We start from the raw sequence: 276,112 nt of genomic DNA on the forward strand, positions 1-276,112 counted from the left end.
GCGGGCCTTGTGTTTGCCACCTGTGAAGTAGAGGGTTGTGAATTTAAGATGGGAAATCTGTTCCAGCCAGAAATCTCTTCTAAGTGAGAATTAGCGAAAAACTTAGAAACCCAAATTTGTTTCAGAGAAAATTAAAAAATTTGTTTTGTAATAGAAAAGACAGTAAAACATTAAAAAAATTTTTTTGAGGATAAAACATAAGTATCAACATCTCAAATCATAACACCCTACAATGTGTTTCATGTCTGAATATTACCTTTTGGCTCTCGTCCACATGGAGACGTAGCTGTCTGCAAAACTGATGATCATAGTGTACAAATCTTTGTGTTCTGCTTTTCATTTAATACTGTCACATTTTTCTGTATCACTACCCAGTCTTCATGATTATTATTTTTAACAGCTAAAGAGTAATTTATCTTTAGCACATACTATAACTTACTAAGCCATTTTCTCGTATATTTTGTTTTCATTTTTTTCTTGTTGTGTTCTTTGCTATTAGAGACAGGATACATTGAATATCTGTATGTATATATAGTTTTTTCTCCTATTGAATAACTTCTACTGAATTTTCTTGTCTAGAATAAATTCCCAGGAGAGAGATTGCTGGATTATAGTGTATGAACATTTTTATGATTCATGTTATGTTGTTACATATTTTTTCTATGGATTGTATCAATGTATGTGTCAGCAGTATGCATAGTTTCCAATTTCAACTACACCGGATTCAAGGTACTTTTTTATCAGTAGTTTTTGATAAATGGCAATATGGCATTTGGGGAAAATCCATAGGCCCACAGGGTTTTCTTCAGCACAAAGTAAAAATAATTTAATTTGAGGATTAGGAATTTTGTGGGAGTCTTTCCTTTCTGGGCTAGATAGATTTAAAAAAAATCTCATTGTACTACATGGCAGGTGCATTCCTAGAAGCTTTGTTGGCAGCTAGGATGGAAAACCCTGCTGCCATGGAACTCAGAATCGTGAAATGTGAAGCGAGGAATTCTAGGATCCTTGAGACAGCCGTTTATCCACCAGCACCTAAAGAGGAGCTTAAGTATTTGGGTATTAATTTTATTTCAAATAATCAAATTAGTGGAAAGAACACAGAAACTTGCATTTATTTCCTACCTCTGGATGATATTGAACAAATAGCATATTATCTTTGAATCTTAATTTTCTTGTCTGGATGATGAAAAATGACTGGGACTCATTCATTCATTTTAGAAATATTTATTGAGTGCTTGCAATGTTCAGGCACCATATTTATGTGCCAGGGTGTGACGGGCAAGAACAGTGGGGAACCAGAAAGATGAGGTCCTGCTGTAGCACTGTGCCTAAAACAGTCAACAAATAAAGAAATTGATAATGTATCACCATCAGCACAGCCTAACACAGCATGGGCGCTGTGCCATTACCTGGTGTTTCTCCCATTGCCTCCCTGAAATGAGTCCATTTTAGTAATTTGTTCTGTACCACCCGTGCAAACAATCTTGAAATTCTTACTCCCAATGTGTCATGGAATGACTTGTTCTCTCCTTCCTTGGCAAGGAACAGAAACCAGGAAACACTTCCCTTCTCTCAGATCCCCGAGTGGGGGATATTAAAAGGAGGTGGTTGGTGAGCAAGCTAGTCCTGTACGTGAGGTTTCCCATCCTGCAGGCTTCTTTCGTTTAGGCCAGGTTCTCCCTGACCTAAAGCAAAAGTCGCGAGATAATTGCTGATATGTAATTTTTTTTTGATTCATGCTGTTCTCTTATGCTTTTTAATTTAATTAGTTGCCAATGTTTTAAAATTTAAATAAAAGTCTGAATTTCTGGGGTTCTGAAAAACTAAGGTCTGTCAACACTGACCCACATTCCTTTAGGTGAATATGCCTCGCTCTGTAGGTATTTGAGTTTGCTACCCCCGGCTTAAGCACATTCTGCCACCTTCTATCCTCTCCACTTTCCAGGTCAGGGGAAATAGGAAGAACTAAGTTATGGTGAAAAGCATCCAGAGAAGGGGACAGGAAATAAGTCATTTGACCTTCCCCCATTTTCCCTAAATCAGACTCATTGGTTAGCTGTGCCTTTAATTTAATCTTTATCCTCACAGAGTTACTTCAATTGCTTTTCTGAGACAGGAATTAAATAATTATTTCTTTATATTTTTACTCTGAGCAGAGCCCACTGGTGTTGGAAGGCCATGCCACCTCCCCTTTTCCCAGAACTGTTATTCAAAGTCGAATACAGCAGCTCTCAAAGTCCATAGACCTGTAAGAGTCCTAGAGACCCTTTCAGGGAGCCAGATGTCAGAACGGTTTCCATCATAATATGAAGATGCTGTTTGCCTGTCCCTGGGGTGATATTTGCATTGATGGTGCCAAAGCAAAGGCCAAAGACGGGTGTCAAACTGCTGATACAAGTCATTGTACCACTGCCATGCATTTGCATTAAATAGAAAAGAAACAAAACGAAAAAACCAGTTTCACTTCAGAATGTGCGAGATGTAGCAGTAGATAATTTTGTTAAGTTTCCATCCCTGAATACATGTCTTTTTACTGTTCTTTAAGAGAACAGTAAAAAGAAATTGGAAGAAATTGGAAGTGTGCTTTAAGCACTTCCGCTACTTGTGCTGCTATTTGAGTCGCAAGCTGAACTAGCCTTTCTGGTGCGAGGCGTAGAACACCAGTTGTTCTTGAAAGAGCAGCTACAGACAAACTGTGGTTATCCAGGCTTGGGAATTTGGTGCGTATTTTCTCAAAAATGAAGTGAGCCTGTCATTTCAAGGAAAAAACTGGCAGTATTTGCTGCTGGTGACAAAATTTGAGTTTTCAGGCAAAAATTAGAATTCTGGTAAAGTTACAGCTGCTTCTATTAGTTTGACAACTTTCCAATAGATGAAGAATTTTCCATGAGATTAGAAGTTAAAGAGCGTGATTTTTTTTGTTCTTGTATGATGAAACATGAATGTTTGGAGCATCTGCATAAGTTGTTGAACCAATATTTTCCAAATGACCAATGCTTGGTGTTATAAAATTATGCCTGTGTGAAAGAGCAGTTCTAGTGCAAAAGAGATCGGCGGGATTGAATATAGCAGAGTAAGAAAAGTCCGTTAATGTGGTTTCAGATTCCACATTGTAACTAACCTTTAGGAAACTACTCCTTGTTGGATTTCCGTATAGTATCCAAGAATATCCACAATTGAAATATTGAAATATCCATATTGAAATATTCCTGTTTTTTAACTGTGTAGCTGTGTGAGGCTAGATTTTCTTCACATGTGACAAAAAAACAACAGATTGACTGTAGAAGCAGGTATGGAAATCCAGCTGTCTTCTGTTAAGCCAAGAAGGAAAAACAATGTCACTCTTCTCACTAAATTTATTTTTTGAAAATTGTTCATTTTCCCTAGTATATTATTCATGTTGACATGTAATAGGTTTATTGTTATTTTAATGAATTAACATTTAAAATTATCTCAGTTTTAATTTACATCATGGTAAATAGCAATAGCTGTAACTCACATAAACAAAATCTCTTTGGTGTCTTTAGTAATTTAAAAATGTTCAGGGGTTCTAAAACTAAAAAGTTTGATCTCAAAGTCCAACAAAATAAACTCAGCCATTTAAACCTTCCAAGAGAGACAGCCCTCACATCCACGGGGCTGCCACTCTGGCTGCTCCCTGGGACATACTTGCCCTTAGAGCCCCGTAGCGAGTTAGAGGTGGAAACCTACCCATTACTTTATTCAGTGGCGTCTTGCTGGGCCTCCAAGCAGCCTGGCCTCTCCCAGCCCCATCACCCTGTGTCCTTAGTGGGCTTGGCTCCCAAAGTCTGTGGACTGCAGTGAAAGTTCTCTCAAATAAGTGTGCATAATTACAGAGCTCCAGACTTGAATTAAATGATTTTTGTTTTGTTTCTTTAAAAAGTACAAATATAAAATTAGGTACACTCCCTTTGTTCTTATAAAACAACATAGTTTATAAATCATTAAAAAACCAAAACAGTGAAATTAACCATACTAACTTCATTTGCAGATGATGTGTTGCTAAAGCTCACTGCCACTGTAACTTATAGGTGGTGCTCCCTGTTGTGGCTGAGTTTGGCAAACTTACCCGCCCCCACCCCCCAGTGATGATGGCCCGCTTTCCCCACCTCCTCCATCCGTTCCAAGTATGTTCTGTGACACATTCCTCATTGTGTGCCCAATGTCATTTATACTTCATGTGTCAAGAATGCATCCTTTACATATTAAGCCTGCTTCTTTCTCTTCTCATTAGCCTGAGATAAAGTAACACTGATTGGTGTGAACTAGATCCTAAACTCTTCCATCTTGTATTCATGGATATGTAGATGATCCAGAATATATATACTTAAAAAAACTCATAACCAGAATGAGACACTAATTTAAAATAATTATTGGAGAGAACTCATGAAAGCATGTGTGTGGACCTCAGCTTGAAAAGCATTTCAGTAGTTAAGAGTGGAGTTTGGAATCAGACTGACCTGGGTTTGAATTTGAATTTGAACTCTGCTATTTACCATCTGTCTTTGTGCAGCTACCCAACCTCTCCGAGCCTCAGTATCCTCAGCCTGCCCCTTGTGGTTTCATATAATTTGTAAAAGTATCATAATCCCTGTTTCCAAGGGTAGCTGTATGGATTGAAGTACAGTATATAAAGCGCCAGGCATAAACTTGGCATTTAATAAATTTCCTTCTCTTTTCCAAAGTGAAATCTTGGATCAAGCTGGTCCACTAATAAAGAGGCACAAGTAGCTCTGGGACACTTTTGAAGGCAAGCACGCCCTGTAAGAAACACACAACCTAGCAGACCCCTCCAGGCTTTGTTTTCCTCAGCAAAGATGCTGGGCTCTCTCCTTGGGCCCAAGTGAGGGGCTGAGGCTGTGACCTGCTGTAGGGCATGAGCTCCAGTTCTGGGGAGGAACGTGACCCAGGCTTCTGAGGCTTTGGTTTCTGAGTCCTCCCTGGCCTGTCCAGGAACATCTCCTTTCCAAAAGAAATAAACCAGTCTTTTTTTTTAATTTATTTATTTTTAGAGAGAGAGGAGAAGCAGGGGGAGGCACTGATTTGTTGTTCTACTTATTTATGATTCATTGGTTGATTCTTGTATGTGCTCTGACTGGGGATCAATCCCACAACCTTGCCATGTTGGGACGATGTTCTAACCAACTGAGCTGCTTGACCAGGGACAATCACTCTGCTTTGTGCTTCACTCACAGGAAGTGGAGCTTGCTCGCTCTACACGCTGCTTCACGCCTGAGGATATCGACGGAAAAGCCCCAGTCTCGGGCACAGGCATGGGCATGGATATGGGCGTGAGCTTTATGGAGCTGCCACTAGTTGACCGGAAACACAGGAGTGGACAGATAGAGGCCAAGGTACTGACTTGCTCGTTGTGCCAACAGGACCTGCAGTATGCGGGTGCCTGGCTCCTACCCTGCCAGCACTTGCTCTGTAAGGACTGCTTTCAGGGCTTGATGCAGGAGCTAGGACAAGTCGCCAAGGCTCACGGGACTGACCCAGATGGTGAGTACAAAAGCAGCACAGGTTCATTTCCTTCTGTGTAACAGGTCTCTCCTGTTTCATAGCATCTGAATTTTAGGTGTAGAAAGAATCAGAATTTAAATGCCCAAGGGACACTCATTGCTGAAAGCAACTCTGTGAGGTATCTGTGAGACAAAGCAAGTCCTCTTAATGCCTGATACATCTGTTTTGTAAGCTGGGGCTTTTCATGTTTGGGATTTCCCCACATTAGCAGCAGACTAAGAAACCAGGGGAGGTTTTAATCCCAGGTTTGACTGACTCCCCAGATGGAGAGGACGTGTCCTGGGTCACCAGACTTCTGAGGCAGGGGGATATGGACTGGGCTCCCTAGGGATGGTCAGAAACAGGTTTTGAACAGATACACTGACTAGTGAACTATTCACCATCTAAGCTGCTGCCAGGCAGGGAGGAGGAGCTTGTGTCTTGCCTTTGAATGTCAGGTTTCCTAGGAAACAGTCTGTGAGAACTGCAAAGTCCTTGGAGACAGCAACCAGCTTCCTTCATTTCAGTATTGCAGCACTGGGCACCTGATAGTGGTACAAAGAATATTCGTTGAATGAACTTAATAGGATGAGAAAGTCGAATAAGTGGATGCCATTTAGAGACATTATCTTTGGTGTGTGTGTCTTTGTTGGCAGTATTTTCAAGGTGATTTGTAACACAAGTCTAGGTTTTCTTTGAGGCAGTATAACTTTGCATTGTCTTGTGATCTGAATTTTGAGCCCTCTAAACTCTTGGGCAGGCTACCTAAGCTCTCTGAGTCTCTGATGAGAGTTTGGAGCACAGAGAACTTATGGTCTACTTTGAATTTTTAAATTAATATCTGATTTTTAAACTTATAACTTAAACTTTGTTCTTCCTTAAACTTTTGGTTTTAGCTTATAAATACTATTCTGTTTATAAATGTGGCAAATTTTAACAGTCAATTTTAAGGACCTTTCATTAATATTTGAGTATATTTACAAACTTAGTTAATATTTGCTTTTATACGTTAAATGTATTTTCTTTTCAAGTAATGCAATTGTCTAGCCATTAAGCTCACTTAAAGAACTTTTAGAAACATAATAAATTAAATTTATAAATATGGTAGATCTTAAATATATATTAAAAGTTCTAGCACTGTTGGGTTAATATCCAGGATATATAAAGAACTCTTACATCTCAACAATAAAAAATGAATAACCCAGTTAAAAATGGCAAAGGATTTCAGTTCTCCAAACAAGATGAACAAATGGCCATTAGGTATGTGAAAAGATTCTTAATATCACTAATCATAGGGAAATATAAATCAAAACCACAATGAAATACCACTTCACATCCATTAGCTACTATTAAAAAACAAAGAGAAGAAAATAATGTGTTGGTGAGGATGTGGAGAAACTGGGATCCCTGTGCACTGTTGGTGGGACTATAAAATGGTACAGCCTCTGTGGAAAACAGTATGGTGTTTCCTAAAAAAATGTAAAAGGAGAATTGCCATATGATCCACAAATTCCACTTTTGGGTATATACCCAAAACAGTTAAAATAGGGACTCAGAGAGATATTTGTACACCCATGCTCATAGTGGCATTATTTGCCATAGCCAATAGGTGGAAGCACCCCAATAGGTGAATGGGTAAAAAAAAATGTGGTGTATACATACAATCGGGTATTTTATCATTCAGCCTTAATAAAGAAGGAGATTCTGACACATACTACAACATGAATGAGTCTTGAGCACGTTGTGCTACATGAAATAAGCTAGTCACACAACACACACACACGCACACTCTCTCTGATTCGACTTACACGAGGTGCCTAGAGTGGTCACGTTCACAGAAACAAAAAGCAGAATGGTGGTTGCCAGGGGCTGGGGGGAGGGAGAAATGGGGAGTTACTGGTTAGTGGTATAGTTTTAGTTTTGCTCACTTTAAAATCAGGTGGCTGTTTTGTTGTTGTTGAGTTGTAGGAGTTCTTTATACATTCTGGGTATTAGTCCTTTGTCAGGTGAATGATTTGCGTGTGTTTTCTCCTGCTCCTTGTGGTGCCTTTTTGTTCTGTTGATAGTGCCCTTTGATGCACAAAAGTTTTTAATCTTGATGAAGTCCAACTTTTCTATTTTTTCTTTTGTTGCCAGTGCTCTATTGCCATGAATGAAGCTTTTACTTCATGTTTCCAAGAGTTTTATAAGTTTTAGGTCTTATGTGTAGGTCTTTGATCTCATCTAAGATTTTTAACACAAACTAATATGCATGTCTCAAGGCTTTGTTTGCCTCTAAAGTCAGAAAACTAAATTCATACTGATGACAACCATCAGAATCGTAATGTGTTTGCCAAACTTTCTAAGTGCAGCGGAGACCAAAATCATAAGGTTCGGTGTCAGTATACCTGGGCCTCTGAGTGTGAGTCCTAATATGCCTGCTACGAAACAGTTGTGTCGCTTGGGCAAGCTCTCTTGCCTGTCAGAGGGGGCTGATGATGGTGATAAGTATCTCAGGGTTGTTATGAAGATTAAATGGGAACATACACACAAAACATTCTGTACTATGCTGAGGATATAGCAAGAGACCAAGAAATGTGGAAAAACACTATTACTTAGAATTTGTGAAACTGAAATGGGAAAAAATCTATTAAGTGCAAATAGGGTTGTTTTGGAATTCAAGGGGCAATTTCTTGAATATGTGGCAGCTTATATTTTTTAGTATGTCCAGTGGTCTGGCTAGGCCATTGTTACCTTCCGTGTTTGCATTTATGGGTGAAGAGTGGAATGATCTTCCTCTACCACCTGGAGATATTAGGACCTTATCATGTGTGGTATTTGCTGGTTTGTATGTCTGTCTCCTTCACAGGTATTTATTGACTTCTGTGTACCAGGCTCTGTGACATTTAGGGTACAGAGATGAAAAGGAACTCATAGTCAGGGCAGATCCCTACACAGATGATAGTCATACAGTGTGGCAGGGATGTGAAGAGAAGATTGTTTCAAGTTCAGGCGAAGGAACGATACCTCTGGAAGGTTCTTCATGCACCAGGACTGGTGGATACTGAATGTTTTCTAAGGGACTAAAAGAATGGTACCCGAATGAGCTGTCTGCTGAAAAGCAGAGCTGTCACCTATCTCTGGTAAGTCTAGGGAGACACCCAATGCCTGAACTTAGATTTCTGGTCCATAATTTGGGAAGCCATGCTTTAGGACCCTGGTTCTTTGGAAAGAGCTTTTAGCATGGCCACCTTACCCAGCGGAGGAGGAGCATAGGCTTGCTAAAAGGTTTATCCTATTTCTTCCAATCTGGGGTCTTTAAAGGTAAAATATGGGAGAAGGTAGCAGATTGTCAGATCAGGTCAAATTCAAGTTCACTTGTCCTCAAAGCTTGTGATCTGCACTGTAGCACTTTGCTCGGGGAGATTACATGCTCAGCAGAGTCACTGAACTCATGGGGAAACTCCATGGAGAATCCTTGAGGGAAGACCCAACCCTGCAGCCTGAGTCATCAGGTGCAAATCTTTAATTAATGCAGCCACAGCCTAGCTGAGATTCTCCCCAGCAACTCCATCACACTAGGAAATGGGGCTGCATCAGGTCTAGGGCTCTGAGGAGACCAGCTGGGCAAGGTCTTCCAAAGCTGGTGACGGGGACCAGAGCAAAGGCAGTGGTGTGCGGAGCACATGCAGTGGGATATCTGGGGCCGGAGGTTCTGTGCAGAAAGGCTGGATATCGGAAATGGATTTACTCAGTCAATGAGAATACCTACTTGGACTATTTAATTTTAAACCTAATTGGAATGGTCCCAGGTCAAACTCTGTCTGGAAAGTTGGCTGTTGAGTCCCAAAGTGATACTTGAAATAAATGTTACAAGCTCTGGAGGGAGCTGGCCTGCCTGAAACTGACATTTACTAAGTGCTAGATCTGTTTTCAAAATTCTCAGGGTGCCTGTGGCTCTATTTGCTGTTTTAGGGGAGAAACGGCAATTAATTGGGTATTTCCTTCCCCATGAAAGTAAAAGGAACATTATTCTTTCTCTTCAAATCTACTAAAAGACAAATCCTAGCTTGGAGACTTTGATTCTGAGATCAAAATGCAAGAATCTACTTGTTTAAGTTATCTTGGTTTTCCCATTGTCGGTGAGGGCGGTAAGATGAAGATGTGGCCAGAGTCTGGCAGTCGTGGCCCCGGGAGCTCTGTCTGGACTCCAGTACTAACTGACTGGGAGATCCTGGGCCTTTTCTGGCTTTCAGGGCTAGACTTGAACAGCTCTAAGAACACCAAGGAACCACCATAGCCCCATGCTTCCTGAAGCTAGTGACTGGTGACAGCGTGTCCCTTGTAAATTACAAATGCCGAAAGGAGGAGCAATGTCTGTTCCTCAGTGGGCAGGTGTTGGGGCTTTGGGAAGATCCAAAGAGAGTTAACTGATGCAAGATGCTACAACCTCAGAGTCAGAGAGGGAAATGATGCATATCTTAATGAGCAGCTCAGCTGGAGGGGCTCTAATGGCCTGGGGAGAGGGTGGGAGGTGGGTGCAGGGTGAGATCTCAGCTATAGGCAGGCCTGGCAGGCAAGGTGACTACTATTTGCTTGTTCCAAGTGCTAAAGAGTGTCCAACAGTTGTGGGGCCTGTTGTGGGTAGTGACCCAAGTCTCCCAGGTGGAGGTCAGGCTGCTGAGGGGGGTGTGCAGCAGGTGCAGAAGCTGGAGCTCCGGAACCCTATCTGCAGGATGGCTTCTTCGTTCATGAACAGTTTCCTCAACTTAATTGGCTCTCTAGGGCCCTGGGAGGAGCACTGTGCACCTCAGAACAGTACTCGTTACTGGGAGAGCAGTTCCCCTGCTAATAAAGTAGGCAGGCTGTGTTTTGGGGGAAGGCTATAGCTAGGACAGAATTGCTGAGGGAGGGAGTTCTTGGTAGCTGTGATTGAAGGACAGATTGTGGTGGGGTCTCTTGTTTGCTGGGACTCTCTTATTCAATGAGGAGCAGTCATAATTGATGCTGTGGAGGATAGAGGGCAGGAATGACCCTTGGAGCTTATCTCTAACCCCTCATTGCATAAATGGGGCATCAGGATTCCAGAAAGGCCCAGAATCCTGCTGAATGTCACATAATGGGTCACTTATACAACCAGAAAAAAATGTCCAGCTCCCTTGCCTGCCAGTCTGTGGCTTGTCTGGGGTTGAGGGCCAGTAGGAACTGCAGACCTGGAGTAGGAACTCTGCTGCCCTTGGTTCCACCCCTGTCTCTCTGTCCAGGCCCAGCTGGAAGGGGGACGGTGGCTTTGCATGGAGTATGCCAGTGTATCAGTCCTTGGTTGGATTGATTCTTGGGAGTTGAAGAGAAAAGGGATAGAGGTGCCACTCTATCAGATGAAATGAGCCCAGATTCATCCTACCTGTACTTTCTGCCGTTTACCATGGGTTCTTCCTTGGCACAGAAAGCATATTTCACAGTTGGGTGGTTCTGAGGAGCATGGGCTCTGAAGGCTCTGGACCCTTCATGTCCTATCTCAGTCTGTCACCTGGCCTTCATGCCCAGATTCTGACTCTTGGCTCAGATCTGCTGCCTGGCCCTGCCCCACAGTCCCTGGATCCCCTGGCCTGGTATCATCTCACCTATTTCCTCTGTTAGTTGTTCTTCCAAATCCTCTAGCTTTAACCCTGATCACATTCTCCTGTTCTGGGCCTGCATTTCTAGCCACTTCAAGGCCCCCAGTTGCTTACAGAAACTTAGCATGGCCTTTCAGCCTCTTCCCAATCTGACCCCAAGCTAATTTTAGAGCCTCATCTCCTGTCGTTCCTCTATATGACCTACCTTTACCAGTCTTTCCCCAAGAGGCCCCACATTCTGACATCTGAAATCCTCAGTTTATAGTGTCCCCTCCTCCTGGAATGCCCTTTCTTTCTTATGAACATCCTACCGAAAACTGAGGGTCCAGCTCAAATGTGACCCAGTTATCAGAACTAGAGCGTATAGGGATGTGGTTAACTTGGGGTTAAGAAGGATCCCCAGTACCAGAATTGAACCCCAAAGGGTGAGGCTAGAACTGTTTAAGTAGTTGTTGCTTTAGGCCAGGGGTCAGCAAATTTTTTTGTTAAGGGGCTAGAGAGTAAATATTTTCGGCTTTGCAGGTCATTCGTCTGCTGTTACAACTACTCAGCTCTGCCGCTGCAGCACAAACACAACCATCAACAGCAAGGGAATGAGTGGGCATGGCTCGGTTTCAGTAAAACTTTATTTATAAAAACAGGCGAGTTGTAGTTCTCTGACCCCTGTTTTGGGCTCTTCCTAGGAAAATTGGGTGGGATTTCAACCTGTGGGTGACATCAAGTAAGAATAGCTGTGTAGGAACCAGGCAGGGCCAGAAAAATATGGCAGTGAGTTACAGGTAGGGGTAGTACTAGGAGGAGGCATGCGGAGGAGAGGCCAGGAGGAACAGGAGGGAGTTAATTTTGGCTAGAATATAGGATTGCTTGAAGGAGAGAGGTGGAAACTCTGGCGAGGAAATTTAGGGCCACAATGTGATGGTTCGCAACCAATTTAAGCTCTTCTTTCTGTAGACAATGGGGAACCATTGAAGGTTTTCGGGCAGTGGAGTATGATCAAGTCTATATTTTTAAGAAGTCATTCTGCTTCAAAGAATGATTGGAGGAGACAAGACTGGATGCAGGAAGTTCTGCTAGGAGGCGACTACAGTTGTCCAGGCCATTGGTTCCAGATTCCTGGTCATTGAACCAGAGCTGGTCTGGATGCTGAAGAATTATTTGTGAAATTATAGATTCCTGGTAAAAACATAGATTCCTGGTCCCACACCCATACCAAAGAGATTTGTGAATCACTGATCCAGCAAGGCAGGTTGAGGCCTGATCTTAAGAGGCTGTGGGGCCAGAGAAAGTAGGACAGAGGTAAGATGGGATTTGGCAATTGCCCTGTTTGACTTGTCACCTGTCTCTGTTCATGACAGCCCATCCATTTGGCTCCTTTTTCTCACACAACCCACTCCCCATAACATCTCATTTTGGTTATATTCCATTGGTTCTCTTTAGAAATACTCCTCTGTCACTTTCTTTCCATTTCTACCCTTGTTCAGGGTCCCATTAGTGTTCAGCTGCCTAAGCCTCCTCCCTGACATTGACCCCCTCCCCACCGCCATCTGCAGTCCATCAAAATAATCAGAAAGCCAAGCTCTGTCTCTCTCCAGAACCTTTTTGGGCTGCTTTTGCTTTTAGGACAAAGGCCAAGCTCCTTAGCTTAGCATTCAGGGCCCTTCAGGAGCTTACTTTCCTGCCCATCTCCAAGTGCATTCTGTGCCACTTCCCCTCTGCGCTTTTGACATTTTCCTCTACTCTGTACTTTTGTAATTCTCTTGTATTTGTAGGCTTGCCCCATTCTAATATCTTTGCTTCAACTCGATCCTGTTTTTCCTTCCCTTTTTTCTTCCTGCTCCTGTAGGACTGTGACTCCCTGTGGGGTGGAGTTAGCTGCCAAGGGACACCTCCCAGGACCTTTGTGCATCATAAAATGTGTGTCTTCTCCATCTGAAGTCCTAATCCTCCACTTGTGACGGACAATTGGTCACTATGGCAACTGACTGTGACGTCACAGGATAAGGACTTCAGGTGAAGTGGCAGGAGCAGGTGAGTGTGTAGGAGACCGATTTTAATGTCTGTCAAAGGCCCCCCACCCACCCTCCTTCAGTGCTGGGGGCATGGAGGGCTATCTCGGGCTCCTGCTGATTTTAAAAATGATGCGGTGAGAGTGTGTGCCTGGCATCTGCGTGCTGCAGCAGTGTGGGGCTGACAGAGTGTGTCAACTTGAGCTCTGGCTGTGCAGGCACCGCTGCTGCGTGAGCCTGTTATTCCATTCTGGATTGCTATTTTGATACCCAGATTGCATCATTCTTCCTACGTATAAACAGGGGGTCCCCAAGGGCCCTGCAGCTACTCACTTCTCCACCAACACTGTTGTTGTGATGAGCTCTATTTAAATGAGCTGCCGGATCCGGACAGGTTCCAGCCACACATGAGCACTGTCATTTTGGGGAACATGGAGGGCTGAAGGATTTTGGATCGAGTCCTAAAAGGCTGAGAGTGATGGCCTCCTGAGCTGAGCAGAGAGCGGCAGAGCTAGTTCCTGAAAGTTGAAAATCTCGTTTTCTTCCTTCTGAGCTTCTATTCCAAGGCACCCAGAGGATTAGGAAAGAGCTGCAGCTAGGAAGAGAGTCGCCTCTTTGAGGTCTCCCTCTTGCTGTTCAGTTTGGGAAAATTGCTGCAGAGCCTTCGAGATAAACAGGAGCAGGAGGAGTCAACCAAGCCCTTTCTTGCAGCAGCATCGCAGGTGAGCTGGAGAAATGCAGCCCTGGCTGAGGATGCATCAGAGAAAGGAGGAGAGGATCCAGGCTGCTTCCCCAACCCTTCCCCCCTCCCAGTACCCAGCTCCCCGAGGCTTAGGCCCTGCGGCCCAGCTGGCTGCAGCGTGCAGGGTGGGGTGTTCCTGGGTGCTTGGTAAGCACCATCCTTTGGGACCTGTGGTGGGCTCACCTGTCGCTCTTCTGACTTCTCTCCCAGGTGTTGCTCTAATCACAGGGCAGCAAGGGCCACAGGTAAGCCTGCTGGCAGCTAGGGGCAGGAACAGCAGTCACTTAGGATCAAGATCTGTCTTTCTAGCAGGGACTGGGCATCTGGGGAGTGGGTGCAATGTATTTCTCAAAGGTGGTGCTGTTCTGAGCTGTGGGCTAGAGGAGGGCTTCAGGAGCTTGTATGGTGGGGGTCTTAGCTGGTGCCCAGGACGCCCTGGAGCTGCCCTTGGGTGGGAGGACAGGAATGGTTAGTGAGGATGGCCAGGCCACCAGAGGATACAACCAGAGTGTTTTTTCTCCTTGTATGGTGTCTGACAGGGGCATAGGGAGGTAGAATGTCTTACCGTGGCTACAGAGGTAATCAGGGACTGCTCAGTGGTTCAGGATACCACCTGTGTTTTACAAGGGCTCTGCGGTGTTTAGCTAAGTTCCTTCTTTCTGGGCCTCCATGTGACCATCGTCATGGTAAGGGAATTGCCTATATGAGTAGTGAAGAAAGCTAGGTCTGTCCAGCTTTGGTTTTACGGGTGAGAACTGGCAAAGGAACGTCTGGCTGCTTCAGAGGATGCCACTGCTCTGTTGGAGTCGGAGCTGGTACTCCAGCTACAAAGTTTCATGGAGCCCTGGACAAGAAATGTAGAACGAAGGGTTTAACCCTCAGAGGATTGGTTGCTTAGCACTGAGCTCAGGCTTATGCACCTGGGGTGTATAGGATTCTACCTGGCGGGCTGAGCTGACCCAATGCTAGCTTTCTGAGATGACCTTGGGCTTTCTCTCCACCCCAGCCCCCTGGTGCACAGGTTGTCTTGGCTGCGCTGTTCATGTCTGAAGGGTGGACTATCCAGTCTTGGCCCCCATCCCTTGCTGCCTCATTGAGTCCTGGGCTCAGCACACTCTTTAGAACCCTGTAGCAGTCTTGTAGTGCCACACCTCAGGCTGCACCCTAGTCCTGCTCACCGGTCCTTCAGTGGAGCTGGGACTTAGGGGAGGCAAAATGTCTCCCAGTTCACACTGCCAACTGCCAGGGTGCCTAGGTATCAGGATACCCTTCTGTGTATTGAGCATCTGGTCTTTGCTATTCTCTGTCAGAGGGGGAATGCATCACAGCTGCATTCAGAATCTTTAACTTTCTGGAGCATCTTTAAAACTGGGTGAGCCTGCCTTTCTCAGCTGCCAGATACAGGGAACAGAGCTATCAGGCTTAGCTCCAGGGTTAGGGGTGCTCTCTCTAAGGCGCTGGTCCTCAAACTTGGTTGCAGTCACCTGGGTTAAAAATACTGATGCCTGGATCCCATCACCTGAAACTTGGATTTAATTGATATGGAATGTGGACTGGACATCAGGATGTTGAAAAGTGATTCAGATACGTAACAAAGCTTGAGAACCACTGGTCTATAGAAAGACACTGTCCCCAGATTTATTTTCTCCAGCCAGAAAATACTGCTTCACTTGCCTCTTTAAAAGATCATATTTCTTAGAATTTTAAGTGTAGCTGGGGCTGGCTTTCAGGTTCTTCTGGATTCCCAGGTCCAGAGCTGGTTCCATGTCATCATTAGAGTCTGATCACTATTATGGAATATTTTACTTATAATGAAATTATTTAGTTGATTAAAATAAAATAACCTTTAAAAATTTACATTCTAATTAGAAAGGAGCATAGTGTAGTAAAGGGGATGGGTTTTAGAGACAGACTTGGGTTTCAGTTGTAGTTCTGCCCTTGCTTTGTATGACCTTTCACGGGTGACAACTTCTTGGAGCCTCAGCTTTGCCAACTGTGAAATGGGGGCAATGCCTACCTCTCTGAGGTGATTTGACGATTAAATGAGATGACACATGAAAAGTGCCTGGTACGGGGAGTGGTGGTAAAAGAATAATTTGCCCCAGACCTCCCGGGACCAGAAGTGCTCACTCTTGTAACAGAAGGACTGAACACCCTTGGATGGGATTTCAGAGCCACTCTACCAGGCTGCTAGGTGCCAGGGGGACCTCTGGTGCCAGCGACTTCTCCTCTGGGGACAGTTGTGTGGCCTTTGGACCATTTATCAGGATTGATGTTCCTGTGTATAAAATAGAAGCTCAGGGCTATTGCTTGAATAACCCAAATAGAAAAGAAGCGATATATCTAAATAATATTTTGTGTAATACATGATTCAAATAGGTATGAATAACTACATGTTAAATATTATAAATAGATGTTTGATAATTTTAGGGATATAACACACTCATACATACAGTTGGACTGTATGTATTCTAATTGTCTTAAAAATTTTGTTTTGGTATCCTTGTAGAAAAATGGGGAATTTCCTTTAAAAAAAAAAAAAAAAAAGCTCAATGTTGACACAGCTTGTTGGGACCAGGGACCTTCTGAGGGAAGATAAGAATTTCTGGACGAAAGTGTTGTGACACAGAGAACATGTCCTGTGTGTTCACGCTGGGACCCACAGTCTCCCTGGGACGTGCTTGCACCCCTGTATGATTCTCTGTGTCTTCTCTCTGCTGCAGCAGCCCCACCTCAGCGGGGCCGAGCCTTCAGAGCCAGGCCTCTCTCAGGCCGCTGGCTTGTCTCCTGACTTGCTGACTTGATAGCCAGGTCGCTGTTTGGCTAGTTATGTCTTCCCATCTTGCCCGGCGGACTGTTTCTGAAGCCTGGCTGCAGTAGGCAGAGGAAGAGGGTTGGCTAGTCCCTGGTTCCCTGATATTCCCAATTCACGCATTTTAAGGGTGTAGAAAGTACAGTTCAGAAAAAGGGGGTCGCTCCCAAGGTTATAAAGATAGTGACAGCCCTGGGCCTGGAACCCACATCTCCCAGTTTATAGCCTTTCCCAAGCACCACAGCTCTGCTCTGGGGTCAGACCTGATTCCTTTATCATCCCGAACTGGCTTTTTTTCCATCACTCTGAAAACGTCCAGATGACTTCTTACTGCTTTCAGTGGCAGTGAGTGCAAGGAGTACACATGGAATACCCAAATCCAAAAGAAAAGTAATTGTCCGATTTGCTAAAAATCATGCAATATTTTTTAGTACTGATTGTGGGTTATTTGTGTATGCAGACATATGAACAGATAATTAGAATGCACTGTGATATTTGTTATACTAGAAGGATGTTCAGGATGCTGTAGGGACTCAGAAGAGGGGATAATTAACTGATCCTGAGGGAAATCAATCCTGCTTCTCAAAGGTAGAACATTTGGAACAGGTTTGAAAGGATGAATAGGAATTTACCTGAAAAGGAGAGGAACAAGAAAGAAAGAATATTTGAGAAAGAGGGAACAGCACTTTTACAAACAATTATGCAAAGGTTTGGTGCATTCAGGAGATAACAGAGGTATTTGGCCCAGTAAGGACATAGAGTGTGTGTCAGGTGAAGCTAGAGATGTGACTAGACAGAGATAAAGCCGATTTAGACAGGGCCTGAGAACCAAGCTGAGGATTTGGGCCTTAAGGCCAAGTAGGCAGAGGAAACGTGATGAGGCCTTCTCCGATCTATCCAGTTATTTCTCTTGTTTGTGATGCTAATGAGGCTGTGTTAGTATGACTAATGTGTGGGCCTCTGGTACCTGGGAGTTGGAAGCCTTTCAGAAATTTTCAAGGATTAGAGCAGCATTTCTGAGCTGGGAGTAGATGAGTCCGATTTCCCTGGGGTGAGACAGGTGGAAGGGAGGAACAGTCACCTGATTGCCCTGGAGGAGGCCACCTGTGGAGAGCATCCTTCTCCACCTCTGGCCACCGTTCTTGATGGGTAGGAGACTATCTAGAAGATTCCAGACCCAGTTTTGTCCATGGTTCTGTGAAGGCTGGGGGTGGTTTAAATTTTTTTTTTTTTTTTGGTTGGGGGATGTAGAGCGAGAAGAGGAAGAGTATTAAGCTATTATTTTTCATGATTTTGTGGATTTTGAATTTTTTTCAGGATATACCAGTTTCATAACATAGTTTTTGCTTCATAACAAGCCACTTCAAAACTTTGTGGTTAAAACTACTACACTTTATGATTTTACAATTTGGCATTTGGGCTGGGATTCTCAGCTGGGTTGAGCTGGGCTTGGCTCATCTCAGCTGTGTTCATGCCCGTGTCTGGGTTCAGCTGGTGGGTCATTTGGAGCTAACCGGCTTATGATGGCTCCAGGTGGGACACCTGAGACAACTGAGGCCTCTCTCCACATAGCGTCCCATCTTCCAGCAATCTACCTGAGGTCATGCACATGGCAGTCTTAGAGTTTCTGAGAACAAGAGCAGAACCCGGCAAAGCCATGTGAGGGTTAGGCTTGAAACTTGTCCAGTGTGACTTTTCCTGCATTCTCTTGGTCAGAGCAGATCATGAGGCCAGACTAGCTTCAAAGGGCGGAGAACAGACTCAGCCTTTTAATGGTTACGATTGCAAGGGCATGGACACACAAAGGGGAAGAATTTGTGGCCATTTTTTCAATCTACCTCTCAGACTGTTTGATTTTCATCACCTGGGAGAGTTGATCATTGAGGTCATTGCCACGAATGGGATATGAGAAATCTTGAACTCAAAGTCAACATTCGTGGATGCTCATGTGCTTTCTCAAGTATTATCTAATTTAACCCCCACAGCAAGTTCTGTTTCCCCTTTCTATTTTACATATGAAGAAACAGCATAGAGGAGTTAAGTGAGTTTAAGTGACTTGCCAACCAAGGTCACTGAGTGGTAAACCTGGTGTTTGGACTTACATTTGTCTGACTGCAAGTCTACAGCTACTGCCATTCTATCATTTTGATGACTGAGGCAGAGAAGACTGGGGTGGTACTGTCATAGGCAGCCGCTTTCCCTGTCGTTCCCATTCTGGGGCACAGGCACCTGGCCCTGGTTAGGAGGCTCATTTCCTTGCACCCGGTGAGCTGATTACTCTTGGGCTCTTGAATAGCGCTCTTGTCTCCAGGGGGCAGTCCAATGCTGCTTATATAGTTCAGGAGCCCACTGTGCTGAGGAATGTGTTGGAGATGGTTGCATTTCTGGGAATTTCTTCTGGCTGTAACAGGAGAAAAGTACCTCCTAGATGAGCAGGCAGGAAGGCCTTGCTTTTCCCTGGTTAGGGCCTTTTGGAAACTCTAGCTTTGAGGTCATTAAACTAATTCTGCTACTCCGTAACCTTAATGGCTGGAGCTATGTCCTGGGCTAAACTGGTTCCCTGGAGCTTAGCTGGGCTCTCAGGGCTGTGGAAAGAGGAGTGGGAGCAGCAGAAGACACCCAATTTTCAGAGCTAGAGTAGGGTTGGGCATGTAGTAGCAGGGCTTGTGGGACGGGGAAGGAAGGTAGGACCAGGCAAAGATAAGGATGTAAGGAGGTCTGTAGGGTAGGTTCCTAACGAGATGGTCATGTTCAGAGTACACAGGTGGAAAGTGCAGGCTGTGGCAGTCAAACCTAGTTCGTTTCGGCACAAGTGGTATTGGCTCATACCTTGGTGTTTAGTGTTAGAAAGCCTTGTGTCTAGGCCTTCTGTTATGTATAATCTGCCATGTTGCCCTGACTCTGCTCTTTCCCCCCCCTCCCAGAGCTCATCACCTGTCCCGGGTGTACACAAGTGTACCCGACCAGCGATGTAACTGAGTATTTTTTTCTGCAGTGCTTTTCTGCTGGGCAATTCAAGATGACCAGGGTAAGTCAGGACAAGCAAAGAAATAGCTGATCTTTTTCAGAACTCTGTGGGGCCCCTGTCCATAAGTCTGTCTCTCTTCCTCCATCAGACTCATTACCCTGCTATCCATCTGCCTAATCATCCCTCTATCCATGCATCCTTCTATGCATCTATCCAGAAAAGAATTAAAATGTTTGAATTGGGGAAAGCAAAATGGGAGTATTTTTCTCTCACAGATCTTACTAAAAAATATCAGTATTGAGCTTTTACTTGTTTTTTTCTCCCCCTGAGTTGAAACTCATGCACCAGCCTGGGTTCAGTGGGCTCTTCAGTCTTGCCTGTATTTAATGACTGATACCCTTAAACTGAGTTTCACATTACTTACTGACTGGTTCCCCTCCTGTTCCTTTCTCCGATAGGGTATGCTCGCCACTACATTTTATTCATTTGTCAATTTTCTTACTTGCTCCTATATCTAATTCTTATTGAATATCTTACAGGGGCTAGGCCCTGTGCTGGGTGCTAGGCAGACAGAGGCCCATTTTCTCTACCCTCAGTTCATAGTTTAATTAGTGAACTTGTATTTCTCCTCTCCCTCCCCCTCCTGCTGTGGACTTTTCAGAGGCCAGTGTGAGGAGAAAGCTATTAGAACCTATATCAATTTAGTGGCCTATATTATTCAGGAAAAGACATGCTAATTTTTTCCAAATCTCTTCTCCACATGTTTTACATCAGCCCTGCAATGTATTTGCTACCCAAATGACTGAACACTTGGACTAGGAGAGGACTGGGTACTCTTGGGCCCAGCAGGCCCCTGTTGTGGAAACATAGCTCTGAGATTTGGTTTGTGCTTGGTCTTTCCTGGCTGTGTACAATCATCTTTCTGGGTCCCCCACATCAGTGGCTTCCTCCTCTCTGCAGGCATGTTGAACTTTCTGCCCATGCCTTCCCATTTTCTTCCCTTGTCTGCCTGGTAAACTTCTACTTGTCATTCCATATTCAACTCAAATGTCACCTCTTTATGAGACCTTTCCTGGCCTCTCCGAGACTGAGCTCTTGGAAACCGCCCTCTGCGTATGCAGCACTCGGTGCCTCCTTTTATCACGGCGCTGCTCATTGAATGCCTGCTGCCCCGGCCAGGCTGTGTGTGCCTTATTTGTTTGGCTCTCCTCATGGTCAGTGCAGCATTGTGTTAATGGCACCTGAGGCCACTATTATTTTGGTTGCTTTTCCTCACAAGCCCCCACATAGCACTCCCAGGCAGCTCTAAGAATTGACCGCACTCCACAATAGTCGAGAACATCCCTGCAGGACCCCAGTCCCTACAGTATTGACCACTCATAGACGCGGGCCCAAATAAGGACATTGTCAGTAACTCCAGAACCCTCTGCTTCCAGAACTGCTCTGAGTGCAAGGAGAAGAGGGTAGCACACATTCTCTGCACCTACTGCAACCGCTGGCTGTGCAGCTCCTGCACCGAAGAGCACCGGCATGGCCCTGCGCCTGGGGGGCCACTCTTTTCCCGGTCCCAGAAGGGAGCTCAAGGTATCACTCCTCGCTCTCCCCACCGGCTCACATGCCCATAAGCAGTGCTGAACCCTAAAACCCCCAGAGAATAGCTCTCTGACCTTGTTCCCCTGCTGGGGGTGGGGAGAGAGGTAGTCTCCGAGTCTTTCCCAAAGGAAAGGTGTCTCCTCCAGAATCACAGTCACAGTATGAGTCACTCTAGGCTCTCCCCTTTTGGGTGGGAGTGGGTGAGTGTGGGTCAGATGGTTCAGGGAGGAATAGTTTTGAGTTATGGAAGGTAGCTGAGTTCCTTACTTTCACCTCTGTTTACAAGTCATGTATCACTTCTGTTTAGTTACTTAATTAATCAGCCTGTATCAGGGCTTGTCCATTTGTCTATCTATCTTGAAAGTCTTCCCAAGGCCCTTGAACCATGGGAGAAGTTCTACCTTTGCCATACCCACAGGAACTGGGTTTAATGATCCATGTGGTCTGGCCTAGAGCCTGGTGAGGCCGGGTAGCCGGTTTCAGCCCCACCACACCAAATCCTGCTTGAGGAAGAGATTTAGGTTGAATTTTAGAGGAGTCATTATTCTGCAGGTGGTCCTGTGCTGCAGTGGTAACAAACACCTTCATGAGCCTCTGGTAGGTGGTGGAATGCCTGGGACTTGACGGTATGTTATTTTTGGCCAGCTGAGCAAATCCATCTGGGCTAAGCCTGCATTCCTCCTTGTGCTCCTGGAAACTCGGTGGCCCAGAGAGAGGCCTCTGCTGTTTGCACCATCTATCTTCAAAGCCCTGGGTCTCCCCTGTGTTCATTGAGGGCCAAGGGCTACTCAGTAGAGCTTTCTCTGTCTTGTCTGGCAGGAGTGAACAGTAGTGGTTCTGGGGACTTCGCCTTGTACTGTCCTCTACACACACAGGAAGTGCTCAAGCTATTCTGCGAGACCTGTGATGTGCTCACATGCCATCGCTGCCTCATGGTGGAACACAAAGAACACAGGTGGGGCTGGCTGGCTGCTCAGAGGGGTTGGGGAGGGCGCTGAACTCCCTTCTTGTGGGAGTGTCGGGCTTCTAGCGCATCAGAATTATTTCCATGCCTAAGCCAACCTTCAGTCCCTGGGCAGAAGGACTAAAGGGCCAAGAGCCGACAGTGTGTCTGACTTTTCCTAGATGCAATCCCAGCCTCCATCGGCTGCAACATGCACTGTGGGGATTCTTGCTTGGCTGGCATGCTCAGACTAAGACCCAGCTCTCCTCAGCTTTTTCTCTGCCTCCTCCTCCAGGTGCAGACATCTTGAAGAAGTTCTGCAGAATCAGAGGATGCTTCTGGAAAGTGTGACTACACAGGTGGCTCATAAGAAATCTGCTCTACAGACATCTGCAAAGCAAATTGAGGACAGGTAGCACAGGCTAGCCCCTTGCCAGCTTGGGAAATGCTCTGTTCCCTCACATCCTGGACATGCATTAAGCAGATAACAGACATATGTCTCAGAAGGCATATGTCCTGGCCTTAGAGGTCTCGGGGCCTGTGAAGGGGCTTCAGGTCATCACTAGTGAATGAGACCAAACTAGGTCGGGATGATCAGAGTGAGTCTGGGCCAAAGTACATGCCTTCTGAAAGTGGCCATGAAATAGTCAGAGGTAGGTGCTTGAGACCAGGGCACAGGGCAGATAACTGGGGAAGAGGGTGCCACTTAGCCTAAGGGTACAACCAGTGCTAATCTGCCCTTTATTACCCCTTCCCCAATGTTTGCTGTAGAAATCTGCAAGTGATAAGTCATGATATTTTACGGAGGAAAAGGAATTACTAGGTACTGAGAGCTCATCATGTGGCAGGCATTGAGTTGGGCATCATACATGCATTATTTTGTTCAATTTTTGCCACTCTGAGTCAGGGGTTACCTCCATTTTACTGTTGAGGACAGGTGATTTGTTAATCAGTGACTGAGCTAAATTTGGAAGCTAGGTCTGTGTGACTTCAAAGCCCATGTTCTTTTTTATTTTTTAAACAGCTTTACTGAGATATAATTTACATACAGTATAATTTCCCTTTTGAAATGTACAATTCAGTGGTTCATAGTGTATTCATAGCTTTGTGCAACCATTATTACTGTCTAGTTTTAGAACATTTAATCACCCCCAAAAGAAATCCCATACACGTTACCAGTCAGTCCCCATTTCCCCAACATCCCCAGTTCTTGGCAACCCCTAGCCTACTCTCTGTTTCTGCCCATGCTCTTTTTACTGCATGGCACTGTTTGGTGGAGCATCTTTCTTTTCAAGACAACAGATTACATGAAATCATACCCATACTCACTCACTCTGTCCTTCCCTTAGTGCTGTGCGCCCTAGTGAGCTGCTGGGTTGACTTGGGCGTGGCGCTGAGGTTTACCTAGGGAAAACCAGGTTGAATTTCGTGCCATTGGCCCACTTAGATCAAGTGGGCTGGGTTATGCAAAGGGTGAGGTGGTGGAGGAAGGGTCTGGTTTCTTTATATTTGGTTCCTGCTGGGCCCTGATCTCAGTGGACAGCCTCCAAGTTGTTGGCTCTTAGGTTTGCTGTCTTTAGGCCCTCACAGGCCTGGAGGGAAGGGCTTACCATACTATGTTTCATCCTGTTTACAGGATTTTTGAGGTGAAGCATCAGCACAGGAAGGTGGAAAACCAGATCAAAATGGCCAAGATGGTTCTGATGAATGAGCTGAACAAACAGGCCAACGGGCTCATAGAAGAGTTGGAGGTATATGTGGACAGATGGGTCAGGTGGATGGGTTCTGTGTGCTCCCTAGGTCTGAAACCAGGCGCACATCAAACTAGTTCCAGTGTTCAGAGCTGCTTGGGCCGGAATTCAGATGTGCAGTTTCCATAGCTCTCCTCTGCTCCCTAGATCTTAAAGTTTCCAGTCCAGTTTTGGGAGGGTGGCTCATTAAGGGCTGGAAAATTTGTTCAAATTCCTATCAGTGCTATGGCTATAATGCAGCTGCCTTCCTGGACTATGTAGCATTATAGCCGTGGAAGAGAGTTGTGCAACGACCTACCTTCTTCATCAAGTTATGTCCAAGAGATATAGACATTCATCACCTATTCCATATTTGCACTGTAAAATATACCCACTGTTTCTCCCTCCCTTCCTCCATCCCTCAGCAGCCCATGGCAGCACTCTGTCCCGCTGTTCTCCTGTTAGGTGCAGTCTCATCTGACCCATCAGTGTTCATACTGACACTCAGAGGCCACCAGATTTCCCAAGCAAGTAGACTTCAGTCCAAGAGTAGGATCAGGAACTCTGTCTTCTCTCTCTGTGCCCAGGGCATTACTAACGAGAGGAAGCGGAAGCTGGAGCAGCAGTTACAGAGCATCATGGTCCTTAACCGTCAGTTTGAACATGTGCAGAATTTCATCAACTGGGCTGTCTGCAGCAAAACCAGCATCCCTTTCCTCTTCAGCAAAGAGCTGGTAAGAAAAACTCTTAACCCCTCAGTCACTGCTTTTGAGTTAGTAAGTGAATGCCATTTTTACCAAACCCTGCAGTGAAATCATCCCTCCTTCCTGTAGGCAACTCAGCTGGGAAATTCTGTAGTTATTTGTCTTAGGTCACAGATTTAGAGATTATCCTGGATACTAGGAGTGTGGTGGTCATCCCAAACAAAGTTATTTGGGTTTAAATGGGGGGCCTGAAAGGAAAGAAGTTGAGGATAATGTTGAAGTGTTAGGCTTGGGAGGAGCGTGATACCCAGGAGAAAGAGCAAGAACTTTGAGAGAAGTTGGTGGGGTTTATAATTGGATGAGAAGGCAGGAAAAGGCTATGAAGATACTAAAGTTCAAGGAAATGAACATATGGCAGAGGACCTTGAATCTAAGCTACCTGTAGGGCATCTAATAGGAGATATCCAAAATCTGTTTTGATAGATGGGTCTGGAAGTCAGAAGAGATAGAGATGTGGGAGTCTCTGGTGTATCTGTAGTATCCCCTTGGAAAAGTCTGTGAAGGAAGAAGAGAAGAACAATGTGGAACCCAGGGAAATGCCATGATTTTCAGCAGAGAAGAGAGGAAGAGGATGAGTACAGGAAAGGGAGAAGCAAAGGTCTAAGGAGAAATAGGAGTGTGTGGTACATAAAAATTAACAGTCTCAAATTTCAAGTAGTCAGTGTTATCATTGCTGTGTAGGTGAAAGAGGATGAGTAGTGAAGAGACACCCGGAGATCTAGGAATTGGGAGGCCCCTGGTGACTTTTTGAAAGAAATTCCAGCAAAGTAGAAAGGGTTAAAGGCTAGAATGAGGGGACTGAGGATGGAAGGTGAAGGAGAGACAGAAGTGAAAAGATGGGAAATAGAAAGTGGCTTGAGAAGGACACAGACTTTTTTTTTTTAATATGGAAAACACTTGCATGCATTTGTTTGGTTGAAGTTGAGAAGAGAAGAGTTGTGTGTTGGAGTGAGCATGCTGAGAAGGCAGAAAGACGTGGGACCTAGAGTGAACTGGTTGGCCTTAAACATAGGAAGCATTCCTTTCCTGTGAGATGGGAGGATGGGAAGGTTTCAGTATAATGTAGTTAAGTTTGGAGGTGGGAAGGATATGAGTTTGGGGGAACCTGCCCTTTATGATCTCTTTTGTCCTCTGTGAAGTTGAAGGTGACAATAAGAGGGTTAGGCATTGGGTAAGTGTCATTGAGGAGAGATGTAAAGATTTTAAGTAGTCCCGAGAACAGTGGAAGAGGTAGCTGACAAGAAAGAAACTGACAAGAAAAAGGACTGAGGTTAATGATCACTGAAATGACCCCAGAAAATGTGGCTGTGGAATGGCCGGATTACCCTGCAGGTAGGCATTGGTGATGAGGAGGGAATTCGGGCACCAGTGGTGGTGTTACTGAAAATGATGGGAAACTGAGTTGGCCCTGTGGATTGAGGGGACAGGCTCACAGAGTTCAACAAGGCTGAAGAGTATGCTCTGACTGAGTAAGAACTAGTGATGATCAGGTAATAGGTTACTGGATTTTATGGTCTCATAGGTAAAATGGTTCTAGATGATGAAAAGGATGACTGAACTGAAAGGGAGGTGAAGGTGATTGACAGACAGCAAAGGGATCAAAGAAGAGGCCAAGATGTTGATTGGGACACCATCCATAAACTAGATCGTGGCAGGATAAGTCAGACCTTTGCCAGAGTCCTAGATAAATGGGAGAGTTAGGGATAGGACATAGATGAAAGTGATAAGGGAGGAGCGCTCAGCTGACTAGGATGGAAGGGAGTTTTACATGAGTGTGGAAGGGCAGTGATGTGGAACTCAGAGGATGTCTGCCCTCATAGCCTTGTAAAGTGGGATATGATAGAATGAATGGAGCACTCTTGAGAGGACTTCCAGGCAAGTGATTTCCTGAGAGGATTACAAGCCATTTGAGGCCTGGGAAAAATAAGAATGTAGAAATAAGAATGTAGGGGTTCCAGAACCCTCAATAAGAGGAAGGGGATCAGTGGGGAGTGGGGGTAGTTCAGGTGGATAGGGTGGTGACGTGGCAGGAGAGGGATATGAGGATACTAAGGTTCAAGGGAATGAGCCTATGGCAGAGGACCTGAAGTTAAAGAGCTAGGACTTTGAGCTCTTCAACCTGTCTAAAGAATGAGGGAGAAGGAGTTGTCATTTAGGCACAAATGCCCAAAGAAATGACTTTGGTGCTGTTGTCAGATTGTGTTTCAGATGCAGCGATTGCTGGAGACAAATTGTAACACAGATCCTGGTTCCCCTTGGAGTATCAGATTCACCTGGGAGCCTAACTTCTGGACCAAGCAGCTGGCTTCCCTTGGTGAGCCAGGGCCTACACTGTGGGCTTTTACGTAATTGCTGGGAATGAACATAGAGCATCTGCTTAGCTTATTGGATAAGTCAGCATATGCCCAAGAGAAAGCACTCCCTGAGACTGCCAGAGGTCATTCAGAAAACCTGTTTTGGGGGGTTGGGGGCTGGGGTATGGGTATGGGTGAGATTGTGGACAGCTTAAATGCCAGTGGCTCTGCAGGACTTTTGTGACAGAAACAGTTGAAATCTGAGTTTCCCATTCTGCATGAATGTCCCCATTACCTTGGGATCATTGGTGGAGAGGAGATAAGACAGTGGCCCTGCTCTCCAGAATGGCAGTGCAGGTGAACCTGTGTGTCTGTGGTTATAAGAGGTATACGTGTGTGGAGGCACAAACAGGTATCTCAGCAACAGGGGGGAGAAGAGAGAGAGGAGGAAGAGGGAGGGAGGGGGGAGAGGGGCGAAAGGGAGAGAGAAAAGAGAAAAAGAGGGAGAGAGGAAAAGAAGAGAGGAAAGAGGAAAGAGAAGAGAGAGAGGAAAAAGGGAGAGAAAAGAGAAAAAAGAAAGGAAAGAGGAGAACAAGAGAGCAGAGGAGAGAGAGGAAAGATGAAAAGAGGAGAGAAAAATGAATGTTGTATACATCCTTTGGTGTTGAGATGTAGGCAGAAAATTTATGATCTTGTGGATTTTTCTTTTCTGCTGCAATAATTTGCTGACACTCAGTCTTTAGGCAGAATATAGACAACTTGTAATTGTGTGTCTGTGTTGACAACCTAGTGGTAGGTTTGTTAAACTAAAAGCCAAATATTGCCTTCGTCTGGGCTATTAATCTCATTGGAAGTTTTTTTGAACTTGACAGAGTGATGAATGATATTCAGGATTTTATTTTGCTGCTATCTTCTCTTTGATTTAACTCAACAGAACTTTGGCTGCCCTTGCTCTGGGTCAGGTCTCATTCTGAGCTCTAAGAGACCAAAGGTGAATAAAACACCTTCTGCCTGCAAGTTGCTCAGCCTTCCCCTAAGTAAGCCTCATCAAAACAATGAGACGAAGGAGATTTCAGACTGAGCTAGAAATAGATATCATTTACTCGTACAGGAGGGCCCCAGGACCTCAGAGGACATGCTGGGGCCTGCCACTGAGCTGATGTTGGAGCTTCCCCTCTCTCTTCCACCCTATTTATCCCACACACAGTTCCCCAGGGCTGTGTTTGAAGACTTGCTCATTGTCCTGTGGGTGACTCTTTCTTCTTTGCTACTTTCTAGCATATTCCCTCCCTATCTCCAATGTTGATTTTTTTTGTCTCAGTCTCTGTTAAAAAAAAGAATGGGGTGCTGCTCTTTGAGAGAGTCTGTAGTTTCTTTTCTTTCTTTTTTTTTAAAAAAATATTTTGTTTATTTACTTTTAGAGAGGAAGGGAGGGAGAAAGAGAGGGAAACATCAATGTGTGGTTGCCTCTCACGTGCTCCCTACTGGGGACCTGGCCCACAACCAGGCATGTGCCCCGACTGGAAATCGAACCTGAAACCCTGTGGTTGTCAGGTGCTCAATCCACTGAGCCACAGCAGCCAGGGCAGTCCATGGTTTCTTCAGTGGGAGGCAGGACTGAGCATGTGGTAAAAGCAGAGCTAATTTCTTGAATGTCTCAGGCCCCCAAAGCTGGTCCATACAGATTCAATGAATGGTCTTATTCCAGACTGAGTCTTAGAGATCAGGGGTTGAATTCATTGATTTCTGTGCCTGGTACAAGTTTCCTGAATGATTTCCATTGGTCCTAAGAGCAGGAGGTAGCAAATAGGGAACAACTGTAGGTTACCTTTGGAAACACTCTCTATCCCGAACTTCTAGGCTGTATCACTACAGAAGGTGGACAACTGTCCCGGCCAGAGACCCCTGCTTATGGAGGTTTACAGGGACCATCATCCTTCTATCAAAGCCACCAGTCCCCCGTGGCTCAGCAAGAGACTCTCAGCCACCCCTCACACAAGTTCCATTCTCCAGCACTGTGCTCCCCATCTGTGTGCTGCTCCCACTGCTCCCCAGTCTCGCCCTCCCTCAAAGGCCAGGTCCCCCCACCCACCATACACCCAGCCCACGGCTTTAGGCAGCCCTCTGAGATAGTGCCCCAACAGCTGGGGTCACTGCAGTGCTCCACCCTGCTACCCAGGGAGAAAGAGCTGCCCAGCACTCCTCATCCACCGAAGTTGCTGCAGCCCTGGCTGGAAACCCAGCCCTCTGTGGAGCCGGACAACATATCCCAGCGACTGGGGCATCAGCTGACTTCCCAGCCGGTGTGCATCGTCTCCCCACAGGATGCTCAGCAAGGAGCCCATGCCCAGCCTACCTTACAGACACCCTCTATCCAAGTCCAGTTTGGCCACCACCAGAAGCTGAAGCTCAGCCACTTCCAGCAGCAGCCACAGCAGCAGCTGCCACCTCCGCCACCTCTACCCCCTCCGCCCCAGCAGCAGCCACCCCCACCTCTACCTCCATCCCAGCATCTGGCTTCTAGTCAGCACGAGAGCTCTCCGGGGCCTGCCTGTTCTCAGAATGTGGACATAATGCACCACAAGTTTGAGCTGGAGGAAATGCAGAAGGACTTGGAGCTTCTCCTTCAGGCTCAACAGCCCAGCCTGCAACTGAGTCAGACCAAGTCACCTCAGCATCTTCAGCAAACCATTGTGGGGCAGATCAATTACATCGTGAGGCAGCCAGCACCCATCCAGTCCCAGAGCCAGGAGGACACCGTGCAGGTGAGCCTCAGGGTGCCTTGGGGCACATATTCTCCCCATCGTAGGATCACTCAGGGAACACAACCTCCCTAGTCACAGGGTGGCACAGGAATACAGTCTCTTCACCTTAGGGTGGCCTTGAGCACAGCGCTCACATTTCAAGACTGTCCCAGGCTCACCTCTTATCTCAGGAAAGCTCCGGAGAACACAGTACCTAGTCCCAACATAGACTGGGCTCAGTACTCGCCAGAGTGGCTTTGCCTAGCCCTCTTCTCCTCTTTGACACCAGGAACCTTGACTGGAAACTTCTGGTCTGTGCTGGATTCCTGCCAGTGTCAGGCAGAAGGGAGGCTGTCTCTCATCTTTGTAACTGCCTTGCTTTCCTTGCTGGGAACTTACGAAGCTCAGACAGGGGAAAGGGAGACCTTGAGAAGTGGAGGGAGGGTATGCATTAGATGCTTGTGGGCAGCATCTTTATATAACACTACACAGCTATAGACTTAAAATTTATTAAAATTTAAAATTTATTTTAAGTCTACTAAACTAGGTATGTTTTATATTCACGATATCATTTACCCTATCAACAGCGCTATTGGGTAGGCATTACCATCTGTCTTTCATAGACGAAGAAGTGGAAGTCAGAGAGGGTAAGGAGTTTGCCTTGAGATCACAGAACACTGAGTGGTAGAACCAAGCCTTGGATCCAGGTCTGTTGACTCTAATGCCACGGAGGAGGCCCTGCTCTCTCCCTAGGGGGATGACAAATGCTTCTCTTTTCTCGGCTAGAAGCCAATGGAAGAGGTACAGTTTGTACCTTTGGGATCTTTGCTGCCTTCTACATCCTTATTCTTAACTTTTGCTTTTCTTTTTCTCCAGAGCTTCCTGTTCCATCCCCTTATCTCTAGTCCTCGCTTTTCCCATAGTGCTATCTTTAAGTCTGTAATCACATTTATATCTTCAAAGCAGCTCTATATACTTTTACTTTTATTACAAAATATAAGGTCTTGCATTTATGCTCAGTACTCACAACTTTGGAGCATGTTTCATTGTTTTCCTCTGAGGCTTGGTTCCTATGAGGGGATATAGAATAATCCTCACAATGGCCGCAAAGGGTCTAGGGTTCACAGAGGGCCCCAAGCTAAGTGGAAGTCATGATTGTTATGACTACTAAGGTGAATATGACAGAGTTCGTTCAGAATTCTCTGTTGGGGTTTTATCTTAAGACTGTTATTAGGATGTAGTCTTAGAAAGATTTAGATAAGAGTGTCTTTCTGAAAAATTTTTAGACAGTTCACAGTGGTGCTAATGGGGAGTTCAGGGTGGGCTTTAACCCTTGCTGCCACTGCTGTTGCTATGCTCGGCAGTGAAGCCCACTGAGGTTTTATTTTCTTCTCCAGGCTACAGATGAGCCCCCGGCATCTGAAGGCCCAAAGCCAGCTCTCTCTCTTGACAAGAATACTGCTGCTAACATGCCCCAGTCATCTGGGGAAGAGACCCCTCACAGTGCCCCCTCACTGGACAGCACCACCCAGCACTCCTCTACAAATGTGGTGAGAAAGGTACTAATGGAGCCTGCTTTTCCTAACCACATGGGACCCACTGCCAGCCAAGACCCCGGGGAGCTGGATGAGGAGGACTGGGCGGGGGGAGGAGTGTCGCTGTTCCATCCCTGGATGTTACACAGCCCTGACTCATGCCTTCTGTCCTAATGAGTCAGCAATATAAGTCCTTCTCACCCCCATCTCCACGCCCACATATATACTTAAAATGACATTAAGCTTCACTTAGAAAGGGAAAGAGCCAATTTATTGAACGCTTACTCTGTGCCTAGAACTGTGTGTGTGCTTCACAGGCATTATCTCAGCCCTCCCGACAGTTCTGTGAGGTGGGCGTCCCCATTTTATAGCTAAGGAAACCAAGGTCCAGAGCCCTATGGCTAGTAGGTGACAGGTTGCAGTTTATTTTAAATGAGGTCTGTCAGAATCCAAAGCCTGAACTTTTTCCTCTCTGCAATGAAAACGAGGGAAGTCTGCGACTCCACAACCCAAAGTTGGTTGGCCTTAGAATTAGAATCGATGGAGTTTGTTGGGTGAGTGGTCTGTAGGGATATCCTGAGCAACTAGGTGCACTGAGATCTCTTGAAGATCAGCTACTGGAGCCCTACCTGTCCACCCACCTCCCTGCTTGCTGGCAGTGTTCATTTACTCTGGTGATAACCCTAAACCACTACTCCTCAGCTGTCCTACTCTTACCCTTGCCCTTTACCCCCTACCCCTGTCATCCTCCTAGCTGGAACCTCAGTACTGTGTCATGCCCTCCACTGAGCCCTCTCTGTGTGCCTTGGCCCCATTCCTATTACCCTGTTGCCTTCTCTGGTCTGGTCCCCTCAGCCCTCCTGGTGCCTCGCTCCGTCAGCTATTCTGTGCCCTTCCAGCCGGCACCCTCAGGCCTGCAACATCACTCGGGACTGCAGCCCCAGTTCACAAGTTGCCTGTGTACCTACCCCTCACCATGTCTCCCTAGCAGCACCAGTGCCGTGCATGCTTAGGTCAGTTCATCTCAATGGTACTTGAGAAGAGAGTTTAGAAAAGTAAGGGATGGCCAAAATGAAATCTTATTTTGGGAATCCCTGGTGACTCTTGAAGTCTGCATAGGTCTCTGGTATTAGTGGTTTTTGTTTATGCCTGTCCTGCTCTACCTGTCAAAATGCTTTAGTGTAGAGGCCGCAGAAATGCTGTAAATAGGCCCTTGTGGCTCTTAGGGTAAAGGTGTAATGTCGGGTTCTTAAATTCGTATACTTAGGCCAACTGCCTATCTATCCAAACACTTATTCATTCAATGTTCAAAAATATATATTAATCCCCTAGAATGTGTTAATATTTTTGCTAGGTGTCAGGCACACTTTGGTCAATAGTCACATGCTGGAGCTTACGTCTAGAGGGAGAGATAGTTAAGCGACAATGATAAAGTGTGACAAAGTGCTGTGATAGTCTTTGGGGTGCATAGAAGAACACCTAACCCTGGGCAAAGGGACTGTTCAGAGAAGATTCCCAGAGGACATGATTTTGAGATGAGATTTGAAAGAGAAGTTAGGCTAATGGAAGGGGTGGGAGTGGGGGGCTAGAGTAAACAGTCAAAGGGAATGGTGAGTTGGAAGCTCTAGAAGTGAGAGAAAGCTTCAGGCACTTAGGGGTTTCAGATAAGTTGACTTGGTAGGAACATGAGGTGTACTGGTGAATGGGAGTGAACCCAGAGAGGTTGGAAGGCCTATGACATCCAGTCTTGTGGGTTGTGAGGAGTGAATAAAGAATTTCTAGCACCTGGTTTGAATTAAATTTTAGAAAAGTACTTTAACTGCAGTAAGGGAGACCAAAATAGTACAGAGGAGAAATAGGAGAGGTTGAATGAAATTAGTAATGATAGAGCCAAAGAGGAAGCAAGGACTTTGAGAGATACATTACAGGAGCTTTTGGACTCAGTCTGATTGGCAATGGGAAGTAAGGGAAAGAAAGTCTTCTTCTGGCTTAACACCCAGGTCTGTTTTGGCCCCCTGGTTTGCCATGCACTGAGATGTGAGCGTGGGAAGAAAGCATATTTGGGAGGAGAAACAAGTTTTGAATTGCCAATGTTCTTCTGTGGAAGCCACATCAGAAGATGACCAGAAGGCAGCGAGGTGTAGATGCCAGCAGTTTAGAAGGAAGCACAGGAATTGCCAGTGTTCAAGTGGCAGTGGAAGCCATGCAGAAAATGTCACTGCCAGTTTAACGAGTCTCAGTTCTGTACCTAAACACAGGACAGAGGAAGGAAAGGAGGTGAGCCAGGTGCAAGCATGGAGTCGTGCTGAGTGGCGGTGGCCCATAGGGCTGTCTGAGCAGCGAGGGGCTGCTGCCCTCCTGTGTGGCTGCAGGTTGGTAGTGGGGCTAGTGAAGGTCCTAGGAACTCTAACTTCTCATCTTGAGCTGCCCAGGCCCTTATTAACCTGGGCTCACGCAGAGGTTGAGACGCCAGAGGGCCTGGAATTTTTCACATGTTTTATAGGTTTCTTCATGGCTTGGACTCTCAGAAAAAGGGACCCCAGGGTTGTCATCCTGGCCCAGAGGACCCTTTGGGTCTACTCGACTGAGAGAGCACTAATTATATACAAGCTTCTTAAATGAGAAAAAGGGCTTTCTGTTTTAGAGCATTCGTTGCTTTAAGCCTACAATTGGGCAGAGTGGAGGGTGTGAAGCTTGAGGACACCAAATAAAATTTTGAGCATCTTATCAATGAATGGTAATACTCTGTATAGCATTTTCTACTTTTTCCATAGATGTTTTCATGAATTATTCCATTTTATCTATTTGTTTATCCTAGAAATACTACGAGGAAGCTACTTTCTTGCACCCCGTTGAAAGTTGTGGAAACTGAGACACAGAGAGGTTAAGTGACCCATCTAAGAGTTACACAGTTGGTTATTGGCGATGTTAGGACCCGAGCACAGGTTCCTGACTCAGCCGTGTATTCAGTGACTAGGTTAAATGACCTCTGTTTGTGCACTGCAGGGGGAGAGCTGGGACTCCATTTGGCCTCTCATGTCCTGGATTCTCCTGTCCTCACAATCTTTGAAGTAGGCTGAGGCCTTGCGGGGGAGAGGTCTCAGGAGCCAGGCTAGTTTGGTCTTGGTTTTCTTTATCTGGTAGAGGTTTTGTTTTGCCTCCAGCTCATCCCTCAGTCTGCACTGGCCTGAGTGCCAGGGAAGTCAGAAGTTTATCTGAAGGTCACAGACTGGAGGAACCCATGCCACTGGGCACCTCTCAGTGTGTTCCACAGGGACCTGCTCGTGCTCTGAGCCGCTTGCTGACTTTACACCACCCCAAGGACGGCTTTGGTTAGAGCAGAGCAGCTGTGCACAGGTGCCTAGGACTTGGGACTCAGTGAGCTGATGTGAAAGCAGATTGCTGCTGAAAATGAGATGTGAAAGTTCTAGAAAGGATTTTCCAGTGGCTTGAGCTCTGCAGTCTTAGGAGCATTTTATCCCACCACCTTCCCTGAATCCACCATGATGTTTCTGAATGAACTTTGACATTTGTCTGACACTAGCCGTTGCCTAAGCTTCCTAGTCTTGGTTTAGCCACTCTGGAGAAAAACCATGGTTCCAGCTCTACAACAGAACCCTCTTACCTCTCAAGTGAAACTGGAAGACATTTTGATGGCTTCATTTTATACTTCTGAACTAGTCAACTGCTGGAAAATATATACACCTCTTCATCCAAAGCTCTCATGGAGTCAAGGTTGAAGACATCACAGAGAGCCCTATCTGAGGGCTGCAAAAGGGATCTCTCTTCTGTTCATAATATGGCCCCAGATCTTTAACAGAGGACTTTGAGGCCACCAGGATGCTATTCATGGCTTGAGAGGAGACTGGGATGTATGTTTAGTAAACGTTACTGAAGAAGTAGGCATTCCTGTGGTCTGGATTATTAAGAGTGATGCAGAAGAGTAAAGGAGTATGACTCATACAAATAGCATTTATTACCATTATTAAAGCATTTTAATGTCTGAGCTCTAAGTTTTATTCTTACAACTCAGTGAGATTCACATCAACCTGTGGAAGAAGAAATGAAAGCTCAGAGGCGGGAAATGACTTGCCGAAACTCATACTCTAAACCCTGGCATAAGCGAGGACACACTGGACGCCCTGCCTTCGTAGTCTCCAAATCCACTGCCATGGATCAGACCATAGGTTCTCAACCTCAGCCATGATCTAACCTCATAGCCTAGCCCTGAGAGCAGCTGTTGCTCAGAATTTTCCTGAACAAAGAGCCTGGCGAGGCCTTCTTAGGACACAGCCTGTGTTAGGATGTGTAGAACTTTATAGAGATCCACTGTGATACTCAGGAATCAAGTCAAACACTCCCCAGGCCTGGTTCCCTGAATTTATTTCCATCTAGGAAGCCTGTCTCTATAACTCTAGCCTGGTTAAATTCATAGACCAAACTCAAGCTCTTCGTTTGGGTCTCCTGGCCCATGAGAAAACAGGTCCTCCTTGTGTGCAGGTCTTTAATTTCCTTACCCTCGCCTGGCCAAAGAACCTCTGCCTATTTCTCCTGAGTCGCCAAGGCTTGAAGCCCTCCAAGTGTTTTGAATGTTCCACTCCTTCTGGCTTTCACTTTAGACTTCCCTGGAATCCATTTATTCCTCCCCCTTCCTTCCATTTCAGAGTTTGGGGTCCTCTTTGCCTTTCCTGTCTTTCTGGGATCATCAGGGCACTGGGCGGTCTTTAGCTCTCTCATTTGACTCTGGTCAGTTAGCGTAAATCAGCATAGTTACAGCCACAGCAGTAACCCTACTGCTCATACAAGAGTGTAGCCCTCACTGTCAACAAGAGCAATGACTTCACTATTAAAACTTAGCTTGTGAAACCACTTGCTGAAACGGTTCCCTCCTCAGCTGTATGATTCAGCTGTTTCAAGATACACTATACCATATTAAACCAGTCTGCCTACTCTGAAGCTGTTGACGCACTCAAGTATTCCAAGGATTTGATTCACAAATCTATTTACCTCTGTCCTTGTCTCCTTCTCTGTTTCCTTCAGCCAGAGTGAAGGCTTTCAATGTGTTTCCAAGACACAACTGCCAAGTCATTGGTCCCTTCTCCTACTGCACACTTACACAGTGTGGTTAGCCTTTGACAGTTTCAACTACTGGAACAAACACCTGACATCAGAAGTGATCAGTCAAAACCTCGGAGCAGCGGCAAAAACAGATGTCACAAACTTCATGCATTATATTCTGTATGAGATCATAAGCCCGCACTCAGGTGTCTAGTCAGCATTGTTGACCTAGAAAGCTTTAGTTATATGGTTTTCTTTGGAAATTTTTCATCTCCTTACATCACAGCAAAGCAGATTAGAAGCAGGGAGTCAGGGCTTCTATAATGGCAGCTAACAACACGGGAGAAGGCAAGAAACTTCACCTGGAAAGTGACGGATTGTGAGGACCAAGAGGAAAAGCTAAGCTGTGCATTCTTAGGAGTTCCCCAAAGCACCACTGATCTACAGCCTGCCCCCGCACAGGGTTCATCAGAGTTCCTTTGTGTCCCTGCAGAAATGGACTCATTAGCCTCCGTGTACTATGTTTAGTAAGGCTGGGTAGTGTGTAAATTGTTTCAGAAGTGCTCACTTTCAAAATAACATTTTAAAGGTATGTTTCAGATATCTGAAAAATGAGTTTCTGTGGAACACCACCCTATCTGCATTACTTTATCCCCAGCACCATTATCTTGCTGTAAGAACCTGAAATTGATATTAAACTCAGGGCATGTGTGCACTAAGTGTCTGTTTGTTGACTTCTCGATTCCCTCTTACTTGGGCACTAGCTTTCTAGCTAATGGCACAAAATCAAGACCAGCCATCAAATTTTTAAGGCCAGGCTCAGGTTCCTAGTCTTGGGCCTATACAGGCTTGGGAAATATGGGTAATTACTCTGTGTCTCAACTTCCCTTCTTGATAAAATGAAAGAACAATGATTTCTCTGATATTTGACACCACCACGTGGCTATAATGGTAATAGTAATGGTTAACAGATTGAACTCCAGAAAAAGACCCAGGCGGTGCAGTCGGGGAGAGGCACGGAGCACAGGTGGAGCAGGAGACAGGTGACATGGGCGAAGATTGCATAGGTGACTAGCAGAAGAGGGTGAAAGCCGGACAGTTCAGGGAAGTAGCAGGCCAGCAAGCTGCGGAGGCAGGTGGTTCAGACAGGCGGATTACATACATTCTGGGTGAGGTGAGTCAGAGAAGTCCCAGGTCAAGCGGGTGCAACAGAGATGAGGAGATGAAGAGATAAGAGACTGGAAGAGCACAGGGACAGGGACAGGGACATACAGTTTAGGAGGAGAGAAAATTAGGGGCAGTGAGGATATGCCAGGTCAGGGAAGTAAGGAGGGGCTCTTTAGGCTCAGGGCTATCTCCCCTCTCACCCCAAAGGCAACCTGAGTGGATTAGCAGAGTGAATGTTTCTGGCATGTTGACTTCTTTTCCTCCCTGAACTAGAAAGTGGTTATTTTCACTTGAAAATCTCAAATACACATTTTTCCCAATGAAATCTGAAGGTTTTGCATGAAAAGATGAGATCAGGGTATCCATTATGAACCTGCCAGCTTGGAAGTGTCAGCGATTGCTCTACAGACTTTACAGCTAGACGCAGAGTTTCACTGTTTCTCATTTGTCCTCTCAACGATCCTGGGTGCTAAGAGGGCAGGCGGCATCATCGCCATTGGCAGATGAACTCCTCCTGTGTGCAAGGCACCCAGTGTCAGGAGTGGCCGCATTCCCAAGCCCTTTCCCAACCCTAGCGTGCACTTCGGAAGCCCTTTCCTTCCTTGCAGGCCCTAGAGACTCAGCCTGCTTTCCTGACCCTGAAAGTACATCCTCCCCTTACCCCTATTTACCCTGTAGCCCTGGCAGAAGAATAGGATGGAGGTCCTCAGCTCCCCTCTTTCTTCCTGTACATGAAATGAGTACCTTTTGTTTTGCTATTTTGTAGCCCTTCACTCCAGAGAGACAGATGAAGCATCCAAAAATAACTGACACGCAGCACACATAAGTTCCAGAAATGCCATTGTGTTTGTATAGCCTGTAGAAATGGAGTTGGGGCTGACTTCCTCATACACTCGCTCGAGTCCCTTCTCAGAATTCCCCCATGGGCATTTCCTAGGTTCTCATTAGCACTGCTAGAGCTTCACCCCACCTCCTGAGAGCCTAGGCATCCTTGAGATTGGCTGTAGGTATGGAGACAAAGAGACCAGTCCAGTCTGCAGTATCTTAGGACATGTTACTGATCTTGTACTATTATAATGCGGTCATGGGTATTTATGGGAGCAGGTCCCTCAGGTCCAGGTTAAGATAAATTGTGACAGAGTTTCCACAATTCTTCCATGGCTCAGTCTGCATGCCCTCCTCTCCTCTATTATGATATTAACTCACATTTCATGATAGTAATAAGTAATCAGGACAGGAGAGTTGATATCCGACAAATGTGATCTCTACCCCTAATCTTGGAAGTTTTGTCTTTGGGAGTTTAATTTTGTGCACATCTTGTGACATATAGTGCCTGATTGTTATTACTTGGGACAGGCCCGGGTGGAGTTCGGTCCTCTGTCTGCTCGGCACTAAGATCTTCCCAAGAAGCTGAGAGCTGTGTGTGTCATCGGTTGATGACATGAACCCCAGAACTGCATTAAATATACATGTCAAATGGGGGAAAGGTGGAAGAATCAGGCTCCAACGGTTCGATTGTGCCGTATAACAAAAGGGAGTGCAATCATCATTGGATACCCTTGTGCATAGATAGGGAAATACAGAATATTGGAAATCTGTGGTCGTACATAACCAGGACAACAAGGTGAAGCCACAGGATGCGGGCCGGGGCCTGTGTCGGATAGCCCTTGGTTTCTAACTACAGCCCCTCAAGTGGGGCTCCCTGCCTAGTGTGCCTCACTTGGTTTGAGCACTCCCCCATCCTTCCTCCTTCTCAACCTTTCTTGTCTTGGGACTTAGACTATAGAGTATATTGAACCTGTTTTATTCAAGACTATTGAGCTATCAAGGAACATATGAAAAACAAACTCTCCTTTGGAGAGATAAAGCGTACTTAGCTCATCTGCTTTTAAAATTGAGAATAAGATTAGAAAAATAAGCTTTGCTAAAAAATAATAGGGGGAAAGGGCCAGGAGAGAAGAGAAAACGATGATAAGAAGAAAGAAAAACAGTGGGTGGGAAGGACAGAGAGGGAAGAACAGACTGTAGGAGAGGCAGGGGAAAGGAAGAAGCATAGAGAGAGAGGCAGATAGTCCAGACTTAAGACTGTGGCTTCAGTGCCAGAGATCTAGATTCTGAATCTACAAAAGTCCTACTCAGTGGTGGGGTACTGAAGGGATTCCTCCTGAGATGAGGAATGAGACTAGGATGGCTCCTGTAACTACTTCTGTGTCACCTGGTACTGGAGGTCTGGGCTAGTGGCATAAGGCAAGAAAAACAAATGTAAGAAAAGGAAGAAATAAAACTTACTATTCACAGATGACAGGATTTGTGTGTAGAAAAAAAAATCCCAAACTGACTTTAACTAGGTCTCTGGGTAGAAGGTCAATATACAAAAATCAATTGTATTTCTATATGTGAGCACAAATAGAAAGAAATGAAAATTTACAAAATTAGTTTTCCAATAACGTTAAAAAACAACTTCAGATGCCTTTCTGGATGGGGGTTCTCAATTCCCTTCTTTCTTCCTATACCTGAAATGAGTAGCTCTTGTTGTAATGTCCTGTAGCTTTCACTGCAGTGTGAAGTGAGGGCCCCAACGACAGTGACAACAGCGAGAGCAGCAGCTGGGGCTTACTGAGTGACTACAGTGTGGCAGACACTGTTCTAGATGTTCACGTGCGTTCTTCCTTCTCGCCTCTGCAACAGGCCTTCAGTGTTTGTTGTGAGGATTAAATGAGGGAATGTATGCAAAACACTCAGCAAATTACCTTGCATATAATAAATTCTTAATAGATTTTAGCAACATGAAAACAATCATTATTTTAGAGGAGGTCATAGACTCAGTTGTTAGTAAAACTAAGCTGCTATTCATTTGGCTTCAGATTTGTAAACAATCATGCATTATTATTGTCTTTTAAAAAAGATTTAAATAGCTCATTAATTTATTTATTCAGCCAGGCACTGTTCGGGGGTATAGAAATATAGATGGTAAGCAAAATAGACAAAATGCATGCTTTAATGGAGCCTACAGTCTGTAGGGTGAGCAGACGTCAACCGAATGGTGTCGCAGATAGTGCTGTGAGAATGAAGTACAAGGATTTATGAGAACAGAAAAGAGCAGAGCTCTCATGGGCTGCGTGCCCCCTTCCCCTCTCACCATCCCCAGCTAACAGTCTGACGGCCCTGTCTTTGCTCCTGCAGCACTCCACCTCTGTGAGCATTATGGGCTTTTCCAACACTCTGGAGATGGAGCTGTCATCTACGAGGCTGGCGAGGGCCGTAGAGCCACAGATCCAGAGCATGAGCAGCCTGACAGCTGGCCACCCCCAGGCAGTACCAAGTGTGCTGAGTGGCCCCCCACCAACCGTGTCCAGCCTGCTGAGTGGTCAGAACCAGACTGTGTCCAGCCTGGCAGCCAGTCACCTGCAGACGGTGCCCAGCCTTGTACGTGGCACAGCTCAGTCGATGCCCTCCCTGATGAGTGATTCCTCCCAGGCCACCACAAGCCTAGCAAGTGATTACTCTCAGGCCGGGCCCAGCCTGATGTCTGGTCCCACCCAGCCCGTGCCAAGTCTAGCAACTTGTCCTCTACAGAGTATGCCTCCTGCTTCCGATGTGCAGCCGGAAACTGGAGCCAGCTGCAGTCCTGGCTCTGGCCGAGCTGCAGGGAGCCTGTGCCCTGGCGATGGGGCTGACCCCTCTGTGGGGAATGCCCTGTGTAAGGTAAGTCCTGGGAAAACGCCTTCTACTTTCTCTGCTCATCACTGAGCAAAAGGATGGCCCCTGAAGGCCTTTTCCTGGCTTTCGCCTAACAGCTCTGTGACCGCTAATGGCAAAAATGTCTGATTTCTTTGATTTCTCTTGGCCTTTTACTTTTCAAAGATGGAAAGTGAGGATTCCACCCATTTTGCTGACTCTTTGGGACAAGGCCCCACAGCCCCTGGCCTACATGTTTCCAAGGACTTGGCTATCCCCTCAGAACTGGAGGAACCAATTAACCTCTCTGTGAAAAAGCCACCTGTGGTCTCGGTGGTCAACGCATCCATAGCTCTGCAGCAGTACCAGACCCCAAAAGGTGAGACTCAAGTAAGCAGCCTGCCTTTCATCCTGGCCACAGACTTGAGCAGATGCACTCAGCATTTCCAGGTGAGGTGGAGGTAGCAGGCAGGCTCTAGCCTCTCGGAGCAGTGCTTCTCTCTCAGGCTGACCTCAGCTCTGTCCTCCAGAACTGATTTATTGATTCCTCTTCTGTTTCCCTCACCGTGGCCAGGGCTCATCCAGGCACGGCCCAGGGCTTAGCCTCCTAGTGACATTCCCCAAGCAAAGCGTTCTGGGGGTCTAGGTTGCAGGTAGAGGGTGACAGGAAGAACTCACCCTAGAAGGGTGAGCCTTGGCAAACTATTTTAGGGAAAAGAGCATGTCTCACTTGGGAGTCAGATAGATGTGAGTTAGAAAACCAGCACCGCCTCTTTATGTTTGATCTTGGGCAAGATACCTCACCTTTCTGAGCTGGTTTCTGTTTCTATAAGTGGGGCTAATCTTAGCTGCCTCACAGGCTGCTGGGACAAGTAATTGCAGGGAAATCATCTGGGGACTTGCTCTGCGGTAACAAGAGTTTGCCTTGCACCTGGCAGTAACGTGGATTTGTGTTGCACCTCACGGTGGAGGGAATTTAGACCAGTGGAGATGGTCTCGAATCCTCTTCTTACCTACTGCACCCCTTCTCAGTGGGGCCAGGCCAAACTTCCTTTCTCCTGGGAAGGGGGGCGGTGACCCGATGGGGTTTTCGCTTCAGTGGATGGTGCATGTTCAGTTTGTAGTGGTCAGACCATGTCCTATATACTTAATAAATGAAAATGAAACAGTTCTCCCTCTTTCCTCACACTGACTGAATGGCCCGCTGAAAAATTACTGGTTCTTAACTGCACAATAATGGAACCCTGCATTTTAAGCAGTTACATTTTTTGGATCCTGCTTGACTGTGGAAAGTGCCCAGGACAGTCCCTGGTGCTGAGTTGGGAGCTCAGTAAGTGCCCGTTTTCTCCTCTGTCCCCACTCTGCCGCCTGCCCACCTGCACAGACTGCGCTACTCAGGCCAGAGCTCCCAGGAGCCTCTTGCCCACAGAGTGTGAGCTGGATTCTCAGGCAGTGCTGGAATCCCAGCACTTGGCTGAAAAGGCAGAGACTGGACAGAATGACTCCCGAGAGCAGGTAACACCAGTGTGTGCAGAACAGTGATTTCTGAGCTCACTTTGAAGGTGAGAAGTGGGCCTCTCAGCGCCTGACCTAACAATCACCCCTAGGCAGCCTCTGAGTGTTTATCTTTTTAAAAGAAGTTGGCCTTCTTCCCCTCTCAGGAAGGAGAGCCATGGTAGGATTTTCTCCACTGTGAATGATTACAGTGTATTTAACAATGTGTGACAGGTGGGTGGCCAAGGGTATGAGTAGCAGATGTGAGTGTGGGTCACAGGGTATGTTGTCATAAATATACGTCACTGACATTTGTCTTTTGCCTTAGAGTATGAGAATTTTGAACAAGGAGCCCTAGAGTTGGATGCCAAGGAGAACCAGATCATCAGGTAACAGATTCTTGGCCCAGCCTCTTTCTCCCACCCCCTCAAATCCACGTCCTGGGAGGCTGACACAGGAAGTAAACATCCTTGATGACTTAACTAGAAGCAGGAGTTTGCCTGCAACTGTGGGGTCTGGGTGGTTGGGCATCTGGGACGGTGGTGGGAGGACGTTGTGCTCCCGCACCATGCGGCATGCACTCTGCGCAGTCCTCCCTCTTCTTGGACCCTCTTGCTTCGACCAAAGGGCTTCCCAGAGGCTGATGGGGCCTGGCCAGGCAGGGCTGGGCAGGAGGGCAGACTATGGGTTTGTCGAGGGTTGGACTGAGGAGATCTCACGTAGCAGTTCAGTTGTGGGATCCTGGATGAGCCTTACATAGAGGTTGGGGTCAGAGGAGGCTCCCACTGAGACCTAAGAGTCTCTCTCTTGCCGTAGGCCCTACAGTAGCAAGCCCAAGATTCCCTATGTGCGGCTGGAGAGGCTGAAGATCTGTGCCGCCTCCTCGGGAGAGATGCCTGTGTTCAAGTTGAAGCCACAAAAGAATGATCAAGATGGAAATTTCCTGTTGATCATTGAGTGTGGCACTGAGTCCTCCAGCATGTCCATTAAGGTATCGCTTTGCTTTGCCTTGGCCTTGAACCTTGGCATCTCTCTCTTTGCTACTGCCAGAATTCTGGCTCTGGCCCTATCCTGAGTCTCTGAGTGGGGCTGCAGCTTGGCCAGACTTTGTCCCCTGTCATAATGGGCCTGTGAGAAGCACATTAGGAGTGAGCTGCCAACACTCCTGAGGCTTGGCTGGCTGGTGGTCCTGGAATAAGTGGGTGTTCAGGGCCTGTCAGTCCCCGCCCTCCTCCCCTCCCTCAACAGCCTATGGGTGCTGTACTCTCACGGCTCAGACTCCCTTCTTCTCCCAGGTTAGTCAGAACAACCTGCCTGATGCCATCCAGGCCCCAAGTCTGGGAGGAAGAAAGGTCACTGTTACATCTGTGGCTGGGCAGCAGTCACCCGAGGTAGAGGGGGCGTCTCCTGAAGACCACAGACTCATTCCTCGAGCCCCTGGAGCCAAGAAGGGGCCCCCAGCACCAATAGAGAATGAGGACTTCTGTGCCGTGTGCCTCAATGGGGGAGAGTTGCTGTGCTGTGACCGCTGCCCCAAAGTGTACCACCTTTCCTGCCACTTGCCAGCCTTGCTCAGCTTCCCAGGGTGAGTCAGGCCAATCCAGGGCCATGAGCTGTCTAGCAGGGGGATCACCCAAGGGTGATTATTTCAGGCCAGGCCCTCAGAGCTCCCTCTGGTGGGCTTCCTCCCCTTTCTGAGCCTGCATGAATTGCAGGCCTGTGAGTCGGTGGTGTATAGCTGTGTTCCTTCAGCACACAGAAAGGTGGATGTTCAAAATTCAGTTGGCTTCCTTTCCTTCTCTGTTCTCAGCTTCCTCTTGCCCACAGATTATCCCTATATTCCTGTCCCAGCCCCTCATCACTTCCCTCTTCCTGCATTCTCTAAATCCTGAGTTACTGGATTTCTCTCAAGCTTGTGGTTAGGAAGCCATTCCCTACAGTGCAGGGTAAGGGACTGAGTTTCTCACGTCACTCTCCCTACTCCCACACCTGTCTTGGGGCATAGGGACAAGGGACGGAGCTCTGGGCAATGTGCCTAACTTGGCCTCACCCCCCTCTGCAGGGGAGACTGGGTGTGTACCTTGTGCCGCAGCCTGACCCAGCCCGAGATGGAGTACGACTGCGAGAACGCCCGCTACACCCAGCCTGCCGTGCGGGCCCCTCCTGGACTGAGCGTATCTGACCAGAAGGTAGGGAGGGGTCTTTGGGAGCAAGGTTCCACGCCTGGGGGCAGCCTCTCTGTGCCAACTGGGGCTGAGGCCTGTCTGAGGGGATGAGAGGCTTCTCCAGGTGCCTCTCTTTGGGGCTCTGCCTGCCAGTTGGCTATGGGGAGTTTGCTATGATTTTCCCTCTGCCAGCTGTTTTCTTCTGACCTGGGAGGCTAAACTCCTCCATAGTATGATGGCTCATACCCTGAGGCCTAGAGCCAACCCCTTCAGAGTTATCGGGGTCACTGTCAGGGCGCAAACAAAGTAACGCTGCCATTCCGATTTCTGCAGAAGTGTGAGAAGCTGGTGCTGTCCTTGTGCTGCAATAGCCTCAGCCTGCCTTTCCACGAGCCCGTCAGCCCGCTGGTAAGGAAGGCCTCGCTGTGCATGCCTGCTCCTGTGCTTTCTGCTTAGGGGGTCTGCGGCCTGGGGGCGCATGACGGCGGCACCCAGGTGGGCTCAGAGCACAGCCACTGCAAGTATACTAATTTGTGGATGGCATGGGCGACCAGGGCCATGGTCACCCCACCCTCTCCCCCGCTGCGGCTGCATCTGACCTGGCTTGACAAGTAAAACATTCCTCCTCTTCCCTTTCTCCTTGTCTTCTTCCTCCACGCTTTTCTTCTCCCTGCCTTTCTCTTTCTTATGTCCTTTCACTTCTATTCCAACTCATTCTCCATCTCTTCCTTTCCTTATCTTCACTTTTCTCTTCCTGCTTTCCTCCTTCGCCCCCAGGCCCGGCATTACTACCAGATTATCAAGAGGCCCATGGACCTGTCAATCATCCGGAGGAAGCTGCAAAAGAAGGATCCAGCTCACTACACCACCCCAGAGGAGGTGGTGTCAGACGTGCGCCTCATGTTCTGGAACTGTGCTAAGTTCAATTATGTATGTTTATGTATGTCTTGCTTGTTTTACCTCTCCCCGATTTCCCAGTGGCCCCAAGATTGTCACGTGGGTGGGGTATCAGCTTTGGTCCTGGGCTGCTTTGAGGACTTAGGAGTAGACCTCTGGGGTCTGCTGGAGTCACGATTGTTTAAAAGCTCTCTCCCCCATATGGGCTTTGGCATGGACTCAGGAGGAAGATGGGGGTGCTAGTGACTGGCCATCTGTGGGTAATGGTCAGGGTCATTTCTGTTGTAAGAATGGATACCAAACTAGTTATTCTGAGTCCTGAGGAGAAAAACATAAATTTCCAGACACCCACGAGACCCAGCTAGGCTTTGTGGTCTCTGTGTAGCTCTTGAGAGGCCTGGAAGAGATGGGCTGGTGGAAACAGGCCAGACCATCCCTGCTCTCCTCCCCCTTCAGCCTGACTCCGAGGTTGCAGAGGCCGGCCGCTGCCTGGAAGTATTCTTTGAGGGCTGGTTGAAGGAGATCTACCCGGAGAAACAGTTCGCCCAGCCAAGGCAGGAGGACTCAGACTCTGAGGAGGTGTCTAGCGAGAGTGGGTGTTCCACTCCCCAGGGCTTCCCGTGGCCCCTCTACATGCAGGAGGGCATCCAACCCAAGAGGCGGCGACGACACATGGTAAAGGGTTGCTGCCGGCTGGCAGGCAGGTGGGTGGGCGATTGGGCAGGCGTGGGCACCTAGAGTGTACGAGAGCACCTAGAGTGAAGCTGCTCAGGTGGCACAAGAGAGTGGTGACAATGAGCCCTCATTTCCAGTCCCTTAGCCTAAGAGGAAGGCAGAGCAGGGCAGTGCAGGGCTCATCAACTCCGATTACCCCTGAGGTTCAGATTCAGAGAGGTGGATGCACTTCCCCAGGGCCACTCAGTAAAGTAACAGCAGAACCAGGTGAGCACTGCGGTGTGCTGACTCCTCGCTCGGTGCTGGTTATTCTACACCGTGATGCCCCTGAGAGAAGTGCCTGGTCTCAGAGCCTGATCTCGACTGGGTTTGGGGTCAAGGACGGGACCTTCCCAGACCCTTGGCGTAGAGGAAGAAGGAGAGGTGGTGCTTGCAGCAGAGAGAGCTCCTTCAGCCTTTTGGATGGTCCCACCTGTGCAGACCTGAAATATCAATTCAAAAGTATTTAATTTCACCAAAGTGTATTGCCTGCCCACTGTGTGCCAGGGTCCGACCAGCCTCCCGCAGTTGTTTACGATCTTCGCACACGGTGTGTAGTGCCTTCAGTGAGCTTTGCTGTTGCATTCCCAGGATAGGGAAAAGCGCTTTGGCTCCAGGGGGGGTCCCAAGCTGGACACTTACAGCCTTTTCACGTTAATAAATCCTATGTTTCTGAAGGCCATTCTAATTCCGAGAATTTTTTTTCTTTCAGGAGAATGAAAGAGCAAAAAGAATGTCTTTCCGCCTGGCCAACAGCATCTCCCAGGTGTAGGGCTGGAAGGAGACTGCGCGCTCTGGCAGGTGGTGCCGCCGTAGCCTCTCTACCACTCCTCCCCACCTTCCCGCTCATTCTCTTCAGACTGTGGATGTGAGACAAGTCTTGTCGAGCTGATGTAGTGCCCTTCTTTGCCATTCGCATCTTACAGCATTTATTTGGGAGCCATAGTGCCTCCACTACGGAGAAGATTTCAGTAATAAACAGCAAAGAGGGAGGTGTTCCCCGACACTAGAGTAATCACGTGTGTAGGGTAACTTGACAAGACCAAGCCTGGTCAGGCTCGGGAGGACCTCACTTCCTTGGGGAATTCTTCCTGCTGAGGAAAGCAGACTTTTCTCACCTTTCAGAGTGCAGGGCGCAGAAGAGGGTAAAAGGAGGGAGAGAGGTTCTGACCTGTGGCGGGCCTGTGACCCCTGGTCCAGCACAGCCAAAGACTGTCACTGTTTGCCTTTGTCTGGCCCGCGGGATAGAGGCACCAGCCCTGGGCAGGGTAATGGAGGCTTCTGGAGGTCAGAGGTCTCAGTAGGTGCCTATTCGGGTTCTAACGGTTTTCAGGGTATTTGTTTTCCGCGCCCCCTTTCCTGACGTTGACTTTGGTGGCTGCTGTGAGAGGGCTCCGGCTGCTGTGGCGTTTCTGTTGACGGGCTGGCTGTGCAGAGACCACTCACAGCTTCAGGCTCAGATCTCACTGAGCTTAAGATGATGCCAACTTCAGAGCCAGCCCTTTATGCCACTCTCTTTGGGCTAATATCCCTTCTTGGTGTCAGAACCCGCTTTCTTAGAAGTGATTGTTGGTGGCCACCCGTTCCCTCTCCCCATTTTGGATCCCAAGTTCTGCTTGGGAAACTGTGAGACAGCTGCTTTAGGGACAGAGTTTCCTGGGCAAGGAGAGTGACCACAACCAGCTCACTCAGCTGGGCCTCTCCTCCTGCTTAGAGATTCTAGTCCTCAACCTGTCCACGTTCACAGAGCCAAAGATCAGAAGGGAGTCCTCTGACGTGCCTGCCTTCGGGCTCTCCACAGCCCAGAAGAAGCCAAGCCTCTGCTGGTAGCTCTTGTTATTGTTGTTGGAGGTTGGAGAAAGCCAGAGGGACTGGCAGGAGCCAGGCCTGAGCATTCACAGGGAAGTTCTGTCTAGGATGGAGAAGGGGACACCTGGGAGGGGAAAAGCCATTGCCCTTCCATGACCCTGAAGCCATTTCAGGATTTTCCTTCTCCTTGAAAGCAGAGAGAAGTGTTCTAGAAGCCATGGGAACAGGAGCAGAGCTCCAGGCTGCATCTCAGATGGATCTTCATGGCTCATTTAGGGTCTTAGGGAGGAAGAGGCATAGGCGGATGCTGGAGGTCAGGCCACCTGGCCAGCGAAGTTTTGCTGGAGAAAGAACCCATTGCTGATGTTGAGAGGGAGCCATGGACCTGGCACTTCAGTTGCCTGGAGACACAACTCTCCCTAGGGGGTCCTGTCATGGTGTGGTTACTTTCAAAGGAGTCTGAGGCCATGGTTTTATTTTGGCTAAGAGATGCAGTCTAAGGAACTTCTTCTTTGTAGGGTCTTTGTTGATGGGAACATTTCGATCACAGAAAACATTTTTTCTCTCCTTGTGGGTTGATGGTACTGCTCATTTCCTTCTCCATCCAGGCTGGAAGATCTTCCCAGCACAGCAAAGCGTGCCCATTGACTTGCCATTCTTTCACCAGCACTTCCAAGCTCCCCTAAGCAGGTGGGCTTCCATACCCTGTGTCTAGGTCGGGGTAACTAAGTCTTTAATGCTCCAAAGCAGTCTTTGGGGCTCACGTGACTTTCTGGTTTAGGTTCTGGCCACTTCCCTTTCAACTTTTGAATGTTTTTGTCTGTTTGGTTGGCTTGGCAAGGTTCCCTCTGTAATTACCTCACTGGTTCCTGCTCTTGGTAAATCTTTCCTTTGTGTGGCCCACATTCCCCCCCCCCCCCCCCCCCCCCGAGAGAACTTCATGGTGCTTTGTGTTGAGCAGGCAGGTGAAGGCTGTGTCCGGCTCAAACTTGATTAAGATCCTTCCCCCAGGACCAGCTGGAGACCACAAATATAAAGCAGAAATGCCTGGCTAGAGGCTTGGCTTTCCTTCTAGCAATGAAGCTTCCAGCTTGGGGATAGTACGATGGGCCCAGGGATCAGCCTGCTGGGCCAGAGGATCTTAGTACTATAGTAGAGAGTCACACACTCCCTCTGATTACAGAGGTCCTGCATGCTGAGAGGCTTCCTTTAAGCACCTGAGCCGTGAGGGCAAGGAGGCAGAGTGTCCTTTCCTCCAAGGGTTCGAGGCCCTGGCCCATCATACCATCCCTGCACTGGTTACCTGAAGGCACTGCCCTCTCTGTGGCGTTTCCTGTATGCTTAGCGCCAATGTTGTGAGTCATGGTTATGTTTTGTCTTGTTTTTGCATGCAGAAAACAGACCATGCCTTTTTAGAAAAAAACTTTTAAAGCTATTAGCTGAGTGATTGATTTCAGTGGCTCTTTGCAAACATTTGAGTGGATCCCACTTTTGGCTTAGATCTATAGTGGCCCCATTTTGAAATCAGTCAAGTCCTTTGGCCCTTGACAAAGTCTGGAGATGGAGATACAATGACCTCTGGATTCATGGTGCAAAGTACCACCCTAGAGAAGAAATTGGGCTTCTTGGGTGTGCTGAGAAACAGGAGGATGAAGTGGCTTCCGTTGATGCAAAGGGAGTTTTAGTGCAAACACTGAGGAACTTGCGGAGCACTCTTCCAGAACATGGGCAGGTTGGTCCTGCCTGCCTTCTAGCGGTTGCCAACTACACACGCTCTGTAGATACCAACAAGTGGCAGCCACCAGACCCCCGTAGCCTTTGCTGTACACAGGCCCTGCCATCAACCCCAGCACACTCTGGCTCCCTGTACCCATTTCTGGCGACAGGTCCTTGCCTAAGACCAAACCCCTTCTTATTTCTTCTGTTTCCTCTCTCAGTCCATGGTATCACCTTAATCTTCTCTGAACTCCTGAACTGAGACCTTCCTTTTGGGTTACCATGGCTGCGCTTCCTCTTCTCCTACTCCCTCACTGCTATTTACTTCAATTGTTTGCTCCTTTAGCCCATTTCCATGATCTCAGCTGTCCTTCCAGTCTTTAAGCCTTCTCCTGGACTTCTTTCTCTCTCCCCAGCCTGAGCCTATGGCCCATCGCTGGCATTTTTATCAACATCCTGAAGTTTCTCATCCCCCGCCAACTTTTGCTGACACTGTTAACCATTCTCCACTTTCTGCACCACCCAGGTTTTTGCTCCCTCTTCCTGGGCTGCTAACCATGGCAGCTCCATAGTGACAGCCTGAGCTGGGCTCTAAGTATTGATTGGTGTATCTCCGACTTACTTTTATTCTGCTTTCAGTCCATGCCATTCATCCTTGCTCTCAGCAGGTGACTGACCTCACTGCCCGCTTCACAGAAGAGAGGCCCTAAAGCAACAACTTCCTTGCCCGCTGGTTTCTCTCCCATCCCTTCTCTCTGTCTCTGTCCTTCCTCTTGCTCCTGTTTGGTGCCTATTTCTTGAACCCTGCTGTATGTCCTCCAAGAGTTTGCTCTGTCACTTGTCCCATTGCCCTTACCTTCCAGCATCTTCAATCTCCCTCTCCATTGGTTACCTCCTGTAACCTGCAAACAAGCAGAGGCCTCCCCAAGATTTAAAAAAAACCTATTAGAGGCGGTTGCCCCTTACACTTTTTCCTTGTCAGCTTCATTTCTTTGAAAAAGAATCTTTTTCACTGATTCTTTTCATGTCACTCTTCACCCTCTATAGTTTTTCATAAAAGTCACCAGTGACCACCCAGTTGCCAAATTAAATGAATATTTTCAGTCCTCAACTATCTTGAACTCTACACCTTTCACACCTTCTACCACTTCCTCATTGAAACACCCTCTCCTTGGCTTTCAGGACACCCCAAGTCTCTGGATTATCCTGTTACCTGTCAGCCACACAGCCTGAGCCTTTGCTGAGACCTTGACGGGGGGACACACTGTAGCTTTCTTTGGCCTCTCCTCTGGAGCCACTGGGCAGGCAGGGGAGCACGGCTGCTACTCTGGCCCCTCCCCCTGCGTTGGCTGGCCTCTTCTCTTCCACCTGTTTCTCCTCCTGGACCCAGTTCTCCTTGTGCCACAATGTTTACGGGCTCTGCCGGGAGGACAGTGTCTGCCGGCCCTTCCCCATCTCTTCCAGCGCAGCACAGGGACAGAGTTTAGCCATGTTTGCTGAGAGGCCCCATTAAATCAGCCCAAGAGCGTGGGTTGGGTCTCACCACGAAGCGGTTTGGTAAATGAGAGTATCAGGCCAGTGGGCAGGTCATCGCCATGATCCCCATGCCAGTTAGAGCTTGCCACTGTTGGATGGTGATGCAGGGAGCTTGGGGTCATGGTAAAACATGTTTCCATGCGTGGCTCAGTGCTGCTAGCCGGGCGGAGAATCCTGGCCTGGTGAGCGTCTGCCGCTGATAAATCCTGAGGGAGGTGAAACTGAGAAGTGCTGTGATTCATCCCTTGCTTGGGGCTCCGCTGGGGCCAGCCTGGCCTCCTTCAGCCAGGTCTTTCCCGTCTGTACAGGTCATAACCACCTGCTTGCCCCGGTTTTGAGAGCTGGAGGCATATGTATGTTGTTTTCTTGGAAGTAGGGAGGTGTTGTAAAGAGAAATCTCATTTGAGATACTGAACATCTAAGTTTTGTCTCTGCCAATTATGAGGTGTGTGACCTTGGGTACAGTTTCCCCATCTATAAAGCTGGGCTGGGGTGGGAGGCTGGTATGGAAAACAGTGATTTCTCAGAGGTTCCCCAGCTCTAAAGATGGTAATGGCGATTCTAACTCTGAAGTTCAGGCCACACGGGGAACGAGGGAACACTGGGAGTAGGACCCAGCTGGGGAGTCTTGGCCAAGGTAGAGCAAAGGGACTCACAGGCCAAAATGAGCTGCTCTGAGGAAAGCCTTCAGCAGCTGGTGCTGCTTCCTGAGCTATACGCCCCTTCCTCAAGCTGCACGCCTTTCTTAGGTGTCTAGGGTGAGTTCCTCCTAGGCCTTTTCCTAGAAGTGGCCATTGGAATCCAAAGGTTTGGTTGGGGGAATGAGGGAGGAATATTGCAAGGGGAAGTGTCACTTATCTTAAAAGGACCTACACATTCAAGAACAAATAAAAAAAAATAGCACTTTTTGTTACCGATAATTGTGTCCTGGAGTGTTTTTTCAGCGAAGGTGGTTGAGCATACCTCATGGTCTTCTTGCGCCTGGGCTCCAGCATCCTTAAGAACACAGGTAGGGAAGAATAAACTGGGAGGCCTTCTTTCTAGGGAAGAACTCAGCTCTCTGCCTCTGATCGCACAGACACAGCCTGTTCTTCAAAGTGCAGGCAGCAAGTCTGAGGTGGGGTTAGGGAAAACTGTCTAGTGAGTGTCCACCACTTGCAGGCACTAAGCATTTTAAGAATGTGCTTTATATAGTGACATTTCCTAGTTGCCTCGTTCCACCAGTGGTTTCTAGCTGCTTAAGGTAAGGACATACAATGAATAATTTTCACTCCTTTTAACTACACGGAATCTGAACCCCTCTTCTATTTGCAGGGAATTGTGCACCTCGGAAGTTTTGAGAGGCAGGGCTCCCTTCTCACTGTAGAACCTAGATATATTAAAATCTGCATTTTCCAGCATCCCTTGAAGCCAAGATACAGGTCTAGTGGTAGTAATTAAAAAAAAAAAAAAAAGGGACCGCAGAGACTTCCTGGTGGCAGTGTTGGTGGCATCGAGGTGGGGTTTCCATGGCAGCAGCAGCAGCAGCAGCAGCAGCAAAACAAGTTGAAGCACCTGGTGCCTGATGGCAGCGACAGTTTCTGCAGCAGACCAGTTAGCTTAGTTTAATTTTCCGGCCTTCCCAACAATGCTGTGAACTGCCTAAAAAATATTTTCCCAAACTCACTTTCTGTTTCAGTTAGCCAGGATTGAGTTCTTTTACTTGCAACTGAGCACCCTAATTGGTGCAGAAGTCTCAGAGAATCTGATAAAAGTCCTGGATTCACACTCTGAGTTCCAGGCCCCCATCCTATGGTCTGTTGGGCACCTTCATTCAGCTGTTTCAGTGTCACCTGGGACACCAGCCATCCTCCGGTGCCCTTAACGTGTTCTTCCTCGCATACTCCTGATCTCAGATGCCAGGGATGTTGGGAGGAAATCGGGGATATGGTGTCAGAGAAGTCTGTGTTTCAAGGAGGGATGATCACTGCTTTTAATGCTCAAGATGAGACCTGGAAATCATTTCTGGTACCCCACCCCTTCCCAGACTGGCCCAAGTACCTGAATCTTTTCCCTCACCTGCCCTGAGTGCTCTGCTGTTTTGTCCTTACTAATTATATTATAGGACTGGCAGGCGGGTCCGACGCAGACACCCTCTTCCTGCATATGTAGCCTTTGGACTGTTTTATCTACTAGGCAGTCCAAGCAGAGTATCTAGGGCCTGATAAAAATGTTATAAATTTTTTTAATGACAAAACCTAAATAAATATATAATTAAGTGTCTTTAAACGATACCATATGTTAAACCCATTAATTGTTCATTTTATGACAATTTTCATAGAGATTTTATTACACTTGAAAATAATTAGTAGGTTAGAGCTTTTCAGGGGCCTATGAAAGTAAATCCTAAAAAATTAAAAATGGTAAAACTTCAAGAATAAATATCTAACTGAATATCTATAAACTTATTATGTAAAACCCATTAATTGTTAATTTTATAATTTAGAAAAATTTTATTACACTCGATAACAATTTGTAGGTTATGGTTTTTTACTTCACGAGAAATTCTACATACACCAGACGATTGCTAAGAAACCTGAGCCAACTGCAAATTCGATGAATTGCTCCTAGCCAAATCATTTGAAAGGCAATATTATAAAGACGGTTTCCAACATTTGCAATAAAGACTAGACTAACTACAGGCTGTAGGTGCAGTTTAATGCTTGGTGTGTGTTGTAGGGCCTCCTAGAATAAGATGTCTGGACTCTGGGAAGAGCCCTCGTTCGGGCCGTGGAGCTCCTGTGGCGTGAGGACCTCCTCCTGTAGCCATGAACCCCTGAAAGCCTTGCACGGGGTAGGGTTTGGAAGCCGAGAGAGAAATCAGCCCCTAGAGGCCAGTTTCCAGCTGTGGCAGTGTCTGTGGATTGTCGGTATCCACTTGCTCCTTAATTTTAATAATAACCCCCTTCCCCCCCTTCCCGGCCTCCTCTACAGCTGGATGTTGCCTTATGAATAAGCCATAGCTGGTCAATTATGAGAAGCAGTCATATCTACGACAACAGGTTTTAAATGAAATTGCTTGTCCTCCACTTCCTCTCTCTCTACTCTTCAGACAAAAACACAGATCAGCTACTGGCCGTCTACTTCAGTCCTGCAGATGGCTGATATCCTAGAGAATGGTGGAACCAGAAGTTGGAAAGAACCTCGGTTCTTTGACAATCCCATGAAGCAGCACCATCTGCTTGAACCCGCCTTGAACCTGCCTTGAACTGCCTGCTTGCTTACTTCCTGGACTATTACCTGAGAAAGAAGTACATTTTTATTTTTTAAGCCCCTTTATTTGGGGGTCTTTTTATGTTTTTGTTGTTCCAGCAGTTAAGCCCATATTGTCACCACAGCAATTTCCACCTTTTCTCTCTCATGGCACACATACACGAATCACTAAAATTCTGTGGCACACCCCAAAAATATATTTTTTGCCAACCTGTCCAAAAATAGCTATAATTTTGACTGATTTGCAAAAAAAATATTACAGTAATTACCTACCCTTTTTACTCAAGAATGACTTTTTGAAACATCAGGTGCCTATACTTGGGTTTCTGGTACCAGGAGTTAAGCAATCATTTGCAACCTTATTACCTGATGTGACCGATAAGATGCAGCTTTGCTATACGACCATAAATCTGTTATATGGTCCAAGACGGCATTCACACCAGGCAGGTATTGTGTTGGCTGTTGTCATTTTTTATTTGACAAAGGGGAAAGAGGCCAGTGCCCCTGACTACCCAGTCAGGCAGTGCACGTTTTAAACAGTCTTGCAGTGCACTTGTTGGAAGTCGCGGCTGTCGTACACGGGCTTCCTGCAGCTTTCTGTGCGCCTGGTCTCCACTCGGCAGGCTCGGCGTTCGTGGAGAAAACAAGGAACTCTGTGTGAGGACACTCGTCACCGCAGCCTCAGCCCCGCCTGGCCTCCGGACAGGCCTGGTGCTGGTGGAAGTCATCGTCCTTGTGGTGGGCTCCGATCCCCCCACGTCCAGTGAGTCCCACTGGCATGTCACTTCACGGCAAAGGCTGGGCCAGGGCAGGGCCTCTGTGACTTTTCAAGTTTATTAGTTAGGTCCATGAAGTATTCATCCTCTTTCCTATGTGAAATGTATCTCTGGGTAACCAAGTAAAATGGAACCTTGGTTCTGGAACTTCATTCCAGACAACTGTTGGAGATGCGATTTGTTCGAAAACTGAATCTCCTTTATTTGTTGCCTGAGAGACAAGGGACTGGTCCTACAGGTCCCAGCGTGGAGGTGTTGTCCAGCAGAGAACTGAGACCTGAAATTTCATCAGACAACAGACACTTTTTCTATGAGCAGCTTGGTTGAGAATTGATTTTTTTCGAGAACCAAGATGTTCGAGAACTGAGGTTTGACTGTAGTTGGTGAGGTAAAGTTGCCCTTTCAGAAGTATCCCGGATAATAATTGAAGGGTTGATAGGTTGGAATGTCACCATTTTCCGGCCCCCAGTGAATTAAGGAATCTGGGCGATGACCATTCCTGGCCACCCATATCACAAGAAGAGAGACATCCAGACATGACAGGTCTCCTGACTGAAGGACACAGGATCACCTGCGAAATGTTTTCAAACTAAATAGAATCCGAATCTAAACAAACCTCTAACTCTAAAACTGCCAATTTACAGATGTAGCTCCCAATGGACAGGAAAGGCCAAGAGTAGAGGAAAAGCTTAAATGACATCACAAGGATACCATCAACAAGATCCAGTCTGTGAGAACTCAGGGCAAATGACTCTGTTTCTTTAACAAATACATCGCAAGGGGGAAGAAGTGAGACGGAGGGGAAACCTATAAGAAGACTTAAAAAGCATATAAACCAATTGCGAAGAATGGGCCTCACTGACATCCTGTTTTAAGCAAACTAAAAATAGCATGAGACAGTTGGGAAAAGCTGAACACTATCAGGATATTTGATGACATTAAGAATTTGTTATTTTTATGCTATTTTAACTTCATGCTATTTATTTTTATGTTACTTTTAGATGTGATCAAGATTTATAGTAGAACATAAGGAACAGCAAAAATCCTATAGAAGATGGCTAAGTAATTAGTAGAATATAATTTTAAATGATGTTTGAGTCCATGGGGCATACTTTAAGCGAGCCAAGTCTTTGTTTGAACGAAGAATCCATCAGAGTAATGAGATGCACGAAGGGAGAAAACTCCAAAGCTGTATCTTCTGCTTGATAAACCTCTCAAGCATCTCAGAAAGCAGAGCTGTTAGTTTAAATAATTATCAAAAGGGGAAGAAATTATTAAGACAAGAAAATATATCTATATATATTTGTGTGTGTGTGTATGTGTATCAATTTGGGGATCATTGTCATCTTAATATCAAGTCTTCCAATTATGAAAGATTAATTTAGTTCTGGTGTGCACTAACCTGACCTCTAATTAGTTTTATCTGACATTGAAGCTGGGTCAGATATTTATAGCTGATAGACAAACTGAATTAATTGCCATATGTTTATTTCATTTTGACCTATGGGCATAAGGTTCAGTTTACTTTTTTACAGTCAGGGTAGGAGAGGAGAAAAGTAGAAAGACTTGCATAAATTGCCAAAGACTACCAGCAATCAAAGACAGACCTCAGTAGGAAAAAGTTACATTCTGCAGTATATACATTTGAAAGACATGTCCTTATTTAAGAAATCTTGATATAACGCGTGGTCTAAACATCTCTGAATTTAGCTTATAGGACAGAAAAATTATGAGGTGGTTTTTTGTGACATGGAATCTCTTAAAAATCTTTTGAATATCAGAGGTGAATTTTAATAATGTGTAAATCAACTGTTTCTGCACTTAAAAAAACCGAGGTCCGTCTCCCCCTGCCCCCATCACACTCTGGTATTTTCACCAACATGGTCAGCACACCCTGGAACAAACTGTACTAATTGCTTCTATGTTTTGTTATAATGACAAACATCAATCTGATCTCTCTTCCTTAAGTGTCAAGCAACTTGATATTGCACTGTAACAATGATGTTACCGTAGAGTGTTTAAGTCAATAGCATATACAACACTTGTTGCCAGTGGTGACATTGATATTACAGGAATACAATGAGAGCAGATTGTTGTGTGGTAATGACCCCTGGAATAGACTGCGTTTCCTTGGCTGTATCGAGAGTTTGTCAGGGGCATGGTGTTGCAACCCATTATCTCACTGAGAAACAATGGCTTCAGCTATGGTAACTAGCCATAGTATTTAATACTTGAGCCACTTGAAAACTTAAAGGTTTTGTCTAAGGCTTTTACGTCAAGGATTCCCCAAGTAAACTCAGTACCTCTATGTACATTTTAGGGAGTTGTGTTTTTTATCTCTTTGTGTGGCTTCTCTGATTTCTCTCTATACAAATGTTAGTGACATTTGCACACTAGAAATGAATATCTGTCTATTTGTCAGTCTACCTATCCACCTATTTATCTATCCATCTATTTATCTATCCATCTATTTAAATCTCACGGTATTCTACAAAGTCTCCCTCCTTCCCTGTGTCCCTTCCTTCCTCTCTCCCTCCCTTCCTTTCTTCCATTCATTCTTTCATCTACTAATGCCATGATTTTTGTTAAATAGCTACTAAATGCCAGGCACTGTCTCAGGCACTGGGAATAAGCAACAAACATACTGGGTCCCCATTGGCTTGGAATTCAACTTCCAGTGAGGGAAGAAAGCAAATAAGATTGTTTTAGATGGTTTTAAGTGCTCTAAGACAACAAAGTAGGGTACTGTGAGAGACTGTGGGAGGGACTGCTTTAGATCCAGTGATCCGGGAAGGCTTCTCTGAGGAGGTGGCAAGTGAGCTGAGATCTGAATGATGAAAAAGAACCAGTCTTGTGGAGGAAGAGGAGCAGAGCCCTACAGGCACAGGAAGTAGTAAGTGCAAAATATTTAACTCAGCTTAAAATAATTCAGCCAATACAATGAGAAATGGGAGAGAGCAGGAGAAAGTTGTAATGCCTGTATGCAAGCCATACAGCTTGATAAAGTTATTAAAGTTGAGCTGCCAGTTTGGCTTCCTGGAAGCCAAGGTGAAAAGGAAAATGTGATGAATTTTATGGTTTACTCTTTTTTTTTTAAAGGAAAAGAGGTGTCAGTTTTTCAAAAGGAAAAAGATTTTTTCTGGCACACAGGATTGAAATACATTTCTTCCATGGACCTTCCTGTAAGGAATGTAGAGTAATTATATTAGTCACCAAACTTATGGTAATTTGTTACAACAGCCATATAAAATCAATGTAATTAAATTCATTTTGGTTGCAATAACAGTAACTCAGCCATTTGAACTAGCTTAAGCAAAAGAGGGCACTTTATTATAAAGATTTGAAATATTACATGGGATTCAAAGGCAGGAATGCAGCTCATTTCAGGAAGTCCTAGATCAGGGGTGGGAAGCTGTCAGAACTCTTCTCTCCTTTGTGGATCTTTCTTGTTCTTTTCACATTTTCCTTGCAGATTGGCTTTCTGCTTTTTTCCAGGCCACGTGGTAGGAAAACACACCTGTGGACAGCTCCCAACTGTCTATGTTTCGATGTTCTGTGTTAATGTCTTAGCTACCTAGAGAAAGACGGAAATCTCTCAGTCCCAATTCCAGATTCCTGGGAGAGGGATACGATTGGCTTGGCCTGAGTCAGGTGCCTACTATTGGAGCAATCGACGGTAGCTGGGTGGCCCAGTCAACTTCTCTGAGGATCCGGGGCTAGTTTCCAGAAAAAGACATCTGTCTACACTGCTGTTTTTAAAATGCAACTTGTAATTCATCTGGGGGTCAAATAAACCATGTAAAAGGTGGAAACCAGCATTAAAAAGAGATAAAAGGTATTAGCATGTGTAGGACAGGTAATATTATGTAAAACTTGTTTCAGTTATTAAATGCATAGGGAAACGTGTGCTGAGTCATAATGTAAAACATATTTCTTTTGGTGGGTTGTGGTCCAAACAGTTTGAAAAACTCCGGACCGGGCAATTTGGTAGGATTCTACTACAGAGATGTGATAAGGATCATTCTTAACCGCTCTAGTAAATAGAGGTTTTTTAAAAAACATGATCTCATATATTTTAAGGGTAAACATACGGCATAAGGGTAAAGTGTGACAGCAGCTTTGCTAGGGTGGAGACAAAGTGGTACAAACACACAGCTTTTTGACGGTCAGGCTTAACTCAGAATAAATCACGGACCAGTGATTTCCAACCTGGTTTTGTATCAAACTTGCTTGAAAACCTTTTAAAAATGGTTTAATGGGATCTATTTAATCAGAATTTCTGGAAGTGTAACCTGTGAATCTGTGTTTCAACGCAAAATGAAGCAAAACCAGACAGAACTCCCCAGATGCCTATGATGTGTAGCCGTGTTTAGGCCTCATGCCCCGGAGACTGTGGATGTCAGTACGTAGATGGGGGTCATCTGCATGCCTTTCGAACAGTTCTGCATAACCGCGATTTTTCTCAAGCAGGCTTTTGATAAACCTTAGGAAGTGAACAGTTCAAAGTTATTTCTTGGTAAAGAGGTGGAATGCAAGGCTTCATTTCCAGCTGCTGATTAAAGGCAGATCCATACACTTCACAGTTCGATGAAGCAGGTGGTGGAGTTCATCCCCTTTTGTTGGCCTCAGTGGCGCTAACGCGCGTGATGGAGGTGGGGTTGGGGGAGGGCCACAGAGAAAACTCCTGCAGGCCTTTCCAGACCCTTGTTAGACAATAGGTCTGTATTTCTCCAGGAAAAACAAACAAAAAAACCTCTTGCCAATCCCCCCAAGTTCTACAGCAGAGGACATGATGGGGATTATTTGTGCTTGGAAAGTGTGCAAAAACTTGAAGCTGCCAGTCGCCCGCCACGGCCATTTTGAGTTTTCCGGTGAACCGCACAGGATGAACCAGTTGCCAAAGGTACCCCTGTCTCCAAGCAATAAAATGAATAGGCCTGCTGTACCAAGCGCTCGGTTATCAATCAAATGTTAGAGGCTATCAGCCTCACATGATTAGGCTAGTATTAGGAGAGTTGGGTATCTTCCCCACAGCTGCTAGAGAGCAGGGCCCAGGTCCACAGAAGCTACTCCCCGTCCGGGTCCGGCAACGCAGCAGCGGCGGGCGGAGCGGTCGGTATCTAGCGTCCAGGCAGCGGCCGGCAGCCCCAAGGTTTCACAGAAGTTTGTGTCCGGCGGGAACCGTCATTTGGTCTGTCAGGAGCCTCTCAGCCCCTAGGTGGGGACAAACTCCTTCCTCCTAGGGCTCCCTGCACACTGACGCCCGGTTCACTGTTCTGTCTTTTTAGGCGAGTTCGGAACCCACCGCAAAGCAAGGTCCAACTGGCTGCGGACCACACCGCGGGCCTGGGGGAGAATACTGGCCCAGCCATCACCTTGGTTCTGTGATTTCACCGTTTGGGAGTTTTAATTTCGTGTCACGAGGCTGCTTCTCGGTCCCGGAGACAGGATTATCAGGTCCCGCCCTAAGAGGGGCAGCTTTCGGGGTCGCCTGGGGGCGCAGCCGGGCACGTGGGCTCCGAGGGGCGGTGGGTAGAAGGAGCTTTGTCCTCGCGCGGCCCCCGTCCTCCTTCCCGCGGCTGTTCCGCCCGCCTGGAAGTGGCTCCAGGTGCGGCATTCCGGGCCCGGCGACCACCCGCGCCAGGTGTGCACACAGGTCGGGGACCGGCTCGCTCGGCGGCTGGGGTGAGCGGCAGCTGGCGTCGCCGCAAGGGGCGGGCTCCGTGCGAGCGGGAGGGAGTCCCGGGCTGCGGCTGGACGCGGCCGTTGCTATAGCAACGCGCCGGCAAACGGGCCGCTGGGCCTCCAGCTGCCGGTCGGCTGGCGGCCCAGCCGCGGAGGGAGCAGACCAGGGCGGGCGCTCCCCTCCTGGCGTCTGCGGGGCCGAGCCGTTGGGAGTCCGTTTCCCCCGGCCCGGTGTTTGGGGTGGTCTCTGGCTGCCGTGGGTTCGTCTCCACCTCTCACCTCCACCCCATCTTGGGATCTGACCTTTTTTCAAAGTTTAAAGCGAACTTACTATAGGGTAAGTGTGATTCGGCAAAATTAACCCATCCTAAAAGGTTTCAAGTTGTTTTTTCTCTTCCTTTCAGTCTTTTTTAAATCTCCTAACGCCTAACACGTAGTAGGGCCTCATACAACGGTAGCCCTTTGTTACAGCACTTAATAGGGCCCCTTGCCCACAGTGGATGCACATACCCGGAAATAGCGAGGCGTAAGACCAGCCCTTACTGGCTAGCGGACAGGTAATTTAAGCACTCTACCTCAGTTTCCTCGTCTGTAGCTGCAGACAATTTCTCACAGAACTGTGGGTTTTCAAGGAGCCGGCAGGTGAAGCTCCTCTGGGACCAGTAAATGTAAAACACTGGAGTGTTAGGTGTAAGGGGTAGGTGCGTGCTACAAGTGGTGCGACAGTCCCGGGCGCCCATCAGCTGAACACGACCTCCTTTCTTGTCTGACCACCAAGCAGCTCCAGTATCCAGCCAGAAAACTGGGTGGTCGCGCGTTGGAGAGGGCTCTGAGAATGGAGAGAAACAACGCGCTTTGAACCTAAACGTCCTCTCCCTGTTTTGTACACTCTTCCAGGCCCATGCTTCAGATTACAGCCGGCATGCACGTGTCTCACACGTTTACATTTCTGGCCCGTGTAAATCTGTCCTGCTCCTATCTCAAGGAGTTATCCATCTGGTTTGGAAGCCAGAAGTCTCGGACGCATCCTTGGCGTCCGCCATTCCATCTCTTTCCCTATCCAAATCACCATCAAGGTCTGTTCATTTTATCATCAAATCCATCTCAAATTCATGCACTTACAGTTATTTCCGTCCCTGCCACTATCACTCTGGACCAAGCTGCCAATTTCTCTGGCTGAGTCTCCTGTAAGTAGCCTCCTAACTGGTCTGGAGATATTAACGCTGTCCTTTGGGTATGCCCGTGTGTTCTTGGTGCTGCAGCAGGGGTAATCTGTTAAAAATTAAAATTTAATTATGATTCCCCTCCCCCCTTGCCTTAAAATCCATTACGACTTCTCGTTGTTTGTAGGTTAAAAATACAACTCTTTAATGTGGTCTCTAACGTGGGTGACCATGTACTTTATTATCCGGATCGAGGTATTTTTGAGAGTAAAATAGGTTGCTCTTATTTACGCTGGGACTGTCCATCAGGCAGATGGGGGCATATGGTTGCTCTACCTATAAGGAAGGCCCTGTGGCCCCTTCCTCTTCTCCAGGCTCCCCTGGTTCCCTGTGTTCATTACATTTGCCCTTTTTCAGTCCTTTGTCACCATTTTCCTTCCTCCTACAGGCCTTCGCCCATGCCCTCCTCCCTGCCAGGTGTGCTCTTCCCTCTGTAGTCTGAAATAGCTCATCCTTCACATCTCAGATCAAGTGTTTCCTCAGAGAAACTGCCTCTGACCTCTCTGTCTAGGACGAACCCCCTTAGGGTCTAGGCTTTCCTGAGGCCGGTTATTTTTTCTTAGTAGCACTTGTCAGGAATGCAGTTTTATTTCTCTGTGTGTGTCTGGCACATACATAGTGTGTAGTTGATGAATGCTTGACTGTTTGAATTAGAAGCATTTTGCCACATCATCAGACAGCCTCTGAAAATGTCCTTCAGTGGCTGAGAGCACAGGCTCCAAAGCCAGGCAGGTGCTTTGATTTAAATTTCAGCTCCGCCGCAGTTCTGTATCTGAGACCTGTGGGCCTAGTTGTGTTTTAAATTCAGAATTTTTCAGATTATAGGAAAGATAACACAGTGTGTTACGATATCACTTCTAGTGGGGCCTGGGGCAGTACCTGTAATAAAATGTTAATTTGTAAGATGACTTCACTCTACATGGAATAAATGAAGACTGTACATAGTTTCCCATCAGTTCAGGTCAGGTTTTGAGTTTCCCACTCGTGTATGAGAACACTGGGTTTCCAGAGAGCTTGCTGGATTCTGGATTTCAGATAAGGGCATGTGAGTCCGTCCCACTGTAACCTTGAATCAACCACTGTACTCCTCTGTGCCTCAGATTCCTCGGCTGTGAAATAGAGATGATCCTGGCACCTGGCTAGCTCACAGGTTCCGTTCGTGCTGTTGCGAGGAGTAAAGGAATTAATACCTGTTAACTCCTTAAAGCAGTGAGTGGGCCTTAGTGCTTTAGAAGGGTCAGCTGTATCCTTTTTATTGGCTCCACAATAATCCACATTGTGGACGAACCACAATTTACTTATGGTCGGATATTTCTATTTCAAGTACAAAAATGTCAAGAGGAACGTCTTCATACTTAAATCTTTTGATTGGATTTTTAATTACTGAAGATCATTTCTTAAAAATGAAATTACAGGGTCAAAGGCAGGCTCATTGTGAATGCCCTTGAAATGAGTTGCCGCCTTCAGAGAGATTGTCCTAGCTTGCCACCCTGCCACCAGTTCCTGACACCCACGTTGGCATTGTTATTTAAAAAAACCTTCGTCAACATCACAGGTAAAAATAGTACCTCCTTATTTTAACTCACATCTTTCATTATTAATGTGGCTAAGCATTAAAAAATCTTGTTAGCTATTAGATATTTCTTTTCTCCAATTGTTTAATTGTTTGATTTCTGCCTCTCCCAGCCCAGGCAGGGGCCAGGATGCTGGGCTTTGGCTGGAATTTATTGCATGGGTTTCCCTGGAGTCTGGGGCGAGTTGTTACTTGCCTGCAGGCTACAGAACAATGTAGACAGCGTTTCAGAGGCTGGGTCTTGGGGAAAATCTGAGATCAAGACAAGGCTGACTGTCAGTGCATCTGAACCGGCCTTGTAATAAGACAGGAGAAAGAGGGCATCCAGGTAGGAGGCAAGAGTGATCCTGGACCTGGAAGAAAGAAGCTATAACCTATTTTTTTATAGGAACCTTACAGGGTTTTTTGTACAGACAAGGAGGGGATCACTTGGCCAGACACTGATTGGTGTGAACTCTTGATGGAACAAGAATGTTAACCCTTGCCTATCATGGGACTTTTCCCTCCAGTTGCCTTTTCCTTTAATTTTTAATGGCTTTGAATTTATTGAATTTAAAACAACTTTATGTTGTCTGCCTATTAATCTTTTTCTTTTTGCTTCATTGCTTTTATGTTTTGAAACTTCATATAGAGACCAACTATGTTTTCTTAAAAATGTTATTTTGTGTTGTCAGCAAATTAAGGAGGAGTTAATGAGTGAGAATTTAGTGTGATTTCCAATAAAAAGCCCTAAAAGATAATGCTGCAAAGGGTGATACTGTTACTTTGTCCTTATCACAGTGGAACGCTCACCTGCGGTGACAGTTGCTGGCAGAGAATCCACTTGGGACTCAGCAAAGGCAGTGCGTCGGAGGCCGGGTTCCTGTGCCCTGTGCCTGCATCAGGTTGGTTTGCAGTTCGCACACCTAACGGGAGGCTCTCGCGTCTGCTCCAGGGAGCGCAGCCTCCACCCAGCTGAGATACTGGGAAGAAAGCAAATATCCTTGAACGTGTTTCGTGGAAATCAAATTAGTTTTTTCTCTTAATTTTTTTTATGTTGTTGTTAAGTTTATGGCAATAAAATTCAGTTATTTTTGTATTATTATGAAAGTAAGCACTCATATCCAGTATGGTCATAAAATTCAATTATTTTCATATTTGTTATTAGGAACGTAAGCCCCCATGTCCAGTAGGGATTTTCAAGTTAACTGCTTTCTGTCATATCTCTTCGATGGCACATACGATATAATGTGTGCCCTTGCTCCTTCTTACAGTTGGACCTCACTTTTTAAGTTGTGATGTATTACCCAGTTCACCCTTTTAAAGTATGCAGTTAACGTTTTAGTATATCACAAGGTTTTGCAATAGTCAGCACTGTCTAGTTCCAGAATGTTTCGTCCCCCCAGAAGAAACCCCACACCCATGAGCAGGGGCTCCCCGTTCTCTCCTTGTCCAGGCCCTGGCAAGCACTGATCTCCTCTCTATGGAACTGCCTGCTTTGGACATTTCACGTAAGTGGAGCCATATAACGTGCGGCCTTTTGCATTTGGCTTTTCTCACTTAGCATGTTTTCAAGAATCATTTCTCTTTGCGTTTGTATCAGTAGTTTATTCCTTTTTCTGAGCAAATACAATTTCATTGTATGACTACACCGCGTTTTGGTTATCCACTCGTCAGTAGATGGCATTGGGCTGGTTTTTGGCTATTGGTGAACAGCACTGCTATGAGTATGTGCATACCAGCTTTCGTGTGAACGTTTGTTTTCACTTCTCTTGTGTGTACCTAGACGCGGAATTGCTGGTCATATAGTAGCTCTGTGCTGACTTTTTGGAGACTGCTGAACTCTTTTCCAGAGCGGCTGCACCATTTTCCATTCCTGCCAGCACGTGTGATGGTTCTCGTTGCCCCACATCACACCACCTGTTAATCGTCCTTTTGTGGCCGTCCTAGCAGGACGTGAGGCGGCACCTCGCTACAGCTTTCCTTTGCGTCTCCCTGATGACTGATGATGTGGAACATCTTTTCCTGTTCATGGGCCATTCGTCTCTCTTTGGAGAAATATCTATTTCAATCATTTTTAAATTATTTATTTATTTTTTATTTTTAAAAATTTTTCTTGTTATTCAGTTACAGTTGTATGCCTTTTCTCCCCATCCCTCCACCCCACCCCAGCCAGTCCCACCTCCTACATCATTTTTTTAATTCAGATTTTTTTTTTTATTGTTCTACGAGTCTTTTATATATTCTGAATACTAGACCCGTATCAGATATGTGATTTGCAAATATTTTCTCCCATTCTGTAGATTCTCTTCTTACTTTTTTGGTAGTGTCCTTTGAGGAACAAAAGTTTTTAATTTTATGAAGTCCAATATGTCTGTTTTTTCGCTGGTTGCTTGGCTTTAGAGGTCATGTCTAAAAAACCATCGTGCTGAAGATTTACCTGCATGTTTTCTTCTGAGAGTTTTATAGCTTCAGTGCTTACATTTAGGTCTTCGGTCCACTCTGAGTAAATTTTTGTGCACGTGCGAGGCAAGCGTCCCCATTCCCTCGTGGCTGTCCAGCTGTCCCAGCGGCACTTATCGTGCACCTCACTTCGTGCGTTTGAGTCAGCTTGTGAGTCACGTTCTGGGGGGACAAAATTTGGCCGACTCCTCGTCCCCTCAGTCAGATGGCACCACCCTGCACAGAGGACACTCCAGGCAGGGGAGTATCTGTGTTGCTATCTAAAACTTTAGCTCTAAATTTCTTGTTGTTTGTCATTCAAATTTTCTCTTTAAAAAAATTGAAGTTTTATTTTCCAATTGCAGTTTACATTCACTATTATGTTGTGTTAGTGTCTGGTGTACGGCACAGTGGTTAGACAGTTACAGACTTGAGAAAACGTTCCCCCGATGGTTCCCGTACCCACCTGGCACCACATGTAGTTACTGCGATGCTATTGACTGTATTCCCTGTGATGTACTTTACAGCCCTCAGACTGTTCTGCAACCACCAATTGTTAGTTTTAAATCCCTCCATCTTTTTCACCCAGCCCCCCAAGTGTTCCTCCCCTCTGGCAACCATCATTCTGTTCTCCGTATCTAGGAGTCTGGTTCTGTTTTGTTTGTTCATTTATTTTGCTCTTTAGATTCCACATATGAGTGAGATCATATGGTAGTTGTCTTTCTCTGACTGGCTTATTTCACGTAGCGGAATATCCTCCAGGTCCATCCCTGCTCTCACAAATGGGAAGGTTTCATTCTTTTTTTATGGCTGAGTCTTACTCCTTTGTATGTATGTACCACAGCTCTTTCACACACTCATCTTAGCCCCGAATTTCTATGTAGGCTTATAACTCGGTGACTTGGCTTTTAGGGATATAAGTTTCAGGGCTGCTTCCTCCTTTAACCTGAGGTCTCTAAGTGCACCCATGTGGCTGCCCCTTTGCCATCTTTTCTCGGAGTAGTAACCTGATTTCCACTTGACCTTCTGGCACATGGGAAGACCAAAGGAACAGTTGCTTCATCCTCAGCTGAAGAGTCCCTAAAATTTTCCTTCCAGCCTCGTGGGAGGAATAGGAAGAGTCAGGTGCACCGTAAAGAAAAGGGAGTGAGCCTCACGGGAAGACAGAGCTTCACCGCTCTGCACCTCCCCCTGAAAGCTCTTCTCTCTGGAATCACGACTTAATTGAGCCTTGGCTGGTGTCAGAACTTTGTCCCTTCAAACGAAAAGACAGGGAAGGGGGCCTTGAGTTCCTCTCAGAGGTTCCAGTGTACAGTATGGAAAAAGCTTAGGGTTGGGGTCAGTCTCACCGCAGTTCAAATTTTGGCTCTGACTTCTGTCTTTGGTCTCTTTATTGACAAAATGGGGCTTATCGTCCCAATTTTCCAGGGTGATTATGAAAAACAAATTAAAGATCCCATGTAAAGTGTCTAGTAAATTTGTAGTCCTTCAGTGAATGCTAGTTTCCCTTCTCTGTTTTCCAGATTTCCTGGGAACTTTGTATAAATTTGTACAAATAGCATAATTAAAAAAAAAACTCCGCACATTCTCAGAGCTAGAAGGGACCTTCATGACCACAGCGCCTTGCTGAGCCTGTCAGCATGCTCTCACGCTTCTTTACTTGCTTCACTTAGTTTCTGTTACCATTTACTGTATGCCACACACACTTCCCTGTGCGCCCATCGCAAGTCGGGGGGAGACGGACAGGCATACGTGAGCCAAGCTGGCACATTGTTACCACTTCCCTCATTCTCCCTTCCCTTATTTGATTCATTCACTTACTAAATTATGGGGCAGACTATGCTAGGTTCTTTTTTTTTTTTTTGTAGTCTTTTTGCTTATTTTTATTTTTAAATCACCTTCAAGAAACTAATGATATTCAAAATTATTTGTCATACCCTTTTCTTGCTAGCTGGATTTTCACTTCTTTACAATTTGGATTTTTATACACAACCCTATGAAGTAAATATGAATGGTATCCCCATTTTACAGGTGGATAAATGGAGAAAGAGAGAAATCACAGGTCATATTGCTATGCTAGGTTCTTGAAATGCAAAGGTAACAGTTTTTGAGGGCTTACGGTCTGTTGTGAGGAAAGCAAAACCAAAACATTGTAATAGCCGGTGGGAGGTGCCGTGAGAGACTCATGGACTGGTGCTGTGGGGGTTGGAGAGAGAGCACTCCTGAGGCTGCCTAGGGAAGTTAGGGGCGGGCGAGCAGAAGGGGGAAGGACTCTGAGGCAGAATGAACGGCAGGCCCAAAGGCCTGGTGGAGGGAAAGGGTGTAGGTCTTTAAGAAAGTTGATATCCAGGGTTATAATCACAGCTGACCTCTGGACAGGACAGCAGTGCTTAGCTTACAAAGAGACTGGTGTGCCGGGCTGAGAGTTGAGATCAGTTTTGATGGAGAAGATGGAAGCACAATTTGTAGTTCAGAATTAACACCTGCTTTGGCTTTACTCTCCTTATTCTAAGCCTAGCTTTAAAAACTCCTTCTCTTTGTCTAGCATTTTCTCCAAGCATCTGCTATTTTGGGCGTTTGCCTTCCCCATTCTCTTCATCTCTCATCCTGACACTTTGGTATCATCCTAGGTTACTGGCCTATCTCCTTGGAGGTGATTGCTTATGTGGGGCTCCCTGTGTGGCTTTACACTTTCTCTGGAAGGGTCCATCTCCCGTTTGCCCCAGGATTTAGTAGGTAATGGGAAAGACCAACCTATCACGCTGGCTGAGACCCAGGGGAGAGAGCGCTCGGAGAAGGGCCGGGTGTATGGGGAAGGCCCCTGAACTAGAGGTGCTGCCCTTGGGCGCTTCTCACTTCGGCCTAGTTAGCACCTCTCTTCTGATCTCCATGGAGGCCCTGGCTGGCCCTGCCGCATGGCTGTGACTCCCAGGTCTCCCTTGAGACCTGAGTCTAGGCTTGTTGGTGGCATCCATCCTCCGTGTATGCAGCCACACGTTCCCTAGTCTGAGCTGTCCCTTCAGACATGAAAGAACATGTCTGAATTTCTGGAGGTCGTTTGCGTAGGTCATAGTTCTGAGACTCTCCCCACATTCTAAGTCATTGAAGAACTGGGCTTCAAAAGAAGATTGGGTAGAGGTGGGAAGGGAGATGGAGGGAGGGTGTGTAGCTGTTTTCTTGAAGGCTTGTTTCAATATAGTAGGTGAGGTGCCAGATTTTGGTCTGGGATTCTGACCCTACCTCTTACTAGCTTCTTTTTTTTTTTTCCATCTAAATTCCTTTAAGCCTAAAATAATTTCATGATTTAATAAATGTAGCAGGCAGTGACTACTGATTAGATCTGGTTTCTTGAGGCAGATTGAGTTTTAGCTTTTTGAGCTCAGCCACTAGTGAATTGAAATTGTAATAGCTGTATTTATTATACTCAGAATTGAATGAGTTATTAATAAGCCATTTCTTAGCCCCATATTATCTCTTTTTCAGGCTAATTTTTTTCCAGTAGGATTTCCTTAATTGTATCAAATGTTTCATTCCTAGAATGCTTAACATGTCTGATTGGTATAATCTCCAGGGAAACTAAACAGTCTTAATTACATCTAGTATTTTGATTTCATTTGATTCTTTAGATAAGATAAAAGGAATTTTTAAATAAAAGCCTATGACTCTTCCATATGCTTGTATACCTCTGCTATTGCAAACTTAGAAAGTTTGGTTACATTACATTTGTATTACCAGTGTCTCAGATAATTTAGGTATGGACTAGGGTCCAGGGTGTTTAACTTCAGAACAAATGGCTTGATGATACTATCTATTTTTCATACCCGCCCTATACTTTTCTCATCACTGTCTTTGCATTGATTGATACTTTCTGTTCATTTAGTTCTTTCCATAGTACGTGCCAAGACTTGCTCCCTAGGAAGCAGAAGGTTCTTCGGTTTGACTCTTCCCTAAATATCTGTTTCCTAGTGAATAAATGTTGATAATAATTTGTAGAGTATGAATTTTAGTTCTGGGTGCCATTTAAAAAATATTTTATTTATTTATTTTTAGAGAGGGGAAGGGAGGGGGAAAGAGAAGGAGAGAAACATTGATGTGTGGTTGCCTCTTGCCCCCTACTGGGGACCTGGCCCACAACCCAGGCATGTGCCCTGACTGGGAATCAAACCAGCAACCCTTCCTTTGATTTGCAGGCTGGCACTCAGTCCACCGAGCCACACCAGCCAGGGCTGGGTGCCATTTTTTAATAGAGATTTGGGCAAATTGAATTTCACCCAGAGGAGAGTGAAGGGCTTGCGATGGTGAAGGGTCTTTAAATGATATGAAGAACAGCTGAGGGTAGCAGCGATGTAGGAAAGATGGCTGGCCTGTAGGAAACAGGACCAAGGGACACATGCTTATTTCCTTATAACAAGAAGACTGAGACCTGTTAAAGAGGGACGAGGCATATCCTAAGAAGGATAGATTAGGAAGGAAGATTTGCAGGAAAATAATTTTGACTCACTATGAGGAGAACCAGTCCGTCATTGGTGTCCAATGGAATGATTGGGGGAAGTAAACAGTGGCCCCCTGTCACTGGAAAACCTTTCACAGTGTCCACGTCAGCACACGTCAGCACACATCACATGTCAGCATACGTCAGCACACATCAGCACACATCAACACACGTCAGCACACGTCCGATCGTCTGTGAAAGGAGTTCCGAGCTGTACCACATGTCCTTGGGTACTCTTTCCAGTTTCTGGATTCTGTGGTTCCTTCCCACTCCTGATACTATGATGTGGTTACTTCTCCATTCTAGGTTTTGCTTTAGTGGTTAATATAATTGATTTTTATATTACCGAACATACTGCAGCACAGGAAGTGGTGATGTGGTGGATAAAAACTTCCTGACATTACATTTTTTTGGTAGGTAATTCACATAGTGGGTATATACCACATGCACATATATACGAGATGTGTCCAGAAGGTATCCAGCCATGTACTCTGAAAAATAGAGACATTTATTGAAGAAGATAGAAGACACAAGAAACATTGTACGTAGGATAATGACACCTTAGTCCCCTTCAAAGTAGGCCCCTTGGGACCTCACACAGTTCTTCCAATTGCCGTCAGCTGCCCTGTTAAATTTTCCTGAATCTCATCGAAGGTCTGAAATCTCTTCCCTTTCAAAGGTGATTTTAGTTTTGGGAAAAGCCAGAAGTTGCAGGGCACCAAATCTGGGCTGTAGGGGGTCTGAGTCACCTGGGTGATTCGATGTTTCACCAAAAAACTGCACGAGATGTGATGTGTTTGTGGGTGCATGGTGGTAATGAAGCTGCCAATCACCAGCTGCCCATGGCTGTGGCCTTCTGAATCCTCCAGATAGTTTCTGTGAAGAAATGTTCAAGCTTAAGGCAAAGTTTGATGCAGATTCATTGCTCTACTCACTGTCATTTTGAGTGAGACAGCCACACAGCACACACGCTCACTCAATGATGTCTACCACCCCCACTGACTAGTACAGTGAAGTCGTCATTGTTCGCACATGCTCATTCCAGTCCACTCTCCCTGGCTGTCAGGTTACATCGACGTCTTGCAAACAGTTCTCATCATATTAACATTGGCTGGAATTTTCCCAGACTTTGTACCTATTCACATACATCTGTTTTATGTCATTGAGATTTATTATATTTTCATAGCTTTGTCCTTTGTTCCTACTGTTACAATATATATGCTTTAGAGACCCATGAGTCTCACAAGAAAATGTTTATTATTTTGACATTTATTTATCAAATTGATTTTTAAAAATACAGCTCTGTTAAGTCTTCACAATAGAGCCAACAAAGAGCCTTTGTGGGAATAGGAATTAAAAACTGGTGGGTTATTGGGAGCTTATTTAACTGGTGGGTTAAAGATCTATAAATAAAATAGCGTGGACATTCAATTAGAGTTTTATATATTTAAGAATAGGAAGTGGGAGCACTATAGTCATTTTGGAAAATTGTGTTTTCAGACTCGTTTACTAATTGGATTGTCGAGCACAGTACTAGCGGTTTCAAATGGCATCACAATTCACTGCAGTTCTGACCTGGGGTAATAGATACTGAGGTAAAATGAAATCCATCTTCCTTAAGAACTACTGGTTTTATGAAATAATTAAATCTGATCTTAAAATAAAGCATTAAGTGAAAACCATTAAGAGTTCAAAAAATACTTACAGGTCCCATGAAAGAAGATTTAGTGCATTTAGCTTTCAAACAGTTTGCTCACTCTGGATGGAATGCCTTTAAAGTGATGTAGGTTATCGTGCCAATAATTAATAAAATAGGGGAAGTTATGTGTCTTCTTTTTGGAACAGACTAAGCCTCCAGGCACAGCTGAGTCCCTGTCAGAAGACTTTCCTCTGCGGTGCTAAGGCACTAGCGAAGTCTCTTCTGGGATGCGCCTCATCTCAGTGTGGGTGCTCTTCAGGCTTTCATCCAGTATTTTGAAAATGTAAGTCATGCCGGAGAATTTCCCTGGTGAGGAAGATACAGGTTTTAGAATTCTTTAAATCTTTCCATTTAAAGAGCCCAAAGCATATGTGGTTAGGCCAGATTACATCTCTCTTGCATGAACCCTAGCACGACCCAGGCCACTGGTGTTGGAGGATTTGGGGGATGTCCGTAAGTTCACTAGGGACACGGGGAGATCCTCGGCTGTCTTGGAGGATGGACAGATTCTCCGACTCTGCCAAAAACAAATCTTCTATAGAGTCGTCTTTCTTCCAACTCCAGCGTGAATACTGTGCAATATAGTGATATTTAATGTTGAAATATATGTGCGATTTTTCAAATATTTGCATATCTGATACAAATACTAAACAAGTGAATTTATCATTTATGTCTGAACATTTTACAGTCATGCTGCTTAGTGAAAATCTAACAATGAGTTTCTGTCGAGAATATCAACATTTTTCTTTTCTCTCCTTGATTGTAAAACATCTTTGTGTATCTTTCTCAAAATGTTATTAGTAATATTGGCCATAGACATCCATTTTGGAAGTATTTGGAATCATTGTGGCCTCTTAGGTACCAGCTGGAGCATGGATCAGCTTTTTTTTCCTCCTCCCGTTTCTGCTCCCCTCCCCCATATTTAATTGCCTCTGTGCTTCTACACAGAATTGATAAAGAACCTACATGGAGCTCTTTACTTTACAAGCTTGTTTGTCGAGTGCCAGTGGAATGAGACATTGTTTCTATGGTTAATTCATATTGTTAAAAGTTTCCTACATTATCTGAATGTTAACTTTCAGCCATTTAACTTCTTTCAGGCTTTAAAAAAAAACATCTGTAGGGCTTCTCTACCTCCTCAACTGCTACTTTTTGGCTTATTTCTATAAAGAGATTGATCTTCTTCCTTTCTCTCCCCTTGTCTTCCTTCTTTTTCTCCTTCTCGCAAACAACTGAATACCCACTACTGGGTGCACTGGGAGAGCGCTAGAGATTCAGCAATGAATTGATGGCACCGTCTGGGTCTGCATGAGAGCCGGGTGGGGGCGAGCACAGGAAGAGTGTGCCAGAGCGTGACGAAAGTCACCCCAGCGCCAAGTGTACAGTGCTGCGGAGTGCGGAGGACGGAGGGACTGACTGTGTGTGTGTGTTCGGGGTTGGGGGGGGCGCGGAATAAGAGAATTGGAAATTGAGGTAGAGGTAGGATTTAGTATTTATTCAGCTTTTGTACTTGTCCATGTTGTTTCACCTGCATTAACTTCAGGCATTGATTTTTCAGTTCAGCATGGTGGAATTTATAGTCGGCCAGGAGGTTTGAGCATGTATTTTATATCTTTAAAAAAAGATCCCCTATGATAGACTTTTTTTTTTTTTTTTTTTTTTTTTTTTGATTTCCAGAGGCTTAGCAGGAGATCTATGGTTGCTCTTGATTTCTTGCCTCTGCATTACTGGAAGCTATTTCTACCTATTCTACTGAGAAGCCTATTTTGTCATTTTTCAAGGAGTCTGACCTGGTCACTGAACAGTCATAATGATTAGATTCTCTCATATGGAGTGTATTCCTAAGGCTTTCAACTTCTGTATTTATTAGTTTTTTATTACTTGGTTTACTTGAGTTTCAAAGAATTCTTTACATTTACTGTTGTTTGTAAAATATTCATAAATCTTGGGAAGCCCTATTTGTGATATTAAGTTATTTAAATTCAACAGATGTTTTAAAAAGCACCTGCCATGTGGCAGGCACTGGGGTGAGCACTGGTGTAGAAGCAGCTGCAGTCCCCGTCACAGAGCTCGCAGCTGGGAGGGGGATCCAGACAAGTGGCCAGGCCACCGAGAAAGGCGCTGTGACGGGGAGTGCGTGGTGCTGCTTGACTTGCAGGAAGGGCGCCTCCTCCAGCCTTGGGGGCCAGGAGATGTGTTTTTGGATGAAGTGACACTTAAATTAAGATCAAAGGGTGGGCAGAGGTTATTCAGGGGAAAGGCGGAGTGATGGGCACGGTGTCCCAAGCACAGGAAATGACATAAGCAGAAGTCTGAGTCTGAGAGACATAGGAACTGACAGCGTGGAGAGAACAGAGGAAAATGGCCACAGGGGCCTGGAGAGTGAGGTGGGGCTGAGTCCAGAGACTGCATCGTGCGCTTCGGGGGGTGGGGGGGGGCTCTGCCAGCCCTGTGGGGTCCAGATTTTAGCTCAGGGCAACAGGGAGAGTTCGAAGAGCTTTAACCGGGGAATAGCAGGAGTAGACATTCATTTTAGAAAACTCATTTTGGCTGCAGTGTGGAGAATATATTGGAGAGGGCTGGAGATGAAGAGACCGGCTAATCGCAGGCTGGTGTGGTAACCCCGGTAAGAAACACTGCAGCTGAGTGTAGGGAGATGGCCATCGGCTTAACATGACGAAAACGTCAGTGTGACGGGGCGCAGATTAATCGGGCGTTGGACTGTGTTTTCATTTTCTGTCTTGATGAAAAAATTCTGGATTTTACATTGTTGTACAACAAATGTCTTATATTAAAACATGACGTTTCTGTTATAAATAGCAGTGAATACTATAAAGTGTACCAGACATTATTCCAAGCACTTACATTATATTCTTTTATATTCATTTATATTTTACAACAGTCCTGTCAGGTAGCTGCTAATATTATCTTGATTGGACAGATGAGAAACGTGAGGCACAGGCCAAGTAATACACCCAAGGTCAGAATCAGAAAGCTGGGGTTGAACATGCCAGTTTGGAACTAGGGTCAGTGCTCTTAATCACTGCTCCCCAGTCGTGCAAGTTTGGGGGACGAGGCACAAGCCCTCCTCTCCAACTCTCTCTCTTCTGTATCCATTCTGGAGAGAAGCAGGTTAATGCTAAAGATTTTGGGAGATAGGAGCAGCATTTGTGGATGTAGGGAGAGGAAGAGTAGAATGACTTAGATTCGTTGTTTGGCCACTTGGGTGATCACGGGACCACTCACTGTAATAGGGAGCCCAGGAGGCTGAGGAGGAAGAGCAAGTCCAGGCAAGCACAGAGGGCGGAGGAGCAAGGTGAGACAATTATTACTGTTGTGAGCATGTTGAATTTGAGGGGCTCGTAGGGCACCCCGGCAGGTCTGCTCAGTAGACAGTTTGTTGTATGTGTTTAAGTTGTTTGCTACCATAGTAGCTAGAATCCAGGACAGCTTCTGTGAACTAGGTCTTGATTTACATAGGTCAGAGCCTTCTAGGTGAGGGAAGAACGTGTTCTTGATGACTTCCTGGTGAAAATGTGGGCAAAACGAGCTGTGAAATGGGAACATCTGAATTATAGGCCTTTTTTGGTGAATATTTAAAAATTTATTTTTAGAGGGGAAGGGAGGGAGAAAGAGAGGGAGAGAAACATCGGTGTATGAGACACCGATCGGCTGCCTCTTGCACACTGCCAGGTGGAGACCTGACCCCTGCAACGCAGGCAAGTGCCCTGGCCAGAGGCGAACCGGCAACCTTTCAGTTTGCAGAATGACGTCCAACCCACTGAGCCGCACCAGTCACGGCTAGGCATTTTGTTTTGTAAAGAATGTTTCACTTTGGTAACTCCTCCTCTTTGGCTTTTATTTTATTTATTTTACTATTTTAAAATCATTTAAATTCATATTTAGTAGTGTGCTCTTTAATTACAAATATTTATCTACAAAAGAAGAATAAAAATATCTGCTTTGTTTGACTCATTGTTGTTGAGAACTTAGAATGTCTGTTAGGAGACTTCTATTGCTGAGATTTTTATTCCAGGAATTAAACTAAAGTGTTTGAAAATACTTTATAAATGGTGAAGCAGGGGTATGAATGTGAATTGGTAGCACCTGGTACTTAGTAGAGATTATGTGGCTGTGTCTCTGTATACTGGCCAGTGGGCAATGGCTGCTGATTGCCTTGCGAAGGAAACTTATTTTATTTATTTGTGTATTTTTTTTTACCTTGCTTAGAAAATTTAAATGTTTAGCTAATTCTTTGTGGTCTGGGTCAATCTCTAATGCTTATAAAATGGACAGAAATGGTTGGATGTCACATCTTTTCTGGAAGAGGAGTTAGCAAAATTTGCTCACTAAGAATAAGAAGGAGAAATAGAGATGGGTGATGACTATGATTTCCAAGTCTACACTACCATTTAAAAGAGAACATTGAATAATAAATCCCAGGCACTGTGCTAGGCACTTGATTCAATTTAATTGTCACAGTAACCAGGATTGACCCCATTTTATAGAGAGGAAGCTGGGGCTTGAACTTGCCTGAGGCCACACACAGGTAAATGGCAGAGTTGGGACTTAAACCCAGGTCTTATCTACAGAGCCTCTGCATGCAACTGTCGTATGTATTCTTTTAGTCTAAAGTTTAATTATTTTTGAATAGATAATAGTTACACTTGATACGTAGTTTAAAAACGAGAGGGGTATACAGTGAAAAAGGTCTTCCTTTTGTCCCTCTTAGTCTTCTTGGCACTCCTTTCCTGACAAGGAGCGTCCTTTCCGAGATGTTCTGTTTGTATGTGCACGTATGTGGAAACTGAATGTGTCAGATATACATGTACAATTTGCACGCACATAAAATTTAACATCTGTTTCACACAAGGGGTGGCATGCTATAGGTCTGCACCTTGATATTTTTTTGCCTTACAATATCTAGGAGATTGTTCCACTTAAAAAAAAAGCATCTTCATTTTGAGATTGCTGCATTCCACAGTATGGATATGCAGTTCATCTGCTGTTGAAGGGTATTTGGATGTTTCCCAATAGTTTGCTGTTACAAACAGTGCTGTAATGAGTAACTTTGAATTTACGTTGTCCGTGCCTGTGTGAGCCCACTGTATATGCCAAACGAGAAGTAGGGGATTGTTCTGAGTACGGTGATACTCTCTACAGGAAGAGCTGTATTGCATTACTGATATGGAAGTTTTTTTAACCCAAGTACAGTTGTGCAATAAATCAACAAATATGTGAGTGCTTTTCTATCAGCAGGGCTCCACGTTAAGCACTGTAATCATATATATGTGAGGGCTTATAGATTTCAAAAATGAGAAAATAGAGGGTTATGGCATAGTTGACTGACCCGGAGTGAGAGATGTCTGCATATAAGCAGATATTTACTCAATAGAGTGAAACCTTCATTCCTGAGGGAAAATGACTCATTACCGCATGGAAGAACTTCCCTGGGGAGGCACTGATGCGTTTGACCCTTAGTAGGATTATGGTACAAGGCTTGCTCAGAAAAAGTTGCCATATAGAAATAGTTGTAATGGCTCTGTTGCCATTCAGTGTATCCAGGACGTGGGCCAAAGGAAAACTTCAAGACCTACGTGCAAAGTGAAGAAACCAAAGTAAGCTTGCCGGTGAAGACTGCAGAGCTGTCACACACGGGGAGTGCGAGCGGCAGAGAAGTAGCTTCTGCCTCGGAGAACGTAACAGGAGGAGGGACGTACGTGTCAGTATCACATAGCAATTTGCATTTTCCTGTGCTGAGTGGACAATTACTGGTTTCAGGAGTGGCTCTGGATATTTTAAAATTGACATGAAGAGGCTAGAAAAATAATACATGTCCAGATAGACACCCTTAAGGAGGGTGACCTGGCAGATTCAAAAAACATAGCTAAGATTACTCTGTTTATAGCACATTGCATAAACAGTAAATTATAAATGGCATTCGTGAAAAGTCATGGGGACTTTTGAAATCTGAGCCAAAAATGAGTTTGGTTTGCTCTCCTAAAATTTAATTTGCTAATTATGCATGCTTGGAATACCTTTGCTGATATTTCTTTCTGGCTATTTTCTGTTTCTTCGTTATTAGCATTAAAATCTATAGTTAATGAACTGGAGAAAGCAGAGTAAAGTCACTTTAATTAAAAAATTTAAAATCTCTTATCCAGAAATGTAACCTCAGTTTATTTGCATTGTATTTGGAACATAATTATCGCATGTAAGAGAGTAATACTATCCTATTTTGGTGGTTGTATCCCATTAGCTTTTGCAGTGCTCTGTTACAGTACTCTACTGTACTCTAGTACTCTGTGGTAGTCTCCACTCTGAAATGAAATCCTTCTTCATCCGAGGAGGGCTCCACTTTCTTCTAAATGAATCTGCCTGACTCGCAGCCTGTTTTGACACCTCTGAGTTCCTGCCATTGCCAACCGCTCTCCCTCAAAGTCTGATGAGAACAGAGTTGGCTGATTGATACGTAAGCTTCCCAGTGGCCTCGTTGTGTAGCTCAGAGAGGTGAGCGATCAGATGGTCTTGTCTGCATGACGCTTGACTCTCAGTGTCCAAGGGCTTCGTTTCCCACAGTTTTCAGAGGTTCCTGGTCCTGGCTCTGAGGTGGCGTCTGCGATGTCCTTGCACCTGGCGCTCAGCTGGGCTGGGAGTGCCTGTGCCCTCTCGTCTCGCCTTGTCTGGGTGCATCTTCACTTCTCACTGGTTCTGCACGTTCTCTCTGCCGAAGGAGGACTAAACAGAATGGGAATTAACACATTTTCAGGATGTGATCCTACGTACAGCTTATTCCTCTTTCGTTCTTTTAAGGACTGTCACATTTATATGGAATGCTTACATTTACGTTTAGTCTGATAACAAATTAATCCATTTACAAAAGCACCATTAAACCAGCTGCTGTTACAAAGGTACCACGTCTCTGAGTCAGGCGTTAGTTTTTAAATATTGTAGTGAAAATACCGTATTTTTCAGACTGTAAGACACACTGGACCATCGCCCCCTCCCCCTGCCCCTGTGAAGCCAGGTAAGCTACATGCAGACTATAAGACGCACCCCCATTTTCTTCCCAAATTGGGGGATGCATCTGACACTCTGAAAAATGCGGTACTTCAACTTGTGGTGATATTCATCTGGTTATTTGGAGAGAAAATGGAAAGCAACACGAATTTAGGGTTTATTTTAGTACTTTGGGAAGTTTTGCTAGAGCGAGAACCGCTGGAGTCTGTTGCTTGTGCTGGTTCAGATGCAGCGTCTCACATTAAGCTCCAGCATCCCTGTGTGCTAGTTGGCAGGCGTCATGACTCGCATTTTACAGCTGGGAAGACTGAGGTGCAGAAGTTAAATGGCTGCCAGGGACGCTGCTTAGTAACACGGTGGGAGTGGGGTCTGAGTGTTGGTCCACTCACGGGATCATTCTTGTCTGAGTCTCTGACTGAGAAATTTCAGGTAATGGCCAGTGTGTCCTTTTTTCTTGGTCATTTCGTGTTAATCAAGGAGTAGGGATGAATCTTAGTCATTTGTATGAAAATAGTTGATTACTTATTTAAAGTTATACTGCGTGGTACATTCTACTTTGGTTGTTTCTCTTCAGTTTGTCAAAATGGTATGAGAATTCTTTTCTTCTAATTAAAAAAAAATTAAATATATTTTATTGATTATGCTTTACAGTTGTCCCATTTCCCCCCCTTTATTCCTCTCCACCCTGCACACCTCCTCCCACCTGCATTCCCCCCCTTTATTTCATGTCCATGGGTTGTACATGTAAGTTCTTTGGCTTCTACATTTCCTATACTATTCTTAACCTCCCCCTGTCTATTTTCTACCTACCATTTATGCTACTTATTCTCTGTACCTTTCCCCCCTATTCTCCCCCTACCCTTCCCACTGATAACCCTCCATGTGATCTCCATTTCTGTGATTCTGTTCCTGTTCTAGTTGTTTGCTTAGTTTTTTTTTAGGTTTGGTTTGTTAATAGCTGTGAGTTTGTTGTCATTTTACTATTCATATTTTTTATCTTCTTTTTCTTAGATAAGCACCTTCACATTTCATATAATAAGGGCTGGGTGATGATGAACTCCTTTAACTTGACCTTATCTGGGAAGCACTCTATCTGCCCTTCCATTCTAAATGAAAGCTTTTCTGGATAGAGTAATCTTGCATGTAGGTCCTTGCCTTTCATGACTTCAAATACTTCTTTCCAGCTCCTTCTTGCCTGTAAGGTCTCTTTTGAGAAATCAGCTGATAGTCTAATGAGAACTCCTTTGTAGGTAACTGTCTCCTTTTCTCTGCTTTTAAGATTCTCTCCTTATCTTGAATCTTAGGTAATGTAATTATGTTGTGCCTTGGTGTGTGCTTCCTTGGGTCAAATTTCTTTTGACTCTCTGAGCTTCCTGGACTTCCTGGAAGTCTATTTCCTTTGCCAGATTGGGGAAGTTTTCCTTCATTATTTGTTCAAATAAGTTTTCCATTTCTTGCTCCTCTTCTCCTTCTGGCACCCCTATGATTTGGATGTTGGAACGTTTAAAGTGGTCCCGAGGTTCCTAAGCCTCTCCTCATTTTTTTTTTTGTTCTTGCTTCTTCATTCTGTTTTGATTGAATGTTTTTTTCCTTCCTGCTGCTCCAAACTGATGATTTGAGTCCCGGTTTCCTTCCTGTCACTGTTGGTGTCCTATACATTTTCCTTTATTTCACTTTTCATAGCCTTCATTTTTTCCTCTAATTTGCGACCATATTCAACCAATTCTGTGAGTATCCTGATTACCAGTGTTTTGAACTGTGGGTCTGATAGGTTGGCTATCTCTTCGTCGCTTAGTTGTATTTTTTCTGGAGCTTTGGTCTGGGCCCACCTGTCAGGTAGTAAGGGGAGGAGCTGTAGGTGTTCATGGGGCGGGGTAACACTGGTTGCTGTGCTGCGACGCTGTATGTGGGGGAGGGGTCTGAGAGGGAACAATGGCACTTGCTCCACTCTCTGCCCGTTTTCAGTCACTTCCCCTGCTACCCACAAGCAAACTGGGCCCCTCTGGTGCTGATTCCCAAGTGGGTGGGCCTGTGCACACTCTAGGCCCCTGTGGGTCTCTCCAACGACCTCTCCTGTGAGGCTGGGAGTCTCTCCTGCTGCTGCCTCAACCCCCATGGGTGTTTTCAATCAGAGGTTTGAGGCTTTATTTCCCTGTGCTGGGACTCTGGGTTTTGAGGTCTGCTTCGCTCCCCACTTGTTCCTCCCGGTTTATCTATGTGTGAATGTGGGACCACCTGGTCCGCAATCCACCGCCTCATGGTTCTGCCAGCTGCCACCCTGCCAGGAGTCCTCTCCACCTGGCTGCGCTTCTCCGCCCCTCCTACCGGTCTGCGTGAATGTTTCTTCTTAGACTCCTTGGTTGTTGGACTTCCATACAGTTTGATTTTTTGTGAGTTCTGGTTGTTTTTTGTTCTTAAATTTATTGTCCTTCTTTTGGTTGTGCGAGGTGGCACAGTGTGTCTACCTATGCCTCCATCTTGGCTGGAAGTCGAGAATTCTTTTTAAAGAAGGAGATTCTAGGCTTATATAATTTGTTTTTCCCCCCAATAAATGCTTTTTATATTTTCAAAAGGATACAGAGTATAGCTTTTACACATTTCCATTTAAAAATTAAATTAGCATCTTTAGTTTCTAGTTTCAAAAATGTATTTTCCCCTGAAAGAACATATTATAACATTGTGTAACTGTAAGTACATACCGAAAACGTGTGATTCTTTTTGGCTGTATTTTCTTAGTGCATTGGACTTACTTCCTTTTAACAGTATAAGTGTATTTCTGTGTCCTAGTTTGAAATTGATGAAGGTTAAAGTACATTTACAGTTAGGTCACAGTTTGAGATTACAGATGCCTCTTATATGAAAAATGCATATTTTCTAATCTTTCATTCAATCAGCCCCAACATTTATTTTACTCTTTTTAATAAGGACTAGTTCTTAAGTTAAACCAGTGGAACCCTGGCTGGTGTGGCTCAGTGGATTGAGCACCAGAATGCAAACCAAAGGGTCACTGGCTCCATTTCCAGTCAGGGCACATGCCTGGGTTGTGGGCCAGGTCCCCAGTAGGGGTGTGTGAGAGGTAACCACACATTGATATTTCTCTCCCTTTCTTTCTCCATCCCTTTCCCATTCTAAAAATAAATAAATAAGAAAGAAAATTTAAAAAAAACCAAATGCCAGTGGATTGGTGCAAGAAAGTTGTTGAAAGCTATTTCTTCGTGACAGTCTGATAGATTCCATATCATATCCAGTATTTGATATTCACCTTGTATTTGTTTAAAAAACACCATTTTATTTTGAGATAATTATAGAGTCACATGTAGTTGTAGGAAATAATGCAGAGAGATCCTGTTGGACTCTTCATTCAGTTCCCGCAATGCTGACATGTTACACAACCGTAGGACAATATCACACAGGGAAATCGACATATACACGATCTGTGTACGTTATTCAGACTTCACCAGTTTTATGTGTATGTGTGTGTAGGATCCCTCATGCCAGAAACGCCTTCCTCTTCTCACCTAAGCCTTGGAAACCACTGATCCAGTCTACCTGTCTATGGGATTGTCATTTCGAGAAAGTTAGGTACATGCATCTTATTATTTTTTCCCTTCATGTGCATGGCATCTGAAAATAAGAACATCTACAACAAAAAGGGCAAAGGCTTCTCAGTATTTGTTTCTACATTACTAGGTATTCTAAGGTTCTCTTTGATAGGAAGATAAAGCTATCACTTCAGTGTTCACTAGATAAATTATTTTCTCTGGGCATAAATTATAGTTATTATATACTAAAATGCCAAGTTACTAAACCTGTGTAGTTGACACATTAAAAAATACATGTAATTCAGATTTCCACTTAATATCACCTCTCAAAGAGACTATTTTGATTATTCAAACTAAAGTAGCCCCCAAGTTATTTTTTATCTCATTTTCCTCTTATTTTCATCATGGCACATAGACATTTTATTGTTTATTTGTCCCTCTTTTCTTTCTTTTTCTTTAAATTTTTTCAATTACAGCTTACGTTCAATATTATTCGGTATTAGTTCCATGTGCATAGCATGGTGATCAGACAACCATATACTCTACAAAGTGTTCCTCCAGATATTTCCGGTACCCACCCGGCATCCTGCATAGTTACCGCAGTGCTATGGACTGCATTTCCCACCGCTGCATTACCCACTGCCTCCACATCCCCGCAGCCAGTGTGTGCCCGCCAGTCTGCACTTCTCAGTCCCGGCCTTCGCACCCAGTTCCCCACCCCTCCCCTCCGGCAACCACCCATCTGCTCCCTGCGTCTATGAGTCTGTGTGTGTATGTGTGTTTGTTCACACTGTTCTTCAGATTCCACGTATGAGTGAAATCACATGCTGTTTGTCTTTCTCTGACTGACTTATTTCACTTAGCATACTACCCTCTGGAGCAGGGGTGTCAAACTCATTCTCACCGGGGGCCACATCAGCCTCGCAGTTGCCTTCAAAGGGCCGAATGTAATTTTAGGACTGTGTAAATGTAACTATTCCTTAACTGTTAAGTGAAAGCTCGGCACTGCCGCCAGGTAGAAACAAGGTGCCGGCTGGATAAAACAAGGTGGAGGGCCAGACTCGGCCTGCAGGCCTTGTGTTTGCTGCCTGTGCTCTAGGTCCATCCATGCTGTCACGAATGTTAAAATTTTGTCCTTTTTTATGGCCGAGTCGTGGTCTCTTGTACGTATGCGGCACGGTCGTTTTGCCCGCTCGCCTATGGCTGGGCTGCTTCCCCAGCCTGGCTGCTGTAAAGAGTGCTGTGGTGGACATGGGGTGCAAGCGTTCTCTCCGGTTAGTTTTGGGCTTCTTCAGATGCATTTCCAGAAACGGAATCTGGATCATAACGCAGTTCCATTTTTAATTTTTTGAGGAAAACTCCATACTTTTTCCCTGTTTCCTGTTTTCTCCCCCTGAGAGCAGGGTCCTTATTCGTGTTTTTCACTTTGTATTTCCAGGGCTCACAGCGGTACCTATACATGATATGCTGTTATTCAATAAGATGTACTTCATAAGTCTGAAAACATAGCTTCTAAGCCCATGAGTTTTTTAAATTTGATCATAACTTCTAATTTTTATGGTGACCAACTATGCCTGAGTTTTGGTGTATAGTGTTGAAATGTGTGAATCATTTTACTACATCTTAGTCAACCAATGATTTGTTTGGAACATTAAATTCCAGGCAGGCCGCACAATTCCTTCACACCCCAGTCAGGGTTGTTGAGAGGCATCCAGCTTCAGGTCACATCAGTAGCCTCTTGTGAATTGATGGAACTCTGCAGTGTCTGTCGCTCGCTTCACTTTGTGGCATTTCTGTGAAGAGTTTGCTGTGGTAGTTAATTCCCTGGGGTTGAAGCTTGTCTTTATCATTTATTAGCTGTGTGGCCTTGTGCAAATTACCTAACCTTTCTGTATCTTGGTTGTATAATCTGTAAAATGGGAGCAATAGAACCTATTTAATAGAGTTGTTACAAGAATTAAGTGAGGCAGTTTTTAATGACAGCTATTGTTTCATATGAGAAAGTTAATATCTATTTTATTCACACATCAGGCAGTTGAAATAACACAATTTATGGCATCCAATTAGATAATGGTAATGTGTCTTAAGAGTTTTGTCTATAATTGGAAAATGAATTTCAAGTTTATTTTCTCTTTTTATGTTAGATGGTTTCATGAACATCAAATAGTTGGAAAATGCTAAAAGGAAATGAAATCTTAAAGGCCTGTGAACACGCTCTCTTGACAGTTGATTGTAATTCTTGCTTTGAATGAGAGAGGTCACCTCAGAACATAGGCTGCTCTTTTCTTGTCCTTGCGAATTATGGTCACTGACGTGAGTTTCCCAGGCAGTGGCAGGTGCTGGTAGCGAGAGCAGTCGTGGGAAGGGTTGGGAGGCTGCGCTGTTTGTGCTCAGCGCCCGCAGCCCCCCTCCCAGACCTCTCTCTCCCGTCTCTACCTTGGACGCCAGGTTTCTGCCCTCTGCCTCCACCCTCGGTCTTACGAACGTTTTCTGTGCCAGCCGCAGATGCCGGTTTGTTAGTGATTGGCTGAGTCTTTAGATTGCGTGTGTACACCGCCCTCCTCTGGAATGGTGCACTTCCAGGAAGTTACTAAAAAGTGTACAGGGCGGTCCTGTGCGCTTTTACCCATCCTCCCCTAATTTTAAGACCTTGCAGAGCTGTAGTGTAGCATCGCTATCAGGAGAGTGCCACTGGTACAATCCAGGGAGCTTATTCTCTACATTTACTCGTGTGTTTCTGTGGGGGTGTGTGGCTCTGTGGGATTTTTTGGCACAGGTGTAGCGTTGTGTGACTGTCGCTGCGGTCCGCGTACTGAGTCGCACAGCTGCGGTAAGGCTCCCGCGTGCGGCTCCTCCATAGACGCCCCGCCCCCGCCTGTCTGTAACCCCTGGAAACCGCTCACTGGTTGTTCTCCGTAGTTTTGTGTTTTCAAGAATGGTATGTAAATGGTATCATGAAGTATGTTACTTTTTGAGATTGGATTTTTTTCACTAAGCATAATTCCCTTGAGATTCATGCATCAAAATTTGTTTATGTATTAATACTTCATTTCATTTTTATTTCTGAGTTGTGTTCCTTGGTATGAATATATCAGAGTTTGTGTAACTGTTTCCCTGTTGAAAGTCATTTGGGTAGTTTACAGTTTTTGGCTGGTGTTACTGTGAACATTTGTGTACAAGTTTCTGTGTGGACATGAATGTTCATTTCGTTTGACTAAATGCCCAGAAGTACAATAGCTGGATTGTATGGTAAGGCCATGTTTAGTTTTGAAGGAACTGCCAAGCTGATCTCCAGAGTGGCTTTACCATTTTACATTTCTGCCAACGATACATGATGGAACACTGTACACTTACTTCCACACCCTCACCTTCACTTGGTATTGCCACTGTTTTTTGCACTCTTTCGCACATTTCTTTGGGAGATCATATATATGGCATCTTAAATGAACTGAAGTTACTGTCTTGACTGAGTCGTTTTGTAGAATCATGTTCACATTACGGGTTTCAAAAGGATAAAACAATCACCCAAATCTCAGCGCTTTCCTCAGGGTTCTCCATGGGTGGTGTACACGGTGTGGGTTTGGATAAACGTGTAATGAATTGGATCCCTCATAATGTCATACAGAGTATTGTCGCCGCTCTAGGAGTCCTCTGCCCTGTCCAGTCATCCGTCTGTCCCCAGAGCCTGGCAACTACTGAGCTTTTTGCTGTCCGCATGGTTTTTTCTTCACCAGGGTGTTACGTAGTTGGAGTCACACGGGATGTGACCTTTTCAGATGGCTTCTTTCATGTAGTAACAGGCATTTTAAAGTCCTCCATGTCTTTTCTTGGTGTGGCAGCTCATTCCTTTTTAGAACTGAATAGTTGTACCATAGTTTATCCACTAATCAGATGAAGAACTCCTGGTTGGCTCCAGTTTGGGCAATTACTAATAGAGGTGCTGCAAACACTCATGTTCAAGTTTTTGTGTGGACATAAGTTTTCACCTCTTTTGGGTAAATACCAAGGAGGATGATTTCTGGATTGTATGGTAAGAGTATGATTAGTTTTTTCTTTTTTTAAAATTGAGTTTTGGAAGTGACATTGATGAATAAAATAACGGAATTTTTCGGACTCTAAGATGCACCCCCCCCCAGAGTTGGGAGGAAAATGGGGGTGTGTCTTATAGTCCGAATGTAGCTTACCTGGCACGCTGGGGCGGGGAGGAGCGGCGGTGGAGCGCGGTTTTTTCCTATTGCCCTCCTCTATAACCTGGGTGTGTCTTATGTTCCGGTGCGTCTTACAGTCTGAAAACTACGGTGATACATTTCAAGTGTATTGTGTGTTCACTGTTCTAAGTCAGCTCTCCTTTTGTCACCACTTACCCCCTACCCTCTTCTACGCCCCTCCCCCATCTCCTTACTGTTGCCTGTTTCTCTGAGTAGTTGTTGCTGTTGTTTTTTTTTTTCTTAATCCCTTCACTTTTATCTCCCAGCCCCACAACCTCCTTCCCCCTGACAGCTGTCAGTCTGTTCTCTATGAGTCTGTTTCTATTTTGTTAGTTTATTTTGTTCATTAAATTCCACATATGAGTGAGATCACATGGTATTTGTCTTTCTCTAACTGGCCTAGTTCACTTAGCATAATAATCTCTAGGTCCATCCATGCTGTCACAAAAGGTCAGATTTCCTTCTTCTCCTTCTTCCTTCTTCCTCCTCCTCCTCCTTTCTCCTCCTTCTCCTCCTCCTCCTCCTCCTTCTTCTTGTTCTTCTTCTTCTTTTTCTTATGGCTGAGTAGTATTCCATTGTGTAAATGTACCACAGCTTTTTTGATCCACTTATTACTGATGGGCACTTGGGCTGCTTCCAAACCTTGGCTCTTGTAAGTAACACTGCTATGAACATAGGGGTGTATATATTCTTTTGAATATATGTTTTGGGTTTCTGTGGGTATATACCAGAAGTGGGTGGAATCTCTGGGTCATAAGGCAGTTCCATTTTTGATTTTTTTTTTTGAGGTTATCTCCACACTGCTTTCCACAGTGGCTGCATCAATCTGCATTCCCAGCAATAGCGCACGACCGTTCCCTTTTCTCCACCACCTCTCCAACACTGGTTGTTGGTTGACTTATCGATGAGAGCCATTCTGATTGTTGTTATTTTTCATTTTAGCCATTCTGATTGGTGATATGTTATTGTGATTGTAATTCACATTTCTCTAATAGTTGATCTTCTTTTCATGTGCTTATTTTCCTTTTGTTTGTCTTATTGATGAAACATGTATGTATTTTGCCAATTTTCTACTTGGATGTTTTAGAAGGTTGAGTTTTGAGAGTTCTTTATATATTCTAGATACAAGTCCTTTGTCAGGTGTGTGATTTACAAATGTTTTTCCCAGCCTATACTTGTCTTTTAAATCCTTAACTGCATCTTTCATAGAGCAAAAAATTAATTTTGGTGAGGTTAACTCACCAGATTTTTCTTTTATTTGTTTAGTTTTGAAAAAATTGTATGCAGTTTGGTATATCTTGAACTTCTTGGATTTGTGGGTTTATAGTTTTCATTATGTTTAGAAAAATTTCAACCATTATTTCTTTATTTTCTTGTCTCATTTTTCTCCTGTTGATGCCCATTTATATACAAGGCCTGTCCAGAAAATATGCAGCCATGTGCTGTGCACAATAGAGATATTTACTAAAGAAGATACAAGATATAAGGAACATTGTACATAGAACAATGGTGCCTCAGTCCCCTTCAAAGTAGGCACCTTGGGACCTCACACAGTTCTCTCAGTCGCCATCAGCTGCCCCATTGTATTTTCCTGAATCTCATCAACAGTCTGAAATTTCTTCCCTTTTAAAAGTGATACTAGTTTTGGGAAAAGCCAGAAGTCACAGGGCACCAAATCTGGCCTGTAGGGGTGTGATTTGCTGTTTTGCCAAAACACTCTACACAAAACGTGATGCATGAGCAGGCTGGTTGTCATGATGAAGCTGCCGATCACCAGTCACTCATAACTGTGGCCTCTGAATCATCCGGACAGTTTCTGTGGAGGAATGTTCAAGCTTAATGCAAAATTTGATGCAGATTCATTGCTTAATCGCTCAGTCATTTTGAATGCAATGGCCACACAGTACACATGCTCACTCACTGGTGTCTGCTGCCCCCACTGACTAGTACGGTGAAGTTGTCATTGTTCACGCATGCACATTCCAGTCCACTCTCCTTGGCTTCCAGGTTACATGGATGTCATGCGAACTGTTCTCATTATATTTACAATGGCTGGACTTTTTCCAGACAGACCTCATGTCTACTAGATGCTTGACAATGACAGGTCACTGAAGCCCTGTTTATTTTTTCCTTGGCCTTTTTTTCCTATCTGTGTTTCATTCTGTTTAGTTTCTCTTGCTGTGCCTTCAGATTAACTGATCTCTTCTTTGGAAGCACCTAATCTGCTATTAATCCTAGCCACTCTGTTTTTTTTATTTCAGGCACTGTATTTTTTTGTCTGTAGAGAGTCCCCTTCGATCATTTAAAAAATATCATCCTTTTCTCTCTTACTGGTGTTGATGTATTTCTCCAGTCACGTGCCATGTACTGATGTCTGTCAACAACGGTTTTCCTTTCTCAAGTAGCACAGTCCTGTGCTGTGTGTTGTGTGATACACGACATGCAGCAATGAAAATTGCTGTATCATATATTTTGTCCAGTTTTCTAGCAGTTAAAGGCAGAAGGGTGAATCTGCTCCCTGTTATTCCATCTTGACAGGAAATCGAAATCTGTGTGTGTGTGTACATTTTTAACAGCTTCATTGAGATGTATAATTGACAAATAGCAACCTGTACATGCTTAAAGTGTACAATTTGATTACTTTTGATACATGTGTATACCATCGCCACAATCAAGACAACATATCCATTACTGCCGAAAGTCCCCGCACTCTCCTTTTAATTCTCCTCCTTGCCTCCCCCTGCCAGGCCCCATCTCTCAGCAACTCTCAATCGCTTTTTCTGTCACTACAGATTACTTTGCATTTTCTCAAATTTTAAGTAATTGGAATCATCTAGTACTCTTTTTTGTCTGCTTCCTTTTGCTCAGTGTATTTACTTCGACATTCACCCATGTTGTGAAATCAGTACTTCGTTCCTTCTTATCGCTGTGTAGTGTTCCATGTATGGATATACCACAGTTTGTTGGTCCATTCCCCTGTTAATGGACATTGGCTTGTTTGCATTTTTTGGCTATCACAGATGCAGCTGCTGTGAACATGTTTGTGTAAGTCTTCTTGTGGATGTATGTTTTCATTTTTCTTTGGTATATACCTAGGCTATACCAAATTGGAATTACTAACTTTATAAGAAACTGTTAAACTATTTCCTAAAGTGATCGTCCCATTTTATATTCTCAGCAGCAACATGAGGTTTTTGTTGCTTTACATTCTCCCCTGTACTTGATTTTGACAGTCTTTTAAGTTTTAACTTTTCTGAAGGGTGTTTAGCAGTATCTCATTGTAGTTTGAAGTTGTATCTATCTAGCAAACTAATGTTTTATGAATTTTTTTGTATGCTTACTGACCATTCATATATCTTTTGTAAGGTATCTTTTTTTGCCTGTTTTTGTGATGGGTTGTCTTTTTATTATTGAGTTGTAGGAGTTCTTTGTAACTCTCAGTATAGCCCTTTGATAAATATATGTATTATGAATATTCTCTCCCAGTCTGTGGCTTGCCTATTAATTTTCTTAATGGTGTCTTTTGAGGAACAGAAGTTTTAAATTTTGTTGAAGTTTAATCTATCAATTTTTCTTACATAGTTAACGTTTTCTATGTTCTTTCTAAGAAACAACTTATCTGAAAGTCATGAAAATTTTCTATATTTTGTTCTAAAAGCTTTGTAATGTGATCTTTTGGATTTATGCGTACCATCCATTTCTAGTTAATGTTTGTGCATGATGGAGGACGGGAGTCGACGTCAAACTGCTTTTCCACGCGCACCTGCGGGTGTTGCAGCCACTTGTTGGAAAGACTTTCCTCATTTGTTCTGCTCCTTTGCCACCCTGCGGACAACCGGCCGCCCCTGCCTGGCCCGTCGGTTTGCCTGCCCTTAGCCTGGCACCGCCATGTCTTGCTTGTTGTGGCTTTATGTTGGGTTTAGAAACCAGGTAGTGTGAGTCCTCCAACTTTTTTTTAAAGATTGTTTTGGACTTTCTGGGAGCTCAGCCTTTACAAATACATTCTGGAATCAGTCTGCCAATTTCTATAAAATGTGCCACAAAGTTGAGTTACAGAACAGACCTTGGTAAAACCCATGTCTTCTGCTGTTTCTTGTGGGTCTTCTCTGCACATTTTTCTTAGGAGAACTAGGCTATGTTCTCTTTTAACTTTCATATCTTTTAATTTCTGAAAAGGGAATTTAGGCCCTGGCTGGGTAGCTTAGTTGGTTAGAGTATCGTCACCATATACCAAGGTTGAGGGTTCGATCCCTAGTCAGGGCACATACAACAATCAACCCAATGAATGTATAAATAAGTGGAAGAACAAATCACTGTCCCCCCTACCCCTGCCAAATCAATAAATAAAAAAAGGAAATTTACATGAACAAATGCTTTTCTTTAAGTCTTTGCTTGGGTGCATACTTGCCTTGTGTATTATAGTGTCTTTGGTAGAACTGTGTTGTTATTATTTCAGTCTTAAAAATGTGTTGATTTAGTACAAGAAAAACAAGATAACATAGCACATCATTAGGTCTGTCTACAAAGGATGCGTCAGAGAATGAGCTTTTTTCTTTACGATACCAGAATTGATCTTCCTTCAGCTACATTATATTTTCTAGACAGGCATTAGGGAAACATTCAGCGACGCAGTTTTTAATGGCACTGTACTTGGTGAGGTAGCAAAGGTAGCTTTATTGCTTTTATATTTCCAAATAAACTAGAGTTCCTCAAAAACTTCCTCTAGTCTATTTTTTCCTGTTATCTTGAAATATATGCGTTAATAGTGTTACATTTCTTGGTGACATTAAATTGCAGAGAGAATTATATGACAGTTGTATGGTATTTTCTAGAATTTACCTAACCATATTGCAGTATTCATTTTTGTAATTATTTCTGAGTTGTGTTTTCACATATATAAAACATTAAACACAACTCATGATTTCAGTTGCATAAATTGGCCCTTTTTAGTCTTTTGCAGTAAATACATGTAAATGTTATGAGTAAGATCTTAGAGGAATTTTATGTCATTTTAATGGTTCACGTTTGTATTGAATAACTGAATTGCAACATTTAATTTCAATTTGGAGTGTTTGCAGAATAAAAGAATTTGAATTACCTGAAATGAATTAGAGTATGTCAGGATAGCGATGGAAAGAACTAAAAGCTATATTCATTTTATTAGAGTGATATTATTGTTTTATGAGAAAAACAAGCCATTTTTCTCTGGATGGCAATTATTTGTAGTAAAGAAGTACCTTGGAATTAGAGATGACTTTTCAATTTTATGGGCATTGCTCTCAGCTGAAAATAATTGCTGATTTGGGCTTTCCTTGGAAAAAGGTGGACATTTTATTATTTTGTATGGAGGCATCTTTCAGTCATTAATATGCTGCATTACTCTGGAAGCAATGGAATATTGTTTTAAAATGTCTATAATTCTGTGATATAAGCCCCATTAAAGAAAAAGCCAGTTGTATTCAATAGAAAAGTCCTACCTGTGTGCTTCAGAGCATCTGAGACATGACTTAGCCTGCAGTGAGGGATTAATTCTATGTTCTATAGACATTAAGCATAAAAAGAGTTTAAAGGCTGAAGATCCAGGAGGTTTTGGTTTAAAGGATAGTATGTGGTGGCCTTCATCCTGCCCGTATTGGACAGCAAAAGGACTTCCCAGTGTTTCCCACAGAACGTTATCCAGGTACCCTGGCTTCCGGTCTCTCCTGCTCGTTAATTATGTACGCTTGTAAGCGTAGCTCACTGGTTTCTGGAAATGGGAGGATTAACTTGACTGGTGCTGGTTGGTTGGTTGGAGCCTAATTCCTAGAGAAGCGTGCTCCTGCTAGGGCTCCTGCTCTTCTTCATGTCCTCTGAAGTTGTGATTTGCCTCCGACCATAATCTCTCCTGGGTACAAATGGTAATAACCAATAATCTTATGCTAGTGAACTATGTACAACACAGTGTTGTAGATGCTTTTCCTGTATCGACTCATTTGGTTCTCACCTCAACTCTATGAGGTGAGTAATCTTATTTTTCCATCCCACAGCTGGGCAACTGAGACAGACATTACTCAGGTAGGAAGTGACAGAGATGAGCTATGAACCAGAGTCTGTACTAATAACCCTATTTTCTCTTATGCTTAGCTTGAACTTACTAAGAAATCCCAAGTACATTTTTATTTTCAGTGTTTTAAACATAATTTTCACAAATCACTGCTAACTGGGTCAGAGATGTCTCTGAGAAGCTTGTTCAGTAATTTCTTTAGCTTCCACTAGAGGTCAGTCTATCACTTGGCAATGTGAATATTGTCAGCTTTCTGTTACTAGAAGTGCACAATTTTAACTATCCTAAGTTGAGTAGTATGCTGTGACAGAGCCTTGGGCAGCAGAGTAGTTTTTGAATTAGAAACATAACCAAAGGCCATCTTGATAGTAGTGAAAGCATATATGACTATTACAAGACCCAATATTGGCTCAATAGATCGTGCTTGCAGAATTTAATCAAGATATCCTGTGAGATGATATCTGGCGTAGAAAAGGCTAATGACCTTAACCTTTCCTTATTGATTCTAAACTCACCACACATTAAACATTAAACCAATTACTAGCACTCCAAATTTCTTTTCTTGATTCATTTAATTCAATCAAGGACTTAGAATGTACCCTGAAAGTAATGAAATAATGAAATTATTTAGTGTTCACTAATAGATACTTTCTGGTAAGTTTAAGGCAATATAGATTTTAGAGTCTTTTTAAAAGTAGCCTAGAGAATTTTATTTCAAGTTTTGAAAACAATAAGGGTATTGAACTGAGATGCAGAAACCAAGATTCTTCATGTGGAAGCAACGTTTTGCAGCAATTTCTGTGGCTGTGAAAGAGGAAGGTCCTGTTTTGGAGGGATCAGCTATAGTTGTCTGGAGAGTCTAGGGTTTTCCAGAGTACAGAGTAATTTGTCGGTTGGCCAGTGATGCTCATTACGTGTAAGTAATGGTTCTGGCTACTGTAGGTTAAATGAAGCCTCTTAGGCAGCCTTCAAACTAACAAAACAATCTGACTTGACTTCCGATTTGTCACACTGGAAATGAATGGCAACATGCAGAAGAGGCCAGGCCAGGGAGGGAAGTTACACAGGAGGGGGTATGTCAGCAGAGTCTATAGGTCTGGATACGTAATAAGTTAAATCTAGGGATCTTTAGTAGAGTGAGGGACAAGAAAGTCTTGTAGATACAGATAAATAGGTAGAAGCAGAGAAGATATTGGGGTTCCAGGTAGACAAATTGCCTGTAAGATCAGAGAAGAAAGGTGAACAGGAAGGAAAGAGTTTATGATTTCTGATTCTAACAATACTTTCCCCTAACGTGCACTTTTAACATGTAAGGGACTGTGCTAAGAAGCTTGATATATGAGGTCTGTCCAGAAAAAGTCCAGCCATTATTAATATGATGAGAACAGTTTGCATGGCATCATGTAACCTGGCAGGCAAGGAGAGTGGACTGGAATGCTCATGTGTGAACAATGACAACTTCACTGCAGTAGTCAGTGGGGGTGGTAGATGCCCTTGAGTGAGCATGTGTACTATGAGGCTGTTGCATTCAAAATGACTGAGTGAGTAAAGCTATGAATCCGCATCCCATTTTGCTTTAAGCTTGAACTTGAACATTCCCCCATGGGAACTATGCAGATGACTCAGAAGACCACAGCTACGGGCAACCAGTGATTGGCAGCTTCATCACGACACATCTTCCGCAGAGTTTTTTTGTGAAACATCAAATCACCCAGGTGACTCAGCCCCTTACAGCCCAGGCACCCTGCAACTTCTAGCTTTTCCCCAAACTAAAGTCACCTTTGAAAGGGAAGAGACTTCAGACTGTTGATGAGATTCAGGAAAATACGACTGGCAGCTGATGGTGATTGGGAGAACTGTGTGAGGTCCCAAGGTGCCTACTTTGAAGGGGACTGAGGCGTCATTGTCCTGTGTACAATGTATCTTGTATCTTCTTCCATAACTGTCTCTATTTTTCATAGTACATGGCTGGATACCTTCTGGACAGACCTCCTATATTATCTAATGTTCTCCTTCTAACGGTTGTATGAGGCAGAATCCAATCCTCTTTTACAGACAAGGTGACTGAATCTGAGTTTCAGTAACTTGCCTGGGGTCATACAGCTTATAAATGGTAGAACTGGTATTTGAACCCAGGGCTTTGTGACTCCAGCTTTCTGATGCAGAAGGTATTTCTTTTTTGCCCCAGTTTTATGCTGCCTGCAGTGTAGAGAGGGTCACAGGCTCTCACCCAGTGGGAAATTAGCCCCACAGGTAAACCCCCTACAACAAAAGTAGAGGGTTATAACTTGCAGGGAGGTGAGGTAAGGATATTTTTGTTAAAAATGTGAAGTTTCTTAACCTTTGCTTATAAACCACGGTAAAGACCTACATTCTCCATGTGGCGGTGATTAGATGGTGAATCTCCCCCTTGTACTTCTCACTACTTTGTGGTTTTTATCCCCCTCTCCTAAAACCCACTAATTACCTTACTAGGTGTCCTCTCTGTTGGCGTGGTTTCTCCTAAATGACACTACCGGAGGTGCCCTCTCAAGGACTTTCTAGGGCCTTAATAGGAAGAGCAGTGGGCCAGCCTAAAAGAAGTTTAGGGATCACTAATTTGGTCTGTCAGTGTACCTTTGTCACTTTATTTTTATACCTGCAGGCAGCAGGGCTTCTGAGACCTTTTAGTCTTTTAAAGATAGCTTTCATCCTAGATCTCTTTCTGCTTGGGATATGTTTTTGAAGGGATGAGGACAGAATGTCAGCTTTCTTCTCCCAAAGGCACCCGTTGCTGAATTCCCCCTGTAATCTAGGGCTTTCATCATTTCCTCCATGTTGATGGTGGTGCAAGACCTGGGGAATAGCATTTATCTTTTGTTTTTTGACCTAAGTGACTGGTTAATGGTGAAAGGGCCATCAGCTAAGAATGCTTTTAATAAGGCCCCTTGCCTGTGGTCTGGCCAAGGCCCGTGGCCGGCTGCAGAAAGTATTTCCCAAGTCCTCTCACTTTTTCCATCTGAAGTTGCTTGAAGGTGCTACTTAGGGCAAGCAAATGGAAACTTCTCTTTATATAGCGCTTAATCTCTGGGGTAAAACTTTGATTTACTTGGACAAAGTAATACAGAATTCTTAACCTAGCAGTAGAATGTAGCACTGGATCCACAAGCACCAGAATTCCCTTTGAAGCTTTTAAGAAGAATTCTATAAGGCCAAAGTGCCCCCTTTTTTTCCAGGAGGCTTTGGGGATTGAATTTCCTTGTTTGTAATCCGTGAATGCCCAAAGGCCGCTCTCTCTCCCACTCATATTTCATAGAGAAGGGACACGGTAGGTGGGGATTTCCTGATAACCAAACTTGGGAACCCGCTTGCACCCGCACTCATCTGCTCTTCTTCAGCTGAGGCCCCAGCTGGCTTTCCTGCTCATTTCCACTCTTGACTTTCTTGCATCCTACAACTAAAGTCATACTTTACAAATACTAGTCTGATCATGCTCCTCTTAAAACTTAATTATTCCTTTGCAGTGTGCTCTTAGGTTGCAGCTTGAAACTTTGCCCTGTTTACAAGGCCCGAGAGGAGATTGCCTACCTCACCCGCTGTGACTGACAGTAGTGTAGCCCTTCTTCACTGTCTGGCCATGCGGGCCCTCCGAGATGTCCTCAGATCTGCCCAGTCCCCCCCGCCCCCCGGGTCCTCCTTTGGAATGCATTCTTTGCTTTTCCTAGCTAACCTACTTGCTGTCCTTCAGATGACTGCTCAAGTGTCACTCAGAGAAATCCTGATGTGTTCATAGTTCTTTTAATTACCAAGTCAACGGAATTATTTCCTACATGTTCTTATTGCCAGAAAGTTCAGGATCTCCCTTTTGGGGACTCTCCCTTCACTTTGTGGGTTGCCTGAGAACCTGGAGGTTCCAAAGACTTGTTAGTTTCATGTGGCAAGTGGGGAGTGAACTGGGAATGTGGGGAGTGCAATGTAGCTGTTGCTGAGAAAGACTGTTGATGATGAAGACTGACCCTGAGTAGCCCAAAGGGGCAAACTGTCTGTTGCATTGTGATGACCTGCCCAAGCTGCCGAATGTGTCATTAGGTTACTTTCACATTCTCCGTCGTTGATCCTCAGAGCGTAATCTTGTATCACGAGCATGGTGGTTGTAGGCTGGGCCAGAGTCACCTTCCTTCGCAGACACTCGAGTTGAGTTACCGACTCAGACAGCCGCCGCCGAGCAGGTGCTTCTCAGTGGCATGCGCAGCCCTTCTTGCTGGCGGACTTCGGTCAGGGCCGTCTCTGGTTTGCCCCAACAGGTTTCCTTCCCTTGGAGTCTGGGGAGTACTCCTAGAAAGCCTGTGGGCTTTGCATTCCAAGAGAAAAGGTAGTTATTTTTAGGTTATACACCCAAGAAAGGTCCTGTTGTACCCAGATGCAGGGTACTTATCTTGCAGTCTGACATTAAGGAAAGCAACTTAAGTGACTCTTCACAAAAAAACAAAACAAAACAATGCTTCAAGGAGACTTCTGACTCTTCCCATACAGAGAAACACCTCAGAGATTTTCTAGCTCTAATATTTAACCCATACCTCTTGGGCACTCTATTTAATCTCTGCTTTAACAGCCACCCTTTTATTCACTTATTGATCTCGTATCCTTGTTTAAATGTCGGCCTTGCCTGCTATAACACAAGCTCCGAGAGAAGGGGAACTATTCCTGCCTGCTTCATTGGTGTATCTTCAGTGCGTCTCAAAGTGCCTTGCACATAGTTCACGTTCTGTGCATATTGATGAGTGGATAGAATTGTAAATTTCCCAAAGTAGAAATTTAATAGCAACTATTCTAAAAATTCAGAAGATATTTAGAAAAGTAAAGGCATGTTAATTATATTCCTTGCCATGGAACTAATTAAAACTTAACAAATAGAGTGAAATATACAAACGTTCCAGGAAGTTAGGAACAGCTCAATTCCAGGCTGTGGACTGGTGTCTGAGGAGTGTGATGAACTGTGGAGCAAGTCTAGGAAGGGTGCTAAAAGCCGATACATGCTTTAGATTGTAAGCACACTGTGAATTTCACCGAAAGCAAGTGGAGGGCCCGAAGTGCTCCATCCTATGAGGTTTAGGAGTTGGGGCAGGCCATGCGAAAAATTTGGAAAATCCTCAAGGAAGCTTGTTCTGCATCTCAGCATAGACAGAGAGGTGAGACTAAGGGAACAGTGTCTTTCATACCTGACATCTGACCTATAATGAAGCAAGGGGGAAGAAAGAGAAAAAAATGACAGTGAGCTTTGCACAAGTTGACCAGAATCCAATGAACAGAACTGAATAAGCAGTAAATTAGCAAGCGAAAGTTGGCTCAGCTGCTTTACTCTAAGCATGCAGACGAAGTACATTGAAGATTAAGACTTTTTTTGAGGGACAAATTCCAGAAAAATACATCTATATGCACTCAAGTAATTTGAAGGGAACACAGGGTTTTTAACGATTGTAATTGGGAAAATCCTTAGGTGAGAGACACGAGGTGTGAGAGGTGGAGCTGCAGGCAGCCCTGCTCACTGCCTTGGGGAGGCAGTTGGTCTGTCGGTAATAGTAAGAGCTAATTCCACTCTTAGAAGCAGAAATAAAAGACGAGAGCTACAGCCTGGTTTATGTAAACAGGCCAGGGGGTAGTGGTGTTGCCGTCTGTGGTTCTCGTTACCCCTGAGGCTCAGCTGCACCCCCTTATTTGACACACAGTATTATAAGTATTAGTTTCAAGTGTACAACATAGTGAGTAGACATTTATGTACCTTGTGAAGTGGTCACCCGGTAAGTGTAGTGCCCGTATGACACCATACAGAGTTATTACAGTATTATTGATTCTACTTCCTGCGCTGTACTTGACATTCCCATGACTATCATTATAGCTGGAAATTCGTACTTTTTTAATCCCTTTCACCTTGTTTTACCTAACTTCCCAACCTGCCCTCCAATCTGGTGACCACCAATTTGTTTTCTGTATCTACAAGTGTTTTTCTATTTTATTTTATTTTTTAGTGAAAATAAGTGAAATCATATGGTATTTGTCTTTCTGTGTGACTTATTTTACTTAGCATAATATCCTCTAGGTCTGTCTGTGTTGTTGCAAATGGCGAGATTTCCTTCATGTTGCGGCTGATTAATGTTCCATTTTGTACGTGCACCACATCTTCTTTGTCCACCTGTCTGCCGATGGACACTTAGGTCGCTTCCATATCTCGGCTCTTGTAAGTAATGCTGCAGTGAACAGACGGATGCACGTATCTTTTCAAAATAGTGCTTTGTATTTCTTTGGACAAAAACCCAGAAGCGGAATTGGCCAGCTGCTCTTTGTGCATTTCCCAGAGTGCATGAGGTGCTCCAGGCCTTCCAGTGCATTCTTGTTATCTAAGCTAGTTCAAGTGAGACTGCTTCTATAGGCTCGCCAGTAAAAGTTCTATCTAATACAATATAGGTAATAGAGACAAGCAGAGAAGATACAACATATGCATTATTGGTGTGCCTGGTAAAGGGAGCAGAACAAATAGGTAGAAAAATTTGAGATAATAATAGAGAAAAAAGTCATTCAGAAATTAGGGAAATTTGTAATCTGTAAATAAAAAGGCACACAGTTCTAGGAAAAACTGAAATAGGGTGATCAATCCAAGTAAGCACATTAAAGCTAGTGCACTTTAAGATTAAGAAAAGAATCTTAATAGGCTTTCAGGCAGAAAAAGAAAAAGCAAGTCATCCAAAAGGGAGAGAGTCAGCGCGACCTCAGACATCACGGAAACAGCCGGAAGGCAGTGGAACAGAGCCTCTGGGGCTTTGCAGGGGCGTCTGCGGGTGTTTATGAAGGTATCAAACAATATTCTCAAACATGCAAGGACCTAGTTCCTAAAAAGTTACCTCACGAATAAAATCAGTCACCTAAGTGATAAATCAGGAAAAAGAACTTGGCAATGGAGAAGCAGATATATGGAAGGTTGGCAGACCACATGGCATTCATTTAAATATAGAACTAAGTCGATTCTAAATGACTGTGTGTTATGAAAACAAGCAAATGTGAAGGCGATACAATTAATAATGAGAAAAGGAATTATGTAGCAACTATAAAGTAGGGAAGATAGAAGAGGTAAAGTTGTGTATAAGTGTGTGAACTACTCATTTTTTTGTAGCGGAGACAGTCAGATACAGCCTAAAGTTGATGACTTTGTTGGTCTGAGTTGAAATCTTGACATTGCCACACACCAGCTCGCTGTGCAACCTCAGATCAATTGAAACCTCGTCTGTAGTCACAGAGTCTTTGTCTGTGTCCTGGTCATAACGACGCTAGCCACCTGCTCAGGTTGTTGTGAGGATCAAATGCAATAATGTCTGGGAGGTGCTCAGAATAGTGCCTGGCCCCAAGTACCCATTCAATAAAAATTACCTGTTTTACTTGAAGGAGAAAATGTGGGCAGATAGTTTTATAAACTCAGGACAGAGAAGGTCTTTCTAAGCATAACTTTAAACCCAGAGGCCATAAAGGAAACGATTAATAATTCGACTTCATAAAAAGTAAGAGCTTTTGCGTGGCAACATCACCGTGATAAGAAGCAGTGAACAGATACTCAAGTGGGAAAGAATAATTGCAGTGTATTTCACAGAAGGGTTGGTATTGTTAATATTCAGAGATCACTGATAAATCAATAAGGAAGTATGAGCAACCCAGTCTAAAAATGGGTCATCAATAGGAACAAGTATTTTATAGAAAAATAAAAAAAAAAAATCCTTAGCCTCACTTATAATTAAAGAGCTGGAAATTAAAATATGTCATTTTTCATTCGTCAAATTGACAAAGATGGGTTTGAAAATACCTAATGATGGAAAGGGCGTGGTGAACTAGGCATTCTCATATCCTTTTTGGAGAGCAGTTCAGCATTTATCAAAATTATAAATGCTGATACATGTTATCTCTGCAATGCTATTTCTGAGAATATAGTCTACAAATATATTAGGATACAAAGATATATGTAAAATGATGTTGTTTATATCATTACTTATAATAGAAACAATTTGGAAACAATATACTTGACTGTTGATACTAGTTTGTTAAATAATTGAAGGTGCTTATTTACCTTGGAATATTATGTAGTCATTAAAACAAAAAATGTATAAGTATGTGTACTAATAATGGAAAAATGTCCAGGCTATAATATTTAGGGCGAATAGAGCAAGTTACGTGAGAATAGTTGTACTATGATCTTATTTATAAAAATAATACACATTATTTTTATATAAATGCACAGAAAATTTCTAGAATGTTACACAATACACAAGAACCAATGAAAGCAGTTGTCTCTGAGGTGGAGAAAGGAGATGCTGTGCCCTTTCATTTTCATTTTATACCCCCTGGACTCTTCCCGTTTTTACTAAGCAATCATCTTTTAATTTTATAGTGATTAAAAACAGACACAAATAATCTTTGATTGGTGGTGCTGGCGACTATGTTGCTTATGAAAATGGAATTTAATATTTTGGGAATAAAATTATTTTGGGTAAATAGCAAAACTAATTGACGAAGTTTAACTAATGTTTGTTCAACGAAAATTAAGTGAAGCCCTCCTTCGCATGAAGCACAGAGTGCGCTCGGTGCTCACGGGATGTGGAGCAGACGCTGCCTGATACACGCTGCAGACAGGGGTCGGACATTCCTCTTCGAGGCTGGGTTTCTCCGACTAGAGCCAGATGAAGTCGGATCTGCTCACAAGTACTGTTTTCACTACCTAACCGTTGTTGTGGTGCCAACAGAAACGAACACCAAGGGCAAGAACAGTGCAGTGGCTCAGGTTTGTGTGAGGCGGCCTGAGTTTGCTGGCCTTGTGCTTTGGTGACCATGATAATGGCTGTGGAAGGCATGGGGACAAGGCGGGAAGGTTGTTCTACTGGTGACGGCGGGAAGAGAAGACGCACTATTCCTGAGCAGAGCTAGATCTGCCCCAGGCTACATTTACCGTCGGTGTTTAGGTTTTGTCACTGTGTACTTAGTGCCCTAAAGGAATGATTACATGAAGAAGATTCTACTTTCATGGAGCCAAGCAGACCTCAGCATTTTCGGAGTTTGGCCATATGATTTTACAAATCTATGTAGAAATTGTGACTTTTTTCTATTAGAGAGTCTACGATTCTTCAGAATCTTGTGATTCTGTTCAACTCAAGACATGTGAGTGGTGGCAAGTGGCCGCAGCACCCCGTTGGCATCGGCGGTTTGGCTCTAAGGGCTCTCTCTGTCAGCTCTGCTGCGTCACTGGTGGCCTGCGGGGTGTTGTCCCCTCCCTGCATGTCCCCCAAGTCCTGTGCTCTGCTGTGCGGTCCTCACAGTGCAGTGGTTTTTAGGAGTACAGGTGTCTCCTTCCATGCTGATCTTTCTGTCTTTTCATTTTAAGTTTACATAGTGCATCAGATGTGTAAAATTGAGTTGCCCAGCCTCCCGCCAATGATGATTCAAATCATATTTTTCCTTTTGTTGCTGCTTTTCCATTGTACCAAGTTAGCCCAGCATTTCCAGGGTCAAGCCAGCTCCTCTCGTGTCCTACTGACAGTTGGTCAGGCCTTCCAAGTTTACAAGTGTGTGAGTGAATTGCATGATCTTCCTAAATTAAAATTTTGCAAAGTGCTGCATGTTATCCCGAGGTCCCAAATGCTACATGTTGAACAACTTTGGACCTCTAGACCCCTGGGGCTTGAGGTTGATTGCCTTGCTGATCTTCTTTATGTTTATTATTATAGGAGGAAAACGTACCAAGTTTGTGGTCTAAGTACACAGCTACAAGCAGCATGTGGTTGAAAGTCACATATTTATTATTTGGAAATGAACTATTTGTGAAGAAGCTTAACCATCTTTCTTTGAGGGTTTTGTCTACTCTAGTGATGGTTGAGGTTAATATAAATTCTTTCATGTTGAATATTGACATTCTTTTTGAGGTTCTAACATGATACGCAAGGAGTCAGGACAAGTATGTAACTGCTTCTTCACATCTGAGTTATGCTAACCCCGTTCCTTATTCCAGTTCACTTAGTTACTTTGTGAATTATTTCTATAAAAATAGGAGAAGTAAGAAGGTATATTTTGGCTTGAATATTGGGTTTAAGATTTTTGTTTTGGAAGTATGGACTTGTATTCTGATTTTAGAAGATACGAATTTGGCCCTAAGTTGAAATTTAAGATTTCTTTTAATTTTCTTTCTGAAAGAAAGTACCTTTGCAGTAGTACGTGTAGCACAGGGGGCATTGCCGCAGCGATTGGAACCCCTGTGCTTCTCTTCTCCGGCCATTCGTTCTTCATAGAGCACGTATTTGTGAAGTGCCTACTGTGCGTTGTGCTGTTGGAATGCGACGATGGGCACGAGCAGTGCTGCCCTTCCTCTCGCAGTCCAGTGGCGGAGATGGTCTTTAATCGGTTACTGGCCAAAATAATATAATTCTAAACTGTGATAAGTGCTATGGAGAAAAGGTACAAGTTCCTTTGAAAGAGAAAAAACGGGGAGACCTAATTTGGATAAGTGATTTAAAAAGGCCTTTCTGAGGAAGTGACATTTAAACTGAGACCTACGGGATAAGGAGTTTACCGGAAGGGAAAGGGGGTGGAAGGATTTCCAGGCAGAGGCAAGAGGTTTTGTGATATCATTTTATAGTGCTTATGACCTTTGGAAATGCTTATATAATTAGGTACTAGTATATGAGCAAGACAGTTTATAGAGCTGTGTTACTGAAAAGATGTGTATAAATTACATTTTTATAAATGAATTCCTGAATTCCTGCAGGCTTACATTATACTCACTGTGCTATATCATCTGCATTTGATTGATGTTCAGTTACTTCAATTACTGCTAGATTGATCTTCCTAAAGCACAACTTTGATGATGCTTTTTCCTGCTCAGAAATCTTCACCCACCCCCAGTTACCCAGTGAAGTCCAGACTTCTCAGCCTCATGGTCTGCGAAACCAGTCCTAGTCGCGATATCCTACTTCGTCTTTTATTATTCCTCTTTCTGCAGTGCTTTCTGTCAGTCAGCAGAATTTCTGAATGGGCACCGGTGCTTTCTCCTTATGTCCATCTTCAGTCGCATTGTTTCCCTTTCCTTACAACCTGTCTACCTCCTTCTCAGGTTGTCTAAATCCCATGTGTATTCTGGGCCCATCCCAGATGTTACCATCTCATCTCTGTGTCTTCCCTGGCCACCCTCGCTGGAAGTCACTGCTTTTGCTTCTGACTTTTTGTGACATTTTATTTTACCACCCTTTAGGCACTTCTCCCTTCTCACTGTATGTTGTTTTGAAGTTATTTCTAGGCATGTCTTATTGTCCCAACTGGAATTGTATGCTTTTTGAGTCCAGAGCCTGTGATGAGCAAGTCTTCGCTTCTCTCACTGTGCTTAACACAGTCCCTTGCATGTGACTGACGCTAAATAAAAAATTTTGGAAGAAATTTAGAAGTTAATTGTTGGTTGCTAGATTGCCCTTAAACAGTAATTAATGATATCTAATAAATACATCAAGAGACTGACATATGCAAAAATCCTTTTAATGTTAGCAATCCTAAATTCAGATTTTCTTATAAAGGGAGTAGTACTTGCTTGGGATGTTTATATGTCTTTTTTGTGCATTTCCATGACACTGATTTACAGAGGTTATTTTAGATTCATAAATGGTTCTGTCATTTTCACTTTCTCCTCTCTTTTGAAGATTTGCATGCTCATTTAGCTGTAAAGAAGAATGAAAAGAACAAATGAGCACCCTCTCTGGTCGTTTATACCAGGAAGGGAGGAAGAGATCTGAAAGCATGTCTAAGCAATGCTCTTATTTTGATCGTTGGGGGTTTTCCAAGTGCCTGTGGCTTCCGATAAGTCTGGAAGACTCCCACATAGGCTTTCCTTATTCATTGGAGGCAGTTTTTATATTAGATTGAACTGGGGACACTAGAGGTTTAAATTTCTTCAAGGTTATTTTGAACTGGAAATTTTGAATTGCTGTTTTTTTTTAACCTTTCCTATTTACATTGTTCACATGATGAGTATTTTCTAAAGACTATTTGTTTTAGCTATTTAGTCTTCACATAAACTTGAAATACCTTGGTTTATTACCAAATGTGGCCAAATAAAGTAATAGTGTTTTAATTCCCTTGATTAAAAAATGTATTTTTTTGAGTCCTGGCCCATGTGGCTCAGTTAGTTGGAGCACTGTCCTGTAGACTGAAGGGTTGTGGGTTTGATTCCGGTCAGGTCACATGCCCAGGTTGCAGGTTTGGTCCCCAGTTGGGGCTCATAGGAGAAGGCAACCATCTCTCTCTCTCTCTCTCTTTTTCTCTCTCTATGCCCCCTCCTCTTACCTCATTTCCTCCCTCCTTGTTCCCTCCCTTTCTCTCTCTCTAAAACTAATGAAAAAATACCCTTGGGTGATGATTTAAAAAATTAAATAGATCAAATAAAATGCTTCTTTTCTTTAAAAAATAATTTTTGAGCTGTACCCTGAGGCATTTGAAAATGTTTTCATCTGCTGATCTGAGTGACGTTAGATGGTCACTACAGTGCTCCACTCGTGGGCCCCATGGGACTGTGTTACAGGCAAGGTCCTGATGAACCTGTGGTTTCCACCTGGTCACATTTGACACCGGGAAGCTGACGAACGAGGAAAGGTCTTGAGAATAGAAATTGAATCTGTGTTAGGCAGCATCAAATTGATGGAAGTAAGAAGTTATAAAAAGTGGAAACTAAATCTTTTTTAAAAAATTAACTAATTAATTTTTATTCAGTTACAATTGTCTGCATTTTCTCCCCATCCCTCCACCCCACCCCAGCCAGTCCCACCTCCCTCCCCCACCTCTACCCTCCCCCTTGATTTGGTCTGTGTGTCATTTATAGTAGTTCCTGTAATCCCCTTTCCCCACTGTCCCCTCCCCACTCCCCCCTGGCTATTGTTACAATGTTCTTAATTTCAATGTCTCTGGTTATATTTTGTTTGCTTTTTTCTTTTGTTGATTATGTTCCAGTTAAAGGTGAGATCATATGGTATGGGTTGAGGGAAACTAAATCTTTGTGTTCATGAAGATTTATTCACTCATTCTGCAAGTGCTTGTCCACTGGTCAGGCACGTTGGGCTGTTTCAGATCGGGGTGTCTCAGCCGCGGCCCTGTCGACACTCGCCGACACTGGGCTGGCGAGTCCTCTGTGGGGGGCTGGCAGTCCTCTGTCCTGTGCACTGTAGGTGAGCAGCAGCATCCATGGTTTCTACCCTGTAGATACTAGTGGCACTCTCCCGATCGACCGTTAACCGTGTCCCCAGACATTGCCAGGTGTCCCCAGGAGGGAAAATAACCTCTGGTACAGAACTGTTTTTCAGATGAACATTTAAAAAGCAAATTTTCTGAAGTGTACTTTGCATTGTTCCCCTATTTCAAATGTTGGGACATGCTTCATGGGAGTTAGTCTTTCAGTATTTCCCAGGTAGTGTGCCCTGTCTGAAAAAGTGACTTAGGTTTTATGATGGAATATGGAAGTAGACAAATCACCTATAGAGATACTGAAAGGAAAACCTTACATTAAAAAAATTAACAGTTGATTTAATCACAATTCTATAGCATTTATGACATCTTGGATCAAAGAATCTACTCTTTCATGATCTTTTGAAAAGTACTTTGTATCTAGGAAGAAATTATTACAAAGAAATCTTCTAATGCTTGTTATTTTTCCTCCTTTAAGAATGCTCATATTCATCTTTTGTTTTAAATCCTCTGTCACTTGTTGGTACTGCATAAAAATTCCATTATTGTAGAGACCATTCTCTTTGCTTCTCTGCTGCATCCTTTTCTGAAGCTATGAGGGATGCGAAACATATTCAGAAAATTCATTCAAAGCTTTAAAACTTATTATATCCAGGAGAGACAGATTTAAGATTGCTGAGGTTTCTGGTTGTAGTACTTCGAGCAGAAATCCATACCCCATTAGGTTCTCTAACATTGTGACCTTAATTTTCCAGATATTTTGCCCTTTAAATTGAAAGCAGTATTTTAATACTATTTAAGTCTTCTGGAGGGGCTTGTAATATCACAGACTTAAGTTGTGAAACATTTGAAACAAATGAAAAGTAAAATAGCAACGGACTTAGGACTGTATCACTTTATATATGCTTTTCTTTCAAACTATGCAGTGATAGGAAGGCATGCGTGGAATACACTTACTGCACTGGAGTTGGCGGAGGAGCTCTGTAGCGAGGAGTGGCCTCGACTGTGCTTGGGCAGGCTCTCTTTCATGGGCTGCTTTCTGGGCGCCACTTAAAGAATTTCTCATTAGGAATAGGTGTTAAATTCTCTGAATGTAGAAAACTTACTTTGTATAAAACTATGGTCTGTGTGAAATGAAAATCTACCTGGACAGTAGCTGCTGAGCTGTCTTGCTTCAGCAGATAAAGCAGGAAATGTAAAGCTGTGTTATGCTACTGAGTCCCCACACTGAGAACTATTTAAAAAAAAACTCCACAGAAAAGGAGAGATGAAAAGCCCTTTGTTCTTTCATTAGTAAATTAGGTCAGTTTTTAAATAATATTCTCATTGAAAAATGTACACATTTCTCAAGTAACTGATATAATTTCATCCAATTCATATCTTAAAGGTATAAAACTAAACTGAATTCTTTAGGGGCCCTTAATTACTTCGTCTCTTTCCCACCGTAAATTAATCATATCATCTTTTCTTTAATTTGTGGCTCACTGAAGGATGATAAATCAAATATTCTTTATTAACCTATAGGAGCTAAAAATTCATATTAGCCTGTGCTTGTGTATGACATTAGTTATGAGATAGTGACTAAGGGGCTACAGTAACCTCCGTGAGTTCCTTACATGTATTCCTATTAGTTAAATGCCAGATAAATCACATGACTATGCTGATGCCAAGTAAGTATTGTGTGAGTTTCTAGGGGCCGTTGTTTAACATAAAGGACCACTGCGGGCAGAGTCTCCAAATATTTTGCTGTCCTGTTGCAGTCCAAATCTAGGGTAGTTTATCCTTGTTGGTGTTGCTGTTTGGTGGGCGCCCCGTTGGTTTAGGGTAAAGGTGAAAAGACCCCTCCCTGCTGGCAGGATGTAGCCCATCCCTGCTGAGAGTTTGGTTTGGTGAGGTTCCAGGGCAGGTTTTAGTTTCCACATTGCCAGCTGTCTTACTTCTTCGCCTTATTCATTGGCCCTCTGTCTCCCAAATGATTCCTCGTGGCCTCATGACACCAGGACAAGAGAGATCCATCACCTCTGTCCAAAGATCGCCAGCAAGCCCCTGGAGGTCTTGACTTGCTGTCAACATAAGAATGCCTTTTCCGTAAACTTAGCAACGCATTCAGTAGGAAAAACCTCCTGGGTCTATGTGACATACTAGGATTTGTCTGACATCAAAGGGGGAGCAGATTCTGGACAGCTCTTGAACTTGTTCATCCCAGTTCATATCATCAGGGTATTTAGAAGCATTCCTCGTAGCCTTTACGTACCTTCCTGTTGTCAGAACGGTTAACTGGCCAGACGGCCGTGGTTCATTGTCCCATAATTATCACCTCAAACAGTCCCTGACTCCTGACTTTTAGGGGCTCTTCTATCAGGAGATTATAGCTCCAGATTATTCCCCTTATCAGCACCTTTTCAAAGGTGTAGACATTCTGTAGAGACGTGTGTGTGTTCATCCATCCATCCGTTCATTCACTCCCTCTGCTGTGAAACACCGGGCACTAGTGCAGGACACAGACGCTAAGTGTGAGTCATTCTGCAAAGTTCATGGGGAATTAGCTACGTTCCTGAGCTCTTTGTCTTTCCAGAAAGTTTCCTGACATTGGCCTTTTTCTTTACAGGCTGCTTTGCAGCCTGTAAAATTTACACGTGTGACCACTGAAATGACAAGACTCACCCTTAATATGTTTCTCAATAGAACATCTCAGCCTAGAAATAGAAGATGCAGAGAATAACTAAGTGAAATTCTAGTACTGGAAAATATAACAGTGAAGGGAAACATCACTGGTATTTAGATTTATGCTTGATTGGACTCTAGTTCAGTGGTTAAACAATATCACTTCCTCAGCGTGCGGTGTGGTCCCGGTTGCATTGCGTTGCGGGCGCCACACCTCACATGGCGAGACATGGTGTCAGGCTGGCTCACTTCACCGGGGCTATTAGTGATGATCCGTGGGCGTTAGCTGGGCCCCGTGGTGAGTCTCCCCACCCTTGTTTCTGTTTGTTCTTGGTGTTCTGAACTTTTATGATGATTTTTTTTGTATTTTTAAAATTTATTTATTTATTTATGTTTTATTTTATATTTTTATTGTTGTTCAGTTACAGTCATCCCAATTTTTCCCCATTGCTCTCCCCTGCCCTGCCTGCTCCTTTCGTCCACCCTGTTGTCCGTGTCCATGGGTCCTTTACACATGTTCCTTGACTATATCCTTCCCTTTCTTTCCCTGTTTTCCCTCTCCCCCTTCCAGGGGCTTTTATGTCTTTTATTTATTTTTATTTTTTTGAACTTTTATGATTATTGATGTGGATCATTGGTCATTAACTTCCTGTGAAACCTGTGGGCTCTTTCAGTTTGAAAATTCATTTACTCCAGGGAAGGTGTGTTTGTATTATTTCTTTGATAATTTCTTCTTTTAATTTTCTGTATTCATTTTTTGCTTGAACTCTTGTTATTCAAGTGTTGGACCTCCTGGACTCATCCTTTAATTTTTTTCCATTAACTCCCAGTTTCCATCTTTTTGTTATTTTGATCTGTTTTCCAAGACATTCCCCAAATTTATATTCTAACTTCTTAATTTAATTTAATTTTTATTTTTAGATGTTAAGGACTGCCTCTGATTTCTGAATGTTCTTTTCTTGTAGCTTCTTATTGATATCTTTCAGCTCTTGGAGGGTGTTTTTATATATATGGTTTAATTCTGCTCCTGGCCTTCTCTCTGTACTCTTTGAGTTCTCTTTCCCCTATTTGTTTGGTCTCTTTTGCTTTGGAGCCTTTCATAAAATGTCTAGCTAGCCTTGTTATTTTTCCCTGTTTAAGAAGGAGGTAGTCAAATTGCATCCCGAGCTTTGTGTCAACTAGTGCATGTGACCTGGTGAGGACCTAAGTAAGCGCCTTTTCTGGGGGCTGTAGGGTTCTGGGGAGGAATCCCTGTGTGTCAGCATCTGTGCTGTGGGTGGGGTCGGGGGGAGAGGGTGACCTGACCAGGGCTGTGTCTGTGCACTTGTGTGCGTGTGCGTGTGTGGCAGTTTCTCCAGAAAGGAAGCTCTGCTCTCCTGCCTGAGAGATACAAGCCTGGCCTCCAGCGTTCTTGGAGTAAACAGGGAGAAAGGGACAGGGAATCTCACCATGGTGCCTCACTGTTGATCGCAGATATGCTTGGACCCCAAGCCAGAACCTGGCTGAGAAAATAACTTCTGGGCATTTGTAGGCGGGGAGGGGTGGTAGTCTGGCTGTGCAGGGTCTAGTGATAGTTTTTGAAATTTTTGCATTGATTGGGACAACTGGAATCTGTAAAGTGCTTTAGTCACATCTGAGACAATAAGACCAACAATTCAGTGCCTGGACCATTTATCGAAGCCTGGAAGGACGTAGAGGACAGTAGCAGATGCTGGTAATTGGGACTAAAGCTGTCATGGCAGATTCACCGTTGTCTTCTGACTCTTGTGTAAAGACATGATAACTTTTCTAAAACTGATTGCTGTCCGAGGTGTAGGAATGAGTTTCCATACCCTCTCCTTTCCTGATGTCTTTCTAAGGTGCTTGGATCATTCCGTCGTCCCAGGGAAATATGTGCTCTTCTCATTCCCAAACATTTTATTCAGTAGTTTGCATTTTCTCAGAGACACCCAGGGTGCAGGGTCCCTTCAGATGCAACCGCTTCATCGTCCTTGGTTTCCCTAAAATCAGTAAGACCTCACAGAGATACACTTTCATTTCTGAGCGTGTGGACTGCAGTTCTCTAATAACAGCAGCTTCATTTTGGTGGATCACATGTCACTCAAACAGTAGAAGCCCCACAGGGACTGCGGATCACCTAATTGTCTTTATTGGATGATGATTTAATACGTTACAAAGTTGCATGTAGCCATTTCTGATGCCGGGGAGCAGTGGTTTCCAAACGTTTTGACCCAGACCTCAGTGTGAAAAAGTTTACATGCTACATACAAACACACACACACACACACACACACACAGAGCTGAAGCAAATGTAAAGAAATGATGCCTATGACAAGTGTTATATTCTCATATTTTCTATTCTATTTAAATTTAAAATATTGTGCCCCATGGGTAACCTACAGTTTGTAAATCACTGCACTGTGGTTCTTAATATTTGGGGGCATGGTGGATGTGGGCCTTTTTGGCACTCTGATGAAAGTCCTGGAATCTCTTCTCAGAAAAATGCACATACACACATTTTTGCAGACATTTTCAGGAGATCGACAGGCTTCAGGTATAAACATGGACTTCTCCCTAGTTCTGAAAGCTTCTACACTGGATACCATTTGGCGTTACGTTGCTTTGCTGGTACATTGCACCCAGCATGCCTGGACAGCTACCATCGACGGCCCAGCAGGTATTCTGCCTTTCCTCCCTTCCCCTTGCTGAGTGTTGTTAATACAGGGCTGTAGGCCAGAGACCATCTAATAAATCAAACTTCATCCTTCACACCAAGGTTAAAGGTCTCAGAGGATCCTTACTCTTCCTGGGCATAGTTGTCTCTATACTGTTTAGAGTCAGTGCACAGGGACCTGGGAGAGACAAACACTTGCTTCCAGACACGTCAGGAGCCGTTATTCTTTTGCAGAGATGCTGCTTCACCAGGACCTTAGCACGCTGATCCCTTAGCATCTGCAGGCTGATTCCCCAGCAGTCTTCGTCTGTAGTGCAGAGCTTCCTTATCACCAGTCAGCTTCCCCTGCTCTTCTTTAAAACCACCGTAGGTAGTCAGAATGGAGCCACAGCTCTGTTGTGTGAACTTGTGCCTCCCCTCACCCTTCACTTTTCATTCTTCCTGTCCTTGCTTTCACAGATATTCAGTGAGTTCTTTCTGTGTGCCGGGCTTTGTTAATGAGAGGAGTAATACACTGGTGAGAAAAACCCCACGTCTGGGTGTGCGTGGCCACCCCTCGCCTCATTCTTCGAGGACTGCACTCTGGTTCCTTACCCTGGGCCACCGTCCTCGGGCTCCTAGTGGTCCTGCCACTTCCTTCCCACTCTCCTGAGGTTTCGTATTTAGCTGTTACTTGCCCACATTGGAAATCTTAATCCACAGCTTTTATTCTGCCTGGAACAACAGACTTATATTTTCTTATGCAGTTTTTCTTTTGTCTAGAACAAACAAATGCTTTTTATTCTTTTAAAAAATAATGTAAATATGCAACTCTTAAAATATCATTTCTGATGCTATGTCCTGGGTCACTATTCTGGAGATAACATCATGGGAAAATGGTGTTAATGTGCAAGAATTACCCCCAAAGTTGAGAGTTACAATCTTTGAAAGATGTCTTAATAATGGGGACATTTTTAGCTGATAAAATACAGGCTCATGGCATTGGAGCATTATTAGTGTTCTCTCATGAGCAGACACCAGCCTCAGATATCTGGGGCAAAACATGACAAAATTGGTCTTTATTACACTGTGATAAAATCAAAAAATGATTTTATCTTCTTTACTTTTTTATGAATGTAAAATATTTGCATATTATTACAATAACTTCCACAGCAGCTTTAACGAAATCTGATACATTGTTAATGGTGTAGTTAAAAGATGTTGGCATTACATGCATATTTTGTTGCAGTTATCCAAGAGTTTTTTTTAAAAAAAGATTTTTAAGCTTGTATATTTTACGGTCGGACCCAGCAAACAGACCCTATGCGTGCCGCAGGTTAGCTGTTTCAGGTGCCTGCGGCAGACGTCTCAGTCAGTCACAACCTTCCTTCCCTGCGACAGCCTCACATCCTCTTCAACACCCTGACCCAGGTCATTGCTAACTGGTTGCAGAGAGCACGTGAGAGAAAAGCTATTCGTCGTGTTAGTTTTGTACCTTAACCATTAGAGTGAGCGGAGGGCACCAAAAGTCTGCTGAAGTTTGGAGAAAGAGAGCAAACAAGGACAATAGAAACAACAGTGCCTAATTAAACCAGGTAACTGTCACGTTTGTGTCCACACTTTGCCATTTGTTGGTGTATCCAGCATTTTAGCAGCTGGCCTTCCACAGAGAGTGAGAAAGGAGCAGTAAAAAGGAGGCCAACCATGACTGTTTCTTAACTCCTACTGTTTGAATTTAGGTTCATCCATGGTTGTATGTGGTGGGCCCTGGATGCCCTCGTCAAAATGAACTTTTTCAGCTTTCCCAGTATTAACCCCCTTGGGCACGTAGGTCATTCCTCTTTGTGTCCAGGTTAGTTGGTCACATGCGCAGATCGGTATTTTTCAGTACCAGTTTGGTCAGACCTTAACCCTTACTGGGTAGTGAAACCAATTTAGTGGAGTGGTTGTAGGGGATTGTGGCAAGACTATTTTTTAAAATGGAAATGGAACAGACAAGAAGAGCAAGTAGAGCGCATTATAAATAGTATAGGTATTTTTATGAAATATTTACTTATGTGCATGCATGTGTATATTGGGACAAAATGTAAAATGTATTTGTTGTTGTGGATCAGGTCAAAAATGTTTGAGAAATACTCAACTAGACTGCAAGATCCTTGTACTAAGAGTCTGATGAATCTTTGCGTTCTGCAGTTAATTTGGTATTACGAGTGCACATTAGTGCTCATGGAATGATTACAATATTTGCCTCGGTAGACACTGCGTATTGAACATGAAGGACTTGTTTACCCAACCAGTTTCTGATTTGGCCTCTGTGGATGCAGAGATTTTTTTTAACCGGGGTGCCTTTAGGTGTACTGCACATTACCTAGTCTTCTTTAGTGGAGTGGTCTTGACATGGATACGCACTGTCTTTCCTCTTCTCCCTTTACCTTTACGTTTCCCTGTGCCTTTGTGTTTACCATGGGACTCATCAAAGACTCTTTGCTGAGACATGATGAGTGGTTTGGTCATGACCTTGACTCGTTCCCTGCCCATCACCCCACACCACAGTGTGTGTTGAGTGCTTACAGTTTATCGGACACTTTACATGCATTTATGTATTATTTACAAGCATTTTACATATATTCATTTACTCCTCATAATAATCCTGTGGAAGGTGCTTTGTTATCCCCGATGCACTGATGAGGAAACTAAACACAGAAGTACAGTAAAATCACAGACTCGGTAAGTGGTCAGGGTTTGGACCTAGGCGGTCTGTGGGAAGGAGTGCAGCACTAGGGAAGGAAGTGCAGAGAGCTGGGCTAGAGGGCTCGTAGGCCCAGGGAGTTTTGCTTAGTCAAGGCTGTTTCTTCGGACAAGGTAGCTGGACAGAAGGCCTCATGTAGTCTTTTTTGTATGACTGGGCCCTGAAATTCAGTGAAGCTGGAAGAGAGACTGAACTCTCGCTTTTCTTTTCTTTCTTTTTTGTATTTTTTAAAATTATTTTATTGTTGTTCAAGTACAATTGTCTGCATTTATCCCCCCCACTCCCCCCACAACCCCCAGCCATCCCCACCTCCCTCCCCTGCTTCCACCCCCCTTGGTTTTGTCCATGTGTCCTTTATAGTTCTTCCTGAAAACCCTTCCTTCCTACCCCTGACATTATCCCCTACTGCCTCCCCTCTGGTTACTGTCAGATTGTTCTTAATTTCAATGTCTCTGGTTATATTTTGCTTGTTTGTTTGTTTTGTTGATTAGGTTCCACTTAAAGGTGAGATCATATAGTATTTGTCCCTCACTGCCTGGCTTATTACTTCACTTAGCATAATTCTCTCCAGTTCCATCCATGCTGTTGCAAAGGGTATGAGCCCCTTCTTTCTTTCTGCTGCATAGAATTCCATTGTGTAAATGTATCATAGTTTTTTGATCCATTCATTTCCTGATGGGCATTTAGGTTGCTTCCAGTACTTGGCTATTATAAATTGCGCTGCTATAAACATTGGGGTGCATAGGTTCTTTTGGATTGGTGTTTCAGGGTTCTTAGGATATAATCCCAGCAGTGGAATTGCTGGGTCAAAAGGCAGGTCCATTTTTAGTTTTCTGAGGAAATTCCATACTGATTTCCACAGTGGCTTCACCAGTCTGCATTCCCACCAACAGAGTGCTAGGGTTCCCTTTTCTCCACATCCTCTCCAACACTTGTTTGTTGATTTGTTAATGATGGCCATTCTGACTGGTGTGAAGTGGTATCTCATTGTGGTTTTAATCTGCATCTCTATGATGGCTAGTGATGTTGAGCATCTTTTCATACGTCTCTGGGCCCTCCGTATGTCTTCCTTGGAAAAGTGTCTATTCAGGTCTTTTGCCCATTTTTTTTATTAGGTGGTTTGTCTTCCTGGAGTGGAGTCATGTGAGTTCTTTATATGTTTTGGAGATCAAACCCTTGTCTGATATATCATTGGCAAATATGTTTTCCCAAATAGTTGGTTCTCTTTTCATTTTAATGTTGTTATCTTTAGCCATGCAGAAGCTTTTTAATTTGGTGAGGGGTCATTTGTTAATGTGGGCCCTTTCCTTTGTGTCCCTTGCTCTAGGGGACATATAGGTGAAAATATTGCTACATGGAATGTCTGAGATTTTCCTGCCTATGTTTTTCTCTAGGACCTTTATGGTGTCATGGCTTATATTTAAGTCTTTTGTCCACCTTGAATTTATTTTTGTGTATGGTGTAAGTTGGTGATCGAGTTTCATTTTTTTGCATGTAGCTGACCAGACCTCCCAACACCATTTGTTGAAGAAGCTAGTTTTATTCCACTTTATGCTTCTGCCCCCTTTGTCAAATATTAATTGACCATAGAGACTTAGGTTTATTTCTGGGCTCTCTATTCTGTTCATTGGTCTCTGTGTCTGTTCTTACGCCAAAGATGTCTGCTTTCACCACTCCTATTCAACATAGTATTGGAAGCCCTAGCCGCAGCAGTCAGACAAGAAAATGAAATGAAAGGTGTTCAAAGTGGAAAGGAGGAAGTAAAACTGTAATGGTTTGCAGATGACATGATAGTATACATAGAAAATCCTATACTCTCCACCAAAAAACTACTCGACCTAATAAGTGAATTTGGCAAAACAGTGGGATACAAAGTCAATATTCAGAAGTCAAAGGCATTTTTGTACACCAACAATGAAATATCAGAAACAGAAATCAGGAAAAAAATCCCATTTGATATAGCAACAAGAAAAATAAAGTACCTAGGAATAAACCTAACTGAGGAGGTAAAAGGCCTGTACTCAAACACTGTACAACACTGAAGAAAGAAATTAAGGAAGACACAAACAGATGGAAGCATGTACCATGTTCATGGACTAGAAGGATTAACATCATCAAAATGGCCATACTACCCAAAGCAATTTATAGATTCAACACAATCCCTGTTAAAGTACCAATGACATATTTCACAGATACAGAACAAACATTTCAAAAATTTATGTGGAACCATAAATGACCCTGAATAGCTGCAGCAATTTTGAGAAAGAAGAACAAAGTAGGAGGGATCACAATACCTAATATCAAACTATATTACAAGGTCACTGGAATTCTCGCTTTTCAATTAACTTTTTGATGCTGCGTGGACAAAGCTTGAGATAAGTGGCCAGCTGCCTTGCCTTTTAAGAAAAATCTATATTTAGTCTACCCCCGCCAATTTATTTAAGGTTCTCTTGGCAAATTTTCAAGTCAACGTAATTTTTTAAAATTTAGATATAATTTACATATAAAACTTACCACTTTCAAGTGTGGTGCTCCATGGTTGTACAACTACTATTAACTTCTAATTTGAGAATATTCCTAATTAGAAGAAACCTTGTAACCATTAGCAGTCACTTCACATTCTTTCCCTCCCTGCCAGGCCCTAGCAAACGCTAATGCACTTTCTGTAGGGATTTGCCTATTCTGGACGTTTCAGTCAGTAGAAGCATGCAACATGTGGTTTTTGTATCTGGCTTCTTTTACGTAGCATAATATTTTCAAGTTAATCCTTGGTGTGTGTGTGTGTGTGTATGCCACATATTGTTATCCATTCATCAGTTGATGGGCATTTCAGTTTCCAACTTTTTTGACGACTGTGAATAATGTTGCTCTGTTTATTAGTGTACAAGTTTTGTGTGAAGATATGTTTTAAATTCTCTTGAGCCTATACCTAGGAGTGGTTGGGTCAAAGGGTGACACTGGTTAACTTTCTGAGGAGCCACCAAATTGTTTCCTATCACAGCCACACCATTTTACATCCCAGTGGCGCTATATGGAGATTACAATTGTTCCACGCCCTCTCCACCACTCGTTTTTTTCTGTTTTTGTTTATTTGTTTGTTTTGCTATGACTATCCTGGTGAGTGTGAGGTGGTACCTCATTGGGGTTTTGATTTGCCTTACCATAATGAAAAGGAAATTAAACATCTATTCGTATGCTTATTGGCATTCGTATGTCTTCTTTGGAGAGATTTCTCTGCAAAAATCCCTTGCCCATTTAAAAAGAAATTGGGTTGTCTTTTTATTCTTGAATTGTAAGACTTCTTTATAAATTCTGCATACTAGACTCTCATCAGCAATATGATTTGAAAATATTTTCTTCAATTCTTTGGGTTATTTTTTCACTTTCTAAGTAATGACCTTTGAAACACAGATAGTTTTAATTTGATGAAGTCCTTCTATTTTTTCCTTTGGTTGCTTGTGCTTAAGTGTCATATCTAAGGAACTGTTGCTTAATACATGACCAGAAACATGTATTACCCCTATGTTTTATTCTAAGAGTTTTATAGTTTTCGCTCTTACATTTAGGTCTTTGATCTATTTTGAGTTAATTTTGTATGTATTGTGAGGTAGGTGTCCGTATTTGTTCTTTCGTGTATATATATGTTGTTGTCCCAGCCTCCTCTATTGAAAAGACTGTTTTTTCCCCATTGAATTGTGTTGATAACCCTTGTCAAAAATCAGTTGACTATACAGGTATGTAGGTTTATTTTTGGATTCTCAGTTCTATTCCACTGAACTGAATGTTTATACTAGGCCAGTACCACACTGTTTTGATTACTATAGTTTTAAAGTAATCTTTGAAATTGTGAAGTATGAGTCCTCCAACTTTGTTATTCTTTTCCCCAATGTTGTTTTGACTATTCTGGTGCCTTGCACTTCCATATAAATTTTAGGATGGTCAGTTTCTGGCCTCCCCTGCCCCTGCCCCCCCCAAAAAAGACAGATGGAATTTTGATAAAGATGACATCAAATCGGTAGATCAGTTTGGGGATATTGCCATGTTACACTATTAGGTCTTCTAAAACATGAAGACAGAGTGTCTTTCTGGTCGCTTTAATTTCTTTAACAGGGTTTAATAGTTTTCACTATATACATATTGTACTTATTTTGTTATTTACTCTTGTTTTTTGATATTACTAGATTGAATTGTTTTCTTAATTTCATTTTCAGATTGTTCGTTGTGAGTGTGTAGAAATACGACTGATTTTTGTGTATGGTTCCTGTGTTCTGCAGCCTTGCTTGGTCTCTTAGCTTGTGTGTGTGATTCCTCAGGAGTTTTTATACACAGGGTCATGTCGTTTGCAAATAGAGATAATTTGCTCTTTTTCCATCCCACCATGGACGCTTTTAATTTTATTTTAATGTTTAATGCTCTCCAGGCTAGAACTTGTAGTACAGTGTTAAACAGGAGCGGTGAGAGAAGACATTTTTGTCTCGTTTCTGATCTTGAGGGGAAAGCTTTCCATCTTTTACTATTAAGTATGATGTCACCTGTGGGGTTTTTGGTAGATGCCCTTTGTCAGTTTGAGGAAATTCTCAATGTTTTCATCATAAGAGTGAGGGATTTTATCCATTTTTTTCCTTTGGATACTGATGATCATGTGTTTATTTTCACCTTTATTATATTAATATTGTATAGTACACTTATTTTGTATGTTGAACCAACCTTGTATTCCTTGAGTAGATCTCCCTTTGTCATATTTGTAATCCTTTTTGTATACTACAGGGTTCAGTGTTTTGCTAGAATGTGCTGCTAATATTATGCTGAGGACTTTTGCATTTATAGTCATTCCTAGGGAATGTCAATTTGTGCTCGTGTACATCTGCACACGTGTGCATGTGTACATGCGTGTGTGTGATGTCTTTGACTGGTTCTGGTATCAGTATAATACTGGTCTCAGGCTAGTCACTTCATTTTTGACGGATAGTTTTTGCCGGATTTTGGTAGACAGGTCTTTTCCCCCTTTCAGAACTCTGAATATGTCACCTCACTCTCTTTTGGGTTTCATGGGTTCTGATGAGAATCAGCTGTTACTGTTATTGAATATCCTTTGAATATGATAAATCATTTTTTGTTGCTTCTTTCAAGATTTTTTCTTTGTCTTTTGACAATTTGGTTAATATATGTCTAGGTGTGGATTTTCTTAAGTTTATCTTACTTCGAGGTTTGTTTGGTTTTTTTTAAGCTTCTTGGATGTGGAGATTGTTTTTCATCAAATTTGGAAGCTTTTGGCCATTATTCTTCACATATTCTTTCTGTCTTTTTTGTTTCTGAGTCTCCTTCTGAGACTCCCATTATGTATAATTGGTACATTTGATGGTGTTCCTATTAGTGTTCAAAACTATGTTCATCTTTTTCACTTCTATTGTTCCTCAGACTAATCTCATTGGTGTATCTTCAAGTTCATTAGTTCTTTCTTCTGCTGGCTCAAATTGCTATTGAGTATCTCTAATGAAATTCATTTCAGTTATTGTACTTTTCAGTTCCAGAATTTCTGTTTGATTTTTTAAAAAATGATTAACATATCTTTAGTGATAATATCTGTTTGGTGAGATATCCTCATACTTTCTTTGAAGTTTTTAGACATATTTTCTTTCAGCTCTTTGAACATATTTAAAATAGCTCACTTGAAGTCTTTGTCTAGTAATTCCAACATTTGGACTTCATCAGGACAAGTTTCTATTGAGGGCTTTTTTTCCCCCTTCTGTATGGTCATAATTTCTTGTTTTTTTTAAAAAAAATTTTCATGTTGCATTTTTCTGTTGTTGTTGAAAACTGGATATTTTAAATAAGTTGGCAGCTCTGCAAGTCAGATATTCTCCCTCCCCAGGGTTTTTTGTTGCTGCTAGTTCTTGTAGTAATAGTTTGCTTAGCTCCTTTTCTGAACTAATTATGCTAAGTCTATGTTTCTTGTTTTCTGTAGCTCCTGAACCCTCTACTTACTTAGCTTAGTGGTTAACTAACAATTGCATGTAAGAGATTTGCTTAACTGCCTGTGACCAATAAATCACCAGACTTTGCTGAGGAGCCCTATGTGCACATTGGGGTACACCTTCAATGTTAAGCAAACTTTTTGTCAACTCTGCTAGCCTTTACTTTCTGCTGTGCAGAGCCTCAGGGTGAGCCAGAGATAAGAGCTTAGGGGCTCCTCAAGTCTTTTCCTGTGCATATGTATAGCTCTCTTCATGTGTGGCCTCCTAAATTCTCAAGAATATGTTAGAGCTTTTCAAATTCCACGTGGACGGAATTTGAAAATTTTCAAATATCTTATTTCCCAGCTTTTCCTTTTAAGAATTTTGGTTAGTCTATTGCTCCAAGTGTTAATAACCGCTTAGACAGTTATGAAGTTAGAACCTGCTTGTAATTATTTTCAACAAATACCCCCTGGGAATAGATTTTTGGATTGGGTGAGCTCTGAATCAGGTCGAGTACAGACTGGCTTATAAGTGGGGCCTCCCAGGGAATCACCAGAAAGTTTAAGTAATGACTAATATTTGGGAATGAGGATTTGAAAGAGCTCCAGCTACATTCTTCTCTCCCCAGTGACTACTAGGCTGTAACAGGAATGTGGGCTATTATTTTTCAAGGCTCTTTCAGAGATGGAGAGTGGGAGATAGGACTGAGGAAAGTTAAAATTTCCTAAAGCTTACTGTTCTTACCGAGATCCAACTATTTATTTATTTAAAACAAATGTCTCCTGGGTGGCTACAAACCTTTGGTTAATTTCCAGAACTCTGAAAAGTTTATTCTAATAACTTTTGTCAGCTTTTTTCATTGTTTTTATGGGTGAACAAAATTTTGGAGTTTCTTACTCTGCCCTTTTTGCCAATAATCCATCATAGCTTAAGTACAACTTTTTAGCCTTCATCTTTCTTGAAAATGTTGAGCCATTTGACTTTTGACCAACATTGTTCAGTGGCCTCTCTTTCTCTGATTATCCTTTCGAAGCTGATGTTTCTCATAGTTCTATCCTGGACTCTCTTCTGTTTTCATTCCACATATCATTCCTGTGTGATCTCATCTACACCCCGGGCTTCAATTTCCTCTTCTATATGTGTCTAACCTAGATTTCTCTTTATCTGTGGACTTACATGCCCACTGGCTGTTAAACATCTCTATTTCAGTATTCTAAAGTCAAACTGGCTTAGCATGTCAAACCGAACTGATTATCTTACCTAAATCTGTTCTTCCTCCTCTCTTTACAGTCTCAGTGGTTTGGTCCTCATCCCCCTCAGTGTTCAAGGTGTTCTTGACGTTTCTCTTTCTCACCGTGGTCCTCCCAGTCATTTACCAATTTCTGTCTCTCTGCTTTGTGAATATATTTCCCTCATACCTATGCTGTTTTCCTAGTTAAGGCCACATTTCTGTCTTGCTTAAACTGTGGTTAATCCTTCCCTTGTCTTACCATCTCCAGTCTTGTTCATACTTCTCTACATTTTCTATACTGCCGGTAGAATATGCTTTCTAAAAAAGCACATATACGGGGTCTGGCACAAATAATGCCCCCTTTTAATTACAAAATCATAAGCATGTAATTCTGCAACATAACAATATCACACTCAAGCACACCATATGACATTTTAGGTGAAATACTCAAATTAAAACTATAAATTATTACACCCATATTATTACCCTACCAACCACACTCAAACAGGCCTTACACAATCTGCTGGCCCCTGCATTTTTGTCACTCCCCCACTAGGTAAACAACTGATAAGAGTATAGACACCATCCCTACCTTGGGAAGCTTTGGGTGTAGTGAGGGACACAGACAAATACATGACCAAGTACAATTCAGTATGTTGTTGAGCAAGAATAGTGCACACAGGAGAGGCAGACACCCAGCAGAGGCTCAAGAACTCAAGAAGATTTCAGAGGAGATGATATCTAAGTTGAGAGCTGCAGAAAGTAAGAATTGCAACGATGGAGGGAAGAATGCAGTGTTCCAGGCTGTCGGTGCAAGTAGGAAGGCCTGGAGAAAGCTCAGGACTGCAGGAAAGAAGTTCTGCATGTTGGACAACGTGTGTTAGGGAAATAGTATGAGATAAGCCTGAAGAGGTAAATTGAGCTCGTAGCAAACAGGCTCTCGTATGTTATGTTAAGGACTCTGTTTAATCTCAGTGATGTTGGGAACCGTTGAAGTGATTTTTGTTGGGAACAAAACATGATCAGATTTGCATATTAGAAAGAGCACCCGGGCTAGAGTGCAGAGAACGTTGGGATGAGAGAGCTGATTCGGAATTAGGGTGACCAGTTTGGAAGGGAAGGGACCAGCTGGGGAAGAGTTAGGAAGCTCTTGCAGTAATCCAGGCAAGAGATGATATTGATGTGGACATTTGGAATGGAGAAAATGGAACAGATTTGAGAAGCGTTTCGGAAGTAGAATGAATTTGTTATTGTTCAATGTGGAGACCGAGGGAGGGGAGAATCTACAGAAAATTGTTTGCATTATTCAGTTAATAACACTATCTATTTCAATAGTAGCTATTTAGAACATAAAGCTATTATATATGTAAGTGTATTCATGACAAGAAAGTATATGGTGTTTTGTAAATTTTCTTTTAAAAATTATCAACATCTGAGTTAAGTCTAAACACCTCAGCTTCCTGAAGAGACTTTACTGTTCACCTGGTAAAAGCTAATAAATGTAGACCTGATACCTGGGTCAATTACTTATTTCTATGAGCCTAGCCCTGTATTTCCTATTGGGATTCATGATTAAAATCATCTTACCTTTTCTAGTCAGCAGGTTTCTTTCCTATCATAAGTATAAAGCTATATAGTTGATTCCATCAGCTTTCCCAGGCTAAATGAAGATGTTTCTGCTTTGGAGTTTTCACTATAAAGCAATTAAAAACTTTTGCAATTTTCTATTTGTAGTGTAGTGGAAGGTTTGACTAAAGTCTTGCTGATTTTAGGTTCAGTTTCATTTGGTCACTTTTGTCAAATGAATTTATGTCTGCATGACTAACTTTTGCTATTTGATTAAAAAGCATACTTTGAAATATGCATTCGTTGATTTTGATGGCCTTTTAAAAAGTTTATCATTTCATCACTGAGGCATGAAAAGAGAGTCACTGATTATTTTTGCAGAAGATGTTTGGAAACTCCTATTTTTGGACTTTCATATTCTTCTGCATGGACTTCGTCGAGATAATAATCTTACAGAAAACCACTATTCCCTGAACTATTCTAGTATTTGGTAAATGGACATGTGGTTGGAAAAGTATTGTTAAACAAAAGTAGCTTTCAGTTTAATTTTAATCAGGATCATCAATCTATTTTTATTTTAGGAACCAAAGAAAAATTTAATATTTTCAAAATATTACAGAGACATTTTTTATCTTCATCATAAAAAAAAGAAACATGATGATTTCCCTTTTAATTGAAGAGGAAAATACTTTGGCTTAAAAAGAAAGAAATCTTCTCTATTCTCAGTTGCCTTTAAAAATCTTGAACCTGTCAGTGAAACTGTGTGATCTAGTAATAACATGCCTAAGGCTTATTGCCTTTTCTTGGGCAACAGTATCAGCAAATGATGTGCTCTATCGATTTTAATCACATTGTTTTTACAGTTCCATTGCAAGGCTTTGAAAACTCACCGAGTAAATAAATCCATGGTTATGGACACCTCCTCTCTCAGAATCTAACCCGTTACATATTTTTTCCTTCTTGATCAGATGTTAAGGTATAATATAGACTAGTAATATTTTGAGAGACTGCAGAATTAATATATTTAAAAATAGAATTGTTATAAATTCAATATTTGAGTGCCTGTAGCACTCAGAATTTAACAGTTAACCAGCTGCTTGTGGGCTGGTACCCCCGAGCCATTCCCGCTACAACTCGGTGGCACACGTCTTGAGCACACTCGCGTGAGGTTGTATTCTGAGCTAGAGATGAGCTAATTAGATGGTGGTTTGTATCTTGGAACCCGCGTGGGACACTGTTTGGAGCATCAGATTGAGAGATCGTGACTTTGTTTACATGACAGGCCACTGGCTCTCTTATGCTAGGCAAGTACATTGTATATTGTATTTGTAAGATCTGAAACACTGTTTCTGTAATTCAGTGATGACTTTCAATCAATAATCCTTATTTAATGGTGGCCTTTTACTGATAGAAGATGACAGAATGTAGTTCCTGTCCTGAAGGGGCTCAGCGTTAAGAGAAATAGTTTTTGTTGTTTTCTGTATTTACTAAATTAATATTATTTCTACAGAAACTTGAAAACAGGGACAAAGGCCTGTTTTTGGTGTCTTGTCATTGATTGTCTGGAGTTGTCCCATTTGCACAGATGCGGCCGAAGGGAGAAAGTTGCCTGGATATCTCTAAACTGCGCAGCCAGTATTGAACATGGTCTTGAGGGGCAACGGCCTTTTCTCATGTGGCGTGAAACGTCTGGGTAGGACCATTATCTCACACATTTCCTTCGCTAACGAGTTTCATGTAAAGTTGATGATTAGGGGAAGTTCGTCTCTTCCAATATCCCTGGGAATACTCGGCATACAGGAAAGGCATTCTGACCACTCTTATATTAATACATTTTCTTAATGCAACAGTGTTAATGAAGTTTGGTAAATGAAGTTTCCAAACCTCTCAAATTTACCTTCAAATTCTTAATCCAATTGATCTATTGCTAATTGGATTAATATTCCTGAGTACACATTTACTCTGGGTGTGTGAGAGAACATTTAAGTCTACTCTCTCAGAAAACTTCAGTTTTGTAACAGGGTCTCATCAGTGACAGTCACAGTGTTGTACACCGATCGTGAGGACTGACTTGTCTTACGACTGAAGTGTGTACCCGACAGGTGCAGTGATGGACGTGTTCATTCCGGGGACCCCTTTCACAGTGTGTAGGTGTATCAAGTTACCACACTGTACACTTTAATTATCTGTGACTTTATTTGTCAATTATACCTCAGTAAAGCTGGAAAAAAGATTCCTGAATATAAGAACACTATTTTCTTTAAGCACCGTGGGCGGGGCAGAGCTGAGTGTCCATGAACAACCCTCAGGGTGGTTCTGCTTCTCTTCTGGAGTCTGTGGCGATGCGTTTTTCGGCTGCCTTAGCTGCATGGGGGCCCCCTTGCTCACTCTTTACCTGTTATGCTCTGTTTTCTTGAGTGGACAGGACCTCTTATTTCTTTTTCCTTCTACACTTTATTTAGCCTCTTCTAGCTAATTCCACTACTCCTCAGCACATCCAGCCTTCCAGCTCATCCCTTCCTCCTCCTCACTATCCCCCCCTGCCCTGCCCCCAGGGTAGATTCTAACAAAGCCGCTCTGTTACAGGTGAGATCCGATTGGGTGAGGTGAGTTTGGGGGCTGTGACTGGTTTGGCCTGGTTCGTGGGAGGACAGCATGACTCCCGTATAGTACTGAAGGCTTCCAGCGGGGGTGAGGTCAGTTACCACTTCAGTTCCGTTTATGTCTGCCGTGCCTCAGTCGGTCATTAGAAGGGGCGATTTCATCTTCGTAGGTGTTTAGGGCTAGAACAGACCTCCAGACATCCTCGTCTATGTTTAAATGCCTACTAGGGTTTCCTGCCAGCTGACCTTCCAGCCCCTGCGTGTGCACTCCTAGTGACTGAGTCTTCTGTCTCTCACAGTTCTGTTAGGAGGTCCTTCATACTAGACTGAAGTCGGCACACACCCTCCCTTTGAATCACACAAAGACTAATTCCTTGGGCCTGATCCTCTTCAGATCTTTGAAGAGATTAAATTCCCTTTGAGATATCCCTTCTCCATAAGACCCCCTCCTTTCTTTGATGACCCTGCATACCTGGCCTGAGTGAGTCATGATTCTGGCTCCATCCCACAGAGCTCACATTCAGACGTTCTTACTGTGCGTCTGTTATATACAGGGATGGGTCTGTGGTGGCATGAAGGTCCCTGGCTTCGGGTTGCATATTTTGTACTGGGAGGAAAGACACAGGACAACAACAGGAAAGAATCTGGGAGAGGGTCTCCTGCTTTTATCCAGTCTTTTTAAGCCAGACTTTCATAGTAAAATCTCTCTTTTTTCCTTAAACTGTGTGTGGGGGCCGTATTTAAGACTGCCCCTCCAGATTACAGCTTAATCAGTGAGGACTTTTATACCAATTAAAATGGAAAGAAACACTGATAGCACTCATCAACTGTTAAACATTTTTTAAAAATCTATGAAATAATGTAAATTTTAAATATAGTGTAAAACCCTTTTATAAGACAACACAGACCCATTTTCCTAATCATGCCCTTTATAGATTCAGGCAACAAGTGCGGGTCTCCTTTAAAATGCAGTACTACAGTCTAAAAGCTCGCTGGGCCCCGCCCCGGGCGCGTGGGCGCCCTGCGGGGACGAGAGGCTGGGAAGCCAGTCCGCAGTCCCTCAGCTTGGTCTGCGCGATGTCAGACCGTCTACACGTTCTTCACGTGACTAGAACGCTCTTGACCGAATCGACTGACTGTTTAGATTCCTGTAGATACAGTTTTAGGAAAGAAAATGAAAAATTGCTTTGGGGGACAAAAGTTGTAGCTACTTATATCTCATAAAACCATTCTGGTGTTCATTTTCTTGAGGAAATTGCTGTAAGTGTATCTTTTAGGGCCAATATGTAAGAGACCTTTTTATGCTTAAATAAAAGCTCAGAGTTGTTCCGTTGGCTTATCTTAGTTCTGAAAGTAAAATGAAAACCTTTGGCCAAAGGGAAGCTCACACGTTAGTTAAATACTGACAGGATCCGAACTTACTTCATTTGTTTGCATATTGTCTGATACCTATGCTGTCCAGTCTTTGGAGACACACAAAAACACTATTATATTAGTAGCTTCTTTGGTTTTCTAATATATCTTTTTATATCTAAAGTCCTGTTTAAACATAATTCCATGGTTCTATAGAAGAGTTATTCATCTTTGTGTTTACATAAAGATATGTTAGGTTTACAATACTTGATTAATTTTATGCCTCTAAAATATGAATGACATTATATGGCCTGCTAGAAAGTAGATTTATTTTAGTAACAAATATTTCATATCAATTCATAAATGAGAAAGAAAGAAATGTGAGTAAACATTTGTTCTATTTTGGTTTTTAAGCTAAAATAATTAGAATTCAGCCAGCCAAAAAGAAATTACATTTGAAATCTAAATCTTGTCAAGAAATTTCACATGCAGCTGTTCAACCTATTGCTGTAGAACTGCTGTGGTGAGAATGTAGAACATTACTCTGGCAAATGTAGTGGTTGCTGCGTTGGAGAACAGAAATGCAACTTTGCAGTGAGTAATAGAAATTCCTATGCTTTCTGAGTATAGCTGCTAAATACTTCTAGGGCCATGGAAAAGTCAGAAACTGGAACGAGGAAGCCCTCAGCAGTCTATGTCAGCGTCAGTGATGTTAGGGTAACATGAGCTATTGAAGAATTGATGAAAAAATTAAAGGAACTGCTTTCTGAACAGAGCTAAGAAAAAGAATCACTTTTGATTCACAACACATACATCTTAATATGGGAAATTTCATATTTAAAGATTCTGTTGAAAGTTTGCTTGTGCGTGTGTGTGTACTTGAAGGATATAGTAAGCACGCTTTTAGGAGTACTGTTTATTATAGTTCAGCTACACTTGAAATAAACCTTTACACTGTGAACACTTCCTTCAGTTTCTTATAAAAAGTACTCTAAAGTCAGTATTCTTAATGCATGCATAAAACGGTGCCTTACACATCCGACGTGCGGCTTTCCTACCCCTGCAGACAGAAAGCACTATTTTTCCTAAACAGAAGGGCTGTTGCTTGCAGATCTACTCCACCGCTCTGAGTCACTGGTGGTTACAGGCTTATCCCGTATTATTCGGACTACAAGATGCACTTTTCCTCCCCAAATTTGGTAGGAAAATGGGCGTGCGTCTTACAGTCCTAATGTTGCTTACCTGGCTCACTACAGGATTTCTGCTTTAAAGGATGTTATTAAATATTTTACCACATTTTTTGCTTCAAAAATTTTCCTATTTTCCTCCTTTAAAACCTAGGTGCGTCTTATGGTCCGAAAATACGGTATTTAACCTGAAATGCAAAGCATTTTCTTCCATGGCCTGAAGTTAAATCATTTTGCAAAGTGTGTACAAATATATTCTGAGTTGGTTTTTTTTGTCTTGCTACATATACTTGAAAAACAAAGCCAAGCGTTTGCGACAATGGCGCGTGTGTGTTTAGTGGCGTCAGTTGTGTTCTTTTTTCCCTTTCCCAGTGGAGGGTGCTTTTTATGTAACTTTTCCAGTGCTCACCCTTATGAGTTTTAATCACAGCAGGAAAATTTTTTACACCACTTTTATAAACGGCCATACTTATGGGTTGACTTGTCCACAATTTCTGTCTAATGATCTTAGCATATGCTGTACACATTACCTGGGGTAAATGTAAGTACAGTATTTAGAATTTTTACATCTATTCACAAATGAGATTGGCCTTCTAAGAATTCCTTTCCCCCTTTTGAGATTACTGCTATGGTAAGATTGTGGTTATTCCAGCAGAATGAAACGAACCGTAGGGCCTTTCACTGCTTCGGAACAGTTTATATGGGAATCATCTGTTCCCTAAAAGTAGGAAAGAACTCTGGGAGAGAGCTCCCGAGTGGCATGGTAAGTACTATGAATAAAAATAAAGCAAGGTAAGGGGACAGAGTGAACGGGCCTGTCGTTTTAGATGATGTGCTTAGAAAGGGTCTCTCAAATGAGCAGAAACAACTGTGAAGCGAGGGAGCTAGGCATGCAAGTGTCTGAAGAAAGAGCATCCTCGGCAGAGGAAGCATAGGGCCAAAGCCGTGAAGAGGGTGTGTGCTTGGCAGATTCAAGGAGCAGCAAAGGAGCTAGCGTGTCTGGAGCAAGGGAGAAAATGGTAAGATAAGAAATCTGAGAGGTAGAGAGGGGTCAGTTTTGGGGGGATCTTATAGGCAAAATTCAACAAAACATACATTTCTTTGTCATTTCTATTCAGCTTAAATTTTGTTCCTTACTCATATTTTTCTCTTTTTGGTTTGATAACTCATGTAGTATATTTTTAATCTTTTCCTATTTTTAATGAAAATTTAAGAATATACATTTTCTTAAAATAGCTTTGCTTTCATTCTGTAAGGTTCATGGCCATAAGTCATGTCGCCATCCCCAAGCTGCAAGGGAGGCCAGCAAATAGATTTTAATGAGCACGTTACTGCCCCAGACAAAATCAGGATTCTGTTAGTAAAGAAGGATGGGATAATAAGTATTGGATAAAATACTAGCAATATCATAAAATCCTGTGGACCCAGGAGATTTTCCTTCAGATTCCCATAGTATACAGATTGTTACCAAGCATTGTGAAAGGAAAGATACCCAATTTATTTTATGAAACTAGCCAGCATCTTGTATCAAAATCTGACAAAAAGGGCTGAAAAAAATTATAGACTAATTATGGACTAATTATATAAGTTTAACTTATGGATTTAACTATGAAGACTTAAAAACATGTCAATTTTTCAGAACATTAAAAGACTCCTCCATGATCATGTAGGGTTCATACTATAAATGCAAGAATGCTTTAATATTAAAAAAGCTTTTGACACACTAAAGCATATAAAATGATTCAATAAGAAAAAATATAATCACAATAAAGATTTGATAAAAGTCAGCACTCATTTCTGATTTGAAAACTAGTCTTAGACAACTAAAACTAGAAAGATACTTCTTTAATGAAATAAAGACATCTAACTTCTTATTCTGGTCCACTTTATTCAACTTCAAAGGAAAAAGCATAGTCCATATAAAACCAGCCTTTTGTTCTCCTGCTGTGATTATAACTAGTAATGAGCCCTGGCTGATGTGGCTCAGTTGGTTTGAGTGTTGTCCTGTAACCAAAAGGTTGCAGGTTTGATTCCTGATCAGAGCACATACCTAGGTTGCAGGTTCAATCCCCGGTCCAGGTATGGGTGTGTACACCCCCCAGTTTGGATGCATACAATCCTGGTCCAGGCGCTGGTCCCTAGTCTGGGCATGTATGGAAGGCAACTGGTTGATACTTCTCTCTTGCATCGATGTTTCTCTGCCTCCCTTCCTCTCTCTCTAAAAGTAATGAAAAAAAATGTCCTCCTCAAGTGAGGATTTAAAAAAAAACTCATAATATTGAGTATTGGATAAGGTGTATAGGTCAAGACTTCTGGACAAGATGGATTATGTATTTGCCTCCTCCCATGACCACATCACAATTACAGCTCAAGGGTAGAACAGCCATCATTGAGAACCACCTGAAGACTAACTGAACAGTATTACTATAACTGGGGACATAAAGAAGCAGCCATGTTGAGACTGGTAGGAGGATTGGAGATGCAGAATGGGCAGGCTTCACACCCATAGTGTAGAGATTAAGAATCAGGAGGGATACCTTGGCTCCAGAGGCCCCTTTCTGGAATGAGGGGACCCAGCCTCACGCTAAATTCCCTAATCTGGGACATCAGTGCCAGAAAGATGAGTCCCCATAATCTGGCTGCAAAATCAGTAGAGATTGTGTCCCAGAGAAACATCTTCTCTGATGAGACTGGTATCAAAGTAGAAATCAATTACAAGAAGAAAACTGAAAAACACACAAACACATGGAGGCTAAACATGCTATTAAACAACAAATGGATTAACAACGAGATAAAGTCAGAAATTAAAAGATAACTTGAGACAAATGAAAACACGATGACTCCAAATATATGGGACATAGCCAAAGCAGTTGTAAGAGGGATATTTATAGCAATACAGGAACCTCAAGAAATGAGAAATGTCTAAAAAAACAAATCTAACCTAAAGAAAAAAACAATGGAAAAGATCAATGAAACCAAGAGCTGGTTCTTTGAAAAGATAAACAAAATTGATAAACCTTTAGCCAGACTCATCAAGAAAATAACACAGAGGCCCCCAAATTAAAAAAAGAGAGAAATGAAAGAGAACTGACAAACAGTGCCACAGAAATACAACGGATTATAAGAAAATGCTATGAATCGTTATATGCCAACAAATTGGACAACCTGGAAGAAATGGATAGATTCCTAGAAACATACAAGCTTTTAAGACTGAATCAGGAAGAAACAAAATCTGAACAGACCAATAGCTACTGACAAAATTGAAGCAGTAATCAAAAAACTCCTAACAAACAAATGCCGTGGGCCAGATGGCTTCTCAGGAGAATTTTACCAAACATTCAAAGAAGAATTAATACCTACCCTTCTCCGACTCTTCCAAAAATTGAAGAGGAAGCCTCCCAAATTCATTTTACTAGTCCAGCACTACCCTTTGTCTGATTCCAAAATAAGACAAAGACACTACAAAAGAGAGAATTATAGGTCATTATCCCAGATGGACACTGATGTGAAAATCCTCAACAAAATATTAGCAAACCAAATTCAGCAACACAGTACAAGGATCATATGCCATGATCAAATGGGATTTATTCCTGAGATGCAAGGTAGGGTCAGTATCTGCAAATCAAGGAATGTGATACACCACATAAACAAAGTGAAGGCTAAAAATTGTATGATCATTTTAATAGATGCAGAAAAAGCGATTAACAAAATCCAGCATCCATTGACAATAAACTCTCAGCGAAGTAGAGACAGAGGGAACATAAGTCAGCATAATCAAGCCCATGTATTTCAAACCAACAGCTAACATCGTACTCAGTGGTGAAAAGCCAAAATCTCCTTAAGATCAGGAACAAGACGAGGATGTCCACTTTCTTCACTTTTATTCAACATAGTATTGGGAGTCTTAGCCACAGCAGTCAGACAAGAAGAAGAAATAAAGGCATCCCAGTTGGAAAGGAAGAAGTACATAACACTGTCATTATTTGCAGATAACACGACACCATATATAGAGAACCATGAAGATTCCACCAAGAAACTATTAGAGCTTATAAATGAATTCAGTAAAGCAGCAGGATGCAAAATTAGTATTCAGGAATTGTTTGTATTTTTATATACCGATAACGGGCTATCAGAAACAGAAATTAAGAAAACGATCCTGTTTCCAATTGCATCAAAAAAACCCACTTAGCAATGAACTTAACAAGGAGGTGAAAGACCTGTACTTAGAAAACTGTAAGACACTGAGAAAAGAAATTGAAGAAGATAAAAGGGCAACTACACTGTGCTCATGGAGAGGAAGAATGAACATTTTTATAATGTCCATACTCCCTAAAGCAATCTACAGATTAAATGTAACTCCTATCAAAATACCAATGGCATTTTTCACAGAACTAGAAAAAGTAATCCAGACATTTATGTGGAACCACAAAAGACCCTGAGCAGCCAAAACAGTCATAAGAAAGAGAACAGAGTTGGAGGTATCATGCTGCCTTATATGGAACTATACCACACGTTTATAGTAGTCAGAGCAGCATGATACCGGCATAGGAACAGACATACAACTCAATGGAACCAAATAGACAGCCCAGAAATAAACCCGCGCCTGTGGTCAATCTGTGACAAAGGCGGCGAGAATATACAATTGGGGTAAAGACGGTCTCTCCAGTGTGCTGCACACGTGCAATGGAATATGGATCAGCCATAAAAAGAAGGAGTTCTTGTCAATTGCAACAAAATGGATGGGCCTAGAGGATATTATGCTGAATGAAATAAGCCAGTCAGAGAAAGACAATACCGTATGATTTCACTTAGACGTGGAATCCAAAGAACAAAACAAAATAGAAAAAAACTGGTAGATACGGAGAACATTTTGATGGTTGCCAAATGGTAGAGGGGTTGGGGGAATGGGCGAAAAAGGTGAAAAGGATTAGGAAATGCAAATCGCCAGCTATAGAAACAGTCACAGAGATGCAAAAAGTGCAGCATAGAGAGTACAGTCAATAATAACATAATAACTGTGTGGCCATATGAGGACTGGACTTACTGTGGGGAGCACTTCACAAAGCGTGTGAGATGTCTGATCATGCCTGAAACTAGTATAATACTGTATGCCAACTGTAACGGAAAAATAAGTGAGTAAATAAAAATAAAAAGCTTTGTTGAATGTAAAGTGCTATCTAAATGTAAGTTATAATTTCAATTTCGTGCTCTTTGGAATAAATTTCAACTTTAAATGACAAGTGATCATTGTGAAGTACCAAAGCTTTGATAAATGCTCAACTTTACAATTTCCAAACAGTCTTCCAGGGTAGCATAATAAATAATGATTTTTTGCCCATGAGTGCAGTTTCATTTTCCTCACCTTGATATTACTTTATTGAGGAAAAAAATAAAGATTCTATTTTTGGTTGACAAAACAAAGAAAGAAAAGGTGTATAACAGTGCCCTGTAGTTAGGTGGAGGGGGAAGAGAATGCAGCTGATGCCAGTGCGCGCACGCACACACACACTCTCTGTCTTGCAAATGCTTGACCTGTGAGTACAACATACAGGGTGGGGCAAAAGTAGGTTTACAGTTGTGAGTACACGAAAAAGTTTATTCTTGTATTATTTATTAATTGTGCTGTTTTCCATGCAAACAACTGTAAATGTACTTGTGGCCCACCCTGTATACTTTTGGATACCTGAAATAGTATGGCACAAGACTATAATAATGTGCTCCCAGTTACTGCTGGAGGTTTCTCCAGGTATTCTTTCGTGCGTACTGCAGAACGCATCCCTCCCTCCTCGCTCAGTTCAGATCTTTCCCACTTGCTGCTGTATAATTGCCAGTAACTCTAGTTAGGTAAACAGCTGGGCACGCCCATTTTACACGCAGGGGAAAATAGCACCCATTGTTTACTGGTTTTGCTGTTAGAGTATAAAAATGAAGATACTTCTAATATTGCCTTGAACTTTTAGAACTAGGTGGTTTTATAAAATCAAATTATCTACTTTTTTGTGATGTGTACCGTGTAACTTTTCTCTCATGGTCAGTAGACCAAGGTTTAAATTTTGAATCACAGTAATGCACGCTTCACATCAGTGTTTTAAGCTTTTTTAAAAACCAAAGTCACATTAAAAAATACATTTTATAATCTGATCAAGTGTACACACACAAACACTATATATATAATTACATATACATATGTATAATTAAAAGTCGCACAGAACTTACCAAGCATCTATGCAAGTTCTCTGATATTATCTGTTGTTTCATTTAAAAAATCAGTATCAATCCACCAAACTGACTTCTTTAGACTGTGCTTTTCAGCAGTTTCATGGTTCTCAGCAGAGAGGGTGATTCTTTTGATTGTTTAATAAATAACATTTCTGCTATGAACATTGGGGTGCACAGATTCTTTTGGATTGGTGTTTCAGTGTTCTTAGGGTATAATCCCAGCAGCGGAATTACTGGGTCAAAGGGCAGTTCCATTTTTAGTTTTCTGAGGAAATTCCATATTGTTTTCCACAGTGGCCTCACCAGTCTGCATTCCCACCAACAGTGCACAAGGGTTCCCTTTTCTCCACATCCTCTCCAACATTTGTTTGTGGATTTGTTTTGGGGGGTGGGGGCGGGGATAGTGGGAAGAGGGTATTACAGGAACTACTATAAAGGACACATGGACAAAACCAAGGGGGAGGGTGGAGAGGGGGGAGGGAGGTGGGTTCACCTGGGGTGGGGTAGAGGGATGGGGAGAAAAGGCATACAACTGTAATTGCATAACAATAAAAAAAAAATAAAAAAAAATAAATAACATTTCTGGAGTCCAAGAATTCAGTTCTGAAAGGAATTAGAAATACGTCCTAATTTTGTTGCAAATATTAACTTTTTATGTGTAGGCAGGATGCTTTTGGTGCTAGTTGCTAGTTTTTCTCTCATTTCTAGGAGAGTGATGGGATGAGACGGAAGGTTCTAAATGGTGGTTTCTTTTCTTTCTACAGCTCTCATGTGTGAAGAGAAGCCTAGTGCCTCGTTAACATAAGGACCTCGCCGACTGGAAGCTGCAGATTTTGCCATCAGCTCACCTTATCCTTGTTGGTCTGGTTCTTTTCCTCAAACAGTGGAAACATCTTTCTTTCGAGTCGCTTTTGTTGCAGAGTTAAGAAAATGGCTGATAGTGGCGTAAGGAAAAAACCCACAACATGCTCCCACTGTTCATCTGCTTCTCAGGAAGATGTGCTTTGTATATGCTCCTATGGGGCAAGGCTTTCTCCAGTGTCGGTGGTGGAAATGTCAGAGACATCAAGCATTGCTTGTTCAGACATTTCTATTTCACCGGAGAGGAAAAAAGAACAACAAATTATTAAAGATAATTCCTCTGGAAAAGATGGGGTAAACATCAAAGATTCGACTTCTCAACACAAGTTGAAGTCCCCTTCTCTAATGCCATCCCTAGCTTCGCTCATCTATCTCATGGGCTCTTGTCAGCTAATTCTTTGCCTTCTTACCTATTATGGAAGCATTTCTTTCTTACATAAGGGGTGAACAGACTTGGTTAGTACTTTCTTTTATGATATTTCCAACACTGCCCAAATTAATTACTTCCTGCGATTGTGAGTAATTTGGAATGTTGTTCCAGCTTTAAAAAAAAATGGTTCAAGTTGAATTAAATCTGAATTTGGGGACACTTTTTTCAACGCAGAAGGAGTTATGGTTGTGATTAAATATAGGGTGGTTATTATTTAAGACAATTCCTGGTTATCTAGAGGGAATATCAAATATACTCTACAAAATCAGCTTGCAAACAATCTATGACTGTCCTGTCGGACTGGTTTGGATGTGTCCACCTTTCTAGAGAAGAGGCGGTGTGGGAGGGTTCCCGTGATATAGCACAGCCTTGGAGTCAGAGCAGGAAGTTTAAGAAAAGTTAGGTTCTCGTCCCTCAAAGTTGTACTGTTTTTAGATTTTCACCCTAAACTTTTTTTCCCCTAACTTGTATTACAATATAGTTATTGCCATATAGGCGTCTCAGAGTTAGTTGCTACTCGCTGAGTTGTTACTATGTTATTTTCACTGGAAGCATAATTTATGAGTGTCTGGCCAGTAATCTTTTATGTATAATCTGTTTGACACAATTGCTATGTTTTGAAACAAGAATGATTAAGAAAGCTGTGAAGTTGCCTCCTCGTGACTTGAAAGAATCATTGGGTAGGTTCTGACCTGTCTGCTCTGCAGCTAACAGTGCACACCTGACTGGATTTGGGGGATCAGATCGAGCAACTTCTTATGGTCTCTGTGAGCCAGTAACTCATAAAGGGCTTCGAACTGGAAACAAGCCAGTGAATTACCTTGTCTGCAGTAAATATCGTGGCACACATTAAAGACTTGTCATATTCTCTAAATTAGGGATTTCACTTTGTCAAAAGTGTGTTATATCTTAATATTACTTTTTTTTTCTCCTTTTTGGTCTAAGCCCTCAAAAACCCCGAATGTAGAGAGAAAGGTGTCTCAACAACAGTGGGGTCGGGGCAACTTCCCAGACGGAAAAGTCCCTCACATAAGGATGGACAATGGAGCTGCTATTCAGGTATTTAGAAAGCAAAGTGAAGCCACTAGGAACTTTCAGGTTTCTTCTGTGTCACTCAGTGGTTAATGGCAAAAATGATTAAAAATAAGTCTCTAAGGAAAGGAGGGAAAGGAGAGGGGAACTTTACCATTTTCAAGTATGTCAGAGTCTTTACTACCAAAAATGCGGCTGTTTTTTCTGCTCATAGAGGACCAAGTGGATTTTAATCAAAGTGGAGGGAATTTTTGTTAGATAAAATGAGAACGTCATGGTCTTCAGGCCTTGCCTGTTGCTGAGTGCAAACGTGGAGTCTTTGTGTGGCCCTCATTAGGGTTCAGGGAGAGACCAGATGACTCGGTGGTTTGGCTGCTCACTTCCTTAAGGCCAGTTTTTGCCGCCTCTGATTGGATGAGTACCAATGTTGGTTTTCCTAGGATTCTAATTATGACATACAAATATGAGTGGAATATTAGTACCATTTTAGAAATTAAGTGTTATTTTAACATCAGTTTAAAGGAACTTCAACAAGAATAACCACAAAAAGAAACTTGTATTAATGTTAACTTTAAAAATTGTTTTAAGAGATATTTAGCAATATACTCAAAGTGATCAGAAAAACGTCCTGAGAAATTCTGACTTGAGAAGTTTAAATCTCCCCTTTTAAATGAAAGGACTGTATTTTTTTTAATGTATAAATTTACTGATTTTTTAAATTTAGTCGTAAGAGCTTTTATAAAAATCAAAATGTATTCACTGTGAAAAATTAGGAAAATACAGATAGAAAAGTGAAGAATATAAAACAATCACGAGCCAAATACAAGCAGTTTTAACACTCATTACCTTCATTGTTACACATATATGTCAGCCTGTCTTTCCTTTCCATTCTTTCCCTGTTTTAAATTATGGAATATTCAAAGTATGTACATATTTTTAAGAAATAACCTTAACTGGGATAGTAGAAGTTTTTCTTCTTCCATTTAATGGACAGGCTCATTTTAAAGATTTTAAACATTCCAGGAGAGTATAAAACAGGAAGTTACAGTCATCCAGAATTCTACCACCCGGCGGTAACTACTCACTATAAATGAGCATGTGTCCACACAGTGTAAGCACCTCCACACACAGACATTTTCAACACTTTTATAGTAGAATCGGATCATGTACCCTTGCACACTCCACACTGTGTCATGGGCTCAGCCTCTGCCAAAGAAAATAGATCTATCTTACTGTTTTAATAGCATCCTCTTAAAATTAATACAAACAGGAAGTCATTTTCTTCTTATTTTTACCACTATGTAATGATGTCAAGGCAGATAGTTGAAGAAAAAGGTCAGTTTATAAAAGACTAGTTGGGCAGTTGAGCTATTCCTCTACCCATTCCTCATTTTAAAAGTCCTGTTTAAACAATAGTAAAATTCTGTGCCCAAGTTGTGGTTCTGTATGTTTAGAAAGAAAATGAGAATTTTGTTTTTAAAGGTCAAGAAAAATTGGGGAAATGGTTATAGAGTTGAGATATTTTTGTTCTGTGGGGGAGGAAGGGGGTAAATGATCATTTAAATTCAGATTTAATTCATTTTACATAATATAGAGTAGGGGTGACGTATAAATATAATAAAAGTAAAATATTTGTCTCATTTTAATCATCTTAGTTTTTTGACTTTGATTTTCACTATGAAGTGGTAGTGGGGGAGGGGGAGGAGCCAAAGTAATGTTGTCATCTAAAAGCAGGTGTCTGGGACAGGATGTGTCCATTGTAAATCCAGGGGTCCCCATTTACAATATTTGTGACCCTAAATCCGTGCTCCTCCTCAAGGTCTCAACTCCACATACCCAGCCCATCATTTCTCTCAAGTGTGTCCGTATAGAAGGGTTCTGAGTGGCTTCTCTGTGTATGTATATAGAGAAGCTCTGACTGGGTTTATCGGTTGTTTCATTCGTTTATCAGTTCCCCAGTTCACTCCACGTTTGCACTGCGATACCTTTGGAATGCCTTCCTTGCCTTGCTTGGATTATTGAAAAAAATCTCAATTTTTTTTTTTGCCTTTGTTCACTTACATGCCAGTCTTGGAAGCCACCTGTTTCAGAATGTGTACCTTTATTCTCCCAGGGTTTTAGTTCTGGTCTCTGGCCCCAATGTCACTTTGTATTTTGATTTTAACTCAAGACTTTATGATTTCAGAATAATCCTGTCTCTTGAGTAGATTACAAATTCTGAGAAAACAGGAATTGTTTTGTTCAACTTTGTAGCCCCCAAAGTGTAACTCACAAGGAAATATGTAAGGAAAGTCTAACATATTGAAACTGAATTATTTCCTTCTTTCTTCCCTTTCCTTCCTTTCCCTTCTCTTCCCTCCTCTCTCTCCCTTTCTTTCCCTTCCTCCCTCCCCATCTCTTTTTTTCTCTTTCCCTTTCCTCCTCTCTTTCCTTTTCTCTCCTTTTCTTCCTCTCCTCCCTCTTTCCTCCTTCCCTTTCCTCCCTCCCTCCCTCCCTCCCTCCTTTCCTTCCTCCCTTCTTTTCTTCCCCCTCTCCCCCATGCACTAAACATGGATCTTTGGCCTACAAGGTTTCAGGGTAGGCTTTTTAAAGGATACAAAAGAAACAGCTTCTTAAGGAGCTTCTACACATCTTATCTTGGGGAAAAAATGAATGAAATGTAAGCAGGAGAGTAATAATAGTGTTTGAGGATCAGTGTGTCCATGCGTGCTGAGAGACGTCAAAAGAAAGGAACCGTCACCACAGGGCAGAGTTAGGCAGGGAAGCCCTTCATGAAAGAGGTGAATAATTAAGTGGGCATTGAATCTCCTGTTACTAAAGTAAGTAGAAAAGTGGAAGACTAGCAGCTACTTCACCTGTTGCGTGGGGAAGGGGAAAGTGACCACACAGCCTGAGCAGCAACTGCAGGGAGCCTTTGGCTGGCCGACCCAGCGGAGGTGGCCCCAGCGGCATTGCCTCAGCTGTTCTGTCACGCTCAGAAGCTCTCTCAAGACCCAGACACCCTTGTTAATGCCCTGAAGTTGGTTTGGACCAGGGAGGCTGACTCCTCCCAACCAGATTCACAAAAAATGGAAGTGTACCTGAGTGACCTGTTGGTTAGGTTCTTGCACAGCGTGAACCAGAATGCTGGCGCTGGCAAGGCCGATGCATCGTGTGTTCGTGAGCAGAAAGCAAGTGATAAACGGAAGGATTCTTGGTCTGCACAGATGGGTTTTATATTCTTCCCAGGGATGATTTGTATTGAAATTTCCGTGACGTACTACTTTTTCCTAAAACAAAGGGAATAAAACAACAGAAGTTATTTTCAGTAGAAATAATGAAGATAAAGGAAAAACGTTGCTTGATAGACAAGAAAGCAGTGGTTCAGGGAGCCTATGTGCTGGTTTCATGGTACAGCTCTTAGACTTTTGGGGTCACTGGGGGTGGGTGTATTTTATACACATGTATGTGTACGTGTGTATGGATATCCCATTCCTTCTTATGAAGATACTTCATTAATATTATGGTTGTAAGAAACTCATTTTTATACTTTTCAAGTTTTCCACATTTCCCCATTAGGATTTGTATGATCTTCCTCCAAAGGACATTTAATGAAATTCATCAGAGCTTGTTTTTGTTTAATTAAGATGTGTTTATCAATATTGAAGCAAGTATGTGGTGTCTTCTCTTTGATTTTACCCTGGAGCAGGATCTCTCTTCCCTTGGGTGGATGTCTGTCAGTATTAATGTGCTCATTTTTAATATCCAGTGAATGGCAGAGAGAGACAAAGGAACTGTTATTTTTTTATCCAGGAAATCTATACATTTGGAAGAATATTGGGAAAAGGGAGCTTTGGAATGGTCATTGAAGCAACAGACAAGGAAACAGAAACTAAGTGGGCAATTAAAAAAGTGAACAAAGAAAAGGTAAGGCTTATTAGCAGCATCATACCAAGGTCAGTGCAGGGTGGGGAGGGCAGTGCAGGGTGGGGAGGGCAATGCAGGTTGGGCAGTGCAGGGTAGAGGGGTCAGTGCAGGCTGGGGAGGGCAGTGCAGGGTGGGGAGGGGAATGCAGGGTGGAGAGGGCAGTGCAGGGTGGGGGGGCAGTGCAGGGTGGAGGACAGTGCAGGGTGGGGGGGGGCAGTGCAGTTCTTTACACTAACACACCTGCGTCTGACCTTGCAGGCTGGGTCTGGGTTCTTCCCCAGGGTCTGTAGGCATTTCTCAAGCCTTCTGGGAAGGGACCAGTTCTTAAACTCAGGTGGATAAGTGTATCTAGAAAAAACAAATGTAAGGATAACTAACATAGTCAATACAACCAAATATAGGCAAAGTTTATGCCAGAGTGAGTTGAAGATAGGCTCTGATTATCCGTGTGTATAAATGTAGGGCTATTGGCTGTAAGTGTCTCAGCCAGAAATGAGTCCTGGGACTCTCTCCTGATGTGGTTCTGCTCTACTTTTCCATGGTTCTCTCCTTCCCGTTGAGTCCCCGTTTCCTCAGTGTTAGTTTCTTCTGTGTATTCATCCTACATGCTCTTTTAGTTTGAATTGCCTTTTCCCCAGCTATCTGCTCTACACTTTTCTTGTACCCACTGTATTCCTCACCGGGTTTCCCCTGGGCTGGAGAATGGCTGGGCTTATCTTCAAGGGAGAGTCTAAGTCCTCAGGTTTCACACCTGATCATTTCATCAGCTTTTTAAGAATTTCTGTTCCTGGGGCAAAAATTACGATGTTTTTTCCTTAGCTTTGTGATGATAAATACTGCAATTAGGAAATGAGGTAGTAGGTTTTTAAATGTATTCTTTAAAACAAATGATAACAAATTGCATACCATTTCTCCTGAAGATTAATAAAGTAACTTCTAAATCTTAATAAAGGGAGATCCAGAGGCTTTTCTGGAAATCTTCAGAATTTTAAAGCCGTGGCGCTACACGGAATATTACTCCCTTTGCCCCTTGGGCATCAGGTAGGGTTGGGGTTTAGGGTCAGGCTGTTTGGGGTGGGAGGTAGGAACAGAGTTGAGGTGGATTGTAGGAGAAATTGTGGTAACTTTCCGTATCTAGTCTAGACAGAAATTCACCCCTCACAGTTACTATTTTCCTCAGCCCCCATTCGGATAACCGTAAAATGTGACTTCCATCCTACGTGGGTGGGGCATAGTAGGTGGGAAGTTTGGTTAAAGGGTAAAGTTAATTGGAAGCAGGGATAGCCCTAGGTAAAATTTTAACTTAGGTAAAGATTGCCTTATGATCGATCCCATTGCAGTCCTTTCAGAACTATTAGGTACTCTCCTAAGCGTGGGGGTGGGGGGTGCTGGTGTGTGGGGAAGGTGTGAGGAAGCAGGAAAGGCTAAACATCTTTGTTATCCCTTTCAGAGATGTTTTATGTGCTTGAGGACAATGCTTATTTGCAAATAATGATGGTCATTTGGATTCAATAGGGGTGATGACTGGGGTGGGGGCAGTGGTGGTGGTGAGGGGGGAAAAGTCCTAAAATTTCTGAGATGACACTGTATTAATAGAAACTCAATGACCTACACCCTGATTGGAAGCCTTGTGCCCGGTGTGGCTGCCTTCACCTTTTGCTGTCAGGTGTGGTTGAGGGCTACTTGTAAGGAGATGAAGTAGGAGTTAGGTTTGGTTGGAAAGCAAGATCTCGATTTCTCTCTCTCAGTTAGTTTTTGAAGCCCAGGGACCAGGAAGTGATATAATACAGGGCTAAGTGTAGAATCTCACTTCCTATTGTTTCCTTTGATGTATGTAATCAAAGCAAAACAACAACAAAACAGAAAAACACTTTGTTTTTATCTTCTCCAGTTGCTATCCTTGGAGAGTAAATTTTGTTTTTGTTATTGTAACATCAAAGGATCAACATGATTCTGAAGGAAATACCAAAAAATGTATTAAAAATTGGAATAGTTTTAGTGAGGTGACAGAGACCGTACTGTAGCTAACTTACAGGAACAGGCCAACAAACAGATGTGGTTTGAGCAAAATTATATGTAAAATCGGAGAAAGGAAGGAAGGGGCACAACTTAATATTATTATGGAAATAAGTTGCGTGTTATCTTTTGAAAAAGGCACTTCTGAGAAAATGTAGAAAAATACAAGAATAACTAAATTTTATTTTGCGGTGTGTAGTAGGGACATCTGTATATGGAATCTGTGCTTCCTCATTATTTAAGGCTGGAAGCTCTGCTGTGAAGTTGCTCGAAAGGGAGGTGAACATCCTAAAAATTGTGAAGCATGAGCACATCATACATCTGGAACAAGTGTTTGAGACGCCCAAGGTAATGCTTTAGCAGGTGCTGCATTTTGAAAGTTGTTATTATTACAAAATGAACATCATTTCCTTCCGAAGCAATCCCTTTGGGGCACAGTTGCTCATGTCCTTGGCGTGAGTTTGTCAGTGAAGATTGATGAGAGTGTTCTGGAGGACTTTTATTATTGATTGTATAATTAGGTGTCTGATGATTAGATTGATGGCTTTGGTTTTGGGTGGCATGTTGAAAGCGAATGTTTAAAACTGAAACAACTTCATACACAGCCCAGCAGTGAGTAGAACTTCCTTACAGATGGCTTTACTTTTGCTCTGGTCCTTGGTTTCTCCATTGTCATCTCTCGGAATATTGTCATGATTTTGCAAGGTTAGCTTTATAGTAAAGTCAGCATGGGTATATTTGGCACTACGTAGAAGATATTTTGTCATCTGTGTCTTGTCAACATGTTTAATCTTCATTCTTTCCCTAGATGTTATCATTATTTTCTTTGAATGCATGTCATTTTTATGTAGAGTTGTTCTGAAGGCTGGGCCTGTGCCGTTCTGCCTCTAGACTGTCAGTGCCCGTGGGCTCTGGTGTTCCTCCGCTTGGAGGCAAAGTAGTGATTAGACATGTGGGCTCTGGGGCCTGTGTACTTGAATTCCGGTCCCATTATTAACTATGAGACCATGACAAGTTATTCCACCTCTCTATACCTCAGTTTCCTCATCTGTAAAATGGATTTAATAATAGTACCGACCTCATTTAATTGTTGAGTGATTAAATGGGAAAATGGATATAAAGTGTCTGTCTCCTTAAATGGTAGCTATTGTTTCCTTTGTCAGTCTCTAAGGCAGTAACAGTCAGTTTGGGTTATGCATTATGCTCGATTCATTAGGAGTGCTTAGTAACCAAGGAAGACCACAGTTACCCTTTATGGGAACAGTATGTGGCGATGATGCTGAAGGTCTTCTCTACTCTCAGTCTTAAAGTTGTGACTTCTTTATCCTCATATATTCTCAGAATAATTTTGCTCTTTAATTACCAGTTTTAGGCAACCTATCTGATTAGGTCATGCCTTGGTGTGGTTTTCTTCATCTTTCTTATGCTTGGGGATCATGGAGCCTCTTGGATCTGTGAGTTCATGACTTTCATCAAGTTCAGGAAATTTCTGTCCGTTATACCTTTAAATATTGTTTTGCCATCTCCCATTTTGGGGACTCCCAGTACACGTTGGATTTCTTAGTATCGTCCACAGCTTACTGATGCTTTATTGATTTTTTGAGTCTTTTTTCTGTCCTTTCATTTAGCATAGTTTCTGTCGTGACGTTTTCCGATTCAGTCATCTCTTCTTCTGTAGCATTGTATGTGTGTTTACCTTTTCCAGCGGAAATTCGATTTGGGTCAGTATTTCCTCCTCTTTCTTAAATATAGTCACGATAACTTTTAATATCCTTTTCTATAATTCTATCATTTGTGTCATTTCTAGTTCAGTTTTATTGATTTTCTTTTCCTTTATCACAGCTTATATTTTCCTGCGTCTTTATATGTCTGTTAATTTTTTATTGATGCTGGGTATTTTTATATTTTTATAATTGTATTTTAGCTTTATTGCAGGACACAGTTAAGTTACTGGGAAACAGTCCGATACTTTTGAAGCTTCCTTTAAGCTTTGTTAGGTGACAGCAGAGCAACCTTGGGTCTTAGGCTAATTTTTTTCCTACTGATGAAGAAAGACCATTCAGAGAACTGTACCGAAGCCCCAGAATTGTGAATTTTCCACTCTGGCTAATGGGAATGCAGACTCTGTCTGGCCATGTGTCAGTTCCAGTCATTGTTCCCTTGGTTCCTTCTGCACGGTTCTTTTCCTAGCCCCTGGTGTTTCTTCATACACATGTGCTGATTGGTGTTCTGCTGAGGACCTGAGGGTGATCCTCCGCAAGTCTCTGGAGCTCTCTCTGTGTACAGCTTTCTCCTCTTTGGTACTCTGCTCTGTGAACTTCAGTTGTCTCAGCCTTTCCGGACTCCCAGCTCCGTGTCCTCAATTCATGGAGACCACTGGGCTCTACCTAGATTACCAATCCCCGCTCCGTGGCCCGGAAACTCCCTCCAGCCAGCAAGCGGGGATAATCGTGGGCTTGCTTCATGTGTTTCCCCTCTCTCCGGAGCACTGCCCTCTGCTGCTTGATGTCCAATGTCTGAAAGTGGTTGTTTTGTGTATTTTGTCTGTTTCTCAAGTTGTTTCAGGAGAGAAAGTAAGTCTGGTTCTAGAATAGTTTGAAGGCAAAGGAAACCATTATCTGTGATTGTCGTTTTATGTACAGCTAGCCCTTGATTCCTGTAGGTCAGATCTGCCTCCCCGCACTCCCCAACTCACATAAATGCCTAGACCTTCTGCCGAAGCCGTCTTTAGAATTACTGGAAGTCGCTGCCCGATGGGTTAGGCCATGGTATGAGCACTGACCATCCAACTCGACTGTGTTATGGTATCTTGTGAGTCCAAACGTTCTCCACATTTACACAATGATTTCAATAATTATAAAAAGCCTTTCAAAAACCTTTTATTGCCATAACTTATCACTGTACATACTTAAAATTGACTTCAGTGTATACTGTAAGCACAGCTAACATAACTGTTCCTTCTACCATTCCGTGTACCAGTGATCTCTGCAGTGCTGTCAGTAGAAAAAGATGTGCCCTTGTTCAAAAGCTTATTTGTGTTAGACTTTGCAGAATAGTTACTTTTGAAATTCTAAGGCATTCTGAGGTTTAGCAAATCAGAATGTTGACTATAAAAAGTGTTAATCTTCTCTTCCTGTTCTCATGCTTGCTGACTGAACACAGACATTGCATTCACAGAGATTGTAGAATAGAATCAGACCCCCAAATGTTGAAAACAACAAAAATCTTGCAGCACAGAGTGGAATGGAGATGGAGAAGGTATTCGGTGACTGAATGCAACAGGTGTGAAAAAGACTTGCGTTTCAGGTGACCGTGAATCTTTCTGACTTGGTAGACGACTGGACAGTTGTCACACCTAAAGTGATCTCAGTACACGCCAACAGAGACAGCGCACATGGGGTAGGCGGCTTTTCTGCGGCTTCTACCACGTATGGCCAGTTACTCATGAAGTCCCACATTTTTTTCTTCTTCCCCTTCTGGTCCCTCTTCCGTGCCTCTTACCTACCCTCTGTGAACAGGTCGGCACACCACAGTGTGCGAGCCACATCTGGTGTGCTGCCTGTCTTTGTACTGCCTATAAGCTAAGTGGTTTTTTTTTTACATTTTTAAATGGTTGAAAGAAATTTCAAAGAGTAAGATTTCATGACGTGAAGACTATATGAAACTAAAATTTCAAAGCCCATAAATAAAGTTTCGTTGTATTGTTTATGATCGCTTTTATGCTGTAAAAGTGGAGTTGAGTAGTTATAAGAGAGATTGTATGGCCCACGAAGCTTAAAGTGTTTATTGTCTGGCCTTTACAGAAAAAGCTGGCTGAGCGCTGCTCCACTTTACTGTTAGAGTGTTCATTTAGAAATGCAAAATCGATATACCAGCTTAAAGATCTTCAGTAGCTCCTTACTGCACATGGGAAAAAGTTGTAAACTCCTTTGTGTGATATCCAAGACTCTTTACAGCCTGGCACCAACCTGTCCTTTCTGGCCTCACCCCTCGCCACCAGTGTCCTCTCTTGTGCCCTGCCAAACTCCCAATGCTATTGTTAGTGGCAAAATGGCACCAGAATGTAACCAGACCTCGGTTCAGCCACCTTGGTACTTGAGTTTTGAAGAAAGAACTCAAAACCAAGATTCAAATTATAATAGAAACTATATTTAGAGAGTCACAGCAGTAGAAAAGGTGAGCCAGCTGGGCTGTGTGGGCCCAGGAAACAAGTCATAGAGGCAAAAGGACGGGCCCTTGGAGCTCAGGAGAGAGAGAGCCTGGGGGAAGAAGGGGTGGGAAGGTGAGGGAGTGCTCCAGGGAGAGAGCGAGCACTGGCTGGGTCCTCTGTCCCGAGGGTTTTTATCCCCTTTCTAAAGGCGGGGGTCTTAGGGGAGGTCCTGGGGGGGATCTCAAGGGAATATTCAGCAGCTTTCCAGGTGTGCTCTTTCAGAGTCCTGGTCTCTTATTGATTGGGTGGTGACAGGGCAGTGGTCATTAGTCGTAGCAGTGGGTCCTGATGTCGGTCAGGGCATCACTTCTCTGGTTTTGCTGCTTTTCTGGACCTGGAGTTGAAACAAAACTGAGGCCTACATGTTATTAGTTTGACCAAAACTCTGACTCTGGTCAGCAGACCTAAGGCTTTGGACCTAAAATTATCCGATGCAGTCAGAACCTCATTGTTCTGAGGGCTTAAGACTTAAGGGAGAAATTGTGCAAGAGTTTGGGTGGGAGTTGTGTGGGGCTGTTCTCTGCCCCTGGTTCCTTCTCCGAGGGGGTTTGCCACATGACCAGTGGCATGCCAGGGAAGGAGAGGCCAGGGGAGGGTCCAAACCAATGGCTAGTGATATGAAAGGTCAAGAGGTCTAAACTGCATGACCAGTGATGTGCTAGGGGAGGAAAGGGCACCCTGGGGATGGGGTCCCACCCTATAGCTGCCCGTTGCTAGGCACCTGAGGCTTTCTGCCCCAGTCACCTTCCATACATACCTGGCCTGTCGTTCCTACTTTGCTCCTGCCTCACTGCCTGCTACACCATTAACACTGAGATATCCGTCATTCTTTTAACAGCCAGTGCCATTCCAAGGTTTGTGATCTTTGCGAATACCACGTGTTCTGCCTATTCTTGTCCACGTTCTCTACGCCTACATTGCCATTCAGTCATCCAGACCTGCCTGTGATGTCACCTCCTCAGGGGGCGTTCTTCAGGCAGACACTCCCTCCTCTGTAATCTCATGGCATTTGGAGCATGCCTCTTCTGTTAACACTCATCACCTGATTCCGAAGTTGTAAAGACTGTGTCTTACCCTTCCGTGTCCCTCTGGTGTCCTGCACGGAGTCTTGTGCGTGACAGATGATAAATATTTTTCAGTTAGTAGGTTGGTGATGAAAGTTGTGAACACTGTTTTACTGTATATGTAATATATAACATGTTTAAGATCCCCGCCTATATAATTAGCTCTCTCTCTCTCTCTCTCTTTTAAAATACACAATGCCAGAAAATGTACCTTGTGATGGAGCTCTGTGAGGATGGAGAACTCAAAGAAATCCTGAGTAAGAAAGGGCACTTCTCAGAGAATGAGACGAGGTGGATCATTCAAAGCCTTGCATCAGCGATAGCGTATCTGCACAACAACGGTAAGAGGAGGGCCCTCCCGGCCACGACCCCGTGGATGCAGATACCACTTGTGTTCAAGGGCAACTGTAGGAAGGGGTCACAGTCACAGAAAGAGTGCCAGCCAGTAGGGAAGATTTTATTCAAACATTAACAAGTTTTTGCTTTTTTAAAAAAGACATTTTCCTTTAAAACTTACTTTAATTAGAAGCAAGGCAGGTGCACAATTACATTGTCCATGGATAAGGATGAAGTTCTGAACATTTCTATTCAACCATTTGAAAAGCAGCTATTATTATCAAATCAAAAGTAGACCAATCAATAAGTGAAATTTCTAAAAACATTTATATATGAGGTCTGTCCAGAAAGTATCCAACCAGGTAATATGAAAAATAGAGACATTTATGGAGGAAAATACAAGATATGAGAAACATTGTACATAGGACAGTGGTGCCTCAGTCCCCTTCAAAGTAGGCACCTTGGGACCTCACACATTCTTCCCAGTCTCCATCAGCTGCCCTGTCATATTTTCCTGAACCTCACCAACAGCCTGAAGTCTCATCCCCTTCAAAGGTGCTTTTAGTTTTTGGAAAAGCCAGAAGTTGCAGCGTGCCCAGTCTGGGCTGTAGGGGGCTGAGTCACCTGGGTGATTTGATGTTTCACAAAAAAACTGCATGAGATGTGATAAGTGGGCGCATTGTTGTGATGAAGCTGCCAATCACCAGTTGCCCATACCTGGGACCTTCTGAATCATCCAAATAGTTTTTGCAGAGGAATGTTCAAGCTTCATGCAAAATTTGTTGCAGATTCCTTGCTCTAGTTGCTCAGTCATTTTTGAATGCAACGGCCACATAGTACACGTGCTCACTGAACGGTGTCTGCTGCCCCCACTGACTAGTACAGTGAAGTCGTCATTGTTCACACATGTGCATTCCAGTCCACTCTCCTTGGCTGCCAGGTTACATCAGTGTCACTCAAAACCATTCTTGTTGTATTAACAATGGCTGGACTTTTTCTGGACAGACCTCATATTAATAATTTTAAAATTATATATTCTTGGAATACTTTTAAAAGATTTTTTTAATTTATTTTTAGAGAGAAGGGAAGGAGGGAGGAAGAAAGGGAGAGAAACATTGATGTGAGAGAGAAACATTGATCAGTTGCCTCTCGCCTAATCCTGGGACTGAAGCTGCAACCCAGACAAGTGCCCAACAGGGAGTCGAATCTGAAAACGTTTGCTTTGTGGGACAATGCCCCACCGAGTCACACCAATCAGGGCTTTCAGAATTTTTTTTTTAGTTTTTTAGAGCTATTTTAGGCGCAAAGCAAAATTCAACAGAAGTTACACAGATTTCTCATACAAATTTCCCCACTCTCTGAAAGTAGAATGTTCCTATGATACCTTTTATAAGCTGAAATGGCATAAAGCAAAAAGTCACCATTAATTCATATGGAAAAGTTTTTGAGTGTTCCCAGACCCAAAAATAACCTACCATATATCTAATACCAAGTACCACTAACATGCAGTAAGAACAGGAATGGCGTGGTAAATAAATACCAGGTTTTGTATAGCCGTCAGTCTGCTCAAGCAGTAGACTTTCCATTTTATCCATTACTGGATATTGGCTAAGAAGACACCATGGAGGGACTAGCAGAACCAATAGTAACTTCGGCAGCCTTCAAGGTTGTTTATCTCTGTGTGTAAATAATGCAAATGGCGGACACAAGCAAATTCAGTGCATGCATAATATCTTTATTTCAATCACTACCATCACAGTGCTTAATTACGTCTAGTTTTACAGTAAGCATGAGCTCTCTTAGGCTTTTCTGATACCTTAGGACACATCTTGCTAATGAATGCACAAAATAAATCGAGATAAAGCACAGATGTTCACAGACACAGTTCAAAACTATGGCAACTAGATGCTGAGATGCTGAGTGTAGTTCCCAGGAAAGGAGCTAGGTGGTGCCACTCACACTGTATGCTGCTCGGGCTATGGGTTGCCTTTATAAAGGCTCAAAACAAATGTTGAACTCTATTTTTGTTTTTTGCATTTTTTCATAAAAGCAAAAATCCTTTTGGGATATCTATTGGTTAGAGAAAACAGATACTAATGTAGGTTTTTTTTAAAGGTGAAGTAGTGTAAAGTGAACTTTTGAATAGTGGGGAATCCCTGTACCCCTGCCAGTACATGCACAGCCTCCCCCATTAACAACACCCCCCCCAACACGGTGGGACATTTTTATAATTGGTGAACCTACACTGATGCATCATTAGCACCCAAACTTCATACTTGACATTGGGATCACTCTGTACATTCTGTGGGTTTTGACCAATGTGTAATGACATGTATCCAGCATTGTAGTGCCATGCAGCATAGCTTCACTACTTTAAAATCCACATTTAAAAATTAGTCTATTATTCTAGTTGTTTTACTGTTCTTTGGAGTTCCCGTTGCTTTTCCTCATGCTCCCCACCGCCCCTTTTTTCAAGGTTAGTTGGCTTACCTGTGATTTTAGAAACGCTTCATTTTATAGAAGAGAAAGAACTTTGTTCTAGAGAGGTGAAGTGACATGGGTAGGTGTGGCAGAGTAGGTTCTGGAACCCAGGGGTTCCTTCAGCAGGTACTCCCTGAGTGTCTACTGCATTGAAGTTAGCCCTGGAATAACAAAGATTCAAAGACAAGGCCCCTTCCCCTCAAGAGATTCAGGCTGGTGGGGGACTATAGAAACAAATTACAGTTCAACATGACACTTTCTCTAGCAGAGAGACATAGGAAGTGGAGCATAGGTGTGTAAGAGCTTCATCCGAAGTGGAAAGGCAGAGGAGAATTCACAGAGGCGGCGGACGGGAGCGCAGGGACACTGATTCAGATGGAAAAGGGGCTTTCCAGGCAGAAGGCAACCTTCTCTGCAAGGGTGGGAAACCCAAAGCTTAATATTGTGCTAAAGTCAATTTTCCCACATTAAGGTACAAATTTACAATAATTCAAAACAAAAATCTTACCAGAATTTTTCATGGAATTTGATAAAATTATTCTCAAATGGGTTAGAATAGCAAAGAAACCAATGAAAAAGGAGAGTAACGGAGGCAGCAGGGACACTTGCCCTGCCGAGAAACAAAAGGTATGGTAAAAATATATTAATTAAAACTATGTGGTATTTATGTAAGAAGAGATAAGTGGAGCAATAGAAACAATAAAAATCCCCCAAATATAGGCCGGGCACTGTGTAAGGAAACTCTAAATGGTTAGGTATAATTGCCAGTCCAGGGCTCCTTCAACTACATTTTTCCAGCCATTGTACATATAACCTTTTAAGCCTGGAGAAATGATTGCTATGGATATGAAGCAAACCAGTTATTTGCAAAGGAAGTGCTTGGTACGTGATTATCTGCCTGTACATAGAAACCCCACCTGAGGTCCAACATATGCACCTGGAGATTTTGTGTCTCAAGGGTTTTTGTTTGTTTTTTATTTTAACTCATGAAGAGTAGTAAAGTGTATGCTGATGTTATAGAAAAATATACTGAAGTAAGTGTAGTCTGTATACATTTAGCCAAGTGGCAGTATGTTAAATGTTTATATCAGCAATAACACATGCAAAGAAGGAAAGAAGTGATTCTCTCTTTGAAGATCTACAGATACAGGAAACCTCACCGGGCTTGTAGCTACAGTTGTCTCCCTCTTCCTGGGAACCCCTGACCTTGGACAGGGTCCTCTTCCACACTCACCAGGCCACTTGGTGTGAGGAGCGGCAGCAGGTGGGGTGGCAGGGGAATGGGGAGAGATGAGGGAGTCAAAAAGACCTGGCTCCTTAAGGTTAGAAGTGTGGAGACAGGGATCCGAATAGAAGGGAGTGGAACAGAGCAGAATTATGCTCGGCCCGCCTCAAGTATTTCTGTGGTGGACATTAACTGATCAAATGTATTTCTTTGTTGTACTTGTGTCCCCTCTAATTATTTTTCCATTTTTCATTTCATTTCATTTGTTGTTTATTTTTTTGGTAGATATAGTACATAGAGATCTAAAACTGGAAAACATAATGGTTAAAAGCAGCTTTATTGATGCTAACAATGAAATGAACTTAAACATAAAGGTAAGATAGTAGAAATGGTGGTAAATATTCGCCTATAAACAGTTTGATAGCAAAGTAGCAAAGCACATCCTTTTTCAGATATGTTTTAGAAGCTTTGAGCAGCCAGAAAATAAGTGACTCGTGCTAAAACAATAAAAAATTCGCAAAAGAGGTTGTAACTGACAGGAATCATTTTGCAGCTTAAGTGGTGAAGTTGAATTTTTTTAAGTACATATTCATTTGGATAGTTCTAAATCATTAGTTAATAGCAAGCAAACAGATGCTCTGAATGCTAATTAATTTAAAAATTATGCCTTTGATACTAAATGCTAAGGTCTGTATTTCTCACTGAAAATTTTCCTGGGTATTAATATTTATATCCTAAGCAAAATTAATGTGCCAAGTATTTATTCTTGAAGATTTTATTCAAATTAAGTGTTCCTTAATTTCAAATAAATGATAGATACATTATTTATTACTTAGCATTTACTAGTGCCTGCTCTCAAAACATGAATGTGTTCATTTAGGAATAATATGTCTGTGGATAGCTCGCTCTGCTGCGGTTGGTAAATTCCCGTGACACAAGTCGGTTTAACAGCATGCTTGTTTCACCTGGGTAAACGCTCTTGAGTATTCCCATTGTAAACTCCGTGCAGGCAGGAGTCATGTCTGTCCCATTCACTGTTGGCACTTGGAGTAATGCCTGAAACATAGTATGTGCTCAATGAATATTCGGTGAATGAAGGACTAAATTCTCTCCAAAGAACTGAATTGGATCGTGAAACCTTTTGTTTATTTGATTTGATTTGATTTGAAAAACAGTATAGATTTTCTGTGGAGAAAGATAGTCTCCTGGTACTTCAAGTGGGAAAATTGTGAAAACTCCTGGGGAAGTGGATTGCTCTGTTTCCAAGGAGAACGATCCCACATGTCGACAGGAACTTTTTCTTACTCCATAAGAAACTTCGCATTCGGTGTCTGTGGATTGACAGCCTGTCTTTGGTTGTGGGATCAATAAATGTGCCTGCGTTTCTGCTCTCAGCCCAAGGCAGTTCCAGCTTGGGAGATAAGACCAAGGGCACACACTGAATATTTAATAGTCAAATGTTTAATGACCAGGCCTGAGAACTGAGCGGAGAGACTGCAGCCGCAGCAGCAGGGCTCCAGGGCGTCTGTAGTCGTCCTGCATTTTTCCTGTCACTTCTTGTCGTTTTTAATAGCGTAGTCATTGTTCTAATTAGGACACTCCAGAAGACAAAGGAAATAATAAAGAAAAGATAGTGTTTACCAGTGGTAGTGTTTTTAAAATAATTACAAAAAGGGGGGGTTTCTTCGAGTGCTGGAAAGGATAGTGGTTTGCACTTACAACAGTGCTTTAAACTGGGACACAGCTTGAGTGTCGAAAAGTAGGTAATAAACATAATAGGGCCAGAATGTATTTTACAGTGAAAGAACTTCTTAAAAATAACTTTTACTTGAAAAAAGAATAAAAGCCTTCTCACAAGATGCTACTTCCTATGTTGAACTGGTGAATTTAATTACAAGGAATGAACAATCAGCATCCTGGGTGTTTTCTCAAGATTCGAGAAGCCAAGCTTCTCTTTACCAAGTTTCTCTTCACTGTGAGGGGAAGGTGGGGAGGAGAAGCAGGGTCCTTGTTAGTAATAAAAGTAAAGCCCTTCCATCCTCCCAGATCCTTGAGTTAAATGCAATGATGAAATCCTGCCTTCAGAATGAGGGGACTCTGGGGCAGGAAGACCGGTGACTGAGTTTCTTCCTGCAGGTGACTGACTTTGGCTTGGCGGTGAAGAAGCATGGCGGGAGCGAAGCCATGCTGCAGACCACGTGTGGGACTCCCATGTATATGGGTAAGTTACCAGGCCTGGAATGATGCATCCAGTATTAAAATGTAGAGCAAGCGATGTGGACTAAAATGTGAGCAATTTGCTTTTGCCCTCAAGACTTCGTGGCCCCGAGCAAACTACTTTTTCTTTTAAGGTCAAATAATTTCAGTTGTCTTAGTGTTTTTCTCATAGTTTTTATCTTCAAAAATTGTAGTGTTTATTGTTTCTCTGGGCTCTTCTTAAAGTTGTTTATTTCTCTCAAGGAATCATACCCCAAGCTTAATTATTGTTTTTGTTAATTCATGCTAAAATCATGTCTTTTGCTTCTTTCATTTTTTATTCAATTTCATTGTCATCAAATGGTTTTTCATGAAGAATACTGATTAAATATATTTGTAAAAGAACAATTTCCTGTTTTTCTAAATGTGATTTTAGCAGCTTTGCTAAACTATAATTTAAATGCCATGAAAGATGCGCCACTCAGTGATTTCTCATACCCTCACAAAGTTGTGCAACCTCACCACAGCCCAGTGTAGAAAACTCCCACCCCCAAAAGTTGCCTCATGCCTGTTTATACTCAGTCTCATGCCCGTCCCAGTCCCAGGTAACCACTCATCTTCTTGTCTGTCTAGATTTGCCTTTTCTGAACATTCCCTGTAAATGGAGCTGTACAATATGTAGCCTTTTATGTCTGGTTTCTGTCCCTCGGCATCCCGTTTTGGAGGTGTATTGCTGTTGGAGGGTGTATCCACAGTCCCTTCCTTTATGTTGCCACACAGTGTTCCATCGCACGGATATGCCACACTTTGTCTATCCATTCGTTAGCTGATGGACGTGGGGATTATTTCCTGTTTGGGCTATTATGAATGATGCTGTTATGAATATTCATGTGCAAGTTTTTATATGGTCCTATGATTTTATTTTCTTTTTTAAAAGATTCTGTTTATTTTTTAGAGAGAGGGGAAAAAAGGGAGAAAGAGAGGGAGAGAAACATGTGAGAGAAACATAGATCGGTTGCCTCTTGCACGCTCCCAATGGGGGACCTGGCCTTCAACCCAGGCATGTGCCCTGACTGCGAATCAAACTGGCAGCCTTTCAGTCTGCAGGCCAGTGCTCAATCCAATGAGCCACACCAGCCAGGACAATATATATGGTTTTATTTTCTTTGCGTAGCTACCTAGGAGTGAAATTGCTGGCTCATATATTATTTATGTTTAAATGTTTAAGTAACTGCCAAATGATTTTCCAAAGTAGCTGTAACATTTAACCTTCCTACTAGCAGGGTGTGAGGGTTTCAGTTTCTTCACACGCTGGCTGACACTTGGTGTTGCCTTTTTAAACCACAGCCATTCTAGTGGGTATGAAGTAGTATCTCAGTGCGGTTTAACTTGCATTACCCTAATGACCAGTGATGTTGAGCATCTTTTCCTGTACTTAATAGTCATTTATGTATCTACTCTGATGACATGTCTGTTCAAATCTGTACCTATTGAGATAATCATGTATTTTGAATTTGTTAATAAAGTGATGACATCTATGGCTTTTTAAAATGTTGAACCATCGTCCTTGCACTTGGTTTAATACACTGCCGTACTCAGTTTGTCGCCACTTTGTTGACGAGCTGTGAGTGTGGTTTGCTTTCTTTTGTGCTGCCCTTGTCTTTTTTGATGTTAGTGTTATGCTGGCCTCATTTATTTTATTTGTTTATTTATTTATTTTCATAATTTTTATTGTATTTTTGCCATTACCATTTATCCCCCTATTCCACCTCCACCCACACCCTCCCCACCTGCACTCAACACACTGTTCTCCGTGACCGTGAGTCCTTGTTCTTTTTTGCTCCATTCCTTCACCCCCAGCCCTCTCCCACTCAGAGCTGTCAGCCTGCTCTCTCTCTCTGAGTCTGTCTCTATCTTGCTTGTTAGCTCAGCTTGTTCATGAGATTCCACATACAAGTGAAGTCATATGGTACTTGTTTTTCTCTGACTGGCTTATTTCACTTAGCATAATGTTCTCCAGGTCCATCCATGCTGTTGCAAAGGGTAAAAATTTTTTCTTTTTTTATGGCCGAGTAGTATTCCATTGTCTTTTTCGATGTTAGGGTTATTCTAGCCTCATTTAAAAAAATAAAACATTTTCACTCTTCATATGCTCATGAACCATTTAAGAAGTAGAAATTATTTATTCATTAGTTTGATGAAATTTCCCCTTAAAATATTTTGGTCCTGGTACTCTTTGGGGAATACAGTTTCTATTGTATTTTCAATTTATTCTAGGTTATTCACATTTTTCACATGTTTTTGAGTCATTTTTGTAATTTTTTAGAAAATTGTTTATTACATTGAGATTTTACATTTTATTGACATAAATATGCAAATATATTCACTTATAATTTTCACATTCCCCTGTGTATTTGTGGCTATATTCTCCTCCTGATCCCTAACATTTTTTAAGAAGGCAGTTTGGCGTTGCGTCGGTGATACGGCCTCTGACACTGCCTGGCTGACTCGGGATTTCAGCTCAGTCCTCCAGTCTGTTAGCCCCAGGCAAACAGCTGCTTTTGTCACAGTTTCTACATCACAGAACAGGGATTATGTCACTCATTTATCAAAATATCTTTGAGGGTCTTTGTGTCAGACACTGGGCCAGATATTGGTACTAAAATAGTGAACAAAATGTCATGTTGGCAGAAATATTAAACAAGATGAAGAAGTAAAATATCTGGTATATTAGAGGGAAGTGCTAAGGGAGAAAAATACAAAGGGAAGGAGAGAGGATGTATTTAGGATGGTAATAATACTATCTTCCCAGGTTGGTGTGAGAATTAAATGCAAAAATGTATGTACAGTGATGAGCACAGTGCCTGGTTCTTGGTGCTCAACATGAGCTCTTTTAATATATTAATCCTTTTTTTTCTTGATCAGATTTGTTAATGGTTAGGCCAGTTTATTGGGATTTCAAAGAACTGGCTCAACTCTAATGTTATTTAGTTTGCTTTTTCATTAATTTCTGCTTTAATCTTTCTGAATTCCTTTTTCTACTTTCTTTTGGTTTATTTTTTAACTTTCTAGGCTAAATGTTTATTTTCAGTCTTCTCATTTTCTAATAAATACATTTGAGGTTATATATTTTCCTCCGAGTAATTCTTTTATCACTTATTTTGCTTTATGCAGTGTCCAAATTATATAGAGTATTTCTTAATAGTCTAGGACTTTGGTTTTAGTCTTCCTCTTTAGTTCCAGATTTATTTAGAAGTGCTTTCAGAATTTCGTAGGTGGTTATGATGTATTTGCCGTTCCTGCGAATGTGTGTTAGTGATCCTTGCCTTTGGTTTTTCAGTCTGGTTTTCTTCATTTTAGTAGGCAATTGCGACTTAAAGCATTACCAACTTTTAGGAATTTTCTTTATGATTGAACACATGATTTGTTTCCATAAACATTACATTGGGTATTTAGAAGTTTATGTATATTTCTGGTTTGTTGAGCGTAAAAATTTCCATGGTTGTGTTTATAAAATCAAATGTGATACCTTCGTGATTTAAACTTTCCATATTGTTAATTTAATTTTTCTTGCTGCTGCTTTTGATTTCTAAGAGAGAACATTTTTTAAAGTTCTCTCATCAAGATAGGGCTTTGAGAAATTTGTTTTGTATTTTTAGTAGATTTATTTTAAAAATCTACTGAAATATAATTTACGTACAATAAAATGTACAAATATTAAGTGTAAAATTCTACAAGTTTTGAGAAATGCATATACTTGTATAATCACCACGCCAGTGGGGATACAGAACACCTCTGCCACTCCAGACAGTCTCTGTGTGTGCCTCTCAGTCAGTCCCCCATGCAGACCCCAGCAGCCGTGAGTGATTTCTGTCACCAAAGCTCAGTGGTGTTTGTCTGGAGCTTTGTACACATTGAATCATGCAGTACGTATTCTTTTGTCTGTTTCCTTCCATTCCACGTCATGATTTTAGACATATTAGTAGTTCGTTCTTTCTTCCTTTCTTTCCCTTCCTTCCTGCCTTCCGAGGATTATACTGAGTTCATTGATTTTTGTTTTGGGGGGGGTTTTTTGGCCTACTTGATGCATAAGGTTTCAAAATTGTTTTCTTGTTACTTGGGAAAAGGCTACTTTAGATTCTGTTCATATCCTCCTGTTGGCAAAAGACATCTGGTCTGTAGTTATGTGGGGAAAATATAGCCAAGCATCCTGAGTTTTATGCCTGCTTATTAGTTGTCTACACTGATAACAAGTAAGAGAACAAGAGAGAAGACAGATGGTTTGTAGAGCTTTGCTGACTTTCTAAATGGCTCCTTGGCACGGTTATCCCCGGCCTGTGCCTCTCTCTCAGAGCTGGGATGACAGCACAGTAGAATTGCCCCTAGTAATTAAGGTGACTCTCAAAGAGTGAGGGACGGAAACTGGGCCCCTGCGGTGTGTTCGTGTCCCACCTCTATGCTGATTCTTCATGGAACATGAACCCAGAGTCATAGACATGCGGCCGTAGAGCAACTCGAACTTTAATGATTCCCTATTTAAAGAGTAAGTAGAGTTAAAGAAAACAAGTAGCTGCTTAAATGGAAATATTGATCAGTTAATTTTCAATGATTTGGAGATGAATTATTTAGTTTGTAAATTATCTATAGTAGCATCTTTATTCATTCTCTCTTTCATTTACTTTTTAACTTTTTTGTTGCTTTTTACCTCCTTTAACAATACGAAGAGGAAATGAAATTCCACTTGCTTTTAGTTGTTATAAAAGGTTGTGTGTGTGCGCGCGCGCGTGTGTGTAGGTGAGGGAGATTGAAACTATTTTCTAAAATAAAATCACTTTTGCCCTGACCCATGTGGCTCAGTTGGTTGAAGCATCGTCCAGCAAAGTGAAAGGTGGGCAGTTCAGCTCCTCATCAGGGCACATGCCTGGGTTGTGGGTTCGGTCCTTGGTCGGGGAGTGGACGAGAGGCAACCAATTGATGTTTGTCTCTCACATGGATGTTTCCCTCCCTTTTTCTCCCTCCCTTCGCCTCTCTCTAAAGGTAAATAAATAAAATCTTAAAAAAGTAAACACTTGCGTAACTTTAGGCGAATCACTTAACGTGTCTGAACCGCAGTCTCCTCACTGGCACAGTGAGTCAGATGCCTACATACCCGTCTCACACGGCCCTCGACATCACCTTCACAAGCACTGTAGTCTGTACAAAAGTGTTTGTCCTGCTAGAGTTCTAATGAAATCTATGCACGTGTTTCATTTTTATATTTGCAGCTGTTCTTTTCTTCCTCTTTCCTTAAAGATATTTGATTCCTTGCTATATAGACTTATTTCTGAAATATATGTGACTTTCTTAAAAGCCAGCATTATAACAAATCTAATCATTAAAAAATGTGCTACTATAAAGTTAAAAAGAAAAAAAAGTTCTACTTTGGAAAGATTGTTTAAAGGAGCCCTGTTGTGAACACATTGTAAAGTAGGAAGCACGGAGTGGGAGAGGCGGGAGAACTGTGCCTGTTGGCTGTTTGATCCAGTTACGTTGCAGGAGCTCGCTCTTCGCGTCAGTTTCCTCATTTAGGAAAATAATTCATATTCTGTCAGAGGAGTGTTATGATGTTATTATCTCACTAAAGTAATTTGTAACCATTTATCTTAGTTTTTCAGTGAATCCAGATTTCCACATATTGCGCTTGCTTTAAATTACAACCACTTAAGGCATGTATTTAATTCTATTTCTGGAAAAGAACTGAGGTATTGTTGTCTTCTACTATAACTACACAATCTTTGCAAAATCATTTCTTAACAATTCCAAAGGATGAAGAGTAGTCGCGCATTCGGCTACACGGTCTGGGCCGCCGTTCCTTTGGAAGCTAAATGACAGGAGCGAGGCTGCAGTGACATCAGTTGTTACGCCTGCACATTATTCATTTGGCACCTGCGTGGGTTCTCGTTTTCCCTGGGGGGGGAATACATTGCAGCACATCAGCACATTTTTCATGCTTTGTGTTTAAGCATTTAAAAGTCATTTATTGTATTATTAATACTATTATATTTCTGCTTGTTTGGCAGCCCCTGAAGTCATCAATGCCCATGACTATAGCCAGCAGTGTGACATTTGGAGCATAGGTGTCATAATGTACATTTTGTAAGTAGTTCGCTAAATGTGCAGTTGAAAAATGAATGTTTTCTAACAGAATCATGTAGATTTTCAGTTAAAAGTAAACAATATAGTTTTTAAAACGTGACTGAAAAAACGATTGGGAGGTCAGTCTAAAAGCTCTCTTATTAGTTGTCAGGTACTTACATTAGGTATTTTTTAATACCATAAATTCGTAACTTTCAGTTTTGCTTTGTGTTGATCTGCTACAATGCACTGTGTGATGTGAACATAGTGAAAAACTTGCCCTAAGACTTCCCTGATCCTTTGGTACAAACCGAGCTTCTTTGTATTTTGTCAAGAGATTACTAAGAGCCCATCAGGTAGAGGGCTGTCCTGGGAACTGGCACCTGAGCTGCCCCGTGCACAGACAGGTGTGACGAGTGGGCACTAGCCAGGCGGAGGTTCAGCCCAGGGTCCCTGTATCGCATGCCTCTGGGTCTTTGCTCATGCAGTTCCTTCTGCCTAGAATGTTCTTTCTTCTCTGCTAACCTCTCTCCTGGAAGCACCCAGGTCGGATATTAACACCTTGTATTTTGCAAATTCCTACTCTGCCGCAGCAGAGCTACTATGTTCATTACATACACTTTCCCGGAGGATTTAAAGCAGCCTACAGAAATGCATGCAAAACAGTAACACTGAAAAGCAAAGCAAAGTAATAAAATAAGAATATTTAACCAGGGAGGTTTGCATGTGTCTAAATTTGATAGAATTAATTGTTCACTTCTCCATGTTCTCATAGCACTTTTAAAAACTGGATTATAATGCTGTAATACAACTATTGTATTTTGTGTATTATATCTATTTTCCTTGCTCTAAATTCCATGGGGGACAGACATCTTACTCATCTTTGCATCCCTGGCATCTGGTACAATAGTAGGAATGTAGTCAGTGCGCAATATCTGTTTGTTAATTGAATTAAAGTGAATTTTGTTAGAGGTGTTCTGAAAAGTTAGGGACCATTGTTCTGCCTCTTGATGAATGTGAACATTTTTATGTTGATGCAACATTTGTTTCACGGCCATACTGAAGATTTCACTGTGTACTTTCTCTTCTAGATCATTTCTAAATACTGACATCACAGTAGTTGCATTTTTGTAGTTTTGTGGGGTGGAATACACAGGCAGTGGAAATCGGATGGTGGGATTATAGCTGTAACCCAGGTAGTCAGCATGCATTACCTGCTTAGATTACATAAAGTATAAATGTAGTGACAGTTTTGGTCATTGTTTTGTGTTAATTAGAATCATTGTAAAAATTCCGAGCGTTAGTCTTTAATTAAATATATAACCATTTTAACTTAGTGTTTTATACTCTTAAGTCTTTCTAGACAGCACATATCAAATGTATGTGCCATCTAATATTACATAATTCACGTGTTTGCTGCCTTCTTAGTTTTGAATTTGATGTTAAGGAAAGTGCTAGTGTATTAATATGTTAAATTTTTTTCTCTTTCTTGAAGATTCCATTCTAATTTTTCCGTTTCAGAGCATCGCTGCATGTCATCAGAAATAACACCTTTTTTCCTTTACAGTAGACTCTTACTTAGCTAATCAGTGCCTATTCATTAATCTGCCTAAGCCCAGTGATCTCAGGTAATTTCCTTCTCCGAGGGTGCAAACATATTACCTCCTCCACGGAGGTTATGTTCTTGTTTATCAGTTACTTCTGATTTATCTCTACTTAATTGGACAATGATAACGTACTTTCTCAAGGTGAAATTAACATAAATACTCTTTATGGGTATATCCTCTGCTACTTTGATTCCTGTGAATGCAGCAGAAAATAATAGGAAAGCATTAAGAGGCATTTTTCATGACTTGGATTTACTTTTCTGGATGTGCAGAAAATTGCTGTCATAAAATTTCACATGCTGCTGATTGACCAGCCATTAGATACATTCTTGTGTAAGTAAAATTGCAAAGGACAGGAAAAAAGTGGAATTTTAAAAACGTAGCCCTTAAGCTATAGTTGCATGCTAGTCAGGCTGTGCAGGAGCAGCGAAGGAATTGGTAAATGTGCGTGTGCATGTCGCTGGTTATTAACAGACTCAATGAGCTGGGCTTTTGCTGGCCCATACTTGTTACAATAGATAGTCATTGTCCATAAGACAGCTTTTCTGGCTTTTTAAAAGTTGCATTTTAAAAGTAAATAGCAGTGGGGTAAGTGAGATCAGAGAAAGGAGGGTCAGAATGAGCTGGAGAAGTTGAAAAGTATTAAAATAAGAGTTTGGGGAGCAATTTGGTAAATATCCATCTTGTACCAAGGAAGGGCCTGTTGGTAAATAAAAAGCTACATTGTCCAGCCTCGTTTGATAAACTACTAGGACGAAAACACTTTTTTTTCCCTAGGAAAATCATCATCATCATTTTCATTCAAAATATTTATTAAATTTAGACTTATTCAAAAATGTTTGTGGGAAAGATTTTTAAAGAACTTAAAGATATAGCTAAAAGTCAGTAAAAATGTAACTGTTAGGAGACTTAGAGATCATTATACTTCAGTTCATATTAGACCGGAATTTGGGAAGAATGATGGAATTGCGCCATTTTATTCTTTCAGCAATCAGATGGGGAAATGCAGTCTTGAGAGTCGAAGAGTAGGCAGGCGGAGTTGCTCTGTGAGGAGTCCAGGTCCGACTTCTGTCTGGCTGTCAGGGGGAACGTCTGGGGCTCACGTTCGGGGTTGCTCCCAGAAGGCTGGGTTGGCAGTAACGACGATGGCTGGCACTTGCTGACAATGGGCTACAAGGAACTGAATTCGACTTTACGCATGTTTTTGTGGTTTGGGCCTGGATTATCTGCTGAGGCTTGGGCTTGCCATGCTCTTCGTTAAGCATAGCACAGTTTTTCCTTTTCAGAGATCCTGCCGACTGTATTCTGGAATGTGTAAGCAAGCTCGGGTTCCTGCACCCGGCTCATGGCTGTGCTGATGTCAGTCATTCTGTCTGCTCAGCTTTCGCCCTTTCAGACCGAAGCGTCACATCTTCCCACCTGATTTTTCTCACCCAGACCTTCTTCATTTTGTATACTGTTTTTGAAGCGTTGTGATCATTTTAATGGATTTTTTTTAGCTTTGACTCAGAGCCTATAGATGTTTCCAGAGTTATTCTTGGTTTAGTCTTAGTAACATTTGTACAGTATTTTACCCTGGATAAAACTCTTACATGGTCATTTAGACTCTGGTACCTCAGTATATTTTCCCAGAAGTTCAGTTCAGTTTATGTGCCTTTGGCATTACATTACCCCTGCTCACAGTAAGTGTATCTCCTCTACTACCTGCAACTGTTACTGTGTGCACACCTTCCTGTATTTTAACCATGGTTAAGCTTCGTGTTTCTCCACCTGGAACAGCTTTGGGTCGTTTGCAGATCTGGAGGTTTCAGTGACAGGGGTGTCCAACCTTTTGGCCTCTCTGGGCCACACTGGAAGAAGAGTTGTCTTGGGCCACACATTAAATACACAAACACCAATGAAAGCTGATGAGCACAAAAAAGGTTTTAAGTAAATTTACGATTTTGCGTTGGGCTGCAGTCATAGCCGTCCTGGGCTGCAAGCGGCCTGCTGGGTGCGGGTTGGACACCCCTGGGCCGAGTATAAGAGCCTAGCACTGATCTTGCAAAACCCCTTCGCTTCTGTTTCTACACGCAGGAGGTACCCACCGCCTCCTGTGTGGGTTACATGCCATTGAGTTGACTCCGAATCTTGGAAGCTCTATGAATGAGTGATGTCCGTGATGCTCTGTCCTCACCAGCCCTGCTCAGCTCCTGTAGAGTCATGCATATGGCTTCTTCTTAAAAAAAATTATTGTATTTTTTTCCATTACCATGTAGTCCCCTTATACTCCCTCCCCCCGAAATCCCCATACTGATGTCCATGTGTCCTTTTTCCTTATTGCTCAGTCCCTACACCCCCTAACCTGCCCCACCCCTGCCCTTAGCTGTCATCCTGCTCTCCATCTATGAGTCTGTCTTCTCCAAAGAACCCTGCCTTCTCATGATGCGCTCCTAGTAGGACAGCTTCGGTGTTGTCATTTTGCCTTCAGCAATGTGTCAGGCATAATTTGCTCAAGGGCCCATTTGCTCCCCTTTCTGGCCATCTGGGATATCCATAGAGGTCTTGTCCAACATATTTTCTCAAATGAATCATTTTTTTCCCATCAGCCTTCTCCACTGTCCAACTTTCGCGTCCGTGCACAGTAACTGGGAATATGAAGGCATGGATGAGCTTAGCCGTGGCCTCTAGTGACACATCTTTGCTCCTGATGGCCTTCCCAATTCTTACATTTCTGCCCTTTCAAGTCTCAGTCTTCTCTCTCTCTTTGTTTTAGAGATTTTATTTATTTATTCTTAGAGAGAGGGCAAGGGAGGGAGAAAGAGAGGGAGAGAAGCATCAGTTGGTTGCCTATCACACTCCCCCAACCAGGGGGCTGGTCCATAACCCAGGCATGTGCCCTGACTGGGAATCGAACCTGTGACCTACAGTTTGTAGGATGACGACCAACCCACTGATTCACACCAGTCAGGGCTCAAGTCTCATCTCAGTCTTTTCTTGATTTCTTGGCTGCAGTCCCCGTTTTTATCTTTTATTTATTTAATTTTTAATTGTTATTGAATTTATTGGGGCGACATTGGTTGATAAAATTATATAGGTTTCAACTACAGTCTCCATTTGAATTGATGACTGAACCAAGAGAAGCAAAACCTTAACAGTTTCGATGTCTTCATGTCTATCCTTCTTCCTGTCCTTTATGTAAATACGAAGCACCACTACTTCCAAGTCCTGTGGAAACTTAATTTTTAATAGGCTTATTTGAATTTTTAAAAAAACCTAAAGAAAATGATTGTCTTTGTTGTAGATTATGTGGAGAACCGCCCTTTTTGGCAAGCTCAGAAGAGAAGCTTTTTGAGTTAATAAGAAGGGGAGAACTACATTTCGATGGTCCGGTCTGGGATTCCATAAGTGATTGTGGTAATATGGATTTGTTATTTACTAAAGCAAATGTGCACAATGTGAGCAAGTTTGCTCGTAATTCAGATACTTGAAGTCTCTGTTTACTCATTGAATTTACTTGTAGAAATAACACTATTTACTTGTGGAAATAGTGATTATCTTCACCGTGATTTTTATAGTCAAAACTTCCAACCAAAACAGAAAATACATAGTAAAAATGGAAGAGGAAATGTGCTGATTATCTAGTTAATTTTTATTATAGAACATAAATCAGCTAATCCAGGCAATAAAATCTCACTGTAGGCCTTAAACTTTATTCTAAGCCATTTATACTGATGATATTTGTTTTATAATAGTTATCTTTCCTTCATGTCATACAGACCTAATTCTAAATAAATTGGAAATTAAATGTTACTAATTGCAGTTAAGAAATGAGATATTCAGGATATTCCTTTATTTGCAGCCAAAAGTGTTTTGAAACAACTTATGAAAGTGGATCCTGCTCACAGAATCACAGCTAAGGAGCTACTGGATAACCAGTGGCTAACAGTAAGTTACTGCATTGCAATACTTCTTTTTTTTTTTCTTGTCAACATTCTGCCATTGCTTATTTCTTTTCATTTGGCCTCGTAGCTTATATAGTTTTTATTAAAAAATAGTCCATTTCTCTCATCTTCTGACAAGTTAAAAAAATTACTGAATCTTGACACATTTCTGAAATGGGTATCTGCAAACTTAGCATATCGAACAGGGAGCTCTTGAGTCACCACCTTGTATAAACATATTAGGTAATGCTCAGCGTAAGATGCTTGTGTGCCGTCCACATAGAGATATCAAATAGGTCTGGAGCCGGAAAAGCCTGTGTTTGGGAATCGGGAGTAGGTAGATGCCATAAAAAGCTATTAGGCTGAAGAGATAAATTAGGAAGAAAATACAGATAGAAAGGAAAAGAGACCTCAGCACCCTGCTTTTAGATACTACATTTAGTAGAGGAGAAGCTAGCAATTGAGGCTGGGAAAGAGTATCTGACGAGGGGGGAAGAAAATTGCAAGAGTGGTGCCGGGAAGTTAAGTGAGAAAAATGTTTGAGAAAGTGAGAACAGTCAGCTCCCAGGTAAATGCTGCTGAGAGGTCAAGATCAGAATGAGACGTTTCCATTAGACCAGCCAACAGAGCGGTGGGTGGTGACCTGAAGGCCCAGGTAAGTTTAGATTCCATACATTTATAGTGATATCACTCTTCTTTGAAATTTTCTAATTTTCCTTTGGCAATTTCTAATCACCTCTTTGAGTAATATTTTTTTCTCCAAGGCTAAAAAAAATTAGTCTTCGCACAAAAATGGGTCCTTTCTGCCCTCTTTTATGAATATGTTGATCTCTCAGATCATTCTGTGCCATCAGTATTTCTGCCCGAAGTACCTGTGCAAATGAGCTAGCAGCTAGACAGGTCGTTGCAGGACTGCACTGAGTAGATTTGTACAGCAAGATCAAAAATCGGAAAACAGATGGTATGCCTTAGAAATCTCTCTCTTTTCAGCATCACACAACATTTGGGTTTGGCCATGTAATTATTTGTGTTCTAATTAGTACAGCTTTATTTCTGGCTTTGGTCATTTTTCCAGAAGTCTCCATCTTTGAGCCTCCATAACATTTGTTTCTATGTAGTCTTTGCCAAGTGGATGGAGACGTGACAGATAGCGTGTACTATATCAGACTCTCCTAAGGAGTTCAGTGTATGAAGTTTAGAATACCAGCATTTTATAAACTTCTAAAAGGCAACACTCTTTTCTTCTTAACCACTTGAAGTCTTACTTCATATCCTCTGTTTGAAATAACCTAAAGGGAACATGTTAGTTCTCTCAGTGCCTTGCTGCTTTATAACCAGAGCTTATCTTTTGCAATATCTAACACACAGTAACATTTTTTTTCAAAGAGCTTTATCGGATAAAAAGTTTCTAGGGTTTAACCTATGTATTGTCCATTTTGAAATATGGTACATATCTGAAGAGTATTCTATGTACATTTAAGCGAATGGAACTTAAAATAAACACGTATTGTCATTCCAATTTTAAAAGTCCAAAGATCAGATGTAAGGAAAAATAACCGAGAAACGACTTTCCTACAAGGAAGAGTTTGATGGTGACTCACATTGCCAGGAGTGCCCCGATACCCCCCTGTGTCCGCTTCTTCCCTGTTTCCTCTTCACTCTCAATGGCAGTTCAGGAGTTTATTCCCTTTTATTAGATGAATACAGTTGCCTCTTGGTGTTCCTTCAAGTCCCCTGGTGACAACCGGCACCAAGAATTTGCATTTTAAACAAGTTTCCCAGTTATTTTTAATGCCTGCTTATATTTAAGAACCCTGCTATAAATTAAGGAAACATTTTTCTTCTGTGGCTTGTCAAGAACGTTTCCAGATTTTTAGCTCTATTGGCATTCTTCAGGCATTCAGTAATTTTTTTTGGTGCCCACCACATGCCAGGACCTTTGCTAGGTGATGAAATGTAGCTGTAGACATGTAGGACATGGTCTCTGACAGAAGGAGCCCACAGTCTAGTAAGGGAGGTATGCTATGTATAAGACACAATGCAAGGGAGAAAGTGATAAATGACCTAAGAAATTGCCAAACGACCAGAGGTGCAGAGGCAAGCAAGTGTGAAAATAGGAAGTTCAATTTGACTGGCAGATTAAGATGCTTGAAGGAAAGAAGTGGGAAATAAGACTTTTAGAAAAGGAAAGAAAATTGTGTGGGGGACTTGCATCTCAGGCTAGATAGAATTTTAACTTCCTTTCATAAGTAGTGGAGACCAATTATAGGCTCTTTGAAATGAAGGAAATTATTGTTATAGTGTATAAGCCTTGCACGGTGGCTCATTTTAAATGGGACAAGTGCCATTTAAATGTCTATATTGATTTTAACAAGTATCTTTTTACTTAAACCACTGGACACTATCGGGGTACAAAGAAGAATAAAACGCAGTCTCTCCCGGGGAGTCATTCACTACAGATCATGGTGTACTTTGCTTTATACTCACACTTTGCAAAGGTGCATGTACTCAGGGCGTCTAGGGTCTAATTTCCAGAACAGTGTGTCCTAATGTGTGAACAAGGCCCTTGTTCATTAATCCAAGAATTGCTATCCATGGTTTGGTCATTAGCTTTTGACCTTTAGCCTTAACATATATTCTCTACATAAGCAAATGGAAATTTTCTGATACCTAATTGATGGGTAGTTTTTTTCCTACTGTATATTTTCATTCTAAATATGTTTCTACTCAACCTTTATTTTACTATATTTAGTTATTCTTAAACTCCGAATTATGTATATGAATATGCTGTTGAGGCCCTCTTAAAAGGCTTTTATAAAAATTATGTTAAGAAAAAACGCATGAACCAGAAACCTTGGGGATTTTCTCAACACTCAGTGATTACTATGTACTTAATAAGTCAACAAATCTTTACTGAGTAGCTGTTGTGTGCTGGTGCAGTCCTGGCCCACAGATCTCCCACAGCCCAGCAGAGGGTTTAAAACAGAAACGCTGGAGAACGAGTATATCATGTGTGTGTATAAATATATAAGTATGGACTCTGTGAGTTAAACATAGCATGTAATAAAATGGATTCTGTAAAATATGTAAATGTATACTCAGTATAAAAATATATTTTGCAGAGAGTATATAGTAGTAGTACTATTAGGTTTTCAAGGAGAGAGCTATTATTTCCTTTAGGGGACTGAAAAACTACTCAACGTGAAGGTAATATGTGACCTCGCTCTGAAAGAAAGGGAAAAAGTAGGAGTTAATGTTGGAGTCAGGCTGAGAAAGAGGGGGGTTCTGGATAGAAAGAACTTGACAAAGATTTAAAGACGGGAAAAGAAGTATATTCAGAGACTGTGAAGCGTATTAGCAGTTCTTTTCCTCTGGCACGCTGGAAGACCTGTAGGGAAGTGGTGGGGAACTACGCTGTAAAGACAGGTGGGGCTGTCTTGCTGCCGCCCTTGGCTTCCACAGAGAGGACTTTATATCTGACTTGTTTGGACAAGGGGTTCCTCCTGAAAGGCAGTGAAGGACCATGGTCACAGCTAAATTCATGTGAATTTTCTTCTTTGTCCACCTGCATCCAAAAGTTCCTTTGTTCTTCCCCCAAGTGTCTGCCGTCCCACCCACCAGCAGCGTGCCAGAGTTCCAGGTCTGTTCTGCACCTTCTCATTGCGGTTTTAATCTGCATGTCATGAATTACAAATGAAATTGGTCACCCTTACTTATGCTCATTGGCCTTTTGGATGTCTTCTCCTGCAAAATGCCTGTTCAAGTCTTTTCCGCAGTTTTCTATAGGTTTTGTATCTTTTACTTACTGATTTGTAGAGGTTTGTTACATTTTCTTGATATGGGCCTTCTGTCACACACGCAACCGCATGAACAAGTGCGTGTACATCAACAAGCGCTGGCAGATACCGACTGACTGAGGAAAAACAACACGGAAAGGATCACCGTGGGTCCTCACCCAAGCAGATGACTTTGAGAAGAACGGATCGCTGGAAGTTCGGGGTCTTGAAATTGATCCCTGCAAACCGTCCTTCCCACCCGTCCTTGGGAAGTCTTTATGTATAGCCAGATGTACGCATACACCAATTTGAAGAATGTCAGTTTGGAATATATTGAGTTCACTTTTATTTTTCCAGCTTCATTGAGATATAATTGACATATAACATTGTAAAATTTAAGATGTACAACATAATGATATATGTATTAATTAGTAAATGATACCACAATAAGTTTAGTTAATATATCTATCATATCACAGTTACGATTTTTAAGATACACTCTCTTAGCAACTTTCAAATATGCGATTTACAATATAGTATTGAAGGCTCACAGCATCTCTAGCTAGAAGTTCTTAGCAGGCGATTGGAAATGAGCTTCTAGAATAATGGTGTATTACTAAATCTCTCAGGCTGTTTCCTCCTGAAGAATAGGAATATCAACACCAACCTGTGTACTCACATAGTTGCTGTACTTGTAGGGGAAAAAATCACTGGCTTTGTCAGAAAAAAATTAAAGTAGCATACAATTGCTTACTTTAGTGGTTGCTACTACCTTGATGTGCTGTTGCCTTGGACTCGTTGAGACCCATTAGGATAGGTTGGGTGATTTTATTGGATGCTATCAGTTCTTTGTGGGTATCTGCAACTTACATTATTTCTCTCCTACTGTAATTTACATTAATTATTGGTCATATAAAAGTAATAGTTGAGACTAACCATGGCAAATGATTTAAATGATAAACAAAACAGAAAAAAATAACTTTCTCCTTCCATTAACCTCATTCCCTCTTACTAAAGATAACCATTCTTAAGTCTCTTATGTGTTCTTTCAGAAACATTCTATACATCTTTGTGTATATATTTTGCACAAATGGGTTCATATTATGCAAACTATTATTTTTTATCTAATATATCTTGATAGGATTTCCTTATTTTAAAAAAAGAGCATTGTATTCCAAACTATGGATACAATATTATTTTGTGAGTAATCCCCAGTGAGTATGGATCATTTAAATTGTTTCATATCTTTCCTATTACAAACAGTGGTGCGATAAATGTTCTTGTAAATACATGTTTGCACACTGTGTCAGCATAGCTATCGGGTAAATTCTGAGCAGTGGAGTTGCTGGCCAGAGAGAATGTGCATTACACCGAGGCTGCTGCCGACTCACCCTTCTGTAGGAAGCGAGTGAATGAGAGAGCCTGTTTCCCCACCCCTCTCCAGAATAGGCTGTTACCAAACTCAGATGCATGTCCGTCGGTCAGGTGGAAACTGACATCTCATTGTTTGGATTTGGATTTGGTGGGGTTTTTTACATAAATTGACTATTCTATTTTTCTACTGAAAAGACTACCCCTAGCAACACTACAAAATGAAGAGTTCTAGCTATTTACAAAAAGTAGAAAATGATGACTGTGGGCTAGAGATCCTGCGTGTTTCCTTTTAGTTTTGCCAGTTTTATGTTTTGTACCACCTCACCGTAGCTCACACATGTCATTCACTTAAAAAAAAAATACCTGTCTGCAAAACACTGGCAGATTTTGTTAGATGGGGACATGTCTGGGTCTCCATTTGTGGAGCCTGTCCACTCAGGTATTAAATCCAAATCTTAGTATTTGACCAGTGCTTCTCCATGAATGTCTATTTCTCCAGTTTTAAAAATAAAATATTCTCAACTTTCTGTTAAACAAGTGGAATGTTTTTTCCTTTTCTTTTTATTATTATTCAGTTACAGTGGTCCCCATTTTTCCCCATTACTTTCCCGGCCCTGCACCTTCCACATTCAGTCCCAGCCCCGCTGTGGTCTTTGTCCATGGGTCCTTTATACAGGTTCCTTGACTTGACCTTTCCCCTTTCTCCCCATTATATATTAACCAGGAGGTGGGTTTTGTACTTGTGATAGCCTCAGATTATCTGCCTGTTACTGCTGCCTTCTTGCCACTAGCTCCGTGATAGTTGATGAGTTCAGTGTCTGACCCTCCGAATAAAGCCAGTAAAGGGAGTTCAGGGGCTAGTGTGCTGACGGTGAGGTGACATGCAGTCTACAGTGTCTGTCCTGACAATTCCACCCATTTTTGTTTGGTTCATTGGCTCATTTGTAATTTCTGTTGGACCTAGAAGGCTGATGACACATGCCTCCGGGCCAGTTATTGACTGGTCAGTCCAAGTATTTGAGGCAAGTCCTCTTCCAACTCCTGGCAGCAAGAGGCGGCAGGGGTGGGGGAAGGCAGGGGGAGTAGTCTAGTAAGTTATTGGCTGGACTTTAGACAACAGGGAAAGTCTGGAATCGATACTACCATTTGATATCACAAATGAATATAGGAAGCAAAGAGTTAAAAATAATAGAGTGTTTTGAGGTGATAATGCTCCTCTTCCGGATCCACAGTCTCTTTGGAATGAGAAATAGGGTCATTTCATGGAGTACAAAGGCACTCTAGGCATGTAGAGTGTCAGTCACCAACCTCCTGGGGGTACGTGTATGTAAACTGAGCATTTGGGAGATTGCTAGGGAGGCAGAATCAAGATAATACAGGAGTCCTTGCTCTTCGCAGTAGTGCACGACTATAAGAATAATGCAAGTTGAAACTGTGCAAAGTGATTTTAATAATCAGTGGAAATATTTTGATTGTTCCATGATTTAAAAAAAAATTTGTTAAATATTGAAAACATCCTAACTGCTGATTACAAACATCAGAGAATTAAAAGTAGAACTAATATTTTTAGTGCACTATAATTTAAAACGTTAGAAATGCTGAGAATTAAAGAATCTTATTTTTTGGTAAAAAATCTTTATCGAGATTGGTTTAATCAGTGCTTGCCTTCTTCTCGTCATATTACTGACAATGCAGAGCGGACGTTGTTTTCACGCCCTGGCGGATAGATTGTCCTGCTGTTTTTGCCAAGTCTGGGTCAGCTTCCGACATTTTATCCCTTGTGTTTTCAGTGTTGTGAAGTAGCTCTGAAAAGCTCTGAGGCCGAATCCTGTGTACTAGCATTCCAGGACTCTGGACCCTGTGATTCCGTGAAAACTAGGGCTGGAGGCCACGATGGAGCCAGGAGGTTGTAGTGCAGACTAGCTGGATCATAAGGGTCAAGCAGAGCGGTGGGCAGCCCCCGGGCGACCAGAACCCCTTCAGATGAGAGCTGAGGTGATGTGCCGCTGTAAATGATTTCAGCTCTTTTGTGGTCTTTGAGCCTCTGTGCTTCATTTGAATTTAAGTTGGCAACATCTGTGGGGCTTTTTCCTATTTTACTGTTTTGTTGTATTTTTTAAAAATTGTTATTGAATTTATTGGGGTGACATTGATTAATAAAATTACATAGGTTTCAAGTGTACAATTCTAACAGAATAAATCATCTATATATTGTATTGTGCTCACCACCCAAAGTCAAGTCTCTTTCTGTCACCATTTATCCCCTCTTTACCCACGTCTACCTCTCCCCACCCTCTTTTCCCTCTTGTAATCACCATACTGAAGAAGTTGGCAATGTCTTTGGAAGTTCTGGGATACTCAGCAGAGATGACTTTCAGATTGAGCCCCGAAGGAAAGGCAGGCCATGGGTTGGCAGAAGGCATGATTGGGGCATTCTGGAAGTAAGTGGTAGGGGATGCTTAAGTGCAGTCAGAAGTAGGGTGCTGTGAAGTTGTTAACACTAAAGACCTTCTTAAAACAGGATGAAATAAAAGAACCACAGGGAATTAATTGCATGATGATCCTCATTTAGTTATCACTACTTAATGTTTGCCTTCAACCACGAATATGTTAAACTCTGAAAATCCTCGACAGTGCAGTCACACGGCCGCCGGTGAAGTATCCTGTCTCATAGTATCTGGGTCACCGAAGCTCAGTGCTTCGATCCACCCACTTACAAATTAACGTAGAAGCACTCCCTAGCTGTACTCACATCTGAGCTTCCCATGTTAACCTAAGTGTGACCCAAACTTCTTCTCCAAACTTTCTCTACTAATCTGAGTTAGGAGAAAAATTATTTAAGTCATATACTTAGTCTAGCAGAAGTCACTTAAGACTGCATTCCTGTAGTTCTTAGCACTAACTGGAATAGCAGTACCGTGTTTTGCCGTGTATAATGCGCTCCCATGTTTAGTGTGCACCGAAGCTTTTAGCGAAAACTTTCAGGATGAAAATCTTTCACTTTAATTTTTAATTCAATTATTTATTTATTTATATTTAGGAACAAAATGGATTATCATATTTCAGGGTATTATTTGGCATATGGATATCATTATTGTTTTCTAGAGTTACATGTTTAATGCATAAGCATAAATAAAAAAATTAAAAAACATTTATATATATGGAATTAGTACTATCCATGTATAATGTGCCTCCTTATTTTTCCTCATGGCTAAGTGTTTCAGTGAACAAAAGGCTTTCTAATCAAGCATCCGTATCCTTGGACACAGCCCTTGACTAATAACTGAATTTAGATTTTCTACCTAGACATTTTGATATTTTGTAAGCTTGCCCTTGGTGTCGGATCTACTAGACTTTGGGGAGCTTCACTCATTCTTGCACCTTCCCTGCTACTTGTGTAAGGGCGGTGCTATCGGGGGCTTCGGGTCTGGGGACTTGCCCTGTCTGGGGTCTTTCTCAGTACGGGGGGTGTGCTCCAACGGGTCAGCAGATTTGCCATTCTTCAGCATTATGATATTTCTATGTGACTTACTGAACTTGGGAGAATATATTACTAAAAGATGTAAGAATCCTTTTAATTTTCCAAACTGTTTATAACACCAAAAATTCATTAACATTAGGGCAATACACGTTCTTCGGCGAGACCAACCAATGTGTTAGAAATGATGAAAGAATGGAAAAATAATCCTGGGAGTGATGAAGAAAACGCAGCAGAGCAAAAGAACAAGTGGTCCAATCAAGAAAAGTTGGAAGGTTCCCACCTCAGCAGACCTGGCAGAGCTGCCCGAGATGTCGCCAGCACTTCAGATGAAGACGAGGAGAAACAGGTAGGAAGAACCAGCAGAACCAGTAGGAAGAACAGTTGTTTCTTTCTCCAAACTGTGAAATACCCTGCCAACACTTGGAACATTTTGTGCCAAAATGTTCTTTTTTTGTTGGTGTTCGTAGCAAAGGCCCTACGTGATGAAACAAGTAAAGTTCTTTCCTCCCTCAGGACCGTCATGATGTAGCAATGCTGCCTGCGTGTTTAAGATCCCCGTGTGGAGGGCAGGGGTCTGCAAAGGGAGAGATAATACAGATTTCAGGCTGTGGGGGCCACAGTAGTGTGTCAGAGCTTCTCAACTCTGATACTGTAGCATGAGAACAGGCACAGGCAATTTTAGAATTTAGAAACAGGTGATCTGTCAGATTCAGCCCACGGGTTAAAATGACCAATTTTTTACTTTACCAGGCTGCACAATTTGGAATGTGTTACTTAGGCGAAGAATTATTACATTATCTAGTTAATTGTTTCTAGTTTTTTGATATCTAAAACTACTTAATGTAGGTTTATCATGTTGTTTTATTAGATTTAAATAATAGTTTTTATTATTTTTGGTGAATAAACTTTTGTAACATTCTGATTGATTCTAGATTGTGTTCTGCTAACTGGATATTTTTACAACATACCCAAACACTTCCTGTGTTTGTGGGAAAAGTTTTCTGCATGTTTATTTTCTTTCGTGTCTTGAAATCTGAATGCGTTTTGGCTGTTCTTTAATGATTGAGCACCCTGCCGGTGGGGGCTGTGTTCACGTTCGGGCAGCCCAGACCTCCTGTGGGGAGTTGCTACTTTTTGGTTCTTGGAGCGGGGCTGAAAGGGTAAGGCCTGGCCTCACCCAGTGAGGTGCAGCGCTGCCAGCCCACACCTTCCGTTCTCGGAATCCCATCAGAAACGGGCAGAAAGAGACCTAGTAGAGTGATTAATTGATTTTGATGTACTGGTTGGGAACTTCATCTACTTGGTAGCAAATGTTTAGATAGTAAGCTTAATGTTTAATGATTCAGGTATTTTGAAATAATCATATTTTTGCCGCAATGTAAACATAAATTTATTGAGATCCCTTTTTCCTCTGTAGTCTGTTAACAGCTCCTGCAGTGCTTGGCCGCTTTGTGTATTTTCTTTCCTGTTAAAAATGGTATTTTAAAGACCCACATTTGCATTTTCTTATTGAACATAATTTGAAGATTTTCCTATTAGCTGGCTTAGCATTTTATACACACATATACATATGCACACACGTATACACACATACATCACACACACATGTTTACATACTCATATGTACAGATTACACATATACACTCCCATGCATCTACATATATCAACATATATACAAACACATACTTACACACACATGCATGCACACATATTATCTTTTGAAGTCTTAGGTTATATCTCTGTTTGTCGCTGAATCTGGCATGAAATACCCTTGAGAACCAAATGTCTGGCTGTCTTTCCTCACCTTTTCCACCGCTCTGTCACACGTCTGCTCTCTCCTCCGCTTCCCCCCCAAGTCACACAGTGATGGGACTCGCTAAGCTGTTCTCAGCTACTTCCAACTAGGGAACAGAAGAATTGGAATTTGAGGAGCTTATCGATGATAGAGCTATACCCAGTGGGTTGAAAATTCAAGAATATAGATTTATATCCAACAGGAAGAACTTGTCCACAGTCAGAGCTCATCTGCAATAGAACGGGCTGGACCAGGGAGAGTGGACCCCACCTCCCAGTTATTGGAGGTGTTCAGGCAGACTCTGGAAAGCTACTTGCTATAAATGCTATAGCAGAAATTCCTGCAAGATGGGCAGGACTTTGCTCTGGAAACTAAGGAGTGACTAAGGAACTTTCCCATGCTTAAGTTTAGACTGTGATATCTTAGGAGGAATACCTTTTCCTATTTGGGAATTTTTCTTAAAAGTGTTACCACTTAAAAGAAAGAATTCTTGCCTTGGCCGGGGACCCAGTTGGTTGAAGCCTTGTACCATGCACCAAAGGGTTGTGGGTTCAATCCCCAGTCAGGGCACACGCCTAGGGTGGGGCACATACTGGAGGCAGTCAGTGTGATCGTTCTCTCTCACATTGATGCTTCTTTCTCTCTCTCTAAAATCAACAAAAACATATTCTCAGGCGAGGATAAAAAAGAAAAGAATTCTCATGCATTTAATATACTAAGATTTTTTCCAAGGATTTTTATGAATAAATATGATACTTTGCTAATTATATTGAGTTTATGTTAAGAAATTATGTCTTTGAAATCCTTTATTAATGGCAGGTAATGCAATATAAAGTTCTAAAGAGAAAACTGAAAATAGGGTGACCAGTTACTCTTGAGTCCATACAGGATTCATATAGTAATTAATATTCTTAAGAGTGGAATTTTAATTTTATTGAAGTTTATTCTGTGAATATTGAAATACTTCCCATGGGAAAATTTTGTTTGTTAAAATTATATTATACAGACTATATGATATGATAACATGAATAACCTATACCTACTAAATTAAGAATATGTGTATGATTATCTTTCCATTAAAATCTTTGAAATTTGGCTTTAATTTACACGGAAATCTGTCAGCAGTTCCTACTCTCCATTGTATCATTGTTCTCCCTTCTGGAGAATCTTACAAATCCGTTTAGAGGTCTGAATGTTGTATTTCTCACAAGTCAGGAAAATTACGTTTTTTAGATAAGTGGCAGAACTCTTGGAAAACTAGCAGAGAAAGTGAGGATTTGTTGAAAAACAAAAACACTTGAACTGAGTAAGCACTTTTCTCTCTCTGTCCCTGAGAACCTGCTCCCTAGTTCCAAATGCCCTGGACGTTACAGAGAACACAGTCTGCGTCACACTTCACTTCTTCAAACTTATTTTCACGTAGTTGGCACCTGGCAGTGTCCTTTCTTTTCTTCTCCTCATTTCTAATTTTTTGTATATTTTAGGTAATGGCATTCTTTGAAGACAGATGTTCTTTCATGTATATCTTGTGTTTTCCAAGCCGAGCACGTCTAGATAATGTTTGGTGCCATTGGTCACCCTCCGGAGTCCCTACAAATGGGTCCTTAATCTACTCTCTCAGACCCAAGACGTGGACTTCGACAGCAACATCCACTCCTCTTCAAATGAGACGCTTGGCAGACCGTTGCTTCTTGCAGGAGCGTGCCTTTTAACATTCGGTCTTTAGTGATTTCTGATAAACAATACTGATACTTTCACTGTTTATTAAGCTCAGAAAACAATTTAATTGTTTGTGTGTCTATAATTAAAATGTACCTCCTCGTAATCATAGAAGGAGGGACTAGAAGCTCTGGGTGTGATTGAAGTACTATATTTGCCTTACAGAATTCCTGCTTCATAAAGGGGATGCTTCTTAGTTGTTAAATTATTTATTGAATGTAGTCAAATATGTTTTTTTATGAAAATGGAATTTTTTTTATTATTTTGTGATCATTTTTCTTGGCTGCAAACATGGCCTTTATGGTATGTCAGGTGATAGTACATGTAGCGATACTTTACCCAGTCTGGAAAGCAGACAGGCAAGGTGGCTTAGAGACTGAAAGTTATTTTGATCAATGAAATGTGTTCATATATTAGTTCTTCAAAGACAAGATGTGTTTGAATTTAGATAACATTGAACTTAAATAGTTGAGTTATCGTATATTGATATATTTCAATGAGGAAAAAGTCAGGTTTCATGGTATTTTAGTTGAGTAGGATAAAAATTTTTCTTTTCTTTACACATTAAATCTTAGCCCTCTGAGCTCAGGCGAATCTGTGCAGACTTGATGGTATTTTCACAATTTGGCTGGCTTTTGTTCTCCAATATTGAAGCATTGCAATCTGCTATATGTGTCCAAGCACTGAACTTAAAATACCATGGTGGTTAAAGCACAAGCTCTGGACCTAAGATGCCTGGGTTCAAATCCTGGCTTCACCACTTGCAAACTTTTCGACCTTGGGCAAGTCTGTAGGCCTCTGTTTTCTCATCTGTAAAATGGGATTAATAGCATCAACCAGTGGCTAAATGAAATGTTGCATGTAATACTCTTGACATGTGATAAGATTAATGTTAACTTATTTTTATTATTATTATTTTTTATTTATTTATTTTTAGAGAGGGGGAAAGGAGGGAGAAATTGAGGGAGAGAAACATCGCTGTGCGAGGGATACATCGACTGGTTGCCTCTCACACGCCCCCAACTGGGGACCTGGCTTGTAACCCAGGCATGTGCCCTGACTGGGTCAAATCAGTGAGCTTTCGGTTCTCAGGCCAGCACTCAACCCACTGAGCCACACCAACCAGGGCTAATGTTAACTTATTTTTTTTATTATATTGCTAAAGAACTTGTACAGAATATTACTAAAATTGCATGATTTTTCCTGCCTCTTTCAAGGCTCTTTCGTCTATAGGTGTTAGAATAAACTAATGAACAAACTAAGAATAAGAAATACCATTTTCAAAGGTGATAAGGTGATGCTTCCAACCTCATTTTGCCCTCCGAGTTTGGTAGGGTCCCCAGTGCACTGTGGTAGATTGTGTTACTTTTCCCAGTTGTTTAATCCCTCCCTGTAAGGGATTGTACATTCACACCCTTCGCCCTGTGACTTTGCAGCTCTCCCTATTACAGTAAATGAAGGAAATTTTCCTTTTCACTCCACTAATGTTGGTCTGAGTTATATGACTCACTTTGGCTCGTGGAATGTGAAGAGGTGTAATGTAAGCAGAAATCTTAAGAGTGTTTGCGTGACTGAGCTTGCTCTGTGTATGTCTGCCACCCGCCATGAGGAGAACATGCCTGCAGGGAGCCCCAGGTCTTAGAACCATAAGGATTGTGGAGCAGACCTGAACCCAAAGCAAAGCCTGAAGTCTAGCCTAGCACAGCCAAGTCCTACAGCTAATTGAGAAAAATTAATGTCTATTGTTATAAGATATAAGACTTTTGTCGTTGTTTCTTATGTAGTTGTACAGAAAAGAGTTAACAAAGCAAGCCTAAACTGCTATCTTTGAAAAGGTTTGCTTGCAAGGCTGGCCCTTGGCTGGCTTCTGAGAACTTAGGTTTTGGGAAGGTTGCTACCATTAACTGATAAGAATGATTCATTGCACCCTGGCTGGTGTGGCTTAGTAGACTGAGTGACAGCTGGCGAACCAAAAGGTCACTGGTTCAATTCCCAGTCAGGGCACATGCCTGGGTTGCAGGCCAGGTCCCCAGTTGGGGGCGTGTGAGAGGCAACCAGTCGATGTATCTCTTGCACAGTGATGTTTCTCTCCCTCTCTTTCTCCCTCCCTTCCCATCTCTCTAAAAATAAATAAATAAAATCTTAAAAAAAAAAGAATGACTCACCATGCCTAAACTGTTTGTACAAACAATATGCTTTCTGCTGAACACCTGCTTTCCTCCTGGTAGTCTGGAATTTTGGCAGGTGCGAGGCAGAGGCTGCCTACATGACCAGCTCCCAGAAATAACCCTGGGTTGCGGGCTCTATAAGAGCTTCCCTGGTTGGCAGCATCTCTCACGTGTTGTCACAACCTGCTGCGGCAGTAATTAAGTGCATTCCATGTGAGGGAAGAGAGCCCTTGGAGCTTGAGCCTGGTTTCCACTGGACTTCGCCTCGAGTGCCTTTTACCGTTGCTAGTTGTGCTGTATGTCCTTCCACGGTACTAAATCCTAGCAATGAGGACAACTATATACTGAATCGTGGACCCTGGGGGTGATCTTGGGGACCTCCAAACCCAGTAGCATGACTGCAGCAACAGCTGACTGAGAAAGGTACAAATAATTGTGCTAACAGGAATCTTGACCCGTTGTTCTTTGATCTGATAATGCTGTTTGCTGTGCCAGGTGCTAGTTCGGATTCATAGACTTCCGTAAACAACAATGCTATTGTCCCTGTTCCCCCCCCCCCCCACCTCCCGTGTAAGGGCTTGGGCTTCACCACCACAGACTCAGCCAGGCGTCCACAGTTAAATGGATAGATTGGTGAATCCTTTCAAATCATTTCCCTGGTCTCCCAAATCTGGCTTTTGCTTAGTCCCCCTTAGGGTCTGTAGCTGTTAGGATATGCTCCGTATACCTTTTTCCTGGGAAGAACCAACCATTAGGTTGGGTTATTACTAATATGCTTCGATCAGATGTATTAATTTGGGGCAATTCACCTGTTTTCCTGCCTTTATGCTCTAATTGTCACATGTATGAAATCTACATAATTGTAAATCCCACAAAACAAGGTTTTAATTTTTGCTTTAAACAGTCATATGTATTCCAAGAAATTAAGAGGAAAAACTGTCATGTAGTTACTCCGATATTTACTATTTCTGGTGCTCTTCTTTCCTTTCCGAAAATCCAGCTTTTCATCTGGTGTGATTTCCCTTCTGGCTGATGAACTCCCTTTGATTTCTTGTATTGCTTGTCTGCTAGTGATGAATTCTCCTAGTTTTCTTTTATCTACAATGTCTTTATTTTGTCTTAACTTTTGAAGGATAGTTTCTGTTCACAGAATTCTGTCCTCACATGTTCCGGTGTCCGCACTTTAAAGATGTTACTCTACTGCCTTCTGGCTTGCAGTTTCTCTGATAAGGAGTCGTTTGTAATTTGAGATGTCCTTTCCCCATACGCAATGTGTTTCTATCCTCTGAATGGTCTCAAGATTTTCTCTTCATCTTTGGTTGTTAGCAGTTTGACAGTGACATTTGCAGGCATGCTCTTCACATTTACTCAGCTTAGGGTTTGTGGAACTTCTTGAATCTGTAAATTCGAATCTTTTGGAAATTTTGTCATTATTTTTTTCTTAAGTTTTTCCAGACACTCCACTCACATGTTAGACCTTTTGATACTGTTCTGTAGTTCGTTGAGGCAAATGCTTCTTTATCAATCTCTTATTTAAATTGGATATATTCCATTGATCGATCTTCAGGTTCGCTCTCCTGTTATCTCCATTTTCCTATTAAACCTATCCTGTGACAGGTGTAATATTTAATTTCACACATTATATTTTATTCTAAAATTTTAATTTGGTCTGCTGATACCTCCTTTATTCATCAAATATTTTTCCTAACAGCACTGATAATAGTTGTGATAACTATTTTTCAAAATCCTTGTTTGCTAATTCCAACATCTGGGTCATCTCAGGGTCTGTCTCAATATTTTAGTTGTTATTTCTGTTAAGTAACTTTGCATGTATCCTAGACATTGAAAATGTTACGTGGTGCTGACTTTGGATTCGGCTCTGTTCCTCCAAAAAGTGTTGACGTTTCTGTTTTAGCAGGCAGTTTTTAGGCTGAACGCAAACAGCAAATTGTCTCCTAGCCAGCAGTTCAAAGCTGAGGTCGGTTCATGTATCTTCAGCTGGGCACAATTTAGGACGCCCCTTCTCTGGCTGTGTCCTTTTAGAGATTCAGTACTTTCTGGTGTCTGTGGTTGCTTTGAATACTATTCTCTAATTCTTAAGACCAGAACGGGAAAGTTGTAAAAGCACCCAGTTTGGGGCCATGGTGGGGAGAGGGGAAAACCACATTGTTGTCAAAGGAGCACCATTTGACATCACAACCGAAATCATGGAAGCCAGACAACAATGGAGTGGCATCATTAAAGTGCTAAGAACAAACAAAACAAAAAAGCCTACTAGCTTGGAATTAGTGATAATTTGCCTTGAAAAATAAAGATAAAAAGGTTTGCAGGTATGTGAAAGATGAGGGAATTTGTTACCAGCATACTTTACTGTAAGAGATACTCAAAGAAAAATTTCAAGATAACAGAAAAAATTCACGGTGAAAGAAAATGATCCCAGATGGAAGCGCTGAACTGCAGGAACATATGAAGGTCAATGGCAGGAGTAAATATGTGAGTAAAAATCCTTTTAAAAACATCATAACAGATGCACAAAAACAGAAAAATCTAAATAGTTCTATATTTATTTTTAAAATTGAATTTATGATTAAGAATTTTCCAAGAAAGAAAACCGCAGTCCCAAATGATTTCAACTGGTAAATTCCTCCAAATGTTTAACTAAAGAAGAAAGAAGAAAAAGCTTTTTACACCGTCTCTTGAGAATATTTCTCAACACATTTATAAGGTGAGCATAACATTAATACCAAAACATGACAGGGTTGTTGCAAGAAAAGACAATTATTAGCCAATATCTCTCATAAACCTAGATGCAAAAATCCGAAACTCAATATTGGCTGAATCCAGAAATACATAGAAAACGTAACACATCACGATCAAGTGTCCAGTATACTCCAGAAACGTGTGTCCGGGTTAACATCCAAGAATCAGCCGCTGTAGTTCACCACATTAGTAGGTAGAGGGGAAAGCCATATGATTATCTCATTAATTTTGAAAAAAAATAGGTAAAATTCAACAATCAAACATGAGAAAAACCCTCAGCAGAGTGGTACAGATGGGAACTTCTTTTACGTATTAAGAGATTTTTACAAAAAGAAAACACGCAGCAACTTCTAAAGCCAGTATCACAGTGGTGCCTTGGTCCTCGCTGTTAGCTCGGCCCAGGACCTGCCACGAGCGCCCAATGCTGAAGCGCTGTCTCTTGCGGGGCGGCGCTGTGACTAGCAAGTTCTAGCCGGTGCACGAGCCCCGAGCAAGCGCTGAGTGCGGAAACGTGTTCTTCTCACCAAAAAGCAGTGGGTACAGGGTTTAATGAGTTCTGAAGCTGACAAGTTCTGAGGTATCACTGTATTTCTAGTGGGGGAGGGAAGGAGAAAGAAAGGGAGAGAAACATTGAGAGAAACATCAGTCATTTGCCTTCTGCAAGCTCCCCAGCCGGAGCCTGCAACCCAGGCACGCGCCCTGACCAGGAATCAAACCAGTGACCTTTCAGTTTGCAGGACAACACCCAACCGAGCCCCACAGCCAGGGCTCTACTTATTTTTAACATGCTAGAGGTCTTAGCCAGTACATCGAGGGAAGTAAAAGAAGTAAAATTATGTAGATTGAAAAGAATAAGACTCTCTGTAGATGACACTAGAAATGACCAACCAGAAAACAAAATTTTAAAATATTTAAAATATTGTTGTAAAATATAAAGTACTTAATGATAAATCTAATAGAATATGTAATACATTTATACAATCTAATAAAAATATGTAAAACATTTTTACCAAAATCTACAACATATTGCTGAGTGAAATTGAAGAGTATTGAAATACATGGGGAGATATACCATGTTCATTGATTGGAAGATCTGATATTTTTAAGGTGTCAGTTCTCCCCAAATTATAACTTTAAAGCTACCTCAGTTGAAATCTAGGACTTTTGCTTTTCTGTTAGAAATTAACAAGATAGTTCTAAAATTTATTTGGAAATGCATAAGACCTAGAACACAACCTTGAAAAGAACAAAGTTGGAGAACTTACATGACCTGATTTCCGTACTTACTGTGTAGCTGCAGTAGTTGATATAGTGGGGTATTGGTGTGAGAATAGACAAGTGTATGAATAAAACAGAATGAAGAGCCTAGAAATTGACCCACATTTATGTAGTCAGTGGATTACCGACAGATGTAAAGTCATTTGGTGGGCAAAGGATAGTTTTCTCAATAAAATGGTACTGGAATAATAGGGTATTTAGATAGAAAAATTAACTTTGACATTCCTAGCTTACCTGTACACAAAAATTTGTTTGGCTTGGGTTATAGACCTAACTCTAAAAGTTAAACGATAAGGCCTGGGAGAATATCTTCCAACCAGAGAGTAGTCAGAATTCTTAGAACACAGGAAGCACTTTAAAAAATGGATAGAACGAAAGCCCTGGCCAGGTAGCTCAGTGGGTTAGAGCACCGTCCCGAAACGCCAAGGTCGTGGGTTTGATCTGCAGTGGGACATGTATATATATGTATACGCCCTGATGGGAGATCGATACAACCAATAAATGTGTAAATAAGTGGAACAATGAATCGATGTTTCTCTTTCTCTAAAAAATCAATACAAATCAATCAAAATAAATAAAATGGACTTTATCAAATGTAAACACACTTGTTCATTTAAAAGATATGAAAAGGAATAAGAAAGCCACACACAGGGAGAAAATATTTGTAATAAATACATCTGACTTGTATCCAGCATATGGAGATAATTCCTACAAGTCAATGATAATAAGGCACCCTGATTTTTAAAAAGGCATGTCTTGAACGACACCTCAGATAGGAAGATACACAAGAAGTCAATAAGCGTATGAAAAATGTGCAAGATCATTAGTCATCAGCAAAATACAGTGATATCAGGAAAAGCCATAATGATACAACACTACACTCTAGAATTGTCAAATTTAAAAAGACTGAAAAGTCTGACTTTTAGCAAATATTGGAGCAACTGGAATTTTCCTACATTGCTGATAAGAATGCAAAATGGTACAATTCCTTTGGAATACAGTTGGCAGTTATTTATAAAGTGAAGCATTTACTTACCATTTACCTAGTAAATCCCGAGTATAAGTTGGAAAAAGGATTTCTGAATATGTTTATAGCAGCTTTATATATAACCAGCAACAGCCCAAATATCCATTAATAGAAGAATGGATAAACAAATTGTACCATATACATACAATCAAATATTACTTGACAATAAAAATGTTAAATCATGGATGAATCTCAGAAACATGGTACAATACCATGAGAATCTATTTTTTAAAGATTTTTTTTTAGAGAGGGGGGAGGGAGGGAGGAAGAGAGGGAGAGAAACATCAGTTGGTTGCCTTTCACCCCACCCACAATCGGAGGACCTGGCCCGCAACCCAGGCATGTTCCCTGACTGGGAACGGAACCGGCGACCTTTCGGTTTGCAAGATGACACCCACTCCACTGAGCCACATCAGTCAGGGTATAGAATCTATTATCTTAAAAAAAAATTCCAATTAAAACATGAAGCAAAAGAAATCAGAAACAAAAACTGCATACTGAATGTTATTTCATTTATATGAAGTTTTAGAAAAGACAGAGTAATTTATGTTGAAAAATGCCAGAACACTTACAGCCCCAGGGTAGAAGGGAGCTGACGAGGATGTGGCACTAGGGGACTTTCTGGGAAGTTGTTCTACTTCTTGATTCGCGTGTTGGCTATACCGGTCTGTGCATTGTGAAAACTCATAACACTGTACACTTGAAGTTTGTACATTCTACTGTATGTAAGTTATACTTTAATTAAAAAGAAAGAGACGTTTACATCTCTCTTTTAATTTGCAAGTTAGTTTTTCTTTTCATTAACTCCATGCAAGACCCAGCTTTTTATGTGGGAAGGCTTATACAAGAAGTCTATATATTTGGAAGTCAATCTCTCTTCTTCCCTTAGCCTGTCTTTCCTTCTTCCTTCCGAAAACCACAGGAATGTGAGCGAAAGTGGGTGACCATTGCAGCCAACGGTGTAGCTGAAAACTTGTATCAGAATGTTCTGTCACTTGCACCTTGTGCAGGCCTATTATTTGAATGTGTGACTCTAGAAATGGTTGCTATGGTGATAAACCACTTTACTTAAATAGCATATATTTTACTCAAAATTCAGAGAAGTGGTAGCAGTTTCTAGTAATCACGCACTGGTATTAGCTTTCAGGGATAAGCCAAGAGCTCACAGGTTTTGCATCCATTATCACCAGATGAGTTCATCAGGTTAAAGTCATGCCAGTGAATAATGAAATATGTATATTTAGCCCAGTTTTCTTGTTATGTATCTCCCCTTGCACACATGATGCCCCCTTTTCAAGACTGGTGATATGAGCTGGAGAAATCAGGCCAAGGGTGCTGAATTACTAAACGATGGAGCTGCAGGGAACCTTGTAAGGTCATCTTTCCCATCATTCTGCCTCCAGTGGGCCTGGCTGTCCTTCAGCAGTCCCAGACGGTGAGGCTCCGTCAGGGGAGGAGCGATGGCACTGCTGCTCCGGGCAGCCCCTGCCGTGGCCTTCCTGCCGCCTGCCGCGCTCTGAGATGCTGTCCAGCCCCGGTGCTGAAACCTTCTTTTATGGATTGTGATTACCCAGGTCCTCCAATTCTTTATATTTTTGAGACTGAAGAACTCTCTTGTAAAGAATCCTCCACCCATTAATCACATTAGGAGCCTGTCTGTAAACCTTCTTGGTCTCTTTTTTTCTGTTCAAGCTGGTTGCAGTGTTTTGGGTATGAATTCTCCATGATTTTATATAAGGATAGATTTTTTTTCTTTCGTTTCGAAGATGCTTACTGATGATAGCCAGGTTTTCTTGGGCGCTGTGCAGTAGTATACCAGCATCTTCAGAGAATAGTCTAGCGATGTTTACTGTAGATCCTCTTTCCTGGATTGATGATGATGGCCAACAGTCTCGCAATAACCATTTAGACTCTTTCCCCTTAGACCTGAACACTGGTGTTCGTCTCTCGTCGTTCTCCCGCTTTGTGCGAGCTTATGGGAGCCCGTCACCTTCTCTTTGCCTCCCATGACCTGCAAGATCTCAGTAACTCCTGTAGCCTTGGCAGTTGCACTTTTCATTTCTCTGTCTGTGACTCATACAACTGTCAAACTGTGTCAGTGACAGATCTTTGAGGAATTCCATCAACTATGAGAACAGGGAAACAGACAGCTAAAATTTAGATAATCTATAACCTAAAATCTGTATCCCTGAAAAATTAAGATTTGTTCATGTTTCTAGAGAAAAGCCTAGAAACCAGAATTTGCCTTGGCTGGTTGTGTTCCAAGGAGACGAGAGACTTGGCTCTTGGGGAAGAAAGTTAATGCTCTGCCCGAAGGGCCGCGGGAGGACCTGCCTGCGCCCATGTTGTTGGCGTCGGAGAGCAGTCTCAGCTGGGGGAAATGTCAGAGGAGTCTTTAGGAAAGCTCTTATGACTCTGCTTCCTAAACTTAATGCAACTGCAGACTAGGCAAAGAGACGTGGTAAAGTGCACACACATACAATATTTAACAAAAAGCACACATACGCGAGAAGCTTCTAACCGATAAACATTTGCATAAAGGTAAGTGGATTTGCACTGATGTAACCAGGGAGGAGAGGAACGAATATGGTGATTTTTTTCACTGTGTCCAGTTTTAGGCCGATTTTGGAGCTCTATTAAAATATGGTTGACGATACCAGTTTTAAGATGTATTAAATACTAGACTGAAAACAAAATAAGAAAACAGGCACTTAGGCGTTCCCGGTAAGAGCATTAGTGTAGTGATTCGAGTACAGTAATTAACAAAAGGAAGCCTGACGAAGAGTGGAAACATTAAACCAGATAGGAATGTGAGTGCATCAGAAAGAAACTGACTGAGTCTCTCTTCCTGTCCGCCGGAGTACTGGTCGTGGTGGACATGTCGAAAACATTTCCTCAGTGTCCTAGAGGTGGAAATGTCAGAGAGACAGGGTTAAAGTTAGGTTCACCTTTCAATAGGATTCGTACGTCAAGTGGGTTAAGTTTTTATGAATCGAAATTTCCACGATAGAGTTCATGTCTTCAGGACCAGGCCCGCACTAGACAAAGCGCCTTACCTTCAGCCAGGGCCGATGCCATGCCAGGGCCTCTGGGCGCCGTCCTCTCCCCCCGTTGCCGAGCACAGGAGTTTTCAGGGAGGGTACCGCCCACATTACTGAATGCTAATGCACTTTAAGTATTTTCTATTTCTTGAAAGAATATACAGAGAAGCAACACAGAAATTTTCTTGGGGGAAAAAAAACTATGAAGAAAAGGACCTGTTTATACACTTCCAAACTTATACAAATTAATTTTTTCAATGAACAAACTTACCAGCTCAAGAATTAGCAGACACCGTTGTCCAGCCGTGCACGGGTGGCGCTCTGCAGAGGCCCGTTTGCAGGGCTCTCTGCAGTAAGCAGCCGTCAGGTAGATTTTCTGGTTCTTAAAATGCCAGTACCAAAAATCGCTGTGACCTGTGGGTTTGTTGCAGCCCAGGGAGGTCATTTACTCATTGGACAATATATATTAAGTGCTGCCACTGTGCACAAAACATGGTCACTTGAATCACAGGAGCCTGAGCGACCAGAGAAACACCAGGTTCATTTGCTATCTTTTCATTTTCAGTCGTTAACCTAACTATCACCGCATACTCCCGCTGTTTCAGTCAACTGGAGTAGCACTCGTGAGCCCTGCCCCAGATCCCTCTGCGTGTGCGCCCCACGCCTTGCCAGGCGGACCACACCCCGCGTCTCGCCCCCAGCCTGCCTGTGTCTGCCTCCTGAGACGCTCTCAGCTCTTTCGGAGCTCTGTGCGCTGCGTCATTTAATTAGAAGTGATCACTTTTAGAATGGGTCTAGGATCAAAATAGACTCTGCTTCCCTCCTGACAGGATGAGAGACCGTCTCCTCCTTGCGGGGTGCAGTGACCTGAGAAAATACAGTCGCCTGTTAAAATCTGGTTTACCTGTTTCATGCTTTGAAGTCACGAAGTACCTTCATGGCCACCACCTTGTTCATTCTCATGATAGACCCGTGTAGTAAATGTGCAGATAACGTTTTCCCCACCTGGCAGTGAGGCAGCAAGGCTCCGAGAGGTCTGCAGGCCTGGCCAAGGGGTGCGACGGGGATTAGAAGGCAGTGCCTGGACTCCGTGCAGAGAACGGAGAGGCGGTGAGGAGTGGGCCTGTGCAGCAGCTTTGTACCCAGGCAGCGAGCATAGTCATGATGATGGGCTGGTGGGGACCCACGCAAACATCACCGCTTGTCTAGGACCTGTGAAGATGAGCCGAGCACCGCTGTGTGCAAACGGATGGCCCTATGCAAATGTCAGCACACCTTTACTTTCGTTTTGTGTGGCAGAGCCTTTGAAATTGTATCTGGAGTTTGCTCTCCAGCAAACACTAAACAACGCCGTTTTCCTGCAGGTGCTAACGGGCTTTCTTTGCCATAATAACAATTTCACAATGTGATTAGTTTACATTTCACATCTGGAGAGTGTTCAGCTTACAAATCTGGCACAATTTTGCAGTTCTTTGCTTCTTTGAATTGATGTACGTTGCTTTGTGTCTGAAAATTAATCCAGCCCTTTTATTTCTAGCCCACTGCTTATAAAAAGAAATTTCCTGTGACCAGTAAGAGGGGAAACATGGACAACCTGGACACGAGCAGTTCAAACTCCACATCCAGCAGACTCCTTCCAGCCGGAATCAAGGGAGAACTAGAGAAACCCTCTGGGACTTCAAGCCACGTAACCACCACCAAATACACTCCTAAATCCTTTGCCCTGCCTAGAACCAAAAAGAAACTCTAAGATTCCCTCCAACGCTGAATAGCCCCAAAACAGAGCTGCTCTTTCTAGTGCTAAAATGAGGGGGTAGGATGTGTAAAGGACCAGCACTATGTGAGCTTTTAGCTCCACCGAGTCCTGCAGTGTGTTTGCACCAGTTTAAAATTGAAGCTAGTTATCTCCACGCAGCGTGGTGTTGAAGGACAGCCACCCACGGGCTCGATGGCAGGGCTGCGGTCGAAACTGACGCCAGATCCTTTGCGGGTTGTTTAGAGGAGCAGGTACCCGCAGAGCAAGGCTGTGGGCGTGCTTGCTCAGTTTTACTTCACGTTCTTAGATTTCAGCACAAGTCTTTATAGGGGAAGCGAGCGCCAGTGTGGTAATGGAGGTTCCTAATAACTATGTGCACTGTGCACTAGAAGACTTTGTTAGGAGATTACTAATAAACTTACCACAGGCATAACAGCCGGAGTGCCTCGGCCATTCACGTGTGTTCTTGTCATGGTAGGTTGCTGTCGATTGTTTAACACGATTCGAATGTAGAAAAATAGGAGATTTTGTAACTGCTTGCCATTAACTTGCTGCTAAATTCCCATGTATTGATTGACTCAATAAAAGACAGATGTTACCCATGCACATTACTTTTTATGTTAACAGGGAGTGAATATCGTAAGGTCCTCTAAGCCCCCATGCAAATGGGAGCTTGGCCCACCACTGCGGAGGGAGGTGCGCATCTTCGGGGAAGGTCATGAGGCTGGCTGTAGGGGGAAGTACATAATTACTCTTTTTTTTAAAAAATTGATTTGAGAGATAGACAGATATCGACGTGTTGTTCCATTGATTTGTGCATTCATTGGCTGCTTCTCGTAGGTGCCCTGGCCGGAGGTTGAACTCACCGCCTTGGTGCGTGGGGACGGCACTCCAGCTAACCGACCAACCAGGCCAGGGTCCGTAATCGGCTCAGTATTGTGGGTTTCTTGTTCCATCCCAGTCACGCTGAGCGAGTGGATGCTTCACTCAGTCTTCCAAATCAATTCTAAAGAGAAAATCTGCATTGGCTTTTACCTTTATAAAGTAATAACCTAATTCCATTCCAACACCCTGTCCCATATAGGATTGTCATTTAGGCCTCCAAAATGACAGACCCCTGGCCAGGTGAGCATGTATTAGTTGCATATAAATCCACTCAGTGGCTAAAGGTAGGAGATGTGCTTCTTGTGATTAATTTGGAAGATGATGTTGTGCTTTTGAACGGGTCAGAGGTAACACTGACCAGTGTTGCCCCTGGCTGAGTAATTCTGCCTTCGATGTGCTTCCCCTGGAGGAATCTGACAGCCTAAGCGTATGTCGTTTAAATTGTCTAGATTTTATTTTAAAACTGGCATTGACATAGCTTCTTCAAGGTCTTTCTCCCTTTCTATCACGTTGAGTCTTATCAGGTGCCTGTGAACCATGTCCTGAGCTTTAAGCCTTCTCTCTGGGTTTAGTGAGCCAGTCTTTGAGAAGCAGGTTCTGTTTACCTGCGGAGAAGCCCGGCCTCATTAGCTGGGTGATTTCCCCTCCCCACTAGTGCCTCCGCTGGCAGAGGGGATTGCTACTGCTGGCCTTGCAGAAAAGCCACCGGAGACGGTGGCTTTGATTCTGCCCCTCCGCTGGGCCTGAAAATGGAACATGCTCTGTCTTCAAAATACTCTTGACTTTTATAGCATGATACAGTCTTTTGTATCACAGGGAATTCTGTTGTTAAATTGAGTACTATCCAAATTTCTGTCTACATTTCTCTTTGGTCTTAAATGAGTGATTTTGCTCAGTAAGTTGAGCAGAGGCCCAGAACTAAGCACTAAGTGGAAGGAGAAGTCGTGTCTGTACCCTCTCCCACCCAGCACCGGGCCAGGCCAACCACCCTTCCATCATAAAGGTGCGTTCGATTAGCTCTCCTCTGTCCACACCTTCACTGTATTTGTGCAGAACCCTCTGATAGAAACTTAGCTCACTCTTTGTAAGGGGAGTTTCACATTATGTTTATTAATTATTTGTATGGAGCACACCCGGGCCAGGCCACGTCTGAGCTTTGTTTTCCAACTGTTGTACCTCTTTCATATTTGGGGCCTTGAAATTGGCCTTGCTTTCTCCATTTGCTTTCATGGCTGTGGGAAAAAGTAGCTCTTCTGTTTCGGAGTGGTTTTTGGTGACCAGTAGACCAACTCCAAGGCCCTGATGACAACCACTCTGACATCTGTGTGCTGCAGCGTGGGGCTTGGGCTGTGGTATGACCCAGAGGGACACATTATCTCTAGGGCAGTACATCATGGGTGTTATTTCCAAGGAAGGCAAATACAATCAACGTTCCAACTTAAAAATAACAGGCAAGTCAAGGCAAGAGGGATATGATAAAGGAGGTAACTGCAGGCTTGGGGCTGGGGAGAAGTTCACCTGAGAACAGAAGATGGTATCAGAGAAGGGCTTAAAGCAGAGAAGAAAGGAAAATGGGCTTGGGGTAGGGCAAAATGACAAGTGTGTACAGTTAATAAAGAACACTGACTGGATGACAACACGTGGCTCTGCCAAACCCAGACGCAGGAGTCAGAGGAGGGAAGTGCTGTTCTGGAGTCGCCTTTGCTCCAGCCCAGTCGGAGGTAGAATTGGCCCATCCCGTGGCCTGTCCTCAAGCACACCCGGAGGAAGACACAGGCTGTAGGAACAAAGACCCAGGGAAGTGGACGCTGAGAAAGGCTGTGATTTAAGAGTTGGCCATGGAATAGCCCTTACATTTTGAGGAGGGATGTTATGTGGTGTGGGGAGGAGGAAAGGAAAAAAAAAAATCAAAACATTTTGTGCTTATCACTGAAATGCTTTGTTTAAATAATTCTATTTGACTCCAAAATGTAAGTTCCAGGTTAGACAAATCAAAAGCAGCAAGTCTTGAAAATGAAGCTTTTTAAATTCCAGCCCTGCTGTTGGAATAGAGAATAAAGGCTTTGTTCAAACATGCGTTCCCAGCAGTAAGCAGAGCTCTGAAATTGGCCAGGGAAGTGCTGTCCTATAAAGGCTGCACTTGGCTGGAGACCAGGAAGCTGTGGCCTCTGGGAAATGAACCAGGGCTGGATGTGTTCCATCTGCCTCTCCAGAGCCACTCTGCCCTGCTCTGTCCCCTCCACTCAGCGGGGCAGCTCTCTAGGGACTGCGGCAACAGGCTCCCTGGGCCACTGGGCTTGTTGGGATTCTGTCGGCGGGAGACACCACCCAGCGAGCAGAGGGTGGGAGAGTCAGGCCCAGTCGTTGGTTCCCCCAGCATCTTGGGGCTGGGCTGCTGAGAATTCACTACTATTTCCTCCCATGGGACTCAGCTCCTGCTGCTCCCCTCTCTCCCAGGTGTGTCCCCTGCCCCTTTAGGCCAAGACCAGGGACTGTTGCCCTGGGGCACTGTGCCTACCTTTGCAGGTTTTCCCTAAACTCTCAGCACCTGCATAAATAGCCTCTGTGTTAGACTTTCAACTGCCCCATTGGAGTGTACCACCTGTTTCCTCCTGGAACCCAAGGGGACCCAGACCCTTGCCTTATCAGTTCTGTATTCTTGACCAGGGCCAGTTTTGTCTGTGGCTGCCAAGCTCCTCCCAAATCCCACCGAAGAGCCTACATGGGTTCTTCCTGAAACTAACTGAGTGGTGACTGGGGATTGAGGGAGAGGGTGGCTTGGGAGATATTCCTGGGGTTGGTACCCAGACTGAACAGGAAAAGCCTAATACTGCCCAACTGAGTGTGAAATTGCCTAGAGCCAGGAGCCTTGCATTTAAGTCTTAAACTCCAACCTGGGCCTTTTGGAGCCTAAAGAAAGCAACATTTGTAACAGCAAAGAAGACCTCAGGGCTGGGGTGGGAGCCGCCCTCGCTGTCCCCTGGTCGGGGACCACAGGGAGCAATGGAGGCTTCCAGGGAGCCTGCGGCAGCAAGAAGCCAAGGCCGTCTGAAGCTGGCTCCCTGGGCCGTGCGTTGGTTTCATCGCCACAAGGGCTAAAATCAGCTTACAAGGCATTTTAGAGTAAATGTTTCACTATTCAAAGGTCTCATCGTAGTTCAGTTTTATTCTTCAGGACCCTGTATTTTTTGGAGTGAGCTGGCATAGATTGGTTTTGATTTCTCTATAGTATGTTGTTATCACTTAATTCTCATTGGTGAGCCAACTTTCTTTCTGCCTTTGTTCCTCAAAGGAAGGCTGTGTTCAGTGTCCTGCATTTCTGTGGCTGCCTTCCCCAATTGCTAGTGTAATGAACTCAGCTCTGTTCCCTCTCTGTCAGTTCCCACATTTCCCTAAATGATCCGGAGCAGCTCTCGGTGGGCATGGTGGGCGTTCCCACTGCTACCCAGTGGCCGCACTCCGCAGGCACCGTGGAGCGCAGGGAGATTCAGAGGGCCACTGCAGATATGTACGGGCTGTCTCAGGCTTTCCCTCTCCGTTGCCTGGTGCCACCCCAGACACCGTAGGTGGCCCCAGTGAACACAGGGTGCAGACCCCAGAGGATCGCTGCCTAGAAAAGTGCAGGGGTTCCTGGCCTGGCGCAGAGGGCGGGGCCACCAGCTGCCACTAGGGCCCCTCCCCCAGTACAAACTCCTCCCCCCTGGATTGTGCTGCATCTTTAAATCAGGTATGTCCTTGGCGTTGATACAGGGGTCACGTAAATCTTTCTGCCCGCAGGGGACTGAGACTCAATTTTTGACCCCCGCAGGAGTGGGGCTGTGCAGACAGGGGCCTGCCCCCGCGCTGCTTGAGGAAAGACTTCTCATCAGCGCAGAAAGTTGTCTCCATCCAGGGGGCGATCTCGAGGTGCTGGGAGTCAGCGTTTCCAGCGGGAATCGGGGGCACGGCACGGGGAAGTTGGCCTTGTGTGGAGGTGGCAACAATGTGTTCTGGTCCAGGCAGTGGTTCACACTGAGTTTACCAGAAATGGCACTTTGAGCCACATTAGTGCAAGGGGTGTCGGTCTTTGACGTAAAGCCCCACTGCAGGGCCATGACATGATCACCGCAGTGACATTTCCAGAGCACGGAGCACATGCCACATACCGTTCTAAGCACTTTACATGTATTCTTTCGGTCCTTACAACCACCTGTGAAGTTGGTACTGACAGGTCTGCAGAGGACTAATTTACAGAGCAGAGAGGTTAAGAAACTTGTTCCAAGTCACACAGCTAAGAAATAGCAGAGCCAGGGTCTGACCCGGCCGCCCGCTCGAGTGTGTTGCCGTCATACCACGTGCCTCTCAAGGCCTTTGTAGTTTAGGCCCGAGACTGCCCTCAGGTCTGGTCTCAGCGTCCCAAAAAGCCAAGTGGCTCGTGAACACCTATGTCCCCCAGCCAAACCCTAGAGCGGCAATTTTGGCAGGTTTGGGCCTTGAGGTTTCAGAAGAGAGTAGGTTTATTTGACGTGTTAACAAATTTGCCTACAACCCAAGTACGCCATGCCAGGGGGAGGGAGAGCTGCATTCTGAAGGACTTCCCATGCTAAAAATGAATTTTAAATGCCTTAGCGGGTCATTGTCAGGACTGGTCTTTGAAACCTTGCACTATATTTTTGACCAAAGAGAGAAAAGAGGCTCCGTTGCCTCGTAGGTTGGACAGCCCTGTTGGGGGCAGACAGAGTAGATGGATGCTTACCGGGAGCGTCACGGGGCAGTTGGGGGTTAAGAATCACTACAGTGTTTCAATTTCCCATAATTCTCCATCAGGCGGCAGGTGTTGCTGTGCAGCTGAAATACGGGGTTCAGATGCCCCACCTCTCCCGCGTACCTCTCACTGTCGCCGCCGCTTACTGCTGTGAGGTGTGGTGGGGTGGCGGTTTTGTTGTGGGTGTACAGCCAGACCCGGGCTAGGGGCGCAGACTGTTTCTGGGGTCTCGGGCCCATTCTGTGAGGCAGGACGGGGCAAACCTCTGCCCTGGGCTGCCCGTCCCTCAGTCTGCTGCCTGCGGCCTGGTTTTAGGAGAAGAGAGTCGTGCCTGTGCAAGATCCTCATTGTCCGCTGAGCTTTGGAAGAAAGGGCTTCTAGTGGGAAAGCTCCGGAAGCCCACTGAAATGGGCAATTTTGTACAAGGTGTTTTCCCTCCAGAAGCAGCTTACCCTTCCTCCCATCAGCCATGAGACCTCGTTCATTCAGCCACTTACATTTCATACCAACATTCTGCTCGCCAGTGTTTTTATACCAGTTTCTGACCATGAAACCTCAAAAGGTCCTCCACACCCCATGCGAAATCTCAGCAGACATGTCCCGCCCACCGTCCACTCCACTTGCCTGGCTAGGGCGGGGCGGGGCCGGGGCCAGGGCCAGGGCGGGGTGGTGGGGTCCACAGTGTGGCCACTGCCAAAGTCTCCTTTTCCCTCCGGGCTCACCAGCACCACACTCTGTGGCACCAGCATGAAGGAGCAGGAGTTGCACAAAGAATGTTCACTGGGTAGAATTGGATTGAGAGATGCAGTCATTTGTTCAAGAAATATTTATGGACCATCTCCCATGTGATAGGCACTGGACATAAAATGATGCAAAACACAGTCAAGGTCATTGCCTTTAAGAAGCTTTCAGCCTGGGGGGTGTGCAGGGGTGTCAGACCATCAATATCTATACAGATATGTAAAATAATTTTTGTGAGCAGAGCTAGGAAGGAAAGAAATAGAGGACTACAGTAGAAAATAACAGGGTAGGAAGCTTCTTGGAGAGCCTTTCTGAGGAAGCTTGAAGGCTGAAGGGAAGAATGGTCTAGGCAGCGGGAGCAGGGAAAGAGCTTGGGGAATTCCAGGACTTGCTCAGAAGGCCAGGATCACGGTGGGGGGGGGGGGGGAGTGGGAGGGGCAGGGGCCAGGCCCTGCAGGGCCTTGGGAGCCACAAGAAGGAAGCTGTTTATCCTAAAGAGCAGGAAACGATGGACAGGATCACTTTTGTCTTTGTAACAAACCATGAAGAACAAAAGCAGGGCAGGGAGATTGGTTGGAGGACACTGGGTAAGATGGGGCAGAGAAGGTGGAGAGAAGTGGGCGGATCTGAAGTAGGTTTTGGAGGTAGAATTGGTAGGATCAGTGGTGGAGCAGGTGTGAAGGGTGGAGAAAAGGGGCAGGGGACCAAGAAGCGACTTTAGGCTTCAGCAGCCAGACTGATGGTGGTGACACTCAGTGAGGAAGATCTTGTTTGGGGTGGGGGGGGAAAGGGCAGTGGAATGAAGAGCTCCACCTGGTCACGTGCAGCTGAGATGCTGCATGACCTCAGCGTGGGGGTGGCTGCTTGAGATGGATTTAAAGGCTGCAGTGGATCAGGATGGCTGGAGAGAAGGGAAAGGCAGCCGAGAGCAGAGGAAAGATGTTGAGAGAGACGCAGAATTAATAGTGAGTTGTGCATAAGGGCTCCTGGATCCTGGGCAGGGCTGGCAGAACCAGGGCCCCAGGGAGACGCGGTCGGTGTCAAGGCGCCACCTGGCCACACAGCAGCTCGTGTCCCTCCTCCAGGGACTGAGCAGTGACTGTACTTTGGCAAGAATGAGGATGACAGTGGAGTGGGTGGCATGAAATGCCATTTGGGAAGTCCCCGCAAGAGATGTGGCCAAGCTCCTTGCAGCTGGATTGATCAAATCCGAATGGGGACAGGTAACCAGCCCTCAACAGCTGCTAAATCATAATTCCATGATCCCTTTATCAGAAGTAAATCAGAAAATTGGGACCATGGTGGGGAGGAGGTAGCGGAGGAGGGAGAGGTTGTAAGGGGGATAAGTGGTAATGGAAAAAATACAATAAAAAATAAATTATTAAAAAACAAACAAAAAAGAAAATAGTGGGCCAGATACTTTCCTGAACCCAAATTTGAAGACTCATTAACTGCACTGTTCCTTCAGCCCAACTGGGCCCTGGGCAGCTCCCCTGCCCCCCTCCCCAGCCCCGGCCCGGCCCGCACCCTGCAAGGCAGAAGAATTCTAGCCTGAAAACACATGAGGGCTAGAGAAGTCTTTGTATTAACTCACCCCTGCTCCTCCCTGGTCCCTCTGGAACTATTGAAATTCGACTCCTTCTGCCACATAATGGCCCCTCAGGAACTGAAGGTGACCCCCACAGCCCCGTGCGCCCTCTCCATTGCAAATGGTCCCACTTCTCTTGGACTCCTCCTCGGATGACATGTTTCTTGGCCCTTCGTTCTAGTTCCTTCGGACACGGGCCCTCGGTCATTGGGGCCCATGGTGTTCCTGCTAGCCAGTTCTGTGAGCACGGGCTTGGGGGCAGTGTGGTTCGAGTTTGCTAGGACAGGCTTGAGCGATGCTGGTCCCTGAAGCACATTTGTTTTCCTGCCCATGTGCTTGTGACAGACACCCAGCGACCATAAAAGAGCCCCTCCCAGTGTGCCGCCAGGGGGTCTGACTGAGCATGCTGACGAGCCTGGGTGGGTCTGAGGCATGGGGCCCTGGGATTGCCCAGGAAGACAGATTTTCCCAAGTGTCAGTCTTGCTAATTATCCACTGAGATATGCAGAGGGGAGGGGCACGAGGCGAATTCCGGCCTACTCACCAGAGACCAAGTTAGTGGCTTAGCAGCTGCTGGGAGGACAGCGAAGGGCAGGAAAGGCTTGGCAGCCCTGGACTGGACCTGTCCCGGGCTCTCCAAACAGGGCAAGCATAGGGTGTCCTCTGCATCTGTGTCACCAGGGGTCCCCAAACCTCCTGGGCCACAGGGGAACATTAACCTCCACGCTGGAAGTAAATGCTTCTGAGCCCTCCCTCTCTGTGGCCAGCAGGAGCCTGAGTCTTTTCCAGAGGATCCCCCGCCAAGCATCTCAGAAGTTGCAGGGGTGCTCACCCACGTGCCTCTCCCTGTTCACACCTTTGCCTGGAAGCAAAGGCTCAGATACGATGCTTGAAACCGAAGCATGAGTTCAGATAGTCTCTCCATACTCTGCATTCAGGATGTTCCCTGTGGGATGGACCCTACAAGGGGACCCTACAAGGGGACCAGGGAAGGCACATACTCTATCTAACCCACTCACACCTCCAGCAGCTCCTCAACAGCAATCCCACACCAATTCTCTAGGGGGCAGCAGCAGGAGCCTGAGCCACTGCGAGGGGGAGGGGCCAGGCAGGAGACAGCTGACCTGGATTTCTCGATGCCCTTTACCAATCATCTAGCGGCCCCACTGCTGCCTTTGGAGGTTAAGAGATTTAAAATAAGGTGCATTTTAATTGGACAGTTTTTAGGGGGGATCTGTTTGGGATCCAAGTGAAGATTAAGGGGCCAGCCATGTCCCCACCTAGACAACAAGACAACGGCATGAACCCAAGGCTATGGAGTATTTACTGGTCATTCTTGAGTGGTAGGGACACCACCTCTAGCTTCCAATTACTGCTTTGGCTGTGACATGGCTGAAGGAACACGGAGGATTTCACAAAGCCAAAAGGGGCCGGTCAGGTTACCAGCTTTGATGAACTGACCAACTTACACAGCATGTAGGACTCTGAGGAGGAGAGAACTGATACTCGGAAAACAGCTCCAGATTCCACCAAGGAGGAGCATGTCCCACCCAGGCACAGAGTTGGGCACATCCAGGACGTCGGGGGCCAACACGTGGCCACCAGAAGATGTGATCTCGCTTATTTAAGAAAAATGCAGAAGCCAAGCCTGCCTGACAAGGTGCTGTGCCGATGCTTGTCCGCTTCCGGAGATCATGCTGGCAATGAAAGGACCTGGCGCGGCTGGGGCAAGGAGCGCTCCAGGAGCTCTCCAGCCCTGATGCAGGCTCCCTGCCGTCTCCTGCTCCAGCCAGTCCTAAGTAACACCCTGACCCCCAACGCACACCTGTGAACACCCTCATGGGCAACCTCTGCCCCTCCCTGCTGCAGCAGACAGGTTTGAGCTGGCCCACATAACATGTTCAGACACACATAAAACTCATTCACTTTCTGTCCCCTCCTGCCCAAGACCCAGGTTCCCAAGACTCGGCCAAGGCCCCTGTTCCCAAGCCCCCTGCCCCTGCTGGGTGTTGCTCAGTGGTGCCCGGCTTGGAACCACAGCTCTGACCCCACTCATTTCCCCTGGGCCTCTCTTGAACGGAAGCCAGGGGAGGCACCCATCCTGTTGGCAGTTTAGAGATGTCTGCGGCCCACGAGCCCAGGGAGAAGGCTGCATTCTCCGAGCTGAGTTTCCCTCCAAGGTTCACCAATCTGCTTCCACCTTCCAGGGAAAAAGAATTCACAAACAAGTAAGTTGCAGAAAACTCACTGCTGGCAGCATGTCTGAACTGTGTATTTACTATTAAAGATACAAGCTTAAATACATTATAAAATCATTCTCTGTGAACTTGAGAATCATCTAGAGGTTCCACTATTCTTACCTTGATGGTGCCTTGCTAGTTATTTAAGTAACACAATTTCTAGGCCTTCATCACCAATAATGAGTGTCCGTCCGTCAGCAACAGGAAGAGGGACTGGCGAGTAACATACACCTCGTATACCTCCGAGGTAGCCACAGGATGGAAATGTTTCACATTTGAACCAACATGAATGCCTGCCTTCAGGGCTGCATTATCATACACTGGCCACTTGTCGTTGCAAATATGTGTCACTGTACATTGCAGGGTTAACAGGCAGACAACTAAATCGGTAATGATGAAGCTAAATTAATAGGGGTCTGTGGTTAAAAGGCAAAAGTAGTGGCTAAGTAAAACCACAAGCACTCAGGATAACGTTCTTCAAACCCTGCGAGCGTGCCTTCGGGTGGGAGCTCAGCCACCTCCCTGCAGGCCAGCCTCCTCCGGAGGCCTCCACACCAGAGTCCTCTGTAGACTCTGGACACACATTAATGGATTTAGTTTATGCTGCGTGATGGGGAAAATGCTTTGTGAAAATTCCCGCTGGGAAGGAAAACGTACTTGTTTGCAAAACCTCCCTTGATGGGCCTGTAGGCTGGAAGGCGAGATGGTAACAAGCCTGAATCCAAGAGAGATGGGTGGGGGAGGGGCGTCCATCACTCTGAGACGAGGTGGTCAAAACCCTCCATTTGTAATGTCACTTCTCTGTCATCATCCCCATTATGGGCTGAATTGTGCCCTCCCACCAAATTCATTTGCTGAGTCCCCCCTTCCCTCATGTAGCTGCATTTGGAGACAAGGCCTTGAGGAAAGTAATCAGGGTTAAATGAGGTCATAAGGATGGGGCCCTGGTCTGATGGGGTTAGTGCCCTTATAAGAAGAAGAGACACCAGATCTCTTGCCTCTCCCCCCACCTCCCCCATGTGAGGACACTGAGAAGGTTGCTGTTTGCAAGCCAGGAAGAGAGTTCTCACCAGAAACCAACTCTCCTGGACCTTGATCTTGGACTTCCCAGCTTCCAGAACTGCGAGGAAATAAATTTCTTTTGTTTGAGTCATGTGGTCTGTGATATTTCATTATGAGTCGGCTCTGAACAATTCCATCCCCTAACTCTACCTATCTCCCCTCTTACCAGCTCACAGAGCACCTGAGAGCAAGGGACAGGGGAGGGGCTGAGGAAGGGGGTTGGGCTCTGGGCTCTGAATTACCTTTGAGTGGGCTCTGGTGGACCCAAGGACCCCATGAGAGGTGGTGGGAGCCCAGAGGCAGAGAGAAGTGCCAGAAGTCAGGCCAAGGAACTTGGAATCCTCTTGTGAGGGCTCTGGACCCCCACAGGCCGAGTAATTGGATTTCGAGGCAGCGGGCATCTTCCCTTCCTCCCCCCACTCTCTGTCACTGAATAATCTTGCTTTCCACACAAAATAAGAAGCCCTTTAGTCTGGTGGGGTTTGCTCAGCTCCCCTGCCCTCTGGAGGCTCCTCCCAGGCCCCTCTGGATGCCCCTCGGCCCCCGGGGCGGCATCTCTGCAGCCCTTCCGGTCAGTGTCCTCCAGCAAATCAGCACCGCTCAGTGGGACGCTCTGGCTTTATGTATACAGTAAACCCCAAACACCGGGGAGAAGTGCGAAAACGGAAGTTAAACAACTCACCTGAGATTTCACCACTGAGAGAAAATAACCGTTAACATTTTTGTGACTTCAAAACTTCTGTCCCTTGAGCCTTTTTTCTCTCCCTCTCTTAATGAATATGATTTTATGCAAATGCTGCATTATAAATGCACTTTAGTAACCTTCAGTTTTACCAAAACAGTGTATAAAGGGCGGGTTTTTAGTGCCGATAAATAGATTTTTGCCACTGTTACCGGGTGGCTGTCGAGTCGTACTGCAGGCCCCATAGCAAGCCATTCCCCACTGATGGACACAGGCTATGTGACAGGCCCTCTACACATCGCACGTTTGTGTGACTGGCTCCTTCCCGCAAATCCCCAACGTGGAGCGGAGGGTGAAAGGGCCTGTATACTTCATGTCCTGATCTGACTGCCTGACATCTTGGGGTGGCGGGGGCCTCCCTGGGGCCGTGGTAAGTGTGACCCTAAGATGAATGGGAAGCAACTGTTCAGCTGGGAATCAAGACCAGGTCAAGGAGTCTCCTTAAGGGCAGGGGCCCTGCTCCCACCCAAGGGGAGGCAGGGCTTTGGACCTGGAGGGGTTAATTAAAGAGGGATTGGGAAATCTATAAACACCAGAAATGACTGACAGGTGCTAATTTCTTCTTTAGTATTCACAATGGCTTTCTGTTAATTAAGAAGAGAGGGAGCCCAGGGGAGGGGCGCTGAGCTGGGCGTTCTGGCACAGGCAGGCCCGGAAGACTGCCCATCCAGGGCCTTCTGGGGGCGGGGTGGGGGGGCGGAGGGAGCAGCCAGGGCACAGCCTGACCTTGAGGGTGCAGGCCCGGAAGAGCCCGGCCCTCAGGGAGGCTCCTGGGGTGAGAGGCGGCATTGTGCACGGGGCAGGCAGCCCCTTTTCAGGTTTTTTCTTTTGAACCCAGGTGGCTGTGAGGTGAACGTGGGAAGAGACTGGGGACACACGAGACTTGGGAGAGGGCTTGGAGCCTCCCATTTCCCAGGGAGTCCTTCCCACAGGCTTGTTCATGCACAAGGCGGGCAGCACTCTTCCCCCAGGGCTGGTAAAGAAAATGAGGCTGAGCCCAGGTCTGCTAAATGGGCCTGCTTGTTTGGGGGTGGTGGGTGGGGAGGATCCCGCCCTCTGTTCTTAGGCTGCAGGGGTACAGCTGCAAGGCGGAGACCACCACAGGCACCTCCCTTTGGCTCCCCTTCATCACATACTCACCGCTCTCCTCCCCCTGGACTTCCACCCCAAAAAGCCAGGGCTGAGCCAGAGCTCTGGCCTGGGTCACTCTGGGCAGTTGGGGACACCTGGAGATAGCCTGGATTTGGGCATGTGCGTGTGTGTGCACAGGTGTGCCAGACATACCTGTGTGATGATGAGTGTGTGACTGTTAGGTTCATGCACATGGTGTATGATTGTGCGTGTGTAAATCAGAGTGTTCAAATCTTGATTGTACCACTTTCAAGCTATGTGTCTCTGGTTAAGCTACTAAACATCCTGTAACTCATTTTCCTCATCTGTAAACTGGAATAATGATTGTGTTCACTTCATAGGGTTCCTGTGAGGAGTATAAGAATGTGTGCGACACACTTAGGACATTTAGCCTGAACCCCCTTCCCTTCTCTACTACTCTGTTTGCTTGGTGAACTCCTCCTCATTCTTCAATACCCAGAAGAAGGTCAGGCAGCATCAGGTCTATGTAACAGTGCTCGAAGATCCACCCTTCAGAACCTCAGTATCCAAAAACAGAGAGAGGAGCCTCTGCTCCCTGCCACACACCCACACAGCAATGGGAGGGCTCCGCTGGCCAGGGCGCCTCACGTCAGCACACAGATACACAAGTAAGCACGCACCCGTGTAATGATGCAGCCAGACTGAACGTACACCCACATACCCACGCACAATCCATGTAGATAGGCACAAATACTTTATGTTCTTAGTATTCACAGATAGAGGATTCACACACCTAGTGTTTGCACACACACAGTGTGCACAGATGTAAGCTCTACATTGTATGCACACATAGCATAGAAGCATAATTTACACATGTACACTTTGTGCACAGATAGGACACATGTACAGTACTTGGCACAAATATATAAGACTTATACTTTGTACACATAGAGACCTGTATACACAATATGCATGTGTGCACATGTGTACACATGCGGCTTATACCAGTGAACGATGGACATGCTGTTTATACACAGGGCAATGCAAAGAGAATTAGTGCATGTGCTTGTACACACCCAGCCACACAGAGGCCTGCACTGTTACCCTGGGGAAAGCCGCCCTGAGCCGATGCCCCTCCCTTTCACCTTCAGCGCTGAAGGCTGCATGGGACCCACAGATGGGGAATTAATTGGTGTCATTAACATGTGGAGATGATAATGACTTCCCATCGATCCCAGTGGCAGGCGCTTGGCCACTCCGAGGAGGTGGAGCTGGGAGCTCAGGACTAGGGGCCGGGCCTCCCTTGGAGAGCTCTGACCTTTGGTGGCCACTCCAGGAATTCCTGTTGTTCCCTCCACCCAGACAGTAATTCCTACAGAGCACAGTGTGGGGGAGGGAGTGGGGGACGGAAATCCAGGGGAGATTAGCGACTTGCCCAAGGTCACCTGGTCTGCTGGAGGACACAGGACTCCAGCCCCCCCATCTACTTTCCTGTCCCTCCCTGTCCCTCCCCTGCCCCCATTTCCTGGTCTCTACCCTCCATACCCCTGTAGGAGAAGTCTCTGTCTTCCCTTGCTCCCTCCAGGTTCTAGCTGTCTCCTGTGGGCTTGGCTCTGGCCTTTCTCTGGTGGGCCCCAGATCACAGGGTGATGGGGTTCAGCCATAGGAAGGGGAAGGTCTGGGCTGCAGCAAGACAGAGAAGACTCAGAAGTGGTGGCTGGAAGAACAGACAGACCAGCAAACTCCTGCTCCTCCTTCAAGATGCTGCCTCCTCCAGGAAGCCCCCCTGACTGACCCCACACCTGGGGTCCTGGGATCCCCTCTTCTGGTCGTTCCTCAGTCTTTCCTCCATTGCAGCCCTTATCTCACAGGGTTAGGTCTGTCTGCTCATCTCCTTCCACATGGTGTCTTGAGCCCTTTACTGATGGGCTGTATGAACCTAACTTTGCAGCTACTTCAGACTTAGTCCAGCATAGCCAATAGTAGGTGCCTAATGAATGTTGGGTAAACGGAGATAGGCTCAGAAAGACAGACAGACAGACAGAGAGGCACAGACCCGAGCTGGAGAGCATGTGCTCTAGGCCATGGTGAGTGGACAGGTAGCCCCTGACCTTGCAGGCTGGCCTGGGACCCAGTGTTCTGCAGAGAGTCTGGACTCTCTGGGGTCCCTTCCAGGCTGTGGGGTCCCCCTTCCCATCTTGCCCTCACAGGAGAGGAGTCTGCGGGAGAGTAGCTGTGGGTCCTGCTGCTGGGAGTGGGGCTGGAAAGTGGCAGTGGCCAGGAGGGGGTGCCTGTGCTGACAAAGCCAAGTACGGGATGTTCATGGCAGCCTTGTTCATGATTTTAATGGGACCCAAAGATAGGACTCAGACTGAGGATTCAGACGTGGACACAGAGTCTGAGCTCATCCCAGTTGCCCCCCAGAAGCCCGGCCTGGGCCAGGCCCCTGGGGTCACCCCCAGACTGCCTGGTTGCACTGAATTTGTTACTGTCACCGCATTTCCAGAGCTTCTAATGAGCTGCTAATGAGCTGTCAGCTAATTATGAGAATTAAATGGGGCAGCCAGGCTGGGCTGAACTTTTACTGAAAGCTTCTGGAGTATCCGGAGGAGGGAAGGTTCCGCCATCAGCCTCCTGGCCCCACACACCGGATTTGACCTCAGCCCCCATGTGCATGGGGTGGAGGTGGCTGACAACAGAGAGAGCGAGCGAGAGCCCCAGCAGACTAGAATTAGGCAAGTTCCAGCCTCCTGGCCAGGAGGGGCTGCCTGCTTGAGGGCAGCTGAGGGGCCCCAGGGGCCTGACTCTCTGTGACCTTGGGCAAGTCCCCCGGGTCTAGAGTCTATCTTCCTGTCTGTGAAATGGGCCAGGGGGAGGGCAAGGGCTGAACGAGATCATCCCTGCAGGCCCTTTCTCCCATCTCAGTCCACTTCAGAAGCCGCTCTCTTTACATACGGGACTCAGATGTCTCCAGCCCTGTGCGACTGGAGACCTGCCTGGGGCCCAGGGCCCCGTGAAATAATTAGTGAGCTCGAGCAAAGGGATCTGTAACTTGCTCAGGTGAGTGCACGTGCTGACAGAGCCAGGTGCAGGATGTTCACAGATGCATTGTTCACAATAGAGGCAGACTGGACACGCCCAAGTGTCCATCAACAGAGGAAGGGATACACGAGTGGTGATGTAGCCATGCTATGAAGTAGTACACAGCAATGAAAAAGAACACACTCGTCCCGATAGGCACGGAGTTCAGTTACTACAGTTTGGTTAAATCATACTCATCCCCCAACAACACAGGTCCAGTTTTAGTTACCATGGCATATTAACTGTGACTGCATAAAACACATACTTCCCAACTGGCTTTTCGGTCCCTAAATCACTATGTGAACAGCAGAGGCACACCGTGATCTGTGACCAATCACGTCGCCTCTTTCCAAGTCTGCTGGAGATCCGCCCCTGGGCACCTGCTGTTCGTTTCGCACAGAGAAGTGCAGAGTGTGTGGCCTTGTCTTCAAGTTAGAAAGCCATGTGCTATTCCACAAAATCAATCCATCGTCAGAAGAAGGAGTTAGGCAACAAAGATGAAAGTTCAACAAAGAAATGAACATTGATAATGATGGTATTGAAATTTGAGTCAGACAGAAACGGGGATGCTGACCTGCCCGGCTTTGACTCTAGCTGCTCAGCTGCAAGTGCCTGGCACAGGCAGACTCACCGGCGTGGCCGGGGAGGCAGTGGTGGGGACAGGGGCGGAGGTGTCCCACGGAAAGTGACGTTTGCAGAACGCTTCACCCTTTCAGGGGTATTTCACACCATCGAAAGCATGAAGAATGAAAGGTTGGAAGTGATCCGAACTTATAAAATAGTAGGACAATTCACCAAGACTCAGAAAAGACTCGCTCTGCATTATCAGTCACAGGACGAGAGGAAGCTGCTCTTGGTAAGTGTGTTACAAAGAAACAATACACTCAGTACATATTAGTGTTATTTATTTTTAAATTTCCCTGTGCATTTATAACCTACAGTAAGAGTTTTTAATGTTTGGATTTAAAAGTCACAGGACATTCATCTTCCTCACTGATTATCGAGATCGCTTGGCATGATTTCAGCCAGCAGTCGTGTTCACGCCCCCGCACCCCGGTGCAAAGCAAGGACTGCTGGTCCATACAACGCGCGGATGAATCTCACAGACACGGCGTAGCGGGAAAGAAGGCAGACGCAGGAAGGCACATACCTTAGGGTTCCATTTACATGAAGTCCAAAAGGAGGCAAACTAGTCTATGACGATAGAAGCTAGAACAGCAGTTGCCCTCGGGGCAGGTGGGTTATAAACTTGTTGGGGTGCTAGAAATATTCTGTATTTTGATTTGGATTATAATACTGTAATATATAATATTATAATAATATATATTTTTATTTGGTTCCAGGCATGTATAAATTTGTAAAAATTCATCAAGTTGTACACTTAATCATAGTGCACTTTATATAAGGTAGTCCTAAATAAATAATTTTTGTTGGAGAAATTCTGTGAGCACCTCAGTTTTATTTGGCTCCATCTTCTAGAATTTGACAGGATTTGACATGACTAGTTTATTTCTCCTTCAAACTCTGTCCTTGTCTGGCTTCGGGGTGCAGCCCTTCCAGCCCCCCTCATGTGTTTTTGGCTTCCAAGTGTTGCTCCTTCCCTTTCCTCCCGCCTCGCTCATCACCTGTGGTGCTGGTCCTGCCCTCGGGGCACCACCCTCTACCCTGGAGCCCAAGCATGCCCACAACCCTCCCTGCCCTCACTAGGTCCAGGTGTGACCAGAGGTTTGACTCTGTCACCCCTGTCACCTCACTCTGTCCCTGGAGGGAGGGAGGGTAGAGAGGAAAGGAGGGACAGAGGGAGGAAGAAAGAGAAAGGGAAGAAGGAAGGAAGGGAGGGAGGGAGGTAAGGCTGCTGGGGAAGAGGCAGTGCGGGGAGAGGTTGTGCAGGCTGGAGCTGCTCAGGGCGGATTTGGGCCTGATCCCCGCTCTGAAGCAGTGACGCCCCATTAAATGCCGTCCCAGCCACCCCACGTGTCTCCCTGATCAAACCTGGAACTCCACACTATTAGCCACATATGGCATTTTGAAATGGCTTTTTTCTGGGGGGCGACGAACCCCAAAGACATTGCTAAGATTTACATTTTCAAATATATGCTGACCTTTTTTTCCTCTTTCTTTGAGTTCATTTGTCATCAGTGTATAATTGAATCAATATATTTCCCGATCAGCCCCAAGATTGAATAAGGTCACGGGGAGCCGAGTGTGGGCATTAGACGTCATTATTTCACTCCGAATGAGCGGCCATGGCGCGGGCATTCCGGGCGCCAAATGAAATTCTATTAGATTCTATTACACTTTTACAATTATAGAGACGTTCCAATATTACAAGGGGAAATGAAGTCATAATAAAAAAGCCCAGAGGTATATTACAGAGAAATGGGCACACTATTTTTCTAGTTAAAAACTTGATGGAAGGCGATCCGCTGGATTTCGGTTGCCAAGATGTGACCTTGTTCTCAAAGCCTCTCAGCCACTCTGCCAGCTCTTCCTTCCTCAGGCTCTGCCGGCCCAGGAGTGGTCAGAGGTGCAGCCCAGAGAGCTAGCTGACACCCCCTGTTCAAGCTGAGTCCAGCTCCTGGGTCCCAGGAGTCACCGATGTGTTCCAAAAACGATGTCACACCTGGGGAAACAGAGGCAGCCCAGATACTGAACCATTCTGGGCAGAGTCCCAGAGTGTGTGAGAGAGAATGCAGTGGCCTGAGCTGGCGTGCAGGATGGTGGTGTGGGACCTCGTGGGGGTTGTGGGGGTGTGTGAGCTTGGGGGCGGCTGCCCCGGCTGGACTCCCTTCATGTAGGGCAAAGGTGATATTTGGGGGTGCTCACTCCCTGCCATGGGACACCCCCACAGATAACTGTGCTACAGTGAGTTAGGGGTCCCTCCACCCTGTCCTGACCTCTCCAGATAGAGTTCCACCCAGCCTCGGAGTAGAGATAAGACAGGGCCCAGGGGGTAGTCTGATGGGGCTTCCTGAAGGAGGGAGCAGACAAACTAGGCCTTGAAGGATTGGGAGGATGTGGATAAAGGGATCAGAGAGGAAGAGCCCTGAGCTCGGGCATGGGGTTGGGGTCGGGTGAGGATGGGTGGGGTGCAGGGTGATGAAAGGCCTGGAGGTTGTCAGGAGCCTGACCCATGGCGTCATGGAAAAGGGGGTGGAGGGCAGTTCAGAGATCAAAGGCTGGAGAGTGGACAGAGGGCCAGGGGCTGGGAGGAAGGGGCTGGACTTCAGCCTCTGTCCCAGAGTAGGGTGATTGTCCCGGATAAGCCACCCACTGTGGGACAGGACAGGGAGCCAAAGGAAGGGGGTTCAGGAAGGTCCATGGAGCCTGGGCGGGGCTCAGACACCAGGGCCATCTGGGAAGAAGACAGTGATGGAGCCTCTTGGGAACAGGTCTGGGGCCCGCCCTTCCCTTGGGCCCTGCCCAGGCCCAGCTGAAGATTGTCTGGTGGACAGATGAATGGGTTTGGGGAGTTTCCCATGAGCACTGTGATCAATAGCATGATGGGTCTCTAAGTTTTTGCTTCCCTGTCTCTGAGGAGGTGCGTAGTTTCCCACCCACAGGTGTTGGCTTGGCCAGGTGTCGTATGCAGAATTCTAAAGATGCCCCCCCACCAGCAAGATTCCTGACCCCTAGTTATTCATGAAACACTAACCTAGGGCTGCTGTGAAGGGATTTTGCAGATGTAATTAAAGTTCCAAGTCAGCTGATTTAAAATGCAGAGATGATCCAAGCGGGCCTGACCTGGTCAGGTGAGCTCTTTCAGGACAGAGCAAGTCCCTCCCTGGTTAGCAGCAGTAAGGGCAGTGAGAGATTCAAGGCACATGGAAGATTTGTTGCACCTTCGCTAGCTAGAGGATGGAGGGGGCCACGTGACCAGGAATGTGGGTGGCCTATAGAAGCTGCTCCCACCCCCCCTCTCCCCCAGCTGACAGTCAGCAAGGAAGCAGGGACTTGGTGCCAGAGGCACAACGAGCAACACTACAAATGCAATAGCAGGAATGAGCTGGGAACAGGATCCCGAGTCCTAGATGAGGCTGCAATCGGCTGACACCTTGACTTCAGGTGGAGCAGAGAGCCACTGCACCAAGCCAGACTTCCAGACCGGGAGCTAATGGAGAGGTGTTGAGCTGAGTTGGGAAATTTGCTGTAATTAGTTACACAGCAGTAGAAGACTAACACAACCCTGTGATTAGTTTGGACAATGGCCGTGACGGTGTGTGGGTTCCGGGACAAGGCGTTGTGCTTCTGCTCAGCCTCTTATCTCCTTTGATGGTGTGAGAAGCCCGTGGTCAGGGAGCTATAGCCCCTTCTGCTGGGCCCGCGGAACAGGCCGAAACCCAACAAAAATCTGCAGCCAACCCAGCCAGCCTACATCCGAAGTGGTCACCCACAGCTGCAGACCTGGGAGTGAGGAAAGAAATGTAAGTCACAGAGTTCTGGAGAGCTTTGCTATGCTGTAATGTCACGGTAACAGTCGGCTGTGACAAACACCTCCATCTGAGCAGCAGCTGGGCACAGGCCGGGACAAGAGGCAAGGGCTGTGTTGGGTCCTAGAGCAGCACCCCGTCCGCTCCCGCTTTGCTGCTCCTGGGCCTAAGGCATTCAGAGGTCAGCTCAGTGTCCTGACAACCACTCTGGGCCTCTGTGTGCCCTTCCCGTTGGAGTCACCTCTGAGCTCTCTGTGCCCTGCCAGACAGTCTCCTTGAGTAGGGTTCCTCCAAGAAAGCTGGCGCCCTGCCACCTTCCTTCCCCTTGCTCCTAGGGATATCCTCACCTTTACCCACTCAAACTCTGCCTTTGCAGACACCTCCAGGGTGGTGGATTCTCTTCTCTCTGCAGCTCAACCGTTCCAGCTGGCCTCTGGCCTTCAAACTTTCCAGGAAGATGTCAGGCACCTGCCCCCAAACTCAGAGGTCACAGGTCGTGTTCCCCCAACAACCCCTCCGATGGCCTGGCAGCCCTTTCCCACCGCTGCGGAAGGGAGAGGCAGTGACCGGCACTAGGAGATTTCTCCAGAGAAATCCTGGCTCCCCTTTCACTGATGACTGGCTTCTCTCTGCTGCCCACTGGAGGCAGTGGCTGGGTGAGGGGCAAGTACAGGACTCGTAACTGTCTTCTCCCCTGAACTGGTTGAAAACAAGTGGCCTGTGTGATGCCCCATCCCCCACGTGTTGGCGGGCATCGCCTACAAAGAGGGACACCTCCTATGTAGCCACTACGTGGCCAGCAAATCCACAAACTGACGCTGACGTAAAACTACCACGTAGTCTTCGGGTCCCGCTAGGTCCCACTGCCCGTCCAGCAGTGTTCTTCATAGCAGAGACGGTCCAGGTATTTGCATCTGTGCCTCATTGAGTCATCATTTCTCTTGTCTCCTTTGATCTGGAGCAGTTCCTCGGCCGCTCCTCACCTTGTCACTCTCGAGGCTACAGGCTGGGTCTTTGGTAGAATATCCCTCAGTTTGGGTCTGTCTAAGGTTTCTCAAGGTTTGGTACGGGCTCTGCAGTTTCGGCAGGGACACGGCAGAAGCCACGGTGGGTTCTGCTCGTTGCACCCAATCAGGTGGGGCACAATTCTGGTTTGTTCCATGACTGATGTGCTCACTTCGACCACTTGATTAGGACGGTGCCTGCCGGCTTCCTCCACTGTAAAACTACTCACTTTTCCTTTGTTATTCATAACGATGTGAGAAGGTATTTTGAGATTATGTAAATATCCCTTTCATCGTTAAATTTTCAATTTATTCATTCATGTCAGTGTGGACCCATGGTTTCCTGTTTTAGTCAAGGGGCTATAAACTGCTACTATCGCTATTTATTTTGATGTTCAAATTGCCCCAGATTTGACAGTGGGAGCCCCTTCCAGCTGCCTTCTGTTCCTTTTGATACGTGCTCCCCATCATTATTTGAGCACACCTTTACTTTTTGGCACAATAAGATGTCTTAGGCTTATCTTGTACTTTCCCTACTCCAGCCCTGGAATCAGCCCTTTCTCCAAGAAGCCCTGGTTCATTTTAGTGGATGATTATATTTAGAATTCAAGCTCTGTACTCTTTGCTATGAGTGAGTTGGTGCTTGCAGGCTTATTCAGTGGACTGAGCTAAGGAATATATGAATAGATCAATCAATAGATACATTTATATCTATGAGCCCTGTCCAGAAAGTATCCAGCCATGTACTATGAAAAATAAAGACATTGATTGAAGAAGATACAAGAAACATGGTACACAGGACAATGATGCCTCAGTCCCCTTCAAAGACCTCACACCATTCTCCTGATGTCATTAGCAACTTCAGCATGATGTGCCTTCTGCTCTGGTAGCAGAAGCCGTGGAACGAATTTTGCCACCACATGTTTCATGCCAAGGTCCTGCATCAGCATCTCGGACACAGTACTTTTTGGAATCCGCAGATCAGCTTCTAGGTCTCGCTCTGTCGGTCGCCGATCTCTGTTGACTGCAGCCCGTCCATGTCTGACATCCTCAGGTGCTCTGCTTGTTGCAGGCCTTCCAGTATGTGGATCACTTTCAACAGATTCTCGACCATCTTTGAAACATTAGTGCCACACTTTTATTTGTGCTGCACTCATAGCTTCATCCCCAAAAACCTTAGGAATCATCTGAATAGTTTCTGTGGAGAAATGTTCAAGCTTAATGCAAAATTTGGTGCAGATTCCTTGCTCTACTCACTTAGTCATTTTGAATGCAACGGCCACACAGTACACATGCTCACTTAACAGGGTCTACGGCCCCCACTGACTAGTACAGTGAAGTCGTCATTGTTTGAAGATGCGCATTCCAGTCCACTCTCCTTGGCTGCCAGGTACATCAATGTCGCATAAACCATTCTCATTATATTAACAATGGCTGGACTTTTTCTGGACAGACCTCGTTGTATATTTTACCATCTATCAGTTATCTATCAATCTATCATCACTTCTCTCACTCTCTCTCTTATCTATCAATTATCTCTATCTCTGTCATCTATATCTCTATAGAAAACTGCACATTCTCTTATATACTTCAAATCTAATTCAGGGTTTGTTCCAGTTTTCTCCTTTTTCTTATTTGTAAGTCCCTTCCCCACAGCTTGAAACATGGATCTCATTAGCCTCAATACATGTACATACTTGATCAGTCCCTGTATGTAATCAGGCTCCTCCTGCTTCTCTGCTCTCCCACCAGCTGCCTCCTGCACCCTACCTGCTCCGGCCACTGTGGTTGACCGCCCTGCACTTGGGTGTACTGTTGACCTGCTCAGGCTCCAGCACCACACCCTTCTTGGGGCCGCTGTGGCTTCCCTTGGCCTCTGGGGCAGACACTGACCTTACTTGGCCTCATCTAATAGCTTTGGGACAAAATTGTTCTTTAAAAGAAGGGAAGGGAAGAGAAGGAGTGGAAAATCCCATTGAAAATCCCTCTCACTTGTGGCGGGCAGCTGCCCCCTTTCCAGCAGGCCCCACGTGGCACTGTTCTTTTGCAGACCTCAGGATATCAGACTGGTGAGTGGCCTTGTTTATGCTCAGCCTTCCTCTCCACTCCCTCTACTTAGCCTCTCTGCCCAGCCTCCCCAGCTATAAAATGGAGAGAGTAGCACCTGCCTTACATGTTGTTGAGAGGATGCAGTGCTCTAGGCCCGGATCACTGTGGGCCTTCTGGGGGGCCTCGTCACAGCCCCTGCCACCCTGTCACACTGCAGCAGCCCACCCCATTGCTCAGACAGAAGTACACCCGGGCAAGCTTCAGGTTTCTCCTTTCACACCCCAGGCATTCTTTGGCAGCATCTCTAAGATGCTCTCAGGCAGACCTGCTGTGTGCCCATTTCACATCCTCACTGGGGCTCTTTGAGTCCTGACAGGTTTGGGCCTGGGTTGGAGGGCGGGGCAGGCCCTTAGCCCATGGTGGGACTTGGCCCTGCCCCTGCCTGAGGTAGATCTGGGGCTGAGCCAGGGGCATCCTGGTACCCCCACCCGCCAACGCGCTGCAGGCAGGACTGGACTGTCAGCTCACAGGGGTCTCCACAGCTGCCCTGGCAGGTGTGGGCTCGTTCCTGAGGCTCAGCCATGCCCTCCACCGGGCATGAAGCTTTCTTTGCTGCTGTCTCTGAGATGGGGTACATAGTAGGACAGGGCAACGCTCAGTGGCCACGTGCAGGCAGTCCATGATTTTGAGGGGATGAAGGCCTGCTGGCAGCTGTGTCACAGTGGAGGACATCAGGGCAGAGACTGGGGAAGCAAGAGGGCAAGGAAGAGAGGCTGAGTGACACCAGGGGCCTGGATGGGGTGGGAACAGGAGTCTCTATGGCCACATAGGCTGGGCCCCGGGCAACCAGACTTCGGAGTGGACAGCAGCCACGCTGGGCAGATGGCTTCTGTTCCAGTGCACCTCCAGACATTTCCTGGTGGGAGCTCTGGTTACCGATGGGGTGTGATCCTACATAGGACCAGTGTGCATCGTTCAGGTGTGACTCTGGGATCCACCTGAAGGACACAGTTCCTGTCATTCCTGAGCAACTCCTGGAGGAGATTGCAGGCCCCTCTTCTGTCCCCAGCCTTCTCCTAGTGGGGAGGGGTCTCAGGGCAGAAGCACCCTGGGGTGAGCAGGGCCCTCCCTGGGGACCAGCCCCTACCCTTCCTGTGGTTCCAAGCCCAGGTTCTGGCTGTGCAGAGGCGTGGAGCTCAAGGCTAATTGTGAATTAGGAGCCCAATTATGCCTGGCAGAATTGGCTCTGTGCTGCCTCCTCTTCCCGACAGACATGTATATTAATAGTTGGCACTTATTGAACCAAATATGAATATTCATCTTCATTTATATTTCAAGGCCTTTCCTCCTGGAGGCCCGCAGGGCTGCGACCAGCTCCAGCCCCATCACGGAGCTGACAGCTCGCACTCCTGGGCCCTGACTCCTGGCTCGCAGGGCGCTGCGGCGGCCTGGCTCCCAGCTGTCCACAAACACTCATTAGGGGCCGGACCCAGCGAGCTGCGGAGAATGTGTAATCGCACCCGCGCTGCTAATTAGGGAGCTGATGGGGCATTGAGGGCGAGAGGACGAATTCTTTAAACAGAGGACGGGAAACTTGAAGAGCTGTAATTACTTGGAGCAGAGTTCATTTCAGAACTCCGGAGCCAATGAGTCTGATGACAGCCCTGCTCGGAAGGAGTGTGGGTGGCGGGTGGGAGCGGAGGGAGGAGTGAGCAGTGGCCCGGGCACCCCAACTCCAGGCCTCCCCAGTTCCTGGCCCTTTTTTATTGTTCAGTGCAACTCTGCTATGTGGCTGCTGCCCACGGTCCCATGCCCCGCCCACTTCAGGGACAGCTTCCTCTACCTGGGAGTCACTTTGGGGTCAGGCCCTGTCTCTCCAGAGTGCTCCTCCATCATGGTGAGCTGTTGCTGGGTGCTCCCTGCTCCACCAAGGGCTGTGGCTTGCCATCGACAGCCACCACCCCCAACACAGTGAGTCACAGTCTAGCATCTATCTGCCAGCTGATGTCCCTCCTTCCTGGGGTCAGCAGAGATGGGGGCATTGGGCTCCCCAGATACCCAGGCTGGGACTGACAGGACTTACCCCACAGAGGGAGCAAGTTCAGATCGCTTGCTAACAGGACTTCCTCCAGAATCTCCCAGGCATGTCACCTCAGGCCTCAGACCCTTCTAGGAGGCATTGACCTCTGGGTGCTTTCCACTCCTGAGCTGCTCCTCCAGCTACAAGGCCGCCACCCCACCCCAGGCTCCTGCACACCTCGCTGACTAAGGTCGCCTCCCCCTCTCCCAGGGGAGCCTTGCCACTGTCAGCAGGAGAGAAGGCGTCTCCCCATGTTGCTCTGTCTGCCCCAGTGCAGGGTCCCACATCAGTCACTCATATCAGAGCAGCTGGGGCAGGGGGAGGGGACGACAGCCCACTCCTCCACCCTCCCTTTCCACCTCCCCTTCTACCTCCAATGCCACCCAGGTCTCCCAGGACAGCTGTGGGCAGGAAGAGTGCCAGGCCCATGGTCAAGAGGGGACATGGGAGCTTCCGGGTGGAACGTCCTGCCTCTGTTCCCACTGGGCTGAGCTGCATGCCTGACTTCCTGTCACTGACAGAGTCCACCCAGCAGGTGGGCACCTCTCCCTGCCCCACCCTGTGGGTAGTCCTTGTTAGGTCTAAATCCAGACTCTGAAAGGACGAACTTCCTCAGTGAGTGAGCAGTGCCCCGTCCCCATGAGTGAGTGGGGCAGCAAGAGCGCTGGCGGTCTTCCCTGTCAGCCTTTCCCCTGTTACCCAAGGAGAAGCTTTTGACTCAAACTGCATTTTTAAGGTCTGCAGTCTCCCCCAGAAGAGTCGTCAGCACTTCCTTTGATACCTAGCTGCTGCTTATTGCATGTTATCTAGTCGTGCCGGCAGTGATAGTAATGACACAAGCCCCTGCTTGCTGAGCACCTCCTAGCTGCCAGGTGCTGGCCTCGGTGCTTCACACGTATTGTCTCCTTCAATCCTCACAGGAGCCCCAAACAGATAGTATTATAATTTATCATTCCCCATTTTACAGATGAGGAGATGCGGGTTCAGAAAACTTGGTGGCTTGTCGGTAAGCAGCAGAGCAGGGATGGACTTGAACTCCGGTCTGTCTGGCTCCAAAGGCCGTGCTCCTCACCTTGCTCCTTGGCTGCTCCTGGAAGGCCAGGCCAGCAGGGGCTCCTGGGGCAGAGACCCAGACTGGAAGAGGAGAGGAAGGAAAGCCCTGCTGTGGGGGATGGAGAGATGGGGCCGGGCGTGGGTCCCCCAGGGACCTGGGAATAATGTGGGACCAACGTCTTCTCCACTTCTGTGCTGTCTAGCACTGTAGCCACTAGCCCCGTGTGGCTATTTAAATGAACTAAAATTCAATAAAATTACAAACTGGGTTCCTCAGTCACGCTGGCCCCATTTCTGTGTCAGTGGTCACTGTGGAATATTAACCTTTGCCATCGCCGATCACCCCACCCTGAATGCCAGGGGCTTTCCCAGCTCAGGGTAAGACTTGGAATCCAAAACATTCTGGAGCCTCCTCCCCAGCGCCCTTCAGAGTCTCAGAGTGTTGAGTGTCCCGCAGGGGCAGGGTGGGAAGGGGCTATGAGGGAAAGTGTTGAGAGCCCCACCCTCAGAGCTGCCTCTGTAGCCCCGACTCAAGCATCAGAGACTGCAATTAGCAGGTGGCAGCCACCGCTGAAACCTGCCGGTGCCCTGCTCTGGAGGCTGGGCAGCTCACAGCAGCTTTGCTCTTTTTCCTGCTAGAAGAGATCAGAAACAGAAGCATTCAGGCTGCGCCTGGCTCTCTCCTCTCTCGGCATGAAGTCTGTGCCCAGCCCTGCCAGGCTTGGATTCCAATTAGGGAAGTGAGGCTGCAGCCACGGAGGGACCAGCGCCCAGCCAGCAACCCACCTGGCCACCTCCCCAGCAATCAGGAGCTAATTGTCACAGGGGCTGGCTCAGCAGCACTCTCCTTGCTTCCGCAGGCCCAGCTGCCGCTCCTCGCTCCCAGGGAAGGGCTCAGCCCTTTGTCCCAGCAAGTTTGAAACCATCTGGACAGAAGGTGGCAGCCCTGTGTTCACAGCATTCTGGACTTTCTCCCTGGCCCAGGCAGATGCTGGGAGAGAAAGCTCCCCCAACCGGCGCTGAGCCGGGGAGGCTGCGGCCATCTGAGGGCTGTGCTCCAGTGTGAGAGTTCAGATGAGGACGCATGGGTACCCTTACACCTGTGCCTTAGGATAATCTATCTGGGGACACAGGCATGACAACGGGATTAAGATGGAAGATGAGGGCCGAGGTGACGGTGGAGGTGGCCATAGGGATGTGAGGGTTCTGGGAGGTGGCTCAGGCTGGGCCTGGCAGGGGTGTCTCGTCACTGAGGCCACCGTGTCCCTGGCGCTGATGCACACGGAGGAAAGGCAGAGAAGGAGGAGGGGCCGCAGTTCCGTCCTCATCGCGGCATTTCACTCTGCAGTTTACAAAATGCTTCTCTTCAGTGTGTTCCCACCGCTGTGGGAAGCAAGCAGGTCAGGACTGCCAGTCCCATTCTGCAGAAGAGGGAAACTGAGGTCCACAGAGGCAAACTGACTTGCTCCAGGTCACACTGTGTCAGAGGTGCCGTTGAAACCTGGTGCTGACCTTCTTGCTCCCCAGCCCCGGCTCTGAGAGACTGCGGTCCGTGGCTGCCAACAGAAACGTCACACCTTCGTTTCGCTTGGGGAATGTAATTTATTGCAAACATAGCTGCGCTTGGTTCCAAATGGCCTGGATTTGGGACTGTGGCTGACGTTTTATTTGGAGTTTTAGAGAAAATGGCACAAATGAGAGCTCTCTACAACCTGGAAACCCACTCCAGAGGGTTCTGGTCCAGGAGGCAAGGATGAGGAGCTGCCCTGAATGCCCCAGGCCTCCAAGGAAGGACCCCTGCACTGTGGGACAGCCGAAAACAAGGGAAAGGGGGAAGTTTGGGCATGGATTAACAAACAAAATGGGACTTCATTTGGGACCTTAATTGCTCTGTGAGAACTTGATGATGGGAGAGGGACGTGAGGGCCATTTGTAGGGGGATTTTTCTATCGCTGCTCAGGCGTCTGTGGCCCACGCTGTCCGTGGGGCTCCCTGTGCACCCTGTGGTTGGACTGGCTGGGCAGTGGGGCTGGTTGTAACTGGAGGTGGAACAGCAACAGGGCGGGTGACACTTTGGCATCAGTGTCTGAGCCGGCCCTGGGTTAATCAATTAACGTCCTGTTCCAATCTACGCAGAGGCTCCTTAGGGCTGCAGCACTCTAGCAGGGCTGAGGATGGGGCCTTGGCCAGCTAAGAACAACTGGACAACTGCTGATGGAGAACTGGTTGTCCCCCCTTCGCCCTAGTAGGCAGCCATGCCCCCAATGGGCAGACCAGAAAGACTGGAGAGAACAAACACTGGGCGACTGTGGGAAAAGGAGGACTTCATCCGCCCCTCACTGTTGCTATGCCAGACCTTCCTCTGATCATTGTCCTCCCAGCTCCTGCCAAACAGGGACTTTGCTAACCTGCTTGGTCAGAACCTAAGACGTCCACTGGGCCTGGTCACTCAGGGTCATGGCATCTTGCTGACTGAGGTAGGGCATGAGCCCTGAGTCCCATGGCCACCTTTCCTCTGTTCATCCCTTCTGGCTCCATGTCCTAGGAGGAGCGCTGGACTCTGAACCTCTCCCAGGGCTTCTTTCTGTCCTCAGGCCCTCTGGAGGTGCTGATGCCACACCGTGGGAAGTGGTGGGCCCTGCTGAAGCCCTTGAGCTGGTGGTCCATGTTCCTCCAGCCCAGTGCAGCCTCTCAGAGCCCTGCACTGGGGTGTTAGGCATCGCAGAGGTATTATAAGCAGGCTCTGATTCCCAGTCTGCTGCTGCTCCCTGAGGAGGCAGGGGAAGGCAGGCTCTGCAGGGTAGGACGCAGGCATTCCTGGGGCCCTGGCAGAAATCATCTCTGATACAGCAGCACTGCAACCTCATCCTCAACCTAGGATGGTTATTAACATATTAATTAATATTTAAAAACTCATTATGCCTTGACGATGGCTTCCTTAAGCTGCTTTTATATTAATTGCAGCCACCGAGGAGCAATAACCATACTTATGTGGCAAAATGGAGTCATTCTACTTAATTACCGAGGAGGTTTTATAGGCAGGCTTTGAAGCCTGCAAACAATCAGAGAGCTGATGTGGTGTCGTCTTCTCAGATTTTCTTTTAAGTGGGAGGCTGTGATGGTTAGACAGTTGTTTATTACATTGAGATGAAATCTTCCCATCAACACACGGCTTTCTTTTCCTTATGCCAGGCTGGGGGCACCTGGTCTCCCCGGGCACAGGGCCCTGGGAAGGCCTGTCCTGAGGCTGTGGACGGTGGGGAGGGGGCGTTGCAGGGGGCTCTACCACCCACCCTCCGTGTTGGGGATGCACTGACAGACAACCCCACAGGCCAAGGTCCAAGGACTAGAAATGCTTCTCCTTCTTCGCTTGGTAGGGTTCTGCCTCTGAGCCCTGGCCTTGGCTGAGACCCTAGTTCTCTGTCCATGGTTAACTTCAGCCTTCTGAGTGGGCTGTGCCTTCAACCGTTTCGGTTTGCTGGGGGTGATCCTGCCAGGCTCAGGCCACAGCACCCGTCCTCCCTGTACTCTCAGACCCTTCCTGAACCACTTGGCCCTGGTGCTCACCTCTGCAGGGGGTCGTACAGCCACCACCCACCAGCTCTGCCCACTGCTTGTGGGGTCCTGTGACAGCCCTTGAGGCAGCTCAGTCGGTACACTGGGCCAACTGCAAACGGTGCAGGCGGTGGGAGAGGCCACGGCGGCCCTGCCTATCTTCCTCCAGCCTGTGTGGGCAGGTCCCTGTCATCATCAAAGGGGCTGAGGGCACAGCTTGAGAGGGAGCCCTGGTGGCTCCGTCAGCTCCAAGGTGACGGAGGTGCTCCTGGCGACATCAAGGCCTCAGACAAGCCGGGCATGCTGAGGCCCAGCCAAGCAGACCCGGCGTGGTGTCTGTCTGGGACGCCAGCGGACAGTGTGACTGCTGAAGCATCTGAAAAAGAATCACAGACCCAGGCCATCCCTCTGAGTCCTGGCACCAAGGAAGCCCTCCAGGGCAGGGACAGAGCTAAATGGTGTTGGGAGATGGCATCAGCTTACTGTGCTTTAAAAATTATGGTGAAATGACAGGCGGGAAAATTGGTGAATCCCTCCCGCGCTGCTGATAACACCAGAGCTCATCCATCACCTGCACAGGGGTGGCCAGAACCATTTGGAGCCCTGGCCGCTTTAAGGGGTCCTCTTGGGTGGGGGTGGGCAGAGGCTGGCAGCCACCAGGTGCCCAGCATGGTCCTTCGGAATGAATGGAGCCAAGGCTCTGGACACGTGGAGGCCAAGGTGAACAGGGAGCTGAGCCGGGACCAAGGTTGCCCCAGGGTCAAGGAGGATGTTAAAGGTAGGGGCAGGGTGCGATTTACGGTTTGGTCTGGGGTCAGTCCAGGTAGTTTGAGGTAAGGCTAGATTCAAGTTAGGGGTCAAGTAAGGCTTCCATCTGAGTTTAGGATCAGGGAGCAGAATTGGAGTTTGGTTTGGGGGTAGGTATCTTGTCCTAGATGAGGGTACACTTGGTTTCCTCCTCTGTGAAATGGGAATAATAATGTGTCCTATACGGCAGGTTGGCTCTGATCATTGAGACGAGGCAGGTGAACCACAATGCTCACAACAGGTGCTCAGTAAGCAGCTCTGTGGGGCCTGTGTTGTCTTGGGGCTTGGGGGAGGGGGGTGGAGCTCAGCAGCAGAGCCTGAGATGGAGAGGTGTGCATGTGGTTTACTAAGGAGGTGCTCCCGGGACGAGCCTGCGAGGAGTGGGAGTGGGCTGAAGGCTGGGAAGGGCAAGGCCAAGCTGGTGTGTCGGGAGCTGGGGTAGAAGACAGGGTTTCAGATCATTTCAGATCCGCAAAACGCAGTGTCAGTCTGCTCCGGCCTGGGGAAATGTGGAGTGAAATGCCGCGCCCCGGTCATCCTGACCCGGGACAAGGGAGCCGGGCTTTCACGCCCCAGGTCCTGCTGGTCTCTGGCCAGGACCCGTGTGGTGGTTAACCATAGGTGTCAACTTGGCTGGGCCACAGATGCCCTGATAGCGGGTACAGCCTGGTTTCTGAGTGTGCCTGTGAGGGCGCCTCCAGAGGAGATCAGCGTTTGCATTGGTAGTCTGAGTGGAGACGGCTGCGTCACCCAGCCTGCTGGGGGCCCGACTAGAACGGAAACTCAGAGCAGGACTTACTGCCGGCCCTGCCACTCCCAGGCCTCTGGACTCAGACAGGGACTTAGACCATCAGCTCCCATGGTTCTTCTCGGGTCTCTGGACCTGGACCGAATTACACCACTGGCTTTCCTGGGTCTCCAGTTCGCAGATGGCAGATCGTGGGACCTCTCAGCCTCCCAGGAACTGTGTGAGCCAATTCTTGGAATAAATCTCTTCTGTCTGTCTGTCTATCTGCCTATCCATCCATCCTATTGGTTCTGCTTCTCTGCAGAACCCTGACTAACACAGCCCACCCCACAGAGGTCGACCCCAGACCCCTGGCTCGGCAGTCCCGGGGTAGTCACTGTCATCGGCATGCTGCTTGTGAGGTGGTCAGAGGCTCATGCACACCGAGACCAGGGAGGAGCCAGCAGAGATGACAAAGGGCCTGTGGGTTGCCTGGGTAGAGCACCCCCAGAGCTTCTCCAGTGATCCTGGATGGGGGCCCTGTGCTTGCGGCCTGGCAGGAACTAGCCAAGTCCACACTGGACAGCCCCTGATCCTGAGATAGAAGGCTCTAAGGCACAAAGGGCTCTCCAAGGGGAGGAAAATGGAAAAATAACAGTAATGATAGTAGCTAACACTGACATAGCACCTTTCCTATGCGGGACACTGTTTTAAGGGCTTTCTATAATTGTATACACCAATCCTGGGAGACAGATGACCATTCTCGCTAGTTTACAGGTGAGGAAAATGAGGCTTGGCAAAGCCATCCAACATGCCCAAGGTCACATGGCCAGAAGTGGCCATAACCAGCAGGGTTAGCCAGAGGACAGCGGGAGTCGGCAAGCAGACTGTGTGGAGTGGGTGCTCCCAGGCTGGTGGCGGGTGCTGGCCTGGGCTCTGTCAGGGAGATTGGGGGATGCTGGGTTAGGAGGTTTGCTCAAAGTTACACACAGCTGGTAGAATTCAAGCCGAAGTTAAAGGGATGACTTTTTCTTTTTTCCAGGTTTACTATGATTTGGTTGGTAAGCAGCACCATGCAAGTTTAAGGTAGGTAGAATCATTACAGCATAATGATTCGACTTCCATGTATCATGAGATGATTACCACGATACATTTAGTTAACATTTGTCATCTCATGTAGATGCAAACAGACACACACTTTTTCCCTGTGATGAGAACTCTTAGGATTTACTTTCTTAAACAGTCCTGTATGTCGTGTAGCAGTGTTACTATAGTCATCGGGGTGTATGTTGCAAAGGATGATACTTTTAAAACATGAAGTCACATAGTTTTCTTTTCTTCTGTTTCTTCAGTGCCCCTCCCACCACCTCCACCCTTCATTCAGGGAGAGTCACCTGCTGTCTCCGGAGGCTCGGGGTTGTTAGGGCAGGATGCAAAGTAAGGGTCAGACTCAGGGGCAGAACTGCCCCCTGCCCCCGACTCTGTGTCCGTGGAGAAACGGGCATGTTATAAAGCCAATGAGGTTGCGAGAGAAGAGGTTTTCTAAGTTCCTCAAGCTTCGTTGACATAACTGAGTCAAACCTGGTGGACATGATCTTTGAGTTTTACTTGAAGCCATGATGTCAGGCAGGACGTTACAATGAGGAGGTTCCCCTGACAGGCAGAGGAAGTGGAGGGGTGGAAGCCACAAAACAGTGAATAGGAGAGAGGTTAGGGGCCAGCAATCAGAGCCCTGATTGCCTCCTGCTGTGAAAGCACAGGGGAGGGGAGTCAGTCACCCAGATGGTTTGGGGGCCTCCCAGAAAGGGGGCCTAGACTGGAAACAAAGCCTCTTCCTTAGTGAGGCTCCAAGCTCCACAGGGGCCAGGGCACAATGGGACCACGCAGGCAGCAGTTTGGAGATGGCCGAGGAAGGTGTCTAGGTGGCTGAGTCAAAGGGAAGCCTCACAGAGCCCCCCACACCCCATCACGTGGGGAAGAAAACACGTCTGTGTTCCCAGGCCTGCAAAGGGGGTCCTGGGGAGGGCGTGGGCAAATTCAAACAGGCTTGCCGTCAGTCAGGCCCTGGAGTCACAGAGCCAGGGTCTTGTTCTGGTGGCCATTAGTGCTGTTTGTCAGATGGGACTGAGCTTCCAGCTCCACGGTGGGGCCATGTGATTACTTCCGGCCAAAACATTATGAGTAGAAGTGACTGACATGTGCCACTTCCAGGACAAAGTATTTAACTGCTGAAGCGAAACCTTCCATAGCACTATCTTCCTTCTGCTGTAGTGGTGTTCTTGGGGGTATCCTCTCTGTCTGCCTGGGTCCAAGAGGGAGGACATGATACAAAACACAGCCCATGGCTGATGTATGATGGACATGGAACATGAGTTATTGGGGACTGTTTGTTGTTGCAACATAACCTAGCTTATACCAGCTGATACAGATGTCATAAACAGAGGCCAGCACTAGGCTCAAGGGCTCAGCTCCTGGTTCACACAAGGAGCCAGTCCAGTCACACTGAGACCAGTGAGAGCCCAACAGGCAGCTCGTGCACCTACTGCCTTTCCCCTTGCCGCCATGAGAGGTGCGACCTGCCCCTGGTGCTGGCTGCCATCTCTGGAAGAAGGAAGTAGAATGGAGAAACGTTAAAAGAGGAGGGAAATAGTCCTGATAGCTTGAATTTTGAAAGACTATGAAAAAGACATTGAGTTAACCTGAAGAGACTCTTTAAACTTCCTGGAAAGGGACGAGCTAATTTTAATTGGCAAGTTAGAGGATCCTCCCTCACGTTCCATGTCATCTGTGGGAATGTGAGCTCAAGAGAAGAAGAATTATAGAAAAATAAAGGTCTGTGATTTTTGCACATCTGAATGTATAAAATTTTGTGATTTTGTGCTTGCCCAACTCATGCCTGATCCTAGAGCTTGGGCCTTATTCTCCCTTATTGTCCCCAGTTAGCTCTTGTTCCCTAAAGTGCTGCCCCCACGGAGGAAGGGGATCCAAGTGCCATGTGCCCAGCTCAGAGTTGTGGCAGAAGATGAAAAACAAGAGCTGGGGTGGGGGCTGTGAGGAGGCCATTTCATGGAACTGGTAAGTCCTTTGCTTTAGAAATAGAGACCAGGGACAAAATGAGGCATGTCCTCAGGGCCATGGAGCCACTGTGAGCTTTGTGGGAGCCGCGTGGTGGAAGCAGGCACCTTCCTTTGCAGACGTCCTGCCTTCCTCTCTATTTGCCTCTGCGTCAGAGCACCACACCACTATCTGCCGCCAACACCCATGCCACTGACTTGGGTCATTTTTGACTCCTCTTCTTCCACAACCAGTCCCCAAGCCTTCTAACCTTGACCATGATCTAGACCCTCCAGACCCACCCTTCCCCACCCCACCCTGGGCCCAGGAGGCTTCTCCCGGCTCCCCTCCCTGCAGGGCCACGTGGGCTCACTGTGTCCCTCAACTGAAGCATGACACCTCGTACGTAGCACCCTGCAGCTCTCTTCTGTCCAGGTGCCAGTAGCTGCTTCCTCCCCATCTCCTTCCCAGACTGGGGTGGTAATCAGTCCCCACCATTCCTAGCTGTAGGGTAGAATGCCATGCTTTATAACTTTTCTGAACCCCGCTAACACCTGTGGAAACAGTTCATTGGTGAAACTCTTCTCATAGTACTCAGTTTGAGGGGCCATCTGCACTTTCTCCCTGGAATGATAGCTGTACGGTTGGAGATGATGGATATAAATCGCAAAGATCCAACACTAGGACACAGCTGCCACTCCGTAACCGGGAGCTGTAATTAACTGTGACCCTAAGTACTGCTGAAGCATCACTTATCTCCAGCCCCATTGCCATTTCCTAGGCCAGCTCGCCAGTATCGTTCTCCTGACCACTTACGTTGTCCTCCTCCATCCACCTGCCCCCAGTCACCCCTTTCCTCTTTTCCCCAGGGGATCCTGCTGAAGCTCACATCTCACCACGACGCTCCCATGCGTGGGACCTGTCAGCACGTCCGTGGAGGCCAAGCTGCTCAGCCTGGCCCACAGGCCCTTCCTGACCCTCCCTGCCTGTCACACACTCAAGAACCCTCAGGCGGGGGAACTGTGTCCCCAGCTCTCCAGGCTCTCCTCTGTCTGTACTCTCAGACCTCATGTGATGGATGGGTTTTCTCGACCGCCTTTCTTGCTAGACTGTTCAGACTGTGAAGATCAGTATTCTGTCTGTTAGCATTCCCCAGCATCCAGCAGAAGCCTGGACCCCCAGGAAGTCCTCAATACCTATCTGTGGAAAGAAGGAAGGGAGAGTCAGTTTAATGGTGTCTTCTCTATACCAGGCTCTGGGCCCATTATCCTCTGTTTGGTTAAGAATTGCTAGCCTTTAACAGTGCTAACACACACACAGCAGTTTCATGACTACTATTAGCCAGAACTTTCCAAATGATATTAAGATTAGAGGGTTGGGATTGTCAGTAGTTGGAATGTGGGCTACAGCAGGACAGCAGATTTTAACTGGGACTCGGCAAAGCCTCTTAGGGAAGCTCTGGAGATGCCTGGAGACTTGGGGCACCAACCTCACCCTTCTCTGGGGCCAAACGTAGTAGAGGGTGGAGGCGGGGGAATGGGGGGCGGTTTAGAAGGGGAAGTCTCTGGACTGGCCCTTCTCCTGGGGGCTCTGAGCAGATCTGGGGGCCTCCAGGTCCAATGTGCAGGTCCTTGCCAGGTGGCTTGAGACACACAGGAAATGCTGTAAAAAGCCAGGTGCTGAGAGAGAAGGATGGAGGCTGAAGGTGAGGCCCGTGGGAGGGCCTGTCCTGTGCCTTACAGAATGCTCCTAATGGTGAAGCTTGGCCGGGGTGGGGGCAGGGATCAGAGGCCTTCCCCCCGCACAGGCCCCAGCACCCCTCTCCGCACCCTAGAAGGAAACAAAGCCTGTAACTGACACCTATGAGAATAAAATAGTGGCTAAGACTCCGGCGCCAGATGGTTTGGGATGAGCGTGAGCTCCACTCCTTACTAGCTGTGTGACCGTGGGCACATTTTTAACCTACCTGCGCTCAGTGTGCGAATCTGTGAACTGGGGCCACGGCAGCACGTGCCACAGGCAGTTGTCAGAGTGAGGAGTGGACGGTGACAGCTCTCAGCACCACGCAGGCACAGTCAGTGCTAGGGAAGGGTTTGCTGTCATTTTATATGTATTGCCTGCGAGCTTAAGAGAGGAAGAAAGGCTTGGAGTGGGCTGCAGGGAAGGAGCCATGGACTGGGGTGTAGGGGATGAATACAATTTCCTTGGAGGAGAAGGGAGGGGCAGGGCATGCAAAGCTGAGGCCACAGCCTGAGGTCTAGTTACACTGCCCTTGGGGGAGGGTAAGGGTGTGAGATGGGGCCTAGGAAGGGAGGCGGGATGTGGCAGGCGGTGAAACCAGGCTGAGTGGCTGGGTGCTGCCCCTGGGGTGCTAAGCAGTCACCAGAAGGCTGTTACCGGTGTCCAGGTGTGGGCAGACCCAGGTTCTACAATCAGTCTGGGGCAGTGAAGAAGATGCGGCCGCTGGGTGGGGGGACTATAACCTGGGGTGGAGTAGCAGGGGGACCAGGTTTGAGACTCACCCCTGGTGGAGACCGCATCAGGCCAAACCTGGACTAGGGGCACTGAGGTTCACTCTACATAGAAGGAAGGGGCCTTGTTCTTCAAGGAGACCAAGTTGGTATCCCTTTGTAAACCAATCCCTTCACTTCTCTCCTGAAGAAAGAGCCCCGTTTTTACAAATTGCATTTGCTTAATGGGAAGTGATCAGAGACCAGCCTGTTTCCAGGCTGTTGGAGGTGCTCATTTGCATATGGATATGCTATTTATAAACACATTTCTATTCATTAAAGCAGGTTCCCCAAGGCCCTCAGCTGTTCAACAAGGTGCGGCTGTGCAGGCATGCCTTCTGCGTGAAAAGTGTGCCCTCCCTCTGTCCCCAGCTCTGCTTCACCTCACTAGGGGCACCAGGAAGGATGAGGGTCCAGGTCAGGGCCAGCAGGACCCAGAGATCTGGATGAGGACTGTCCTGGCAGAGGGTGGGGTGGGCAGGCTGGCAGCATCAGGAGGAGCGTCTTGGGCTCCAGGGCAGCACCGGGCTCTCAGTGGTGCCCACAGGTGGCTGGGGAAGTGTTAGCCTCCGTCCCCAGCCACAGAGATGGTGACCGGTTAACATCCTCAGTCCCAACCCTTGCAGCTGCTTCTGTAGAGTAAGTCTAGGCTAGTCCCAGTGGTCACGCCCCAATCAGCCTGGGAGGCTCCCAGCCGTCGCAGCGGGGCGGCCAAGCTGTGCGCAGGGCTGTCAGTTCCCTCTCACACCGCCCTCCATCCTCTAAGCGCACATCTTTCTAATGGGATTAGGCGTCACACGGGTCAGGGAACAATTTATTATTCTGCTGGCTAGAGCCAAGTTTCCCTTTGAAAAATGGTTACTCCTGGAGTCGGCAATTACTTCAAAATAAATTTACCAAAGACAAATTGTGCCTCTTGGGTCAGTAAACGACTTGCCTGTTTGGGGCTGAGGAGACAAGGTGTTTATTAAGGACCGCCTTCGTTTCCTGTGCAAGTTTTTCAGTTTGAATAATTGTCCAATTAAATATAATTTGGAAGTCAGTGCTAACCCAGTGCCTGGATTGCGGGAGGAAGAATCACTCGGAGGCGTGCATTAATAAACCCCCAGGAGCCCCATGCTCCCCAAGCCCATCCTTTGGTTTAATTTTGAGAGATTTTTTGGTCTTCCCATGGCCGATAGGCCCCCTGTTTGGAAATGAGCTTCTTTCCCCCAGAGAATTCATGGGCCTCTCTTGCCTTCATCTGTCTGTCTGCTTCTCTCCAGCAGGCAGATGCGCGGCGTTCCTCCAAGGGACCGGCATGCCGGTGCTGCGGCTGCATTCCTTGATGGGGCTGCCTGCTTGTGGGTTCTTCTTTCACTCACCCAGCGTTCATTCAACAACCACCTACTGAGAACATACTCTAGGCCAGCCTCGAGGGTGGAAAAGGAGAAAAGCCAGACAGAGTTCTAGCCCCCAAGGATGACTCAGCCCACTGAGAGACAAGGACACGTAAATGGTCCAGAGTAGTGCAGTGGGTTAGTGCCGTGTGAGAGTCAGCCCTGGGAGCCCAGGGGCAGAGGACACCCCTCGTCCACTCTAGTCAGAGGAGGCATACACGGAGAAGGTGACAGCCAAGTGGAGCCTGGGAGGACACAAGGGAGATGGACGTAGGAGGGGTGAGGATGTCCCAGGATGTGCAGAAACCCAGAAGTGGGAGAGCACTGAGGGGAGTGTCTCTGGTGAGGTGCAGGGGTGGGCTTTGGTGGGACACAGGGTGGAAATGGCCAGGGCTGTTTGGTGTGGTGTGGTGGTGCCTTGAGCCAAGGGAAGGGGTCTGGAGTTTATCTGGATTTAAGGGTGAGGCAGGGCCAGGACAAGCGGGAGTCCAGCATGTCCCCTGGGGTGTTAGCTAGCAGGTCTCAGGAGGCACTGTGTTTTGAAGCTGAGCCCACACTTGTACAACTCTGAGAGCGAGTGTCTTCAGTTCTGTGCCCTAGTCTGGGCCCTGGGGCACTGGAAGGTTTCCAAGAGAGAGATACAGGACTGGATTTTTTTTTTTTTTTTAAAGAAAAGATCATCTGTGTGCTGGAACCCAACCTCCCCATCCAGCTCAGCCCAAGGTTTAGATTTAGGCTCAGGGAGGCCAGTTAAAAAGTGATTGCAAAGCTCCTCGGGAGAGGAGAGCACGCCAGTTAAGGGGAGGGCAGGCAGATGGAAGGAGGGGCTGTATTCAGGGGACACAGCACAGGCAGGCCAGACAGGCAAGAACAGCTGATCGGCCTCACGGGGGGAGTCCACAGACTAAGGGAGAGAAACAAGGGTCCTGGAGGCTGGAGGGGTGTGTCACTGTGGGCAAAGCTGCCACCTGCATGGCCTCAAGAGGAAGTCTGGCAAACACGTGTACAGGGAGGCAGCCACACTCCCTTCAGCTCAGCTCAGAGGAGGCTGGTAGCCTGAAGGGTGCGTGGCCAGTGGGGTAGCGGGTCTGGGCCGGGCCTGGTACCAGGGTCAGCGTCAATGAAAGGACCAGGCGCAGGGCTGAGCTGGTGACCAGGATTCTGCTCAGCACATTAGAGTTGGGGGAAGGGAAGATCACCAGACCATGGGCCCTGAGTCTGCAACCCTGGGCCACCACCGTCTCCGCTGTCCCACCCCCGCCCCCATGAAGAACCGATCAGTGTAAAGTCCCCTTGGGGCTAAGGTGTGGTTTGGTGGAATTTAGGTCCTCACAGTCTGGCCACCTAGCATTGTGCTCACTTGGGGCCCAAGAACAAGGAGGAATGAAGTGAGGACTTGGGGTGCGTCCCCCACTCTTGCCCTCTGACCTGGGCAGGGCACTGCTAGGCCTGGCTCCAAGGTTCTAACCCACCGCCCTGGTCCAGAGCAGCCCCGAATGAGACCAGACATGAGGAGGTCAGTCTAGCTGGTGGGCTGACGCTGCCCGCACCCTCCTCACCCCCAGCTGGTGGTTCTGATTTTCCCCAGAATGGGCCAGAGGGGCTCTGACTCTCAGGCCTACAAAGGGGCCCTCAGGTTCTCTGGCTCACTCCTTCCATGCTGCAGATGGGGAAACTGAGGACAGGAGATGGAAAGAGTCCCTCAGGGACACAAAGAGTAACTGGGAAAGCCAAGGCTAGCCCCAGGCTCCCGTCAGCCCACCGGGGCAGTTTGTACAGTGTCTCAGTCCACTGGGCGGCCGTGACAAACTGCTACAGGCTGGGCGGCTTACAGAATACAGCAATTTATTCCTCACAGTTTTAGTGGCTGGGAGTCCAAGATCAGGGTGGACACACGGGCAGGTTCTGGTGAAAGTCCCCTTCGGTGCTGCCCACTGCCGACTTCTTGCTCAGTCCTCACACGGGGGAATAGGCGGGGAGCTCTGTGGGGTCTTTTTTATAATCGCCCCCCGAAGGCCCCACCTCCCCATACTATCACCTCGGGAATTAGGATTTCCACATCCAAATTTTAGAGGGAAACAAAATTCAGACCGTCGTGTACAGGAGTGATTAAATCCGTTTGCCCAGCCTGGGGGTGTAGTGAGGGTGTAAGCCCCCCCTCCCACGAGGGTTCATCCTCTGGGGGTCATTCGTGGAGGGAGCTGAGGGTCCGGGGCATTTCTGTGGCACCATCCTGGCTTGTTGGACCTGACAGGGTGACAAGTCCTCAGACAGGGGCCTGCCCCAGTAGGAGGGGACTGACGGCTCAGGGACGTGGTCGTGGACCGACAAGCCACGATCTTGAGGCCAAACGGGGCCGGGCAGTGTGCAGGCCTCGAGAAGGGTCTTTCTCTGGGGGCCTGAGGTAACTGTGAGAAGAGATGATGCCTAAGTGAGGATCCAGTCTGGGCATCCTGGGTGGGGTCCCCTGGAGGCCTGGGCCTGGATCGCAGGGGGCAAACTGGTGTGGCTGGGCCCCTGCTTGGCCTGCGTTGAATAGTCATTTACTGAGCACCTCTATATACCACATGTGATATGCTCTGTACTGTTCTAGGTACTGGCGTCAGTGTAGAGAACGAGGGGGCAAGCATCTCTGCTGAGATGGAGTGTAGATTTTAGAGGGGGAGACAACCAACACGCGCAAGTAAAATGTAGAATATGTCAGCTGTGATAAGTGCTCTGAGGAAAAATGAAGGAGGGGAGGCGGCTAGGGAGTACAGGGGACGGGCGCAATTTTATTTTTGTCATTATTGTGTTTTTAAATTCTCACCCAAGGATATGTTTTTATTGATTTTAGAGAGAGAGAGGGAAAGAGAGAGAGAGAGAAACATTGATGTGAGAAAGAAACATCCATCAGGTGCCTCCCATACATGCCCCGACCGGGGATTGAACCCACAACCTAGGTATGTGCCCTGATTGGGAATCGAAGTCCTGACCTTTTGGTGTATGGGCTGACACTCCAACCCACTAAGACACCCGGCCAGGGTGGGACGACTGCCATTTTAAATACGGTGGCCCGAGAAAGTTTCACAGAGAAGTTGATATCTGAGTGGAGACAAGCCTTGAAGATGTTGGAGGAAAGAGCTTCCCGGCTGTGGGAGCAGCAGTGCTAAGACCCTGAGGCAGGACTGTGTGTGACCTGTTCGGCAAGGAGGCCAGGGCTGGAATGGAGTGAGCAAAGTGGCTAGGGCTTGGGGGCGGGAGTCCCAGAGGACGAGTGGTAGGAGGCACAGAAAACAAGAGAGCAGGCTGATGGCGGAGGTGGGTGAGTTCAAGGGCCTCTGGAGTTGTCTTCCCACATTAGGCAGGGCTGGCTAGGCCCTGCGTGTGCCAGCGCCACAGTCCCAAAGCCTCCCTGTCGGCCTGGGGTGCCGCCCTCGGGGCCCCAAGGAAAGTGCCGGCTCTTAGGCAGCTCTGCTGAGTCCTGTGGGAAGGCACGCAGGGGGTGCTGAGCAGGGTGCTGCAGCCCCCACTATGCCGGGCCCGACCAGCTGCTACCCCCATTCTTCTTCAGCCCACTGGGAAGGAAGGAGCAGGATTTGTGTGCCCATATTCACAGCGATGGAGGTGATCCAGGTTGAAAGAAAATCAATAAGATGTGTCCATTTATGTGGCACAAAGGAAGAAAGGTCTGCAGACAGAAATAGGCCGGGATTCACACGCAGGCGACTTAATAAGACTTTTCCCCAGTTTGAAGAGGACGGTAATTTAGATTTGCCTTTGAACGTCTCCTTTTTTGTGCCTCAATAACTCTCAGGATCAGCCTGCTTAGGAAGCCAGGGAAAGGAGATTGGCCGCCTTCTTAGAAGACAAGCCCGTTTGGGAAGGCCGCTTGCTCGAAGTTCAAACACGGGCCTTGAGAAAAGATGAAAGTGCCGCGTCAGCACATCCTCGGCCCATTGATGTGATTGAGGCCTGGGCCTGGTGCATTTGGGCTGCAGCAGGACAATGAGAACAAGGCCCGGCTGCCAGGAGGCCTCCTCTGAGCCGCGGTGGTGCGGGAGATGCTCATTACCGGCATCAGGGCTTCGTGGCCAGGTGGGGGCGAGAGGCAGCTAGGCCCTGCCTGCAGAGCGCAGGCCCCATGGCCTTCAGGCCTCACAAGCCGCACAGGCCCCAGGTCCCACATGCTGCCTCTCAACTTTGGCACAGGAGGCAGGTCGACTCGTATCTCAGGCTGTGGCTTCCCTGGCTTTCAGCAGGTAGGTCTCAGGCTACCTGTCGTGCCCAAGCTCGGCCGTGGGGCAGACTCAGTTCATCCCAAAGGAGTCTGGAATGTCTGAAGGAAAAGGGGAAGGGCCAAGTCCAGGCTCCTTCAGGCTCTGCGGAGGAGGACGCAGCACCGGCCACCTCTAAGGCTGGGCTTTGCATGTCTGGCAGCACTGTAGGCAGGGCTGGGCTACCCGTTTTGTGCTACCTGAGCACTCTCGCCGCACCTGGGCTGTTCACCCTTCAGGAATAGCTGGGGTCCTAGGGTCTCAGGAAGCTGGGTGGGTCCCAGCTGCAGATTTTCCACCCTCTTCCCAGGCCCAGCTCAAGTATCCCCTTTCCCATTAATTCATCTAATCCAAATCTAATCAACCTGCCCAAGTCCTCACTTCCTAATACCGACACACTGTGGGTAGGGTTTCAACAGATGAGTCTAGGGGGGGCCCAAACATTCAGTCCAGAACAAAGTCCACTCCCCTCCTCCCCGATTTGCCCCTCTGCACACCCGGTGCGCTGGTCTCTGTGCGTCCAGTTACAGGAGCCACGGGCCACAGGCAGCACTTGACACAGGCCTTGTGGGAGCTGAGACGTGCCGTCAGTGTAAAATACACACTAGATTTCTAAGACTTATTATAAAAAAGGATGTGAAATATTTCACTAATAATTTTATATGGAGCACCTGTTGAGATGATAATGTTTGGAGTTATAGAAACCCAATAATAATACTGTTACATAAAATATATTACTAAAATTAATTTTTATATTAATCTTTTTAATGGGACTACCAGAAGTTTTAAACTTTCGTATGTGGCTCACATGTATCTGCGTTGGACGAGGCAACACTGGATTCTGAGCGAGAACATCTAAGAATCCAGGATATGAGATGGTGGGTGTGAAAGTGCTTTGGACAGAGCCCGTTTTCCCGGGGATACTGTGGGAGTCAGGAGAGACGAGAGCTGCCTTGGAAACGGTTAATGCCAATGACCATTGTCCTGGGTGAGGTAATGCCTTCAGGGGTCTGCCTCATTGGTGGCCGAGGGTGTCACTGGTGAGCAGAGGAGGGCTCCTTCAGAAGCTTCCTACTCTCCCTCTCTGAAGTTCATGGGCTGTCCAGTAGTTAGCAGAACAGGTAACAAGGACAGCCTGGTTTTCATGAAGGGCCTGGGGCCAGGCTAGGAGTCAAGAAGGTGCCCTGGGGCTCTCCCTCATTCCCAGACTTCTTGGGCTTCCCTATATTTGCATGCTGCTCTTTCTGGAAGACCCCTAGTGGTTTTGTGCACCTGGTGATGTATTGCTAAAGCTCATTGACACCAGCTCAGAGAGTGCCCAGATGAAGTTCTCCGGTCCTCTGTCAAATGCTCACAGCTGCTATACTGTGATAGCCCAGCACTCCCAGCTGTCTCCACTTGGCTGGAAGCACCCCAAGAGCAGATTGGGTGCCTGTTCTCTGGGGCCCAGCACCGGGCCAGGCACCAAGCACATCTACCTGGTGAAGGACAGTATGAGTGAAAGGACAGGACCTGGTTCCGGATCAGCCTTGGAGCAAAGCAGAGGGGTAGCAGCGGCTGGGCAGATGGTAGATAGAACTCAGGGGTGATGCAGAAAAGCAGTGTGTGTTAGTGGTGCAGGGGGAGACTGAGGGTCCAAGGAACTTCTGTGACCCCTGCACTAGTTGTCTTTAAGATGTGAGGACCTCCCTGCAGGGTTGATGCCCAACAGGTTTGGGGCAGCCTGGCCAAGGGGAGCAGGAGGCACAAGTCCTGGCGCCCTGGGCAGCCCAAGTAGGAGCCAACAGAGCAAGTGGAGGATCTGGCCCAGGAGCCAAGGGGGTGCCAAGAGGCCCTGCAGGTGCTTAAGCAACTTCATAAAGGAATGGGGTACAGAGCCTGGGAGAGGAGAGAGGAGCCTTATGTCTGGAGATGGGGGTGCTCCTCCTGACCTGGGAACTGGAATCTGGAACGGGAGGGTCCCTTGAGAGATGAAAAGCCAGAGTGAGTCTGGTGAGAGAGGGCTAGAGAGGCCATGTGGGGTGGGGCAGGGCAGGCTGGGCCGGGAGAACTAGTGTGGCAAAGGGAAGGGTCAGGCCTGGGGTGAGAGGGGGCTCACTGGGTTCCGGGAGACAGGCTGCTGGGACTGCAGGGCTGTGTGTGGACCCTGTGGCTCCCAAAGGTGGCTGTGACGTGGGCAGGTGTGTTGATAAGGCCATGGGCTCCACAGTTGGCCACTGAGCTACCCCAGGATGGCTGTAAGATTCTGCGTACTCCTGCAAGCCCCGTGAGCAGAGCACATACCGTGACCCTCAGGCAGGCAGACCAGGGGCCCGCCTTGGGTCCAAACTCTGGCTTTAGCTGATGGTCTGGGATAGAACCTCCGTCTCCAAGCCTTGAACTTCTCATCTGCACAATATTTGGGGGCAGCTGCCACTTCCTGCCCACCCTGGGAGGCCCAGGCTACAGCTCAGCCTTCATCCCTTTGTGGAGGGGGCTCTGCATGGCAGCCAGCAGGGGCAGGTCCCAAAAGCTACTCAGAGTGGGCAGATGAAAGGCGTTGGCCCCCACTGCCTCCTCCAGCCTCCCGGCCAGTCACTTTCCCTTTCCTCCTTTCCTCCGTAGAACTGTAAGAATTATTATTTTTTAAATCCTCATTGGAATGCTAATTTTGATTTTGAGTGTCTGTCATGGGCTCTTTGAAGTTTTTCAGACAAAATAAGTATCTCCTTAACAGAGGGGATTAGCGCCTACTTGTTTAGAGTCTTCTGACTGAGAGTGACAACCAATTTCAGAATCTGTGGGGTTTAGGGAAGTTGCAGGAAGAGGGGTCACCTCCCTCCCTGGTGGTCAGCTTTCCGTCAATGGCTTAATGGGGTTAGAGTTTAACCCCTCAAACAGGGATCAGAGCACCCAGCTTGAAAGCCAATGAGCAGCGAGGCAGATCTTGCTATTTAAATCCAGCAGGACTTGGTTAGGACTCTTTTATTCCCTTAAGTTTAAAGAAAACAAACCCACCTCCCTTGCAGAATGTAGGGCCTGCTCCAGACAGCTGTCCCCAGCCTTCTCCCCAAATGCAGCCCTTTGCAGCACAGGTAATTCATGACCCAGCCTCAGCCCAGGCTGGGATGCTCCTGGCTTTATGATTTTGTTCAATTCCAGAGTGCTAATGGGGCAATTTGTAAAGAAAGAAATATAATGAGTTATCACAAAGCTCAGCAAGGACTCGACAAACCGGGCACTTCCCATCCATCAAGCATCCCAGCGTGGTCGCAGACCAGCCGTGCCAGAAATCCTGTGGGGCCCCTGGGAACGCAGCCTTGCCTCTGCCTGGACTTGCGCAAGCGGCGGCGGCCACTGTTGCAGTTTGCTTGCCCCTTTGCTCATCCCCCAGATCATGGTCCTTAAGGGCCAGATGGCTGGGGGGTGCGGGGAATGGTGTAGAGTATGTGAAAATAAAAGAGGAGATAATCAAGGATTTATTTGCTGAAGCAAAATTATCATGCCGGCCATTTTTATAAACAGCGTTAATATCACGCGTGGGCCTGCAGAGCCCCCATGGGCTGCAACATTTCCCTGGGACTCCCACTGCCAGCCCATGCCCTGGAGCTGAGGCTGTGGCTTGGTTGGTCGTTAAGCCTAAGGCCATGAGTGATGTTGGGTCCAAACCCATTCAGTATGTAACATGAAGCCAAAATTCACTCAGTGGATTAGGAAGCTGAGGCATAGAAAAGCTAAATAACTTGTTCAAGGTCACCCTGCTAGTGAGGGAGAGAGTGGGAGTTCACACCCAGCCAACCGGGCTCCAGAGCCAGTGTGCCAGGGGCCACGGGCCTGGAGTCCAGCAGAAGCCTGAGACCTGAACTGGGTACCCACCCTGAGCCAGGTTGCGTGGCTGGAGGCTGAGGGGTTTTTGCATCGTGGAAGGTGAGGTGCAGAGCGAAGGCAATGGATGCAGAGCACTGACTAAGTTTTGAGGAGACCCCAAAGAGCTTGGAGCTGACCCAATAAAAACACCTGCCACATGCCAGGCGCCTCACCCATGGTGTGTGACAAAAGTCTTCCAGCAGACCTGCCGGGTAGAATTGCTGTCTTCATTTAACTGATAAATAAGAGGAAGACTCAGAGAAGTTAAGTAACTTGTCCACAGTCACACAGCTCACAAGGAGCGTAGCTGGGTTTAAAACCTGTGTCCACAGTGACCGTTTACCAGAAAGGGGCAGGTGGGGGTTGGGGGAGGGTGGGAAGGAAGGCAGAACTCAGAATGATGTGCCTGGGGGAGTGCCGATGGCCATTCTGCAGCTCCCTGGAGCTGGGCACACCCACGCCGGAAGTCACACTTAGAGCCAGGGGGCACTGGGTCAGACTGGCTCAAGACCAGATGGGGATTCTTGAGAGGTAGTGACCTTCCTATAGGAGGGTGCAGCCTGGGTGGAGGCAGGGCCTACAAGGACTGACCTCCTCAGCTCCTAAGTCATTGCCCCATGCTTCCTCTGGGGCCATGGGGAGTTGAACTGTGGTGAACCAGAGGGAGACTGAACCCCATGGACCAGGTTGGGGGGAGGCTGAAGGCCCTTGTACCACATCACCCCAGGTTTTCTAACCCTCAGGGGCTCCGGCATTGCTTCAGCTTCCCCTGCCCCTTCATCCTGTGTCTTTTGTATTCCCGTACCCACTGAGTCACCACTCCCTGTGTCCCCAGCTTCCTCCCACGTCCTGAGGCCTGTCCTGGGAGCGGAAGGGTTACGGCTTCTGCTGCTGAGTGGAGGCCGCTGTTCCCCCAGCGTTAAGCAGCTTTAGTGTCTCCTACCCCAGCCCTGATTTAAAATTCATAAATGCTAATCCTTCATAATTTACGGTTTAAAAGCAGCCCCACTCACAGGCCCCGTGGCTACAGCTCTGTCAGAGTAATTATGCCGCCAAGCTGAAATTGGACTACTAACTGAGATATTAAACAGGGGGGGGATCCTCGTGCTGGCAGCCGACCCAATTATTCCAAATAAGCAAACAGATTAGTGAGTAATTTTCCAGTTAAATTTGGTGATTGGTGCCAGAATTGTATGTTAAATATTCAGAAGTAAATAGATTAAAGATGAAATGTGCCCCCCTCCCTTTTTTTTCTGGGCTTAATTTACTGTGTATATTAAAACTTTTTCATGAGGAGAAAAAAAGTAAAAATGATAATTAAAAAATCCAAATAAACCCCTCTGGGCCTCCCCGTGCAGCTTGGCGGAGGCTGGAGCTGGGCACAGACTCCACCAGCCTCCTTGACTCCCCAGCGCTCTTGGGTAGCCATACCCCCTAGGCCCAAACTCCCACCATTCCCAGTGAAGGTGGGTGGGGAATGGGATTCTGGGCATCTGGGCAGGCTAGGGTCCCCTGGTCCTGGCGCACTGGGGTTGCATTTCTGTACAAAGAGAAAGCCCAAATCTATCAGTCCTAAAATCAGAGCTAAGAAAACCCAGGCAAGTTTTGGCAGAGGGAGAGGCGATCTGTGGGTAAGGGAGGCCCCAGGGCTCCTCCAGGCACACAGTGCCCTCTGGTTCTTAGGCCCCATTGCCCGAAGCCAGGTCCCTGGCCCCCATGCTCCACCACCATGCTCTCCTGGCCTGTCTGTACCCACCAGTCTGTTGTCCTGGGGTTGGGGGTGCTGAGCAGTGGCACTCCCTTGCCTCCAGCATACACACGGCTTAGCCTCCTGCACACCTCCCCGGGAGTCTGAACACTCACTTCCCTACTTCGTCCTTAGATTCTCTGTGGCAGCTCAGCCACAGCCGTATGTCTGACAGGGAGGGGCCTGTGGGTCATCTCCCCCAAAAAGCAAATGTAGAAATGGAGGCCCAAGGAGGGCAATGGATTATGCCAAAGCCCCCAAATGGATGTAGGACAGGGCTCTTTGGGTGCTCTGCTGGTCCTCTCTCTGCTGCCCGCTGGAGGTCCCAGGCTTCTGCCACAGGTTCACCTGGGCAGGTGCACAGAGCGGCATAGGAATAGGTAGAGAAGAACAGGGAAGGAAACCTTGTGCCAGGCCAGCTGGGTCTGCAGCAAGGACAGAGAGTGGAGGGGGAGAGGCCCATGGGCCCTGCCTGGGACAGCCAGGCAGGAGGAGCTGGGAGGATGTACCTGGTGGTGAGTGGGCAGGTAACCCGCCGGCCCTGGAAAGGGAGGACAGTCTTGGACTGCGGCCTTCTGTCTGTTGCCAGCCCCATCCTGCCCCTCAACATCCCAAGTCCAGGCCTGAGACCAACCTTAGGCACAGCCTCCTCTGGGGCAGCCCCACTACGTCCTCCCTTTCTCTCAGGGATCCCCTTCCATTAGCTTCCATCTCCCAAGGCACTGAGAGGGTGCGGGTGGAAGCTGGAGAATGCCAGGGCCCGAGTCACCCTCTCCAGAGGCCCCCTTCCCTTGTCCTGTCTGTCAGAGGAATCTCTGTGGCTCAGGTCATGCTGAGAATACTCTCTGTCTTCCTGGTTTGATGGATCTCTCCTTTGGCCTCTGAGGGGCACACCCAAAGACAGGGAGGTTCACCACCCCAAGTCAAGTCTCCTTCCCTCAAGTCCCCCCTTAACTGACCATAAAGATGCGTGTTTATTTATGAGATCTCTTTTCTATTTCACTGATCTGTGTGCTCATTTTTATGCTAGTACTGTGCTGTTTTGATTAGTATGGGCTTGTAGTATAGTTTGATATCCAGTATTGTGATTCCTCCAACTTTGTTCTTCTCAAGATTGGTGTGGCTATTTGGAGTCTTTTTTGGTACCATATAAATTGTTTTATATTTGTTTTAGTTCTGTGAAATACACCATAGGTATCTTGATAGGAATTGTATTGAAGCTATAGATTGCTTTGAGTAGCATGGACATTTTAATGGATGTTAATTCTTCCTTTTTATGAATGTGGTATATGCTTCCACTTATTTGTATCTTCTTCAGTTTCTTTCTTCAGAGTTTTATAATTTTTTGAGTACAAGTCTTTTATATCCTTGGTTAAATTTATTCCTAGGTATTTTATTTTTTGATGCAATTGTAAATGGGATTGGTCTCTTAGTTTCCCTTTCTGATTGTTCATTATTGGTGTATAAAAATGCAACTGATTTCTGGATATTTATTTTGTATCCTGCTACTCTATTGAATTCATTTATCAATTCTAGTAGATTTTTGGTGGAATCTTTAGGGTTATCTGTATACACTATCCTGTCATCTGCTACAGCTTTTAAAAGTAGTTGAACCCTTTTTCAAACAAAATCTCTTATATAAACAAGCCTATTTTTTTATTGTTGTTCAAGTACAGTTGTCTCCATTTTACCCCTACCACTCCCCCCACCCCACCCCTCACCACCTCCCACCCCCAAGCCTACCCCTCTTTGGCTTTGTCCATGGGTCCTTTATACATGTTCCTTGATGACCCTTCCCCTTTCCCCCCGTTATCCCCTCCCCCCTCCCCTCTGGCTACTGTCAGTTTGTTCTTTATTTCAGTGTCTCTGGTTATATTTTGCTTGCTCAAACAAGCCTATAATGCAAAGCAGATAACAACAGAGCTAGGATTAAATGTCTTAGTTTGCCACTCCCCTACTCCCACTTCCTCTACATCCTGAATCATCCCTGGGGAACCCCTGGAATTCCACCAGGGGGCAGCCACCCAGGTACCAGGAGGCTGAGTCTCTAGTTTGTGGTTCCTGGGTGCTCCGCCCAGAGGGGCCCCCCCATACATGAGTCCATCCAGTTCAATGTGGCCACTGTGTGCGGGGTGGTCAGGGAGTGGGGCAGAGCCAGTTCCTCCAGGTGCTGCTGAGGACAGCTGCTGTGGTCCAGCCAGTGGTCAGCGGTGGCCCCCCTCTTTCTCAGAAAGTTCACAACCTACTTCTCTGAGAGTTCCCCGGAAGGAGGGCTCAGTCAGGACTAGAGAGTGAGTGGGTCCTGGCCTCCCGGTCACACCACAGCTAGAGGCCGTCCCTGGCTTCTCTCCTTTAGGGCAACCCAGCCCTTCCTCCTCAGACCTCAGGGAAGGTGAAGGAGGGGTCTGAATGGCTGTCTTCACATCCTGGGCACCAGTCGGCATCTAGGGGGTCCAAGCTGTGCAGATCTCCCCCGTTTTTATCTAGAAAAAAAGAAGAAAGAAAAGCCCCCAAAGAGAAAACATCTAAGAGCATGTGTTGAGCACTTCCTTTGCATGGTCAGCACGGGGAAGGACAGTGCTACCCACCTGCCAGCCCTCCCATTCCGGGCGCGCCCAGGCCGGCCGTGGCCTCTGCTGGCTGCCAGGAGAACTTCGCCCTCTTCCACCAGCGCCTGGCTGCGCCGAGTCCTGGGCTCCTCCCGGCCCTGGTGGTAAACTGAGCCACAGCCTGTTCCACACCTATGGGGGTCTTTTTCCTCACCAGGGTGTGGTTTCCACAGTAACCAGGCCCCCTCCAGTTCTCCCTTCTCACTGGTCTGTTCTGAATTTGGAATGAACATAATTTTGCTTGAAAATAACTTTGCATAAACTAACTAACCTTAGCCTTAACTAATGTCCAGTAGCTTTTAAAAAAAATTCCGTCAGACTTAATAAGCCTTTCCAAAGACAGCAAACTTTGTCTTCTGTGAAAATTAAAACAACAAATAACAACTAATGAAGCAGAACACAGTTTTGAACAGAGCTAGCAAGTGGCTGCTGGAGCAGCTTCAGGGATTTGGGGGCTGCTGATGGGTTTATGTGCTTAGAAGCCCCAGCCCTTTACTGTACAGGTAAGGTGGGGTCAGGTGGGAAAGCCTGCTTTGTCAAAGGGTCCCCCACTGGGGGACATTCCCCTACAATGGGAAGCTCTTGCTACATGGGCGGTTTTGGTTACCAGAGAGCCTGCTCTGCCACTCCCGGTGCTGAAACACACAGAGGGACACACACAAACCCACACAAATACACCCCCCCCCCCGCACGTGCTCATGCATGCTCCTACAGACACATGCAGAGACACCCAGAAGAGCAAACACACACGCACAAGGGTACACACTCCCGCACACACCGGGAAGCCTCCTAGGCCTCTTCAAACATTAGGCCCTTGGGAATTGGGGCTCCAGGCTGTGGAGTGTTAGCAAACCCGCTCTTCAAGGGGAAAACAGGCCCCAATTTACAGTGTTTGTCAGTTTTCTTGATGTAAATACTTCCACCACGGCAGATTTGAAGCTCCCGACATGCAAAATTCCTGACTATCTCCAACAGTTGGCTCTTTCTTGCTTACTCCAACAAACCACTATCTTCAGGCCCACGTGTCTTCCATCCCAGGCCTGGCTGCGGTAGGAGTGACCTGAACAGATGGTGTGAGGAAGGGGCTCAGGCTAGAGCAGGAGGGATCTCAGGGAGGCGCCTTGTTGAGCCCTGGTGAGGGGCAGAAGGATCATCCAAACGCTGACAGGCTTCAGGGAACCCAATTAACCCCTGAGGGGAGGAGCCACAGGCCAGAGGACTGTGGTGCTATACTGGGGAATGATATCACAGCTCCCGCAGGAGGAGGGAACTGTCACTAGACGTATGGGAGAGGGACCACGCAGCAGGACATGCAGAGGGATTCACACCCGCCTCCTCTAACCACCGCCCCCACCACCTGCCCCCCACCACACGGGCCCACATTCAGGCCTTTTGCCCTAATCCCACCACAGAGACCTGAAGGCCTGGGTTGTCCTCGCTCCCTTTTGTGGAAGCCCAGTTCTCACTGGCAGGAGACCAGGTCGCCCGGCCTGGCCTCCTATGACAGCAGGGACCACTGAACTTTCAGTGGGCTTGGCTGAGAGCCAGGCCCCCTCTTCTGTTTTCTGGCTTGTTTGTGCCCTTGTTTGGCCTGCTGGGAGGGAAGCAGGCGTCCCTGCGGCACAGCAGCCTGGCTCTGCCTGTGCTCGCTTCCCAGCAGGGCCCTGCTCCCAGGAGTGGCCTCCCAGGTGGTCTGAGGGGCCTGATCTTCCTTTGCCCTGGGAGGTGAGCTCCCAGCTGAGAGACCCACAAAAGGTGTGGGTGTGTGGATCTTGATAAGTATAGAAGTATGTACATATTGAGGAAACATAATTTTTAAAAAATAGAGAAATAACAACTTTCCTCTTATCGAGCATTTATTTTAACAAGTAAGGCTCAGTAGTGCTGTAGTTATGAACACAGACCCTGGAGCCAGACTAGCAGAGCTCATGAGCCTGCTTCTTCCAATGACCAGCTGTGTGATTTGGGGCAAGTTCTTAATCTCCCTGGACCTCAGTTTCCTCAACTATAAAGTGGACATGAAACAGGACCTACCTTACAAAGTCAGGTGGAGAACGAAAAGGGCTGATACATGTAAAGCGCTGATAGTGGCACCTGGCACAGAGGAAGTACAATTGTCCGTGATTATTATTATTGTTCTTTGTGTTATTGTTCAATAGCCCATTCAATGTCAAGTACTCTACTGAGCAAATTTTTGGGTTTATTCCATTTAGTCCTCACAACAATACCCCGAAGCTGGTGTGTTACTACCCTTCTGTTACAGACGGAGTCTGCAGTGCAGAGAGGTTGAGGAACTTGCCCGAGGTCCCACAGGGATAGCAGCAGAGCCGCACTTCCCCCTCCTAATCCTGGAGGCACCTTGGTGAAGGTCCTAACAGCAAGCTAAGCCGTGGGCAGGCACAGTTGTCTTTGGCCACAAACAAATCTACAGAACTTGAGCCCTAGAGACACCCGCCCACCCCTGAAATCGACCATAAGCAGCAATGAGATTGCTGTATCTTGATCAGCCATGGTGGCCACACAGCAAAGACGAAGCCAGAACAGATGATGGGAAGGTCAGGAAGGGGCCTGCCTTGTTTTACACCCCATGAGCCTCACCTGTCGTCCCTGTGCAAACTGAAAGGCCCCTTTGCCACTTGATAAACCGGGCTTGGGGAAGTTGGGTGGGAACCTGTCCCTGCAGGGGGATGGGCGAGAGGCCACACGGGCCTGTTGACTGTGGGACATGCCACCTTGCCCCCCAGAAGCTGGGGGTGTGCCCCTGGCCTTCCAGTGTCTATGCCCAGACCCTCACCAAGGTGGAGGCCTCCCTCTGCCACTGTGACTGGTCCCGCCTGGAGAGCCAGGAAGCAGCAGGGCAAGGGGACACCCCCACTGAGGTCTCCATGGGTGAGGAGCAGGCCGAGAACTCGCCTGAGGGAGGTGGTGGAAGTAGGACTGTGCTCCAGGCTCTGCCACCTGCTCCATTGTCCCACTAGGCTTCCCATACAGAACAAAAATTCAAAGATGAAATTATAAGAATTTCAAGATAGCAACTACAAAGCATTAAATCCTTAGCCCAGGGCCCTCCTGAGCGTGGGCCACCACACCCAGGCCACAGCCCTCTGGTCACCAACCAGGGCCACAGATCTGCACCCGAATGCCTCCTCTTCACCTGGCCCCAGCATGGACACTGCCCCATGGCTAGTTAGCAGAGTCCCCTTCACCTCTGGGAGGAAGCCCTCTCCACTGGCCCTCTGACGAGAGCTGGCCTCCTCCAGCCCCATCTGTCACCCCCTGCCACCACCCCTTGTCCCAAGCCCTGTGCCCCAGCTGTGCTGATCTACTTACACTCTGCTGCTCCTTTTCCCACTTCTGCTTTGTGTGTGCTGTCGTTTGCTGCAAGCTCTTCCCCAGTGCCACCTGCAAGCTCCTATTTAACTTTGATGAGTTCGTCCAGCTTGTCACCACCTTATGAGGTCTTTCCTGATCTCCAGGAATGGAAAAAGAAGGTTTCTTTTCTTTCCTCTTATAGTGCCTTATTCTGTGATAACCTTTTATAACACTTATGACATTTTTTCCCACTTAGTTGTTCAGTATATATTTATTGAGCATCTATTATGTTCTGTTACAGCCTGGCTGACACTTTGCTAATCTGACTCTCTCTCTTGAGTCAGGCTCCTGCAGTCATTGTCTGGTTCTTTTCATCTTTATATCTTAAGGCCTAGAAGCAACTAATAAATATTTGTGGAAGGAAGGAAGGAAGGAAGGGAGGAAGGGAGGAAGGAAGGAAGGGAGGAAGGAAGGAAGGGAGGAAGGAAGGAAGGGAGGAAGGAAGGAAGGGAGGAAGGAAGGAAGGGTAGGTGGGTTTTCCTGAGGCCACTCCCCAGCCCCGTTATCTGCTGATGTTTTAAATGAACACTTTTAACACACATATGCTCACAAAGCCCTGGAGGCATGAAGTAGCGCCTGCTGAGAAAGAGGGGCACAGGGGCGGCCTAAGGGGAAGGAAAGGTGGGCATGGGCCAGATCATGCAGGACCTAGAAAGCCCTGGTAAGTTTTGCACTTTTCTCTGTAGGCAATGGGGAGTCACTGAAGATTCCAGGCAGTCGACTGACTGCATTCCATCTTGGTAAGGTCACTGTGACTGCTGACCCAGGATGGCCTGGGGGGCATGGGGTGGTGGCAGTGAGACAGTAGATTCACCCTGACGCTGATGTAGGTGGGGGAATAGTGTGGTCTCAGAAAGGTCAGCTCCCGGAGCACTAGAGCTTTAGGGTGGGAACATTCCAGACCCAGGAGAACTTGTTCTTTACCAACCGCCCCTGCCCTATGCCCACCAACTGGGAGTGTGTCCTTCTAAAGCCAACAAGGACCAGAGGTAATCTCTCCACATCGCTTTCCGAGTTCTTCGGCCTTGAGAAATCATCAGGAAATGGGATGGGGTGTTTGGTCACGGCTTTGAGGGGCAGGTATCTAGTTTCTAATTCTAATATTCAATCCATTCTGAGGTTTTAGAAAACATAACATGAACATACACATACTGTACAAAATACACATACACCACATCCACAAGCGAGCACAAACATGCCCCCACACACGTGCACACACATGCCATGTGCACCTGGCACACACACCACCCCAATGTATATGAATGCACATGCATGGGAGGGGGGCAAGGGACAGAATAGCTCATCACGGTCACCCCAGAGTCACCACTCCCTCCCGCTCCCACTGAGGTCCCATCACCGAGACCCCAGACCGACCATGCTCACTGCAGGATTCGGACCTCCCCCTCCTCCCACGGGCTGCTGTGCACCCTGGTCTCACCCTCACTACCCTGACCCCCTGATCTGAGCATCCTCCCTGACCTTGCCTCCCACACCCAGCAACCCCACCCTGGCGTCACACCTCCACCCCTCCATGACCTCATCCAACTCTGATTTTATCCTTACTGCGGTCGGGGCACAGACCCTTGCAGAGCGCCTACCGAGGGGGCATTTTCAGTGCAGACCTTTCTCTGAGCGGAACTTCGCTGCAGAGCATCACAAAAGAAATCGGTGTTGGCCCCACTTCAGTGTTTCTCCCCCCCACCCCCGCCTGCTCTAAAAAGGACCACATTTTCCTCAGCTGCCTTACAGTACTCTGAAAGAAGGTAGATATACATAAAGCCCATAGGTAAATATATGTATCCGAGTCTCTTTAATTATTACCAAAAAAGTTTTTTTTAAGTCTTCCTTCCCCAGGCTCCCATCCCAAGGCATCATGAACCCCTCCCTTCCTGTCAGTTCTCTGGGGGCCCCATGACTGACGTCCCTCTGTGAACCCCTTTCCTCTGTCGTCCCTGACTCTTCTTACCTCTCCGGTTGCTCCGCCTCACTCCCTTCTCTTGCCTTGCCCTTCACTGGTCTCCTACATGTTGCCGTTCTCCGGGGCCTGTCCTGTGGCTTTTTCTCGCCTTATAATCTAGTCCATGTCCGCCCCCCCCCCCCCACGGAACTGTGCACTGAGCCCCCCACCTCTCTGTCTCCAGCCCTGAGCTGTCTCCTCAGCTCCAGAGCCTCAGAGCCAACAGACCGCAGACATCGTCACTTGGACGTTCCACGTTCAAAACAGAGCCTGTCACTCTCCTGCCACCCCTGGCCCTGGCCCTGGCCCAGACCGCCCTTTCTCCTGTAGTTAGCGCCCCCACACGGCGTGGCCCTATAATCGCAACAATTGTCTGGAAATCCTCTAGAAGCCTGGCAGCCTCCTAGGCCCTCCACGTCTCCCTTTTTGTCTTCCCTCCAACTCAATAGTCACCAGGGCCAGTTCATTTGACCTCATTAATGCCTCTTGGATCTGTTCCCCTTCCCCACTACCATCACCATCCTGATGCAGCCGCCTCAACTCTTACCTGGCCTACTGGAGGTATTTCCTGTCTCAACCCCCCAATGCCCCCAGTCCAGAGCAACCTTTCTAAGACAAAAATCACATCACGTCTTTGCACTGCTGGGAACCTTCAATGGCCCCCCTTTGCCACAAAGTAAGGTACATGATCCTTACCAGATGTTCCAGGCTCTTCAGGATCTCACCCCTGCCCGCTATGTCTTCTTCCTCTGCCTCTCCACCTCTGCAGCTCTGCCCCAATCCCCACTCCCTAGTGCCTGCCCCACCTACAACAGGCCACTGCTTCATGCCTCTATCTCATTGTGGTCAGATGCTGGTCCTAAGTTTTGAACTTAAAGCACCAATAGAGATGGGCCTGGGGTGGCGGGAAGAGCCTCTGATACACATTGTGTATTCACTCAACCATCGTTCAGTGAGCCTATTTTGTTCCAAGCACTGTGCCAGGCACTGGGGATAGAGCAGTGAAAACCCGGGGCTCTGTCCCTGGGGGAGACAGAGAAGATGACCAGCAGGTACAGGATAAAGAGGAGCCACTGAAGACATTCAATCAGAGTGTGATGGAATCCTGATTCGCCTTAGACACAGGGTGTCGAATGCCGTGGAGAGCAGACATGGGGAGGCCAGCCTGGCGCTGACGCGGTGACCTGCATGGGAAGGGAGGCGGTGGGAATGGAAGGGTGTTCAGAAAGTGGAATGCGCAGGACTGGGAGACTACTTAACTATGGGGCGTGAGAGAAGTCTAGGATGGCTCCAAGGTCTGCCTCTGGCAATGAGGGGATGGTGGTACCGTTTGTGAAATGAAAACACAGGGTGGGGAGCAGACATGGGCCTCAGCCCTCCCTGGTCCCTGGTTTTTATTGTTGGTAATGTTTTCGCTAACAAGGTGGGCACTAACGACTAGAGCCAAGCAGGTGGTAAGTGCTTTACTTGCTTTATCTGATGGTATCCTCACAATAAACTCCTGAGGAGACAACTGTTATCCCCATTCTACAGATGGGGTTACTGAGGCTCAAGAAAGTTAAATAATTTTTCTGTGTTCACCTCGTTGTCAAATGAAGGAGCCAGGATACTGGGCCATGCCTGGCTGACTCCTCTCTTGACAGCTATTAAGGGCTCTATCATCTCCATAGACAATCCCTACCTGGGCATGTGAGGCTGTGGGGGCTACATTGGCCTGTGTCCAGGGCTACTTACTGCAGTTTCTGCCTCCATTCCCTGCTTCTTACTCCTGGGTCAAGCTTGCTCTTTCTCTTCATTTATCTTCTGGATTCCTGTAGAAAAATTTCCAGTGCTGAAGCTCACCTGGGTACCTGGAGGCAGCCGTCACTGGCGAGGGTAGGGCTCCAGGGGGAGGTGGTCATCTGACCTCTGCTCACACATACCAGAGCCATGAGCTGTGTCCTCCAAGGCCTCTCCTGCCCCATAGTCACCTGCCCTTCCACTCTCTGAGCTGGACCCCTGGGACAGAAGGTGAGCCACTGCGTGGGGTTTGCAGGGGCTGGGTTGAGGAGCTGGCTTCTGTGGAGCAGAGAGGGGAGACAAGGCAGGCAGGGGGCGCCACAGACCCTGCGGTCCTTCCAGGGCGGAGGACAAGTCTATGAGGTTGTACCTGATGAGCTCCCCTGAGCAACCAAGCACTGAAAAATCAATACCGTTTTCCACTTTCAGTGCTGAGCGACTCCTTTTCATTATGTCTCGCACTTCCTCTGTGCTGCTGGGGACCGAGATGGCTCTCTGGCCGTGGTCCCAGATCTAATCTCTGTGCTGGCTGACAAGCCTGGTGAACACATGGCTCTAGGACCCATGGTCTGTGTCCCACTGCCTGGGGACCTGGGGCTGGTCATCCTGCCCTTACCTACACCCATCTCTGCCTCCCCTTCCTACACACACACACAATACGCGCACACACGCACACTCAACCCTAAGTCATCACTTACATTTCTCAGAGAGTGGAACGTGTGGCCATGGAAGCACCCGCTTTATCATTTTAGCCCTTTGGAAAAAAGTCTTCCCTAAATCTCCTCTAATATTGAAAAAACCCATATCTTTATCTCTTTTATTAAAATAATAAATATTTGTTATACAAAGTTTGGCAACTATCGGCCATTATGAGGAGAAGTTATTTCACTCAGGAGTCATTAATGAAGAAGAAAACGCACACAGGTGTGCATGTATGTGGGCTCTGTGAGGACGTGCATTTGTGCACCCAGTGGGGAGGGCGTTCAGCTCAGCTCAAACAACATCTTGTCAGAGAAGGGAGGAGACTCTGATCTCTGTGCCCAGAACAGTGCCTAGTGTACAGCAGGTGCCTAACATACGGTGTTTGTTGAATGAATTTATGAATGTGCTTCTGCGTGAGCATGTAGCTCCTCATAGCCTCCATCCAGACCCTTTCCTAGCTCCAGCTCAGCTGAGAATCAGGAAAGAAACAGATTCCTGAATAAAATACATCCCAGACCTTACTTTGAGGAGAGTTCCCATGATATCACCCAACGTCTATCTCAGCTTTCACAAATAATTCATAAAGTTTGGTTTTCTAGTCTTCATGCTCCAAAGTGGATATCCTAGCCTCCAAACTCACGGAAGCCCAGGAACAGCACGAGGAAGTGAGGGTGCTATGGGCAGACAGCCTGAATGCTTGGAGACGCTCTGTGCATCCAGCCGCAGGGCTCAGAAACCACAGCGCTGTGGCATTCTGTGCAGGAACTAACAGCTACCGCGGCCTCACGGTGCATCGATATATTCCACTTCCAAACACAACGGTGACCTTGGCCATCTCAAGAAGATGAAATCCTGTCTCCGGTGCTGTCTTTCAGATGGCACAGGAGGCATATGGTATTTATTCATGTTTTCTTCTGTTCTTCCCAGTGGTTCCTTGCCCTTGCCATTCCGCACGCTGTGGCCTATGGCCTCACACTAAACGGTTTGGAAGATACGAGGGGAATGCACCTGCGTTGTCTCTGGGGTGTAGGACACTCTGGAAAGCCCAACTCCCCCATCCCCTGCACCCTTTACACCAGTTACTTATCCGTTTCCCGCCCAGTGGGGCAGATCCTGGTGCACCGAGAGCAGATCGGCCTTTGCAGCAATGATTAATTGACCCTAGCAGTTTAAGACTGCTTATTGGCACACAGTTATGAAGTGTCACAATATGTCTCAAATGCAAGCGGCTTCCATTAGAAGCGGAATGGCAGAGCGGGAAGCGCAAGCAATATTTCCTTAAAAGTTCATTGTAGGCACTGGGGTGGTGTGCGAAGCTAAACAAATCCAGGCAATAATGGAAATGTAGCATGAAATTACTTCTGTAAACAACAACCATTCATTATTTGAACATTTTTCATAAGCGAGCAGGCAGAGAGAGGGGCCGGGGCTGTGGGTGGGAGGGGAGGGGGCTGCAGCAGGCAGGCAGGGCCCGCACACCCACTGGAGTTTCTAGGCGGAGCTTTCTCGGGGCTCCCTGTGCCCATCTGTCTTCTGAAAAATGCCGAGGCGAGGCTCCCTTCTGCCCAGCGCCTGCCGTTGGGTTCCCTTTCTTCATTAAGCAGGACCGGCGCAGGCAGAGGGAATGTATGATTTAAGGAAGAAAGAGAGGCCCACTACTTAATGTTGATTTGGCGGAGTGTATAACCCCGGAGAGAAATGTAAATAGCAGCCTGCAATAACATGACAGCCCACTAATCATATTTACAAACGATATTAAATCTGTCTGCATGCAGGCCTGCCTGCGGATTGGCCCGGCCGTAATTGTCATTGTAACCAGCGCCGGCTTATGGGAGGATTTAACTGCAGTGATATAAGGTGAGTCGCGGGCTTATTATGACTTTATTATTACCCGGTTTATGTTTATTAAAACAATTTGTCATGCAGAGCAGGAATGGAGGAATGGGAGCATTAAATCGTGCCATACTCAACCTGGAGAGACGACTCCAGGGATGAATGGCAGCAGGCCCCCAGCCTGGACTTGTTGCCTCTGCAGCCAGGGCCCATTAGTCGCAGGGCCTGGAGCCCTGGCCTGGCCAAGGAAGACCACCCTGCCCAAATCTCGGAGCCCGGCGGTACACAGACAGAGTCTTTTCTGTGGCTCTGACTGCCTTTCAAATAGGAGTTGACACAGGACGGCCATCGGAAAGACAAGGGCCTGAGTTATGGTGGGGTGCTTGCAGGAGTGCCCATCGGGGCCACACTTGGGGCTCCTCTCACCGTGGGAACAGAGCCAAGTCTGTGAAGGCTGCACCCAGAGAGCCCGCAGAGACTCAGCACAAAAGGTCTTGGAAGAAGTTTAATAAAAGCTGCTTTATTTCCTCTTGGGGTCCTTATTGGTTATTATCAAATTTATTTCATCCCCAATCTTTGTTCTTTGGCAAGGCAGAGGAAAGGGAGGGTGGGTGGGCCTGAGAGGAACAGGTCCACGCTACTAGTAAATAATACTCCCTCTCCCCAATCCAATTACCCAAGGAAGAGAGATGTCGGGAGGTGGGAGGGCCGGGGTAGCACTCCCGGTGTAACGGGGGCTGAGGCCTTGCATGCAGACATAAAAGCCACAGGCACCAGTTCCTGCTGCCAGTCCCAGGAAAGGACCCACCTTCTGGGGACAGACCCACACATGCACTACAGCTGGGTCTGTGACTATCACAAAAGCCTCAGAAATGTGACCCTTAATGGGAGTGTCCTGGAGAGGAAAGAGCTCAGCAGTGGCAAGTCGACTTCTCATGGACCAGGTGGCTGCATCTTGGCTAAAAGTTCCCTCCCCTCTTCAAGATCCCCACTAGCCCTTACAGGGCCTCTGTCTATACTGACATGAGATAAAGGCTCCCCTTCCTCCACACAGGGGCCGGCAATGCAGGGCCCGTGGGCTGGTGAGCACGACAAAGTCTAGCTTGCAGCTCTCACTTACCCCTTCAGTCCTTGAGCAGCGAATAATCTGTACAACTATACTTGGTGTCTCTATCCCCCTGCCAGCAGCCTCACAGCCTAAAATGCCATTATTTAAAAACTCATTGTCTGCACAATGTCTCCAAAGCCACAATGTCCGGGGCAGTGGGGTGGCGAGAGTCTCAGAGCGGGCAATAGCAAGGGTGTTCCCATCATTCCCGCCTGCTAGGATGCCCACAGGTCTTGTACCTCATGGTGGGTGAGCGCAGGCCGGGACAGACAAACCGTTTGGGTTCCCTTCTGGGCCCCGGAACCAGGCTGCCTATGGGACATGATGCCAGGGGCTCCCAGCACGGGGAGCTGTGGGACACAGCACCACCTCTCAGTCTCCACACCCCACAGGGAAACCATAGCTGGCTCCTGGGTGTGTGTGCGGCACCAGGTGTCTCTCTCAGGTGCAGAGTGTCTCTAGAGGGGTCACCACCTTCCTCTGCTCACCCATTCCCTGCCCGGCCAAAAGGGCCAGCTTGGGAGTATGGGCGTTTGGGCACTGGAAGTGACATCCTTGGCCAGAGCTCAGCCTTAATTCTGGGCACCCTCTAATAGGCGGACTTCATGCCTCTGCTCACATACCTCCTGTGGCGATGAGCTCACTCCCTCCTGTGGTGGCCTCTCTTGCTGTTGGAAATCTCTCCTGGGACACTCCCTACTTCCCATCCATCACACAATTCAAGGTCTAGAAGACTTCCGGCATTTCAGAGGGCCCCTTGGTGTCCCCTCCTCATCAGTGTACTCCCACAAAATCTCTGTTCTGCAAATCTTGGCACTTTGTCGCAGGGAGCGAGAACTCTGAAAATGAGGCTGTTCCCCAGAGTCTCCTGCAGCTGCTCTTCTTCCGGCCCTGCTGCGGGACTTCTGGGCCCTTCCCTGTCGGAGTACTGCCTCCTGGTCCCCCTGAGTCCCTGCTGGAGGAATCCCTGGGAACAGGGCCCCCAGCTTGCTCTCTCCTGTGGGTGCAGGCAGAGTTGGGCCCCACCCCCAGGGCCTGGCCCTGGGATGGCTTGGGGGGACATCTTCGAATTGTGGGCCCAGCTCCCCAGGCCTGGGCATGCCTGTGGGCCTTGGGTTCTCTTTGTCTCATTTAAGAAAGGAGTCACCGAATGGTGGCTCAGAGGAGGAACAATAAGCCTTTATTGAGGCTGCCCTTCTCCACAAATGCTCAACCTGCTGGCCTCCGGGAGAGGCCATGCTGGCAAATTAAAAGTCTCTAAAGTTTTTTATGTCTCCTTGGACACTCCCTGCAGCTTTAATGCTGAACTGGCTGGTCTGGCTCAGAGACAAAAAGAGACAGGCAAGGGTCACAGAGGACTGACCTGTGTGGTTCCTTCCTGGTCAGTGGATGTTGGGTGGGTGGGATGGGGGCAGGTATGGAGGCCTCTGGGACCCCCAAAAGTCCTATTGGGTCAGGGCCTTGCTTCCTGACAGTGTCCATTCTGAGGATGACAGACACTGAGTCCCCACCAGGCTTCTCTGAGGTCAACCCGTAAGGAAAGTACAGGAGGGACCCAACAGAGCAGGGGAAGGTGCTGGCAGGCCTCCAGAGTCTTAGCCCCCCACCCACCCCACCCTCCTTACTCCGTCCTGAGGCCGGTGTATCCCTGGAAAAGGTTGGTGAGCCAGGTCTGGTCCTGCTGCAGGTGAGATCCTCCACAGCTCCCGCCAAAAACCTTGGCTCAGAGCCTCGTGTTGGCAAATGTGGGCCGAGAGGCAGCAGGGCTGGGGGAGTGAGGGGGAGGGAGAGAGAGGCTAGAACACTCCCTGTTAACACTTGTCCTGATATTATTCAATCTTTTCACTCCCAAAGGGCCAAGAGTTCCTTGTAGGTGCCAGTCTGGTGCTCGGCTGTGCCATCTTTCCAGCAAGTGGTGAGTCACAGGCACCACGGGGGAGCCCTGCTGGGCCAACCAATCCTTTCGTCCCGCAAAGGGTGCCGACATTTGCTGTATAGAGGTGGCCTTTGCAGAAGGGTAGTAATTGGAAAGGGGGCAGAAAGGAGCCTCTGGAATGCTGGAAATCTAGACTTTGAATCGGGTGATGGGTACATGGGTTTACACAAATAAAAACAAACAAACAAACAAGCATTGAGTTGCATGTTTGTTTTATTTAAATTTAAGATTATAATAATACCGAACAAACACAGGCCCTGCCCTGAAGGGCCTCCGTTGAATCGCATCTCTGCCACTTCTCAGCTGGATGACCTTAGGCCTATCTCCCAAAGCCTGAGTCTGGGTCTCTTCATTCACAAACAAAGAGGATGTCACCTCTTTCTCACTGCCTGACCCCTACAAAGAGTCAGGCTTAAAAAAAATCTGCCAGTATAATAAAACTTTCTTCTGGGTATTGGGGAGAGCTATAGCTCCCAAGAAAAACATCTTACCTTGTTTTACCACCATCCCAGTTATATTGTGGCTTTTGGCATGTCCCTCATGCCTCTAGCTGCTCTTCCATAAGGACTTGAGGTAGCCGCTCTCTGCTTCAGAAAGGGAGGGCCAGAACTGGGGGCAGGGGCGGGGTGGAGGGGACTAAGGCTGAGGCAAGGCCTGGACACTGGAAACTAGGGGCAGAGTCCTGGGAGGTTAGGGCAGCTGGGTTGGCTTGGAGAGGGGCCAGAGGAGGGTTTGCTTTCCCTAGGCAGGAAGGGAAGAGCTGCCAGAACAAAGGCCCAGCCACAAGAGCTTCGTGGGACTGGCTGTCTGGGAGAAGAGAGGACCTGGGGTCCAGGTCAGGGGTGGTGGAGCGGTGCTCTGGTCTCTGGCACTGTGCATGCCCAGAGCCCAGAGCCTGCCCACTGAAATGCCCTGTCTCTCGGGCCCCCATCAGGCCAGATGTTCCAGGCTGTTCTTGCGGAGAAGGGTCCTTTCCTTCCATCACTCTATCTGATCGTCTGCTAGGCTAGTTTCTGGCAATTTCTTGCTCCGTTTCTTTAATCCCTGATTCTCCTCAAGCGCAGAGGGAAAAAGCTGAAGGCCTGTTGGTAGGGGAGCTGGGGGAGGGGTGGAAGAGAGAAAGGAAGTGGCTCCCACCCTAGACATCAGACTTAGTACAGGGTAGGGATAGCAAGGGTCCTTGAGGATCCTGGACCAGAGCTGTGAGGCCCAGGCTGAGGCTGCCTCCTCGTCCTCAGCCTCGCTGGGACTGGCTGCGTCACTGTGAGTGGTCTGTGGGCGGAGACAGCTGGGCTGCAGTCATTTTCCTTGGCCAAGAACAGAAGCCTGGGGTGAGCAGCACCAAAAGTAAAAAGGCCAGACCGGGAAGAAGATTCTATCAATTCACTACAGCTTCTCCAAATCCCAGGCCCCGAGGTCAGGGCTCAGACAGTCTACCAGGGTGTCAAACTCATTTTCACTGGGGCCTCATCAGCCTCGCCAGTTGCCCTCAAAGGGCCAAGTGTAATTTTAGGATTGTGTAAATGTAACTACTCCTTAACTGTTAAGTGAAAGCTCGGCACTGCCGCCAGGTAGAAACAAGGTGCCGGGCCGGATAAAACAACGTGGAGGGCTGGATTTGGCCTGCGGGCCTTGCATTTGCCACCTGTGGTCTAGGCTGGTACTGAGGGTCCATGACGGTGAATGGCAGCTTCCCACTGGCTGCCCGGGCTGAGGGCTGAGGAGGCTGTGAGAGTTCAGGGGAACCAGCAGTCCTGTGCTCCCCACTTGTGGCTTTCCCTGCCTGCCCCCTCAGGCCTCAGAAGCCTGCCTGCTTCTGCAGAAGGGGCAGGAGGGACTGTGGCTTGGGGGCTTCTCTCTTCTCTGAAGAAGGAGTCACGTGAAGCCGGAAACTTCTTAGAGGAAAAACCTATTGAGAAGCTCAAATCATGGCAGTAATTAGGCCACTTATTTTGCAAAAGTCCAAATTAAATGGAAAATTTGGTGCTAATGAAAATGTTCCATTTTCCCCTTTTATTAAATCTAGCTCTGTGCCTTCCAAGAGTTTGGGACTAGCCGGCCCCTGATGGCTTTCTCACAGCCAGTTCATATCCTCTGATTGTGCTTTGCTGAGACAGAACGCACTCTCAGGGCCTCTAGTTACTGGCTCCATTGAAAAATGTCCTTCATAAGGTAGCCGCAGTAACACACCCCCAGCCACCCACTCACTCCTTCAGCCTTCCTCTAGCCTTCCTCCGCCTGACGTTGCTACGTTGCTATCAGTCTTTTCTGGGTGTCACCATCTGCTGCGTGGGCCCCTAGGAGCCCAGGCCCAAGGGGGAGGGGCTGGTGTGCACCCTGTAAAGCTGGGCTTCTGGTCTACCCCTTCTGGCACCCAGGAAAATTGGAGCTCAGCATCTAATCCATAGAGCCCCATGCTCCCACCACTCGAGGCTGCTTGCCTCCTGACAACTGTCCTGAAAAGGGCTGAAGCCCCCGAGATCTGATTACACCTGCACTTTGACTCCCTCACTGACCCACTAGGTGCCTCAGCCAACTCCACTTGCCTCTCTGGGCTTCAGTTTCCTCATCTGTAAATCAGGGATCATGCTAATTACTCTGCCTTGTGGAGTGTTGTGAGGAGGTATGATGAGAGTGCATTGCAGAGCACCCGAGCCAGGGCGGGGCTCATCTCGGATGGCAGCTCCTCTAAGAAGTCTCTCTTTTCCCCAGTATGATTGTGATGACCCCTTCTCTGGGCTCCCATAGCTTACCTCAGACTGTGTCAGAGTTCCCACCCCACAACCAGATGTGATCCTGTCGAATTCAGCTCTGCCTTCCCATTGTCCAGCACAGGGGAGCACCAGGCAGAATATAGACAGTGTGATCCTATTGCCATAAAGATCAAAAACAGACAAGCTAACCAATACTTCTAAGGGATGCATAGATGAGTAGTGAAACAATAAGAAAAGAACAAAAACTTAGTCCAGATGGTGGGTACCTTTGGGGAGGAGGAAGAGAATGCAATGCCAGAGGAACACACAGAAGATTTCTGAGGTTCTGGAAATACACTTTTTAAATGAGTGATGATTACACAGGTGTTCACTTTATTTTATTTCTTTAAATTCTGTGTATTATAACTATACTCTTATATACATATATATAGTTTACTACGACAAGAAAATGAATGAGGTTTTTTTGGACCTAGCTTTTTTTTTTGCTGTTTTTCTAATTTTATTGCACTGGAGTCATAGAATGTGTCATTAATTATATCAGATTTTTAGTATCTGTTAAGACTTCCTTTGTGGCCTATTATATAGTTTACTCTGTTAACCTTCCATGTGTACTGGAAGATAAAGTGTGCTCTTTAATTATGGGATGCAGGCTTTCCCTGCACACGTTGAGCGCGGTTGTTACTGTGTAGTTCAGCCGTACCTGCTTGACTGACTGTGCTCTCGCTTCTCGTCTTGTTTCATCAGTTTCTGAGAAAGTAATGTAAGAATTTGCCTTTATGATTGTAGGTTTCTCAGTTTCTACCAACTTCTGTCAAATTTTGCTGTGTAAATTTGCCTACTCTACTGTCAATTTTTCTCATAATTCTGTTATTTTTAAGGTTTTGTTATTAATAAGTCAGGTTCAGTATTGAGATAAATTTCTGTTGAGTTTTTCCTCTTATTAGTGAGCACCTACCTTCTTCAAATCTCAAAGTTTGTTTATGTCTTAAAATCTTTTTCACTTGCTATGAATATTGCTGTAACTCCTTCCTTTTGTTAGTACGTATATGTTTTCCTATCCTTTTATTTTTAAGCTTTTTGCATATTATGTTTCAGTTATTATGTCTCTTATAAACAACTTATAAACAACTTATGTCTCTTTAGTTATTATGTCCCTTATTATGTCTCTTATAAACAACTTATAACGGGATTTTAAAAATATACTCTGAAAATATCTCAGAATAGGTGGGTTTAATCCATTTAAATTTGTTGCGATTATTGATAAACTTGGAAATAAATTCTACCATGTACTTATGTTTCTTTTTCTTTTCTGCATTTAACTAGATTCACTGAGTTCTTTTCATTACCTTTTTTCTTCTCTCTACTGATTTGAATGGTATCCCTTTTTAAAAAGTCTAAATGTAGTCAATATCTTTATTCGCCTCCTACAATGCAAGGATCTTGAAATGTTTTAACTCCAATCCCTGCTTCCATCTTCTTGCTATTTATAAAATATTTTAGTTCTACCTTGTTTTTAGCTCCTTTCAAAAGCTAGTCCTTCTTTCTTCAATTTTTTGGAGTTCATGCTTATTTGGATTAACCACACATATTTTCTAATTTATTTGTTTATCATCCCTTCCTTTTGGTCTCAGCTTTCTTCTTACTAAGGTACCCCCTTAGTTGTTAGTTCAGAGAGAATTGTGAATAGTGGACTCTGACTTTTTCTCAGATCTTTTACTTTGCCTTTACTCCACATAAATTATAAACTGCCGGTTATTTTTCTTTAATACTATGAAGATGGTATTCCTTTGTCTTTTGGAAGCAATTTGGCTGCTGAGGAGTCTGCTGCCAGACCAACTGTTGTTCTTTCTTAGGTGTTCTGCTGTCTCCCTGTGCTTGTCTCTTTTATTTAATGTTTTGAAGTTTTCCCATAATACATCTAGGTGTGGATTTATATTGTTTGACCTTCTTAGTGATTAAGGGGTCTAATCAATTTGAGGACTCATCTCTTTCTTCAGCTATGGAAAATTCTTACTCATTTTCTCTTCTAGGATGTCCTTCCCTATTCATTCTGCTCTCTTCATCTGGCAGTATGGGGAGTCTTTGCACCCTCTTCTTTCTCCTGATGCTCCCACATGGTGCCTCATTTCCTCATGTGCTTGGTAACTTTACTGAGTTCACCTTTAAGCAGGGGTTGTGCTTCTGTTGAAGGCCTGTGTGCCAAAGTTGTCAAAATATCCCTTCTGCCCTAGCTGGTGTAGCTCAGTGGTTGGACCATCTTCCCGTACCCAAGGGTTGCGGGTTTGATTTCCTGTTAGGGCACATACCTAGGTTGCGTGTTCATCCCCAGTCCAGGCGCTGGTGCATGCGACCGCTGGTGCATGCAACCCCTGGTCCAGACGTGTATGATCCTGGTCCTGGCACAGATCCCCGGTCTTGGTGCCCAGGTGGGCGACCGATAGATGCTTCTCTCGCATCGACGTTTTGGTCTCTCCCTTCTTCTCTCTCTCTAAAAAAGCAAATGAAAATGTCCCCGGGTGAGGATAAAAATATATGTATTTCTTCCAAGCAACTTCATGGTTCCTGGTGCTGGTGCCCTAAACCCATTTTGTTCTCTTGTAAATCGTGTGCCACACAGGTAGTTTACTTGTGGACCTCATACCTGCTTCTCGCCCATTCCCAAGGCTTCGACTTCATGTGGACTCTCTCTCCCACCCTCTGCCCCAGGCACATACTATGCTTTCTTGTTTCCTGAGCCTGTGAGTTTCTCTAGTTCCATTTTCATATATATGGCTGCCTTGCAGTGCTCCCAGCCATATACAAGGGGCTTAATTCCAGCTCTGTAGAGCTCCAGGGCAGGGTCTCCTGTCCCTGCTTGGGTGTTAAGACACCACCACCATGGGCCACCAAGCCTCAGTTCCTGCATACCATCCTAGCAATAAATGCACTGTTTCTGGTCCTGAATATTTCCTTTTATTTTTCCTGTTTGATGCTATATTGAACATGCCCATCCATTTTGTTATCTTATTTAGGGGTTTAGTTTAACCTCTTTTAAATATACAAAATATGTGTATCATTATTTTTTATAGTCAACACTTAATTGAATTTACCAACATAGTTTTGTCATTTCCTGTGGTCATCCATGGTTTCTTGCATCCTGCTTGTCTTCCCTTCATGTCCACTTTTCTTTTTACCAGAAGAAATCTTTATTTCAGTAAGAGGCTAAAGAGTCATATTAGCTTAGTGTTTGCGTGTCTATAAGGAGTTTTATTTGCCTGGACTTTTGCATAATAGATTAGAGGGATATAAAGTTCTAGATTAATTGTTATTTTTCCTCAGCATCTTGAAGAAATTATTTTATTTTCTTCTGGTATCGGTTGCTGAAAAGGATCCTACTATTGGTCTAATTTGATTTTTATCATGATCTGTTTCTTCCTTCCAGTAGTTTTTAAAATGATCTCTTTACCTCGATGCTCTGAAGTCACACTATTACATGTCTGGGTGTGGATCTATTTTTATTTTTCCAACTCAATACACTACATGGATTTTTTAACCTGAAAACTTACATCTTTCTTTAATTTTGGAAAAAATGACAATTATCTCTTTAAATATTGCTTATGTACTGTTTCTTTGATTCTCTTTTTTAAATATATTTTATTGATTATGCTATTACATTTGTCCCATTTCCCCCCTTCACTCCACTCCATCCTGTACCCCCCCTCCCGTCCACATTCCCCCCTATAGTTCATGTCCATGGGTCATACATATAAACTCTTTGGCTTCTCCTTTTCCTATACTATTCTTACCCTCCCTCTGTCTATTTTCTACCTACCATTCATGCTACTTATTCTCTGTACCTTTCCCCGCTCTATCCCCCTCCCAGTCCCCTGTTGATAACCCTCCATGTGATCTCCATTTCTGTGGTTCCTGTTCTAGTTGTTTGCTTAGTTTGCTTTTGTTTTTGTTTTAGGTGTGGTTGTTAATAACTGAGTTTGCTGTCATTGTTACTGTTCCTATTTTTTATCTTCTTTTTCTTAGATAAATCCCTTTAACATTTCATATAATAAGAGCTTGGTGATGATGAACTCCTTTAACTTGACATTATCTGAGAAGCACTTTATCTGCCCTTCCATTCTAAATGAAAGCTTTGCTGGATAGAGCAGTCTTGGATGTAGGTTCTTGCCTTTCATGACTTGGAATACTTCTTTCCAGCCCCTTTTTGCCTGTAAGGTGTCTTTTGAGAAATCAGCTGACAGTCTTATGGGAACTCCTTTGTAGGTAACTGTGTCCTTTTCTCTTGCTGCTCTTAAGATTCTCTCCTTCTCTTTAATCTTGGCTAATGTAATTATGATGTACCTTGGTGTGTTCCTCCTTGGGTCCAGCTTCTTTGGGACTCTCTGAGCTTCCTGGACTTCCTAGAAGTCTATTTCCTTTGCCAGATTAGGGAAGTTCTCCTTCATTATTTGTTCAAATAAGTTTTCAATTTTTTGTTCTTCCTCTTCTCCTTTTGGCACCCCTATAATTTGTATGTTGGAATGTTTAAAGATGCCCTGGAGGTTCCTAAGCCTCTCCTTATTTTTTTGAATTCTTGTTTCTTCATTCTTTTCTGGTTGGATGTTTCTTTCTTCCTTCTGGTCCACACCATTGATTTGAGTTCCAGTTTCCTTCCCATCACTATTGGTTCCCTGTACATTTTCCTTTGTTTCTCTTAGCATAGCCTTCATTTCTTCATCTAATTTGTGACCAAATTCAACCAATTCTGTGAGCTTCCTGATTACCAGTGTTTCGAACTGTGCATCTGATAGGTTGGCTATCTCTTCCTTGCTTAGTTGTATTTTTTCTGGAGCTTTGATCTGTTCTTTCATTTGGGCCTTTTTTTTTTTTTTTTTTTAATCTTGGCGTGCCTGTTACATACAGGGGCAGAGCCTTAGGTGTTCACCAGGGCAGGGTAATGCTCGTAGCTGCACTGTGACGCTGTATGTGGGGGAGGGGTCCCATAGGGAGCAATGGCGCTTGCTCCACTCTCTGCCAGTTTTCAGTCACTCCCTCTGCTACCCACAAGCAAATTGGGCCCTTCTGGTCCTGATTCCTGGGTGGGTGGGTTTGTGTATATTCTAGGATCCTGTGGGTGTCTCCAGTGAACTCTCCAGTGAGGCTGGGAGTTTCTTCGGCAGCCCCCTCAACCCCTGCAGGTGTTTTCAATCAGTGATTTGAGGCTTTATTTCCCCGTGCTGGAGCCCTGGGTTGTGACGTCTGTCACCTGGTCCACCAGCTGCTGCCTCACTGTTCAGCTGCAGTTTTGCCCGCCCTGCTCCATAATCCACCACCTCACAGGGTCCCAGCTGCCACCTTGCCCCAAGTCCTCTCCACCCCGGCTGCCCGTCTCCACCCCTCCTACCGGTGTGGATGAATGTTTCTTCTTTATCTCCTTGGTTGTTGGACTTCCATACAGTTCGATTTTCTGTCAGTTCTGGTTATTTTTTGTTTTTAAATTGTTGTTGTCCTTTTGGTTGTGCAAGGAGGCACAGTGTATCTACCTATGCCTCCATCTTGGCCAGAAGTCTAATTCTCTTTTTATGTAACGTTTATTAGAAGCCTGTTTGAGCTCTTCAGTCTAACTTCGATATTTCTCAATTGCTATATACAATATATATGTGTAAGCACATATATATGTGTATATATATACATATACACACACATATCTAACATCCATGTTTCTCAATGGATGTTAGATATATAATATCTAAAACTATCTCTTCATGCTATATTTTGGGTGAAGTTTTGTAGTTCTAGATTACAATTTAATTCTCTGGTTCTCTCTTTAACTGTGCTCAGGTGTGGAGTTTATTTAATCTATTAAACATTTAACTTCAATGACTTTGTCTTTATTCTCCCAGATTTCTAGTTGGTTCTTGTTCATATCCTCTTGTTACTTATGCCCATTCTTATTTTGCAAATTTTTGTTGTCTATTAATCAGACTTTTACCTTGATCTCTTTGAACTTCTGAATGTACTTATTTTAAAGTCTAGATCAGACTCTTCAAATCAGTTTTATATAGTGTGAATTTCTCTTTGGATTGCTGATATTTTTGCAAAAATTATTTTCATGTATCTTGGAATATTTATTTGTAGGCTTATTTTAAGTGGGGATTTCTTTTCTCCTTTTCTCTCTTCCTCTTCCTTTGTCTACTCCTCCTCTTTTTTCTTCTCTCTACCCATTTCTACCCAGAACCAGATCTTATAGTAGTAGTTTGCAGCTCCTTCTTCTTGGATGTAGTAGCGTAAATTGTTGACAGAGAACCCAGAAAAATTACGGCTTTGGTTCCATTTGCCATTTTAGATTTCTATTCCATTTCTGGTTTACAGAGATATTAATCTTATGTTTGAACCTGCCTATGAACTTCTAGGTTTCTCTGTATATAATCTGCTGTCATTTATCCTTATATACAACAGATCAGGTGATCAAAATGTGAAGCACCTACATTATCCCGAAGTTGACAATCCCTCCATCTCTATTCAGAAAATCAAGATAAGGAGAGTGATGGGTGCAGTTTGTGTCAGCCTGTGCAATGACTTGGGTCACACACCCACCTTGTTGTGGAGGTGATGCTGGATACCCGGACTGAGAGCAGAGCCTCGCCACAGCCACCTGGGGCAGGGAAAGGTGTTTCTCAACACAAGGAGGAACAGTTCACCAAAGAAGGGAGATGGGATAGTGTGCTGAGCAGAACATAATCGTGGCTCACACTGTTCACACTGGGAGCCTTTCTCGCGATCTGGAGCACCCAGAAAGCTTAGACTTACCCTTTTACTTTCAGTTCAACCCTTTGAGTGTCCAGGGGAGGGCAGAGTGCAAAGCAGAACCTCAGCTAAATTGACAGAAGAACACATTAGTGCAGTACAGGAGAGAACCAACCTGGGGAAGCTCCCCTTTCCCCAAGCTCTTCTCCAAGGACAGCAGAGGCTGGAAAGTGGGGCAGCGTGCTTGGTCAGTGTATGAAGTTCCTTCAATTGAGACAGAAGCATAAATGGACAAAGAGGCCCATGGTTCCAAAATTAAAGAAAGAAGGGCCTGGTGCTGAACCGAGGCTCAGATGCCATCTGTCATCAGAGCAGAAACAACCATTTGTTTAAGTCCTAGCCTGAGTATCCAGCCCAGAGTAGTGTGGTGCTGGGCAGGTAGGCAGTCCACCAGGGGCTCTGGTGGCAGGACAAGGGGTCCACAGATCTTGGCTAGTCAAGGCGCAGACCCCTGCTTCCCACACCGGGGCTCCTGGGCTGGGGAGGGGTGGGGAGGGCAGGTTGCGTGGAGATTGGTGGGGTCCCCGGCAGGGCTCCTGGGTCAGCATCTACCCTGTACCCCAGCCACCCGATTAGAGGCCTCTCAGCACTGCTGCTGCTGCGGTAGCAGTCAATGGCATCTTTCATTTCATTTAGAGCTTGATTTGTTTACAAACTAATAAATATGATTTATAAAATGTGCCTGTGGTTTGCTAATTACTGCACATATGGCGTTTTCATTTTGTAAAACTGGCATTTGCATTCTTTGTAGATTATGACTTTGTGTCCCCAGTGCTAATTAGTCTGATTAGGCAGATAACTTCCCCGTTCCTAGGCTGAGAGGCCGAAGGCTGTGGCATTGGGGGTGAAGGGACTGGGGCTATGGCCAGCCTTGCAGGGAGGAGCCAGGGAGGCTCCAGGACTTTGCTGAAGACCCTGGAATGTCAAGCAGCTCATTTTGTGTCCTTCCCCAAATCTAATTAAGCACAGTTCGTTAGCACAAATTTCTTAATCAGGCCTAATCTTCCCACTGAATGCACAATTTCTGAATTGTCACAGAGCTGGGTCCGCCTGCAGGGGAACAAGAGGCTAGCAGGGCCTTTGGCAGGGGGGTGCAGGGGCGGCAGGCTGCCGGACACTTACCAGTGACCAGTGAGGATGCACAATGCTAAGCTTGCCAGGATCCCAGGCCTTGGGTGGCCAAAGAGGATCCCAGGCCACTAGGCCAGTTTATGGGCCTCAGGGAAGAAGACTGCAAGTGGTCTAGTCCACAGGACAATTACTCAGGCCCAGTACAGCCTTGGAGACCCTGGAGGAGCGGCTGGCAGGCTGAGAACCAGGCTCTGAGATCTTGGGAGCAGGTCCCAGCAGGGGTACCTATCTTTAAATGGGTTCCGGTCAGAAGCAAAGGCAACCATGTCTGGGGATGAGGGGCTCTCTGGTTCTCTGGCACGTGTAACCCATGAAGTTCTCATAAAGGAAAAAGGGAGGAAGAGAGAGCCTTATACAAACTACTGGGACTAGACCTCTCACCAACATTGGTGGACTTGGGCTGATACCAGATTTGTGTTAGAAAAATAAGAAAACGTGCCATTGTTTCCACCCTGAGCATCACACAGCAATTTGTCCCTGCTTCATTACCTTCAAGGGAGATGGCATTCCCCAAAGCATTTAGTGTGTGGTGTGGCACATGTTGTTAGAGCGTTCCTGCCAGCGATGGTCATAGTTTAAACTGTGCTTAGAGAAGGCCTCCTGTTGTTGAAGGTGCAACCGTGGAGTTGCAATGGATGAACAGTGGAGTCAGGGTGTGCGAGCTCCTGCTCAGGCCAGGGAAAGGCTTCCGGAAGGCTCCATGGGCCTCCACTCCTCTCCCCTGCTTTTTTTTGCTCCCTAACCAAACATTTAGAAACAGCCTGGTCACACACTGTCCAACCTCCTTCCTCCCCTGGACCATGTGGCTGGTTCCTCCATCGGTCCTGGCTCAGGAGGTCTTCCTCCCCAGCTGGATAAGTGACATCTCTGTGCTCCCCCAGCTCCCTGTACTTTTCCTGTCACAATACTTAACACGCTAGGTTGTGGGGACTATGATTTTGTCTGTATTCACAAGCAACTTGAAGGCTGAACTGTGTCTGTCTTACTCTCTGCTGTAGCCGCAGCGTATGGGAACTTGTTGGGTGGATGGAAGGATGGATGAATGGATGGATGATGGATTTCTATGAGTTCTAGAAACACTCTCCTCCTGTCTAGGTCTTTCTCCCTGCTTGAAGGCTCCAGTGCAGGAGAGGAATGCGGTCGTGGTTAGGGCAGCGACATTAACTTGGTCTACTTCTTTGTCTCTTTGGGCTGGCTATGTCAGGAGGCTTCACAGACACAGTGAGGGAGGAGTTAGGGTCCCAGGACTGCTTGGGCCCAGACTGGCCTTCATCATGGAGTCGGGAACCTGGGAGGAGCTTCAGACCTGTGCTTGGAGGTCAGGGAAGTTCTAAGGGGAGAGTCCTAACCTTGGAAGATGAAGACCTCAGATCTGGTCCTGGATGATCTTGAAAAGGTCACTTCCCCTGTCTGGGCTTACATTTTTTTTCTTTGAACTATATGGATCAAACAGTCTCCCAGGCCTCCTCCCTGAACAATGTAATGATGCAGAGAAGTAACTGTAGAAGAGAGGGACCATTGTCTGTGTGCGTGTGTGTGTGTGTTGGTGTGAACGTACATCTATGCACGGGTGGGGGATATACACTGGGGGAAGCGAGTGAGGGCCAGCCCAGGCAAGGCCAGGCCTGCTCTGTCCTTCAGGAGAGCAGCCCTCTGCTGAGTGTCAGGTGGTCCCTCAGGACTCTGAGGGGTGGGCTGCGCCCTTCCCCATCTCCCAGTTTGAAGTGAGGGAGGCACTGTAAGAGGATTTTGCCTTGGCCCACTCATTTGAATTTCATAGCCAGCTTCCTGGTGGATATGATTCTTTCTTTCTTTAAAATCTTAATACATTCTGCCTCAAAATTGTTTTGAAGTAATAAAGGGATTTTCACAGGCAACAAATGAGTCTCTGGACAGACTTAATCTGAGGCCAAAAAAGCCAGAGGTGGGGATTTACCTCCTATAACAGCCCCTTTCAAGTGAGACAAGGTGGAAGACCAACTTCCACTCCTGAAGGGGATCCACACGGGGGCAGAAGAGAGCACCCCAGAAGCCTCTGCTCTGGGCCCCAAACTCTTGTTTGTAAGCAAACCAAGGCCAACAGCTCCACTGACCTCACTTCAACCAGCTGCTGGGAGCCACGTTGGCCACAGACTGGCTGCCTCAGCCTACCCCAGTGGTCTGCACCATGTGCCCTGGTCTGTTCTGATCTTGGCTGCCTGGCCACGGTCAAAGCTGGGGAGGGACACACAGGCTGAAACCACAACCATGGGGCAGGTGTTGAGGGGAGAGAGGGCCAGAAACTGCAAACCCAGCTCAGACCTCCTCTCCAGGCTCCAGGCCTGCACATACAACCACCTGGAGAGCTTGCCTTGGGTGTCCCACAGGTGCCTCTGAATCACTGTGTCCACAACCAGAATCCTAACCAGCTCCCAAGCTCGCTCTCCCCCTGTGCTCCCAATCATCAGATGGCAGCACCCCCTTCCTGACCAGGGCACAGAGCTAGCTGGCATTCTCAAAGGGTGTGGGATAGTGGGTACTCACCACACCTCCAGCTCAGAGACTCTCCAGCCTCAGGCAGGGGTCAATGGGGGCGCTTGGCCTGATCAGAAGTCAACCCCCAATTCCCAGCTGGGTACCAGGGTGATGGGAGCCTTCACCACAGGAAGTTCTAGGTATTAAAAGGATGAAGGGTCCACAGACAGCCCCCAGGGGACCCAACCTCCCTCTGTCCATCTCATTCTTTGCAAGACCTTCCTACAGGGGTTGGACTGATTTTGGTGCACATTACTTCATGCATCCACTTTGGCCTTCTGCTCTTTAGATTGCGTCCATGCACTGGGGTAATAGTGCACACTTTTGCACAAGTATCCTCATACCTACTATCCTTTCCTTGGCACATGTACACACCACATATGTGCACTGGTGCTCACATGCCCATACAACACCCCCCAAACATATGCAGACATCCAGGCCCACATATAGCTGTGCAGTTGTACATCCACCTGTGCACACGGAGGTAAACCCTCGTCCCTAAGTTTGGAAGTCTCACTTTGCCGCCCAGGAGTAAAAGGGAATGGTGCAGGTCAGTAGGCGAATGATACTCCCAACTTTCTAGGTAAAACCCCAAAAAAGGAAAATGATGGCACCTCTTTCATGAGCTGGGGCCACAGTCAGTCAAGGGCACGTGCTGTTCTAGGGGTTGGTCAAAGCTCCTGCCACTGGCAGCAGAAGACTCCCTGCTCAGAGGCGCCCTCAGGGCATCTCCTGTGTCTCAGGTCACTTCTCAGGCCTTTGGGACAGCTGTTATATTGTTGGTAAAGGACTCACTAAGGTCAGAACTTGGTATTGTCTCTAAGACCCCTCTTGCAGGCTTTGTGACCTTGAGCAAGTCACTGAACTTCTCTAGGCATCAGTTTCTTACAGATGGGGATGGTGGCACCTGCCCTTCTTCCTCTTGCAATGATATGACTCAATGGCAGTGAAAGTTCTTCAAAGCTGCAAAGCCGTATATGTATTTGGGGGCTTATTCATATATTCTTCGTTTCCAAAGCTGGCCTTCCCTGAGGAGACGATGCAATGTTTTTGAACATGGAGCACATTCCTAAACTGTGCCCTCCCCCTTTCCAGTATTCTGCTTTGGGTTGTCAAAAATGGTAATCTTCTCTCAGGCCTGAAATTATGAGCCTGCTTTATTGGTCAAAGGCCATAATAATTTGAGCTCTTATTTTATAAACTCATTTCTGCACAGTGATATCCTGATAGGAGCAGGAATAATAAATCACAAACATGTCCCCCAAGATTGCATTGTAAATGTCAAACTAGACAGGAAATTGTAATTAAAGAAAGGAAATTGCTACAAAGAAGCACTTGATTTTAAAATGAGCCAAGCATAGAATTTTCTAAGCATTTAATTATAGTCCAATTTCAACTGACTTGGCTTTTGCAGTCATATTTCTTATTATAACTCTTCTACATAATAACCCAATCTCCAGGCTCACATAGGTCTGGCCCGTCAGAGGGTAGGGACACTGCATAAGTACAGGGATTAGGAACTTTATAGGGACAGTAATCATGGTGGAGGCTGGGGTGATGGACACAGGTGTTGGGATTTTAAATCAACCGCAGTCGAATTTCCAGCCAACAGGAGCAACCTAACACCTGTGAGGAAGCGGATCTGGCCTGACCAGCTCAGTGAGAAAATCTGCTCAGGCGCTTGCTTCTGGCAGAAGAGAGGCCCAGGCCTCCACATTTTGTTCCTCCCACCCAGTCCATCCACCTATGGGTCACGCTTTACCCAGGCTGCCCTTCGGCCTGGGCACGGTCCAACACCCTGGCCTGGCACCTGGGTGCCCAGCGGTCCAACCAGGTGTTCAGTGTCCGGAGGCTCTAGTGGTGGAAGAGCAGAGTGTCTGGGAACGTGGAACAGGGTGCCAGACAAGTCTGGGTTCAAATCCTAAGTCTGCCACTTACTATGAATTGGGCTGAGTCACATAACCTCTATAGGCCTCAATTTGCTGATTTGTAAAATGGGCATAATGACAGTCTCCACGTTGGCTGGTACATGGTTAACAATCATAAATGAAGTGGTTATAAAGGTTACCATGGCCTGAGTCTGTGTTGTGCCAAGGAGAGGATGGGGAAAAGGATGAACTGTGGTGAATGATGTGTGTATAGCCCAAGTAGGTGGGGCTGAGCCAGTGCCGTGAGTGGCAGATGTGGGACGTAGTTTGGGGTAGTGAGGGATGATGGTCAGGGGCACATGGTGAGGAGTGATCAAACCACCTCAAGAAGTTTTGCTGGCCCAGGAAGGGTTCGCAAGTAACCTGCCCACAGGATCTTCTCGTCTCTCCATCAAGTTTATGGGGCCAAGAAACTGGTTAGCTATTGGTTCAACTTCTGGCTCGTGGGAGCTGCTGCTGTTGGCAGGGACTCCCCACACCCACCTGCAGGCTTAGCCTCTACCACGGCAGGGGCCAGGAAGACTCGGAGCCAGGGATCCTTCTCTCCTGAGCATTCCTTGCCCTTCAGACAATTCAGCTAGGTTGAGGGCCCCAGAGCGGGTGAAGACCGACAGCAGTAGAACAGGACTTAGCACTCCAGGAAAGCCCAGACACTTCTGTTTCAGTGGACGTGTTGCCCGAGGGGGGACAATGCGTGGGGGCCCAGTGGGTCCACTCGTCGAGCTGGATTGGTAGGGAGGTGAGGGCCAGGTGGAAGAGAAGTGCAGAGCAGTTTTTGAAGATTAGGACTTGAAATAAACAGTCGAAGGTCATGGGAATGGGAGCAGAAACCAGAGGAGCAAAGTCCCAAAGGACTGCAAAGGCACGTCTGGGAGCACAAGCTGGGGATGGGGGCTGATGAACGCCGCCCCTGGGTCTCTCTGCCCCGTGGGGTTTGTCTCATCCCAGTCCCTTGGGCAGCAGGGGGCCTGGTTTCTACCCTCCAGCAGAGTATCTCCACCCCCACCTGTGACAGGTAGTCAAGTGCAAGGGACCACAGCACACAGGACAGTGTGTGGTCGGTGACACAGGGCCAACTTCCTGACCGTGACCATCAAGGAGGACCGGCTCTAGCTGTGAGAACTGGAGAAGGCTCTCAGCAAAAGTGACATTGGAGGTCAGAGAGAGTGCACTGGAGTTTTCTAGGTACCCGTGGGGAAGGGCATTTGGAGGAGAAGGAACAGCTGGAGCAAAGATACAGAGGTATGAAGATACTTTCATTCATTCAAAAAATATTTATCGCAGCCACCATGTGCCAGGCACTGTTCTGGGCACAAATAGGTAAGACAGACACAATCCTTGCCCTCACGATGTTTCCATTCCAGTGGGAAGAGAAAGATAACAAATTATAATATAATAAACAAATTGTACAGTATACACCTGTGTGCGGTGTCCCAGGCACCTCTAGCTGGCATGGAAGGCAGCTGTGCACTCGATATGATGACTTTGTACCCTGCAGCTTGTGACCCACTAGTTAGGGACACCCCCAAGGGCTTCTCCTGTAAAGACAGACCTTCAGGAAAGGACCCCAAACTTCCAGTTAAGAGAACATTTTAATGAGGGAATGTGAGGTACTCCAAAAGGGGCTATGCCAACCGTGGAGGCAGCCAGCCCAGCCTGCCCCAGGACACGCTGAAGTCATTCTTTCCTGTGGAGAAAGGGTCCCCAATCGTCAGGTTGTGCTGTCACACCAAGGCTCCACCTAATTCTGGTCACAACACACAACCACGCCCACATGTCTCCTCCTGGCCTCCAAGGTCCCCTACCATCCCCGCTGCTGCCATGGAGAATGCTGTCCCCTGGCCATGCCCAGCTGTCCTCCTGCCCCAGTGGACCCACCTCCCTGCCCTGCCCATCCCACTGCTGTATTCCACCTTCCTAGCCAGCTCCTGCACCCTCTTTTCCAGGGAGCAAGCCTCCCCTGATCTCCTTTGCCCATCTCTGCCACTCCCCCCTCCTTACTCTGGGAGCCACGCCCAGCCATCACTGAGGGCCCCTGGGGCCAGAGAGCCTGAGGCTCCAAACCTCAGCCCTGCCTGCTGGCAGCCTCCCCCAGTCTAGGACATGAGCCCTCCAGGAAGAGGGCTCACCTGCCTTTGCCTCCCCTAACACTGTAGGAGCACAAAGTGGGCGCCTGATCCATACTCAAGAAGAGACCATTGTCCCCCTGAGACCTCACGCTGAGATCTGGTCCTGACAGGGAGGAACCAACCTGGTGGGGCCCTCGGGCAGCAGAAGCTGATGATAGAGGATTCAGAGGGCCCAGTGGAGGCCCCTCGTGGTGGACAAATAGGTCCTTCAGTGAGGAGCCCCAAGCCCTGTCTGAGGGAAAAGCAACGTCCATTAAGTCCATTAACTTTAACACTGAAATCAATGTTGCGGCCACCAGAAGTAATTAGCGTAATTCACATTTCAGATCAGGAGATATTTGAAAACCAAGTTTAATTATGTTGAAAAATGACAACTTCATTTTCCCTCCCTGGATAGGTTCCCCTGATGTTCCCCACATTTTCATTAAAAAGAGAACTGGTTGCAGGTTTTTTTTTTTTTTAAATGCCATTAAGCAAAAGCAGTACTTTGGCTATTTCAGAGCTAATAAATCAGCTCAGATGCCCACAACACAGTTCAAGTGGCTTTGAAATGTTCCCTTCCTTTTTTATCAGGACAGAGCGTGTGGTTTTCAGCCTGAGAAAATCCAGCTGGGGCTCTCAGGCATCCAGAGTGGCTTTCAGAGCTAATCAAACCCATTTTACAGACGAGTAAACTGAGGAGCACCCCGAAGAGGAGACCGGCTCCAGGCTACTTGTCATGCCCCATGCTAGCTGTGAGGCATGTAGAGATGGCCCCTGCCATCAAGGAGTTGGGGATGTGACCTGTCAATGCAGACCAGCTTGGGGAGTGAGTGAGGAAAGGAAGAAGTGACAGCAGGTATGAGTCTTGAACAATCCAAGACTTAGCTGGGGGAAGAAGGCAGCCATTCCAAATGGGGGAGAAGGTGACAGCCAAGGCCAGGCAATGGGTAGGAAATACAGGCCTGGGTAGAGGACGCCTACTCAGGCTCTCATGGGAAATGAGGTCTAGGGACATTGTGTCTCCCCTCACTGTGATTTCCCAGACAGGAGGGCCTTGTGTCCATGTGCGCTACCAGGGCTCCCAATACATTGAAGAGGGCAGCCTGGAAAACAACCTGTCCCCTCCTCCCCCCATCCCATCAGCACTCCATGCCCTGCTGCAACCCTCCCCCCACATACTGCTCCTGCAGCACCTTCCCCCATCTCTTTGTCCCCACCTTCAGCTCTGCCCCACCCCAACATCTTAGCCTGACCACTCTGATTTTTAGCTCCCATTCGAGCCTGTCTTTGCAGCCTCTGGCCCCTCTGACAGAGACATCTGAACCTCCCCCACCCATGACTTGGTCCCATGTGTTTGTTTAAGAGGCTGCCATGGTGCTAATTGCTGTGTTTATTCCTGCTCGCCAAATGCACTCTGTTTTGCAGGCATTTGCTTGAGCGGCTCTGGATGCCTGGTCTTGCTTGTTTTGCTTTTGGTGGGGAGGGAAAGAGAAGCATCCTTCTCAGCCTTGCCTTTCTGGGGCCACAGGCTGGAACCAGGACCAGGGACTGTCCTCTTGTCTGCCTCCACCCCTCCCTTCAGGAAGGGGCTGTGGGCCCCCAGTCCGCCCCCTGGGTCAGGAGAGTTGTTTGCTGCTGGGGGGCTGGGGCAGCATTCTCTCTGCAGAATCGCATCTCTTTTTTTCCCAGCGACCCCCGTGGCCCAAAAAGCAAGCATTAGCTTGTTGATTGTGCAGTCTGGCCTGGCCTGTTCTCTAAGTACAGGAACAACCTAGATGAGAATGTTGTGCTTCGCTGGATCTCAGAAGATGAGGCAATAAATGTGAGCCATCCCAGCCTCCAGGAATCCCCACGAGGGCTGCTCAGCCAGGCAGGCCTACTCCCAGTACCCTCCTTCCTAGGCCAAGCTGCTCCATTGTATGGGCTAGCAGACCGGGGCGGGGAGTTGGGAGTTGGGGGGTGGGGGGTGGGGGGTGGGCAGGGAGGGTCGTCCTCCCAGGGTTTTCTCCTCACAGCCCCTTGCTGAAAGACCCCACCCCCCTCCCCTGGGCCCCACCAGCCAGGCCAGGGTCAATGGGATTAAAGGCTCAATTCACGCCAGTCAGTTCTCTGGTAACACGATTTCATTAGAGGCAGGCAGGGAGGAGAATGGACGGAAACAGCTGGTGTATAAATTATAAAGTCTACTTTGTACTGAGTGAGCACACCTTTCCCCAGCCACATGACTAATTAATGTGGCGGGGAGTGGACTTGAAGTCAAATTGCCTTTCCCCCTCTCTCTTGGGGCTTGGTTAACAACAGGTCCCTGCAAAGCTAGGAGAAGGGAAGATTATGCAAAGCTATCATCGTATGAAAATAGCGTATTAACATACTGCCTGTGAGCTGTGTCCAATCAGTTCCCTCCCAGTGGCGTGTGTACGAAACAATTAGAATGGCATTTCTACCACGCTTCTTTAATACATTTTGGCATTAATATAATCAAGGAGCGGGGGCCTAGACATCTTGTGGGCACGGTTTCCTGTAAAGCCCCTGGGATGTTGGGGGGAATGGAATCTTGGGGAGCGGGGGTGGGACACGGCTACGCTCCTCTGGACCAGAACCTCAGACACATTCTCTGGAGGGACACCCGGACTCTGCCAGCCACCCCAGCCTCTGTCTGCCTGGGAGCAAAGGCTTCCTTCCCTGGGCAAGGGACCACAGAGTCCAGTGGCTCCAGAGTTAAAGTGGTCCTTTAGAAGCCTCGATCATATCTTTTAATCCTCTGCCAAAATCCCCTAATGACTCCATATCGGGCCATGATCTAGCCTCTGCCTACCCCTCCAGCTCCCCTCACCTGGCCGTCCCCTCCTGTGCCACCTTTGGCCACTCCAGGCTCCTTTCTGTTCCTCATCCACACTGAGGAACCCTGCCTTGGGGCCTTTGTACTTTTTCTTCCCTCTGCCTGGTGTGATTTCGCTTCTTGTTCCACAGGTCTCAGCTCCTCATGGAGACCTACCAGATAGCAATCACCTCCGCCCCAGTCACTGTCTGCCTCTTTGTTTTGTTTCCTTCACATGTCTTGTCCTGATTTCAAATTGTCTTGTGTATGAACTTAGTCCTTGCTCATTTGCTGCTTTCCACTGGGACGTAAGCTCCTGAGGGCGGGGACCTTGTCTGGCTTGATCACTGCTGTATTCCCTGTACTACAGTGGTAACTGGCATGCAGTAGGTGCTTGGCAAATATCGTTTGTATGAGTGAATGAATGAATGAGTGGATGAACTCAAATCCTACCATCTGGAGGCCCTGGGGGAACCAGTGAGACCTGGTGGGGATCCTGGCTTTACTGCCACCCCCGTACATGGTTTTGGGGAACCCAAAACCTCCTCTTATTCACCGAGACTTCCCTCAGCACCTGCTGGTTGCCCAATCTTGAAGAACTGGGAGAAGAAGGAATCAGATGTGCTTCCTGTCCTGGGGGCCTTGAAGCCTAGTTGGGAAACAAGTGTAGACGTGAGAAAAGAAGACCAGCTCTCTAAGTCAGGACTTGAACACAGGGGTGCAGGGGTGGAAGGGTGGGAGTGAAGGGTCTGGGTCCAGTTCTATTACTCATGCCGTCTTGTGACCCCAGGCCAGTGATCGAATCTCTCTAGGTCTCAATTTCCTCATCTGTAAGGCAGAGCAAAGTCAAAGACAGCCTCAGAACTAATTGAGTCCCATTTTAGAGACAGGCAAACTGAGGCCCAGACTGGGAGAAGCCTTGCCTAGAGTCCTGGGGTGAGTTAGAGGTAAAGCCAGGACCAGTCCCCAAAGCAGGGTCTGTGTGTGTCCGTGCTATGCCAGACTCTCTGCTCCCCTCTCCTACCAGCCACCTAAATGTTCCAGCATCCTCTGGGGGGCCAGCTGGCACCTCACCCTGAAGCTCAGATAAAGAGCTGAGAGCCTGAGCGTATTCCTCCTTCCCGCATGGCAGGTGGGGCCACATCTGAGTGAGTGAATCTTCAGGCCAAGAGCCCCTTGGGCCTGGCCATGAGACATCTGGAAGGCGGCCTGCTGCCACTCCCCAGGTTCTGTACGAACGAAGCCTTGTTTCTGTGGGAAAGACCCAGCACAGACAAGCCCGGATCAGACCCTGTCTGCCTTAACCTCCTCTGACACTCCTGAGAGGCCACCTCACTGAGCTCTGGTGTCCGTATTCCATGTAACCAGCAAATAACTACTGACCAGGTCCCGCGTGCCAGGCACTGTCCTACTGGACAGAGATACATCTGTGAAAAAACACTTTTCCCCATAGAGCTTACATGTGATGGGAGAGGCACACACACTACTACTATATAATATGTGTAACACTACATAAATAATAGTAACACCACTATAAACAGTAGTCAGTACTTTCGGATCGCCAAACCTCCTGGCTGAGTCCATGCCTCTAAAGTAAGCCCCATCTTCCCAAGGCCCCAGCCGGGTCTCATTCTGTGTGCCTCTGCTGTGGTTCCCCCTGCTGTTGTCCTGTCCTGCCCTCCCGCGTAGGGGCAGAGGGGACTGCTTCTGGGCAGGGATGTGGTCTCCCAGAGCTGACGGG

General features: G+C 45.5%; 2 protein-coding genes across 19 annotated transcripts; both read left to right on the top strand.

The window, feature by feature from the left end:
* The first annotated feature begins 5,282 nt into the window (after positions 1-5,282).
* On the top strand, positions 5,283-52,497 carry TRIM66 (tripartite motif containing 66). Of its 4 annotated transcripts, none has more exons than XM_045194110.2 (20): positions 5,283-5,526; positions 19,608-19,711; positions 21,088-21,235; positions 22,064-22,199; positions 22,483-22,599; positions 23,824-23,938; positions 24,505-24,651; positions 26,878-26,995; positions 28,836-29,740; positions 31,117-31,278; positions 40,663-41,184; positions 41,344-41,536; positions 42,980-43,040; positions 43,468-43,642; positions 43,947-44,236; positions 44,714-44,840; positions 45,150-45,224; positions 45,594-45,746; positions 46,170-46,388; positions 47,140-52,497. In XM_045194110.2, exons 1-20 carry the CDS (start codon positions 5,298-5,300, stop codon positions 47,197-47,199), a joined length of 4,056 nt encoding a protein of 1,351 aa, XP_045050045.2. In that variant the 5' UTR covers positions 5,283-5,297; the 3' UTR covers positions 47,200-52,497. The 4 variants fall into 4 exon arrangements, with proteins under 4 accessions (XP_045050045.2, XP_045050043.2, XP_045050044.2 ...); XM_045194108.2 differs by lacking the exon at positions 5,283-5,526 and adding an exon at positions 13,466-13,851; XM_045194109.2 differs by lacking the exon at positions 5,283-5,526 and adding an exon at positions 13,466-13,851 and having other exon boundaries at positions 19,679-19,711.
* An 8,461-nt stretch (positions 52,498-60,958) lies between these two features.
* On the top strand, positions 60,959-190,989 carry STK33 (serine/threonine kinase 33). 15 transcript variants are annotated; one of them, XM_045194358.2, is made up of 16 exons: positions 61,336-61,538; positions 63,840-63,979; positions 64,778-64,881; positions 65,433-65,487; positions 135,596-135,986; positions 137,068-137,181; positions 140,947-141,060; positions 143,320-143,424; positions 148,553-148,691; positions 152,678-152,766; positions 154,529-154,613; positions 160,648-160,723; positions 165,593-165,705; positions 166,151-166,236; positions 175,003-175,209; positions 190,189-190,989. In XM_045194358.2, the coding sequence occupies exons 5-16, from the start codon at positions 135,762-135,764 to the stop codon at positions 190,399-190,401; spliced, it is 1,566 nt and encodes a 521-aa protein (XP_045050293.1). In that variant the 5' UTR covers positions 61,336-61,538; positions 63,840-63,979; positions 64,778-64,881; positions 65,433-65,487; positions 135,596-135,761; the 3' UTR covers positions 190,402-190,989. The 15 variants fall into 15 exon arrangements, with proteins under 15 accessions (XP_045050292.1, XP_045050296.1, XP_045050290.1 ...); XM_053924510.1 differs by lacking the exon at positions 65,433-65,487 and adding an exon at positions 72,756-72,892; XM_045194357.2 differs by lacking the exons at positions 61,336-61,538; positions 65,433-65,487 and adding an exon at positions 60,959-61,160.
* Positions 190,990-276,112: the final 85,123 nt, after the last annotated feature.

This window comes from Desmodus rotundus, chromosome 5, assembly GCF_022682495.2.
Source record: "Desmodus rotundus isolate HL8 chromosome 5, HLdesRot8A.1, whole genome shotgun sequence".
NCBI lineage: Eukaryota > Metazoa > Chordata > Mammalia > Chiroptera > Phyllostomidae > Desmodus > Desmodus rotundus.

Excerpts from the sequence above, each read along its gene's own strand:
- TRIM66 (XM_045194110.2), top strand. The coding sequence starts at position 5,298 with ATGGGCATGGATATGGGCGTGAGCTTTATGGAGCTGCCACTAGTTGAC. Across the intron at positions 5,527-19,607 it reads TCACGGGACTGACCCAGATG|AGCTCATCACCTGTCCCGGG; the intron begins GTGAGTACAAAA and ends CCCCCCTCCCAG. Across the intron at positions 45,225-45,593 it reads ACGAGCCCGTCAGCCCGCTG|GCCCGGCATTACTACCAGAT; the intron begins GTAAGGAAGGCC and ends CTTCGCCCCCAG.
- STK33 (XM_045194357.2), top strand. The coding sequence starts at position 135,762 with ATGGCTGATAGTGGCGTAAGGAAAAAACCCACAACATGCTCCCACTGT. Across the intron at positions 154,614-160,647 it reads TGGGACTCCCATGTATATGG|CCCCTGAAGTCATCAATGCC; the intron begins GTAAGTTACCAG and ends CTTGTTTGGCAG. Across the intron at positions 165,706-166,150 it reads GGATTCCATAAGTGATTGTG|CCAAAAGTGTTTTGAAACAA; the intron begins GTAATATGGATT and ends CTTTATTTGCAG.